Source organism: Mastigoproctus giganteus, chromosome 10 (genome assembly GCF_048544385.1).
Source record: "Mastigoproctus giganteus isolate SK-2022 chromosome 10, ASM4854438v1, whole genome shotgun sequence".
NCBI lineage: Eukaryota > Metazoa > Arthropoda > Arachnida > Uropygi > Thelyphonidae > Mastigoproctus > Mastigoproctus giganteus.
The window spans coordinates 34342808-34626179 of NC_143584.1; the positions used below are offsets into that span (position 1 = coordinate 34342808).

A 283372-nucleotide genomic window follows, 5' to 3' on the forward strand; every position below is an offset into this window, starting at 1 on the left:
CGGCGATTCTACCAACTGATGGAGTCTGTGAGGAGATAGTGGTTATAACTGCCGTTCTCTCCAGACTGGATAGAAAAGGTCCTGGTTTGAATCTACTCAATGACGGGATGGGCTATATAATCAATCCGTGGTTGAGTTAATCGGTCACAGGAGTGTACAGCAAGGTTTTTACCCCCGAAACTCTGGTTTTCCGTCCAGCGAACACTCGCAATTTATGGGCATAACACATAGGTAGAAAAGATAACTTTTGGGTAGCCCTAATATGATTTTTTTTTTTTTTTGTCCTATTCATGGAGAAGTTCAAAAAATATAATTTTAAAAATGATTTCGTTTATTATTCACAATGAAAGATCGTATAAAAGTTCAAATAAGTCCTAAATAACTACTCACAGTGCAACGACTCGTCACGATACCTTGCGAATAATAATTGAAAAAAGTTCTCATGCAGAATGCAGTCACCACCACGTGGTAATGGTCCCCAAGGGGCTTTCAACATACCTTGCAAAGGAACCCTCTTGCTTAATGTAAATACCATTATAACAGATAACAAACACCTTGAAAATCTGGAACGGATCCAGTTAGGCATGGGTAATTCTTTGACAGATCCTCAAAGGATTCCAATGGGTAGGTATGCCTTGAAGCAGGGCTCATATTGGATGTAATTCTGCTGATGTTAAGTCTTCAGCCCTTTACTGTTCTCTATAAAGGATGCCAATATCTCCCTCTCTCTCTCACACACACACACGACACGAGTGCGGAGATGGGGGAAACCCCTGGTGCCGTCAGACAACTAACACGCACACATGAGTAGCTTTAATGCAACAGAAAAGCCCAAAACTTTGGCTGATTGCTCGACAGTGAAAAAATAAATACAATAAACTCTGTAAAATAAGGTGACGGATTTTAAAAGTTTCCGAATTTGAAGGAGGTACGCCTAGTGGTCGAGAAATTTTCAATACATATTTAAACTGAACTTATTTGCATCTGTAATCATTTATAATGACTCTTAGTCTTTCATTTGTTTTAATGGACAACACTACTTACACTGAATGGATAAGGCAATGGCCTTAATTCCCACAGCAGAACTTGCCTTTTATAAAGAGCTGCCTCGAATTCACTACTTTAAATATATAGCTTTAACTATATCACTAATTTTAAAATTGTTTTCGTATACAGGCGAAACATGGAACATTTCTGGATGTTGTCCCTAGCGGCCACCTGACATCTGATGAGAACACAGTTAGTCCTGAAACAGGCTCTCAAATAGTCTCATCTTTTAAGCAAATGTCCAGTTAGTCTTTTATAGAGTCAGCTGTTTGAAAGTAGTGCAATACCAGGACAACTAGTTGTAAAGAAAAGCTTGTTTTGCTGTGAGAATTAAGACTTGTATTATCTATGCAGTTTAAATCCTGTTGGAGGCAAAAACAGACTAAAGGGCAAGAACATCCTTTAAGCATCTTACAAAGAAAGAAATATCAATTTTTTGCATGGATTTTTAAAGACAAATGCGATCGTTGATACCAGTGCCGGAGTGCTGTCTTAATATTTCAGGATTATAAAATGTTGATTTTTTTATATATTTTGTAGACCATGTCGGATTTGAAAGAATTCTGGAATTTAGAGTGCGGGATTTTACATTCTTGGTACAGCCAAACGTTGTGTTCTCACCTCTCTCTGGATCTGAAATTTACCGGCAACTACCATCTCACTTTTAATGCATATCAGATTAAGAATATAACAGCTATGAGGCAGAAGCAGATATGGTACATCCAGGGGAACTCTGGCTATCCCATACGTGAACTTTATTTTCATTGAAGACATATCTGACTTCGAGGTGGAGGAACAAACTGAATTCAAGGCATCTCAGTTACTCTCGCTGCTGAACTATCACACATCTTGTGGAAAAGCCTTGGTTCTATTCCGTCAAAAAAGGAAATAGAACTCGAGTTCGACCTCTTTCCTACTTAGTGTGGGTACGACGGTGATTATGTCCACGAGGGCCGCGACGTAGTTACCTTGGTTAGGTTATGTGTGCGTTAAACGCCAAAGCTGTGAGGCACCAATATATTGTGTCTGCTAATTGCGTGTATCCATAGGTCGGTTTGTTTTCTGGCGAAAAACATTTTCTGGTCGAAGAGGGAGGGAAATATATGTAGCCTTCGCATGAGACCAATTAACTCAACCCCTTTGTGAAAAGCGCCCATAAAAATTCCTCGCGCCATTGATGAGGTTCAAACTCAAGCCTTTTCTATCTGGTGTACAAAGATAGCGATTATCACTACAGTACAATCTACGACAGCCAGTTGCGTTAGTCAACCATGGTTCATAATCCAAAAATAATTCGAAACAGTCCAGCCGACCTCTCAAAATGCAAGCATGAAGGGAATTATTATTAGCTACATGGTGCAAGGAAGCCTGAGGCTTATGCTGTACCAGCCAAAAATAAAAAAAAAATCCCTGAGAGAGAGAGAGTAGAAGGGAATCACCAAGAAAGATGATATCCAGCTCAGGACCTTAGGTGTGTCAAACCCATACTCACCAGATGTGAGCCCCTGGGGTTGATTTGATACTGCTTTTCCATTGTATTAGGCGTTAATCAAACATAGAACGAGGGGATGGAACTAATTGGTGACTAGCAGAAGTGGTCACCTTTATTCATTATGCAACAAAGGTAAAACAAATATTTCTCGCTTTCTCTTAGAGTTTTGAGGGAATAGTTTCCAAAACTTCCTACAGCCTTCATAAACATTACCAAGTTTATGACAGAAATTTCCTTTAATGGCCATATCTTTTTTAAGAGATGAAAAATGAGTTAGTTTTATTTTATTTTTTGGGAGGGGGGCAATACAACCGAGCCTGATGCTTCGTTAATGTTTTGGTCTGATCCTTAAAACGTAACACATTACTGTATTATATGTTATTTTTAAAGAAATAGTGATATTAAAAATATACAGGCATTGCAAACGAAATGCAAAATAGTCGTTTCTACTTCATCAAATTATAAATTTTGGAGCTCTTTTTGTTTTCTCATTTTTAAAATTCCTTAATACGAAATTAAAGAATTTGATTATTTGCTCATGACAGATGTATTTTTGCAGTTAGTATTCTGCATTTCTTCTGAGATCAGTACAGTATTAACAGGGCCGTGCGGTAGATTTTCTCAGTATGATGCAAGTCTTCGAAATGCCGCCCCCTTACGGTGTCGCCTGATGCGGCCGCCTCTCTGTATCATAGCACGGCACGGCCCTGAGTATTAAATAACAAGAGTTCTGTGAGAATGAAAATAATAAATTTTATTTTTACAAAATTTCAAAATATTTGCTTACTATTTAATAAGAAAATATTTTAAAAATTGTCTTTGAAAATTATTAGAGAAGTATATCGGTAAAGAAATACAATTTCCTGTTTATAAATTTTTTGCCCTTAGTGTATCTTTAGTGTTTGTATCTAGAATCGGTAATAATCGGCCTTAGAAAGGCTGTTAACCTCTAGCCGTTTAGCTGTAAGGGGTGAATCATGTACTGGTTTTGTCACCATTAGTGCAATAAAGATTCCGAGACTCCTAATGTTAATAATTTTCTAGAAAACAGTTTCAAGGAAATTACTAGCCATAAATCATATCGTTTGAAACACTGAAAGTATTAAAACCAACACAAACGAATATCAGTGTTTTGCTGAAAGGTGTTAAAACTCTTGATTCTCCAATTCCTCTTGCATAATAGCGTAGCTTTCAAACTGTTTTCGTTATGTCCTTCCTAATAGTTTGATAATTAAATGCAATGTAAAAATCTTTAAATCTGGTCACCTTTTAGAACTCGCCAGTCCCTTCAGTAGAGGATGCATCCCTTAGTTCGAGAGTTACTACTTAACGAATTTTCTTTCCATTATCAATACAGTGCATAAAATTTGACGTAGGAATGTTTTTTGTTCAACTTAATGAGATTTCAAATTTAATCATGTAAAAAAGAAACCCAGTTTAAGTTTTTGCCTTGTAGTTTGTTTTGATATATATTTCCATAAAATAAGCACATCACACCACATGAAAGCAGTTTATTTCAGTTTCTAATGAGCATCTAAACGTACACCAACATACTATTAAACGTATTACACTTATTTGAAATGAGAATTGGATTGGTCGTGATTATTTTCTATTTTTATTAACAGATCAGTATAGAATGTGCATGCATTAAGCTAAAATATGTACAAATCGATCAAACCAACCATTCGTCATTATATCGTAGAATATCTTTTATACCTTATGTATTGCTTCCAACGATTTCCGACATTTTTGCCACAGAATTTTATATTACGACATGAAAAGTCTGTTTATTGGCCACCTTCGCTCATATTCTTGTCACTAACACACACCAAATACACAGTCTTACAAAATACTCAACATTACTTTCGTGATTTGGTTATCGGTGTTTACTTGTAAGCTCAGTTTAATTGCAGCAAAAACAGCTAGAGCAATATTGATAGTGGAAATTTTTCTGTAGCTACACTTAAAAGCACTTTTCAGAAATACGCATCACGGTGCTAGCCGTCCACAGTTCAATGGGATGAGGAGAGGATGATAAAATCTGATCCCATTCAAATTTAAACAGCCTAGGCATGCTGGAACTCAGTGGGTTGAACACTGTTTGCCCAGACTAACAGTTATCTAGAGCACATACTCGCCTACACAGCCAAGACGAGATTTGACTATAAAGCAAAAAAGAAACCCAGCTTAAATTTCTACCTTACAAACTAAGTTTCCCTTGGTTTATTTTTACGGGATCTTCCTTTTCTCTGGCTGCTTTCCCAGAACGATGTTACAGGCAGTACTCCGTCTTTCTCCATTGTTTGTGAGAGAAGTTTTGGATTAGAACAGTCAATATTCTTCATTGATCTAACCGCCTTCTTGAATCCAGAATTCTTCTTCCATTCCATTATGAAAGTAGGTAAAAGACCATTGGAGGTTTTTGTACCCATTATGAGCACACCTTTTTTCTTTCCTGCGTTTCGAACAAGCTCTCCGCAGCATTCTGTCATGTTAGCATGCTTGAATATAGGTCTACGAAGATCCTTTTTCGACGTACTACCTCGAAGTTTCAGGATTTTAGCCTTTTTACACTGCAGTTTCTGCTTCTTCAGTCTTCGGATTTTAGTCTTAATCACTAAAATAAAATAAAATAAAATAAATGTATTGATATTTATAAAAGTAATATATAATGTTAGATAAATCTTTCTAAAGTTGAAAATTTTCAATGTTATATATCTGAACTGTTTTTAAATTATTTTCATGTACAATAAATTAAAATCTGTTAAAATAATGGAGTTTATATTAATTACAAAAACCGTAATTATGTTGTACTTTTTAATTAATACAGTAAAACTTGTATTAAAAAAATCGAATACCAATAACAGTATTATTGACGGAGCAATTATAAGAATTAAACGTTTTATTATTTATTATTTTTTTTTCATAAGAGGATCAAAAGTTTTTTATGTCATTAATACTTCTGATAAATATGGATAATTGGCACTTTTTAAAATCAAAAACTAATTCAACAATGCATATATCTGCTACAGTTTTCGTGTCACATAAAAAAGAACTAACTAAATTAGTAAAATTATTTTTATTCATATTAAAAAATATGAATGTGAACTTGGCCTGACGTAGCAGAATGGTTAAAATAGAAGTGCAGTGGCACACGCGTTTGAGTTGACGTGATTCGAGACGATGCAATTACGAATTACGGTTAATGAAATTGCCTGAATCACGGTTAAATCACAACGGAAAATGAAACCACAGCGGGGAAAAAAAAAAAAAAAAAAAAAAAAATATATATATATATATATATATATATTTTTTTTTTTCTTTAATTTTTATTATTATTTTTTTTTTTTTGGACTGCAACAGGGCCTGATTTAGTGACTAAAATAATTCAGGATTAGTAGAAGACAGAATCCTCACTCACAGATTATTACATTTTAGATGTACTTAAATTGACAAGTTGCAAAGATAGAGGCTGAAGAACTGAGAAAGGGGCTGTAAACAAATTCCCAGGGGTGGTCCCCGTAACAGACTTAAATAACATTACGAATATTAAATTATTACATGTAAATAAATTTTCTACTTCTGAAAAACCTTACGCGTTAAATGCATGAAGGAAAAATTGCGCATATATATTCAATAAGGATATTGCATATATATGTGTGCTCGTAATATGTGCACTTGTTATGTAACAAGCAGTCAACTATTAATTTCACCTTCCACCACCACCACCATGCCATTAGTACTATGCAGTAGCAATATTTTCAAGCTGATTTTGCTCTGCAAAATCGGCCTGAAAATACTGTATTAATCTGCTATAAATGTAATTTGAAATCACAGCCATCAAAAGTGATCAAATGCAGCCATTTATCGAGATATTGTGATATGCAAAAGCGGCTCTTTGTGTTTATTTAGTATTTATGACGAGGTACTAAGGTCATGAGGCATCGGTGTACAGTATTATAATTATAAATTGTTGTTGTTGTTGTTCTGGAGGCTTAATGGCACATAAGCTGCTAAGGCTATAATGTGCCTTTATAAATTGTATGTATTTTATTGTAATTTTGACTGTTTTGGTGATAATTAGTGTTTCCCTGAGAACAAATAGTCCGCTTTCGCCAGAAACGGACTAACACAGTCCCATTGTGAAAAAATGCTCATAATAATTCCTACCGATTCGAACCCTGAAATTTCCTGTATAGTGTTTATGAACAGCGATCATAACCACTGTGCCAGCCACAAGGGCTGCTAAAAAACTGTAAAGAGATCTCGCTATTAGCCAGCATTAAAAGATATTTTTCGTGGTGATGGTAGAAACTTTGAGAAACATTTATTTCTGGTCAGAAACTACTCTTTGTTCTCTGATAAATTAACGTATAAATCACATTATGCTGAAGAATGGCAAAATGAAGATACAAGTAGTCCATAAATTCGTAATTTATGTATTTAATAAATTAGATTGTTTAAAGTCTTCCTGTCAGTGAATAAATTTGCATTTGTTATTTATTGATGTGGGCCTTTATTACCTGCAATCGGAATGGAAACTTGTCTAAAATCATCTTAATATAACACACTATATAATATACATCATAATATAATACACTAAAAAGTGCGTTATATCATAATATAATACACTAAAAACATGATATATATTATGATGATTTTTATTATAATTGTAATTTTTATATTTTAATAAATAAATTTTTATATTTTTAATAAAAATATTTGAAAATATCATAATTTATGAGCGTTTTGGTGGTTTCTTTTTGCTATTTTTATCATTTCTCTTAACTATTATTTATTAAACGACTGCTGCGCCCCTATCATCAGCAACTTTGCTTACATTATTCGTTTGGCATTTACTGTTCACTTTCTGCTTTAATGAGGTAAGGGAAGGTATTTATGGTTATCTGATATTTTAAAAATATGTAAGCGTATATAATGTTCATTTTACATTTATAGAATCTTTAATATAATTATTTACTCTATAAACGTAATTATGTATATTCTACAAACGTATTAAGCGATACATTATTTTATATCAGTTACATTTTATGGAAACTTAAAAAAAAAAAAAAAAATGAAGAAATAGCTTTTGGTCGTATTTGTCTACAACGCTAGGACTTTTTAAGTTCCAAGCATTAAGAAAAAAAATATATATTTATTCTTCATTACATATGTTTTATTTTATATATATGTTTTATTTTATAAAATTATAGAAAATTTATATAAAATTTTCTATAATTTTATGTTTTAGAAACGTATTAAGTGATACATTATTTTATATTAGTTGCATTTTATGCAAATACATAAAAAATAAATAAATGAAAAAATAGCGTTTGGCAGTATTTGTTTACAACGCTGGGAATTACTATTAAACTGAAAGCATTTTATTATTCATAGAAAATTCTTATTATTCTTAATGCATTCTAAAAATGTATTAAGTGATACATTATTATGTCGGTAGTTACATTTTATGGAAAAACTTTATAAAAAATAACAAACTAATAGCGTTTGGCTGTATTTACTTATGACAACGGCTTACGATTGAAGTTCAAAGAATTTTGTAACTCTTGAATTTTGTTTATAGTATGTAATTGTAACTATCAATCTGCTTGTCATGAAATCAGTACAGATGGAAAAGAATCCGGTTATTTCGTATGCTAATAGCTAAGTAGTCATTATATGCTTGCATTTAAGCAGGTTTCAAACCCCTTTATATTTTTCGGTTTAATTTTTCAACTGAGAGAATCTAAATGGTTTTATTGTTTGGTGATCATAAAGGCAAAAAAAAAAAAAAAAAAAAAAAAGTAATCATTAAAAATGTTGCTCCTAGACAATAGAAATTTTGCTAATATATTTGAAGCATTTTTAAAATAGTTTCTTCGTTAGTCTTCATTTGCATTTATTTTTGTTGTCAAATGCTGTGATTTTATAATGTAATTTTTCATTTTAGCCAGGGGAAAAAAAACCTTAACGCTAACTAGTATCACGCTGAAAACGCTTAGTTTAACAGTTCCGTGTTTAATCAGTTGTTTTATTTATTAAAACTTGGCAGGTTCAAGCAGCTAGATTTGTCATTCTGTAATGACTAACTAGCTTCGCTAATATTATGAACTATACTAAACACACCTTTTCCTATTTAAATATTATGCATTGTTGGAACTAAGTGTTTTTGCGCCTTGAGTAAAATATTAAATATGCAGCCCCTCCCGAATTATAGAACGTTTCTAGCCACAATTTTTTTAAAAATGGGTTGTTATACCCACGGCCGTCTTTTGGTGTTCGTAGGCCTCACTATTTTATATAAAACGTAATAAATAAAAACATAATAATTAGATGTAACGCCCTTACATTAAATCTATTTTTTTTTGTTTTGTTTTTAAAGACATTCGAAAACGTTTTTATAAATTTGGTTATTTGAAGTTATATCCACAGCATGTTGTTGACTTTTTTATAGGATTTTAGGTGCATCAGCGTCTTAGACCATATTGCCCATTGTATGTCTGTAAATTGCGTGCGTTCTTATCAGTTCTCTTGTTTGCTGAACGAAAAACCAAGTTTCCGGGATAAAAAAAAAAAAAAAACATTTTATCCTTGCTCAAGACCGACTAACTCAGCTACATTGTTAAAAAATGATCATAAAAATTCCTCTCATCATTGGCGGGATTCGAACTTAGGCACTCTTATTATAATCACGTCCTCCCCACCCGGTGTGGGGAGGGCATTGATTATACCATTTGTGCTACCGCGAGGGCCCACAATTATTCGAACACAAACTTGAGTACAAATGCTAATGAGGTCTTTAATGATTTAACTAACCGAAAAAATAATTTATTTTAGAAATCTGTTTAAAATTATTTTGTAGGAGTTTATTGCTGGACTGTTGCTGTTTTGGTTTTTTAAGGAGCATTAGCAACTAAGGTCATATTGCTCCGGGATATACGGTGGTCATTCCCTGACCTTTCCGCATCCTCCGTATTTGGTGGTGACGGGCTTTATTGCTGGAACAAAATAGTTGAATTTATTTGAGTTAATTATATTTTTTCGGTCCCCTGTGTTTTCGTAGACCCTAGGCATATTGTTTACCCACATAGTTACACCCTTGACCTTCTTGTATTGTACGTAGGGTAAACGCCTCGGCTTTGTTCCAGCACTACACACACACACACTGTGTGTGTATATACTGTACACGTACGAGAAGGGATAATTTTAAGTAACCAGAATTTACTTATACAGTAGACTCTCGATTTTCCGGGATAGATGGTAAAAAACAAATCCCGGATAACCGATTTCCCGGTTAATCCAAAAATACAAAAGCCCCGACATACGTAAGAGATACGTTCCAGGACTTCTTACTTCGTCGAGTTTTCCGTAACTCGAGAATGACTAATAACATATCGCTACTATATTATTATTGACAAATCTGAATTCCGCGCGATACCTGTTAATGTTTGGTCATTTTGATACATCTTTATTATAATGATTCCTTAGAGATTTAACAGATGCACCGTTTTCAAACTTTTGAATAATTCCAAGTTTTTGTTTAACTGAAAGCGCAACTGTTTTGCGTTTTGCCCATCATTTTCGCGATTTCTAAATAAAAAAAAAAAATTACTATAAAAAAAAATTCCGACATCTCTGACATAAATAACGAAACAAAACTTGTCCTTTTGCGCTGCAACGGAACATAACAATCGACGCGACACGCTAAACCAAACTAAACATTTGGTCTCTCTCTCTCTCTCTTTTTTTTTTTTCTTTTTCATTTTTTTGAGCGGCGAATGTGACAACAGCGGAGATTGCAAGATAATAGGTACACTAATCTCCCAATGACGACTTATAATGTCGCTTATTTACGACTTGCAAAATATCTGTTTATACCTATTCTAGTTATTACTTAAATTTTTTTGATTTCTGGTTGATTTTTTATTTTTATTTATTATTTTTTTTTAATTTAGAGTCTTTAAGTGTCCCGGTTAATCGAGAGTCTGCTGTATCCAGATTTATTGCTCGATTATGATATAGTGAGGTGACAAAGAACGTGCCGCATTTCGATTGTTTGTTTATCTTACAACCATTAAAAAAAAAAAATGTTGCCCTCTTGCCAGAAAAAAATATTGTCTATAAAATGTGGGGTAACCCAGGGATCGATGTTGGGTGCCCTCCTATTTTAATTTTCATAAATGATATTGACGAGGGAGGGTATCCAAGGGAAGCTCTTAAAGTGCTGATGATTTGAAGGTGTTAACAACTCGAGCCGGGTTGTTGCTTCAAAAAAGATTTGGATCGGTTACATACATTGTCCGAAATTAAAGGGTGCCAAATTTTACAAATCATGCAAAAAAAAAAAAAAAAAATATATATATATATAAAGGGGGGCGCCGAAAAACCTTTCTGCCCGGGGCACGAAAATACCTTGGTCCTGCAATGCAGAGAAGGGAAACTTGATTGGTGATAAGTGCAAAGTGTAGATATAAAGAACGGCTTAAAAGGTGTGGACTGCAAAGTTTGACCAGATATCTGAGGTAGATCTAACTGGGATGTATAGGACACTGAAGGAATTGAGTAAAATACACTAGGAAAAACTGTTTTCTCCTCCAAAGTGAGGCACGAACCAGGGTACAAAAATATGAAATCTCCATGGTAAAACAGAAGACTGGATTTCATGAAGTTCAGCTGTAGGCAGTGGGTTGCCAAACATTGTAATAAATTGCCTCCCAAAGATTTGGATGCAGTGAGCCTGAGGGAATTAGAATAGTAAGAAAATCTGTTGTATTTTAATTATTGTTTATTTATGGCTGATGCAAAAAAAAATTCGCTTTCTTGCATCAGTTGGCTTTGCTAATACTAATATTCAATAATTTCTAAAAAATATTTTGCCTGCTTCATTCTTTGTTTCATTCACATGTGGCTGATAGTGTGCAATATCTGCAGTAAAATGCAAGTTGAATAATATTTCTTGAAAACAGCTGTTACGTTTTGATGATTTTGCGAAGGGGAGAACAGCAGCTACGGGCTGCCCGTTGACCGAGCATGTGCGCAGTCTCAAGTAAGAAGATTGTGAGTTCAAGCCTGTACTCAACAACAACAACAAAAAATAATAAATAAATAAAATACACCGCTTATTATGAAGTGTTGAAAGCTTCCTTCGGATTTAGTGGCTTCCAGTACTAATTGAGAGTAGGTGGTTTTATACTTAAAACAATTACTAGCCACATCTTGTCATTAGCATTTAGGAACTTGTGCTGTTGAAGGATGCTATAATTAGCTCTGAGGTAAAAACCATATGTGAATAAATTAAAGGAAAAACTAGACAAACTATTGGAGGGGATGGACAGGTGAAATAAGGTTTTTTTTTTTGGCTAATACTATATAAGTTTGCTTTCTTGCATCATTTGCCACTATTTGCATCATTTGCCACATTTGCCACACTTAGACAAGACTTCAGTTATAGCTCAGACACAGCATGGTTTTGTTAAGGGGAAGTCTTGCCTGACCAACTTGGTTGGATACTATGATGCAGTCACAAAAGAACTGGATGCAGGGAATAACTTTGATATTATATACTTGGATCTTAGAAAGGCTTTTGATACTGTTGCACATGGAAGACTGCTACACAAATTGGAGCAGTGTGACTGACATTGGAGGCAAATTGCTGCTATGGATAAAGGGGTGGTTGAGGGGGAGAAGACAGAGAGTGGTAATCAATGGACACTGCTCATCGTGGACTAATGTTATTAGTGGAGTCCCTCAGGGCTCAGTGTTGGGTCCATTATTGTTTTCTGTATTTATAAATGATATTGATGATGGTATATCAAGCTTAATGTCCAAGTTTGCAGATGATACAAAGGTTGGCAGGGTTGTCAAGGACACTACTGACACTATGCTGCTGCAACAGGATCTGGAAAGGTTGAGCAGATGGGCTGAGAGGTGGCAAATGAAGTTTAACATTGACAAATGTAAAGTACTACAACACATGGGAAACAGCAACCCCAGAGCAACGTATCAACTCTGTGGTACTACACTGACAGTGGTAGAGAATGAAAGGGACTTGGGGGTGGTTGTGCAGGCAGATATGAAGTTCTCTGAGCAGTGCAGACAGGCTGCAAGAGTAGCTCATGGAGTATTGTCAATGATATACAGGAATTTTTCCAGCAGGGATAAGGAGGTGATTATTCCATTGTATAAGGCAATGGTCAGGCCACACCTAGAGTACTGTATACAGGTCTGGAGGCCTCATTTCAAGAAGGATGTAGAGCTGCTGGAATGAGTACAGAGAAGGGCAACAAGATTAGTGAATGGAACAAAGGGGTGCTCTTACGAAGAAAGGCTTAAGTTTTGCAAATTACAGTGTCTGGAGACTAGGCACCAGCGAGGTGATCTGATAGAGGTGTATAAAGCCTTGAATTGTTTAAGCATGCTCAATGCTGATGGGATTCTTCCTCTAGCTCAGAAAAATCGCCTGAGAGGGCATAAATTTAAATTGAGGAAAGACAGATGTAGGATAGATGTGCGGAAATTTGCCTTTAGCCAGCGGGTGGTTGGTTGGTGGAACAGACTTCCATCCCTTGTGGTGGAGGTTGATAGCCTAAATAAGTTTAAGGCTCAGCTGGACAGGTATTTTGAACGAACAGAGGGGTGAAGTGGAAGTGGTTTTTTTTTTTTTTTGGCTGATGCTGCATAAGCTTGCTTTCTTGCATCAAATGCCTCTACTAATGCTAATTAATACTAATATTGCAAATGCTGCACAATTGCACTTCTGAAAAAACTTAGGACTCAGCAAAAAAAATGGCCTGGGCTATTCAGATGGGGTATTGTTATTGCATGTGCAATCCAAATGACCATTAACAGAGGCATAACTGGTGTACTGATGGTGGCCTTGGCAACAGGTGCAGAATGGAGTCAGATTTAGAATAACAATCTATAATTTACTTATTATTACTTAAGAATCTATAATTTAAAATAAGTCAATTGTTATATTATAAATCGGTTATAAAAACCTGTCGCTTTCATATAAAAAGTATCATTTTATGGATGATAATAATAATTTTGTTATAATTATAATTTATGAAAACAAAGATATTTTTTTCTGATATTTGGCCACAGGCATCAGAATTTATAGTTTTGCTTCTGACCATTAATGATTTAAGATGTAAACTACTCTATCATCCTCCCTGCAGCTTGACCTCCCTCTCAGTGAGGTTCATTTGTCTGGTACAACTGCTCGTGGCACATATTTTTCTGGTGATGTTGAAGTTGAAACTGGTGTGTGTTATTAAGACAGCAACTGGCAGGATACAGCAAAATTCCAGAATTTTAATAAAGCATTGAGATAAGTGTGTAAATGTTTTTGACAATTATGGAAAAAATATATGCTGTTTTCAAATCTGTTTCTTCTTTACTTTTTTTTTTATCTTACTTTGTGATATTAGTAATTTATTTTATTTTTAATTTATAATTTAAAACTAGATATAAATATCAACTTTTTTTTACCCCATTTAGAATGACAGTTGACATTCATTTTTATTGTTAACAGAGTTTTGTTTTTTCTGTACATTGCCTCCTCTGAAATACATGTCAAAAAAGGTAAGCCTTCTAAAAGCATTTTAGTTAAAATTAATACATGTATTTTTTGATTAATGTGACTATTGCATTCCTAGAAAACACTTATTGCAGAATTAATTTTATTTTTTATAATTATGTAAAATTATAATTTAATCATTTTCCTATAAAATAATGCAACAAGGCTGGTTATAATATGGCTTAGATTGAGTTTTTTTTTTTTTCTCTTTGCAGATCTGCTTCTTCATATTAATATATTTTAATCAATTTAAGTATAATGTGATACAAAATTATTTGTTATGTTTTAGCTGGCTCTGTCCTGAAGTAACGTATGTGACTACTGATATATACACCCAATGATCACCAAATTATGACTACTCCATCCATAATGGACTATGCTACATAGCTGACAGTATAAAAAGCTAAACAGCTTCGTATGATAGAGCAGTGGTAATTTGCATCTGGTTGGGAAAGTCAAAGTGATGAAGTAGCAGTTATGGGATGTAGTAAAGACACCAGGAAGCTTCAAAACGACATGATTGTTGGAACTCGTGCATTTGGTGCATCCACATCAGAAATGGCATGTCTTGTCAGTTGCTCACTACCCACTGTACAAAGAATAGTATTGAACAGGTCAAACCACCTCCAGCCAACAGAACTCTAAAGGATTACGCAAGGTGGATGTTCATGGTAAATGAAGAGCGCGGTGCATTGTGTAGGCTTAGTGGCAGCTCACCGTACCACAGTTGACATTGCAATAGAGTATGGGGAATGCAAGAACAATATCCCAAATGACAATTTTCCACATACTCAGATTTATGGGGGTTCCACAGCAGATTTTCCACATAATCAGATTTATGGGGGTTCCACTCAAGAGGTACTCTCTCCTCACTGCTGATCATCATCGATGGCAAATGCTGTCAGTCATGGGCACACTGGAGGACTGGTCAGATGAGTCCAAATACCTGGTGTAACACTAATAGATGCCTTCATGTGTGGCACCAGCAACAAGTCCTTGGACACATTGTACATGGTGCTCACTATCCAGATGGGTGGCAGTAGTTAGTTGCTTAATGCGGTGCATGTTTTGCTGCCAAGAATTAAGATCCTCGGTGCGTATGGACCAACGTTTCACCAGTGAAGTCTACTGGCAGCGCTTAGGAGACCATGTGCATCCTGCCTTGTTGCATTTTTTTACATACAGAAATGGGATCTTCCAAGACGATAATGTGCTATGTAATTGGGCCCACACTGTGCACAAGTGGTTCGAGGAATACAGTGAAGATATTGCCCATCTTGATTGGCCTCCAAATTCGCCTGACCTCAGTCCAATTGAATACCTGTGGGATGTTTTTGAATGGGAAGTGAGGTGTATGTACATGCAACTGCCATCTATTCTGACACTGAGGCAGCATGGCTGCAGATCCCTATAGACATTCTCAGACATCTAGTGGAGTCAATGCCTAGGCAAATAGTGGCTGTTATCCATGTAAATGGTTGCCCAACACAGTATTAGAAAGGTGGTCATAATTCAATGATCACTTGGTGTATATTGTTAAATCCATTCAGTACAGCGCTGCAAAATGTGCACTTGGTATGTTTTGGGAATTGAATGGAAAATTGAGCTAGGTGTGTAATCCATTGCCGTTTATTTATTTATTTGTTAGTAGACTGTGTTACAAAGGAAATTACCTAATCTGTTACTGTTCATTTTCTTTTTGTAGGTGAATAATACTTATTTCTGCAATTAATTTTTATTTGATCTTGAAAAATCCCAACATCATTCCTATCCCTAACTCAGTGATGTAACAGTATTGTTTTGTAGCTACACACAATGCTTTTTGTTATGTTTGTTATTTTGGTTTTTAGGAGCATTAGCAACTAAGGCCATATTGCTCCGGGAATATGCGGTGATCATTCCCTGATCTTTCCGCATCCCTGTATTTGGTGGTGACGGGATCGAACCCCGGTCTAATCAAGAAGCGTGCGTTACGCACTGCTGCTTCTTCCCACCTGGCTACGGAGGCGCCACAATACTTTTTGATGCTTGCTTAGTGATGGGTGACATCTGTGCAGGTGGCTTTGGTTTTGTTGGGATTAAAAATGCTTTCATCATCAGTTTTCATACAGATATCAATTATGGTGACAATAACATTCTCATTTGTGCTTGCCTAAAGAGGATGTTATAGTTTATAGAAACTTGAACTTTATAATGCAGAATGCAACTCTGGGTTGTGGTGCTCACTATATAATTATTTCGAGGGGGTACACATCTGAATTACTGTCCATAGTGCAGAAATTAACTTTCTAAAGCACAAGAAATACCTTGTCCCAGGTTTGGTTAAAATGTGGTATTTAGTATTCTGATACAAAACTTGATGGAAACAGAGAATGTCCAAAAATAGCATAGAAACAAGCCGCAACAAATTTGCATTTGGGCACCACTCCCAATGTACCAGGTGCTGAAAGGGAAAAGATAGCATACTAAAACAAACAAACAAAAAGTGTTCTGGAACAGCTGTTATGCAATAAACACGAGTCATGTGGCGAGATAAAAACACCGGGGTTTAGGTCTACCTTGATTGCAGTATGGATAAAAACAATCAACAGCTCAAGGTCATTTCACAGACCAGTGGTTTCAATCTTTTTTTAAAAATGGCACCCCTAAGTAATTTATTTTATTTTGCAGCACCCCTACTCAATTTTCTACCTGTTAGATCCAATTCTCTCCCTGTGTGGGTGTGTGTATATATACTCATATATATCTAATATTAACAAAAATATATGTTATATGATAGTTATTACAATAATATAATTATAAAAATTAAATTTCATAATACAAATTATATATATACAGTATATAATAATTTTATTCTTTAATAAAATAGAGGTACTAAGTAAGCATCAATTATAGATCACCACAAAATTAAAAAGGTACTGTACACCTTTTTATAATGAAATAAACATATAAATTAAAAAAAAAAAAGTTTATGTAACTTAAACCCAAATTACATGGCACCCCAGTTGAAAACCACTGCCCTAGACCTACAGTTCCCTACTGACACTATTGAGTAAGTAGAGAAAACCTAGTGACTTTTATTAGCCTGTTGTTTTATGCAACTTCACAAAGCAGCTCTGTCAGTCAACCTCACACTACAATATTGGGCAGTTGATACTAAAACCTGTGAAAATTAAAATCATTTATGTTTCTTTATGAGATTAATTTTTATGTCAAAAATTAATCATAAATGGTATATTAACTACTGGCAGCTTATTGAAACAATATAAATGGAAAATGCACAAGAGATGATAAATTACTGAGTCACATTCGAAGTTAGTATTAGTAATAACAAAAGATTTTCTGGATTAGTAAACATTTGGCTCAATCTGAAGAATGATGTAATCAAAGTTCCATAATGTTTTCACAAATGAAAAGTTTTTGAATATTGATTTTTTTTTTTTTTTTTACTGGATCAATTAAAAATGCATAAAGCTTGTGGTATCAAAGTTCAGTTAGGAACTAATTGCAAAATACTCTAAGTAAATCTGACATTAGCATTAGTAGAGGCATTTGATGCAAGAAAGCAAGCTTATGCAGCATCAGCCAAAAAAAAAAAAAAAAAACCCACTTCCACTTCACCCCTCTGTTCGTTCAAAATACCTGTCCAGCTGAGCCTTAAACTTATTTAGGCTATCAACCTCCACCACAAGGGATGGAAGTCTGTTCCACCAACCAACCACCTGCTGGCTAAAGGCAAATTTCCGCACATCTATCCTACATCTGTCTTTCCTCAATTTGAATTTATGCCCTCTCAGGTGATTTTTCTGAGCTAGAGGAAGAATCCCATCAGCATTGAGCATGCTTAAACCATTCAAGGCTTTATACACCTCTGTCAGATCACCTCGCTGGTGCCTAGTCTCCAGACACTGTAATTTGCAAAACTTAAGCCTTTCTTCGTAAGAGCACCCCTTTGTTCCATTCACTAATCTTGTTGCCCTTCTCTGTACTCGTTCCAGCAGCTCTACATCCTTCTTGAAATGAGGCCTCCAGACCTGTATACAGTACTCTAGGTGTGGCCTGACCATTGCCTTATACAATGGAATAATCACCTCCTTATCCCTGCTGGAAAAATTCCTGTATATCATTGACAATACTCCATGAGCTACTCTTGCAGCCCGTCTGCACTGCTCAGAGAACTTCATATCTGCCTGCACAACCACCTCCAAGTCCCTTTCATTCTCTAACACTGTCAGTGTAGTACCACAGAGTTGATACGTTGCTCGGGGTTGCTGTTTCCCATGTGTAGTACTTTACATTTGTCAATGTTAAACTTCATTTGCCACCTCTCAGCCCATCTGCTCAACCTTTCCAGATCCTGTTGCAGCAGCATAGTGTCAGTAGTGTCCTTGACAACCCTGCCAACCTTTGTATTGTCTGCAAACTTGGACATTAAGCTTGATATACCATCATCAATATCATTTATAAATACAGAAAACAACAATGGACCCAACACTGAGCCCTGAGGGACTCCACTAATAACATTAGTCCACGATGAGCAGTGTCCATTGATTACCACTCTCTGTCTTCTCCCCCTCAACCACCCCTTTATCCATAGTAGCAATTTGCCTCCAATGTCACACTGCTCCAATTTGTGTAGCAGTCTTCCATGTGCAACAGTATCAAAAGCCTTTCTAAGATCCAAGTATATAATATCAAAGTTATTCCCTGCATCCAGTTCCTTTGTGACTGCATCATAGTATCCAATCAAGTTGGTCAGGCAAGACTTCCCCTTAACAAAACCATGCTGTGTTTGAGCTATAACTGAAGTCTTGTCTAAATGATCCTGCAGTGCTTCTTTAACTAGTGCCTCCATTAATTTTCCTGGAACAGAAGTTAAGCTCACAGGTCTATAATTACTTGTGTCAGCCTTTGATCCTCCTTTGTGAATTGGGGTCACATTTGCACATTTCCAGTCTATGGGTACCTCCCCTGAGTTCAAGGAAGCTCTCATGATTATGGCTAAGGGTTTGCTTACTTCCTTTGCTGCCTCCTTTAATATAACTGGATAGATCCCATCCACCCCGGGTGCCTTTCTTGTGTTTATCTTCAACAGTTTCTCCTCCACTTTACTCCCAGTTATTTCAAGATTCTGTAGCTTACTGCTAGAGTTGAATACACCTCTGGCATTCCCCTCGCTGAATAACTCCTCATGTGTGAATGTCGATGCAAAATATTCATTTAGTTTGTTAGCTACCTGAGCAGGATCATCAGTAGTTGACCCATCAATATCAAGTGGACCAATCTGATTCATCCCCTTCCTTCTAGAGTTTACATAAGTAAAGAACTCTTTGCTGTTTTTCTTTGCATCCCTTGCCAAGGATTTCTCGTAATCTGCCTTCGCCTGCCTAACCTCCTTTGTAACTTGGTTGCATATCAACTTGTATCTATCATAGGCTTCTGTGTCATGTGTTAATTTGTAAGTATCCCATGCATTTTTCTTCTCTGCCATATGCCTCATTAGTTCATCTGACATCCATTTTGGCTTAAACCTTGAACAATATTTCTTAGTTGGTATGTAAAGCCTAGTAGCTTCCAAGATAAGTTCTTTGAATGCTTCTCATTTTGAATTTGCTGTTGGTAACATCATCAGTTGGTCCCACTGTATAGAATTTAAATACTGTCTCAGTCCATCGTAGTCGCCTTTACGGAAGCAATAACCCTTCCCTTTACCCCTAATGGTAGTTACCTCTTTGAGTAAATTCCACTTCAGCACACTGTGATCACTGCCACCTAGTGGTTCATTTATCTGCAGATTCTTAATGCATGAAGAATCACTGCTGAAAATCAAATCAAGAGTATTACTCCCTCTAGTTGCCTCCCGAACATGCTGATGTAGAAAACAATCATCCAATAAATCCACAAAAGCCCTGCGTGTGTGAGTAACCAGCCCCCAAATTCCAGTCGATATCTGGGAAATTAAAATCTCCCATTATAAGACTCTCTGATTTACTGGCCCACTCTATTTCCCTGTACAGTTCCTTATTATACTCATCAGAGTCATTAGGCCTATAGCACACTCCTACTCTCAATTTTGATCTCTCAATGCTTATGTCACACCAAACTGACTCAACACTGCACTGTCCAGCGATGTCGACTGGCTTCACTTCCTTGGTTTTTATGCGTTTCTTACCTAATAGAATAACCCCTCCCCCTTTCTATCCTGTCTATCCTTTCTGTAGACGTTGTACTCCCCAAATTGCAGTTCTGCATCCCTTATATCTGTGTGACACCACGTCTGATATCCCAACAATATCTGCCTTTGATGTTTTGAGCAATACCTCAAATTCATCAAATTTATTTACTAAACTCCTAGCATTGGTGTACACGCAAGTATACCTGCACCTGTTTCTATTCTTAGCTACCCTAACACAACCCATGTGTTTACTTGTACCGCAATGGCTCCCAGCAGTCTCTGAAATACCATGCATCTTGTTTTTCAGGCTTCTGCTCATTCTAATAGAAGCAGTGCAAGAATCTCTTTCACCTCTGCCAGTGGCTACTGTCAATCTATTGGTCTTTGTCTCCCCCCAAGCTAGCAGTTTTCCGACCCACCTAACACTGCCTTGATAGCATCAGCAAATATTCTTGCACCCTTTCTATTTAAGTGTATCCCATCCCTGTGGAAGCAATCTCTCCTGTTAACAAGTACAGTCCAGGCTGAAAAAAATTCTACCCCTTGAGCCTTGCACAATCCCTCCAGGGCCGAATTGATCGACAAGGCTCTCGACATAAGTATTCCAAGTCATTACACATGCCCTAATTAAGTATTAATATTATTATAAGGTTTCATTATTATTCAGGCAGAATGCAACCCCAAATATCCTCCAGTCAGTGTGAATATGGAAATGTGTAATTATTTATTTCCAAAACCACCAGTGCTAATAAACTGTTGCCTACTTAATGACATAGTCTAATTTGTTTTTTTACTCTCCAGGTAACATTAATTTTTCACTTTATTTCCAAAGCCAGATATGATTAGTGTGACTGCTATTCCTTGTCAGTTCTTTCAACCAATCAAATTTATTCTGTAAAATACTCTTGATGCCCATTCTATTGTATCTTTGTCTAAAGTCATGGCAGCCCCTCGCAAGATAAGACCACAGTGATCTTAAAAGAAAGGACTGGAGTTGAGCTTATCAGCCACTAGCATAACCTGTAAAATACTGCTTATCAAGCAGGATTTCTTAGTTGTCATGGTGACTATGGTAGCAGAGATTATTGAATACTGCATACTGGTATATGCTTAGTATTAGTAGTGACAAACAATGCAAGGAAAATCTTATACAGCATCAGCTAAAAAACAAAAACAAAAAAAAAAAAAAAAAAACTGCCTCACCTCTTCTTTCCATCCCTTCTAATAATTTATATAATTCTTCCTTAAATTTATTTAAACTAGATGGAAGTTTGTTCTTGCAATCAATCACTCTCTGGCTGAAAGCAAATTTTCACACATCTATCCTACAACCATCTATTTTCAACTTTAATTTATGTTCTTTTATGAATGCTATCAGCATTTAGTTTGCTCCATCTGTTTAGGGCCTTAAATACTTCAATCAGGTCTCCTCACAGGTGTCTAGTTCCAAGAGCGCTGCAGTTTGCAGAATTTATTAATTAATTAATTAATTATTTTTATTAATTAAAATCAGTTTATTTCCCAAGAAACCTTGGGTCACCCCGGGACGGCTCTGTGCCAGAAGGGTGTGAATACAGACTAAGGTGCGAGGAACACAATGTACAATAAACAAGGGTACATTCGTGCTCGACCCGAGACTTTTACAGGGTTAAATAAACAATAATGTACAAAATATACAGTAATATACATGATTACATGAAAACAGAAAGTCTTTGCCATATACAAATAGGCAAGTTAAAAAAAAAAAAAAAAAAGTCTGTCCAGGAGAAGGGGAGTATTATAAGTTCATAATCTGGTAACAGTTCTTGAGGATTTCCTTCCTGTAGGGCTTGTCTTCACAGAACCTATCAGGGTGGATCCTAAATTTATTGAAGATCCGAAGACAATTGGCTGGAAACATGTTCCTCAGGGAATCGATGTTTGACAGAGTAAGACGTAGAGGGAGACAGGAGTCGGGGTGCTTCCCTCTTGCCCTCCTCGGGCCAGAGATTAATGCGGATACTGATGGAGCATCAATTCGCCTCGTTATAAGCCGTGCAAGCGTGAGAACATTTTTTGTCATGATGATATGTCTCCAAGGAGTGGTGCCTAGATTTGCTTGTAGGATAGATCTGGAGATAGTTAGGGGGTGGCCTACCACCCTGTTCATCCATCTAAGCAACCAGTACTCTAAACTAAGATACTTCTGAAGGTATGAGGCAGGGGCAGATGACCAAATTTCCGAAGCATAGAGAGGAATTGGCGTAATACACCTCAGGATGTGCCGAACAAGCAGCGCTGGCTGATGCACACCAACGAGCTCTTGACGCACTGCCCAAAGAGCAGCGTACGTCTTCTGCCTCATCCTGGCAAAGTGAGGCTGAAATGTGAGCCCAACGTCCCAGGTGAGGCCAAGATCAGTATGAGAGGTCACCTTTTGCACCGGTTTTGCACCATTTAAGTCTTATGGTAAGAGTACCCTTGTTGATCCTTGACTAATCTTGTTGCTTTTTTTCTGCACTTGTTCTAACGGATCCACATCATTCTTAAATTGAGACTTCCAAACCGGTATATAGTCATCAAGATGCAGCCTAGCCATTGCCTTATACAACAGGATATATATATATATATAAAATCATTTACTGACATTGAATAAAGCAATGGTAATTCCCCAGTACAGCCAAGCTAGAGGGTTTTACATAAATTAAATGATAATAATAGCATACAAAATATGTAAATATAACTTTAACAGAGGAATAAAAATGTAACAAGCCCAGTGAAACTGGAGATAAGTCTGTGAAAATTAAACGTTAGATATGAGAGAATCTAAAATACTTTTTTTGTACACTTTGTCATGAATCCAGACACAGGATGAAGATCAGAGCAGGTGGTTAGCTTGATTGATGAATGACAAATCAAATCTGTTTATTGTGGCCAGTTTAGACTGAAGAGACAGAGTGGCTCAAATGGTCTTGAGAGGAATTCACTAAGTCCCAGATGTTAAGGAAGTCACTATGGCCAGCGATCAGAGTTACAAAACACTGAATGGCTTTGTTTTGCGAGCAAACAGAAACAGGCAGGTACCACCATTTCAATTTGTTGGCACGGTTAATGTCAAGGTGACACAACAGGATGTTCAAGCTTGGTATTTAACCATCTGATGAGAAAATATTCAGCTGACATGATAGGCTGAAGGGTGGATTTTGAGATGAAAGACCACATTATTGATGCACCGAGGAAATGAGGTAGGACACAGCAAAATATTTCCGTATAGTCGTCGGATTATGAATGAGAGCAAGGGCACACTTCATTAACCAAAATGCTGTTAGAATTGTAGACAGAGCTTTGTGCAGTGGACTCAGAAAACAAGTTTAGAATCTAAGTGCACCTCTAAGAATTTAATCTAGTTTATAGGGGGAATTAATTTATACTGAATTCTAACTTGAAGGAAAGAAGATATTGTTGAAGGAGCAAATGGTAGATACTTGGTTTTTAAAGGATTGACATGCAAAAAATGCAATATAATCTAGAAAATCTTCAATCATTTGTTCAGCCCTACACAATGAATTGAAAAGGCAGACTTACCAGGAAAATATGATTAGCAGAAGAGCTGAATTTTGGGTGATTTGAAAGAAAAGGAAGGAGTATAGCTAAGAAGATTAAGGATGAGAGGGTTTCTCCTCGGAGCAGACCTAAGCTAATGTTCCAAATACACTGAATAATCACCTACTTGGTCTTGCTGGCTGAATTAGTGTATAACATTGAGAGAACTCCATGAGCTGCCCTAGCAGCCTGTCTAGGCATGTCAGACTGTACAATTACCCTTAGGTCTCCTTTGCTTCCCACCACCTTGAATGTAATACCATTTAAGGTGGTGGGAAGGTATGTTATTCTGGGTTTACTGCTGCCTATGTGCTGTAACTTGCATTTATCATTGGTAAAATTCGCACCAATCGTCACTTCTCAGCCCAACTTCCTAATTTTTCTAGGTCATTTTGCAGTAGTTTGCCTTGATTCCTGTCATTAGCAACTATCCCAACCTCTGAATCATCTGAAAACTTAAGACAATAGCTGATATGCCTTCAACAATATCATTAATAAATATTGAAAACAGTAAGAAGATCAATGCTGAACTCTGAGGGACTCCACTAATAACATTAGTCAAAGAAGAGAAGAATCCATTTATAGTCACCCTTCTCACACTCAACTATCCTTTTATCCATAGCAGTAACCTATTCCCAGTGCCACACTGCTCCTATTTGAACAGCTGTCTTCCTTGTAGAACAGGGTCAAAAAGCCTTACTGAAATCAAAGTACAGTATATGATATCAAAATTATTTATTACATCCATTTCCTTTGTTACTGCATCATAGTGTCCAATTATATTGATCAGACAAGATCTCCATTTAACAAACCCATGCTGTGATTTTGGTATACTGCATTGATGCCAAGATGTTCCTGCAATACTTTTTTAACCAGTGACTCCATTATTTTCTTAGAGACAGAAGTCATGCTTATAGGTTTGTAGTTATTACTTATTCTCCCTTTGATTGCTCACTTATAAATATGAGAGACATTTGCACATCCCAAATCTAAAGGGACCTCCTCCGAATCCAAGGACGCTCTCATAATCGTGACCAAAGGTTTGCTTACTTCTTCTGTTGCTTCTTTTATTATAATTGAATAGATTTTATCAGCATTAGGGTTTTATTTACTTTTATTGACCCTTATCTTTCACTTTCTGCTCAGTTAACACAAAAGTCATTTAGCTCCCATTCATAACTTGGTATACTTCTGGTATTCATATCTCTAAAATCTTCTTCTTGATGAATCTAGCAAAATATTTATTCAGTTTGTCATTACTATTTATGTTTGTCATTACATATAAATTAACATGTGACACAGAAGCCTATGATAGATAAAAGCTGGTCTGTAACCAAGTCACAAAGGAGGTTAGGCAGGCAAAGGCAGATTATGAGAAATCTTTGGCAAAGGATGCAAAGAAAAACAGCAAAGAGTTCTTTACTTATGTAAACTCTAGAAGGAAGGGGACGAATCAGATTGGTCCACTTGATATCGATGGTTGATAGCTAACAAACTAAATGAATATTTTGCATCGACATTCACACACAAGGAGTTATTCAGCGAGGGGAATGCCAGAGGTGTATTCAACTCTGGCAGTAATCTAGATAATCCTGTAATAATTGAGAGTAAAGTGGAGGAGAAATTGTTGAAGATAAACACAAGAAAGGCACCTGGGGTGGATGGAATCTATCCAGTTATATTAAAGGAGGCAGCAAAGGAAGTAAGCAAACCCTTAGCCATAATTATGAGAGCTTCCTTGGACTCAGGGGAGGTACCCATAGATTGGAGATGTGCAAATGTGACCCCAATTCACAAAGGAGGATCAAAGGCTGACACAAGCAATTACAGACCTGTGAGTTTAACTTCTGTTCCAGGAAAATTAATGGAGGCACTGGTTAAAGAAGCACTGCAGGATCATCTAGACAAGACTTCAGTTATAGCTCGGACACAGCATGGTTTTGTTAAGGGGAAGTCTTGCCTGACCAATTTGATTGGATACTATGATGCAGTCACAAAAGAGCTGGATGCAGGGAATAACTTTGATATTATATACTTGGATCTTAGAAAGGCTTTTGATACCGTTGCACATGGAAGACTGCTGCACAAATTAGAGCAGTGTGGCATTGGAGGCAAATTGCTGCTATGGATAAAGGGATGGTTGAGGGGGAGAAGACAGAGAGTGGTAATCAATGGACACTGCTCATTGTAGACTAATGTTATTAGTGGAGTCCATCAGAGTTCAGTGTTGGGTCCATTATTGTTTTCTGTATTTATAAATAATATTGATGATGGTATATCAAGCTTAATATACAAATTTTGCAGACGATACACAGGTTGGCAGGGTTGTTAAGGACACTACTGACGCTATGCTTCTGCAACAGGATCTGGAAAGGTTGAGCAGATGGGCTGAGAGGTGGCAAATGAAGTTTAACATTGACAAATGTGAAGTACTACATATGGGAAACAGCAACCCCAGAGCAACGTATCAACTCTGTGGTACTACACTGACAGTGGTAGAGAATGAAAAGGACCTGGGGTAATTGTGCAGGCAGATATGAAGTTCTCTGAGCAGTGCAGACGGGCTGCAAGAGTAACTCATGGTGTTTTGTTAATGATATATAGGAATTTTTCTAGCAGGGATAAGGAGGTGATTATTCCCTTGTATAAGGCAGTGGTCAGGCCACGCCATGAGTACTGTATATAGGTCTGGAGGCTGCATTTCAAGAAGGATGTAGGGCTGCTGGAACGAGTACAGAGAAGGGCAACAAGATTAGTGAATGAAACAAAGGGTTGCTCTTACGAAGAAAGGCAGAAGTTTTGCAAATTACAGTGTCTGGAGACTAGGCACTGGTGAGGTGATCTGATAGAGGTGTATAAAGCCTTGAATGGTTTGAGCATGCTCTATGCTGATGGGATTCTTCCTCTTGCTCAGAATAATCACCTGAGAGGGCATAAATTCAAATCGAGGAAAGACAGATGTAGGATAGATGTGTGGAAATTTGCCTTTAGCCAGCGGGTAGTTGGTTTGTGGAACAGACTTCCATCCCTTGTTGTGGAAGTTGATAGCGTAAAGAAATTTAAGGCTCAGCTGGACAGGTATTTCGATCAAACGGAGGTGTGAAGTGGAAGTTTTTTTTTTCTTCTTGGCTGATGCTGCATAAGCTTGCTTTCTTGCATCATATGCCTCTACGCGTGCTAATGCTAACTCCGAATAGGATCACCAGTAGTTATGTCATTCCTATATTACCCAGGGGCTCACATCTGGTGAGTATGGGCTTGGCACACCCAGGGTCCTGAGCTGGATAACATCATTCTTCTTTTTCTTGTTGATTCTCTTTTACTTTTGACTCTTATTCTCTCTCTCTCTCTCTCTCTCTCTCTCTCTCTCTCAGGGTACTTCAGAATTTTTTTTTTTTGGCTGGTGCAGCATAAGCCATCAGGTTTCCTTGTACTGTATGGCTAATAATAATAATATATAGTGGGCCAATGTAATTTATCCATTTCTTTCTATTGTTAATATAAGCAAAGAATTTTTTGCTATTTTTCTTTGCATTCTTAGCTAGAGACTTCTCGTACTATGCCTTAACTTGCTTAACTACCTTAATTGAAAGTTAGTACTGTAGGTTTCTGTGCCACCGATAATTTAAAATTATCCCATGCATTTTTTCTCTGCCACTATTCTTTATCAGTTCATTTGACATTCACTTAGATCTAAGCCTTGAACAGTATTGCTTGGTATAGAAATCTTTGTATCTTCTATAATTACTTCCCATTTAGAATTAGCAGCAGTTGGTAATACAAATTCAACCTTCTTATCAAAAAGACCTCTTATATATTGTTTAAAAGCAATATAATTTTCAATAGAATTAAAAACCTCCTCCGGCGGCCATACCGCACTTCCCATTATATTCATCAGTCGAGTTCTAGGCTCAACATATCTCACAATCTTTCATTATGTGTTCTACACTCTCACTATATTTACATGAACACAAAGCAGAGGCTTCCATTCCCAACTGATTTAATCTCTCCTTTAATCCATGCTCTGTAACAAGCATTATTGCCTGCAGACCCAGCTCTGACGAACCAGTACATCACACAGAAAGGTATAAGCAATCCTTCCCCTTGTCAGAAATGCTCCATCGTTGTTGCCATATTTGCCCTAATTCACTCTGAAATTATATTTTTCCTATTTCACATCTTTTTTACTATATAACCTTGTCCTATCTGAACATGCTACAATTCCCACTATCTCCGTGGGAATGTTTTTTTGCTGTAGCATTTTCTAAATATTTACATACTATTAACAAATCTGCAGGTAACCTCCCTGCGATAACCACTGGGCGATCATTGGAAACAGTTTTGCAGGCTTGGATCACCACCAGAAGGGCACATCTCTGAGCAGAAATTAGATGCTGTCTAATTAAGGTATTCTAGGGCCCTGAAGCTCCAGCTCCATATTTAACAATTGGTTCAAATATACAAGTATATAAAATATTGAGCTCTCTCTCTCTCTCTCTCTCTCTCTCACAACCCCATTCAAACATCACAATTCTTATTTTAGAATATGAAATTCTAATTTTATCCCTTATGTATTTAACTTGGTAAACAAAGGTCAGTCTCTCATCCAAAGTTACGCCAAGATATTTAATAAGTACAGGGCAACGTTGGCAAAAGGTTGTGAACTAGAATTGAATTTGAAAGTATCTGCAAGTCTGCTCAGACACGATAGGAGGGAGCATATGTTTTTATTTTTGTTGACCAATTCGACCCTGGAGAATATGTGCAAGGCTCATAGAGTAGAATTTTTCTCAGCATAGTTTGTGCTAGTTAAGAGGAGAGACAGATTTTACAGAGACGGGATACACTTGAATAGAAGGGATGCAAAAATATTTCCTGATGCTATCGAGGCAGTGATAGGCAAGTCAGAGAACTGCTAGCTTGGGGAGGGATACACAGACTACAAGTTTAACTAGAGCTGCAGGCAGAGGTGAAAGTGATTCTTGCATTGCTACTATTGATACATGCAGCAGCCTAGAAAGCAAGGTATATGTGTGATTTTGGACCCTGCTGTGGGTCATCATGGAACAAATGAATACATGGGCTGTGTTAGGGTAACTAAGAGTAAAAACACTTGCATGTACACTAGGAGCTAGGAGCTCCTAGTGTACAACGTTAGGAGCATTGTAAATAAATTTGATGAATTTGAAGTACTTATTAAGTCATCAAATGCAGACACTGTAAGAATAGTGGAGACATGGTGTCACTCAGACATGAGTGATGCTGAATTTGAATATGGAGAATGCAATGTATACAGGAAGGACTGACAGGATGGGGTTATGCTCTTAGTTAAGAAGAATATAAAATCCAAGGCATTGTCATCCAGTTGACTTGGGTGACGAGTACAATGTTGAGTCAGTTTGGTGTGATATAAGCATTGGGAAAGTGAAATTGAGAGTAGGAGTGTGTTATATGCCTAATAACTGTAACGAGTATACCAAACAGCTATACATGGATATAGAGTGGGCCAGCAAATCAGAATGTTTCATAATGGGGGATTTTAACTTTCCAGCTGTTGACTGAAATTTATAGGATGGTCATCCACACACTAGCAAAACGAGGAAGCAGTTCTCTTGATCTAGTTATCAGCAGTAATTCTTCATGCATTAGGAATCTACAGTAAAATACCCACTGGATGGCAGCAGTCACAGTGTACTAATGGGGAATTTAATTAAAAGCATAACTACTGTCAAGGGTAAAGGGAAAGGCTTTTGCAAGGGTGACTGCGGAGGTCTCAGAGAGTTTTCAAATTGTGCACAGTGGGACCAACTGATGATGTTACCAACAGAAAATTCTAAATAGGAAGTAATCAAAGAAGCTACTAGACTTTTCATACCAATAAAAAAATACTGTTCAAGGTTTAGACCTAAATGGATGTCAGGTGAATTATTGAGAAACTTGGCAGAGAAGAAAAGTGCATGGGATGCATATAAATTATCAGGTTATACAAAAGTTTATGGTAGATATAAATTAATCTGTAATCAAGTCACCAAGGAGGTTAGACAAGCTAAGGTAGATTATGAGAAGTCTGTGGCAAAAAATGCATAGAAACACAGCAAAACCTATGCTTATTAACAGTAGAAGGAAGGGGTTGAATCACATTGGACCACTTGATGTCTATGGGATAACTGTTGATGATCCTGCTCAGGTTGCAGATAAATTAAATAGGTATTTTGCATCTACATTTGCACATGAGGAATTTTTTAGGGAAGGGGATGGCAGAAGTTTATCAGACTTTAATGAAGAGCTAAATGACTTTGCAATAACTGAAAGGAAAGTGGAGGAGAAATTGTTGAGGATGGACATAAAAAAAAGCACCTGGGGCAGATGGAATCTATCCAATTATATTAAGGGAAAGAGCAAAGGAGGTAAGCAAACATAGCCATAATTAATAATTATGAGAGCATCGCTGAATTCAGGGGAGGTCACTATTGACTGTAGATATGTGAATATATTCCCAATTCATAAAAGGGGATCAAAAGGTGACATGAGTGATTGCAGACCTGTTAACTTAATGTCTGTTTCAGGCATGCAATTATACTGCAATCACAGCATGAATTTGTCAAGAGGTGGTCTTATCTAACCAGTGTGATAGGTTACTATGATGTCATGTCCAAGGAACTGGATGCAAAAAATAATTTTTACCTATACTTGGATTTGAGAAGGTTTTTGATACTGTTGCATATAAAAGACTGCTGTACAAACTGAAGCAGTGTGGCATTAAGGGCAAATTACTGCTATGGATAAAGGGATCGTTACGTAGAAAAAGACAGAGTGGTTATGAATGGGCTCTTCGTGGACTAATGTTATTAGTGGAATTTCCCAGGTTTCAGTGCTGGGTCCATTGTTGTTTTTAATATTTATCAATGATATTGATGAGTGTAGAGGCACCTCTGTGGGCAGGAGCAGTAGTGCATAGCACACGCTTCTTGATTAGACTGGGGTTCGAGCCCGTACCCACCAAATACGGAGGATGCGGCAGGTCACTGAATGACAACCGCATATTCCCAGCCCAGATAAAGGGTGAGGGTTGGCGTCAGGAAGGGCATCCGGCCGTAAAAATTGCATGCCAAAACAATAAAAATGCTGACTGCATATAATAATGGGAAAAGGCGAGGATTAAAAAAAAAAAAAAAAAAAAAGATATTGATGAATATCAGGATGTCTAAATTTGCAAATGATACAAAAGTTAGTAGGGTGGTTAACGACAGTCATCAAGGTGAGATACTGTAACAAGATTAGTTAAATTGGGTCAATGGACTGAGAAATGGTAGTTGAAGTTTAATGTTGACAAATGCAAGGTACTGCACACTTGTACCAGTAACTTATCAACTGTGTGGTACTACACTCAGGATAGTAGAGAATGAAAAAAGACCTGAGGGTAATTTTGCAGACAGACATGCTGCTGCGACAGCTAATTGGGTTTTGTAAATAATATATACAAACTTTGCTAGCAGGGATAGGAAAGTGATTATCTCTTTGTATAAAGCCATGGTTAGGTCACATATTGAGTACTGTATTCAAGTCTGGGTTTCACTTTAGGAAGTGATGTAGATCTGCTAGAACAGGTGCAGAGAAGGGCAACCAGATTGGTGAAGTTAACAAAAGGGTGCTCTTACCTGCAAAGGCTTCAGTTCTGCAAATTTCAGCATCTCAAGACTAGGCACCTGCTTGGAGACCTGATTGAAGTGTTTAAAACCTTGAATAGATTGAGTAAGCTGAATGCTAATGGCATTCTTCCACTTGCTGAGACTACACGTATAAGGGGGCATAAATTATGAGATATACATGTAAGGGGTCAAGGAAAGACTGTTGCAGGATAATGTGTGGAAGTGCCTTCAGCCAGCAGGTAGTTTATTGTTGGAACAGGCTTCGATCTATTGTTGTGCAAGTGAATGGGTTGAATAAATTCAAGGGAAAACTAGACAAATTCGTGGAGGGTACAGATGGGATGGATGAACTGTTTTTTCTTTCTGATGCTATATAAGCTTGCTTTCTTGCATCATTTCCCATTACTACCCGTTTTTAATCTTAATAACCACGTAACCTTAACACAGCCCTTATATTTGCTTGTCCCATGAAAATACCTGGGCCTTGCATCCCCAACATTTTGTTTTCTAGCTGCTGCATGTTCCAGTAGAAGCAATATAAGAATCACTTTCACTTTTGCTTGTAGCTACTGTATTACCCTGTATCCCTTTAAGCTAGCAGTTTTCTGGCCCACCTAACATTGCTTTGATCACATCAGCAAATATTTCTGCACTTCTCTATCGAAGTGTATCCAGTGGTGAGCTATAGTGGGTTCGCGAGAGCCCATTGTTATTTTTTTGAAAATTTGCGAGCCCATTGTTGAGACGATCATTTATTTTACAAATGAAATCCTAAATGCGCAATTATTGAGTATCCAGAGCCGAAACTATGGTGGTGCGAACGGGGACCCATTCCCAGCATTTTAATTATGCAATCGATCGGTTATGTATTTTAAAATTGCTTCATCTTTGATTTAATTACAGTCGGACCTCTGTTTAACCAACTTCTTTATACCGAATCTTTTAAAATTCCCCTTGGTAATTACATTTAAAATACAGTAGTTTCCGTAGAACGAAAATTATTTCCATGTAACGAACAGATTAGGAGAGACAACTTTGTATGCATTGTTCTCACCTCTGGCCTTTAGGTAATTAGAAAGCGCGAATTAAGGGTGAAAGGATTACCGTTCCACAACGTTAGTGGTGTCCGTAAAACTTATGCAGCCACATTCCGAGAAGTTGCTAGTCAATATGCTTTCCATAGCCAGTCAGAGGATTAAGAAGATACCTGTCATGGATAATAGCCTCTGGTCAACCTGTGTTGTGGTTCCCCTTTACTCCAACAAACGGGCGTATGTTTTTCGGAGAAGTGAGTGATCCATGCCTTCCAGTAAATTTCTCCTGTAGATGTTTACATGTTCACAATAGCTGAATATCTGAGTGATTCCGATATTTTGCACAGTATTCAAAGAACCAGTGACAGTATCAACGTAGGGGGGATGTTGGATTGAGGAAACTAAGATATTATATAAACTTTAAGAAGATGAAATGTTGACAGATTTTGAAACTTTGTCGAGCCTTTCACTGCGTAGAAAATGTTCTAAAATATAATGGCATACAGGCAATAATTAAAAAAAAAAAAAAAAAAAAAACTATTACCAATCTCAGTGATGTTCATTTCTGCTTACAGTCTGTCAAGCCCTACTTATATTTTCTGACAGAATCTCAATTATTGGTTGATTCAACTACTGCTTATCTCAGTTCCCCAAATTATTTGCTGTATGATTCCTTTCGTTTCAAAGGTGGTACTTGTGCATATGTCTGTTCTGATATTCCTTCAGAAACAGAGACAGTAATTTGGAATTTTTGATCTTCTCTGGCTTAAAATCTTTCTACTACATTCTGTAAAATTCATCTTTTGCCTCTATTGTTCTCCCAATTCCACTAATCACTTGGAACTCTTCAACTTCTGCTATTTGAATTTGACTTTTTCCAGTCCAACTTTCCTAATATGAAGTAATTTTCCTTTGTAATTTGAATGTTCACAACTCCAGCCGGCTTCCATTTTCTAGTCACGCGGGCAAAGCTGGTCGAGATGCTGAGGCTTTTGCAATTACTAATCACCTCACACAGATTGTTCTTTAGTAATTGCAATTCTAACCACAGCCAACACTCTTGATCTTTTTCTCATGAACCACCCTTCCAAATACACGGTTGAGGTAGGTGAATGGTCCTCTAGTCACCTTAGAACACAACAACTTGGTAATGGTTTTTTCTCAATGGAACCTTCTCTTCTGGCCATTCATACCTTGTGTTCTTTGGCATTACAAGAATGCAAAATGAGATGACTTGCATTCTATTCATCCTTACCTTAGTTGATGTACTGTTTTAAATCTGATGTCAGTGTTTGCTCAGATCATGTCAGTGAAATTATTCTTGTAGGAATGAAATCTTTTATTCCATAATTCACCTCAAAATCTAATCCTTCATTGAAATCTTGGTTTTCCAATAAATGTGCCAAGGCTGTTCAAGACAAAAGAATGTTGCATATCGCAATTAGCTTGCATCCAAATCTCCAGCTTCGTTTTCTGCATATACACCAAAGCTTGTAACAGTTTCAAAGCAGTCATTAAACAGTCCAAATTAGATTTTGAACAAGCTAAGAGTAGAAAACTTGTTTCTTGTCCAAATGGTAGTGCAGCATTATAGTTTCTTACCAGAACTATTGGCTACAACTTTTGCCCATCTCTTCTCCAACTTCTGTTAAAATCTGATGTTTCTTTTGCCACCTCAGCTAAAGATGAAGGAAACATCCTGGCATCCTACCTTCTTCTAACTCTTGTATCAGTGATCTTGGAAAACCACCTCCTACCATTTTCCAGTACACTCCATTCGATGTCTCCTGTGGTCTTCCATCCAAAGGATGTATAGAAGAATTTTGAACTGTCTTGATGCCAAGGAAGTGCCAGATCCTGATGGTATTTCTCCACTTGTTCTGAAAACTTGTGCTCCTGAGATTACCCCTGTTCAGTGTCACCCTTTCACACTCTCTTATTCTACTGGTGTTTTTCCTTCTACTTTGAAATTTGCTTATATCTAGCTAGTTCCTAAAAAAGGGTGACAAATCCCTCCTATCCCATTATTGTCCCATTGCAAATTCCAGAGACCTTCCATCTGATTATTGATCGCCAATATGGATTCCACCAGTGTCGATCCACTGGTGATGCATGTGGTTGATCCTTCTGTGGAAAAATTCACTGCAAAAGTTTGGCAAAACTCAAACAAACAGGTGCTCTTGACATATCAAAGGCTTTTTATTGGATTTGGCATAAAGATCTTCTAAATAAACTTCAGTGTTATAGTTTGCCAACTGTTTTTGTAATTGGATATCCAGGTTTTTCTCTGACCACTCACTGCGGGTGATGGTAGATGGCTGTCTTCCAACTTCTCCACCAATGCTGGTGTTTCACAAGGTTCAGTTGGTCTTTCTCCCACTCTTTTCCTCTCTCGTATGTTAATAACCTTCTTCCATTGACTGGAATCCTATCCATAGTTTTGGTGATGATAGCACATTGCATTACACCTTCCAGTTTCAGAAACCTTGCCGTGCACAAACAGCTTCAACTTCTCAAATATCCACTACCAATTCCGTAAATATTGTTCTCCCGGTAATTTTCCATTGAGGAAAAGATAACTTAGTTAATTTGAATCCTTCTAAAATTCACTCCTGTGTTACATCTTGCAAAAAGGATTCTTCTGCTCCTATGCTTATCTTCGATTTCTAGGCAAGATCATATATCTCTATTGAGGATTACCCTGCCTTCTACTCTGTCTTGGAATAAGCACATTATAAATACTGCTTTCTCTGAGTCTAAAAAAACTGTTTTCTCTTTTGCTCTCCACATTATTTTTCTTCCAAACAGCTGTTTAATCTGTACAAAAAGGCAATGGTCAGGCCATACCTTGAGCACTGCGTACAGGTCTGGAAGCCTCATTTTAAGAAGGATGTAGAGTTGTTAGAACGAGTACAGAGAAGGGCAACAAGACTGGTGAAGGGAACAAATGGCTGCTCTTATGAAGAAAGGTTGTTGTTGTTTTGGTTTTTAAGAGCATTAGCAACTAAGGCCATATTGCTCTGGGATATGCGGTGGTCATTCCCCGACCTTTCCACATCCTCCGTATTTGGTGGTGATGGGCTCGAACCCCGGTCTAATCAAGAAGCGTGTGCTACGCACTGCTGCTCCTTCCCACCTGGCTACAGAGGCGCCTATGAAGAAAGGCTTAAGTTCTGCAAATTGCAGCTTCTGGAGGCTAGGTACCTGTGAGGTGATCTGATCTGATTGAGGTGTATAAGGCCTTGAATGAATTGAGCAGGCTCAATGCTGATGGGATTCTTCCTCTTGCTGAGATTACAAGCCTCAGGGGGCATAGATTCAAACTGAGGAAAGACAGTTGTAGAATAGATGTGTGGAAGTTTGCCTTTAGCCAGTGGGTAGTTGGTTGCTGGAACAGACTTCCATCTGTTGTTGTGGAAGTTGAGAGCTTAAATAATTTCAGGGCTGAACTACACAAACATTTGGAGTCACTGGATGGGCGAAATGGGAAGGGTTTTTTTTTTTTTTTTTTTTTTGCTGATGCTGTATAAGGTTGCTTTCTTGCATCATGTGCCTCTACTAATGCTAATCTCTCTCCACTCTGTCTCATAGACATTCTGTTTCTGCTGCATGCCTTTTCTGTAGATACTTCCATGGACACTTCTGAATTGTCTTCTATAATTTCCCCTGTCTCTTCCAAACCAGTCTGAACACATCACAACCAGTTAGCATACTCTTATTGGTCCAACTTTTCTTCTTCCTCATTATTCCTTCAGCTTCTGTTTTCTTGGAACAACCTTCCTTCACAACACATATTTCCCAAAATTGAAATCTACAGGAATTTAAGTCTAATGTCAATAAGTGTCTTCTTTCATCTTTTTAACATTCAACCCATGCATGGTACTAAGTACCGTAAGTTCTAATTATGCCTTTCATGTTTGGGGTGTGTGGTGCGATTGCATTTCTTTTTATATATGTATATAAAAAAAAATGCTATTATAATATGCATAATATACTGAACACCGCATGTCATTTTGATATCATTTTAATTGTAATTTTTTTCAAACTGTAAAAAAAAACCCTTTCTGGTACCATTATCCTTTGTAGAAAAATCAGAATAATTTCCAGTGCAGGGTGATACTGAATTGTATACCAAAATTGGCCTGGTGGTATCACTACGGAAAGTGCATGCTGTAAGATTTTGTACTTTCGTTGCTGGAGGTAGCACAGCCCCTCCCTCCCACATATTTTTTTCCAAGGGAAAGCACATCTTAGGGAGGCTATACATCCTCAGTTAAAATGCACAGTTTAATTGTAAAAAAATGAAAAACTGAACTGAGCATTTTCCTATACACGGCATAAGTTTCACATCAGTTGTCATTTCATTCAGTTTTTGAGTTCGGTGTTGCCATGAATCACGACTTGTTTGGTCAGTTTAATTTAAATTTCTTTATTGCTGCTAAGTAAGGTACAATACTAGAAACAATGATGCTGATCACGGCGACATGGCCAGGAGTTTTACAGGAAGGTGATACATGTGATTAAATTGGGAAAATGAATAGTTACATGGGAAATTATAAGTTACACAAAAATTAAAACATATAAAAATGAAATTATAAGAAAATATAAATAGAAATGAACTTCGTAACACAATTTGGAAGAATTTATTCCAGTGCAACAGATGCGATCCACTCAATGAAAATGCAACGGTATTGGTATCTGCAGGTTAATTCCAAGTTCTACGAACTGTGCTATTCCCTGCACAGGTTACTCAGTTTTTCCTTCACTTATGATGCCACACAGTTAAACTGCGCATTTTAACTGAGCATGGACAGACCTGTATAGAGGCCTTTATAGTTGATAAAACATAAAAATGTATTTTGAGTCCATTAAAAAAAAAAAAAAAAAAAAGTTTAAATTATTTAATTGTGAGCTATTTTCTCGAAAATTATTGGTCACCACTGTAATCGCTACCGAAATTAGAGCAATGTGAATTTCCCCAGTGAACTGGTCGTTTCGAAGAATTTTTACGCAAATGCCCTCTTAAAAATTTCAAAACATTTTAAATAGCACAAACAGCTACTTCCAGTTGTTTTCTAGACTTGCTTGCTACTAACGTGGATAATTCACATTATTCAAGCAGGCAATTTTGCTAGAATAAATGAATAACAACTTTTATCCATTAAAATTACTGTTATTTATGGGGTAAGGTTAATATATATATATATATATATATATATATATATATATATATATACACACACGTCATTTTCGTAAAATTACGGACTTAAACCCTTTTCAAAATAAATGTTTCACATACCAAACTGCTTTGATTTATACGTTGCACTTATAACTAGTGAAAGATGATATATGTAGCTGCCATCCTCTGGGTGGCAAGTTGATCCTACTATGGTCACTTTTAAAAGCTTAGGTGAAGTGCAGCACGTTCTTTAGAGTAGTGTCCGATTTCTTCGAAGGTATTTGACGCATATTCATTCTTACAAAGACTAAACAAATCAAGACCGTATATTACCTTGCATTTACAGTCTCAAGTACTTCGGTGCAGAATTTATAGTAGAGGGATACCTCGTGACAACTAGAATCGTCATTACTGTATGTTTATGATAGAGGTGAATTTCGTTGCGTCGCTACGGTATTAGCACAATTTTCACACTAGGTGAGCGGAAATAGAAGAAACAATGACAATTTAGATAATATTTTGATGTGATCAGAATTCGTATGTAGCAAAACATATTAAAAGTTAGCCGGCAAAGCGAAGAAAATTATTATCTAAGTTTGATGCGTAACTACAACCCCCTCCCGCGAGCTTCGAAAATCTCTTTGCGCTTTGAAAACTGTGAAATCTTTCCCCTCCCTACTCCCTGCGGTGGCAATATACATGTAGTAGTTTTGTCGATGTATCGCATCATGAACTTCTAATGATGTTAATTTGGCGACTACCGTGGGTGAGGTCGTTTGTTCAGTGCGGTCATCAAAAGTTTCTCGTCAAATAAAACAATTCCTAATGTGCAACCAGTGGCGTATCCAGGTATCATCGTAACGGGGGCATGGCGACCATGTCCAGATGTCATCGTAAGGAGGAGGGGGCATGGCGACCAGTGAGTTTTTTAGAAAGCAGGAGGCGTTCAAAAACAATTTAGGGTTAAGGGGGGCATATGCCCCTTCTGCCTACCCCTGAATACGCCCCTGTGTGCAACTGTAAGTCACACAAGCGATTTAATTGGGAATTTCTGTTAAGACTCTCCTGAGAATAAAAGCTTAAATGGCATCCACTGGAAAATTAACTGATCTAATGAAGTTCCCAGTACATCGAAGGATTCGAAGGAAATAACACTGGTCAATGTTACGAAAACAAAAATACCCAATCTTGACTAATTTTAAAGAGAGAGAATCTTCATTGCAACCTACGAAAAGATGTTAAAGAGAACTTAATGTTGCAACCGACCAGTCACGGCACGCTGGCCAGGGGTTAATAATGCCACGATAGTATAATGTGAAGTAAACAAAAAAAAAAAAAAAAACCTCAGAGTCCAACTAATGTCATTGCATGGAAAGCACCTTCTTTCTATATCTTTCATCACATGCGAATTTGTTAAGATCAGCATCAAGATTGTAGACATGGGAGAGCATCTGGAAAGGGAAGAGTCGAACTCTCAGGAAAATTCTCGAATTCCGCCGGCCAGTCTAGGGTGTTTTTTTTTTCTGTTTATACTCCGACACGACAACAAAGTCAGTAGATTTTACAATAAATCGTCCATACAAATATTTATCGTATTTAGTAGTCACGGGCCTGAACCCCCGGTCCACTCAAGGAACGCGTGCTATGCACTCTCGCTCCTAACCACTCGGCTATGTCAGGGTTGTCCGCAAGGTAGCGATAGGAATTCTCCAGCAGCATGGAGAATTCCTATCTCTACTAATTAATTCCTATAGAGGTGGTAGATGACTTTCATCAACCGGTGAAATACCACCACTTTGCTTATTGGAGGCTTGAAGTGGTGAAACCCATGTTTAGTATCTAGAGCAAAGTTTCCGGCATCCCCCTCCCTCATACTTCTCCTTCAACCCATGCACGGTACTAAGTACTATAGGTTTTTTGATACCTTTCGTGTTTGGGGTTTTCATAAAAAAAAAAAAAAAATGGTTCGAAGATAAATCCCGCAACCATTTTCACTGTAACGACCAACGTTCGGGAATCAGTAAGCTCGGAGAGACGGGGAACCCCCATTGCATTTGTTAATGCTGTTGTTCTAGCTTCTGGCGGCAGATTAGATTTCCAGTTGGTCCATTTCAGTAGTCAATATTCAGATGCAGTGAGAGGCTTTTTAGTCGTTTGGGTGGTTGGTGCCCAGACTTCCGACACGTACAGTAAAGGTGGGTAGTAAAGGTGTATTTCTTGATTATTTTGGGATCTTTAATGTGCAACAAATTTTGTTTTGTTGTCCAACGAAGACTCGAAGCCCGTGCGGCAAGTTTATTAAGCTGCGTATTAAAACGGAGTTTATGATCAAACATTACAACTAAGTCAGAATGTGAAGTAACAACAGGGTTTTTGGTATTACCAAAAGTGGCAGCAATCACAGAAGGATTGGTCTTCAGAGAGAACATCATCTTGGTCTTCCCGGAATTGATCATTAGACCAAAGTGCTGTAGAAAGGATGCTATTTCAAAAAGACTATTATTAATGTGGTTAGTGGTCGTGATGAGGTTGGGACTGGGCCCGATTGGGGTAAGAATCTTAAGGTCATCTGCATAGGAGATGATTTTTTGGTTATTCCGCACCAGTGGGGCAATAATTGCTGTTGAACAACAATCCAGAGAGGATACCCCCTGTGGTACTCCAGCGGTAATAGTCCTCCAATAGTGTCTTCCTCCTGTGTCAAGTCGCAACAACATCTTGCTAAAGAGAGAGCAAAAAATAAAAAAATAATAAATAAAATAACAAATTATGATAATAGGGTTCCCTGTAAATGATTACATCTACCCATTTATTTATTTTGTCTGTAAATTGCGTGTGTTCTCTGTCGATTTGTCTGTTTGCTGGATGAAAAAAAAAAAAAAAAAAAACCCCAGTTTCTGGGGTTTTTTTCGTCCAGCAGAAGTGGCAGCAATCTACTTCAAAAGAGCCCACTAAATTTCCTCGCGTCATCGACGGGATTCGAACCCGGGCCTTTCCCACCTGGCGTGGGGAGGACGGTGACGATACCATTGTACTACCGCGCAGACTGCTAGGAAGCACAGCATACTATAACATCTCCCTTGATGTTATAGTATGATTGTAAAAGCCACAAAAGAGAAGGGACATTCACAGCATAAAACGAAGCCTCAATATCTTTATAAGTTATGGAAAGTTCGTGATTACTCTCGAACGCTGCTGGTATGGCATTTGTGGTGGAGAGGTTTATAGTCGTCGATCGCTGTGAGAGAGCGTAGTGAATCTGGGGAGGCTTATCTGTGAGTATTTGTTTGGTGAGAACTGGTAGCAGCATTTTTTCCAATAACTTCAGAAGTGTTGAGGCTTTAGAGATTGGGCGGTAATGTTTAATTAGCAATTGGTTACGGATCTTGGGTATAGGCCTAACAATATAGCTGTTCCACTCAACTTGTTTGTTTGTTTGTTATTTGGTTTTTAGGAGCATTAGCAACTAAGGCCATATTGCTCCGGGAATATGCAGTGGTCATTCCCTGACCTTTCCACATCCTCCGTATTTGGTGGTGACGGGATCGAACCCCGGTCTAATCAAAAAGCGTGTGCTACGCACCGCTGCTTCTTCCCACCTGGCTACGGAGGCGCCTCCCACTCAACTGGAAAGGAGCGGGTCTTCAGGATGTCATTGTAGATCAGTGGTTTTCAACCGGGGTACCGCAACAACATTCCAGGGGTGCCACGTAATTTGGGTTTAAGTTACTTAAACTTATTATTTTTTAATTTATATATTTATTCCATTATAAAAAGGTGTACAGTATCTTTTTAATTTTGTAGTGATTTATAATTGATGTTTACTTAGTACCTCTATATAAAGAATAAAATTATATACTGTATATATATATATATATATATATATATATATATATAATTTGTATTATGAGTACTACCTATTTCTGAACTACCGGACAGTTTTGAAGTTCAACTTCTTTAGACGCGCTCCAGGGAGTTTTCAGATGGAAGTAACCTGCGTTCGTGAATTGAAAAAAACGCAACGAAAATGCGACACAACAAACTAAGCCATAAGTAAACGCACTAGAGACGCTTTGAACAGCCAACTATCATACTAGGTGCATACATGCAGCGGTTTTCGTCTGATCACCGAAGTTAACCAGGGTTAGGGTCGGTTAGTAATTGGGAGGGTGATCACCTGGGAAACTACCAGCTGTAGTTTAGTTTTGGCCTTCCTTTCTTTTTAATTGGTAATGTAATAAAGTGTAAATCGCTGCTTTATATCTTTACTTTTATAGCCTGTGGATAACATTCCTCCTATTTTAGTTTATTAGAATCGCCGTTAATAGAATTAAAATTCAATTCGTAAACGTGATCACAATGACCGGCGCTAATTATATATCGTATAGTGACCGGTATTTTATTATGGAGTGCCCTTCGAAAAGTGATTTGATGGTACAGTAAACCAGTCGTAAAGCTGGGGTCCACTGTAGTGAGCGTTGTAAGGCGTATAGAGCACATAAACTTGCAATGCGTCCGTGAATTGACAAAAATCGCCAAGAAAATGCGATACGAAATGATCCATCCCCTGCACCATTGTACCACTCCATACCAGGCACGAGCGACGCATGACCCAATCAGTATCACTACTGATTGCGTCATGCTATTTCTTTCGTCATTCTCCACCGTATTTAATAAAAAATTTCGATGGAAAAAAATTTATAATTCAACATGTCGAAGACTAATAGTGAGCGTTGTAAGGCATATAGAGCACGCATACGTGCAATGCGACCACCGAAACCACCTCCATTAAGTACAAATGAGAGGTCTCAGCTATTAGCGGTAGAAATTACAGCGTGCGATGGAGTTGAACAAAGAAGCCGGAGAAGTTCCATCCACATCTCCCCAGAAACGTTAGAAGTGTATTTGGAAGAAGGAGTTATGGAAGTTGATACTGCAAATGAAAACGATGGAGTCCTCGAAGCCCAAATTCAAATTATTATATTAGAGCCACCCATAATTTCTTTCATCTAGGGCCGCTGCATGCAGGTGTTCAGGGGTGCCCCGCCCCGCACACGGGCGGCTCATCAAGGGGGCGGCATTACAATGTTTTTATAAAACATTGTAATCCTTACAATGTTTTATAAAAAAATAAATGTCTCCTCACGATTTATTAAATTTTATATACGAGAACAATTTACAGGATGCGTTTCCGAATATTTCAGTAGTGCTAAGACTTTTTCTGACACTACCAGTGTCAGTTGCTTTAGGGGAAAGAGGTTTCTGGAAGCTAAAATTATAAAAAAATATTTACGATCAACTATGGCACAGGAACGTTTAACAGATTTATCATAGAAAACATCCATAGAAAATTATATTATGGATAATTTGAACATTGGTGCATTAATCAAGAATTTCGTAGCAGCAAAAGTCCGAAGAGTACAAATTATGTAGTTATTTTAATTATAATGTGTGTGATTAAATTCCTCGATTATATAAAAATATAATACAAATTTACATACTCCTAAATATTAGTGCAATAGACTGTTATTACATATTATATAAGATTAGGATATTAGACTAATAGTTACTTATCTTTTTGTGCTGCTGAAAAAATATTTTGTGTACCTACTTATATATACACATATATATATATATATATATATATATGTTTTTTTTTTTTAAATTCTTTTTTAGTGATACTTATTATTAATAAGTTGAACTGATTATTATCATACTATGTAATCTTTTTTTTGTTTTTTTTTGTGAATTTATTTTCCGAAAATTTATTTTGTGACCTATTTATATTTTTTCTGTTTGTTTTCGTGTAAATTTAACAATACTTTGAACTGGCTGTACTGTGATTAGAATAATAAATATATAATAAAATTTTTAATTAATTTTGTAACCCCTTTCTAGTACAGGGCAGGCTTATAAAAGTTTGCGCACGGGTGGCTGACACCCACGCGGCAGCTCTGCTGACATCTACCCATATATTTAGTTGTCTGTAAACTGCGTGTGTTCTTGTTCTCTGGATTTTCCTGTTTGCTGGACGAAAAAACCCCAAATTTCTGGGGGGGGGAGGAAACCTTGCTATCTACCGACTAACTCAGCCACGGAGTGAAAAAAGCCCATTAAAGTTCCTCGCGTCATCGACGGGCCTTTTCCACCCGGTGTGGGGAGGACGGTGACGATACCACTGTGCTACCGGCGCAGACAGTCCTCGAAGCCCAGTCGTAAACGAAAAGCGAAGAAGCCAAAACCGACTGCCAGAAGTACTCTATCAAATCGTTCAACATGTAGCGGGCGTAATACACAGCCGGAGAAGCAAAAGGATTTTAAGAAACACCGAAGTATCCATGCACAGTTTAAACGTATATTCCTGGATAATGATTTCGGTTCAGTCTGTTCCGTGTATGATCGACTTTGGTTCAAGAATGATGTGAAGATTGTAGCAACTTGAATCACGCTCTTCAAACAGCATTTCCAAATGAGGATGTACGCAATGTCGGCTTGTAGCAGCTGTTTTGGCTCTCTGAACAAAGTGATTCCGGCTCTTTCGAAGTCAAAAGGTTTTAAATATCATCCGATGCTACAGCACTTGCAGAAACTAGATTTGGTAACGGAATGTCTCATATCTCCGAAACTACCATCCATGCAGATTCGTCGCCTGCTGTATTCATACGGTCAATACGGGATCCTCGGTCAAGTGATAAAAGTTCGCCTAAGGAAGTTTCATTTAACTTCCGCTATGCGTGCTCGGCACACACACACACACACACACACACACACAGTTTTTTTTTTTTTTTTTTTTCTGTACACTTTGATGAAGATGAAGACACTGATGAACATCAACTTGATATACACGAAGACGTATAGCAGCCGTCTACGTCAAGGGATCCACCATTTTGTCCAAACTTTATCCTTCTGAATCACATAAGATCACAGAAAGTGAGCTTAATGACCTTATCAGGGATCTCGAACTGCCTTAGAATAAGGCAGAGATTTTGGCCTCGAGGCTATAACAGTGGAATCTTCTAGAATCTAGATCATTCTGGGAAAGTAACAACATTTTATACTCGAAATAAAGACTGATAAATTCTATCAAACATAAGGTGAACTCACTGTTTGTAAGGATATTGATGGTCAGCAATGATCATAAGGCACATTCCCGAAGATTGGATACTACTGTATTTATAGACGCTACGGCTTAGCCTTAAGGCTGTGTTATTACACAACGGAAATATGCTGCCTTCAATACCTCTTGCGTATGTTTTTTTTGTGGACGGCATACGCAAGACGTATTGAGATAGGTGTACACTATCAGAAGTATGAGTGGCAAATATTCGGTGATTTTAAGGTAATCGCCATTTTATTAGGACTACAAAAGGGAGTGAGATAATCGTGCCAATGAATATGCACTACGAGAAGAGGAAGTGGCCTCAATGAAAATCATTAACACCTGGAATGGAGAACGTAGAATTTGAACGTAGATCCAAATAAAGTCTTCCTTCCACCACTCCACATCAGACTGGGGCTCATGAAAAATTTCGTGAAGGCTTTGGAAGTGAACGGTCCTGCATTCACATACTTGCAAGAGAAATTCCCAAGACTTAGTACAGAGAAGATTAAGGCAGGCCTTTTCATTGGTCCACAAATAAGGCAACATTTCAAAGACGAACAGTTTGAACGTGCCCTTAGTGATAGCGAGAAATCAGCGTGGAAAGCCTATGGAAATGTTTCGACTGGTTTTCTAGGAAATGTTAAAGCCGACAACTACAGGCAGCTTGTGGAAGATCTCATTACTTCTTACGAAGATGCGGACTCATAAATAGACTCGTAAATAGATGCAGGCTCATAAATAGACTCGTAAATAGATGCAGACTCATAAACAGACTCGTAAATAGATGCAGACTCATGTATTTACTGTTCATGGATATGTGTGCCTCCTTCTATGACTTTACCTTGGACCTAACCAACAGCCGGACGACTGAGAACCAAAGAACAGTGGCTCACATGTTGAAGCACAGATGGAAGATGTCACCAAGGGTCAGGTTACAAGAAGCTTCGTACTGATAGTTGCAAAAATGTACTCAAAAGCCCCCTCGTGGTTCTACCCTGGGCTAAATTCAACCTTCCTCCTGACGGCCTGCGGCCCAGTTAAAGCAAAACTGAACGCACTCGGAATAATAGAAGAGTCCACATGCACCTGTGGAGAACCTGAAACTTGGCAGCATATTATGCACGACTGTGAATGCTACTAAGAACACAGAAGTAGACTTATAACTGAGATCCAATACTTGCCGAAAAATCAAGAGCACCATCTACTGGATTCAGAAGATGCATAGAAAACCCTCAGCCGATTTGCACCTGACGTCTTCAACAGACGACGAACAGAAATAACCGTACACAACGAATAGATAAGCACAATAAATAATAAATAAAGTCAAACTGATAATGAACATCAACAAAGAGGAAATGACGGCAAAATACTAAGAACAAACGCACAAAGAGCAGACCCTTTCGGCGTAATATGCAGCAGAATAAATAGATCACCAGTATTGCTGAAACAGCATCCACCTAGGAACCAATAGGAGTGGCACCTGCCAGGATGTGGTCTCTCCAATGATAAACCCACACCAGATAGGGCCCACACACCTAAAAGAGGACTAGGCCCCACCAACGAGTCAGCATCGGACTTCACTTGCTGGCGGGCACTGCAAATTGCCGCTATGGCGAGGAAAGGGCGGGGCTCCCTTTCCCAGCCCACTTTCTTTCTCCATTCCTGTGAAGGGACGGTCTGTCTGTTCTCTCCCCCTTCTTTTCCCTCTGGTGGGGCATGGGCATGCCCCACTGATATACCTGGGGTCGCCTTCCGTATTGACCCCATATTTCTGTCTTTCCCCCAGTCTTTGTCTCTCCTCCCTACTCTACCTATATCGCCAGCGAAAAGCGAATTCCCCACACAACGAAAAATTTAAAATGCCAAACTCGACACACTTGGAACCTCTTTCGGCCTAATTAGATTCTAGCGTTTATCTCCCCCCCCCCCTTTATATAGGTCCTGGCCACTGAAATCTCAGGAAATTAGGTGGCAGGACCTGCCAGAGTACTTATCTAAAAATACTGGTGTATCTGGTCTGCTTCCACGGGGCCAAGGGTGGGCAACGTTTGGCCTCAACAGGGGTCCAGCGGCTAAACGGCCAGATGAACAACAGAACATAACACTACACATATCCATTATCCACACACTTTTAAATCTCTGGCCTTCCCAGCGAACTTGTACACCTACAATGAAAGCAACGCAGAGATGGGGAAACCCCCTGGTACCGTTAGACACTAAATACCCTTTACACTTTTACTTCTTACGAAAAACGGGTGCAACATGTCATTGGAGATGCATTTCTTACATTCACACCTGGATTTCTTCCTGCCGAACTGTGGTGCCGTCAGCGACGAACATGGTGAGCACTTCCATCTAGACATCGCAGCGATGGAGCAAAGATACAAAAGCAAATCGAATGCCGCCATGTTAGCCGAGTATTGTTGCTTGGTGAAAAGGGATGCTCCCGAAGCTGAATACAAGCGAAAGGCGAAAAGGTCCCCGTGTTTGATACAGGTATGTTCGCAGCTACATATTACATATAAATAAAAAATTACCTTGTATAAATATAAACTTTTTTTTTTCGAAAACAAGAGCCAATCTGCCATTTTAAGCGCTATTTCCGTGTTTAGCACTCCAAAATCAATAAACTTGCTCTCATGCCAGTAACAAGATATGATCCAAAATTTGTTGTTCAGAACAGACCTTAATGGAATCAAATTTGGCAGTGCATGTGAATCCTATTATGGAATGCCTATGAGTGATTAAGACAAGCTGGGGATACCTCATTTCTACTGTAGCGGTTGTAAATCAACTTTAGAGAAATGGTTTTGTAATAGTTCTAAATGTACATACAAAGTACTTTTGTATACCTCGAATATGGAGCGAGCTTTTGTTTTGTATTGTGGATATAGAAAAATTTAAAAAGTCCGTGGATCCAAAAGCTGTAATGTATTCCAACGTAGCATCTTCTGTTGCTTCGATGCCACATATTGGAGACCTACTAATTCTTCAGAATTGGATGAATTTGGTGAACAGGATAGCTGGGATTGCACCTCAGAAGACTGTTCAATTAAAGAAACACATTTCCTTAATCAGCAAGAATTGAATTACTTAGTGAGGGATTTATGTTCAACCGAATCCACTGCAAACTCCTGAGATTTTTAGAAGGGCAGGTTTTACCGGATTACAGCTTCCACATATAGAAAAAGAAATACCACGTATGCACGCTTTTACACTGTTGCAGAATCCCTGTGCCATCGTTTTTATTTGATTGATCTTCATGAAGAAATTGGTGTTAGTTACAATCCAGAAGAGGAGTCCTTTCATGGCAGTTCATGTAAAAATTTGAAAGCTGTGTTTTTTTTTTTTTTCAAAATTGGAATATACAGTACTCCCATCGATCCTTGTTTTGATATTAAAAAAACACTACGGAAATGAGAAGCATGTGTTAGAGAAGGTGACTAGTACGAGAAGTGTGACTAGTACAAATGCGATGTGTGTGGGAACTTGAAGACGCTAATGACCCTTCTAGGTGTGGGTGGTTTCACCAAGTTCCCTGCTTTCTCTGGAGGGCAGTAGTGTGCATAGTGTTGGGGGAAATTCGCCTCCGGTGGTTTCCCACATCTGCGCCATATGAACTCTGTGGAGACAAACAGTATCATTGTGAAAGCCAGAAAAGTTTTTGTGTTGTAAATGAAGTATTGTGCTGGGTTCTGTTGGGTGTCCTGGCTTTTGGCCGCAGGGCCCCTGGTGGAACCCCACGTTGCCCGCACACACCACTAGGAGGTAGCCAGGCTGCCCATAATTCTCTGGCTAGTCTCCTGCAGGTCGCCTGAGCTTCCTGGAAAGAGACCAAGTAAAAAAAAAAAAAAAAAAAAATAGGGTACAGGGTGTACAGGATGTACCGGAGAGGGTAAAGGAAAGGAGGTATAGACAGAGCGACGGAGGATGTAAGGAAAGGCATCCTCCGCAGGTTGAGTGGGAATTCTCCCACCTAAGCGGAAGTGGAAGAAGAGGGCCCTCGAGAGGGTGGGAAGACAGTCACGTATCAAGAGAGACATGGATCAAACAATTCAAGCGACCTGAGTGTCAAGTTCAGTAGCTAGAAGTGGTCACAATCTAGGTGAAGATGTTCAATATATGAGAAAAGGGTGTTGATCAATGTGCATCAGTTCCAGGACGTTGTACCAGTGATCTTCTTCTGGTGAAGAGATCATGGGCAAAGGCAGAGAAAGCGTGGTTCTGGTCTTCCTCATTGATCAGAAAATGTTAATTTCCTCAAGGTAAGGCATGTATTTTTGATATGATATGAGCAACGTTCGCAGGTCCTCGCAGAGTGGGCAAACATAGAATAGGTGTTCCCAGTCTTCGTTTTCACCACAAAGACAGCGAGGGTCATCCACGGTGTTCATAGAGGCAAGTTTGTGATTTATAGATCCATGGCCTGTAATCAGGAAAGTGGTGTATAACCCTGGGCTGTACCATGCTGGAGCTTTAGGGTAGATCTGGCTATTTCAGGTAAGAATTTTTTTAGTGATGGAACCTTTGCGGGTGGTATTCCATCTGTTTTGCCAGGCGTTAAGAAGGTAGACTGCAAGGCGCTTTTTTTCTTCTTTGATGGTGTTTGTTGGGTTTGTAGTAAAATCCAGGATGGTGGTAGGAAGTCCCTTTGGCTGTTGTTTCCAGGGAAGCCCCTGGAAACAACAGCCAAGGGCTCCGTTGGCTGTTGTTTCCAGGGAAGCTCTGGAGTTTCCAGTGACTGTCAGTATCAAGTAGTCTGCGAAGGCTTGGGTGGAAACATCCCCCAGGTCTAGGTTCAGGAACTCGTCCATGACCACATTCCATAGGAAAGGGCCAAGGACAGAGCCCTGGGGGCATCCTCTGTAGACATTTCTGGAGACTTGTCGATAGGCAAGTCTCCAGAAATGTCTGGAGACTTGCCTATCGACAAGTCTTCACAACAATTCTTCACACACTATCTTCACAACAATTCTGTTGTGAAGATAGTCCTGTATGCAGCTGTAAAGATTTGCTGGAACGCTAGCTTCTCTGAGTCTTCGTAGTATACTTGGCCACCAGAGCAAGTGAAAGGCCCCGGCGAAATCCACTGATATTACTAAGAAGTATTTGGTGGCTGAATTTTTGACTGAATCCGTGAGCTGTCGGAGGGCAGTAGTTAGTCACTACTACACAAGAGAATCGTCTGCCAGAATTGAGTTGCAGACTGGCGCACACAGTATATTAAACAATCCGTTTGTGTCCGCCATCCAGCTGGGTCTAGTTAATTAAATTGTTAAAAAGTATAGGATCCTCAAGGTGACACCGTCAAACATATACAACGTTTCCAGGATTGTCTGATGCTTTTGAAGCTTTCATCTTACGGACGCCCACTGGCCAGTCTTATCAAGCAGTGCGCTTGGCGGGATTGACCCAAAAGGCGCCCATACGACGAAAACTTTGAAAGCCTCAAAGGACCATATTAGGACCTTTTCAAAAAGTTTTTTTTTTTTTTTAAGGCGCTGCTTCTATAATTGCCTTATTTATTGGAATTATAACCTCTCTCTTTCTTCTAGCAGTCGTTCGGTAAATTATCAACTGCATACTATGGTTCGATCTCCCCTTCGCACAGGCGGTAAAGGAGGACCATAGCGTGTGGTGCAGAAGATCATAACCCCAACTCCCTTTCTTCCTCTACAGTTTTTAGTTTATTCCCTCCCTCTCCAAGTGTAAGTTTTTTTGGGGTTGTCATTTCTCAAGCCCTGTATTTTTCAGCATTAAAACAGCTGCTTCTTATCCGACCATACCGAAGAATAGTGAAAGCCTCCCTTAAGGCGTGCTGGCATTTAACTCGCTCCCAATCTTCATATCATCTTATAGTAATCTCTCGTGCAGGTAAATACAGGAAATAACTGTATCGAATTGACACATTGACATAAATTTGACATTTGTATCCACAGTATCAAAGTTATATCCTGTATCGAACTGGCAAGTAACGCTATCACCATAGTTCAGCAGGTTAGTTTAAACGAAATTTTTCCCTTTAAACCACTTTTTTCTTTTGAAAATACCATTTGCATTGTAACACGTCACCAGCTATGAGACGCAGCATTTGCGTCTCCTCTTTTCAACACTTATCGCAGTTTACTGTTGAAGCTACGTAACTATACAGTAGCGTCACAGACAGTAAATTCTTTAACGTGAAATGAATTTGGGTGGCTGGTCCACATGATTTTGGTATTAATTTGTTTTGGATGGGCAAACGAAAAAAAAAAAAAAATGGAAGCCTTTAGGAATCTATTTTGTTTAAACATCATTTCGATTAACGTGTTAATCATTTCCTCTATCATTTTCCCTGCCACTGAACTCAGAAAGACTGGTCTGTAGTTTCCTGTTTCTTTCTTGGAACTAGCTATATGGATTGGTATACAATAACTCATATCTAGTCTGAAGGAATCATCCCCTGCATCTATGATGTATATCAAGTTAATGGTTTGATGAAATCTCTCGCCACTTCCGTCAAAATAACTGGGCATATGTCATCCACTCAGGGACCTTATTTGCCTTCAAACTCAGGCGTTTTTCTGGTAAAGTCCTTTGCAGTTTCACTGTACTAGTGAGCCTAGTGTCCAGGCTGACTAGTACAGTTTCTTGCCGCGAAGCAGCTGACATCTGTAACCACCTTCTGACTGTGAAGGGCTTGTACAACAGAAATATTTATTTTCTCGTTGTACAATAAAGACTATTTATTTAAATATATCAATGTAACTATTTATTAAATTCATCGTCTGTATTAGCTGGTTCAGCAGTGATTTTCTCATCTATTACGCAAGGGTGCAATCTGATTTTCTTTTTCCTTCTTCATTTTCACTTGTTTATAGAGATCTGTAAACGAGCGAAATATGCATGCTGGTGAAGACTAGGACTCCTTGTCGCACCATAATTTTTTAATGGTGTGCACTAATATATATATATATATATTAATGCACACAATTATTCAAATATTGATTTTTATATTAGGAAATCTCGTTTCTCATTTAAAAAAAAACTTCTCTACCGAAACGGCTGCTTCGAAAATCTGTTAACTTCATTTTCGAAAACTCATTTCTAATATAGTGAAAGTACTGTAATTCTAGATTGTCTTCCGTTGCTTTCTTAGGGTTCAAAATACACTACCCTCCAAAAAGTATCCAAACACACTTGTCTGGATACCTTTTGGAGGCTTCCTGGGTATGCTCTTCACCAACGAACGATATATTAATGCGGCTATATTCCTCCATTCTTCCTGTAGAACAGTGACCAGTTCAGTTAACCATGGTCCTCTGTTAAGTATAGCAATTTTGCTACTTCTTACGCTTTTGGAGAGAGAGAGATTTGGACCCTAGGCCTGTCAATGACTGGGGAAAATTTGAAAGACCGCTTCAATAGACAAATAATAATTTGTTTGATGTCTTTCAGGGATGTCTGGCAAGATTGTTGTCCTACCTCCCGAGTAGCTCACTCCATGTACCCTCTCCACACCTGGAGTGAGCTTCTTCCATCCTGTGAGTTGCTAGACGGTGGCAGTACCGTCACACTTCCATTGCACGACAACATCATCGACGGTTGACTTTGTATGGTGTAGTCTGTCAGCAATTTCATGAATCGACAAGACAGCAATGTGACATCCGACAATAACACACACCGCGAAGTCAGTGCGAAGGCTCTGTCTTACGCACCACGAGGAGAACACCTAACTTGTGTGGTTCGTACGGCTTCCTTATATATCAATCTGAGCCACTTGTTTATCCGGAAAGATCGAATGTGCTATGAAAACAGGGGTGTCCTAATATCGAGGGTAGTATATCAGTATATTTTAACATGGGAACGTGAATTTAAAGATTTCAAAATCTCTTGGAAGATAATTTTAAGATTTTTCTGGGCGATTTCACTGATATAAACATAATTCCATGACTTGCTATTTTGTTTAAAATTCTTAACATAACATGTTTGATATATAATAGTTTTACATTTCATTATATTGAAAATGTTACGTTGATAACTTTCTGTTGCCTGCATTGGAATTCTTATTTTAAAAAATAGTGCCAAATAAACGGAGGAGGTGTGTAGTGAACATCGATTATTATTTATTCTTTTGTTAATACGAGATCTGAACAGTGTTCGCTGATTTTAAATACTAGTCTGCATTGGAGTTAGGGTTATTCATAACCTGACTGCATGCACATCGACCAAACAGGGATCTGTTATCCCTGGTGTAAGAGTCTGATGAAAGGAAGCCACAGAACACTTTCCCACTAATATTTCCTATTGAATAGCATGCATTTTTTTATTCTGCATTATAAAATAAGATGATGTCGTCATATCTATCTCCAGTCCTTGAGTTATCTCTACGGTGTAATGTAGCAGTCCTCAGACAAAAGCAAAAACAACTGCCGTAGACTGCAGTTTCTATTTATTAATGTCTAGCATTGTAATTAAGAAACTGGTCTTTTGAGGGTTGACGGCATATCCAATGAAGCCTCGCTCGTATTTCATACAATGGATGGTTGTTTGAAATATATAATGACACTTGAAGTCGTAGCTTCAGTTGCAGCTACTGCTGACATATGGTTATCTACTCACGGGTATCACTTGCTCTCGTGTAGTGGTTGTAATCCTTTCTTTTATCTAATGAAAATGCTGTTCTTTACTAGTTTTTGAGAGCTAAACTTTGCTTATTTCAATTTGCGCATTCAGGCAAGAATCATTTTAGATGATATTAATTACAATTAATAATAAGGATCGAGGAAAATTATTTTGAAAAATGTATCATCTGTAACTAACCTTAAATCAATTCATCCAGGCTTTGCCGTACCAATCTCTCATTAAAAAAAAAAACAAACAAAACCTCTTTCTTTGGTGAGATTGTTATTGGTGCCAAAGCAGGAGTTCATGCAGGTGCCTGATCCAATGACTTGTCTGTTATATCTGCCCATTCCTCAATTGATTGTTATACCTGCCAATTCGTCGATTGGGAATACGACGATCTTAGGCGTATTTAGTTGAACTTGAAACTACACCTAGCGTTGATTGTCTGAGCGATGGAGAAGAGACATTGCTGGTCAATACAAAGGTCAGGACTTTTGGGCATTTTGCACAGGAAATTTTTCATAGAAGATGGATATTAGTAGAATATAAGGAGGAAATGATAAAGCAAAATTAACTGTTCTCAGAACGGTACTGCTTTCTGAATTAATTACACGTCAAGTAATGTGTAATAATCCTTTCTGGAAAATGGGGAGTCGTTCTGTTCACCAGAAAAAAAAATATAACATAGGATTCAAAGGGAGTTGCTATCTTTCTGAAAGTAAATCGGAATGATTTGACTAAAAAGTGGACAACTTGTCTCACAGCAGTGAAGGGACCTCCTCAAATAGTTGACCAAGGCCTGGATAGAAAATGGGTCTCCTGCAGCGAAGTAGATCGTAGGTCGCTGCGATGAGCCACGGTTGTAGGTGTAATGCACATGTAGGATTTGGTGCTGGTTGCTATTGATTTGTGCTATAATCAAATTTGTGCTATTGAGTTGCTATAATCAAATTTGTGCTATTGAGTTGCTATAATCAAAACTTTGATTATAATTTTTTTTTTGTTTAGTTTTGAGACTATGCATAAGAAGAGTTCTCCTCACCAAGGTGATAATAAAATAGTTTAACTGATAATAGTCGATAATAATTAGTTGATAACAATTTAATTCCCTTTAATATATAAATAATGCAAAATAGAATAAAAAAAACTTACCGAACTCAGATCGACAATAGTTATCAATAATGTTTTCATAAGTATCTGGCTGGTGGCATGCCGTACAAGGTCCAGAATCTGCAAAAATTAAAAATAGTTAAATAAAAATAATAACAATAATAAATTAAATAATTAAAAACAAATACTGTACATGAATAAAATAAGATAAACGTAGATCGTTGGGTAATAAAATGACACTCTTAGTCAAAGCTGAGGTCCTTGTGTAAGGCGACATGCCAGAGATCAGCTTGGAGGATTAATGCGTAATTTTGTGAATGCATTGAACGTATCGTCTCTACGCGTAAAACAGCAGTCGCTTTGAGTTTTAGAACAGCTTGAGGATAACCTTCCCACTGCTTCTCACGGTCGAATAAATTCACCTCTTGAATTTCTTCGGGCATGGTGATGGCTGATGTTTCCACTGGTGCTGTGTACGCATGCTTGCTCTCTATTAAAGCTCTCTTGCTATCTTGATTAAAAATGCCTGCACCTTGTCACTATGTATTCCACGAAGTCATTTCCTCCTTCTTTATATCGTGTTGGTTAAGTGCTGTAGATATATTTCCATTCGCAAAAGTTTTATTCATCGTTAACACCACTGGGACATAAAAAAGTGAAATATTCTTGTCTATACTCTGGCACGACCACCAGGGTCAGGAGTTTACAATAAATCATGAATACAATCGTTAATCTATTTAGCAGTCACGGGCTTTAACGACGGTATACTCAAAGAGCGTGTGCTACTGTACTCCTGCCCCTGACCACTCAGCTATATCACATACGAAAGTAACTACAGTATGTGAGAGGGTAAGAGTTTATAAGTACATTGGTGTGCAAAACTTAAGGACCAGTCAGGTTTTCACCTGTAGCTTCTCATAGGAGTGGTCTTGATACGGGAAAAGCATACCAAAGGAACCTCGTAAGGTACAGAAATGATGAAGGAAACAACACCGACACAACAACGGAAACAAAACCGTGCAGAGAGACTTTATTAAAAAATGGCAACATAGCACTGGCTGCCATGATACAGATGCATTACTGCCAAAGATGGAACAAAGGGAAGAGGTGATCCTCAGTAGGAGATATGGCCACCCCTAATATCAATGCCGGCTTTGTACCGCCTGTCCATACTTAGAACAATGTTATTGAGAAGTTCTTGCGGTAACATCGCCCATTCCTCTGTCAGCGCCATCTTCAGCTGGTGAACATTTTCTGGTGGGTGTGGACGTGCCGCTAGGCGTCTTTCCGGAGCGCCCCATGTGGGTTCGATGGGATTTAGATCGAGGGGAACGGGCAGACCAATCCATATGAACAATGTCCTCACTTTCCAAAAACATATCAACAGCTGCATTGCGATGGGGTGTGACGTTATAATCCATAAACACGAACTCGGGGCCAATGGCACCTCGGAATAGACGCACATGGGGAAGGATTACCTCAGTACAGTAGCGTGCACCGGTTACAGTACCGCCTTCCAGTATGTGGAGTTGTGTACGTCCATCCAAGATAACGCCTCCCCAGACGAGAACACCTCGACCGCCATATCGGGGTGATACTGTGTGCCAACCTCTCGCCAGATTAGCTGACGTCCAGAATCGCTGCTGAGACTGAATCTACTCTCATCAGTAAAGAGTAGCTTACCCCATTGCGCTGCTGTCCAGTCCTTGTGTTCGATGCACCACTGTAAACGGTGTCTCCGATGGGCAGGTGTTAAAGGGACGCAGCGTATTGGCCGTCGGGCAAACAGTCCACTTTTGTGGAGTCACTTGGCCACAGTAAACCGCGATATCCTGCGTCCCGTGCAGCTGGTTTGCATTGGATCCCGCTGTCTGGTGTCGGTCCCTCTTAGCTTGTAGGAGTATATCGCGGTCATCATTGGGCGTTGTTTTTCGTGGACGACCACCACTGGTCCTTCGAACAGCTGTACCTGTCGTTCTGAAGGCCGACCACGCACGTGAGACGATACGGAACTCTGCAGCCACACTCCTCGCACTTCGACCTTCCTCCAGCTTCCCAATTATTCGACCCCGGGTAAAGTCATCCAGATGTTGTCTACTGGCCATTTCGTTGTCTGTAGTACTGTATGAAACCAATCGAACGTCTGTAACAATCGTGCTCACCATTCTGTAATTTGCACATAGCTGCTGAACTGCTGCTTTTATCTGTTTATGTGAGCTCTCTCATCACGATTCAAATTTTTGCACGTGCACCAGCTTTCTACTGAACGGCCACAGTTACGCAAATCGCCAGGCTGTTTCGTTTGATTTTATGGTTGTAACCTTTAGAAACAGTGTTGGTCCTTAAGTTTTGCACACCAGCGTATTTGAGTGGGTAAGAGATATATTACAATGATAATAACATTTAGCAATGACAATGATTGCAGTAGTAAGTTATTGATCACCTATTGAACATCATGAAAAAATGAGAGGTTATTTAAAAAATATATATATGAATTTGCATCTGCAGTGCCCTATGGGGTAGGATCTAAAGAGAATCACTTGTGTGAAGTTGAAGCACACCACTTGTACGTAGTCATTGGTCCGAGATGGGTGTCTGAATTCGCATCATGCTGGCTGATTTGAGGCGGTAGGCTGGAAGAGTTGTTGACTAGTAAGCTTTCTCCACACATATCGGGTCACAATCAACTCGGAGCTGGTTAAAGGAGTCGAGCATGTTGTGTGGGAACAGCTTCCGGTTCCGCAGTAACAATTAACCCATTCATATCCCGTTGGCGTGACATACAGTGGTCAACGTATACCTTTTTTCGGTTAATTTCTGCTAGAGAGAGACGCCCTCTATTGTAAGAAAATTAATTACACTGCATTGCTCTAAATTGGCTGCATCTGCCACTATGAACCTCTTGTTGTCTTTGCTGCTGTACGTCATTCCCCACACCCATAGGACAGTCTACGTGGCTGTAGAAATATTGGTAATATTCCCTAAAGTTATACCCATATCTCGTTTTCATGTGATTCATCATCTCGAAATTAACACTCAAGCATTACACTTACGGTATGATAAATGCAACTAGCCTAGGTGAACAGAAAGTGGATATGGAAGAGCCCAAATATATTAACAACTAATGTTAGGCACATGTGCATTAAGCGTCTAGTGTCAATGTTAGGCACATGTGCATTAAGCGTCTATAGTCTTCAGTATAACCGTCGGTCCGTTTGCGTGTTACAACTCGGCTCCCAGTGCACTGAATTTTATGATTAGTTCATTTTTTAAACAGATTTTCCTGGCCATCCCAAATTTCATTAAAATGGGATAAATAGAAACTGAAAAAGTGGCTTAGAGGGGAACAGGCATTCTGTGTGTCATCAGACACTCAGTCTAAAAACATTGATGGATCCAGTATCTTTCTACGTCAGAAGATTTAGAAGTCCGGTTGGCCCACTTCCCTAAAATCCACTCATGCACACCTTCTCGATGGTAAGCCCTGTTATGTTACTTAGGTGGCAACGAACGTGTAGAGTGGTTCTCTTCAAGACGCCTGGTCAGCGTGAAGAGGAAATGACCAAACCCTCCAGCTCATGACAGCACGACGAAACAAATGACCCTCAGTCCCCAGCGGCTTTCATTCCCCCTCTTACGGCAGCGAGAGGATCAGAGTGGAAGCAGAGGGTGCTGAGAACCTCTGGGTACGACCAGGCTGCCATGCACGGAAACTAAACTTGGCCTGTTACAACGTAAGATCGTTCATCGGTGAAGATAGGATATTAAAGCTGGAAAAGGAATTAGAAAATGTGAATTGGAATATCATCGGTTTGGCTGAAACAAGAAATAGAAATGAATCACTTATACGTTTTTCGCTCCTTTCAATGGAAACATTGAAAGGAGCGAAAGTGGAGTTGGCTTTCTGGTCCATAAAGATATAAAAAACAACATTTTGGAATTCAAAAGTACATCACCAAGGGTGTCAAGACTCACGATTTCAAAGAGGTACAAGCTAAAGGTTATAATGGTTTATGCACCAACATCGAGCCATGATGATGAGGTTCGAGAAATGTACACCGAAATCGAGTCTTCTAGATGAGCAGAAAACCCACTATACTATCATTAAAGGAGAGACTTCAGTGCTAAGGTTGGAAAGAGACAAAACAACACAAGAAAGAGGAACTATAGGAAATTTTGGAATTGGTGAAAGAAATGAAACAGGTGAAAGACTTGTGGAATTTGCAGAATCTCGAGGAATGTCAGTAATGAACACTTCTTTCAAGAAAAGGGTGAACAGAAAGTGGATATGGAAGAGCCCAAATATATTAACAACTAATTAACAACTTCATCCTCACTAACAGAAGATATATTGTGAATGATGTTACCGTCCTGAACAAGGTAAATGTTGGAAGTGATCACAGAATGTGAAGATGCATTGATATAGATGTAAGAAAATAAAGTAAAAAAATTACCCGAGTAAATAATACAAAGGTCTTTGAGATAACAGAAGAGGAGAAAAAGCAATATGTACTGGAACTTAAGAACACGTTTGAGCCTTCTGCAGCCTGTTCAGGACCAGAATATCGACGAGAAATACTACAACCTTCTGAAAGTGACAAAGCCCAAGAAACCTATCGGTAAAAAGAAATCCAAAGAAGAAAAAATTAGTCAAGAAACATTTGTCATGATGAACTGAAGACGACAAATGAAGAGCAAGAAAAACACTGACAAGGAGAAAATTGAGTATACTCAGTTATGCAAAGCCATTAGAAAGAGATTCAGAGAGGACATAAGAAGATTTAACACAAGAAAAGTAGAACACGCATTAAGGGAAAATAAAGGAATTAAATCAGCAGCCATGAGCAGTAATACAGAAAGACAAATGATACTGAAACTGAAGAATATTGATGGTGTACAGTACTTATAAATAGCAGTGAAGACATAATTCAAATAGCAGAAGACTACTATAGAGAATTATACGAGAAGCGAGGGTATGATGCCAGCAGTGGGGAAGATGGATCACAAATTAGTAACACATGACACCCGATATCCTTCTTGATGAGGAAGAACATGCGTTGAAGTAAATGAAGAATCAGAAAGCCCCAGAGGAAGATGAAGTTACCGTAGAGTTCTTAAATGGACGAAGAGACATGACACAGAAACTAGCAAGACTCATCACACAGTGCATTAGAAAAGGCGTGACACCTCAGGAGTGGAAAAATGCAATCATAGTTTTCTGCATAAGGAAGGAGATAAATCAGAAATTGGAAATTATAGACCAATTAGCTTGTTATCCCACATCTATAAGTTGATCACAAGGGTCATTACTAACAGATTAGAAAGAATACTTGATGAGAATCAAGTTTTCTTTCAGGAACTATGGATCACCTTCTCGTAATATCACAGCTAATGGAGAAAGCAAATGAAAATAAAAAAACACCATTGAATATATTTGTGGATTATGAAAAGGCATTTGACTTCATGTTTCGGGCACTGGATAGACAAATCATGGATACCCCATATATTATGATCTTGAAGAAAGTATATGAGAACGCTACCTCCTTTATTAGACTAGACAAAGACAGTAGCAAATTTGGAATTGGTGAAAATAGTGAGAAAATAGGAGACACAATATCTCCGAAGTTGTTTACTGCTGCCCTTGAGGAAGATTTCAGAAAATTAGACTGGTCGCAGAAAGGAGTCAATGTGAATGGAGAGGACCTAAACCATTTACGATTTGCAGATGACATTGTGATCATAAACTATGATTCCAAAGAATTAGAGGAAAATCTTAATCAGCTATGCAGTGTTAGTAAGGATTTCGAAATAAAGATGAATATGGCTAAAAGAAAAGTAATGATGAACAAGTATGCTGTAGAAAGGAATATAATCATTGAAGGAGAAGTAATTGAAAAGGTGGATTCATATACTTATCTGGGACAAGTCATTAGCCGTAATAATGATAAATGGCAGGAAGTCAAGAAAAGAATAAATTTTGGATGGATATCATTCAGGAAATATAGTCTCATACTGAGGAGCAATATTCCAATTTGTGTGAAACGTAAAATAATGAACCAAAGTATACTCCTCACCATGACTTTGGAAGTGAAACTTGGGCACTCACCAAAAGAATGTAAGAGAAGCTGAGAACTACACAGCGAAGAATAGAACGAATTATATTAGAATCAGACTGTTAGATAAAAAGCGAAACACGTGGATTAGGAAGCAAACACAAATAAAGGACATTCTTACCAAAACCAAAGAACTGAAATGGTCTTGGGCAGGACACATAGCTCGAAGACATGATGACAGATGGACTAAGAAAATAACAGAATGGTACCCAAGAGGAGCTAGAAGAAAACTTGGAAAACAATGACGGAGATGTAGAGATGAAATTCACGAGTTCGTGGGTAGTAAATGGATGGCCATTGCACAAAACAGAAGGAACTGGAAAGTTGCTGGAGAGGCCTTCATCCTGCAGTGGATTGAAAATGACTGAAGATGATGAAAATAATTATTTCCTGATTTCATACATAACTCGTAGAACATTGCTTCCCAAAGTTGTGGTCCACGGAACTTATGACAGTAAGACAGTTTTTTGCGGTAGGCAACAATCCGATTAACAGTGGTGAGAAATAAAAGTATGTCTATAACAACTAAATATCTACATACATGTTAAGAATGAATGCATATCATTGTATTTAAAAACATATTTTAAATTAGTAATTAATATTCTTAATACTATTAATATTCCTCAAATATAAAATTGGTCCGTGGTTTCACTTCACTTCATATAGAAGTGATTCACATTTCAAAAAGAGGTTGGGAAACACTATATATTGTGTATTGTAGCTGAAGCATCCAATACAGTATTTATGCTTCCCCCCCCACCTTCCTTGTGCTCATTAGAGGAGTAAATGGGCAGATGGAGGATGTGCAGAAGAAAAAAAAAAAAGTCTCGGTTCGTGCATTACAACTGGAGGAGTTCACTCTTTTTGTTATCAGTTTATTAAACATATAAGTCATGAATTCTTTGCATTTTCTTATATTAATCACAGCATAAACACAAAATACACTGAGTTGACCATGCCAACTGGATGCACTGTTGGTGTTCGGTAGACCTGATGTGGTTGGTTTTTTTTTTTTTTTTTTTAGGAGTATTAGCAACTAAGGCCATATTACTCCGGGGATATGCGGATCCTTTCCGCATCCTCCGTATTTGGTGGTCACAGGCTCGAACCCTGGTCTAATCAAGGAGCGTGTGCTACGCACCGCTGCTCCTGCCCAACTGGCTACGGAGGCGCCCTTGATGTGGTGGTGTTATGGTTTGGGAACTGTTTTCGTGGCATACCCTGGGTCCTCTGAACACTGGTAATCAATGGCTTGATGGGAACGCTAACCTCTCTATAGTCGGCGACCAAGTACCCCCCACCCCCCCATCATGATGACAGTGTATCCAGATAACTCCGGCGTCTACCAACAAGACAAGGCTTCATGCCACTGGGTCCGGCAGTTGTTAACTGGTTTCAGGAACATGACAGTCAATTCTCCGTCCTCCCATGGCTGCCCAACTCACTCGATCTCTATCCAATTGAGCATGTTTTGGACCTGCTGGAAAAGGACATTCTATGCTACGACCATCGACCTGACAATGTGTGAGTATTACTGGACACATTGTGCAACTCATGAGTAGCACTACGAGTACGAGTAGCACTCGTACCATAGGAGGACGCCCTACACTTGGAATAAAATCTTGGCTAAACCAATCCAAAAAACATTTGGAATTCATCTAAGATTTTTCTGTCCTTTGTATTTTACTGGTAGGCACTTTACACCTTTAAAGCATCTTGGATTTCCCATTCACCAACAATTGTAAAACATGCTGTCCACTTGCATTTGCACATACTATAAATGTAACACTCTGTTTGTTAGCTTATAAATCAGGAGCACCCATTTCGCGTCGTGATGCAAGTGATTTAGGAGGGAGTGCCTTCCAATTAAGGACCAGTTTCATCTGCATTGTAAACTTCTTCCTCGGAGAAACTTTCTTTCTCCGCCCTTTTCAGAAAAGACTCTTTAAAAGCTTCTGCTTACTAGACATCACCCGATAAAGCTTCTTGAATTTCAAGCTGCTTTATATCGTGGCGAGATTTGAAAATTTTCAGCCATCCTGTACTGGCTTTAAATTCAGATGGGCTTTTAAACTTTTGATTCAATTGTAACCCTTTTTCTCATAAGAGGTCCAGAAATAGGTTTGCCCTGACTTCTCTTTTGCAGAAACCATAAATAAACAGCGCCTTCTGATTTCTCATCACTAGCCTTTTTCACAGTTTTCATTTTTTTAGAGCCATCCTCATTGTCCAACTTTAAAGCAAACTTCAAACTTTCATTTTTTCTGCTCTTGATGTCAGATATGGTTGCTTTATCAACGTTAAAAATTTTAGCAATATATACATCGGTTTCGCCCTGTTCCAGTATCTTAATAATTGTTATCTTGTCTTCTCTTGACAACGCATTGCGGTTTTCTTTTGCCTGTAGACGCCAATATTAACACAAAGGGGCAGCAGTATTAAAATTAAAAAGCAAAATGACACAATATTTCACTTGGAAATAGCCACGAACAAAACTCGAACATTGATTGATTAGAAACAAAACGCCTGAAATAACCTCACACTGTAGTGGCTCTCAATAGACTGAGTGAAAGCTACAACAGGTACAACAGATAATTACGCATCAAGGTCACGGAACACTGTCTGGGTCACGGAACACTTTCAACTCCTGTAATGACAAATTAAGATTATTTTTTTGCTATATTGTTTTATATCTTCGAATAAATAATCGGAAACGAATGCATTAAATGGACATATGCACAAGTACCACCTTTGAGGCGAAAGTAATCATACAGCGAATAATTTGGGAATCTGAGATGAGCAGTAGTTGAATCAACCGATAACTGAGATTCAGTCAGAAAAAGTACATGGGGTTTGGCAGATGGTTAAAGTTTGCCCTCACTCTACAGTATAACACCGTATTTGCCACTATTTCAGAATTTTTTCAATTCTTGTAGAGCATTTGTTTCAGTTTAAGGCTCATAGTAAGAGCAGGTATTTACCATACTCTAGACCAGGGCCCGTCAAACTACGGCCCGCGGGACAAATCCGGCTCTTTGCCTATTTTTGTACGACTCGCGAGCTAAGGATGGTTTTTACATTTTTAAATGGTTGAAAAAAATCAAAAGAAGAATAATATTTCGTGACAACGTGAAAAAAATAAGTGAAATTTAAATTTCAGTGTCCATGAATAAAGTTTTTTTGGCACACAGCCACGTTCTTATACGTATTGTCTATGGCTGCTTTCGCGCTACAACGGAAAAGTTGAATAGTTTCGACACAGACCGTATATGGCGCACTCATTGCTTCGGTGCTCGGTGCACTATTCGAAGTGACTGGATGGCTTTGAAAATTAGCTTTTGCTGCAGACTTGATCATGTATCTTAATGAATTCAACCTAAAATAACAAGGCAAAACAGCGTTTATATGCGAAACTTATACTGCTGTAAAGTCATTTCGACGACAATTAACGTTTCTTGAATCACAAGTAATGTTAAGCTACTTTATACACTTTTCGTGCTGCCAAAAGTTAAAACAAGAAGCGAGATTTCCATTCCCATAGAAATTTGCAGAGGACATATTTTCAAACTACAGTTTCAGCAGCGTTTTTCGAACTTCGATGCAAGTGCAAAAGAAATTAGCATATTTTAAAATCCATTTAACTGCAGTTGAGGAGCTTCCACCTAACTTCAATTGGAAATGATTAATCTGTAATGTAATGACATACTGAAAGGCAAATATCAAGAGAAGAATCTAATAGAATTTTATAACTGCCTTCCAAGCGATGAAAATGCTCAATTGAAATCATACGCTCGTGGATTGATATCAGTATTTGGCACCTATCTGTGTGAAAAGACATTTTCAAAGATGAAATACATAAAATTTCATTACAGATCAGCATTAACAGATGACCATTTGCAATCGATTTTGATGATAGGGAACACTAACTTTGAACCCCAATTCTTTGGGGTTCAAAGTTAGTGAGAAGAATGGAATTCTTTGAACCCCCCAAAGAATTCCATTCTTCTCATTAGTAGACCTGTATTCCAAAAAAATTGTACTCAATTATTATAATTATATTTTGAATTTCGTCAATAAAAAATTTGTGGAGATTTGTTTTCTCTCTTATTACATAAGTACCTATATAATATCTTCGATTTTGCCTCTTGGCCCGCAAAACCTAAAATATTTACTATCTGGCCCTTTAGAGAAAAAGTTTGTCGACCCTTGCTCTAGACAGTTTTGAGATCGTAATAATTTTAGATTTTGCATATTTAGAGATTGAAGCACGCTAAAGCATCAGGAGTTCCAAACCTAGTTGATTTAATATATCCAGCTCCTTGACATAACGTGGCCTCGACAATGCCCCCCCCTCCGCATAACACTATTTGGACTCCCTCCAGTCGCTATCTGGCAGAATTGAGGCAGTGAGCTTGTACACTGGCCGATCCGAATGCCTCCTACAGAGTTATCAATAGGGTCGGTCTGGTGAATTATGGATGCTGCGAACACCGTTTTAGAACTGTACCTTGAGAAATACAAGGAAGACTGGATTTCGCCATGATGCCCATCATGACCTCAAAAGACATCAGTCATACTGCATGGTGGAAGAGCTGGGGATTGCCGGAGATTTGCTCTGGAGACTGAACATGGGTTTCACCACTTGAAGCCACTAATAAGCAAATTGGTGGTATTATCAGTTGATGAGAGTCATATATCACCTAATATTGCCTGGTGATACAGAGGGGTAGCATTCCTCTGTGTCCTGTGGATACCACTGATTTGCTAGGTGCAGTGTTTCACACTAGTGGGTATATTCAAGGTTACTAACAATCCCACAATCATGAAGGTGCAAGCAGAGGATTTGGTTGTCGCAGGACGACCGGACTTCAACGACAATCGCTCCACTTGACTCACGAGTGTCACCGAATAACATTTCCATCATCATTTTAGATTCTCATGTAGCTGAGAGAATGTCTGTGACAAACTGAGAGATAACTCTCATAACTGAGAGAATGTCTCAGAGAATGTCTGTGACAAACTTCAAAGACCATATATTCTGTTAGTCTGTTTTATAGGATAAAAAATCCGAATTGTGAGAAGTGAAAAAACCCTAGATCTCCTCCCAAGCTAAATTCTCTTTAAAAGTTTCTTCAGTCACTTCACGGAAATGAAACTCAGACCTTTGCAACCTGGGGACGAGTGGTATTTTTTAGTTTATTTAATTTTAGCTTTTAAAAAAATAATATCTCTAATAATGAAGATGATTTTCTTTTTTCTGGTCACATATTAATGTAAAAACTTTTACATTAATAAGTACAGTGCAAGCTCTTTGCGCCTTTTCTTATTATCTTTGTATTTTTGATGATACAGGTCTTAAAGTAATCAATTTTTAGCGCAACAGTGACCTATACATGGATTATTGAAATTAATCTGACATTTTTGCGTCATAATAAATTTAAGATAAATTTTTCAACTATTTTTAAAATAGTTGAAAAGTTATTGTTTTCTTGATAAAGAAACTGGACTTCGTTGTTCATCTGAAGATAATTAACGTGCTAAATACAAGAGGGATACTTCAAAATACTATCATTAATTTATTAACAACAAAGCTGTTGACAGTTCAAATCATTTGTCAACTGCTCTAAAGCATTAGTTATAGCTTTTTATGCCAGTATCATGACGTTTTCGCTTCGTGTAGACATTAAAAACGGGCACAAACCGTAATGTAAGATGAATTCTTAGAATATAGTCTCCTTCAAATGATTACAAATTAGAGTTCTCCTTCTGTACATATAAAAAAAGACTACTATAACACGTCTTGAAATGACAGCTGCATTTGGAGGTCGACAACATATCATTATCCTTGCATGTGCTAATTTTCGGAGACATTAATCCCATCATTAGCGGGCTCTAAAGTGCACTAGGCACGTTATTAACAGCATTGACTTCACCACAGAATTTTATATGCTGGTTATATTAAACTAGGAAATAATGTACAGTATTTATTTTGATAGATAAACATATTTAAGTAAAGGGTGATAAGGTTATAAAAGTATTCCTAACAAGAGATATGCATTTCTTTAGGGGGGAAAAAGTTTTAAAATCGAATAGAATGATTAAATGACGTCCTGTGTCCTGTCTGAGAGTTAAATTCGAATGTACCTTTATAACACAGCAGTTGATGCACATTGAAATATTATTTGCAGAGATATTCATTCGAATTTATTATTTTTTGCATTTTATATTAATCAGACGTGTTGAAAATAATCCGTTACTAATGCATCTACAGTTGAACTCAAATCCGCCAAGATTGCCGAATTTGGTTAGTTCATCTTGCAAGATCTTGGAATTTTCCATATTTCGAGTGGTTATGTAGTCGTTAAAATAAAATAAAAATAAAAGAGAAAAATATACCGCAGTTTATTGTATAGAGGGCAATACAAATGTATCCAATATTGAGAAAAAGATAACGTATAGTACTGGATATGGAAAAATATTATACTGTACAGTACAGTGAAAATATAATTATTTCCCCTTCCAGAGTACAACAGAACCTTGAAAACCGGAATTTTCTAAAATCCTGAACTTTTTGAATATTTCTCCGAAGGTAGTCAGCAGTGGAACCTTATAAATCCGTACAAAGAGAGAGGGAAAATAGGTTTTCCAGATTTAAAAAAGCACTGGAGGTGCCATATTTATGCATTACGATGATAATTTCGAAACACCACAATGACATGTTGTTAATTGGTGTTTCGAAATTTTCTATTCTATTTTCAACGTATAGAATCGTTCATTTTGCGAGACATTCAATACTAGTTCACAATTTAGTACTTACAGCAGTACTATGTACGAGTTTAGTACATGTTTAGTTTTCGTATTTAGTTTTTAAAGTGATTCGATTGCTGATATTCTATTAAAAAATATTGTACAATCCCGAAACCTCATGCTACAAGCAGCATTCGAACCCGCGACTTTTATTTCCGAGGCACGTATGTTGCCCGCTTGAGCAATCCGGTTGTACCGGTTAAAATTTAGCTTATTGCTGGCGACTATCCTTCTATGGGGATTGAGATGGTCCGAGATGCTGTATTATCTAATAAAAATAACGAATTACCCCTGAATTATCCTGTATGCATAACCTTAAAAAAACTGGAATTTTCAAAAACCCGGAACGTGCCATGACCTTTCCCCCTTCCCAAGGATGCTGGATTTATACACTCAGTGATTTGGTGTTCCTTGAATGAGTTTCGTCAGCCTCATGCTTCATGTACGATTCATGATATCCAAAAACTATGAGTTGTCTATCGCCAATTAAGTATCAGTAAGTCACTAATCTTGTTTGCGAATAGCAGCAGACATTCCCACGACCATCTTTTAACAAATTTTCCCAGTGGGTAGGAGCACAGTTAAAACTTCATGGCTCTGAGATGAAATCTCCACTCTGCGCGATCGTCTCTTATGCTCTGCTTGGGTGAATAACCAGCTCAAAAACTAAATATGATAATTATCTGCATTGAATGCCCAGTATTCTGAAAAGAGATGAAAAATGGGCGGTACGGATATGGATGGCTAGATTTTGGAGGTTCAGCTATATGCAGTATATAAAGGTTTGTTTCGGATGTTTGGCCATTATTCGAGTAAAAGTCGTTTACACAAGAACAGAAATCTGTATGCTTAATTAATACGGTGCGCTCCATGGCTTTTTGTCATAATTTTAGCGGGTGAATCCCGAGGTCATATTAAGTGAAAATTGTGTAAGCAACATGAGACCGATTCTCAGTGATCATGGAACCATAGGTATTTGAAATGTAACATCTTGTTTTGCTAAAAAAATAATAATAATAAATTGTAAGTGAAGGGTTACCAGAGCGTTAGCTTATACATCTTAAGTATAATCTGTGTGCAAATTATGTATTATTTATTAGTATCGTCTAGTTGGTTTGTAAGTTTTTCTGGACGAAAACATCCGAGTTTCCTGGAAAAATCCTTGCTACCTTCTCGCGAAAACTGAATAACTCTGCCACTATATGAAAAAAGCCCATAAAAGTTTCTCGCGTCATTGACAAAATTCAAACTGAGGCTTTTTTGCACGGTGCTGGAGGACAGTATTATAACCACTTGTGAAACTCAGGTGAGTCGCTGTATCGCAACGGAACGGAATATTCTGCTAATTTTATCCAACAAAGAATTCAAGAATATGCATTTTGGCAATGTTAATGTCAATGCCTCCATCCGGGATTGTCGGCAACGCTTTCAACAATGAAGAACCTCAGATCGATGAGTGTTTATTAATGTTCACCATTTTTTTTTTTTTTTTTAGAATGTGTCTCCTGTCTAGTGTAACAGCTGAACACGTAGATGTGGGTTCTGGGAAAATTACGGTTAAATTATGTAAATGTACAGTGTAATCATTTTACACGTTGATCAATGTACTGTACAATGTAACGTACAGTATATTGATCAAAGTGGATGATCACTGTACTGTACGCTGCAGTTTGTCCAATACCAAATGCTAATGATTCCAAATAACCATAGCTCGTTAAACGTTTACAGTTTGACCCATGTTCATTTTTCAGTAAGATGACCCCCTGAAGTTATGACATAAAGTTCAGGGACACCTCGTATATAAATGAAAGCAAGTTTTGGACGTTCGGGCATTTACTCCAGAAGGAAAGTCCGATCGATACCAAGTTTTTGGCGTATGCCTTGTTGGTCTCTGGAAGGTTTTAAGCTAATTCCAATTCCCTAACCGCCCAGTTTCCATACTACAGAATTTTTTTTATAAATTTCTAACAGCAGTTTTGTTTCTTTTCAAAATTTTAGACTTATTTAGAATAATTTAGGAAGTTTGTAGTAAATTCCATGTCGACAGATTAACCCATTTCCCTGTGCACTTGTATTCTCTTAAGAAATGCTTCTGTAAAAATTTTATCTCACGATTATCCATCACGTGAACATTAAATAGTTAATTTTGGTATAAAGGACTTCTTGACAGTGAGCAAGTTAGGTTAACTTACGCATTATATTTGATGCATGTTATATTATTAAATAAAATATAGGAGTTAAAAAATTCTTATATACTGTACTTATAAGAATCCTTTAACTCCTATACTTAATTAATGCAATACAATGTGCAATTACATAGCCTGTTCGTTTGATTCCCCCCCCCCCCAAAAGCATAACTATTAAGAAAACATAACTATTAAAGAAAAACATAACTATTACTAGAATTTAATCCTACATGGAAAGTACGATTTTGTTTTCTCTTTTTCACTTCAGGTGAAACTTCGAAGGCAGTCCTTTTGATTTGTTGCTGCTCACGCTCCAAAATTTAACTTAGAAAGGTATTGAACATGTATCAATGGCGTAATTCATCAAAAACCATCTTAGTTCATACGAGTGTGCCAATATCATTTTTGGATTAAAAGCACAGCTGTTCTATATTGGAAAAAGCTATCCTGAAACGGAGATGTACTAACTCTTTAACGATCTGTAACCTCTAATTTTTGCTGCGTACCAGGGGTAGTGTCAATATATTAATAAATTGTAGAATGCTTTATTTTGATAGCTAAATGTCTTCTAAAATAACACGAGAAAAATTGTTTGTCAATGTCTTATGCAGTTTCTAAAATTTAAGTTTTTATATTAGTAGATGTAGGAGGAATATGAAGAAGAAAGATATCCAGCAAATCGAGCATCATTCAATAATCAAATTTTTAGCCATATAGGACAGAAATGTTAAAGAAATCTACAAAGGAATTACTAGTGTTTTGGGAAGTATTACCCAGTTATGTTACTGTTGCAAAATGATCGGCAGAGTTCAACAGAGAGGACGAGTCTGGTCGGCCATCGGAAGCAGTCAATTCTGAAACGGCTGCCATCATTGAAGAAAAAAAATTTAGAAAACAGAAGAATTAAGATATTTGAACTTGAAAAAGTACTTAACATTTATCGAAATGTGTTAACAATAATACTTGAACATTTGGGAATATCCAAAGTTTGTTCAAGATGGATTCCCAGAAACCTTTCCATTCATGATAAACATCAAAGGGTAGAGTCACCAAAAGAGAATTTAAAATTAATTCTTGCTAATCCATATAGATTTTTTATCCCGTTTGGTGACGGGCGATGAAACCTGGCGGCATTTTTATGATCCTGAATCGAAATGAGAAAGCATATGCAGTGGCAGCACAAGGAATCAATCTCCAACCCGAAAAAGTTTCAAATCCAACCATCAACTGGAAAAATGTTGTCCTCAGTTTTTTGGAACTCAAAAGAATTGTTAATTGATTACCTTGCGTCTAAAACCACAATAACAGGGGAATATTGTGAGCATTATGCCAAAATTAAACGCTTGCATTTGGAAAACAAAGCGAGGAAAGCTGGGTCAGTGTTTTCTTCATGACAGTGCACCCATGCGAGAAGCCTGGGTGTTACACAGCTAAGATTCACACACACACACAGAGCCACTCGAGAATTCATCTGTCAATGTATAATATGTCCATAAATTTGCGTCTATTCTCTATTGGGTTTGCCTGTTTTTCTAGATGGAAAATGCCGAGATTCTTTGGAAAAATCTTGCCATTCACGCTTGAGCGACCGACTAATCCAGTCACAGAGTGAAAAAAAGACCGTAAAAGTTGCTCGCGTCGCCGAGGTGATCCAAACCCGAGCTTTTCCCGCCCAGTGTGGGCAAGATGGTGATTATAACAATGGTGCTAACCGTGCAGATCTGCACCCCTTACAGTTAGATCTAGCTACAAGTGACTATTATTTGCTCAGAAACTTCAGGTCTCATTTTAGTTAAAGATGATGAGGAGTTAAAAGCAGCTGTGGAAGCTTAGTTCAATATTAGAAACTGAAGAATTCTTTTTGAATTAATGAAAACACTGCAGATTAAATACAGTAACTATATTGAACTTTGAATTTTTGTATCTACTTCTTTTATACTTTGTTCTCAGAAATTTTTGACCGCCACACGTATGTTAATGATCCCAAAATAATATCAATAGTTCGTGAAACCGCACTTTCCTGGAATACTATCAGTCATTTGGACAGACAACTTGAGTAGTCGAGACCTGCTAAATTAGGGGGTCTCGACTACTCAAGTTGTCTGACCAACTGTCTGATAAAGTTTCGACTTTAGGACTTCCACATTTTTTTACTCTATGGAATACTATCAGTCTGATAAAAATTTCTTTATTCATTTATTTCACTCAGTTTAGTTATCCCTCTACGGCCATAATGGCTGGAAGGGTGAAGATTGTATGTTATTTATAATTTATAATTATAGCAGCTTACTAATATTAGCACACCATCTCAAATAACAGGTTCGTTAACCGTTACTAAAGATACATCATGTAACAGCTTATGTACCCTTTATATTTTATTTTATATCGAAGAACGCAAGTAGATTAATTGTGCTGAATAGACGTTCACCGTCTTCAGGGAAGGACGTACAGTTGTGGAGGTTCCCCAACTGTAAAACTTATATGGTAAGGTCTGCTGGAGCTCTATAATTGTATCTTCTTAAAGGTGTTTGCTATCGCCGTATTTCTATACTTATCGTCACAAGTTGCCGACTACAGATTTAAATCTCATTCACACATGAATAGGAGAGGGAATCAAGTAATCTGTCAAATACAAATTATGTTTCAATTTTCTGTTTGTAAATATTTATCGATGGCATTGGATGAAATTTGCAATTCTGTTCTGAAGCTTTAAGAGAGTTATATTATTTTTTCTATGTACGAACCATATTTACAGATTATAGCTTTATTATTTAACCCCCCCCCCCCTTCTTTGTATGTGCGCGTGCGTGTTAATAGGATTCTCTGGATAATATCGTCTACCGAAAAAAAGTCGGAGTCTCTATCAATGTTGATTTTTTTCCTGCAGTAAAATCGGACATTACATTAGGTTAATTTTCAATTTATTTAAAGGAAAACAGATAGCGAAACCTGAAGAGCAGGAAACTAAAGGACTTTAATAAACAAATGAAAGTGGAGGGGAAAAAAAACAACAGAAACAGTGAAATCAAAATCGTTAATAACTTATCATTAAAATATCTGGTACAGTGCGATATCCTGCTACCGTCAAACACGTTTCGCACTTCTCTGGCATCGGAAGTGTGAGGTTATTCAGGAATTCCAGAGATATCGGCGATAATTACTTGCTATGTGCCCTTTATATTTTATTTTTTATAATTGCTAGGGGAATTTCCCAGTAGCTGGAAAGCCACAGATGATGTTCGTCGAGCAGCACTTTCATATGAAGAAATATATTGATTCCTAGCTTACTATTTGCTCATAGTGAGTACAAGTAATTTGCGCCCTGAATGATAAAATAAAACCTGAATGATAAAATACATATATTTATTGGTTGCACATTTTTTTACTAATTCCCTTCCTCCTTTCACACACATATAGGCCAAGTGGATAAAGGAATGGCTGCATAATCCCCCTAATGCAAGTTTCTACTATGGAGAGTACCTGCATTCCGAAGGGACCAGTCCACTACTTCCTTTGTTTCCGGATACCAGATTCCAGTAGCATTCCGTAGTACTTTCCCGCGTAAACAGATTAACTTGCTGACACTTCCTCAGGTATGGATGTTATTTATTTAGAGAACTGTAGGAATGATATATTACTTGCTTTCTTCGTATAACTTTCTTCGAATTATGCCTTGTGCATTTAGTCTATAAAAACAGACGCTAGATGTTCCTCTGTTTCCTAAACAAAATTTTTGATCTATGTATGTCAAGGTGGGCAGTAAATTTATAATTAATGCATCCATGATTGTAATGAGCAGACTTCATATAGAAGTTTCATGCTAATTAATGTTTTCTCATAATGCAGTTATGATACCACAGGGTATCATACTCACATCTGGTGAGTATGGGCTTGGCACACCCAGGGTCTTGAGCTGGATATCATCATTCTTCTCTCTCTCTCTCTCTCTCTCTCTGAGGATAACTCAGAAACTTTTTTTGATTGGTGCAGCACAAGCTTCAGGCTTCCTTGCACCATAATAATAATGATAATATAATAAGTCTTCCAAGTGTATTTAACCATTCACATTTGGGTTACGATCAAGAGAACAAGTCGACCAATACATACGGCTCCTCATCGATCGAAATATTAACAACATGAAAGTGACTATTTCTTCCCTTGCTCTAGCTTAGGGAGAGATGAGATCCTGTTATTCTCAGCATCTCATTTCTGACTTTGAAATTGTAGCCCCATTAAACATTTGGATATCATATTTAACCACAATGACAATCCCTGTTTAGAACAGATTGAAGGATTCAGACGTCTGTTTTTGTTGCTGGCTGCATTTACTTTTCTTCCTGCACACCTACGCTTTGTTATTCCAATTCAGCCAGATCCTTGTTGTTCAGTTCACCATTGTGCAATTCCATCTTTGCTTCCATATTACTTTTGTCCACTTCAACGAAGCCAATTTCATTTTCCAATTACACAATCTGTAACTGAATTTCGGGAACACTTACAAATTCCTGGACACTGTGGCCATTACCTAAGCCAGTGATTTTCAACCGGGGTGCCGCGGCACCGTAGGGTGTCACAACATTCCAGGGATGTTGTGACATCCCTGGAATGTGACACCCTAAGGTGCCGTGTAATTTGGGTTTAAGTTACTAAACTTATTATTTTTTTAAAATTTATATGTTTATTTGATTATAAAAAGGTGTACAGTATCTTGTTAATTTTGTGGTGATCTATAATTGATGTTTACTCAGTACCTCTATATAAAGAATAAAATTATTATATACTGTATATATATAATTTGTATTACGAAATGTAACTTTTATAATTATATTATTGTAATAACTATCATATATATATATATATATATATATATGTGTGTGTGTGTGTGTGGAGAGAGAGAGAGAATCGAATCTAACGGGCAGAAAATTGAGTAGGGGTGCCGCAAAATAAAATAAATTACTTAGGGGTGCCGTTATTAAAAAAAGGTTGAAAACCACTGACTAAGCCAACGATTTGAAGTTCTGTGTGAGCTCAAATAATCCACATCAGAACCATGATATAAATCTCCAAGTTTCTAGTTAGTGACAGGACTATAAGAGTATCTTTAGACAATAATTTTCAGCTCAGATCACGATAAACAAAATAAAAAAAGAATTTTAAAACGATATTAAAATCTTTGTAAGCGGCGAAGAGGTGCAAAGAGTGACATCCCACACAGACCTAAGCCCAACCTGGGATGAAGGCTCACTTTCCCACTTCACTTCAACAGGATGAGAAAAAAGACTTACCCTACATTTTGGGCCGTATGACAGGAGCTCTTGGGACTGCGCAATCCGTCGCTAATTTTTCCAGTACAGCAGTACTGGAAAACGCGGTACGCCTATAACGCTTTATACTTTTTTCTCTGCTCCAGCTTCCTATATAAACAGATACATCGGGTTAGAATATTGGATACTAAGGTGGATGAATAGGGTGGTGGGCAACTCTGTTACTATATCCAGATCCAGCCTCCAATCAAATCTGAGCACTACTCCCTGGATATACACCGATGAGCCAAAATATTATGACCAGCGAGTCGTTATGCAAATCGAAGCAACTGCAGGTGAACTAAGGCGCTTGCGCAGGTCGGGACACGGTATAAAAAACGCCTGATACTAAGCTCCGTTAATCAGTGTTACTCTTGTTCTTCAGATGGGAAAGGCAGCGGACTTAAGCGAGTTTGACAAAGGCCAGATTGTAATGGCCAGACGACTGGGTCAGAGCATATCCGAAACGGCACAGCTGGTGGAGTGCTCACAGTCAGCCGTGGTTAGTACCTAACGAAAGTGGTCCGAGGAGGGGAAACTCACGAACCGCAGGCGAGGTGTTGGACGACCACGGCTCATCGATGCTTGAGGTGAGCAAAGGCTCTCCCGAATGGTAAGTGGCAACAGAAGGGCGACTGTGGAGTAACTCGCCGGTAATTGCAATGCTGATGACGGGAGTAACGTGTCACAACACACACAGTACATCGAACCCTGCTGAAAATGGGGCTGTGTAGCCACAAGCCTTTCCGAGTGCCCATGCTAACCACGGTTCACCGGCGGCAGCGCCTACAGTGGGCACGCGAGCCATCTGTCTCGGTGATCAGTTATCGCATAGTCCGCAGGTCATAACAGGCTTTGAATGTCGACATTCCATCGGTTGCAACAAAGCTCGTATTTTTTTTGTAATGAATAAGACATGCATGAAAATTTTGTTCTTTACAATGCTTCTTCAAGTAGAGAGAGAATAAAGTTTTTATATCAAAAAATGTTCTGTTTATACTCCGGCACGACCTATTTGTTTAAATATTTGGAATTTTAAACTTAAAAAGGACATTATATCGAATCGACGTAATTTCAAAACAACATTCCGGCGTTTTCCTATACATATGTATTATTTATTGTGCTAACTAATAAGAAGTAATAGAATAAAACTGCAATACAATATTACGAACCTTAGCACATAACTATCATATGAGAAGCCAAAGCATGGCCATGGTTTATGGGTCATTTCAGATGACCAGACAGTTCAGTTTTATGGATCGAATACTAACTTAGCATAGTAAAAGGTTATGAAAAAATAATAATAAATCGAAAATAAGGGTATTGCATTCCTTGGAGGATATTTTTAATTCACGCTACGGGAAAGATTAACGTTAGCTTAGTGCCAAAGCAAGTTATATAAAATATGTATAATAGTGTAACTGAAAACTTCGGAGTAGTTTAAAATAACTGTACAATATATCGGGAATAGAGTTTTAAATTGTATTCTCTAGTTCCATTCTGAAACCGAAAAAAGCCATTAATTTTGAAGAAACAGTCAATTTTTCATATAAAATTGGTTGCTTTATAATTTTTAATAAAGTTTTTTTTTTTTTTTTTTTTTTTTAATGCTTCTGTTAGTGTTACGGGATTGCCTGCAGATTCCTGCGTGTATCCAATGCATCTTGAGAAAATAATATACCTGTAGATTTTCGGTTAATACTGAAGTTCCAGTGAGAGAGGTGCACAGTTTCAAATTTAAATGTGTTTCTTTTATCATATAAATCGACCGTCTTTTTGTGTGATTTCTAGGTGCAAGAACTTACAAAAGTATTGCCACTGGTTTTCTTTAATATGGGCTTTGTGGGACGGATTTTTTTGTATATTTTATTGAAATGGCAGTTAAAATCGACGAGGGCATCGCCGAAACAAAATATAGTTAACTGAACATCATTTGAATTTGGAATTGAGAATCAAAATGATGTATGAAAAGGTTTGCGATGGCGGAAGCAGTTCTTTCCCCATCGGCATTCTTTTTGTTTGCTTAAATAGTCCTGCTCCGGTATCTACTACATATATTAACAACTTCATCCCATACGTACCTCCAGGGCCTAGGCCCATATGCACTAAATATTTAGCACCACTTGTTGTAAAACTTCAAAACAAATCATTGTCCATGGTTCCTTCTCTAAAATTTCTTGGTCTGATCATTGATAGTCAGCTTACATTCATTAAACACTTGGAACGTCTTTCAGAGAAAGTCAAAAAAAATTTACTTTCTCACTTCTGCGTCTTTCCAAACAGTCTTGGTGTCTTAACTCTCGCTCTCTACGGTTGTATTATAAAGCTTGTTTAAACTTTACTTGTGGAATCGAAGTAAAAAGATTTTGAAGTTAAAGGTTTCCGTCTGTAGGTCTTAATGTTTAAGTATTCAAGAACGCCTTTAAATACTGTTCATAATCCACGTATTTTTCAAATTATTTAAAACGGGTGGGCAACCTTCCCTCGAACGTGCATAATCCAGTCCGCGGTCGTTTTCATAATATACAGCTGTATACAGGGTGTTTCAGTTAAACGTTTCAGAACTTCTAAGAGGGGTAGGGTACATCCTGACAACTCGAAATCATATAGCAATGTGGGGTCGGAAATGCTTTCCTGAAGCGGTGTTGTACACAGAAGCACCATAAAGAAAAGTGACCGTAAGTGAGAAATCGTTTTAATAATACATGAAAAGAAGCAAAAGGTACATGGATTAAAGTAAGTGTTCGAAGTTTCTTCCACGGGCTACAATGCACGCCTCACATCTCCGACGCATGGACATCCGAACATTCTGGAATACTCCAGGCGAATTTCGAATTTCTTCGGCAGCTACTGCGATTCTTGCAACCAGCTCCTCAGCATTGTCAACAGGGGTGTCATAAACTAGCGATTTCATATGACCCCAGAAATAAAAATCAAGACATGATAGGTCGGGTGACCGAGCAGGCCAACGCACGGGACCACCACGTCCGATCCACTGTTGACCAAATGTGACATCCAGGTAGTTACGAACATCTCCGCTATAATGGGCAGGGGCTCCATCGTGTTGGAACCACATTGTCTGTTGCGTCGATGCAGAAATCTGTTCATCTCTCAAAAGTTGTGGCAATACTTGCTGCAGAAAGATCAAGTAGATAGGTCCGGTTAGACGACACGGTAACAGGTAAGGTCCGATGAGGTGATCTCCCATAATACCGGCCCATACATTGACCGAAAATCGAATCTGTGCTGCACGACGTCGTATTGCATGCGGGTTCTCGACCGCCCAGATATGGTCGTTATGCGTGTTGAAAATTCCTTCCCTTGTGAAGGATGCCTCATCGGAAAACAACACTTCAGCAGGAAAAAGGGGATTTGTAGCACATTTTCCAAGGTACCACTGTGCGAAAGCAATACGAGGTTGAAGAAACTTCGAACACTTACTTTAATCCATGTACCTTTTGCTTCTTTTCGTGTATTATTAAAACGATTTCTCACTTACGGTCTCTTTTCTTTATGGTGCTTCTGTGTACAACACCGCTTCAGGAAAGCATTTCCGACCCCACATTGCTATATGATTTCGAGTTGTCAGGATGTACCCTACCCCTCTTAGAAGTTCTGAAACGTTTAACTGAAACACCCTGTATAATAAACGGTCCGCCGTTTATTATATATATTTTTGAATTAATGGAATTTCTGACGTAAATTTAGAAAATACTCTGCAAATTGCTACGACAAATGTCGATTCACTGATAAAAATAAACAGTATCAAATCTCTAATTAAATTTTATAAAAATAAAATATTGCAATTTTTATTACTGGAACTGTATTTGTATTTTGTTACTATAATTGTATTTTTGTAATTTTATCTTGAATTTGTTTTCTTATTAATAAAATTAATTATATGTACATTATGTATAAATATTACAATAAATAACATAAAAAACTTTTTATGACAATTTTTTTCGTTAAACATCATTTTAATAATCCTAAAAATCGTGGAAAGCAAAAAAAAAAAAAAATTGGCCCGCGTGTAACCCAATAAGGTTGTCCACCCCTGATTTAAAACATTGTTAACAGTAATGGCAAATGTTTTTACTATTGGTAATAAATCTAAATCCAGGTTGTCTGTGGAAGTTTGCAATTACAGTATATACAGGAAAGGCAGTTTGGTATTATCCATTATTTGTTTTTGTTTTTTTTGTGTAAGGTTAAGGTTAATAGTTTTTTTTTTTTTTTTTTTAAATACTATTTGTGCTCGTTGCGACTTTGGTGTATGTATCACTCTAGTTAAGTTCTTGAAGAAATTAACCTGCAAGAAGTAGTTAATCAGAGTTAAACGTCCTTTCCTGTATGTGACTACGAAATTTCGCGAACAATCTACCGGATTCAGATTTATTACCACTCTGAAACTGTCGCTAGTAAAATTAGCGGCTGCTATAATCCCAACAAAAATTTTCCCATTATTATTGCCTTGGCACTAAGCTAACTGTGCTGATCTTTCCGGTAGCGTGAATTGAAAATACCCCCTCCAATGAAATCAATATTCAATTGTTTAACAGATATTTATTTAAAGTATACCCAGTAAAATAAAATAAAATAAAATATTTCCAGAAGCTTTCGGAACTCGTGTCCCTTTCTCAACTGACAGAATTTTTTGAATACATTACAAGCAAAGTGTGGCACGTTACTCATTCGTCATTGTTGTAGCACGGACGTGTGCTGCCTTGCGCCAGTGATCATCCATCAATAAAACGGTTGTCTCCAGGATTGGATGTATACGCATGCCTTTCTGGCGATTTAATGCCTTAGGGTTGTTCATTATGTTTAGTGACTCTAGCCATAGGCGGTGGCGAAAGTGTCGCGCGTGGTCCACTATCTCAAAGTCGCGCTTGGGGTCAAGATCGTGGTTGGTAGCCCAAAAATGTTCTGCAAGCGCTACCAACCACGATCTTGACCCCAAGCGCGACATTGAGATAGTGGACCACGCGCGACACTTTCGCCACCGCCTATGGCTAGAGTCACTAAACATAATGAACAACATAAGGCATTAAATCGCCAGAAAGGCATGCGTATACATCCAATCCTGGAGACAACCGTTTTATTGATGGATGATCACTGGCGCAAGGCAGCACACGTCCGTGCTACAACAATGACGAATGAGTAACGTGCCACACTTTGCTTGTAATGTATTCAAAAAATTCTGTCAGTTGAGAAAGGGACACGAGTTCCGAAAGCTTCTGGAAATATTTTATTTTATTTTATTTTACTGGGTATACTTTAAATAAATATCTGTTAAACTATGGACCCCAGTACTCCAGGCCCATTTGTCAATATTCAATTGTTATTATTTTTCACAACTTTTAGTATTCATTGTCATTCCTCACAAACTTTGTTTTCGTTATCCTTAGTTGAACGTCCCCGCGCACAGATTTATATGCATATATTTTATATACATTTTATATTTCTAGAGTTTTGTTCACTGATTCATAGAATATGATTTATAATTTTTGAAATAGAATTTTTGATTCATAGAATTCATTGATTCGCGAAGTTCATTGTTGTCACAATGCACTTTGGCAACAGATGTTTCCTTCTTCAGGCATTCTACGCCCACTCCACTCATCTGATGGAATAAAGAGTAGCGAGATTCGTTGCTCCATAGACCAATTTACACTGCTCTATGGACCGGTTACAGCATTAGTTGCGTCATGGAAGGCGACACCGCTGATTGCTTTTGGTGAAGTTTGCTGATACGAGCCTCCTCTCATCTCTGAAACTGTTGCTATAGGACTCCATATGTAGTATGTATGTGCGGAGAAGTCAGCTCCTGGTTGATATTTTTCAGAGGTGTCTGACGAGATTGTCCTGCTACCCTTCCGAGTACTCTCCGGTCACCTGGAGTGAACTTCGTGCTTTGTTGGACGGTGGTGATACCGTCACCTTTCCATTTCATGACGACCGACTTTGGATGATGCAGGATTTCAGCAACTGAATGAATCGACAAGAGAGCAGTGTCACATCTGACAGTAACACCCCACTCGAAATCAGTCGGCTCGATTCTACGTGTCACGACGAGAAAAATTAACTCGTGTGGTTCATATGCCTTTCTTGTATACCGGTCTGATTCTTTCGTTTATGTAGGATACAATGGACTATGAAACAGGCATGATCTGTCTGGATACTTTTTGGAAGGTAGTGTATATACGAGTATATACATAGTACAGTATTCGATTGAGGGTTAGTTAATGTTAAAGCTGATCAACAGTTACTGAAGTAGTGGTAATCATAACATTAATTCGTAATATTGATCTTCAATCAAACCCCATGTATGAGTATACTGCATTCAGATATTGCTGCTTTGGGAATGTTGAGGTCAGTTCTCTAAAACTTGTCTGTGCCCCGTTGCTGCTTATTTGGCATGATACATCGCCTTCTGTTACTCGTTTTGGATAGGGCTGGGTTCGATCCCGTCGACGACAAGAGGAATTTATAGCTTTCCTTAATCGAACCAGTATTTAGTCAATTTCTGGCGGAAGGAGTAAGGTTTTCAACCCGCACAACATGCAAGGTGGCCCGTGAACACACTTATACAGATCTATATATCATACGGATATAAGCTACAGCACCGGGTCCGTTAAAATATAATAATTACGAAAAAAAATTGTGGAACTTGTCTTTAACTTTTTAAAATTCCTCCCAACAAAATATATACAGTAAAAGCTTTGTTCTGGCATTTAGATAACTAGAAAGCCTTAGTAACTGTTATTTATATTCTAGAACAGGGCAGTGGGGGGACATGAATGACAGTAGTTTTTTTGGTGGTCCGGAACCCTCTTTGACATAAAATTAATGAAATGTACGTGTAAATATTATGATAATATGTTTTTATTTTCTTTTATTACAGAACGCCCACTTATTATAGAACGCTAGGAAAGTTGCATTTAGTGTAACGCTTGATCAATTTTTAAATATCACACATCGCAGTATAAAAGGTTCGGCATTGTAATTTAGTCATTCCAGTTGGTTTGTGTGAATGGAATAGTTCTTTTGTATTCTATTTCCTGAAGTTTTAACCCATCCGAGAAAAATGCCATCGAATAAAAAAGCATTGATCAATTGATTGATGTTACATAACGTATATCAATATTTTTAGTTAAGATTAAATTTTACTTTCAATTATCTTCTGTCTACTCTTCGTTGGTTACAATGTGATTTGTATTGGAGCTTATCCAAAATTTTGGTTTACTTTTGTTTATCCATTGCTTTTTCTTAGGTTCATGGGACGGTGAGATAACCTGAACGGCCTAAACCCCATGCCGATAACGAAGCATTTACAGTACTGTACATATGTACAGTATTAGATGAAATGCACAAGGCATAATTTCTTATGGGTTTAGGTAATTAACTATATAATATCGGTGTAGATACACCATAGTTTATCCATAAATTTGAACTACGTATGTAGCGTAATGAAGATGGAATAAAGATGTTGTGAAGGCACCTACAATATGAGATACTATTAAAACGATGCCTTTTACACTACATACGTAGTTCAAATTTATGTAGAACTACTCTCCTTCACCTAGTATTTGAATATAAATACATTAATTAAATATCACTTTATCCCTTTCAAGGAAACCCCTACACTGCAGGCAGGCAAGGGAGTATACATAGATAATATGTATAGATACATTGATATACTGTATATGTATGCACGTATCTAATTAACTAAACTTACGTTATCAGAGTGTATATATGTTGAATGAAACGTGCTATGGACTAAATTATGAGAGTCGTTAAACATTAAGGATACAGTACTTAATCATCCAGATATCCTGAATATAATATGAAAAGAACAGTTTTATAGTCCAACTTAGGTAATACACCGTTTTTTTTTTTTTTTTTTTTTTTTTTCCCTTTATACTGAGATTGAGCAGCAGTAACCCATAAGTACTGGAGTGGGAGGTCCCGTATTAATTTCAAAAATGTAAACGTCAAATTGCGACGTTATCTCTGGGTATTAATTAAATATTCCTCAAATGCACTGATCATCAGAAGTTGTAGTGACATTCATTTAGCAACAAACAGGTTCACCACCCCTGTCTGAGTTCCAGGTGAGCCTGAGGCCTTCAGGGTATCTCAAGGTCGTTGATCGAACAACTTAAAGGTCGTTCGTTTAGATAAAGAGGATGTTTAATCACTAGTATTGCTGTAAGGGGCGAAGAGAAAGAAAGATAGAGAGGTACTAACCTAGGTCTCTGTTAACTGTCCTTAATGGCTAGAAAATTTTCAAGGAAAAATGCAACAGCCGCCAGCAGTTGGTTTTAATGGTTTTGGGGAAGTAAAAAAAAAAATAATAAAATAAAATAAATAAATAATAAATGAAATATAAATTGTTACCCACTATTAAACTTATGAAATCTGTTCGGAGAGAAACAGGCCCCTCCACTCCATCAAAGAATATGATAATTTGAGTAGTTCATATTCGTTTATTATTACGATTTTTGCAAAGTTATGTGATGGCTTTAGTAAGAATTCTCTTATAAGAAAAAAAAAAAAAAAAAAAAAACAATAAAAAATAAGGAAAACACCGTGTGCAATTCATTTTGTAAGTTATTATTATTATTATTATTTATGTTTTTTTTTTTACACAGTACACAGTTTGTCACCATCGACTTCGACTGTTTTATTTGATGTTTTTATTGAAAAAAAATTCACCTGTGGAATATTTCAGAGGTCTTCTTTGATAAAAGCAACTGACGTTACAGTATTGTACAGCAAAGATATTCAGAAAATACAACAGGGTTCAATTAAGTTTAACAAGGTTAAGTTTAATCTTGTTAAACTTAATTAAGTTTAACACAGTTAAGTTTAACCTTGTTAAACTTAATTGTGAAAAAAAATTCAGGTGGATAAATGCTAAAATTCAATTACTGATTTTATAATTATTTTTGAGTATGATTATTGCTTCGAATAGCATATTGTTAAAGTTGTGAAATCAGCGGCTTTGTAAATCAAGATAGTCTTGAATACTTTTAGATGTTCATGGTAAAATATTCAAAATGTATATCAAATTCATTATTGAAAACTGTATTCCTACGGTTAGGTCTCCCCACGCACTTATATAATTGAAAGTTACTAAGAAAGATAAGTGGGGAGGAGAGAGATTAGGTGGGGCAATGACCTGAACATAGCATTTATTTTCAACATGATTACGAAAAACGTTTATACGGTGGAACAGAAATCCTTGAAGCTAAACATAAAAAAGGCACCTGGGGTGGGTGGGATCTATCCATTTATATTAAGGGAGGTAGAAAAGGACGTAAACAAACCTTTAACCATAATTATGAGAGCTTCTTTCCCCCACTCTCCAAATTACTAACGTAATTTAGAAATAATTTAGATCATCTGTAGAGATGCTTATTATTTCATGTAGTATTAATAATTATTGTATTAACATATTAAAAATAAGAAATTGCACAATTATAGATGCTTTACTTCAAGGGAGGCACCGGGAAAATTTTACAGGTCAACGTGGGCTCAGAAAGTTTGAGAACCGCTGATCTAAACCTTGGTTTTCCAATAAATGTGCTAAGGCTCTTCAAGAGAAGAATGTTGCATATCGTAATTGGCTTGTTTATAATTCTTCAGTTTCATTTTCTGCCTACACCAAAGCTCACAACAATTGTAAAGCAGTTATTAATCAGTCCAAACTAGAGTTTGAACAGGCTAAGAGTAGAAAACTTGCTTCTTGCCCTAATGGTAGCCGCGCATTCTGGTCTCTTGCCAAAGCTATTGGCCGCAACTTTTGCCCCTCTCTGCTCCCACCTCTGTCCAAACCAGATGGTTCGGTTGTCACTTCAGCCAAGGATAAAGCTGACCTGCTAGCATCCCATTTTTCTTCCAACTCATGTATTAATGATCTTGGTAAAACACCTCCCACCATTCCCAACACGCTCTATTCAATGCCTCCTGTGGTCTTCCGTCAAAAGGATGTCAGAAGGATTTTGATTAATCTTGATGCTAAGAAAGCTCCAGGTCCCGATGGTATTTCTCCACTTGTTCTCAAAACCTGTGCTCCTGAACTTACTGCTATTCTTTGCCGCCTTTTTGCACTTTCTTATTCCAAAGGTGTTTTTCCTTCTACTTCTAAATTTGCTCATATCCAGCCAGTTCTCAAAAAGGGTGACAAATCCCTCCCATCCAATTATCGTCTCATTGCAATTACTTCTACTCTTTCTAAAGTAATGGAGAAATCAATTAACTGCAACCTTCCGCCTGATCAACGATCGTCAGTATGGATTCCGTCAGTGTCGATCCACTGATGGTATTCTGGCATATGTTACCCATTTATGGACTAATTCAATGGAAAGGTTCTTTGAGATGTCAAGAGCAACACAAGTAGTTGCTCTTGACATCTCAAAGGCTTTCGATCGTGTTTGGCATAAAGGTCTTCTAAACAAGCTTCCATCTTATGGTTTGCTAACTGTTTTAGTAATTGGTTATCCAGTTTTCTCTCTGATTGCTCACTGAGGGCGATGGTAGATGGCTCTCTGTCTTCTAACTTATTCGCTAATGCCGGTGTCCCCCCAAGGTTCAGTTCTTTCCTCCACTCTTTTCCTCTTGTATATTAATGACCTTCTTCCATTGACTGGAAATCCTATCCATCGTTTTGCCGATGATAGCACATTGCATTCCACTTTCCATTTTGAGAAACCTTGCCCTGCTCAATCAGCTTGAACTTCTCGAAAATCTGCTACCAATTCCTTAAATGCCGATCGTCAGGTAATTCTCCAGTGGGGCAAAGACAACTTAGTTGAATTCAACCCTTCTAAAACTCAGTCTTGTCTTATATCTCGCAAAAGGGATTCTTCTGCTCCTATGCTTGTCTTCAGTGACACTCCGATTTCTAGGCAAAATGATATATCTCTTTTGGGGATTACCTGACTTCTAATCTCTCTTGGCACAAGCACATTACAAATATTGCTTCCTCTGCATCTAAAAAACTTGGTTGTTTTTGTTTCGCTCTCAGCGTTACCTTTCTTCCAAACAGTTGCTCACTCTGTATAAATCGCAAATCCGCCCTGCCATGCAATATTGTTCCCACATCTGGGGTGGTGCCCCCAAAACCTCTCTCAGGTTCCTTGATTCCATTCAGAAGAGGGCAGTTAGGTTAATTAATGATTCATCTCTAACAGAGTCTCTCCACTTGCTGTCTCATAGACGTACTGTTTCTGCTGCATGCCTCTTCTACAGATACTTCCATGGGCACCGTTCTGAATTGCCTTCTATAATTCCCGCTCTCTCTTTCAAAACAGTCCGAACACGTGCCGCCACCAGCCAACGTCTATTTACTGTCCAACTTCAAACTCAGAGAACCAACTTTTCATCTTCGTCGTTTATTCATTCAACTGCCGTTTTCTGGAACAACCTTCCTTCATCCGTATTTCCTGAAAATTACAGTCTACAGAAGTTCAAGTCCAATGTCAACAAATATCTTCTTTCGTTTTCTCAACCTCCAACCCAAGCACGGTACTAAGTACTATAGGTTCTAATACCTCTCGTGTTTGGGGTTTACATAATAGAAAAAAAAAAAAAAAAAATCCAGTATGCATACTATCTGCAAGCCATATTGCATCAATACTGATGTTTTCTGCCTTATATGAATATATATCCGTAGATACTCGACTATAAGTCGAGAAATTTTGGACGTATTCAAAATCAAAATGCACGCCATCTCCTTGTATACGGGTCATGTCAGATTTTACTTGCATAGAAAAAATTATGTTGTTAACTTAAAATAATTTTATAATATTATGGACAAAATCGATCTTCTTAGTTCTTTATAGAATGAGTGTGACTCATAGATTATTGCATGTCTAGTCGCCACTAATTTTGTTGTATCGTTTTGTAGAGCAGTTCCAAATGACAGCCTTGCATTTCTCAACTTTTAGAGCACCTACATTTGTTGTTATTCAGTTAATCGGAAATTGATATTAAACTACCCCTGTTTTAATTCGAATGCAGTTGATAGTATGGGTCTAACCATTTTAATTCTTACATAAAAAATTCTAAGTATGGCTGATGTAGTCGAGTGGTCAGGAGCGAGAGTGCAGTAGCACGCGCTCTTTGAGTGGACCGGGATTGAAACCCGTGACTGCTAAATATGATTAACGTTTGTATTGATGATTTGTTGTAAACTCCACTGATCTGGTGGTCGTGCCGCAGTATAAACAAGAACATTTTGTTACATAAATGGAAAACGAATGTCATATGAAGCTGGCTTAAAATTTAAAGTAGTTATATTTCAGAGGCTACAAATACACACACTGGACAAAAAATACGAAACTTTGTATTAAGACAGTCATAGACAGAAGAAATGTGAATAAATGCAAAGAAAACTGTGATGTGGGATGATAACGTGTTGCCTCTGAGTATAAAAACTGCATCGGCTGTTCGATGGCAGTAATGTGAAGCCAGAATAAGGAAAACGCGTGATCTATCAGACTTTGAAAAAGGTCTTATTGTGGGTGCACGTCTAGCAGCAGCCAAAATTCAACAAACGAAAGATATAACTGGCTTCTCAAAAGAATCCATTTCAAAGGTTTTAACGACTAGAAAGCAAGCGGTTCCTCCACACCTCAAAGGTGTAAATGTAACAGAAAACCAGTATTGCATTTCAAAAGCTAAGCCGTCATACTCTAAGGAGGATTATACGGAAAAAAGGACATCCAGTGTGCATCAAATAATATCCGAATTCAATGAAGCCCAGAATTGCCCCGTTTCAACCGCTACTATGCCCAGGGAATTGAAGAAATTGGGTATTAGCAGCCATCCGCCTATTCAGAAGCCACTTGTTTCAGAGAAAAGCAGAAAAATCCGCTTGCAGTGGCGCCTAGAACGTCGTGATTTTTCAGTGGAACAATGGAAAAGAGTCATGTAGTCAGACGAATCACGATACACTTTGTTTGTATCGTGATTGTGGCGAGAGTGTGGCGAGAACCTCACGTAGCGATGGACCCTGCTTGCCTTATTAAAACATCTCAAGCACCTGGAGGTGGATCATGGAATGGTGAATGTTTTGTTGGCATAGACTGAGTCAGCTGATTACGGTGGAAGATCGAATGTCACCCAGGAAGAACCGAAGTTTGTATCAGAGCTAGAACACCCTGCAACGTTGCACTTTTATCCCGAAGGTAATGGCCACTTTATGTATGAAAATGCAACAGCGCATCGGGCCAGAATGGTTCTGAGAATATGACACGAATTTCCACCATCTTCCCTGATCCCCACATTCATATGATCTGAATCTTATTGAGAATGTGTGGGATATGCTGGAGAGAGCTATTTATAAACGAACTCCTCTTCCTTCAATCTTGTTGCAGCTACGCGATATTTTGCTGGAAGAATGGTTGCAATTACACTAGAAGGCACTAAAACACCTTACAGGATTCATGCCTCGCCGCACTTGCTTTATTTGAAACAACGGCGGCCCGCGATACTGAATAATGTTTCGTATTTTTTTCGCCAGTGTGTGTAATTTTCAACCTGCTTGTAAATTTGGAATTTTTGAAAAATTCTTAAGAAACTGGCGAAAACAGAAACACATGCTAAAAGAAATAGGAAAAAAAAAAAAAAAAAAAAAAATCGGGCAGCATCGGCTGTGTCCTCAAAGCACAGTTTTTAATATCGACTTATATTTTCTGACCTCTCGAGGCCTAAAACTAGGAGTAGCCTTACGAGTTGTGGCAATAAGGTTCCCGGCTGGCGTAATAAAAAGAACATAAATAAAAAAATGGTTTTATTTTTATTCAAAGTAATCATCACCTGATTGATTGCACTTATTATACCGTTGTTTGGGGTGGACTTGGGGCTGACTCAACCCCTTGCGTTTACTGACGATTTGGTTTTGGTGGTGCATGGTGACTCAAGAGCTGATCTAGAGGAGCGTGCAAATTGCGCACTAACTAAACTCCAGGATTGGGTGGCCATTCACTGACTAAAGATCTCGGGAGAGAAAACAAAATCTATTTTGCTCAAGGGAACACTTCAATTACGAAGACCACCGGTTATCAAAACTGACAACACCTCCATAAGATCATACCCAGAAATCAAGTATTTAGGAATCGTCTTAGATATGAAGCTTAATTTCCATCCATCCTCATTTGAAATATATGTCAGAAAAAATAAAAAATATATTCGGCCATGATCATCCGTATAAGCCGTGCAGACTGGGGCCTTAAGCGCCAGGTTCTGGCCATAATTTATAATGCCATATTTGTCCCAATAGTTTGCTATGGAGCCTCGGTATGGTGTACTAGAACCTCCCTCAACCGAAATCGCCATAGACTGGACTCTGTACAGCATTCTGTAACTAGGGCGTGCAGTACAGTTAGCACCACAGCACTACAGGAAGTATACTAGCTGGAAGTATACCCCTACACCTAGAGGTAATAAGTGGAGGATTGTACCAACAATTGAAGAAGAGTATTCCCATCGAAACAGCAGGCATCACTCTTAGCCTTGATAACAACCCCAAACAGGAAAGAAAGAGAATCACTGAAATTATGTTCAGGACCTGGCAAGAGACATGGGACACCACCAATAAAGGACTAATAACCAAACAGTTCATTCCTTCTCTGAACCTCATCAGTCCAAAGCCTGCGGGGCTGAAAAAACGTGGGATCACGTAATGTACGACTGCCATGAATATGACGCGTTCCGACTAAGGTTTGCCACTAAAATCCAAGATAATCCCCGGCATTGGGACGACAGCGCTACGACAGCGCTACGCCGCCTTTATTGAGTTTGCGCAGTCTGTCTTCACTGCTAGACGGGTTAGGCACTCAAACACCGCCCATTGAAGATCAAAATAAGAAACTTCCTGGATATGACACACTTCTCAGAGAAATGAGGAGATTAGAGAAACCGGTGCCGTCAGAGAAGTTCTCAGAGAAAAAAAACTCCTTCCTTGGTTCGTCCCAGGAATGACAGAATCACAAGCACAGCTCAGCTGCTGCCATTAGGCCTTCTTAGCCACGCTCCCTTGCATGGTCCTTTGCCTCCACTCCCCGGGCGGGAGGAGGAGGTGACCTATAGTCTCCCCCATCGCCGCCCCTCTTTCCCCTCTGGTGAGGCATGGGCCCGATCCACTGACTTGGGGGTAATCTTCTCTATGTATCCCGTATCTCTGTCTTTTCCCCCCAGTCTTCAGTCTCCCTCCCCTTCTCTAACTTACAACTAGCGTCCGAATCATTTATAAATTGCTTGAGCCCTACACCCAAAAACTTAATAACCTCAAATCACATAACTAGTACTCCTTTTGGCTGACCCCTGTCTATAGCGGATTTTTTTTTTTTTTTAAGGTCCTAGCCACTGAAATCTCAGGAAATTAGGTGGCAGGACCTGCCATAATAAATAATTATAATACTGGTGTACCTGATCTGCCTCCACGGGGCGGAGTGGGGCAACGTTGGGTCCCATTAGGGACCCAGCGACTAAATGACCAGAGGAACAACGGTACATGACACTACACATATACAAGATCCATACACTTTTAAACCTCTGGCATTGACAGTGTTCTGTTTCACACCCACAATGTATACTACGCGGAGATGGGGGAAACCCCTGATGCCGTTTGACACTAAACACACTCTACACTCTACTCTCTATACCGTTCTAAAAGTTTCTTAAAAGAGTGAGAGACGGCATCCAGATAGGTGCTGTTCAGGTCGGCAGTTACGTTTTTATTTATATCCGCAATATCCCGAAATCCCTTTCCTTTGAGAGAGTTTTCATATTGGGAAAGTGGAAGAAGTCCGCTGGTGCTGGATCGAGAGTGGAATGGATGGTTGATCTGTACAATGGCACGTTTCGTTAGAAATGTCTTCACAAGTGCGGAACGGGCGGAAGCATTGTCGTGCAACAAGAACCAGCTGCTTTTCCCTTGAAGTTTATGTTCTTTTTATTGCGCCAGCCAGGGAACCTTATTGCCACAACTTAAGTCTACTCCTAGTTTTAGGCCTCGAGAGGTCAGAAACTGATCAAGACGATGAGCATCGTCTTGATCCTGGATTTCTGTAAACGAAAGTTTTGGGGCTTGGTGATGAGTTTGAAGTCGATTGCATGCTCTGACGCTTCTTCTCTGGGTCATACTAAAACACCCAACATTCATCTCCAATGAAAACGCAGACCAGGAATTTGGATTGACTTGACAAGTCTGGGTAAAGTCTTCATGATGACACTCTTCCATTGTTTCTGCTCATCTGTGAGGCTGTGCAGTACAAATTTTGCACAGACTTCCCTTTTCCTAAATCTATACCCACAATTTGACGAATCGTCTCCTTATTCATATTTAATTCATCAGTCATTATTCTGAGGGTCAAACGATGATCAGAGTTGCGAAAATTCGAAATTTTCGAACTTGGGCAACTCTGTCCTTATTTTGAGAGGTTGATGGATGCCCACTTCTTGTGTCATCGTCACGTCCGTGTTTGAACCGTTCATACCACTCAAACACACTGGTATAACGTTTCATCACTATAAAGAGTTTTCACTTTTCATGCATTTCTGTTGCAGATTTTCCATTGTAAAATTGTGACATGAAACTTGAACGTTACTAACGAAACTGGTTGTTATTTGCAACCTCTCAGCCTATTAGACAATCTCTGTATCATCATGTATTGGAGGAAGTTTGACCTACAACGTGCCACTTCCGTTTATTTTCAAACTCGTTGAACATGACCGCAATAGCACCAATTCGGGAACTTTATTGCCACGCCTCGTATACTCAAAATCGATTTTTTCTTCACTATCCACGCTATATTTTGTCATATGGTTCGTTGTCTCAAATTACAATAAGCACACTAGTTAGAATAAGGTCTAATTCTATAATGCAATTTGTGTGGCTACGATTTGGAGAAGAAGAAAAATTTTCTTCTCTTAGCCTGTTCATAAATGAGTTTTTACTGATTAATAACTATTTTATAATTGTTGGGAGTTTAGTGCAAGCAGAAGAAGCAGGGGATTTGGATTCAAGCCAATTGCAATATACAACATTATTATCTCTTGAACAGTCTTTGCATATTTATTGGAAAACCATGTTTAGATTTTAGGGTGGAATGGGAAATAAAGTGTTACTTTCCTACAAGAGTAATTTCGTTGATATGGCTGAGTAAATATTGAATTCAGAAGATTTAAAACAATAATTCATCCAATAAAAAGAAGAATATAAATCAGGCAGATTATATCATTTTGCAGTCCTGTAATGGCAAACAACACAAGACTAAGAATGGCCACGAGAAAGAGGCTGCATTGGAGAAGAGACCGTCAGCAAGTTCTGTTCTTAAGTGTCGAGAGGGCCACTTAATATTAACAGTGTTCTTTGAATGGTTGTTGGTGAGGAAATAATCACATGTGTTGGGTGCGTCGTTAGGATTGTCTAGTATTCTGGCAGGTAAATGAACAAGCTGCGTGAGGTCATTAGTAATCAAAAGCTTCCGCATTTAGATCAGCTGGCTTCGTGTAACTAGAAAACTGAAGCCAGCTGGAGTTTTGAACATTAAAATCACCAGAAAAAAATTACCTCACTGACAAGGAAACTATACTAGAGAAAATCAAGTTTCAGTGAAAGGAGTAATTACTGGGGTTCGGAAAGCAATAGAGGCAACAGATGAATTTAAGAGATTTTAACAGTGAATTTTAAAAGCAGCAGTGATGAGCATGCATATGCAAACTACCAATTTAAAGTGAAAGGAATCATACAGCGAATAGTTAGGGCAATTGAGATGAACAGTCGTTGAGGCAACCGATAATTGAGACTCTCAGAAAAAGTAAATGCATCTTGGCAGATGGCGGTGGAAATGTACATCATTGAGATTCGAACCGAGACCACCTATATTTGTGAAAAGAATGGGGAGGTTTGGATCTTTTCGCAGATAATTTTGTTCTGTTACTTTGACTATTCATGATGAATTCAACAGATTGGTTGGGTGGTTATTGTAGGTTTTTAGGCGCATCAGAAACTTAAGCCATATTGCACCATAAGTAATTTCTGAAAATTTCATGTTTTGTGGTCAATTTGTTTTTTGTTGGGCGTGAGTTTCCTGGAGTAGAGACCATAAAACCCTCGCTTGAGACCGACTAACTCAGCCACGTTGCGAAAAAAGATCCACAAAAATTCTTCGCATCGTTGGCGGAATTTGAACTCAGGTCTTTTCAACTGGTGTAACTGTACTACCCACAAGGGCCAATTCAGCAATCCAGGAAACTTAGGCCATATTGCACCATAAGTAATTTCTGAAAATTTCATGTTTTGTGGTCAATTTGTTTTTTGTTGGGCGTGAGTTTCCTGGAGTAGAGACCATAAAACCCTCGCTTGAGACCGACTAACTCAGCCACGTTGCGAAAAAAGATCCACAAAAATTCTTCGCATCGTTGGCGGAATTTGAACTCAGGTCTTTTCAACTGGTGTAACTGTACTACCCACAAGGGCCAATTCAGCAGATGTATGGATTAATGAAATTTTTGGGATGATGTACACACAGCAAGAATTAGTAAATTAATAAGAGGAGTTTACCTCAATATAGTACGTGGAACACTTCCGTATGATACCCTCCAGAAATTAAAACGGAAAAAACGAAAAAATCGACAACTTACCTGTACATTAAAGTAAAATATAAATAATTAAATAATCAATTTAACAGAATTCAAAATCAATTCAAAACAATTAAAATTCAAATTAACGCAATTAAAAGAATCTAACGAAAATATTCAAAACGATTTTCGATACACAGCAAGAATATACCCAGCTTGTTGACATCGTAACCTCGACAATTCCCCTTCCCTGTATACATACTATTTGGATTCTCGCTGCCTCTACTTTGCTGGTTAGTAACTAGTAGAGTAGAGGCAGCGAGATTATACACTATCTGATCCGGATGCTTCCCAGAGAGTTACAATAGGTTTGGTTCAGTGAACTATTGCCTACCCCCCGAGAACACCGTTTTAGAAATGTATCCTGGAAATGCAATGATTATTTGGATTTCTCTATGATACTCCATAACTCCCATCTCTCTCTCTCTCTCTCTCTCTCTCTCTCTCTCTCTCTCTCTCTCTCTCTCTCTCTCTCTGTTTTAGCGCTTTCTCTTATAAAATAAATTTTGTAACTTAGAACGCATTGCTCTTGCAATGTACAGTCTTGCATTTAATGTCTTGCATAATGTCTTGCATTGCAAGAGCAATTGCTCTTGCAATGCTCTTGCTATGCGACTGGCCCTAAGCGCTTATGTGAGCTGGTTTCTAATTTGACATCACTTTAGAACAGCTGAGATTGAAAAGAATATTAAGTGTTGGTACAACTAGAAAAATGTGCACTTGATTAAATTTACGCTTAATTTCACCCATAACAGTGGTTTGCTGATTTGCAGAATGAGTAGATTTAATTCCACACAACCTAAGTTTTGGAGAAAAACACGTCGCTGGAGGTCACGTACTTTGCTTTCCCCTCCATATCAATGGAATGGAAGAAAAGGCTTACCTTGAGAGTCGCCTGTTGTTTTCTCCTTGCTATAGTTATACAGCTCGTCTGCTGCATGACTAGCTGCAACGGCGGTAAAATCGAAACTTCGCGATCTTTGTTATTGCTTGCGACAAATTATTGAAATTCTCCATAGTACTGTCGATTCTCTCAAATCCGGCAACCTCTGGACATGATCTTGCTGGATTTTGGAATTTTCCATATTTTGCGTGTTCACATCATAGTCATAAAAAAATCTTGAAAATATTGTATTTTTTATATCTCAGTTCACACTGCGAGGCCAATTTATTAGTTACACTTATCTAATAGCAATTCTCTCCTTTCGCCCTCAGAACTCTGGATTCATCATGGCATTGCCTCAACGAGGTATCAAAATCATTTCACAGAGATGTTGACCCATGTTGACTCAGTTGCTTCTTAAAGTTATTACAGATTGGATGGTTCCAAATCTCTTCTCTGAAGAGCTTGTTCCACCTCATCACGCAGGACTCAATTGGACAAAATTCTATGATTGGGGAAGCCACCCTAGTAGGCTGAATTCATTCCCATGTTTCCGGAAGTAAAATTCTAGCCTAGTGACATGGGTATACATACGTGATTCTTGTGGAAGAACCCGTTAGCAATTGGATACACTGTAGCCATGAAGGGATGTGCCTGGTCGGAAATAATTTCCAGATAACTGCTTGCATCGAAATTTTGCTTTGCTGCTATTAAAGCGTGCAATATACATCAAAAAAACCTTCCCCACATCATTACGTCCACTCTCACCAGCCTGTAGGACGGGTTCATGTACTCGGGCTGTTTTCTTCATATTCTAGTAAATGTAAGAAAACACTATATAAGTAAAATTATGTAAATGTTAAATGAATGAAAGTTATTATTAATCTTATGTTCTAGCTTAGTCTCTTCATCAGACAGACTGATGGCCCTCAGAGGCCTCATGGTTATCCAAGCTGACTCCATGCTGTAGCTTTTCCTAGCCATGGTGTGAGATGCTGACACTGGCATTAGGGTAACCCCAGGCCAGTGTGAGACAGAGCTGCAAAATGCACACTCCACCATAGAGATCTCTTTCCCTATGTTCTTTTATTCCTACCACCAAGAGTGGTTGTCCCCTTCCCCCACCCTGGGTGGCTATACCCCCCCTTTTCGCCTGGTGGCTCATCCCCACCACCCACTTTCAACTCCCACCATATGGGCCAGGGGTCCCCTTACTGTCCTCCCTCTTTCAAGACAGGCGGGTGCCTCAACTACTACCCCTCTCTATTCTCTACCCATTTTATCCCACCCTCTTCCTATCTCCCTTTAAACCCACTTCTATTTATCTCTCCATTATTTCCTTTCCAATCATTTTTTTTTTTTTTTTGACTCTCCTTGGACGCCTAGGCTAGCCCAGAGTTCCCTCTGCCAGAGCTATTCTCTCCTAATGTGGCCTGGTCCTCCACCCCGGGACAATGACGGAAACTGGGGATGGTGGTGGCTCTCCACAGGCCCCCCAGGCTAAGTGGCTAGAAGAAACAACACGACCCATGCTAATACCTCACAAAACATGCGCTAACACACACCCTGGCCTTATACAACGTATTGTATTCTACACAGAGTAAAAACGCGGAGTTGGGGAAAAACCCCGGTTCCGCCAGGTAAAAAACACTATGTCACTATTACCCCTTCAATAGGGCTCTCTACTCACTAGTAGTTTTGCACTCCTGCTCGCCTGGGGACATCCCCTGTATGTCTCCTTCTTTCCTTCCACTTCCAGGTCTCTTCCCCCCCTCCATTTTTTTTTCATGGGCTCTCTCTCCGTCCTTGCTTTGCTGGAGGAGTAAAAAAAAAAAAAAAAGTATAGTGCAGCCATTATCAACCCACTGCAGGATGGAAGACTCCTCAACAATTCATGCTAAGGGAGATGGACCATAATCTGCCACGCTGGTCCAGTGCGGGTTGGCAGATCGACCGTATTCAGCAGTCAGGGGCTTGAACCCCGGTCTACTCAAAGAGCGTGTGCTACTGCACTCCCGCTCCTGCCCACTCGGCTACGGAGGCCGAGGATCCGTAAAATGACCCTCCTACTGTCCTGGCCCGGCTCCTCGTGCTGTGGATAGATGCTGGGAGGTAACTTCCTTGGTGATCGCGCCTCCCAGTAACTAAGTGACCAGATGAACAACAAAAAAAAAAAAAAAAACACCAACACATAACTCACAGTACCCAACACAACTCACACTCATCTGGCTTTGCAGAGTTTTGCATTTTCACAGTATCACCAAGTGCGGTTTTGTGGGGAACCACTGGCACTGCCCAACAAACACACTATGTCTACTATATTCACTATGGCCTATCTCGGTAAGCCGAACTACATAAGCATTCATCGACTTAATCAAAAGCCCAAATTCATTTAATTTGTATGCAATACTTCTGGCACTACTGCACAGCCAAATTAAGTTTTTTTACCTTATTGCTTTTGACAATCCTGATGCACCCCTATAGTAACTTAAAACCGTTTTTACATGTGATCGTCGATACTGATGGATTTTGCTTCTGTACTTTCCCCTCCAGTGTTTAAGATACTTAATGGCTACACACACAAGCGCTCTCAGAGAAGGTGCAAATGAAATTGTCCCATTCCACTGATCTGAGCCGATCCTGTGCCAACTTCCGTATCATCCGGAACTAGCAGTTTCCTTGAACTTTTAATGCATCCTCAATGTCATAGTAAAAATCCTTGTACCTCCTGTGTTTAAGCGAATACTATCTTTTCAAAATAAATAACGTTCAACTAAGGCCGGCCATTCTGAGAAAAAATTTCCCGATAAGCCTTTGCGAGTCCCAGAAGTCTAGAGTTAATTCATAAGACTTCATCATAAATTTCCTTCCTTTCATACCTAGACGAAATTGCAGACACAAGAGAACATTTTGTCCTATATCGCGATTCTTATCCAACATTACTTAAATTTCATAACCATTTCATTCTTTCGCTTAAGCTTTACATCATTAGTTCCCACCTGTATTATTACCCACTGGCTCCATTACAAACTGATAAACTGTTTGTCACATCGTCAATTTTTTTCTCGCAGAAGACATAGTTTGGTTCTGTGCCATCTGTCTTTTTTACAGAATATATTCTGTCTCTCTCTTACAGTTGAAATCCCAGTTAAGACTACCTTCTGCGGAATTAGAGGATTCTGCACCAGTTTTTTATCCACTTCTGGGATTCGAGAGCACGTCGCCTTACATCAGACACTTGAATCTCTGACGTGTCCCCAGATTGAATTTGGTCTAGGGGTTTAGCTTGCTTCCTCAGTGAGTCACTATAGCTTAACAGTGTGTTGAGTTTTGGATTTAGTTCGTCGCACTTTCGATATCTTGCGCAAAGATATGACTATCCATCAGTTAGCGAGAGCATGGCATACATGCGACAACGAGTGCAAACAAAAAGGATAATTTATAGGATAATCGCAGCTAGCAATTCCGCCATCACTTACGATGGCGGAATTGTGTTTGGCATTTACGACTAGCTTTTCTAAATGAATCCGTAATTCCTTCTAATTAAAATTTAAAATGACAAAATGAATTCAGAAATTTTTAAATTAATGAATTCAGAAAGCACTGTTTCGTTATACTACATATATTTTATATATGTATTAATTAAATAATTAATATAATTATTAATAATGATATTATTATTAATTATATAATTAATTAATCCGAACCAAAGCCTTTTACACCTGGTGTGGGTGGAGAGTGATTGATTATAATAAATAAAATGAATTTTCTGTTTATGCTCCGGATCGACTACATGGTGAGAGGCGTTCACAAGATAGAGGGACTACAGGAAACAGCATCATATTTAGCATTCGCGGGCTTGAATCCCGGTCACTGAAAGCACGAGTACCTTTGCGTCCTATAGCATGAGCACTCGGCTACAGCGGCCTGTAATCCATTGTGCACAGATAAATTCAGCGGCAATGGGAAATGGACAGGATCTTATGGACTTGCACCGTCAACTCAAACGCGTGTCTGTACTACTGTATCTCGCACTAAAATACCCGGCTATGGCGGCCGTAAAAATCTTTTGTTTGTATTACACACGACCACAAGGTTAGAGGAGTTTGCAGTTAATCACTTCAATAACGAATACAATCGTTAACATTATTTAGTAGTCACGCAGGCTTGAACCGCGGTTTATTCAAATGCGTGTGTTTCTGCACTGTCGCCCTTGACTCGGCTACGTTGGAGATACTGATGCTTCAAGTTTTTTACAATAAATTTTAAGCCTTCGATTGTTTTCCTCTCCGAAATATGACACATCTCATGGATTTTGGTAAGCTGAATTCCAATTTGAAGTTAGATATTGCCCAGCATCCTCAGAAAAGAATAAAAGTACGCAGGTCTACACATATTTTCAACTTTCAACGAAATTTCAACAATAATTTCAAAAATTTCAACCGCATAAAAATATAATCGGTTAATTTTTACGTTTGTTTTTATCTTTTGTAATAATCAGGCGTGTCTCTGATCAATGTCTAGTAATAGTCTGCCAGAATACTGGATTTCGCATTCTTGATGGCGTTTCTCCACGGTAACGATAACTTGATAACGCTTTGTTCATTACTAACGTCTCCAAGATTATTTGTGAAAAAGTCTAAATGGAAGTTGCAAGGCGTATCTAATTTTTAGATACTTCTTGCAACTGAGATTTTGATCGGCTTGTAATAAATTCTCTATCCAGATATTATAGTTGTGTGCTCTTTCTGTGTCCAAAAATGTTCACACACTTTCTTGAAGGATTTAAGCCGAAGCTTCCATTTCTAAAGGATTTACACTCAGTCCAACTCTCTGATCTGCCGACGACTTCACCTTTGATTTCGTCATTTGTTGAAACTTTGGTTTTAAATGTTGAAAGCTATTTTTCCATTTCCTCTCCATTGCTTATACGACATTTTTCTTTAGACCCAACTTTATATGAAGCGGCGGTAAAAATTTGAATGTTCGATCAACTAGTGGCTATAGAACATTTTCTTTCTAGGTACGGGATTTCTAGTCTTTGTTTAGATTTTTCTCCCACACACAATAAATAATAGCCGAGTGGGTAAAGTACCTGCCCGGCAACCCAAAGGTCGCGGGTTCGATTCCCGCCTCGGGCTTGGATCAAAGTACTGCAAAAACCTTGGGAGGTGCAATATGGCCACAGAAGCCGATGCGCCAACAACTACCAAATCAAAAAAAAAAAACAATAAATAATACTGTAGTAATAATAATAAAATAAAAAATAAAAAAACCCGCTCGTCAGTGGGGTACCATTATGTGGTGCAAATAGTATAGCTGCACCCTCGATTTACAGTATTTTATCCTCAAAAATTGAAGATAAACGGGAAGTTCACACCCAGGTGATAAGTGTTGTGAAACATAGCAGAAAGGCTATTACGTTTAAAACGATGAAGAAAACGATAATATTTAGTGAAGTGGATTGTTGGAACCTTGCAGTGACATCCTGTACCCCTGGTTAATTTTTTCCGACCCTTACCTTTTGTAAAAAAAAACAAAAAAAAAAAAAAACTGCAGGATGGTAGCCTCCTCAACAATTCATGCTGAGGGAAATGAACTGGCACGCTGGTTCAGTGCGGGTTGGCAGATCGACCATATTTAGCAGTCAGGGGCTTGAACCCCGGGTATACTCAAAGAGCGCGTGCTACTGCACTCCCGACCCTGACCACTCGGCTACGGTGTACTCCTCCCCAATTCTGAGTTGAGGCCCTGGGGCTTTACATCCCATGCATCCTCCCTCCTAGCTCTGATGAAACCCGATTACATACATTATACATATTTGTATATCAACACTATTACTAGTTGATTAAATATACTATATGCATTTATATCTGAAAAGTTGTATATTGGGCTTTCGGTTAAGAAGTAAAAAAAGGAGATTAGAAAAACGTATCGACTTTTTTGCACCACCATTTTTAGGAATATGACGCCAATAAGTTCGAGGAAGGGCTGTAGTTATAATTATATAGGATGAAGACACTAAGCAGAAGTTGCGTTAATTGAATCCTACAACCTTTAGGGTCAACTTATAGAGCATCATTCGCAATTTAAACCTCTGTCGTATTACATACAATTATATGAACACTAAGTTCATATAATTACATAAGAGTGGCTATTGACAAAAAGACCTGTGTATCTGGAATAAGCATGCTGAAATAAAATATATCATACAACAACTGACGGAGTGCAAGAAATGTGACTTTATTAAAATATATGGATAAAATAAAATATAGTACAACAAAAAATAATTATAGGATGAAAGCTAAAATATATGAATAAAAGCGATAAGAATGTTCAGGTAAAAATAAAAGCACTAAAAGCGATAAACGTAAAAAAAGCTTTTTGAGTAAACTACGTCGATTTAATTATCTGACGTCCTTCTCTGCTGGGATATTAAACTGCACCGATAGTGGGAGAACTATTCATATTGTTTTAAAGCATTTAAAGGCCTTTTCTTTTCTTTTAGGACGATCTCAAATAAGAAAAGTATCAGAACCTATAGAACTTAGTAACATATATTAGTTGAAATTTGAGAACACAGAAGGTACTTGTGGACACACTGGAATTGATTTGTAAATTGTAATTTTCAGGAAATACAGGTAAAGGCTAGTAGTTCCAAAGGGCGAAAGCTGAGGGGATAACTTAGTTCTTTGGAGTTGAACTGTGAATGGATGTGAATGGAACCTGAGCACATGTTCAAGCTGGTTTGGAAGAAAGTGGAATTACAAATGCTATTTCAGAAGGGAGGTACCCGTGGAGATATTTATAGTAAAGAAATGCAACAGAAATTGAACATATATATGTGTGATAAAGAGTTTGTTATAGATGGTTCTTAATTAATCTAATTGCTGTCTTTTGGATAGTCTAGAGCATTTGTGGCCAACATTTTTACTGCAGGGGCACATGTTGAAATTGTGTTACGTGTTATCTAGGGGATGAACCAGAAAAAAATGTATTTCCCGAAAAACCGCAAACCTTTAAGAATTTGGTTAAAAAAAAGCTAAAAAAAATTTAAAGATGGGCTTTCAAGGGGGAATCGATCATTCCCCACAACTGTTCACGCCTTGCGCCACCTAATATTTTTGCTATGTAAAGGAATTTTATGCTAAGCGTTTGAAATAAAAAAAATGCAAATAATTTTGCGTTTATAAAATAAATTTACTGTAAGTTAACGAACGAATGTTCGTCCTTGCAGAACTGGTGTCAATGTCAGTCGGAGCTCACTAGCACTCCTACTATGCTAAACAGAAGCTAACAGGCGGTAAACTCAATTCGCAATCTCTGACAAAGTTAGTGGAATTTAAACTGTATCAGTTTATTTGCATTCCATGTTTTACAAATTAGTTAATTACGTTATTTTTGCAAAATCGAAAGGTGTAACAATGATAAGAGCTGCGCATTCCATAAGCGGCACACGTGCAGCAGATTAGGTATCCCTGGCCTTAGGGACTTCAGAGGTTTTAGGAGTACCACATCCCAGATGTGGAAATAACATTCTGTGGTAGGGTAGATTTGAAATTTTTACACGGTTAATCGCTGTTTAGAAGAGATAAAGTCGAGAATAAAAAAGAAACCTGATTTACAAAACCATATTTTTAAAACCATTAATGTTGCGTAAAATCCGAAAATATTAACATAATTTTCATAGAGTTTTTTTTTTTTAGTGATGTAAGACCAGAGACAGTGATTTTTAGGCACGTTAGCATATATGCATACATAATGGGCTTATTTTCTTCACTATATCCGCATGTAACAACTCGGCTCCCAGTGAACAGATATTCATGATATTTTATATTTAGGCTTTTCAAAAAGATTTGTCGAGCCATTCCAAATTTCTTAAAAATTAGGTCATTAGAATGCAGTAATTACCATTTCCCCCCTCCCGTTCTCATGTAATAATTTCTCAAAATTATCCAAGCGCTGAAGCACTCGATAACGTTTATTCCTGTGCACGGATTGGAGGAATGAATGGACAGAACGAAATGTTATCGGTTTGCGCATAAAAGTCGTTGCTTTTTGCTTTTATTTATTTATTTTTTGTTATAAATCATGAATTATTACTATTTGCTAAAGCGCCTGAAATGTAATGCGCTGCGTATATTACCTAACTAGTTTAAGTACTATCTGGTTTGAATGATTCTTTTGTATCAGTAGTAATTTAATCGTTGGATTCATATTCGAACATTTTGTTCTTTTATGATTTCTTTATCATTAATTCGGGATTTAAAAGTATATTAAATGCTAGCATAGCTCTGAGGCTATATGTAGGACATTTTTGGGAAGTGGTAAATTGCTCTGATTTATTATTTTACTTACTTTTCCTGTGCGCCACTGCTAAATCGGAGCAAAGTTTCTCTCACGAAATTGTATTTCCGAGTTAGCACCTCTATTTTATATTTCGGGAAATCTGGTGGTGCAGTTCGCTATTGCCCAAAGGTACACAAGATGTCATCCAGGGACAGAGGATGAAGAATTTCATTATCATGAATACAACATGTCAGGAGAGGGAGGGAGCAGTCGTGTTTCTTATCTCCCTTTAAAAAAAAAAAGAAAAAAAAAAAAGAAGCCTCTCCTTAAAAAGCTATCAGGCTCTTTCCAGAGTCAGATGAAATTTATATGGATGAGTCTGTGTGGTGTGAGATGACTGGCAATTAAGGGAAGACGATAGCTGGACTGCGTAACGGGCCAAACTATTCTCAGGAATATGACAAAAATCTCTTCAAATCTCAAAAATTTCTTAGAAAACTTGAATAAGCAAGTAAGCGTGATTGCTTCATTATCATTGACTTCCGTCTACTTCCTATAGATTGAAAGTCGTGGATTGGAATTACGCTATGCGGAAATTTCTTAAACTGGCCAACTTAATTTGTGATGCGATCTACCATCTCAAGAGTTATATCGCACATGGTGGTTAAAAAAAGTTAATCAACACATATTGAAAAATATTTATAAATTTTAAAATTAAATACAACTCAGAATTCTTATTTTAAATTCATACGTATTTAAATTTTCAATTTATGTGAAGTTTATGTTTTCGTGTCATCTGCCAAGCTTTCAAAATCGGGGATATACTGTGATAAGGCCAACCGTAAAGAATCTTCTGTATGCAAGTCCGTAAGAGTAGAACGATTCTTGGTCTTTGTTTGTTTCAAATACGAAAGGCCGATTCACATAGATATGTGAAACCAAAACAGGAATTTAAAAGTTTACTGCATTTTTTTACAGTTGGGTATCTTTCTCGGCAAATATATTTCCAAAAGTCTTCTTCTGATGATCTGGCTTTTAGGAAGATACCGTTTCGCAATGTATTAATTTCATTTTCATGTAATATTTTTTCAGTGTGAAAAATCTCAGCGATTTTTTCTGCAATTTGTTTCGTATCTAAGTCGACATTAAATGGATAAGAAATATATTGAAAAATATCATCAATTGTTTTAAAATCACTGAATCTGGTTTAAAAATCATCCACAACTTTCTCAATTTCAGAAACATATATTTCTCATCAAAAACAAGATATATTTGCAAAATGATCGAAAATTTTTTTCTTTCTTTTAGAAAAGAAAGAAAAATCATTGCCAAAAATTGATATTTATATGCAGAAACACTACTAATCATGTCACCTACATCTTTATTTTTTCCTTGTAATTCCAAATTCAGATCACTTAATTTACTGGTAAAATCTGCCAAAAAAGCCAGATCACACAACCACTCCGCATCTTGTAGCGACTGATAATCACCTCCCCTTTGATCAACATTTTTTTTTTTTAATTTCATTCAGCACATTTCGAAATCTCTGTAGAAACTTACTCCGACTCAGCCACCTCACATCTGTGTATAATATCAGATCTGGTTCATTTTCATCGAGTTGCATTTTGAAAAGTCTCCTTTGAAGAGATTGTCCTCTGATGGAATTCGCGATTTTGAAAGCTATGTCCATAATTAAGTTATTAATATTACATAAACTAAATAAGAATTCGACGCATACACTATGCTCTCCACAACGTAACCGCGCGAATTTTCACTTTTAGTATTTAATCTTTTTATGGCTAACACTTGTTGGTGGATGATACAATGGTAACTCAAAAAATCTGAGAATTCATCATCCTTTTGGCACAATGCGATGAATCCATTAAAATGCTCTGTCATTGCTTTAGCTCCATCTGTTGTTATTGGTACGAGCTTAAATAGTGGTAATTTAATTTTTTCAATAAAATTTTTGAATGCGTTAAATATATCAAGACCTCTAGTTCTTTCTTTTAACGAAACCATACCCAGCGTTCTTCTCTAGTGGTAGAATCGTCGAAAACCATACGAATAAAAACGAGCAATTGAGCTGCATCACTGACGTCTGTAGATTCATTCCGTTGTAAAGAAAAGGACACACAATTAGCAACATGAGCACGCAATTATTCGCTCACATTTTTACTAATTTTTTCGATGCGTCGCATCACAGTATTTCGAGATAATTGCAGATCTTGAAGAGCACTTTTAATTTCATTTTTGTTGTTAAAATTTTCAAAAAGAGAATCTGTTATTTGCAAAAATGCGTCTAAAAACACTCTCCACAACGTAACTGCGCGAATTTTCAATCGACAAGCCTAGCGGCTACGCGGCGACAAAAGTAGGATTTTAATAAGCGTATGCAGTGGCGCGCATAATAACATTTAGATTTTGACTAATCAATTTTTATAAACTGTATATTTTAAATTCGTCGTGATCTACCGAAATTAAAGCGGCGATCGACTTGTTGGCCATCCCTGTCTTAAACCATCTAGATCAGGGGTGGGCAACCTTTATAAATGGCGGGCCAAATGAAATGTCTGTGAGGTACACGCGGGCCAAATTTTTTTTAGCTGTTCACGATTTTTAGGATTATTAAAATTGTGTATAATTAAAAAATTGTCATAAACAGTTTTGTTATTCATAGTAATATTAAAAATACACGTACATATAATTAATTTTATTAATAAGAAAAACGAAATACAATTCAAGATAAAATTACAAAAATACGATTATAGTAACAAAACACAAACACGATTCCAGTAACAAAAATTGCAATATGCTGTTTATTATATACAGTATTTTGAAAGCGATCGAGGTTGCCACCCCTGGTGATCTAGAATAGATGATTGTTATTTATTCGTATGTACAAAGGACTGTAACATCCTCGACCTGGTTCTCACCAAGAAAACATTAAAAACGACAGTGCATGAACCAATAGCAGGTAGTTACCACAATGTCATGAAATAGGTGTGTTTGAAGTCATAAGGAAAAGGTAGGACTTCAATTTCCAGAGAGAGAGAGAGAGGGGGGGGGGGGAGAAGGGGATGCATGAGGAAATATCTGATCCAGTTCTCTCTCTCTCTATATATATATATAAAATATTAATACAAATAAAAATGAACTAATTATAAAAATTATCAATAATAAAAAAATTGTCAGGTTGAATATATTGATCTGAAATTTCAGTAATGCTGTCGTAAATAAGCGAAAAGATGTGGCGTTATTATAAGTCGTCATTGGGAGATTGGTGTACCTATTATCTTGCAACCTTCAAAAATCACGCTGTCTTCAAAAGAATTATTATCACGCTGTCTTCAAAAGAATTATTATCACGCTGTCTTCAAAAGAATTATTATCACGCTGTCTTCAAAAACCCGGCGCTCAAAAGGAGAGAGAGAGAGATAGAGAGAGACCAAATGTTTAGTTTGCTTTAGTGCATGCATTGCGTCGATTGTTGTGTTTCGTCGCACTGCAAAAGATGATTCTCAAATTCTTCCTTTTTTTTTTGGAACTTTTGCATTGCACTAGTGCGTATATATATATTCTATAGGGGGGGAGAAAATAATATTCAGAATCCCTAGGCAGAACTTCAGTAACCAAGGTATTGCTTATGTATTCGTTTGTATGTGCATGTGTGTATAAAACCGGCTGTCTAAATATTTCCCCTTTAGAAGTGAATGCTTTGTACACTCACAAGTCTTGAGTAAAACAAACATCCTTGGTCCGCTAAGGGAAGCCCTCTCGCCTGCTGTGGGCTTCTTTGCTGCACATTGTGTACACACGGGTAAAGGATGGGCAAAATGAACAGTTCGCAAAGGTGAACTATTTTTGTCCTCCCTGGCTACTGTCTGTTTCTCAACTATTTATCTTCACTGCTGTTGAAAACCCCAGGTGGCTTAGCGATCTCACAGGGGACGAATTATGTTTAGACATCCTCATCCTTCACAGTCAGTATTATCATTTTTTTTTTTTTTTTTTTTTTTTTTACTACAGCTAACTTTTCGATTAAAAATATGTTTATTTTTCAGAATTTAAAATAAAAAAGACTTCGTAGGTTTATGACGATAGTTTTAATTTTCAATATTAATTTTATTAAAACAACATTTCATATTTATTAGTTTCTAGATTTTTTCCCCCCCCGGATCACTGTCTCAACGAACGGTTACGAAGGAATTTTTTCTTCAGCTATCTGAAGATACATGTATATTGAAGGACTGAGGAAGGATGGTTGCAGAATAGATGTGCGGAAGTTTGCCTTCAGCCAGCGGGTAGGTGATTGCTGAAACAAATTTTCAGCTGTAGTTGTAGAGGTGGGTAAATTTAAGAAAGAACTAGTGAGATTATTGGAGAAGATGGAGTGATGTGTGACGTTTTTTTTTTTTTTTTTTTTAGTTTTTTTTTGCTGCTGTTTTATAAACTTGCTTTCGTGCATCATTTTCTACTCATAATGGAACTTTTGTTATATAGAATTTCTGTGAATTCTATATATATCCCATATGAAGGTAGAAAAAGAAAGGAAGTAGAATCATTGTCATTCATTTAAAAATTATATTTAAATAACTAATTAAATGAACAAGGAAACCAAAGCTAATCGTAGGTTAGTATTTATAGATGCAATAACGTTAGTTTATTAAAACTAAACTAACATTAACTGGGCGCAACTACATGCAGAGCCGGCACAAGGATTTAGCGGCAAAAGCACTTTCCTCGGGCACAAGAGGTAAAGGATTTAATAGTGAAAGTTCATATGATGATTATATGATGTAGTTAGTTGAGGGACGCGCACTTTTTGAATAGCCGCCTCGGATGCTGATATACCTCGTCCCATGTGTGACCACACAACAAATGGGCAAGTCCGAATTTGTACTGCTAGAAATAAATGCAAGGGTAACGTAGTTGGATATCCAACCTCATACAAAATTATACACTGCACAGATGACCAGCCATGGGCCGCAGTAGTTATCAGGAATACAGAGATTACAGCAGTCCGTATCGCACCACTATGTACTTCTATCAGCGCTTGTGCCCAGATCCTGACACCCCTTGGCTCCATCTATCTGCTCTCAGTATATAGTCACCCCGGCGAGGACATCACTTTTGCAACATCACTCATCCAGATGGCTCTCCACCTTCTTCCGGGAGGGAGGCTGCTGGTTGGAATGTATGCCAACTGTCGCTCTGCCCTGTGGCACAGCCTAACACCCGACAGAACTGGGTCCAGAAATGGCGAACGACTTGGGGACTTCATTTTAACTACTGGCCTTCGGGTTCTCAACAGACCGGGCCACCTGCCCATCTTCAGCAGCTCCCTCTGGGAGAGTACAATAGACATAACCATGGCCACGCCAGACATAGCCCGAAAGCTGGTTGGCTGGACAGTGCAAGAATCCTGGACTACTTTGGACCACAGAGCGATCACACTCTCTCTTGCTCGCTCTGTGGAAAGCTCCCCACCAATCCTCAGAGACATAGTACGCTACAGTATTCGCCCTTACAAAAAAGCAGATTGGCGTCGGTTTCAGGTGGAGCTCGCAAGAAGCCTCTCCGAGGATGACCCTTTAGCAGACACCAGCTCACCAGAGAATTGTGTGCACAAAATAACCAAGACAATCAGAAATGCCTGCGACTTAGCCATCCCACGAAGAAAACCTTACAGATACGCCGTTCCGTGGTGGAACGCCATCCTTCGCGACCTAAGGAAACGGGTCAACCTCGCTCGGAAAGCATTCCAAAGGGCTCGTGCCCATTACCCCCCCCCCAGGAAGTGGACGCTGCGCTTGAAGCTTATCGACTGTTGAGAAACCGTTACACACTTGAAATTCGCAGAAGCAAGAGAGAATCATGGAGGACCTTGGTAACCTCCACTGGAAACAGCTACTCATAGGGAATAGTCTTCCGCATTGTAATCAATAAGCTGCCCAGGGGTGAATTCTTGGACTCCTCACAGAAACCTGATGGAACCTTCACTACCTCTTGGACTGACTCTCTAAATAATATTCTTGATGCCCCTCTTCCCTCTGGAAAACACAGTTAAGCCAAGAGCAAACTCAAATAGTAGCCAGCAATGAAGCCTATGCACAAGACAACACAGAAGAACCATTTACCTTTGCAGAGATGAACCTAGCCCTAGCAAAGTCAAAAGAAGGAAAGATCCCTGGTTCTGACCTCCTTGAAGTTGACGTGGTTAAGAAATTCGCAGAACTTTATCCTACCACTCTACTCAGTCTCTTCAATAGATGCTTGGCTGACGGCTCCTTCCCTGCTACCTGGAAAGAAGCTACGCTCAAATTAATACTTGGAAACCCTGAAAAGCCGACTCACTTTCCTACCTCCTACATGCCAATAGCACTGCTCTCTCTTCTCGCTAAACTTCAAGAACGACTCCTCCTCTTCCGCCTTACTGACTGTTACAATGGAAAACAACTTGCCGCAGCACTGCAGTTTGGCTTCAAGACGGGTCTCAGCTCTGAGGACGCCGTCCATAAGCCCATCTCCCAAGCCAATGAAATGCAGCACAAGTATACCCTAGCCATTACGGTGGATTTCGCCGGCGCCTTCAACCAGCTGTGGTGGCCCAGCATTATTAGGAGGCTGCGGCTGGCTGGAGTTTCCTACAATTTCTATGAGAGTATAAAATCCTACCTCAACAACAGATCCGTCCAAATTGTAACCAAATATCAAAGAGTCTCCAGATGTGTTACCCGGGGTTGCCCCCAGGGCTCTGTTCTGGGACCATTCCTGTCAATTGTCCTGGACGAGTTTCTGGGATGGATCTCGGCGGGGTCTTACCCCTGGCCTTCACTGATGACCTTGCTCTTGTAATACACTTTGACACAAGAGATGGACTGAAATCGAAAGCAAATAGAGCTCTCGGATGGCTACAGAATTAGGCCCGACTGCACCAACTATCTATCTCGGATGAAAAAACGACGTCCATCCTGTTGAAAGGGAAACTTCAAATCCGCTGACCCCCACCCCAGTCGTGAAGATAAACAACATACCAATCAGATTATATACTGAAGTTAAATACATAGGCCTCCACATAGATGCAACCCTCACCTTTCATCCTCACCTGAAGTACCTTGCCATTAAAATAAAAAAATATGCAGCCATGATCAGAAGAATAAGCCGGGCTGACTGGGGTCCGATTGTCTGCTATGGGGCCTCCATATGGTGCACTAGAGCGGAACAGGCGTAAACTCGATTCAATTCAGCGATTTATGCTTCTGTCTGTTACCAGGGCTTGCCGCACAGTCAGTACCCCTGCGCTCCAAGGATTCATTCATCGCAGGATTCATGCCCCTCTACCTGGAAGTACTGAAAAGAGGCCTCTACCAGCGCCACAAGAAAGGTATTCCCACCCAACTCGGGATCTGCATCTAGACCTCGCAAATGACCATAAGCAAGAAAAAAGGCGTGTAGCCAGCCAGCTGCAGCGTGTATGGCAGGAGTCCTGGAATGCAACAAATAAAGGAGAAATAACTAAGAAGTTCTTCCTCACAATCGCCCTTACCTATCCCAAGCCTTCTCCTTGGTATTCACCTGGACTGCAGGCAACCTTTCTGCTTACTGGGCACGGCCCATTCCAGCAAAAGTTAACAGCGCTCGGTGTCGAAAACAATCCTTACTGCCACTGTGGAGATGAGGAGTCCTGGGTCCACATCATGTACAAGTTCCCCTCATATGATTATTACCGCCTACGACTCTTCACCGAGATACAATCCAACCCCTGCCAACAGCAGCACATCCTCATAAACGATGAAATATCATATGCAGCCTTCACACGATTTGCACAGGCAGTTATTAACAGCAGACGTGTTTATCATTACATGACAGGCCTAACCGGTACATTCCACCACCATTGCAAACCTCGACAGGGGTATAAAAAATGCATTAGCCATATCTTACTCCTAGTGTGCAGGAAATTATAGCAACCAAAGCTGTCATGCAAACCCCTCTCCGGGGTAGGATTATGCTGGTAGCCTGTCGTGGGTGCGGGATCTATGCTGCTGGCACTTTGCTGAGTGCGGGATATCCCTTCAGAGAGCAAGGCCAATCGCGCTCATACGGGGGCACCTGTCCCTGTGACTTTAATTCCCTATACCCTCTCCCCCACTCCCCCTTAAATCACCGGATGGACCCTTCACCTTGGTCCATCTCTGTTCCTTACCCTACATTCTGACCCATTCTACTCTTACTCTAATTCCTAGTGTGCTCTCTTCAACAAAAAGTTTTTTTTTTTTTTTTTACTTGGTCTCTGTCAGGAAGCTCAGGCGACCCTAGCAGAGATCAGCCAGAGTATAACGGGCAGCCTGACTCACCTCCCAGTGGTGGTGGTGGCGACGGGCAACGTAGGATCCCACTAGGGGCCCTCCGGCCGAGCAGCCCGAGAGACAAAACACAGTACTTCATAAACCAGACATTACACTTTTTTCTGGCCTTTGCAGTTGTTCTGCATTCCATCACAGAGTACATGCGGCGCAGATGTGGGAAACCACCGGTGGCGCCTGACCCAAAATACTATGCCAGTATGCTAGAAATAAATGTTATGTAAATGGTATGTTCTCACGATACTACACTACTCACACCCTCATCTGGCCTTAGCAATTTTTGCTTCTTCACAGTGACACTCTTACGCGATTTTGTGGGGAACTACTGGTACCCTTGACAGATATACACTATATCTGCTATGTCCACTATGCTAGAAATAAAAATGCTGTAATTAGGTTAAGAAATGTGATGATGGATCAAGTAAAGTAACTGATCACTAAAAGCAAATTGCAATAGGAACCTGACTGTCCGTTATTGGAGAGAGGAGTGTCGGTTAAACTAGCGTTACTATTATAGGAACATGCAGAAAACACAGAAATTCCGTGATCTGTCATACTGATGTATAAAGGTAAACTGCAGCCATTATCAACCCACTGCAGAATGGAAGCCTTCTCAACGATTCATGTTGAGGGAAATGGACCATAATCTGCCACGCTGCTTGAATCCCGGTCTACTCAAAGAGCATGTGCTAATCACTCCTGCTCCTGACCACTCGGCCTCTTGCCTCAAGATAGCTGGCGCTCGAGGGAATCAATCTCATCCGTAAAGCGAATGATTAGAGGCTTTGGGGCCAAAACGACCTCAACCTGTTCTCAAACTAATGTATACACTGTACTTTATTTCCTTTGACTCAATTTTTAAAATAATACTTATGTTAGCATTTCTTATCGCTAAAACCTTATCACTAATCGCCCTTTTATATCATTAATTGTTGAAGATCCAATATCATACTCCTTCCTTTGGCAAATTATGTTACGCTTTTAGTCGTATTAGCATATATAAGCTATGCGCTTGTTGTATTCACTACAACAAGCGCATACACTGTCGGTCATCACTTGTAACAGAGGGACTCTGAGTGGAAGGATTTTCATAAAATTTTGGAGGTGGACTTGCAGGCGCCTCCGTAATCAGGTGGGAAGGAACAGCAGTGCGTAGCACATGCTTCTTGATTAGACCGGGGTTCGAGCCCCTCACCACTAAATACGGAGGATGCGGAAAGGTCAGGGAATAACCACCGCATATTCCCGGAGCAATATGGCCTTTATTGCTAATACTCCAAATAACTAACTAATTGTATTTGGACTTTTTAGTAGTATTTGTCGAGCAACCGGAATTTCAGACAAATAGAAATCCGTTAATTCTTTCTTTCTTTTTTTTTTTTCCATACAATTTTAATGGAAAAAAGAAATTTAGAAATTAAATTAATTTCTGTAGTTCAATGTGGTGTTAGCTTTATACACTCTGTACGCCCTTTGCGTGTATTGTTTGCAAGACTCGTGAATGTGATATAGCTTGTAAAGCGATTCATACAGGAAGAAAATAAGAGACTTAGGGAAAAAAAAAGAAATACCTGTGGAGAGTGATAAATATTATACAATTGTAATTAAATTAATGGCTAAATTTGGAGAACGTAATCCCATAGTTTTTTTATTAGCTAACTTGTGTGTTTCTCCCACCGCTTGTAGTTTCTACAGATAGTTTCTGTTTTAAGATTAGCACAACAAGTTTCATTTTTTTAACCGACCTTCTGTGTTTTTTGGGTGTCGTAACGGATGAATGAGTTTCAGATTGTATAGTGGTTTGATGCGGCGACTAGGTGTAAAAGAACAAATCTTAGTTTAGTGCAGGGGTTGGAAATCTTTTTCCTTGCCACCGAGCTGGACAAGTGCATCCGGAAAGTACAGTTATATGGAAAACAAGTTGACGTAACCTGGCATAACGGCGGGTAAGATTTAAAAGTACTACCTTGCGTATGGATTGTTTTAAAAAAAGGAATACTAAACTTATAACCTTTGTACTAACTCTTAACATTTACCAGGACACATTCTCAAATATATTTCAATAAAGCGAAATGTTCAAAAATTTTATTACTAAATTAAAGATATGAGTAATATAAAAATCAAAAATAAGGTTCCAGATTAACGTACGGTGGTTAGTTTAATCAGTAAACCCCCTTTCCGGCTACCTTCCCCCCCCTTCTCATTTATATCTCTTATTTATATTATTTATTATAATATATTAAAAAATATATTATTTTTCTGTCAGAAGAATCAAAGAATAGTTACAAACAAAACTAAAAACTCTTTTATCGGGTTTTGATCACGTCTATCCAGAATAATAAAAACATGTATGAAACTGTTTCAATCATTTGCGCTATTTATTGGATAAACTGTTGCGAGGTGGCACGCGTGTATTGAGTTATCCTTCTCTGCTTTAGTGCCTCTGCTGGTCAGTTTTGATGTAAACACTACCTACAGTATTCTCCAACTTTCTAATTCTTATTTTTAAGTTATTTTTAATACTTATCGTTGGTTTTAAAATAAACATTATTGTTTATTTTTAAATACATTTTTGTAATGTTTAATTATTCACAGCCTCTTTTATAATGGGTGGGTAGTTGGTAGAACTGTCCTTTTTTTAAGATATTATTTTTCAAATGTGTCAGTTGTGTGACTTTCTCGATGAATGCTGAATATCTGGACTTTTACTGTACGTCTTTAGTGCAAGTAATTTGCTATACTTTCCAATTGAAATTTGTTTACTGAGTGGAGTAGTCTTCCCCTACTCGTGTACAGCTAAGCCTGCTTATTACCAATAGTTTGAAGAATGAAAAAAATGTGAAGAATCATGTGGATTACATGATTCTTCACATTTATCACTGATTAAACAACAAAAACAAGGTTCGATCACAATGCTAACCAAACGAATATTTTCTGACATTATTTCATTATTTTTCAACTTGTCTTGCATTTCATTACATTAAAGCATTCTTTTCTGCGCCTCTTTTTTTTTTTTGTTTAGCATGTTACTTTTAGAATATTTCTTAGCAAAAATGTTTTAGGATGTATGAAGATTTAGTTTTTTTTTTTGAAAAAGAAACAAAAAGTGTGAGTGCATACTTTGTTTTTCAAATATGCCTGCATGAATAAATCTGCAAAGTTTAAATCGGAAGACTTGCTGGCCACTGGAAAATTTATTGTCAGCAGTCTTCTGAATAAAGTAAGTCTCAGAAAATTCTGTCAGGATTGTCATCATTTAATTATTTTTAAAAATTCTTATAACAAGAATTAATGATAATTTCGGTTTAATTCGAAATTGTTGGATTTCATGGTAGAGCAGAGCTAAAATGTTTTTTCCATTCTTTACTGACAAAAATCACACCACATCTAAGAATCAGGCTAAATTAATTAATAAAAATTGTAACGACATTAAGTACTGTTAACTATTAGTTCTCTAGTAATTACGAATAATAGTAATTGCTGACTACAGGATACTTAACCGGCACACTACATTGCTGTCTGCCACTCTTTTCACAGGTCTGGTTTCGATTCCTGCCTGCGACTGGAGGAATTCTTAATTGTTTAATCGGGGCTGTGATTAGCTGATTTCAGGCGGCAGGGTTTCCTAGTGAGTTATTCCTGGTTTTTCCGCCCGCATAATATGCAAATGTGTTGTATAGCCAAAAAATACATGTCCCGAGAATGATCGCTATTCTTTCACATCGTGCAGAAAACGTTTGGATTTGAAACTCATCTCGAATGGAGGAACCGTTTTATGCACGCTTTATTGCATCGCGACCAAAAGTAGTCACTCTCGGGCGACGGTTGTATGGTTCTCCTATCGCTCCTCAAGACTGTTTGTGCATCCCTGTCGATTCGAGAGTTTTTGAGATCAGTTCATGGTACCTCGTCATCCCTATCACACCTGGCCTAATCTGGCTTTTTCCTTTTTCTTGAACATAAAATTCCCTTAAGGGAATAATATTTGAGTACATGAAGATTATCAGTGAAAGCGTAGTGCAGCGATTCAACTTTATCCAAAAAAGAAGAGTTACAGAGGCGCTGCCAGAAGTGCCTAGGAATACAAAATCACTGTATAAATTTAGGAGAACTATGTTTTGAGGGAGAGTGTTTTATTTTAATCGAATTTAAAATAAAATTTAAATTTGATTCCTCCATTTGAAAGAATATACGAGTATTTAATAAAATATGCTAAACAGACAAGCATATCCTTCTTAGCGAGATTTTAAAAGACCTAATCATGCCTCCTTTTACAAGATCCCATTCATCCACTTAACCCTTCCCCCAGTACGGGGTGAAGGGGATCAGTGGAAATATTTTAAAATTAAAAACTGAATTATAACGTAATTCATTGAGCGTCATAGGTTTTTATTATTTTTGTTCAAACAGCATATAGGGCATTTGTCACGCAAACGTTTTCTGCTGCAGACCCCTTTCGAGAACAATAATAAAACATTGTGATTTACAAACAGAAAATATTTCTAACCTAACTTGCTTGCAGGAATGCTAGAGAAATCGCATCACAGTAGATGTAATCATCATCATCCTCTCCACACCGAGTGGAAAAGACTTGGTTTCACATCCCTTCGATGACGCGAGGAATTTTTATGGGCTTTTTTTTCACAGTACGGCCTAGTCGATCCAAGCGACAGTTTATCTCCTGGACTCTCGGGTTTTTCGTCCAGCAAACCGGCAAATCGACCGCAGAATACACGCAAAGATACAATGTACTGTGTACTGATATTTCATAGTCTTAGTTGATTTGGCGCTTCATACACATCTAAAGAAAGTAAAAAAAGTCTTAACAACTTACCTCTCAATATCTAGTGAGCTTGTAATTTTTGCTATAAGAAATTAAATAAATATATATGTCAATTCCAATATAGCCAGGTATCCATTCGCATTTACGGAACCTTTTATAAACTGCAGGTGATACTGCAGTTTATACTGCGCATCATTTGGCTGGTAGGGAATTTCACTGTAGACACCATACAGTCTGGATGGTATTCTTCATGACGTCTAGGCGAATCATTTGTCTTCTATCAGAGCCATGCAGGTTGAATTTCTTCTCATCCGAGAAAATAACTGACTTCCACTGCTCTGGGGTCAATTTGACATGCTCTTTACACCAAATTAATCGGGCCTTTTTCATTTTTTGTCTGAGGAGGGGCTTCTTCTTAGGACGACGAGCTACAAGTCCGTTTTTGAAGAGGCGTCTTCTGACTGTTACTGCACTTGCTACCACTCCTGTACGTTCTTCCCATTCTCTTTTCAGCTCAGACGAAGAAGCTTTACGGTTTTTAAGGTATAAGCGCTTCAAAACGCGGTCCTGTTTTGGCGCAGAGACTCGTTTGTGTCCGGTTCCTTTTTTTCCTATCAGCAGAACCAGTATTCTTGAGTTTGGAAAGAAATCTACTCACTGTCGACTGATTACAAGACACTCTATAAGCAATATGACGGGAAGAACATCCTTTCTCACGTAAAGCAACAATAGCACTCTTTCTTCTTGGCGTCAACTGCACGTAACTCACCATCCTGACACAAGCAAGGAATGACTGTAACTCTTGCAGAGCGTGCTTATATAGCTGAAAGTAACAGCTGATGCAATATTACGTCATCACCCACGCGTGTCAATCTTATCTGATGCAATCTGTAAGAAATATTTCCACATACGTTATTTGGACGACAATTACAATTTTAAGCGGTGATGGACTTTCTTTGAACACCAGTGTACATAATGGGGATCAAACGTTTCGTGGTATTCGTTCTTCTTGTGAAGAACTTCTTCTTCACAAGAAGAAGTTCTTGTGACCTGACTGATCTTTTGTGATGGTGATATTGCAAAGACAGCTCGCATTGAAGAAATGGTAAGAAAGTACCACGAAAAAAAGGTTTGACCCTATTAGGTACATATTTTTAATTCGGGAATAAACTTAATAATACCAATGTAGGTTTTGAGTGCCATTATCTTTAAACAACGCAGTTTACCAAGCATCATGCCGCTCAAGAAATGTCATAAATATGTTATATTACGATTATCCGAGAGAACAAAGTCATCCATTATGCCCGTAAATTGTACGTATTTTCTGGTAATTTTCTCTGTTTTGCTGGACCAAAAAACCCCAAAAAAAAAAAAAAAAAAAACGTGCGGTGTGAGGGAGTATGGTAATTATAGCCACGAGTTCATTTTTCTATGTAATTTATTCATGGTGCACGTCAAATCCACCTTCTCGACGACACTGGATTTATCCAGGAGCCCACTGGTGTTCGTATGGTTCAAAAACCAGAACCAATTCACGGAGGCTGTCGTGTGTAGCACAGTTAGTAGAATCGCTGTCCTCCCCACACCGTGTAAAAAAAACCTGAGTTCGAGTCCCACGATGACGTCAGGAATTTTTATGGGCCCTTTTCACAACGTGGCTGAGTGAGTCGGTCTCAGGCGAGGGTAGCATGGTTTTTTCTCCCAGAAAGTCGTGTTTTCCCTCCAGCAAACAGAAGATCGACCACAGAACACTGTAATTTACAGCATCATACACGGAGCAATATGGGCTTAGTTGCCGATGCTCCTAAAACTCTATTACAGCAACAACGACAACACCCATGGAGACAACTTGTTTATGTGAGAATTGGGTGGAGTTGGAAAGAATTGTGCAGTCTAACAGACAGGTTTCAATCAATCAAATGACAGTACAGTACAATAGTGGTGTGCGAAGAGATATATCGGAAATCACAATACGTCGAATTCTGCCAGCACCAGAGTATAAAGCAGTTGAAGACCCACCAAGTTCCACTCTTGACAGCTAAAAACAAGCAGTTACGAGTATAATTGGCATAGGGTAGTGACCATTTAAGGAGTGGAAAAATGCCGCCTAATCCGACAAATCTCGGTTCCATTGTACCATGCTGACGGTAGGCGGGAACAACTGAAACCGAAAGAATGGCCGCAGCAGCAGCATGAATCAATGAACCCATTGAGGTAGGTGTCAGCACTGCAGGTTGGTGGTCGAAGTGCGATGATGTGGGGTGTGTTTTCATGGCACACATTAAGTCTTCTGGTATGGATCGATGCCACAACATACTTGAACGTTGTTTCCGACAAAATGTATCTCTTCATGCTCACAGTTTATCTAACGGTTACTTCTAGTGTGATTATGCACCATGTTATAAGGCAAGGATCGCTCGAGGATGGGTATAGGGGCATAACAATAACATTGATACTTGTTGGCCTGTTCAGTCCGATCTCAGCCCTATTTGAGCATATGTGGAATGAGGCAGGACGAGATGTTCGTGGCAAGAATCTATCGCCGTACAGTACAATAGCATTGTAGGGGTATATTTATGCAGTAGTTGAAAAGGTGAATCTGCTGTACATTAAAAAATGTATGACATTACCAGAGCAGCTGTTTCGAAGCTTACTGGCTTCTTAATCCCTAGGACTGGGTTGCGTTTGCCCTACTCGCTGCAGTACTATAGAATCGTAGAGGTGATATTTCAAGGCAGTAGTTAAAATCAAATAAAATTTGTACACTTCATTGCTTTCGAATATTTTTTTTTTTTTTTTTTGATACACCGCTGGCCAAAATAAGGAAACTGCGAGATGGGTGTATGTGGCGTCACAGCAACTAAGGCTGTGCGGCGTCGGTATATTATAGCTTGAAAATTGCATTCTGCGATTGATTTCCTGGAAGTAAAAACCGAGTTTTCGGGGAAAGACCCTTCAACCCTCGCTTGGGACCTCTAACTTAGCCACTTCGTAAAATAGGACTTTTACAGGCGGTGCGGGATGCAGTCAAATCTGCATGGATCGGCATCCTCGTGGAACGTATTCGGCTCTTCTTGGAATCCATGCCTCGACAACGTCAAGCAGTTTACAGAATTAAAGTAAGTGCTAAATCGATTCTCCTGTTAGGTCAGTCTGCTGCACTAAGTACCCTACCGTCTGGAAACACCAGGTGGGTCAGAGTCTCTTTTGAGACAATACGTGCTTAACACGGACTGGCCCACCTTCCCGTGGTGTGGACGATTACCCAGAATCATCTGTCCAGGATGCTTCTGGGTAGCCAAGCGGCCAGAACAGAACACACACATAATACACACAAACCTACACCAATCACATTTCTGGGCCTTTTATAGTGCTACTGTTCTTCACAGAGATACGAGGCGGAGGTTAACTGACGTTCTAGGAGCCATCCTTTACATATACACGTGTCCACACCCAATAAAATGCCCACTCAGTGTATATGCAGGGTGTTACTCGTAATCACCGTCTTCTCGCACATGATGGAAAGACTTGAGTTCGACACCTCGTCAATGACACGAGGAAATATTTTATGGACCTTTTTCACAATGTGGCTGAGTTAGTCGGTCTAAGGCGATGATGGTATGGTCCGCCCCTCGGAACTTGGAGTTTTGTTCCACTAAAAACAGCAAACCGACCGAAGGGCACACGCAATTACAGACATAATATACTTACTCCTCATAGCCTTGGTTGCTTTGTTGCTTAACACACATCTACAGGTTATTTATTTATTGCACAATCCATTGGAAAATTGTGTGTACCGAGGTTATCCTGCTAACAGAACACATGAGGTCATCAGATATGGAGTGAGATATTTTATACAGGCAGTTGAAGGCATTTTCTTTGGCAGCAGTGGTATTTGAGGACAAGCGTTTATTAGCGTGGTGCGTAACATTTTGTTTTTTTTCTGTCTCCCCAAGGAGAACGTGGATTTTGGAACTTTACTTCATTTCTAAATATTTTTTTACAATGCCAACAGACATTCAGTACTGAATATCCTGTATGAAATAAGACATTCTTTGTACAGTAGAATCAAACACACTAAAAATTCTCCCTTTCGGGTAGCATAGATTATAATCACTGTCTTCCCACACCGGATGGAAAAGACCTGAGTTTGAATCCCGTCAGTGACGCCGATTAATTTTTCGTGGCCGCAGTAGTCGGTCTTAGGCGAGGAGTGTTTAGTTTTTTCTTCAGGAAACTTGGGTTTTTCGTCCAGCAAAAAACAAGTTGACCGAAGAATACAAGTAAATACAGACACAATACGTGGACCACTCATAGTTTTAGTTTGCTTTGGCACGCTTTAACACACGCAGACACATACACATACGCGCGCCCGCGAACATTCGCATCTCAAATAATTAAGTGCAGGAAACGAGTTTCGTTATTATTTGGTTTTTTTTTTAGGAGCATTAGCAACTAAGGCCATAATGCTCCGGACATTCCCTGACCTTTCCGCATCCTCCGTATTTGGTGGTGACGGGCTCGAACCCCTGTCTAATCAAGAAGCGTGTGCTACGCACTGCTGCTCCTTCCCACCTGGCTACGGAGGCGCCTCCGAGGTTTGTAAAATATATGAAAATATAAAGTGAGGAGTGCGAGTAGCAACAACGGATGGCAGTATTTCATGAAGGTGGTGCAGCTCACCTAGAAGTAGAAATACTTATGGCTATTGTCAATAAAATGAAAAACGACTCCCGTGATGCTCTTACTTATCTTTGGTTTCAGAATCAATTCATGTTAACCAAGAAGTTGTGGAAATATCCTAATGTGAAACCGACACAATGAAAGTCCGCGTGAAAGAAAATGTCAGCTGTTGCTGTTTTTCTTGGTGATCTAGTGATTCTTGAGGAGTATAAGAGAAGTAACCATATGAACTGTACGAAGTAACAGCAGTAACTGGAGACGCTATGTGTCTGAGTTCAAGAAAAAATTGAGATGTTACGTAATCACTTCCACTGTACATGAGTAAATCGCGATGGGGGACGGGAATGGGGGGAGATAGCGAGAACATAAACAAAAGCGCTAATTACAATAAACGTCATTTTTTCTATGTACTGTATTAGTATACGTCTGACGGGACTTCAAAAAAGTGATAACTTTATACTAATGATAACATTATTCCCAATATTCGACGTGTACAATATGTATCTGCTTTTGGCACCCCAAGCACATGGATGGTAGGCTCATGCAAAAAACGGCTCAAATATCGTAATAAAAATTGTCAGTCTACCGCTTTTATCTGATAAACTAGCATTTCAAAAATTTTTATCTAATTTGTTGAAGATTTTGTACTAATTCGAAAATTTTGAATATAAAGTACTGAATGTTTGGAATTCCAATGCCAAGTTCAAAATGCTTCAATTTGAAATGACTGAACGACAAGCCAATACAAACTTGTTTGACAAATTCATTCGATAAATTCATAATTCGATTAATTGCCTATTCGGTAAATTGAATTCGACCTTTTGATTTTCGATAAATTGGACTAGGCCCAGTACCACACTTTGGTTACTGATAAAGACACTTGGAACTTCCAAGAGTCTTTATCAGTAACCCCCCCCCCCCTCCAAAAAAAAAAAAAAAAAGTCCTATAAAGGCTTTATAAGGAGCGTCCTTACAGAGAATTTTTTTTTTTTATTTCAAAATCAGATAATAAAAATAAATGTTTTTTTTCCCCTATAAGTTTTTAACAACACAGGAACTGGTAACTAAACTTTAAATTAATGCAATTAGATACATTATTACGTTATAAACACAAATTTTATAGCTGTGTTTCAAGAATTAAAATGCAAATTTCAAGTTTAGTTAATAGTAAATATTTTGTGAAGTTTTACGTGTGGGTTTGCTTATCCTGTCTATTTACCCCTACATCTACTGCGGCAATTTTAACTAAACTATGAAACTATGAGAGAGAGAGAGAGAGGATGAGGTGAGATATTTACAGAATAGCTACTGTTCTTTTGCTTTCTTCTGTAATGAACTGTCCATTCTAAAATAAGCCAGGGGAGAGGGGGTGGGATTGCAGTGGGGAACAAAGACCTCTAGTTTAAAGGGATTTTCAAATTTCTTTAAATTAATGAAACTAGCCGAAGCAGAGATTAATTTATTTTATTCTTATCTATCCTTTTATAAACATTTTAAGGTTAAAAATAAAAGTGAGCTCATATTTTTTTATTTGAGATAATTTTTTTCGTTACTAAGAAGCTGCTGTTAAAAAAAATCCGGTGCAGAAATCATTCACTGTTTTGTTCGAGTGGAAATATAATCTTTATAGAAGAAAAATTCATCTCTGAGTGCAGGCTACTCCTATGCTATTGTAAGCGGCGATGAATTTAGTTTGTAACCTCAAGGCTAGGTGATTAATATAATACATGCACGCACTCTTTCTTTGTTACGTCACATTATGACCCGCTGGATGCGCTGAGCATTAATCAGTACGTGAACGACGCGGGGATGCGATCTGACCAAGTCTATATTGAACATAATAAATCACTCTGGGAAGCGTCTTTTTAATTGACTGGTCTCGCTCCAGAGCACCCTAAACTATGTTTACATTGCAGCTATAAATTATTATTAGTAACTTCTGAGTGTGCTCCTCTAGAATATATTATTTTCGCCAGCAGAGTTTTTTTCCCCCTTTTCTTCTTTTTGTTTTCGCTTTATTTTTCCCTAGGGGAGAGGGATGACATGGGATATACTATGTCTGGAGTTGTCGTGCCAGGATTTTCTGAGTGGCAGTATGAAAGTTAGGCGTGCCTTCCATTACAGATACCATCAACTATACGTTTGTTTCGCACACTTCCTTTGACATCTTTAAGCCCTAATGAAAAATGAATGTCCTTCGGAAACTGATAGCAACACGCTTGGTGTGAGTTTAAACAACTTTATCTGGATTCCAGGAACTAGTTATTGTGTGTTTATGACGTGTCATAAGCCCAATAGAAACAACTGTTGTCTAAAAACTAAGTACTTTCTCCCTCCACCCCCTAAACAATATAAGAACTTTTTTTTTTCTGTACGAAATGACGCTTTAAATTGACACTGTTATGTAATTTGCTCTGGAAATATGTAGTTTTATGAAAATGGAAACAAGAAAAATAACCTGCTGTCTACGATGGTAATTTTTAGTAATATCAAAAGACAGAAGGATGAGGTTACACCAGTAATGCAAGAAAATTAATTCAGTTCATTTTTTCAGCACAGCGGATATTTGATACCGAGCTATAACAAAAATGAAATAGAAATTAATTTATTGTTACATTATTTGAATAGCCAATTATTATATTATTTAAATTTGAATTGAATGATACATTTAATTTACCAAAATAAAAAAAGAGGTCTCTGAGGCTTGTCCCAGACATCCTTCAAGGTTGGCGATTATAAATTACGCTAACGGGATAAGAGAAGATCCCCTTAACACAGGAAGTTCCTAAACTTATAACCTTGCGCCGCGCTGTAAAATTTTTCTTAAATTTCTTGCAGAACGGGTACCTCCAGTGCAAGTACAAATGAACAGTTCTGACATAACATGTAGCTATGAGTGTACATACTTTTATAAATTAATATATACAGTACAGTACTTCAATACATTTAACCTCAAAGATTTAAATAAAACTAATTTAATGAATAGAATAAAATGATGAAATAAAATTGATGAAATGAATGGAACAAAATGATGGAATAAGGTTGATGAAATGGACCCCTTCCGCCTTGTTTGGATATGGAGCCCTTTTCGGCTCACCTAATAAAGAAACGTTGAACCAGGACCGAGCTCCTGGCGATGCACCACTGCAAAAAACAAAGGTGAGGATGCGGTTTCTGAGAAATTCAGGGGATTTGTCTATAGGAACACTACAAAATGCAATGAATAAGATAGAAAACAAATGGAGTTTTCTTCCTTAATGACATTGATGAGGGAGTGCAAGGGAAGGTTAAAAGTTTGCTGACAATTTAAAGGCAGTGAGGATGCTTAACGATCAGGACCAGGCCAGTTTGCTTCAAAATGGCTCAAATTGTTTGCAAATGGTCCGAAAAAGGGCAACTGAAGTTTATTGCTTATAATTGTAAGGTTTTACACTCAGAGAACACAGAAATCCAGGAGTTGCTAAAACTATGTTTCGATGCAGTCAGACATGAAAGTTTCTACGCAGTGTAAACATGCAGCTAGGAAGGCACATAATGTCTAGTCTGTAATATATAAGACCTTCGCACATTGGGAAAAAGATGAAGAAGGACATAAAACTTCTTGAAAGGGTTTAGAGAAGGGCAGCCAGATTGGTGAGGAATACTAATCGATGTCCATATAAAGAATGGCTTGAAAAGAGTGGACTGCTTTTTTTTTGTTTTGTTTTTTTCGTTAGTTATTGGCGCATCGGCTTCTGCGGCCATATTGCACCTCCCAAGGTTTTTGCATTTTCTACTCTGATCCAAGCCCGAGGCGGGATTCGAACCCGCGACCTTTGGGTTGCCAGGTAGGCATTACCCACCCGGCTAGCCCGGTCGGCGAGTGGACTGCAAAGCATGGCATATAGACATCTTAGTTGGGGGGGGGGGCTTATATAGGTATATAATTTAAGGGAATCAATAAAATGAACGAGGTAGATATATTTTTTTTTTACTGGCAAAAACCAGGGGGCACGAATACAAAATTTTTGGGAGTAACAGAAGGCTAGATCTCCTGAAGATTACATTAGGGCAGTATGTTGTAGATCACCGGAATGAACAGCCTACAACAGTGGTCAATGTTGATAATTTAAAAGTTCAAAGCGGAATTGGACAGACACCTTTTGCCTACGGGGAAGATATGAATAATTTTTCTTTCTTTTTTTTTTTTTTTTTTTTGCAAATGCAGAAAAAAAGCCTGCTTGCATAATTTATCCATTATAACAGTGGTTCCCAAACTACTGAGATCTACCGACCGTTTTAAAAATCAAAAGACGTTTGCGGACCCCTATGTATATACACACACATGTTTCTCTGTGTGTGTATATATGAACATGGGTTTTCTGAAAAGAAAATTCAAATTTTTATGATTGAAACAACTCAACTTTATTCTTATTTTTACATAAATATATAATAATAACTATTTATCATCAATTCACTATACGTAGAACTTGACCAGTTCCAGGGGGTCCACAAAATCCATTACATGTGTTTAGTATTAGTATTATAATGCACCGTTTGGGAAACGGTGCATTATAATACTAATACTAAACACATGTAATGGATTTTGTGTATTTCTTTTTGTTCTCTGAATTAGACTGACTTGGACTACAGCTGGTCGTAGAGACCTCGGTTAATCCGCTCCAGATAATGGAGAGTCTGTTGTATCTATACATAAGAAACTTGAAGTGCGCGATAACTGTAAACTACTTTTCTTAAATTTAAAAATGTTTTATTCAGAAATTATCTGCAAGGTGGGATTCTGCTGATCGGTATAATTCTGTAATACCAAATCAAAATTATATTACCTTTAATTTAAGAAAAACCATCTTCTATCCCAAACAGCTTTTTCTGACTTTATACTGTAGTCATTCATTTTCATTTCTGGAAATTACAGTGAAACAGTGGTTGTTCAGTAATATTTAAAAATTGCTATAGGAAAGCAGGATTTTAAAAAGTGCGTCAATGGGATGCACTCTTTGTTAATTATAAAAAAAAAAAAAAAAAAAGCAGATATTTAAACTTGTGTGTCTTGTGATATTAATTTTTGCAAACGATGCAGTACCCAAAGAATAACAGCTGTTGGATATACTTTTTGCTATTCTATTGATATTAAGCATATTGCACTGTGTGATAAGCGAAATCGAAATTGGTGGGTTCATTTCGATTATATTTTATTTCAGTGCGGCATAGGTCGTATTCGAAGCGAGTTCTTTTTTATCTCATGGTGTTAAATCCTAGCTGAGTTCAAAATCGCCATGGTAAATATTTTCGGCGTACTGGATGTCCTGAAAGTCTTGTTACAGTTATGTGAATTCTACTCCAGTGTTGTAATCACGTCCTACTTAACTATGTAACACCACTTAAAAATTAACATGTTATTTTTGCTTATTTATAACGTTTTAGTTTGTTTTTGCGTATTTCAGAAAGTTGAGATATGTGTGATACAAGCGACTATTCTTTAGAACAGCGAATTGTGGCCGCTACTCGGGTTCATGAAAGACAGATGCCTATAGAAGCAATACGCGAAGCATTTCAAGAAAGATTTATCGTTAACTTCCTCCCAGAATGACACTTCACAGATGGGAAAAGAAATGTTTGCACAGGATCAGAACCGGGCAGACCTTCAAAAGGAGGAGAGGAGAGGAGAGGAGAGATTAGAGACGTTGAGGAGCCTGTTTTAGGGTCTCACAATAAATCCATTCGCAAACGTGTTGAATTTGGTATACCACGGTTAATATTGCATACCCGTTTGAAGATCGACTTGAGGATGTATCCCTGTCGACTTCATTGCGTCCAAGAGCTATCCGATACAGATTTGAATCAAAGTAAATCCTATGTTAGAAAATGCTGCGAGTGTTTGACACCATACCAAAACGAGGTCAAGTCATTTTTAGCGATGAATATGCAATTTATCGGAGCTGTCGTTCACGCAACGTCGTTTTCTGGTTGAAGGATAATCTTTGTTTCGTGGAAGAGTTGGAACACAAAGGACTAAACTTTATAAAATGGACCGGTATATAGTTTTGAATGAAAGCGTAAATAACATTATTAATGTAATTAATAAAGCTCTGTCATTTCCTTGAATGACAGAGTATACAGTTTTATAAAGTGTGTCTGATTTACAGAAGGTCATTAATTTCCAGTATTAACTATTTGCATTACAAACTTGATCCCTGGTGTCCAGAGTTTAAAATTTTTTATATACTTTCATAGTCAATTCAATAGAAAAAGATGATTTTGTACTGACACCCATAACAACTTCAGTGTTACGGTTGTCAGTGCAAAACGCTCACTTAACAATAGGTAGAGCATTTTTTTTTTTTTTTTTTTTTTTGCAGCTTACAGATTTAAAAACGCAACGCTGACTTGTGATTATATATACTACCGACCCACAACTTGCCCTTAAGTATTGGATACTAGTAAGTGAAACCTATAATAAAACCTCACTAATTCAAACCCTCTATAATTCGGACTGCCTTCTATTTTTTGTGTATATATTTCAAATACGGAATGGAGATTTTTCCTAAATGAGAATTTAATGACACAGTTCTGAACTTTTTTTTCAAAATGGTTTTACAATCACTTTGTAATAGAAGCGAAGTCATTCAAAAGGAAAAATTAAATGTAAATAAACATTATGGTAAATAAACATTATGGCATTGTTATTTTCTGAGTAATGTGTATCAAAGGAAACAATTGCAATTTATTTATTCTTTTTTATTTTACGACGATTTAACAGTGAGAAGAACACAAGAGGATAACAGATAGTGGCTAACATTAAAAATTATGATATAAAAAGTGATGAAAAGAACTGGACTGCAAATTGGAACGAAGTAAAGCAATGCACGGCAAACGCTGTTAAATGATGGCAATGTCATTATTATTTTAAATGGAATCAGTGATTTAAGATGTCAAAAATTTGTTGCACAACAATGGCGAAAAGGATATTTATTTATTTTAAAGACGTGGCTATAAGAAGCTGAATATGATATGGTAACGGAAGGAGTTCAGCTGCGAAACATCTGTATCGAGGAAGAAGTTTCACGTAAAGTAAGTACTGACCAGATCACAAGATATCTTATTTTTACTTTATAGTTGTATTGCATTTATTATTGTTTACCCACTCTAAAAACAAAATTGCCAACATCGAAAATATTAAGTTTTAGGCAACCCACAGTATTCGAGTTACAGTGATTCTACCATCAATGTTAGTAATATCTTAAATAAAAATAAAAATTCGATCTTACAATAGAGGGTGAAACGGGTAATTTTTTTTTTCGAGTCATTAGAATTCTTGATAAAATGTTCATATGTAAAGATGCTGCTGACGTTTGTGATGATGTTGAGAAATGTAGCTTTTGTTTTGAGAAATATGCTGATAAAAATCTGAACGTTGGGTGACTAGATTTAATGCCAAGTGAAAGGTAAGGAGCCGTAACACAAAGGTTGGTGAAGTTCCAAGTCTTAAGTAATTTGTTTGTGGAAGATGCAGATTGTGATGCCTTTTGTGTTATTTATCATACTTTTTTAAAACATTGTTCTTAATTATTTTATAACTACTCTAAAATAAATTTACAATGTTATTATACTTGTGTTTTCTGATAAGTATGCTCGAAAATCATATTTGGTATTTAATGATTGTTTTCTGACCTGCTTCACCCTCCCTACTGCGAGCGAATGGAATCAAATGCATTGTTCCGAACAAACGTGCAGTTAATATGCATTTTTAAAACATTATTTTATATACTGTACACCACTTGTAAGTTCTGATGTTTCTGCTCATTATCATAAATTTTAACAATTTTTCCCTACATTGATCCGATTCACCAATCTTTACCCTACTTCGGCAGAAAATATTTGATTTCTTCAAAACATGCTACATTTGGGAAGGACTGTCTGCATCCGATTAAATTTTATATTTGTATTCTAATACCTACCATATATTTTAACATGGATTGTGAATAAATTTGCTTGTTTTTATGAGCTGGGAGATATTTAAATATAATATTTTATAATTCTAGCTTTTCACAAATTCGGACCCATCCCGTCTTCTTATTATTTCGAATTAACTTAATTTTACTGTATAATTTTTTCGCAATCTTATGTACAGCAGTAGCACTTATCCACATTTGGACCTGCCTACCAAGAATTGACTGGGCTGCAGTTGGCTCCGGCGATTCCCAACAGTTTTGGCCCCATTTTTATTTATTTATTTATTTATTATTTATTTATTTTATTATTATTTTATTTACAGTTATAATACGCTACAACCGCTATTATTATCTCTGGCGGTGATCGACTCCTAGCTGCTCGGGCCAGCCAGTTCCTGCTGGCTACCCAATTTTGGATCAACACGTAATTTTTACTCCTGTGGGATTTGCCTAATGTTCAGGCTTAAATAATAATTAAACTACTTTGTCATTTCCATAAATAATTTAGTAAAGATATTTAGCAGACAATCCATATCTAGTGATTGGAACCCACAATTGATATGTATGTTTCAACTTTTTTTTCTTCACTACTGTTTCCCCCCCCCCTTTTTTTGTCTTTTTTCTGAGATTTTTACTGGTTTTTTTTTCCAGTTTCACCATTTTATTCATCCCCTGTAAAAAAATTCCTTAGTGTCACACACTTTGTTGTAATGACTAATGAGTGTAGATCTTCCCGTGTTCTCATTAGTGTCAGCTCCCTGGTAACGCCAGCAACTGGTGGTGTAACCCCCCGCCCATTAAATTTTTATTTTCGGGTCGCCAGATTGGATGTTATCATGCGACATTTTAATTTGATTAATGGCTTCACAAGACTCAAGATGGATACCGTTTCTGTAAGCAGCTATGGTTTTACGATTATGTGAGTTATGTGATTCCGCAGATTCGATACTGGAATTTGTCATCAAGGCCAATTTAGACACTATGAGTCCCTAAGCCAAAGCATGTGAAGAGGGTCCAGCACATGTATGTAATTTTAGATTTCTGTCTGTAAGACAGAAATCAGAACAACTATAATGATGTTAGCCACGGACAAATGCCACTTCTCTGAAACTTTCGTATAATATTGGTGTCGCATGTATGAGAGATTAATTGCCTTCGTCCATGAGGCACTAAGGCGTGAATTAAGGAAATTTTGTCCCACCTCCAAGCCTTCTTGGATGAGGGGATCCAAAATTTCTTACTTACATTCGTGTTGGGAAGAAACATCAAAAAACGGACATTTTTGTGAAGGAGTATTCATTAATGATAAATATTTACCGTATTAAAGGCCTTTTACTTGTGTCACGCCTATATCCGTAATAAATACACTACTTCAATTACCTTGTTATAATTATACTTTATACAGCGATTTTACACCGCGTGAACGTCATTCTCTCTACTTGTACCTTGTAAAAAAAAAAAAAAATGGATTAAAAATCAGCCGCAGTTATATTTTATTACATTTGGTTCATCGTTAAGCTTGTTTTTTTTTTTTTACTGAAAACGTACCTCACTTCTGTCAAGTTTTTGCTCGTTTAGTCTTACAGCAACATTTACCTTAGGCAAGATGGGAGAAGGCAAATGCTTCCCTTGTGCATTGTGTCGTAACAGACGTTTCAAATAGGTGGGTGTGGGAAACCCGAATATGATTTTATACTGCAGTAACATGAAGCTATCGAATAAGTGATTACGCTGCTCAGTTGAACACCTTTTTAAGTTTCCCGCATTATATTCTAGAAGAACTATATGACAGTTTTTAACAATACAGTGATGCATATATAAAAAAAGCATATTTCAGATTGATGAAAAAGAACTCAGATAACAAAGAAAAAATTTAATTTATAAAAATCTCTACCCTCCTAACTAAATACTCATATTAGTGTATGTATTCAGGTAAACTTATATTGAAAAATATTTTATATAATAACGGTGTTGGTGCGGTTAAAATCCTTGTCCACATATTACTGCTTTTTTATTTATATTTATCACAGAAACTCGTCAAATAAAGCATTTCACTTGCTGTTTTTTCGGTTTGTCCTTTGAGACCTGACCTAGAGCTCTCGCTTGCCGTTGTATCACCCTGATACACCCTCGCTTGCCGTTGTTTCCTAGGCCACCTTACTTGAAAGTAAGGTGGCCTAGGAAACTCAGATATTATCGCACTCTGCAATTACGTTGTTTTTCCTCATTATAGTAAACAACATAAATCGCAACATAAATTAAGGACTGCGGGATCCAGTGTCCCTCGAAGTAGATAGCTATATAAGAAGGTATCCCACCTACCCTCTTTTTGTTTTTTTCAGGCTGCTGTTGCTAATAGGCAATATACACAACAACGCAACAAAATTCCTGAATGCTTGAAATTCATGTACATGAATTTCAGCATTCAGGAACAAGTTACAACCTACACTCCCACAAAGGATAGCGTGCCCGTCCGTCGTGAACCTGAGAATATGGAAATATATAGCCAATTTCGAACGAGACGCCTAAAGACATAGCTATTAAATGATAAAATAATAATAATAACAAAATAATAATAACAAATAAATTTTCTGTTTAAAATAGTTTATCCTTGCTTAGCCGTAAGCATGTTTATTAACTATAATACAGTATTACCATCCGTTTACCCACAAAATTAGCATATAACTAATTTTTGAATGCTTATATATATATTATGCTACACAACTTGTTTTAGAAAATGAAGTCAACATTTTTGACAAATAGGTATACCCTGAGAAATTTAATCGATCAAGTTCGATTTTTAATCAGGCTGACTCACTACAGAGAAAACATTTTATTTGCATTTCTTACATTGAACATTGGTTTTATCTCTTGTACAATTATTAAAAATACAGAATATACGAGGTAAGTTAGTGATGAAACCCTCTGTAAATTAAGAGTCCATCTTAAAATCTCGGTCGACTAGTGTACCTCGGAACGGAGACTCGATCAACATATTGCGGTTGCGGCTAATCGGCATATGGAACTTTCATATCATCCCATTACTTGTAAACATTTATTTGCTTTTGAAAAGAGCAATGGACCTACAGCACAAAATCACAAAATTATTAATCTCCTAGACCTTAAAAATGAAGACATGAACTAGGTCGTACGAGTGCATGCATGGAGGCCTTCTTATGCCACGAAAGTTGTCTCGTTCGCTTGGTATCAAAGTTTAGCTTGTCGGTGAACACGACTCGTTCGTCGAAAAACCCTGTATGGCTTAGGGCTAAGCCTTTTATCGACTTGTTTGTTGGTGTATCATTCGAAATTGGTTATACATTTCCATGTTCTCACTTTGATGGCGGATGGGTGCCCTTTCATTAGTTTGAATGAGAATGTGGGTTGTAAAGTGATTGAATTTTTCCATTTATCATATGGCCAAATACGTACACAAATTAGGCAGCATAATAGATTTCTCATCGTGACGCCATTTGCTTTCAGTGAATCAGTGTCCCTTAACAGTTTCCAATAAACAATTTATGTAGTAGTAATAATGGAGGCATGTGATGCAAGAAAGCAAGCATATGCGCTTATGTAGCATCAGCCAAAAAAAAAAAAAAAAAACAATTTCACGCATCCATTCCCCTCGTAAAGTTTGTCCAGTTCCTCCTTGAATTTATTTAAGCTATCAATTTCCACAACGACAGATGGAAGTTTGTTCCAACAATTAACCACCCGTTGGCTAAAGGCAAACTTCCGCACATCTATTCTACAACTGTCTTTCCTCAATTTGAATTTATGTCCCCTCAGGTTCGTAATCTGAGCAAGCGGAAGAATCCCATCAGAATTCAGCGTGCTCAACCCATTCAAGGCCTTATACACCTCAGTCAGATCACCTCATGGGTATCCTAGTCTCTCTCTAACATTGCTGGAGTTAATGTATTAATATAGAACTGCTCAGGGCGAATGATACTTTATTAGTAGCTGATCAACAACTATTTCCCTTATCATATATGTACGTATACATATTTGTGTGATTTTGTCTCTTTTTAAACTCTGCTATTCTCAAATGCGGCTTAGCATTGAGAAAGCATTTTACTTATTAGATTGTGTATGAAACTTATTATAAAAACAGTGAGTTCAGCGATATAAAGTGATAAGTTGCAATATACTTTAATAGAGCCTTTTTTTTTTTTTTTTTATAATCAACCAGCACTTTCAAGTAAGTTAATGCAGTTATGAAATTTGAAACTACCATGTATCAATTGAGATTACGTGTCTGCAGCAACAAATAAACAGTTCCTTGAATCGTGATTTAATCTGTTCGAACATAGTGTTGATTCAGTTTTTGCTTAAATCCAAAGTAGTAATCACACTTTCGAGTTTGTTGTTATGCAGGCCATGGCCATTCCTTCACTTCTGCGAAGAACAGGTACGCGTACTGTCAATCATGATAAAACTTGTATTAAACTTGGAAGAATGCTTTGCCGCATTTCAGACATATTACGCCATCAGTGGAAGAAGAAAGATTTATTAACAATGTAGCAAATTCTTTTATGACCTCATTTCTCATTTTAACGTCAGTTGCCCTCAGTGAACCAAAATGTCTCTTATAGTTTGCAATAAAATAATTTATGCTAAACATGCTTTCAGAAATTAATTCCCATTCCCTATATATGATAATGTTAGGATGTCTGTTGAAATTCAGTTTTGTTTTGTTTTTTAATTAATGAAATCTGACCTTTAAAGTTTTTTACGCTATCTTCAAGAGAAAATATTGTTATCTTGCATCGCCATCAGTTTTCTTTATTGAATATATCGCGCATCGTATGGAAAAGTGATACAACTTAAAAATTGTCGAATTCGAGTTAATAGAATAGGATGCACAAGCTTGAACTCTACATTCTGTAAAAAACGACATATTTATAACTCCAATTTTGAGCCAGTAGAGTGCAGTTGTGTCACTTTTCCAGCAGGTACCGCTACTAGTCACAGTAGAAAAAAGTAACACATCACAATTGTAACAGACAAGATTGTACTTGTTGCGCTGGTAAAACGACACTTTTTTTAAGTGTGACATTTTCTTATTCTATTACAAATCTAAATATAAAGATCAAGTACAGTGTTTCTTCTGGTGCAAGGGTGAAGGTAACCGGGGGGGGGGAATAGAAATAGACACTTGCGTTTACAAATACAATAATTAGAAGAGACTGCCAGATCTGTGAACAGTACTGATCTTGAGATTACCTTCTACTCAGATAACTGCAGTGGACAACAGAAGAATAAATTCACTGTTGCCATGTGCATGCATGCTGTATCTACGTTGAGTATTAAATCCATCACTCACAAAGTTCCTAATTACAGGACTTGCGCAAAATGAAAGGGATAACGTGCATTCTGTGATAGAAAAATCCGTAAAGAAAGCATTAAAATCGGGACCAATTTGCGTTCCTTGGCAGTATGCTACATTAATACGTGCAGCGAAGAAACGAGGGAACCCGTATAGAGTAACTGAAATGACTCACGACGATTTCATCGATTTTAAAAACGTTTGTCAGCATTATGGAAACAACTCAAAGAGAGAAGATAATTTAAATGTGAAGTTAGACGAAATCAAAATACTGAAGGTTGAAAAATGTAGTCCCAGAACATTCTTCATAAAAACGTCAAGGGACCACAAAAAAATTGTGACTAATAAGAGACGCCAGTTGTCGCAGGGTAAAACTATCGAAATGAAATCAGCATACACCAAGAAGATACAAGTTTCAGATTTAAAAAAAAAAAAAAAAAAAAGTCACATATCCTGTACCTGATTAAAACAAATATCCCTAAAAGCTGCGGACCGTTTTATGTTTCCGCATTCAAACTTTAAACCTTATTTTGATTAATAAGAGAATTGTTGTATTTTTAAAATTAAAATTACATAAATTTTTTTGTTTGTTTTTATTACATCGTTCATTTCAAAATATATTTTCATTAATTAACAAAACACGCTGTTTTTGTCAAAACTATTTCAAAATGTTAATTTTTCTGTACCTTTCCTATATTAATTAAAAGTGTCACAACTGAAAAAAAAACAAATATTTATAAAATCTGTTAGAAAGGTTTATTGCACTTTATCAAGATGGTAATTTTTTTCTAATCTATTATTAACGCCTATAATTGAGATGGAACCTTATCTGATTTTTTTGTTTGCGCTTTTCTGAAAATCGCGTTTTTTGAGTTGTCACTTTTCCGTGCGATATGCACATAAATACGAAGAAAGGATATAATCACAACTCAGTTTATATTTTAATTATTCTTTAAGTGGATAATTTCCGCTTGGGTTTTCTGTGACCTAGTGATGAATTTAAAGTACAAAGTTAACATTAGATTACATTAATTAATTAACGCTTAACATCATGTTTTAAGGGCAGTTTGTTTGCTGACTCTGTAATGTTCGGAAATACGACATCCAGAATTATTCAGTATACTAAACTAAACTAACAGCGTATTTACAGGCAATGTTTCTGAATTAATTTACTTTATTGGATCGCTCTGGATGTAGGGTTTCTCAACTTTACTGAGTCGGTATACAAATTTTTGTTTTAAAAATACTTTTAATAGATAATTTCCTCCAAATTTTGATAATTACGAAGTTACTCATGATGAATTTAAGTTTCCGTGATACCATAAAATACGTAATATTCTTGTATTTTTTTTTATCTTACGCACTTCTGACTCTGTGGAATGACCACACAGAATTAGAAGAATAGTAGAAACAGAAAATTTCTTTATTTAATTATATAATTACAAGATCTATGAGGTTAGGTGGCCATCAAATTTTATTTTATACATAATGTTGCAATTCTAAATTAGCAGTCCTAAATTAACACATTAACTCTAATGAGTAAGAAACATTAGATGTCTTTGTCACTCAGTTTGTGAAACAAATGTTTCTGTTAAAGGCTAAATGACTGATGAATATTTATTTTAAAAATTTTAATGAGATTCTAACAGGAGGTGGGGGGAGGAGGGCAATTACAAACCATCAAGAGATTAGTCAGCGTTTTTTTCTTATAATACAAGGCTTGTTGAAGAAAGGAGACTTGTTTTAACAGTTAAACTCCTAAGTGGTCTCGTCTCATAATCCTCTTTTGGGACAGCTGTTCCTGGAGAATCCCAGTGGCCTATTTTCCAGGAAATTTCACATCTATGCCCTCTTCAACACGCATTCACCTATCTGACCATTTTCTCTCTCTCATCAGTTGTAATCGTGCGTTCAGGATCTGGATGTCGACCTCAAAGAAATTTGGTCAGGATCGATTATACAGTAAATGAATACTCAGTGATGTTTGACTGGGGCAACCACTGGCATTACCCGTAACCAAATGACCTATACTCCTCCCCCCCCCCCAAACTCTTGGGCGATTCATGCACCTACTGGTCTTCCCCATTCTTGGATCCAAATCCAAATGTACGGTTCCGTTAGTCCTGATGGGGACGGATTACTGAAAGAGTACCTGTCATTTTGACAACTTGACAGGAAGTGTTATTTTGACTCCCCCCCTTTTTTCTTATCAGTTATATGTTATTATTTTAATGTTATGTTTATTATTATTTTTAAATTTTATTTGTAGTATATACAGTAGTATATTTATTATATATTTCTTTATTATTTACGAGTAGTTATAAGATATCCTTAAATATGTATTATGGTGCTAACTCCTGCCATTGTGTCGTTGTGGGCGGTTGAAATTGCAGGCTGATGGCAGGAACCATTTCTGTGTTGCAATAAAAATATTCTCTCTTTCTCCCCTTGGTTTGTATAATGTTTTCAGGCTATTTTTAAGTAATATCCAGACTATTTTTCTTGTTCCTTTTTGTTATTAAAAGCTTTGACAAAATTCTACCTCTGACGACTTATTTATTTATTATTATTATTTGTTTATTTATCTATTTTCGTAAAGCTAAGTACATCCATAAGATGTACACCATTTCGTAAGTACATCCATAAGATGTACACCATTTCTACGTTGCAATGAAAATAATCTCACTTTCTCTGTACCTTTGTCAGTCTTCTTGGTTTGTAAGACGGATAGTTGGAATTGACAGTATAAGTCGAATATTTCCAGGCTATTTTTAAATAATATCCAAGCCTTTTTTTCCCTTTTTGTTGTTAAAAGTTTTGACATTATACATTCAAAATTCTATCTCTGCCGACTTATTTATTTATTATTATTATTTATTGATTTATCTATTTTCGTAGCGCTGTGGTCTGGGTGTAATTTTCAATTATGAGTTTAGAGAAAGAGACTTGTCATAAAGATATTTGTATTCTTTTTGCTATGAAAATGGCATTGAGAAGTATTTGGATAATAATAATGAGTGTGTGGGCGTTATAAGCAGGGCCTTGTCAAGTTGGCAGTTTGGTAATGCCCGCATGCAGTGCTCAGCCCTCAGGAACTGCTGAATGAGTGGATACCAGTTGGATATTTTGAATATATTGGGGCGACAACAAAATGAATAAAGCATTACTGAACCCTTTCAAGTAGTGGAGAGCAAGAGCATTTTCTTGTTTGCATAAGACTGCTTGAAAGTCTTGACACGGCTCTGGTTATAGGCGTGACCAATAGAACCAATTAGATCTAGTTTGAATTTTTTCTAAATTGACAGCTTGTCACCTCAGTTGACTTCACTGTGAGCATAAACTGTGCGTCCAAACGTATCGTTTTCTAATTTGAAATTTATATCTATATAATTATTTGATGCTTGACGCACATAAAAATGATAGAGGTTTGAGCAATCGTATATCCACTACCTTTTTATATGCAATAAATGTATACTTAAAAGTTGCTATCTGTATTGATATGGAGTTACGTTTGGATTCCGAATGAGAATTACCATTCCGCCCCCCGCCACCAAACACACCAACATGCATCTTGCAACGTATTTTAATAGCGGGCGAGAAATCATATCCTAATAAGTAAAAGAAATTTTAATTTAAGTGACTGCTAAATTAGTGTTGTTTTATGTTCTTTGTGTCTTCTAGAGTAACTGTATCCTGGAATACAAAAGAAAATGTGTTTTTATTAATTTACCCTCCATTTTGAGTACCCGTATTGATAACCATATATATAAATAAATTTTCTGTTTATACGCCGGCACGACAACCAAGTCAGTAGAGTTTACAATAAATCGTCAATACAAATATTTATCGTATTTAGTAGTCACGGGCTTGAACCACCGGTACACTCAATGAATGTGTGCTATGCACTCTCGCTCCTGACCACTGGGCTACCTCAGGCCATCAAATTAAGCGAATATTCTTATTTATTTTGAATTTCTGTCACAGTAAGGTTAAAAATAATAATAAATATATATATATATCTGATACGGAATTGTATAACGAGCTTCGAGGAACAAGTACATGTTAAGGGAAAAAAATAAAATAAAAATAATAATAAATAAATAAAACAAAACAAAATACTCATAGCTTAACTTGTCTACAAAATACTTTTGTTTTGAGTATGTGGGTACCGGTCTACCTATATTCAAGTAAGTTATGAATAGGAAACTGATGTTTTATTTATTATTATTTTTTTTTATATTTGAGCTCGAGATATCGGCCAAAAAATCACATTCGAAATATTTTATAATATTTCGAATTGCAGTATAGTAATTAGATTATTTTTGGTACGGTTTACTTGTAGTAGTTTCACATAATCATGTGCCCACAGAAATTTTGACATCTTATTTATAATGCAAGCAATTAACTATGTAATAACTGATTTAATTATTTCTCAAACGACACACACACACACACACACACACACACACACACACACACACACACACACACACACACACACACACACACACGACTTCCAGACAGAGAATAATTGATAATTGAATAAACAATTTTTAATTGAAAATTTCTGCCCTATTTTGTGGAAATATGTAGTTAGAATGAATTTAAAGAAGTATGGGACATATTACACAGATAAAAAGTATTTTTCATCGAAAAGATACGTGGACTACCTAGATCTATAGACGCTGGTTCCAAATCTGTTTTCGGTTTTCCTCTAGCACGTCTAGTTTTTGTGATGGGACCGATTACGTGAACATGATAAGGCCAATTATACCACTCACATATCTCTTCAGCCAACCTACATGAATATTACTGTCATACGTTGAAAGTGTGAAAATTACCGCAACAAATTCTGCTGTGGGTGGCTCTTTCCTAACTGTATCAAAATAGCGTAGAATGAGGCGACCGATATTGAAAAATTTCCAGTTATGCATGGCTGTCCGCTAGGACAGTGTTTCCTGACTTGTGGCCCGCGTAAGTTATGAAAGTGGTCCGTAGGACATTATAATAAAACAGATTTTTTTCCCGTAGGAAACGATCCCATTAATAGTGATGGGAGATACATGTATGCCTGTAACAACCTGACGTACACTATATATGATGAGTCTGTGTCATTGTGTTTAAAAAATAGTTATTAATATATTTGCATGCATAGTTTTCTTTTTTCTTTTTCTTTTTTTTTTTTTTTTTTTTTTTTTGTGTGGTCCGTGGCCTCCACCTCAAAAGATATACTTCTTTGGGTGACCAAAATAAGAAGTGGGCACTACGTTATTTGTGCTGCTGGTTCGATATGATTACAATAACTGGTTGAACAGAAGATAAAAATCGATACCGTTTGCCGTACTCAAGACATGAAGGGTGCCAAAAGAACATGATAATTATTGTTACTTTTGTAATATGAATGTAACTGGATTCTCAGCGAAGAATAAGCACAAGATTGTTTATGCGAACCTGTTTCAGCGATGGGACCTCATGTATGCCAATTTCGGTACCTCTACAGCATGGGCTAGGTTCTTTAGGACACGAAATGGAATGCTATGAAGATGCAATTGGCAAAAATCTGAGAACTTCAGTCGATCTTGAGTACACACCGGACGAAGAGAGATCGGAGCCGGAGCTGTTTATCAAAGATGAGTTGAATGATCTTTTTAGAGATCGACCCCTCTCCAAACACGAAGCCAAACTTCTCGCCTCAAGACTAAAGCATAAACATTATTTTAAGACGAACATCAAAGTATTTCAGTATGGGTAAAGAAACCAAGTTTTCGCGACACTTTTTCATGTAAACAGCCTACTCTGCTTCTGCCATGATATTAGTGGAGTTTTACGGATTTTTCACAAGTAGATATTACTTCGCAAAGTTTGAAAGCTGTTGCCTTTGTAATGGGAACTTAAAGCCATCCATCCCATTGCCCACTCTGCTCATCTAAAGAGATATACTATAACATGAAGACATTACCAGAAGCATTTCAGAACAGCACTCATCAAGGAATGACTTCATTGGTATTTTAATGGACATGCAAGGAGGGTTCACAAAATATTGTTTTCTCTGCCTGTGTCAACAGTTCTACTATAGAGACCATTTCGTGAGGTATGACTGGCCACAAAGAAGCCCAAATGAACCAGAAAGAAGTGTGCATTATGTTCCGTTAGTGAATATAATGAAGGTTTTCGTTCCACCTCCGCATTAAACTTGGCCTAATGAAGTGTTTTTGTGAAAGCGATGACTAAAAAGAACTCGGGCTAAAATGCCTCAAACTGTGAGAAGAGTTTACTGTCATAAGTTAGTGAAATAGCATCATTTCTATACACAGTAAATCAACCGAAATTGTGCAGTGGCATAATTGCATAACTTCTCTGGTGTGAATTCCTACACAAGGAATTGCCTATTTGTTTATATCTGGAATAAGTAACGCTTCCCCAGTAGAGAAGACTATTGTTACTTATTCTCAGTGGGCTCCATCACCCATGGATGGTGTACTAATTAATAAGCAACAATAGTCTTCTCTACTGGGGAAGCATTGTTTATTCGAGGTATAATGAGATAGGCAACTCGTTGCCATCGCACAACTCGATGCCATCGCACAACTTAAAGTCGTTAAAGAAGTGCGATTAAGTCCCCGAATAAGTATCCCATCCTCAATAGAGAAGACTGTTGTTACTTATTAATAAGTACACCATTCATGGGTGGTGGTACCCACTGAGAATAAGTAACAATAGTCTTCTCTACTGGGAAAGTATTACTTATTCCAGGTATAATGAGATAGGCACCTCGCTGTGAAGGATTTCAATATATGAGATGTTATGTAATGATGCCCCTGCACAACTTTGGTTGGTTTACTGTTTATAGAAATGGTGCTATTGCACTAACTTATAAGACAGGAAATCTTTTTGGGTAACGACAGATGTTTGTGACGCTGAAACTTAATTTCCTACATTTCTCGAAAATCTTAGCACGTTGAGTGACGAGCAGGGGGAGGAGGGCGATTCTATCAAGGCATTAAGTCAATGGAAAATCGCTACCGAGGTTTCTGGAATGAACGTAGGGCGGCAGACTACTGCTGCTGATGTTACACAACGGTACACAACAGTACACATCCGTCCACTCCCCTCACACTTTTTAAATCTCTGGCCTTCACAGAGTTCTGTGCTACACAAACAGAGTATACAAGGCGGAGATGGGAGGAAACCCCTGGTGCCGTCAGACAGCTAACACACTTTGCACTTGCTGATGTTACATTGCGATATTCCGGATAAAACGTATTAAAGGAAATCATTCACACAACATTTTTAAATTGTACATATCTATTTTACGGTAGTAAACCGAATCATTTTAACTATGTGTATTGGGTATAAACTGCAAAAGTGATGAAATGTAATTGTAACCAGTCTTGTGTGTTTTGTAGTGAAATTATTTTAGTTAACTTGTACCGATTTTATCAGCAGTCGTATTACGAAAACTATATGTGCTAAAAAAAAAAAAAAAACCGAGAGCATATTTAAAACTGGTTCAGAAAAGTGCGTTTACATCTTTAATAAAATGAAAAAGTTTCATTTTTCTGACAAGTGTTATTAAAAGGCATGAGCAAATGATGTGAGTAGCGTTTTTTTTTTTTAATTAATTTTGTTCGATGTATAAATTTACTTTATATTATTTTGCCACTATTAACGATAAAGACGAGAATTTATACCTTGCAATGTGAGTAATAACAATATTAGTGGGGATCAGCGCCGGCGGTTAATTAAAATAGTGGATGCGATCGCTATCTTTCCACACCGTACGAAAAAGGTCTGGTTTCCTTATATGCGCACTGTAAAACATTTAAAAATTTTCTGGCGCATTTCGTGTACAAAATTAAAAATACTGTATATACTAGTCTGCATCCTAAGCGACCATGCACGCATGCGTGTTTTGAATGCGTTTAAAACGCTCCTCGGTCACGTTGCTTGCTAGCTGTGTACAATAATAACTGTTACCGTAGGGACTTAGCCTAGCTATTAATTGATCATGGATATAATGAATCTCTATACAAATGGATTTCTTCTCATTTTTAAAATATACTTTCATAATATTCGCGGAACACCTAGCCACCTCTTGCTGCGCACCAGTGTGCCGCGGTGCACCGTTTGAGGATCACTGATCTAATCTCATCTAGATGTGAGAAACTTTTTGGACTTTCACACCATTGCTTGGTTAGTCAGCCCAGGCCATGGTTTTTTATCAATCAGACGGGCAAACTAACCATAAGTATAAATTCTTAATGAAGTCATGCTTTTTTTATAGTCAACAAATAATTCTAGTGTAATTTTCTTTCAGACCTTTTAAACCGAATTTGTTGATTCCTGCGATATATGGAAGGCTTTATTCAGAGGATTAACGCTTTGTGTGAGGCTCGTAAAGATAACACACTGCATTTCATCCTCTGTTTTGACGTTAAAAATGTCTTTACTGGCGTTATTCCAAAAATTTTGTAACGAAAACCGCCATGCGAAAAGCGTTACGGAAGTGGCGTCATCGTCAGCTTCCGCCAGAAGCGAATTATTGTAACTTGAATTTTTTTTTTTTTTTTTTTATGTGAACCCCAAACGAGAGGTATTAGAACCTATAGTACTTTGTACCGTGCTTGGGTTGGAGGTTAAGAAGACGAAAGAAGATATTTGTTGACACTGGACTTGAACTTCTGTAGATTGTAATTTTCAGGAAATACATATGAAGGAAGGTTGTTCCAGAAAACGGCAGTTGAATGAATAAATGAGGAAGATGAAAAGTTGGTTCTGTGGGTTTGAAGTTGGACAGTAAATGGATGTTGGCTGGTGGCGGCACGTGTTCGGACTGTTTTGAAAGAGAGAGCGGAAATTATAGAAGCCAATTCAGAATAACAGTGCCCATGGAAGTATCTGTAGAAGAGGCATGCAGCAGAAACAGTACGTCTATGAGAAAGCGAGTGGAGAGACTCTGTTAGAGATGAATCATTAATTAACCTAACTGCCCTCTTCTGAATGCAATCAAGAAGCCTGAGAGAGGTTTTGGGGGCACCACTCCAGATGTGGGAACAATATTCCAATGCAGGGCGGATTTGCGATTTATACAGAGTGAGAAGCTGTTTGGAAGAAAAGTAACGCTGAGAGCGAAACAGAAAACCAAGTTTTTTAGATGCAGAGGAAGCAATATTTGTAATGTGCTTGTGCCAAGAGAGATTAGAAGTCAGGGTAATCCCCAAAAGAGATATATCATTTTGCCTAGAAATCGAAGTGTCACTAAAGATAAGCATAGGAGCAGAAGAATCCTTTTTTTGCAAGATATAAGACAAGACTGAGTTTTAGAAGGGTTGAAATCAACTAAGTTGTCTTTGCCCCACTGGAGAATTACCTGAAGATCGGCATTTAAGGAATTGGTAGCAGATTTTCGAGAAGTTCAAGCTGATTGAGCAGGACAAGGTTTCTAAAAATGGAAAGGAATGCAATGTGCTATCATCGGCAAAACTATGGATAGGATTTCCAGTCAGTGGAAGAAGGTCATTAATATACAAGAGGAAAAGAGTGGGGGAAAGAACTGAACCTTGGGGGCCACCGGCATTAGTGGAGAAGTTAGAAGACAGAGAGCCATCTACCATCACCCTCACTGAGCGATCAGAGAGAAAATTGGATAACCAATTACTAAAAACAGTTGGCAAACCATAAGATGGAAACTTGTTTAGAAGACCTTTATGCCAAACATGATCAAAAGCCTTTGAGATGTCAAGAGCAACTACCTGTGTTTCACCGAACCTTTCCATTGAATTAGTCCATAAATGGGTAACATAAGCCAGAATATCACCAGTGGATCGACACTGACGGAATCCATACTGGCGATCGGTGATCAGACGGAAGGTTTCCAGGTAGTTTAAGAGTTGGCGGTTAATTGATTTCTCCATTACTTTAGAAAGAGTAGAAGTAATTGCAATGGGACGATAATTGGATGGGAGGGATTTGTCACTCTTTTTAGGAACTGGCTGGATATGAGGAAATTTCGAAGCAGAAGGAAAAACACCTTTGGAATAAGAAAGTGAAAAAAAGGCGGCAAAGAATAGGAGTAAGGTCAGGAGCACAGGTTTTGAGAACAAGTGGAGAAATACCATCAGGACCTGGAGCTTTCTTAGCATCAAGATTAATCAAAATCCTTCTGATAACCTTTTGACGGAAGACCACAGGAGGCATTGAATGGTGCGTGTTGGGAATGGTGGGAGGTGTTTTACCAAGATCTTTAATACATGAGCTGGAAGAAAAATGGGATGCTAGCAGGTCAGCTTTATCCTTGGCTGAAGTGACAACAGAACCATCTGGTTTGGACAGAGGTGGGAGCAGAGATGGGCAAACGTTGCGGCCAATAGCTTTGGCAAGAGACCCAGAATGCTCGGTTACCATTAGGGTAAGAAGCAAGTTTTCTACTCTTAGCCTGTTGAAACTCTAGTTTGGACTGATTAATAACTGCTTTACAATCGTTGCGAGCTTTGGTGTAGGCAGAAAATGAAACTGAAGAATTAGAAACAAGCCAATTACGATATGCAACATTCTTCTCTCGAACAGCCTTAGCACATTTATTGGAAAACCAAGGTTTAGATAAAGGACGAGATTTTAAAGTGGAGTGTGGGATAAAGGATTCCATTCTTGCAAGAATAATTTCACTGACACGATCTGAACAAACGTTGACATCAGAAGTTTTGAAACAGTAATCCGACCAAGGAAAAGAAGAAAAGAAGTCTCGCAGGTCATCCCATTTTGCATTCTTGTAATGCGAAACAACACGAGGTTGGGAATAGCCATGAGGTAAAGGTTCCATTGGAGAAGAGACAATCACCAAGTTGTGATCTGAAGTGCCTAAAGGACCTCTCACTTCAACCGTGTACTTAGAAGGATTGTTTGTGAGAAAAAGATCAAGCGTATTGGCTGTATGATTAGGATTGTCCGGAATTCTTGTAGGTAAATGAACAATCTGTGCTAGGTTATTAGTAATTGCAAAAGCCTCAGCATCTCGACCTGCTGGGTTGGTATGACTAGAAAACGGAAGCCAGCTGGAGTTGTGAACGTTAAAATCACCATGGAAATTTACCTCACTGTTAGGAAAGTTGGACTGGAGAAAGTCGAGTTGCAAAGAGAGGAAGTCAAAGAGCTCCAAGTGATTAGTGGAGTTGGGAGAACGGTAGAGACAACAGATGAATTTGACCCAATGAGGTAGAGAGATTTTAAGCCAGAGAAGATCAAAGAGAGGAGATTCCAAATTTCCAAGTCTCTGACAGGGAATATCAGAACGGACATATGCACAAGTACCACCTTTGAGGCGAAAGGAATCATACAGCGAATAATTTGGACATCTGAGATGAGCAGTAGTTGAACCAACCGATAGCTGAGATTTTCTCAGAAAAAGTACATGGGGTTTGGCAGACTGCAACTGGAAATGGACATCGTTGAGATTAGAATTGAGACCACGTATATTTGTGAAATGAATTAGGAAGTGCTTGGGAGGTTTAGATCTTTTCGCAGATAAGCTTGCTCTATTATTTTGAGAATTCATGGTGTATTCAATAGTAAGAAAAAGTGGGTGGGACATGCTGTATGAAGTAATGAAATTTTTGGATAGGGCGTACACGTGGTAAGAATATACCCAGATCCTTGACATAACGTGGCCCCGACAATTCTCCCCGCATACACACTACTCTGACTCACGCCAGTCACTATCTGGCAGAGTAGAGGTGGCAAGATTATACACTAGCTGATCCGGAAGCCTCCTAGAGTTACCAATAGGTTCGGTCCGGTGTACTAACTAGCGGCCGGCCTGCGAATACCGTTTTAGAGCTGTACCCTCGAAATGTAAGGAATATTGGATCTCGCCACGACGTTCATCATAACCTCAAAAGTCATCAATCATACTGCATGATGGAAGAGATAGGGAAGGGTTGACCGGAATCATACTTATATGATGGCAACGATAATTTATCTTCTACTGGACCAAATTTTGCACGGAGCTTCGTCTTAGCTCTATACTAGAGGAAAAACTCAAACCTCTAAAAACTGCAGTAGTTTTTCCAGGATAGTGGAAAATATGAACACGTGATCAAGGAAATTTTCTCACGTAATAAACGGGATAATGTGGACGTATAGTGTATCATGGAAAGCCAAGGAATTTAGAAACAGAAATATTAAGGTTTTAAGATACAGTATAAAAAAATCTTTCGGATATGCGTTAATTCGAAAACACATCTGGTTTCAAGTCACCTGGTGTTCTCAGATTGAATGAAATTTTTTTCTTTACAATTAAACTCTGATGCTGGAAAAGAGTTCTGTACATGTATAAAAACATTCAACTTGGACATGTTATCAGATCTTTCGATAACTTCTACACGTAATGGAACAACTATAGATGGTGTATTTAGTCTTCAATGTAAAAATTATATATCCTGCTTTAGACATCACAGACCAATACTTTCAGTAACCGATATGTAATAATTATTAATAAAATAAAAACATTGTTATATTATTATCCATGAATTTTATTAATATTTGAAAATTAAAACATTTTTAACGCTTGCCGATGACTCTTAAATGTAAAACTCGTTAAATATGCTAGCAGCAGGACACATTATGTACTGGTACAGAATTTTATTCAGAAATCCTGGATCTCAATCACAAATTTGGAACAGTTCTTTTGAAGGTTCTATCCGTTCCATCTGATCCTTTATTAAAAACGTGGGAACAAAGAAGTTGCATAATCTTTTCATGTTTAAAATGTCAGATTGTGTTGGCAACTCATGCGATGTTCCACCCTGAGGGGCTATCTTCAAATTATTATTTGACGATCAGTTCTAATAATGCTTTTAACGCATGAGATAAGTTCGTCGTTTATTTATTTATAAATTGCAAAAAATAAGGGTTCACTCCTGAACAGTCATCAGCTGGAGGGTGTATATTATAATTATACACTAATAAAATTGTTACAAATAACCACCAATTATCGATGATAGGACCAAATATTACTATTATTATTTATTCATTTGGAAACCTGGTCTCACCTCTGTGCAGCGAATGATGAACCGGGTATACTTTTACAAGAGGTTACACGAAGTACATGTATAATAATTACATTATACAAACCAGGGGCGCACTGAAGATTTTTCTTTGAGGAAGACTAAGCATCACAGCTTAAATTACTCATTCCCCCCCCCGTGTCAATTGATTTCTTTTGGACAGGCTGCAGCCTGGCATCCCCTTCCTCTCTCAAACCGGGTGCGCTCATGATACAAACTAGTGGTCTTAATGGAAAATTTTATGAAACTAAATCTCGTTAATAAATATCTGTTTCTAATAATTGAGCGTGTACATATTACCTATGCGTGTGACGAGCTAGAAGGGCATCCATTGCTCTAAACCATTCAGAGCCTTGATGCAAACTGAATAGAACATCGTTGTAAAGACATTGAAGATGAATATATTGTACATAAGTGAAGGGTATATATTCAAAATCTTGCAAGATGAGAGCTGCACATGGACGAAATGACAAAACTCTTGAGCTGAATTATGTAGTTTCCGAGTATTTCAGATGACTTATTTGTCTTCCTGTGAATACTGGTTCCTCTGCTTCAATTGTATTCGATGACAGATCTGTTAGGATGCTTTTTTTATAACTTTTGTTAGAGCACAGTCTCTATAAGTTCGTAAGTCGTTGATTGCTCTCGCGGTAGCACAGTGGATATAATCATTTTCCCTCCCACACCAGGTGGAAAAGGTCTGTGAGTTCGGATCCTGTCAACGACATAAAGAAGTTTAGGGACTTTTTCACTTGGTGACTCAGTCAATCTCAGGTGAGAGCTACATGCACCCTCCCTGACGGAAACTATTTTTACGTCCAGTAAACAGGCAAATCGCCACTGATAAAAGTTCTCTTCGTTGACGTTGAACCCGACCCTTTTCGTCCTGGTGGGTGTAGGACGGTACTTATATACACTGCTATACGCGAGGACGGTATCAGCAGCTCCGACAGTAAATAATAATAATAATAATAATAATAAAATCTGTACTGAAGAGTACCGGCTGCTTAAGGAGCTCTTTACATCACATTCCTCCACATGTACAGACGATCCAAATGGCGGAACAAATAGAGTACCTAGGCTACCAATCACTATAAACAGGAGAAGTTCTCAACTTCCACTAAGTTGCTAACTGGTGTAATTTCATCCTTAAATTTCTGGGGATTTCTGTACCGGACGCAGCATTGCACAATCCTTGAGATCAACTCAATAGATAAACGTCTCGGGGCGTTTGACGGAACACTCAGTGTTTCTCTGTGCGTGCTAACCTTCGATCCTAGTGATGATATCCAATCCGTGTTGAAACAGTGCTCACCAAAATACTGTGTTTTTAGGTACCATACAGACTGTAAAACCGTTACCCGCCAAACAGTGTCTCATATTCTCCAGTCCAATTGATGATCCGTCTAGACGAGTAGCAAGCAACCTTTTTGGTGCGAGGGCTAATTCAGGTGGTAAAAAATGTTTGTGGGCATTATAAATGATATCTGTATTTTATTTATTTATCATTAATGACAAAATGACCAATGCCGTAAAACTAGACAAGTACTGAGGCTGTCGTGCTTTTAATTTGCGTTGCCATGTTGTTGTTTTCCGGAAGAACCGAGGAAGGGGGATCGATAGTCGTTTTTTTTTTTATGAAAGATGGAACGTTTGCTTTATATTTTCGATTAATTGTATCATTAGCAATGTAACGTAAAATTGTTTAATAATATTGTATAGTAATGTAATAATTATTCGTTGATTAATATTTTTTGTCTTGTTTCTGAAATTATATCGCGGACCACGCTGTAAAGCAGCAAGCCGCATGCGGCCTGCGTTTTCCTGTCAATTGGTCTAAACCAGTGCTTCTCAAAGTGGGCGATATCGCCCCCTGGGGGGCGTTTGAATTATCCATGGGGGCGTTAGGCATGAAAGGGGGCGACACTGGGCGGATGGAGCACCATCAATGATTGGCCGTTACAAGGGTTTTATGGCTTATTTAAAAAATGCTGTGCCAAATATCATTACTGTTCATTGTGTCATTCACCGTCAGCATTTAGTTGCGAAAAAACTTGATGATCAACTGCACAATTCTCTACAAACTGTTATTACTGCTATAAACAAAATTAAAGCACATTGTTTGAATGATCGTATATTTCGAAAGCTTTGTGATCAAAACAGTGAAGATTTTGAACGATTGCTACTTCACTCCGAGGTTCGGTGGCTGTCAAAAGGCAACTGTCTCAACAGATTTTATGAACTCTTTGATACTGTTGTCGAGTTTTTTGAAGATAGAACAACGACCTCAAGAAAATGAAAACTGATATTGCTTATCTTGCAGATTTATTTACTAGATTCAACTCAATGAACTGACATTTACATGGACAAGACGTAACTCTTATTAAGGCGGAAACTCAAATTTCAGCATTTATTTCAAAATTAAAGCTTTTTATGCGCAACGTAGGACGACATGAATTGTGAAAACAATTTCCAGATCTGTTGGAAATAGAGAAAAAAGAAAAAATAACTGATGAAACTCTACTAACTTTTTGTAATCATCTAGAAATGTTGCACAGAGATATGCAGGAAAGGTTCGAAGATCTCCTTAATTTGAAAATTTCAGATAGGGTTATAAAACCTTTTTTAAATAATGACGACGGTGAATGTTTTGTAGAAGAATTGATTAAGTTACAAAATGAAGTTGAACTGAAGCCAAAATTCATATCAGGAATTTTGGTTACAAAAGAAAATCCCTGACCATTATCTTGCATTGTGGGGAATTGTAAAAAAATTACTTATTTCTTTCCAACATTATATCTAGTCGAAACTGGTTTCAGTGCTGTATCTCAATTACTGACAAAACAAAGAAATTGTCTGGATGTTGTTAAACGTGGCGATTTACGACTTCTACTTACAGATATTAAACCTAATATTGATAAGCTAATAAATCTCCACCAAGCTCATCCATCGCATTAAATATTAAAATATAATTAACTATTTCCATTAATATCATGACTTATTTATGTAATTAACTTTAATTTTTATGACTTAATTTAAGTGACTATAACTGACTTTATTTATGGAGTTGTAATTTTTTACGTAGAAGGAATAAAGTGCAGTAAATAGTTTTCTTTATAATTCATACACATACATGCAGGGCTGCATTTACGTTTTTGGAGGCAAACAGACAAATATTCATTTCAGTTATTTAGCTTCACTTTATATTGGTGGGCTAAAAAAAGGCCCTGGCGAGGGCTTTTTTTTTAGGGGGCGGTGATCCAAAAAAGTTTGAGAAGCACTGGTCTAAACAGTATCCTCCGTTAACATCGACAGTGGTGCAAACTGTTATGTGAAAAACTAATATCAGAATGTTCAAGCACGAGGGTATGTTAAGTACATGCACTTGAGTGACCATGTATAATGAATATAGTGCTGTCCTTGTATTCTCTCTATATTGTGAACACATCTGATCTTATATGGTGATCGCGGAGTATACACAGAAACTTTATTCAGTTTTAGGCGCATTAGCGTATATGCATAATGCGCCTGTTGTCTTCACCGTGTCCGTCCGTCTGTTTGTCTTCCCATCCGTTCGTCCGCATGTAACAGCTCGACTCCCAGTGGACGAATTTTTATGAAATTTTACATTTGGGTCTTTTAAAAGGACGTGTTACATCATCCCATATATTGTAGGTGAAACACTGGATATTATGTTTGTTGCCTTGCATTGAAGGAGTAAATGGGCAATTGTGGTGGATGTGCAGAAACGAAATTTTCTCGGTTCGCACATAAAAATCGTTGCTTTTGTTCCTTTTATTTATTATTATTTTTTTTTTTTGTTATAAATGATGAATTATTACTATTTGCTGACGACGCGTCTGAAATGTAACGCATTGTGCACATTAACTAATTTGTTACTTTAACTGATAAGGATTGCAACATGTAGTTTACATTTCAGATATAAAATTTCGGCTACGTTGTGATATGTGCAATTGGTTGGCTCCTTAACATTATACAAAATTTGTAGTTGTTTTCTGTGGCAGTTGTGTCGATTGGTGCTGATTTTTTTTGGGTATATTTTTGTAATTATATGTAACTTTAATGTACATACCTAATAATTTGTGCTTCATCTATAATTTATCTTCCACATTTTTTTTTTTTTTTAGAACTTGTTATCGTATTTTAGATTACATTTAACTTTCCATTATTATAATAGTTTTTATAACCCACTAATCCATTACCAGCTGCACAATTGATGATATAGTTAAGAGGGCAATTGATCAACTTATAAAATCCATAGCTCTGTAAGGTGTTTATTGCCCGTTTTAATCTTGTTGCGTGCAGTAAAGAAAGGATATTTATAAAGAAGAGATTACTGTCCCCCGCTATCCGCAGGTCTTCTTGATGCTTGACTTTTTGAATACGTGATCCATTTAATGTTCTTTTGTTCTATTTTGATTTCTGCCTTTGTTCTATTTTGATTTCAAGTCCAATTGAGGATAGTGTTGTATTTTGTGCATCTTTATCCTTAACCTGCAAGACTTTAGTTGGGGATGAGGAAAGTCAGTATTTCATAGTCAATGAAGAATTTTAAGTCGCTATTTAGGAAATTAGATCTTGACTCACTGACAAGATGAGAACGACTATAAATAGTGTCGAATGGAGGGTACTTTATGAAATGCCTCTAGTGATTGTAACTACACGTTGCAGATTTCGGTGCATAACTGTGAGATATCTATCTGCATGAGTACCTCCTGCAGATAGATACCTCCTCTTGAAAGACTGTAGGAGTACCTCCAAGAAGATTCAAATCACCTTCAATTTCTGCGATCATATTTCAAGATACGTTGAAACATTGAACAATGTTAAGTTATATTGATGTAAAATAAGTGTTATAATGATTCGGACAAACGTTCGTTAGAAAATATACTGAGATTAAAGGAGGGCAAGGCTTCAGGGAAAGATATTTTATATATTTAGTTGTAATTAAAAATTTTACATATAATATAAGTGTATCAAACCCTTGGGAATATTAATGAGAACGTTGTTGAACAGAGGAAAGTAGGTAACTTAAGACCAGTGAGTTTAACTTCTGTAGTAGGGAAGATCATGAAGTCTGTGGTTAAGCCATTTAGTACCATCTCGACAAGAATGGTTTCTTGAATAGATCCCAGTAAGAGTTCGTTAAGTCATGCCTGAATAATCTGAATAAATTACTATGATTTAAGCAGTTTAATGTAGGTAACAATTTTAACATTATATATATATATATATCGACTTTAGTAAAGCTTTTGATATAGTACTTCATATACGGCTGCTATATAACCTGGAATAAGTTAAATTGTCAGTTTTCTCGGTGGACCAGGGTAACAAGTAGGCCTCGTGGATCAGTGCTGAGTCCCCTCCTTTGTCTAATTTTCATAAATGATATTGATTTCCAAGGTAAGTTGTCAAGGAAGGATGATTAACAATCTAAATCATGCATTTGCTTCAAAAAAGACGTGGATCGGTTGCATATATAGTCCGAAAGATGGCAATTAAAGTTTAGGCATCTAAATGTAAGGTTATGCATTTGGGGAACAGAAATCCTGGAGTCACGTATTAGTTAGAGGAGCTAAAAGTGGTTCAAGATGAAAAAAAGACTCGAGTCTTATGATTCATTCTGACATGAAATTTTCTATGCAGTGTAAACAGGCGGTTAGGAAGGCACATGGAATCCTGTCTATGATTATTCTGTTATAGGGGCTTTGTTAGTAGAAAGAAGGACATCATTATCCCTCTTTACAAGGCTATAGTTAGATCGCATTCGAAATATTGCATTCATGTTTGAAGACAACGCCTAAAAAAGACCTAGAACTTCTGGAGATTGTTCAGAGAACGTCGACCTGATTAATGACAAGTGCAAAGCAATGCTTATATGAAGAACGACTTAAAAGATGTGGAGTGCAAAGTTTGACAACCGGGCATCTAATGGAAGATCTAATTGAGGTTTATAAGGCACTGAAGGGATTGAATAAAATGAAAGAGGAAGGTCTGTTCTCCCTCATGGGTGAGACACAAACCAGGGATCACGAATATAAAATCCCAAGGATTAATAGAAGATTGGATCTCATAAAGTTCACCTGTAGGTTTCAGATTGTCGAACATTGGAATAAATTGTGACAGGAATAAAAAACATAAACTGTGAATAAACAGGCAGTGAGTCTGACTCTTAGTTTAAAGCAGAATTGGATGACTACCTGTTGGAGTGGGAATAGTATGAGTATTCTGTTTAATTTGAATTTTTATTATATTATTATTAATTTATTAAATTTATTTTTGGCTGACTTAGAAAAAGTTTGCTTTCTTGCATCATTCGGCCTTACTGATATTACTGAAAATCTTTCGGCGTACTTAGATTTCTAGTTTTGGGAATTGTGACGGTGTAGTTGTTCCAGATTTTTGGATTTTAGGTAACTCGGCAGAATCTTGTGCAGGATATACAGGATTGTATCTACAATAAAGGTGCTGGGTACGTTAAAAATAAATAAAGAAACACCTTCAGGACCGAGTCGTCTGTTCGGGATTTTTTTGATGACTGCAATTAGGTTGTTGTTGTAGATGTAGAGTTTTAGGCGTATCAGCAGCTTAGTCCATATTGCGCTGTATATAATGTCTGCAAATTGTGTATGTTCTATGGTTGGTTTGCTGTTTGCTGTTTGCAGAAAAACCCGAGTTTCTGGGAGAGAAAACCATGCTACTCCTGTCTCAGGCCGATTAACTCAGCCTGTTGTGAAAAAGACCCAAAAAAATTCCTCGCGTTATTGGCGGGATTAGAACTCAGGTGTTTTCCACCCTGTGTGGGGAGGACAACGATTATACTACTGTGTTACCCACGAGGGCCTGTAATTAGGGATTCACTCAATATTATTATTATTGAGCATGCAGGATACTTTCATGATTTTAGAGATCCGTTTATTATGCTTAATTGTTATTACCTGTAACTATTATGGGAATCATAATTTTAATCATTGTTATTTGTATAACTGTATTGCTTGTTTCACTTTTAGCTTTCTGAATTTTATTTTATGCATTTTAAGCCAGATTATCCGATGGTGCAGGAGGTAGGCATGTTGTCGGTCATTTTAACTTCGTTTCCCCTACTTTTAGAATAGTGCTTCTCTACATTTCTCGTAACAAAGGGTATTACTTATATATTCCTTATAAAATTGCATATTTCAGTTCATATTTTGTTAGCCGTTTGTATCTCTACCAATTTTCTGCTGAAAAGTTTTAAGTGTATTATTTTAGTTAGTTGAACAAAAAAATAGGCTGTTGCTGGTAGTCTCCTGGCCTGTCATTAACTGCTAGGATACAATCGTAAACTGTGGATAGTTCTAATTAATTATTGATTAGAGGAGGTAGGCGTACCAAATAAGGTTCACTTCAAATTCTGCAATTCGCAAAATTTGATTGTATTAGGAGGATGGGTCTCCAAATAAGCCCCAGGATGTCTAGATAAAATTCTTAGTCATAATTTTCCCCCCTCATTATTTTCAGTTTGCAGTTGATTCCTCAGAGTCCTCCAGGTAATTCGGAACTGCTTTGTTGCAGTCCTTACTGCCATACCGTCGTTTTCGGCTGTCTTAGCGTTTCTGAGTCTCCCTGTGGATCACTTTTCTTGCCGATTCATGTTCTGCGTAAAGAAAACACAACACACTTCTTTCATATTTTAACAACCACATCTGATAAAATACCGAAACGTATAATTGTGCTTTTCAATAGAGGGCACGCGCCAATAAGGCCTGGCCGTGCCTTGTTTTCTCTCTAGCTACAGATTTTAAAATATATGCTGTATAAATATATAATATATTTTTAAAACGTTCTTATAATCAATGGTAAAGGAATATAAAAGCCATATAATATACAGAATATGTAGATTACTTACCTTTTTAACCATGAATGTGAGCAATAAACATGCTAGTCTAACACGCTTCCCATATATACATAAACAAACAATAGACTCCCGCGTTCGAACAAAACAGTGGAATGAGTTAATGAGTTAATTGAGTTAATAACCTACATACTGTACCAACAGATGTTTAATAGATGTTTTTATATATAATAAAGTAACAGATTCTTTTTTTCACAAAATATAAAAACGTTATATTTTCATAGGGTACATATACAGTGTTCTGTATAAATAATACACATACACTAATTGCACTGGTCGTTCTACTGATAGTAAAGCGCTCCTAAATTTTACTACTTTAACTTTAGTTTTGATAACATCAGATCGAATTGCTTCACTGCAATTTTTTCTTCTAACACTTTCTAATACTGAAGTTTTATAATTTGGAGCCGCTCTCGTTTTATTATTTTAAATCCATTCCATTTCTTTTCTCACTTTGTTACGTGTGAACAGAAAAAATGTTAAAACTAATTGTTTATTTTATTTTATTTTTTTACTGTATAATTGCATTGTCCTCCGTGACGATACAGTAATTTCGCTACTTGTTACTCGTCGGTGAGGTCTGTGTTCAAATCAAATCTTTGACTTCTTTAATCGAGGATATAGTTAGTCGATCTCAGGCAGAGGGAACAGGATTTTTCCTCGTCAGATATTTCTGGGATTTTTCTAGCAGCACAACATTCAGATGGCTCATGAGCACCCACACATTGTAGTCAAAAGATATGGTGCCTCTTACGACTAGTCACTCAATACGGGACGGAGTTACTTTCTCCCGTAGTGGCAAATCACACTGGGAGAAATTAAAATAATTTCTCCCATAAAGTAAAATACTATCATCGTAATTGAATTTGAAAATTTAATAAGAATCTAATAAAATAATTAATTTTTTATTAGGATAAGCTATTGCACACCTTTAACTATTAATCAAACACTACATTACAAAAAAAAAAAAAAAAAAACATAAGTTCCGTTTATACAAAGGGTACTAGGAAAGTTTTGCAATACAGCTTTGTTTATTTAATTTTTTCAAAGTAATTTCCTTTATATTCAATACACCTCTCCGTCCACCGAAACCAATCTTTAAACCAGTTCTGCCAAGTTTCACTAGGGAGTAAAGCACACTCGTTGTCCCAAGCCCGTAGAAGGTCCTCATCACTGGAAAACCGCCTCCCTTTTAGCTTCATTTTCACATGCGGGAACAGTGCAAAGTCGCAGGGAGCAAGGTCTGAACTGTAGGGAGGGTGCTCGAGAAGTTTCAGTCCTGTCGTGGTCAAATATTCGGTGCAGGCTTTGGCGCGGTGAGCTGCAGCATTATCGTGATGGAGGTACCAGGTGTCCATTCTTGACTTTGGCCGCAGGTTCTTCATAGATCCAATGACTTTAGGCAGGCATTGTTCAGTATACCACTTAGCTGTGACTGTCTTCTGCGTGTCCAAAACGACACGTTCCACAATTCCACTCGATTTGAAAAATACAGCTATCATTTTCTTCTTTACAGATCGGGATTTTCTGACAATTACGGGTGTGTCGTCATCATCAAAGACCCAAACTTTGTTTTGAGCCTTGGTCGGCAGATCGTAATAGTACAGCCAAGTCTCGTCACCTGTCACGATGCTGTTCACATACCGAGATTGTCCCTTATCAAACTTTTTTAACATCTCCCGGCACCAAGTCACACGTCGTGTCATATGCTCTTCAGTCAGTTGATGCGGCACCCAGAGAGAACAAAGTTTCTTCACGTGCAAATGATCTTGCAGAATCGAACGAATTGCTGGTGCATTTAGGCCCAAAGTATCCTCTATCTGTTGGTAGGTCACTCGCCTGTTTTCGTCAAGCATTTTCCTCACAGCAGTAACGTTTTCCTCCGTAACTGACGTTCGTGGCCTTCCCGGCCTCTCAGAATCCTCCAGAGTGAAATTTCCCCTTTGGAATTCTCTATACCACCTGAATATCGTTGTACGATGTGGACAATCATCATCTAGTGCAAGAGTCATTTCTTCTAAGCACTGGTCTATGGTTAAACCACGCACGAAATTATACCGCAAAACTGTCCTTATCTCATTTCGTGACCACGATGCCATCGCAAGCACTTTACACTCTCACTTCTAATGAATAACTGAGCCCATCGACTTGGCGCGGCGGCTACTATGCACGTATGAACATGTATCAACATGCAGCAACAAGCAGCTTCCTGTGATTCATTGTTGCGTCATATTGCAAAACTTTCCTAGTACCCTTTGTACTCTGACTGAAACTAGAAGACCTTACAAATTCACTGTAACTGTTTTATTGCAGCGAATTTATCACGCAACAGCTAACAATGTGGACGTTTACTTGTGGAGGCATACCGACCCGATCTCATAAAGAGCGAATTTTCATCCGCGTACGTTACCCCGTTACCCAGTATTACATCAAGACAGTGGCGGATTTAGCACTTGAGAGGCCCCAGGCGCAATTAAATTTTGAGCCCCCCCCCCATAAATATTTTCGGTACCACTACAGTATGCATTCTACGCGCACGTTTTTACTATAGCACGCGCTCTAGATTTGGTGTTGCGGTTTTAATCATTTTGGTTGCGCAATTCTTCCATACATATTTTAAATAAATAAAAATAAATTTTCTGTTTATACTCCGGGACGACCAAACGGTCAGAGGAGTTCACAAGATAGAGAGAATACAAGAAACAGCACCGTATTCAGTAGTCACGGGCTTGAACCCCGGTCACTCAAGGCACGTGTACTTATGCACCCGCGCGCCTGACCACTAGGCTACGGCAGCCTTTAATTGGGAATTAAAAAATTAATTCCCAATTATCACTTGCTATAAATGTCACGTTGTTGTTATTTGGTTTTAGGAGCATTAGCAGCTAACGCCATATTGCTCCGGGAATATGCGGTGGTCATTCCCTGACCTTTCCGCATCCTCCGTATGTGGTGGTGACGAGCTCGAACCCCGGTCTAATCAAGAAGCGTGTACTACGCACTGCTGCTCCTTCCCACCTGGCTCCGGAGGCGCCTAAATGTTACGCCTCATCAAACAATTCAGTTTTGATAAATACATAAACAATACATAAGATATTCCAGATACTTGATAACAAAACAAAAATACTCCTACACTAAAACACCAACCACACCAAACTCTAGTAATTTGTAACAGATTCGTGAGTGAAATGTTAGTTCCGAAAGTTATTAAAAAAGACGATGCTCCGTTACATGTGAGCCAGCGCAGTAATGATTTCAGAGGCTTTAAAAGACTACTGCGCTTGCTTATTGGTTCCCAATTAGTTTTTTTTTTTATGAAATCCCCAAACACAAAAGGTATCAAAAGCTATAGTACTTGGTACCGTGCATCATGGGTTGAAGGAAAAGTATTGGGGGGGGGGGAGTAGCGGATTAAGATCGGTTGAGGCCCCGGGCGCAGAAGAAAATATTGGGCCCCTTAAAAAAAAGACAGAGACAGGGAAAATAAAAATACATGTTAATCATTTTTTTTTAAATAAATAAAAAATATTATGTACTATTAATGTTTTATTTCCAATAAAATTTGAATATAATATATGTATAATATAATTAATAATAGCATGATAATAATCACAAAGTTTTGAACTAATAGTTGAACATATTAGTTCAACTATTTTGTTGTGGTTTTGCGTGGGCCCTTCAGAAGTCGGGGCCCAGGGCGCGCGCCCGGTGCGCCCGCCGTTAAATCCGCCTCTGGGGGGGGGGTGCTGTAAACTTTGCTCTAGAGACTAAACATGGGTTTCACCACTTCAAGCCTCCAATAAGCAAAGTGGTGGTATTGCACCGGTTGATGAGAGTCATCTACCACCTATTGAGTTGCGAATACTTTTGAACTGCCTCCTCGAACAAATCTAATATCGTTTCTTGAGCAATATCGTCACAGGGTTCTTCACTCGTGGAATTACCACCACTAGGAAAAAACTGAAAGTGTTTAATTTAAGCATTAATGATATGTATTCTACTTCAGATTCACTTAGTTCGCATAGATATTTCATATAATATGTAGGGATATTCGCATAAGAGTTTACTAACTTCTCATCTTAAATTATAGTTTTATTCAGTAACGGTAATAAAGATGAGTGTTAAAATTTAAAATGAAATATATTTTTTTTTTTTTTGAGACCTGAGGCTCCCTCGATTTGAGAGGCCCCAGGCGCGCGTCTCGTGCGCCTGTGCGGAAATCCGCCACTGCACAAGATCATACCGTACAAGTTAGAAATGATGGTACATAGTGTTCATCACGTAATTACCCATTTGTCTTCCATCACTGTTATCAAGGAAATTAAAACTTAGCTCTGAAACATAGTACTTATCGTTGGAAAAACAATTAAAAAAAAAAAAAACTTGCAGGCACTTAGGACACAAATCTCGTATATATAATAAAAATATTACCATATAAATTTTCTGTTGTTACTCCGGGAAGACCAAAGGAGTTCACAAGATAGACAGAATACAAGAATCAGCACCGTATTCAGCAGTCACGGGCTTGAACCCCGGTCACTCAAGGCACGTGTACTTATGCACCCGCGCTCCTGACCACTAGGCCTGATTGAATTAAATATTGACTTTGTAAGTACAGGCACCGGATAGTTCTTGATCGATACCGTTGTCTTTGACTTGAGCATCAAAGTATTGAAGGGAAGTCGAAAACAGGCCTGACGTAGCCGAGTGGTCAAAGCGCGAGTGCCGTAGCACACGCTTTTTGAGTGGACCGGGGTTCAAGCCCGTGACTGCTAAATACGATTAACATTTGTATTGACTGTTTATTGTAAACTCCACTGACCTGGTGGTTGTGTAAACATGTTGAGTTTAAACAAGAAAGTTTAAAGAAAGTTGAGTATAAACAAGAACTTTCAAATGGTTTAGCGTTCAAAGGAAAGTATAGTGGTGATGTGAACTGGTGCGATTTGCATCGAGCACTTATATTTCGGAAGTGATTTTTTGGACACTCAACGCATCATTCATCTGCTCACGAGGAGTGCATATACTTAATCATCGAAATTTTTATTTTGTGTGTTTATTTATTGTACCAAGATTGTGAGTAAAATTTAACACTAAATATTATGATTAAAATTTATCCTACCCAAAGTGACTCCATTATCCGAAGTTTCAGTCAAATGTCCATGCTAAAGTTACATCTCCATAAATGCGATCAGTCATATTGTAAAGCATGAAATTTATGAAGGAGGCTATCATAATGTTATATAATTGACTGGAATTTAAAAAAAAAAAAAAAAAAAATCTATTTATTAGTTTAGTAAGGTGCATTGGCAAGCTTATTTATTATTTTTTTTGTAAGTAATTCTTAAATAGTAATTTTCTAATAAACCAAGAAGAAATGAAAATCACATAAAATGATTAGGGTGTGAATCTGTTATGAAAAAATGCGGAAAAAAAGAACGTAGAAACATAAATAAACGAGGACAGAAGAGTTGAAAAGGGAGAGTGGAAGGAATATGTATCTAAAAATTTTGAAAATATTAAATGAAAGATTAAATATTAAATAAAAGGTTAAATCAGTGGTTTTCAACCGTTTTTTTTTTTAATAACGTCACCCCTAAGTAATTTATTTTATTTTGCGGCGCCCCTACTCAATTTTCTGCCTGTTAGATCCGATTCTCTCTCTGTATATATATATATATAATATTAAATTTTTTTTATATTATGTATATATAATATTAAAAATATGCTATATGGTAGTTATTACAATAATATAATTATAAAAATTACATTTTATAATACAAGTTATATATATATACAGTATATAATAATTTTCTTCTTTATATATAGATACTAAGTAAACATCAATTATAGATCACCACAAAATTAAAAAGATACTGTGTACCTTTCTATATAATGAAATAAACATATAAATTTTAAAAAATAATAAGTTTAAGTAACTTAAATCCAAATTACGTGGTACCCCTGAAATGTTGTTGCGGCACCCCAGTTGAAAACCACTGGGTTAAATATTAAATAAAATATATAAATATTAAATAAAGAAATGTAGTGAACCACTTTGCAAGCCAATAATAAATTTAGACCATTGCCCACCTGATAGCGCCGAGGCCAAAAAAAGTGTGAAATATCACAAATAAGATGCAATAATCCAACCAAAAGAATGATAGATATAAGACAAACAGAAAAAAATAACAGACAACCTTTGTGTTTATTAGTTATTATTTATAGTATTCGTGAATTCCAATGGATTCCTAATATTATTGGTGTTATGAGGAATTGTGTATTAATTTTGGCCTCCAAACTACACAGATAATTTTTATACTTAAGACTCAGCAAAATGATTGTCTTCATCCTCTATTGGTGCTTATGGGAAACAAGTATTATTTGCAGTATAGGCCCTAACGGCGTTTGGTCACGCGTCAATGACACATATTCGAGTACTGTACAGTACTATAAAAAAAAAAAAAAAAAAAAAATGCACGTACTTTCTATACTTTGTATAAATTAACTGGTTTCTGCATAAATGGTTAGCGAAGTTCATATTGTCTCTAGCTAATCATTACATTGTGCGTGTGTTTTTGTTTCTCTGTGATAAACTACACCGGAGTTACCGAAAATTGACACCTACTTAAATAACTGTTAAAGCAATGACTAATACTTCCTTTATTAATAGCGCGAACGCCTAGAGATAAACTCGAGTTCAGAGCATGGTGGATAAGTTAATAGTAAAACTGGAAGCATTAATTATATGATAACATCTGCAGCTAAGCATTTATTTAAGCATCAGAATTCGGAAAATGGCCAGTCGTAAGAAAAATGATTGTGATTATCGCGAAATAACCAGAAAAAAATTTGTGGTGTAGATTTATTTATGACTGAAAATGTTTATGTATTTTTAGAATATCAGAACGGCACTTTTGTTAGCTCCAGTTTATTTATTTATTTATTTTACATATACGAATGTTTTCTAAGGTAGGGCTTCGAAATTATTCGACAAGCCAGAAGACATTTAAACGTCAGTTAAAACAACTATAATAAGATAATTCATATGAAATGTATGAATCTGGAGGAATATCTTTTTATTATGATAGTTACATTCGATTATATTTGAATTGCTTACTGGCATGAAATATGAAAAAAAAAAAAAAAAAAAGCAAATTAGTCAGTTGTGAAAAGCAGTTACAGAAGACGTTAATTATGCCTTAAGTTTTGTTACAATTTTTATCATAATCTTGAATATCTAATTTTAGATCAATAAATAAACCTAATTAATTTTGTTTTTTGGAGAAAATAAGATTACTCTTACCGCCATTGACCTGTGACTGGACTGTTATACACATGTCGTTGTCTACGGGAAACTTGTCACAGCGGACCATATCCGGCCATGGATAGCCATACGTCTGCATGCGGCTTTCGCACCCTTGTCTCACGGCCTCGCACAACGAGCGGCAAGGATAGATGGGTCTGTCCAGACATACGGGAGAAAACAAAGAGCATAGGAACAACTGAGTGTCAGGATGACATTTTAGATTAAAGAGAGGTACCCAAGAGCCAGCTTGGTGCGATACCTCTGCCATAGTATCGTGGTCTAAAAGGTTAGGTAGGCGCATTTTTGTGTAGCCTATTCCATGACACAGAGTCAAGTTTGCTGGGATATCCACACAAGTAGGTTGGGTGAGTCGGCTTCCCACGACGCTCCACTCCGTGATATAAGGAGATCCGTCAGTTACGTATATTAGAAGATAGCCTATTATTAGTAAGCACGACCGTATAGTTAACATGGCCAAAACGTCCACGAATCAGTCGCCGCCTTTCCCTGCTACTTAGCCACACAACTCCGCTTCGGTATCCACTGTCTACACAAGCAGACGCCGAGACGAGACCAAGTTTTACCTGTCCTGACCGGGATGCCTCCGGCGGCTGTAAAAACGTGCACGATCTGGTCAGTTTAAAATAGAATGCACATGCTAGTAACAGGAATGTAGATTATCAAACTTAAAATAAAGAGATAGGATCGAAAATCTCTGTGATAGATAATCCATATACTCTGAAATGGCTTAGTGCAAAAAAAGAAGCTCTCGCACACACATGGATGGAATCAAATCCACCTTAATTGGTGTCTCGATGTTTGGTTACTTCCTCAGACCCATTACTCAGACTAAGTGTGAGAGGAATGTAGACAACTACGTACAATATACATTGACAACTCTTTACTGTCAGGCTGAGAATAATCACGTGGAGCATCACTACCAATCACGGTTAAGCTGCCGGGAGGTAGAGGGGCGCCGACAGTGGGGGAGCGACGTTATCTGGGCTGGGATCGGTTGGCACATGGGTGGAATACCAAACAGCTGACAGTGTGAATCTTTAGGTAGGCAAAAGAAAACTTATACACAGTATTTATTTATTTAGAAATTTACTAACTATTGTGGAAAAAAACGTCTGAGATGGACTACGACCTGTTAACATACTAAATTATGTTCGCAGCGTCTGTCATATTTTCGCAACTTGCTGTGTGTTATGATATAGTTCAGCCTTTTACTTTATATATCATATATAGTAAAAGGCAACTGAATTTACACTAGTTGTCATAACTGATAGAGATGATAAATGCTTTTCATAAATATAGAATCCTTAACAGTTTTGCATATTATTACTAGCTGATATAAATGCGTATTTCAAAATACAATAATAGGCTTTTATGATCATGATAGAGGTGATAAATGATTTTCATAAATATAGAATCCTGAACAGTTTTGCATATTATTACTAGCTGATATAAATGCGTATTTCAAAATACAGTAATAGACTTTTATGATCATCTAAACCTGCAATAAAGGCATAGCTTATGTAACATTAATATCTCCTAAATATCTCTTTAAAATTGTAATATAAATTACAATGTAATAAAATTATAATATAAATTTAAAGATTTTTATTAAAAATTAAGTATACATGTAAAAGAAATAAAGCGTAAGAAATTTTGAACGCATGTATGTCTGATGAATATTCCAGCTTAAGTTCTGCTGTCATTTTTCTCTGCTGTTTGGGAGAATGACAGAAAGAACAAGTTCCGATGTAGGAAGAGCGTTCCGGAGAGATCTCATTTTGCACGAGGATATGGCGGGAAGACGGGAGTGGAAAGAAAAACGTTCCTCAGTGTTACCCTATTGACGAGCTGGGTGGGCCTGCTGTCTCGAGGTTGAACCGTGACAAATAGTCTTTTAATTCTGACCCAGCCTTTCACCCGGGGTAACAATGAGCAATGAGAGCCACTCTCAACGCGCTCAGCGTCTGTGCCGATAATCGGTCGTTCGAACGAGGACTAAAGTACGTGTGGGAAAATGGGTAAGTTTCTCTAGTGTAGGTTATAGTAAATAAGGTGACTAAGTTCATGGCCGTATGAACATTTAGTGATGTGAAATTTTCTTAGATCGTAAATGTAGACATATAGGTGGTTCGGCAGGTTTTTCTCTTTAATTCCTTGACCCCAATGTTGCTCTTGACGACTGAGTGTAACCAGAGGGAATGGTTAAAAGAATGAGCATGAAACAACTAAAGACTATTTATAAGGAAACTTTCTGATTTTTGTTGGTAAATCCACGAAGTGAACTTTCTGACTGGAAGTTCTAGAATAATTATAAAGAAGTTCTCGCTTGAATATACATATTCTGTAGAAGCGACATAAATAATATCTATCTCGCTTATCACTAACGCTTACCAAATGTTATGACTTAAAAAAAAAAGGATTAATTAATTAATTTAATTTAGCTGCAGCATAATCTGTTTTAGTCACTTCTTTTGTACACAAATAAACTAATGTATCAAAAAGTTTATATAAGATAATCGAGAACCCATGAGTTAATATTTGGAATTTATAATAATGAAAAACTACTTAAAATTACTTATAAGTGAAAATCATGATTAGTAAATTATATTTTATCTTGGAATGATCAGGTACTTGCTAGATGTTAAATTTATTTCATTACCACTGAAAAAAGAAAAGAAAAAGATAAGCTGCTGTCAAAATTAATTTAATTAATGTTCTAACTCACTTATTAAAAGCGGTTCCAATGTTCGTAAATTCCTTTAGAAAACTGAACGCTTTCCGATTAGGACATGTTTATAAGGGGACAGTAATAGAAGTAAAACCAACACTTGTGCTGTTGTTATGTAGATATATAAGAAATAATCTTATGTCACACCAACGGAAACACTTTCTTGAAAGAAAAAAAAAAAAAAAAACAACAACAAAAAAAAAAAAAAAAACATGACAGTTGTTACGTTAGTCTAACAGTAGTAGGCAACCATATTTTGTCCACATGTCCCTTACACATTCTTCGAAGACCTCGTATCTTTAGTGTAGGCTACCGTAGCCGAGTGGTCAGGCCAGAGGTTGCATAAGTACTCGTGCCTTGAGTGACCGGGGTTCAAACTCATGACTGTTAAATACGGTGCTATCTGTTGTATTCGCTCTGTGTTGTGAACTCCTCTGACCTGTCGTCCCGGAGTATAAAAAGGAAATTTATTTATTATTTTTCGCCTATGACCTTTATATTAGCCCCTGGCATGTTTAAAGTTAAACACCATATAAATATTTATTTTTGCTTGTTATATGAAAGGTGATTTTTGTGGAATTATATGAATCATACGGTTGTAGTAAAAAGGAGAAAAAAAAAAAAAAAAAAAACGATATGCTTTTATTTTGCGTATCACACTTAACGGACCTCGTGTGCCTCCCTCCACCTCCCAACCCGCAAGGGATACGTGAGGTTGACTGCGATTGGTCTGATACAGTATCTTAAATACGAATCTCAGACTGCAGTTAATCTAAGAACACATTAAACAGGAACTTTAAGTAAACACTGATAAAGTTTGTAAATATGTACTAACGTTTGTTTTCGTAAGCTTAATAGGCAACGAAAGAGAGGTAGGCTACTTATTTTTTTTTTGCGATTCTTCCTTTTCCCTTGTAGTACGCCTGAAAGACTTCATGCATAAAATAATGTTTCTTCAAGAAAAGCAGGTTTTAAATAAATCCAAACGATATCCTATCCGAAAAACGAAAATTACAGAATGCCAAATTTCGTTCAATGAATTCTAATTTCTGCTGTTACCATCCTGAAATGTGAGTGTTTCAAACACTCTTAAAAAAAAAATAATAAAATAAATAAATATATATATATATATATATATATATATATATATATATATATAATGACCATAAATAAATTAATAATTTTAGAATCCCTTTTATTTAGATTTTATAACCCCAAAATATTTTTCCACCTCCTATTTGAAGCTTGCTATTTCTTTGTAGATAAACAGAAAACTCACCACACCATTATTATGGGTGACTTCAATGCGAAGGTTGGAAAGAGAAAACAGCGCAGAAAGGGAAACTAGGAAATTTTGGAATTGGTGAAAGAAATGAAAGAGGTGATAGACTTGTGGAATTTGCAGGATCTCGGGGAATGTCAGTAATGAACACTTTTTTCAAGAAAAGGGTGAACAGGAAGTGGACATGAAAGAGCTCAAATGGATGAATATCTAATGAAATAGACTTCATCCCCACTAACAGAAGATATATTGTGAACGATGTCACCATCCTGAACAAGATAAATGTTGGAAGTGATTACAGAATGGTAAAATGCATACTTCATATAGAGGTAAGAAAAGAAAGGAAAAAAACTAGCTCGAATAAATAATAAAAAGGTTTTTGAGATAACAGAAGAGGGGGAAAAAGCACTATGTACTGGAACTTAAGAAAAAGTTTGAGCTTCTGAAGACCTTTCAGGACGAAGATATCGAGGAGGAATACAACAATTTTCTGAAAGTGATAAACCCGAGAAACCTATAGGTAAAAAGAAATCCAAAGAAGAAAAAATTAGTCAAGAAACACTTGTCGTGATGAGCCGAAGACAACAAATGAAGATCAAGATTGAATATATTGAGTTATGCAAAGCCATTAGAAAGAGACTCAGAGAGGACATAAGAAGATTTAACAAGAAAAGTAGAACAAGCATTAAGGGAAAACAAAGGAGTTAAATCAGCAGCCATGAGCAGTAATACAGAAAGACAGCTGATACTGAAACTGAAGAATAGTGACAGTGTACTTATAAATAGCAGAGAAGGCATAATTCAAATAGCAGAAGGCTACTATAAAGAATTATACAAGGAGCGAGGGAATGATGCAAGAAGTGGGAAAGATGGATCACAAATTAGCAACACATACGACATACCCGATATCCTTCCTGATGAGGTAGAACATGGTTTGAAGAAAATGAAGTACCAGAAAGCCCCGGGTGAAGATGAAGTTACTGTAGGATTGTTAAAATTGGGAGGAAGAGACATGAAACTAAAACTGGCAAGACTTCACAAAATACGTTAGGGAAGGCTTAGAATGATGCAATCATAATTTTGCTGCAAAAGAAAGGAGATAAATTGGAAATTATAGACCAATTAGCTTGTTGTCCCACATCTACAAGTTGTTCACAGCGGTCATTGCTAACAGATGAGAAAGAATACTTGACGAGAATCAACAGAAAGAGCAAGCTGGCTTTAGCACAGGATTCTCAACTATGGATCACCTTCACGTAATATTGCAGCTAATGGAGAAAGCATATAAATATAAACTGGGCCATTTTAACGCATGGGCGCACCCGGTGGATGCCAGGGGCCTCGGCGGCCTACTGGGGGTCTCACTTTTGATCTTAAATAATTTTTTTAAAAGTCCCTCTGTCCCATATGTTACCTTGCGGTCGAAAGCACCGCAAACACGGAACATTATGATATACGAATAATGTTTTTGGCTTTCTTTAAATAGTTTAAAGTGTCGAAAATATTAATATTTAGAAAAATAATTAACATATTTAATTCTCGCTTATGGTTATAAATTAATAATATATATATAATTATATATAATATATATTATAATGTTAGGAATGTGACTAAGAGAGACCCTGAGAAAAAGTAAAACAAAATTTAAACTGAATAGGGGCCACATTTGGAAATTCGCTGGGGGACCCTAGGGTTCTTAAAACGACCCTGAATATAAACACCATTATGCCTGGTATTTGTGAATTGTGAAAAGGCCTTTGACTCCGTACAGCATAAGGCAATGTTTCGGGCACTGGAAAAACAAGGCATAGACACCCCATATATTATGATTTTGAAGAAAATATGTGAGAATGCTACCTCCTTTATTAGACTAGACAACGACAGTAGCAAATTTAAAATTGAGAAAATAGTTCGACAAGGAGACACAACATCTCAGAAGTTGTTTACTGCTGCCTTTGAGAAAGCTTTCAGATTAGACTGGTCGCAGAAAGGAGTCAGTGTGAATGGAGAGTACCTAAACGATTTACAGATGACATTGAGTTCATCATAAGCCATGATCCCGAAGAATTAGAGGAAAATCTTAATCAGTTATGCAGAGTTAGTGAGGATTTCGGACTAAAGATGAATATGGCTAAAACAAAAAAGGAATGATGAACAAGTATGCCACAGAAAAGGATATGATTGAAGGAGCAGTAATTGAATAGGTGGATTCATATACTTATCTTGGACAAGCCATTAGCTGTAATAATGATAAATGGCTGGAAGTCAAGAGAAGAATAAATTTTGGATGGGTAGCTTTCAGGAAATATTAGTTTCGTACTGAGGAGCAATATCTCAATTTGTCTGACACGTAAAATAATGAACCAATGTATATTCCCCACCATCATGACTTATGGAAGTGAAAATTCGTTGAATTTTTTGCAGCGAAAAATTGAACGAATTGAATGATGATTTCTTTAGTTTTCAAACGAATTATATTAGGAATCAGACTGTTAGATAAGAAGAGAAACACATGGATTAGGAAGCAAACACAAATAAAGGACATTCTTACCAAAACCAAAGAACTGAAATGGTCTTGGGCAGGACACAGCTCGAAAACATGATGACAGATATACTAAGAAAATAACAGAATGGTACCGAAGTGGAGCTAAAAGGAATCCTGGAAGGCAACAACGGAGATGTACAGATGGAATTCACGAGTTTGTGGGTAGTAAATGGACGACAATTGCACAAAACAAAAGGAACGGGAAAGTTGCTGGAGAGGCTTTCATCTTTCAGTGGATTGAAAATGGCTGATGATGATGATTTCTTTAATTATTTTAATTATTTATTTTTCCTTTGTAGCTTCTTTCCTTCTAAATTGGCTTTCTAATTCAGCCTTTGATTACTTACAATTCAGTACATCATTAAGTTTTTTCACATTCTTTTCCTATTATCCACTTTGATACTTCTCTTTCATTCTATCCTCCTAGGCACTTTGTGTTCTTTACACTTCCATCTGTTAGCTGTCTCTCTCTCACACACACACACACACACACACACACATATATATATATATATATATATTTTTTTTTTTAACTTTTCTAAGTGTAGGTTGTTTCCATAAGCAGTTCATGTCTGGCTATATAGCTACTATATTTAGCTATATAGTTAAGAAAGGCTATATAGTTAGGAGGCGAAGTTAGGAAAGTACGTAAAGGTCGCCGTAGCCTAGTGGTCAGGCGCGCGGGTGCATAAGTACACGTGCCTTGAGTGACCGGGGTTCAAGCCCGTGACTGCTGAATACGGTGCTGTTTCTTGTATTCTGTGTATCTTGTAAACTCCTCTGACCGTTTGGTCGTCCCGGAGTATAAACAGAAAATTTATTTATTTATTTAATATAGCAATAGACAAGCCTGCCCTCGTATTGCACTAATAGCTCAGAGTGTTGAAGAATTTTAGGGGAAGGACAGTGAATAGAATATTATATATATATATAAATGAATATTAAATGTAATCCCTAAATGGAAATGTTTAAAAAATTACATATAATAAAGAGGTATTCAGTTTATGAAATGGTTTCAGTGAATGAAAGATTAATAAATCTTGCACCTAAAAGCGCAAAGCAGCATTAAAGGATGCAAGAGTACTGGCTCTCTACTTACGGCCGACGGGGCTAACCAAGTGGGTAAAGTGCCTGCCTGGCAACCCAAAGGTCGCGGGTTAGATTCCCGCCTCGGGCTTGGATCAAAGTACTGCAAAAACTTTGGGAGGTGCATTATGGCCACAGAAGCCTATGCGCCAACAACTACCAAAAAAAAAAAAAAAAAAACTCTACTTACATACAACTCGCAGATACGTACAAAGCACAAAGTTGCTGCTATGTTCGGTTATAAGAATCAATTTTGAACGCCTTCGTGATATTTTTCTAAACCAGATTTCTGTACCAGAAAACAATGAAAACAATTAGCAGCTTCCGGTTTATTGAGCTTTTCTGTTAGTGCAATGTAATTATAAACGGGTAGTAAAATCGATCTTATTGCATTTGCGATGATACCGATAGCTGGAATTCCTTGGAATTTTACGTTATTATGGTGAAATGTGCTGCTTCCTCTTCACTGAAACCTTCAGTCATATAAATAAATAAATTTTCAGAATCTTTTCTTGATTCCTATTTTTTGAGCTTCGTTCCATATTACAATTGCGTGTATCGTGATAGTTGCAATTTGTGCGTTCCATGTTCTTTGTTATTAATTACTCATTTTCTTACTGTTTTAAATTTTACGACCAAGAAAAAAAAAAAGTCAGTGAACAGAAATATCAATTAGTTACACTATTAATTAAGCTATGTACTTTAGCGTAAATTTATTTTTATTTTGCTAACCTGTGGGGGATATTCTTCCAATTTTCATGCATCATTTAATTTTGTTAATTGGAGGAAGTGAAGCGTAAATTTGTGCTCTATATCTTTACTTTTATAGCCTGTGGATAATATTTTTCCTATTTTCGCTTATTAGAATAGCCGTTTAATACAATTAAAATTCAGTTCACAATGACCGACGCTTAGTACATATCGTCTAGTGAACGGTATTTTATTTTGGAGAGTCCATCGTAAAGTGATCTGATGGTAGATTAAATTAAATTACGTATCGTATTTAGATTAAATAACTTTTGAATAAATACTGTGCTAAACATTATTATTTATTGTGTTTTTTCAGCCTCATTTAACTCGGTTACAAATCGTAAAATGCTGTACATCACGAAGTTTTTTGGGGGTTATAATCTCGGTGCGTTGTACTGTACTGTACATGTATTTTGTATCTACAAGACAGAAGTTGGACTTACGTCCAAAACGGACTTACGTACATGAAAAAAAAAAAAAAAAAAGACCGATTAAGTACGTAAGTCGAGGAGCGCTTGTATATATAAGTTTGTATTAATATATTGAATAAAGTATGCGTAAATGGATGTGAAAGTTACACAAAGTGCCAGTAACTAGAAGGGTGAGGAAAGTCGAAAAAGAAATGTAGTAGATTTGTGAAAGGTGAAAAAATGTTAATATCCTAAAGGTTATGATGAATTAAGATATAGATAAGGCAAATGCCTTACCTATATTCGACCATTTTCTAAATATGTTCCCCCCCCATATCTGATGACAGCTATACCACTTTCATTTTTTTTTCCATTTTATTTGCATTTTATTTTTATTTTATTAGTATTTTGATGTACTAATTTACTTTACAGTTCTTCCACTTTCTATTGGCTTGGTAATTCAGCCAATAATCTTTCTCCTTTCACAAATCTACTACACTTCTTTTTCTACTTTCCTCACCCTTCTAGATACTGGGCACTTTATGTAACTTTCAAAATATTTTAATACAAACTTATATATATATATATATATATATATAGAATATAATAAAATAAAATAGTAAAATTAAAATGATGATGTAATTAATTATAGATATATGGATACATTGAATGGAACATTAACTAGGGCTAGTTCCACTCAGTATATCCCATAAATAATTACCTGAGGCTATCTGTTTCTGTTTGCCATTTGCCAGTTTTTCTGTGTTCAAATATACTGAGAATTTACTGCGAATATATTATTATTATCAATTTAGTTTAATTACTTTAATATACATTAAATTTAGCAGAAAACTGGCAGAATAAACGCTAGCCCGACAGATAGCAGTGAAAATTAATAATAAAAATAATGGAAGTGAATCAAGAATAATAAATGTGAGTACCAACTATTTATTTTTGTAGTGAAAAGGAAAGGCTTATGCCTAAAATTAAGGCGATTAGGAAGAGCAGTGACCTAACCTGTAACCAGGAAGGAAGTCTCCATGGTGAGGGAAATCCAGGATTGGACAGACTTAGATGATATAAAGGTGACGTCAGGAAGGAATCCTCTGGTAATCATCCCACCCTTGGACGTATTTTTAATTCTAAATACTAGTCCTCTGTGAAGGCGCCCCCGTAGCCAGGTGGGCAGGAGCAGCAGTGCGCAGTACACGCTTCTTGATTAGACCGGGGTTCGAGCCCGTGACCACCAAATACAGAGGATGCGGAAAGGTCAGGGAATGACCACCGCATATCCTCCGAGCAATATGGCTTTAGTTGCTAATGCTCCTAAAAACCAAACAACAACAAACTAGTCCTCTGTAAGCGGCATACAGATCCAGAGGAAGAGTTCCAGCTATGACCTGGATGGCTGCTGGAGACACTGTTCTGCAAACTCTAATGGTTGCCAGTAGCATTGTATGTTGGATGGAACTCAATCTATCTCTCATCTTGACCAAGCCAACTCGGCGTCAGCCGCATATGCGACGATCGGCAGGAAGACTGCTTTATAGTAGAGACGAAGCGTTTCTTGGAAAGGCCCCAGTCATTCCTGGAGGTATGAATAATGGAGCCAGAGAACTTCTTGACTTTTGATCTGAGGTGGGTGAGGTGTGTCAGCAAGCTCAGTGTGTGATCAAGAATCACTCTGAGAATGGGTAGCTTCAGTAACTATTGGTAACCGGATTCCAGAGATTTTAATCTGTGGTGGGCACCTGAGGTCTAACTTGTGCTTAAAGATCATCATTTTGGGTTTACTTGGGTTAATGTGGGGTTTGTTCAAGGTTGCCTAGGAAGAGAGGGAGAGATCGGACAGGACCAGATTGGCATCGTGTTCAATGGCACTCCTAGATTTTCCAGACACAACGATCGTAAGGTCATCGGCAAAGGCTACAACTTTGGTGTTCACAAAGGATTGGGAGAGCCAATCCTGTAGAACCATATTCCACACCAGAGGCCCTAAAACCGACCCCTGGGAGAATCCCCGAGAGACAGGCCCGAGGACATGTTGACACTTAGATTTTAGGACAACAGTTCTTTCGCAGAAGTAGCTAAAGAAAAGTTTATATAGTTGATGGAAACAGGAGGCAGACCGGAGGTGATGACGGGTAAGAAGGCAACCTTATAGAAGAGTTCCAGCGTCCTTTTTCTGAGACCCCAGTCCTTGCAGGTAATCCTCACAAATAGCGAAGAGTAGCTCCTGACTTTCTTTCGGAGGTAGGCCAAGTGTGTAGTGAAAGACAGATTTTTGTCTAAAACAACGCCGAGGTGTTTTACTTCAGTGGCAGACTTTATTGTGATTCCTTGAATATGGATCTGGGGAGGTCTCCTAATGTCCAGAGTTCCCTTCAGTAGGATGGAGCAAGTTTTGTTCGGGATATTTGTAGGTTATTTTGTTCTGTCCAGCTTTGTAGGTTATTTTGTTCTGTCCAGCTTTGTAGTATGGCGATTGCATGATTTGCTGAGGGCTCTAGCTGTGCTCTTGAGTCTTCTGCAAGCATCAGGACCAGATCATCGGCGTAGGCCCGTGATACGACCTTACCAAGGTCAAGCGTGAGGAAGCCGTCGAGGACCACGTTCCAGAGGAGTTGACCCAGGACACCATTGCGGGCAACCTCTGTAAATTCTGCGTGAGACTGTGCAGTAAGGAGCTTGGACCATTACAGATCTGTCAGAGAAGTATGTCTTGATACATTAATATAGATTTGCAGGCAGATTAGCCTCCCGGAGTCTGCCGAGGACGCTTTGCCACCACAGGGTGTCAAGCGCCCCGGCGAAGTCAACCGCTCTGAGAAGGAAATATTTGCGGTTTGTTTGTTGCTTGGTTGAGGATATTTTTTAGGGCATCTTGAGTGGAGAGACCTTTTAACCCCTGGCTTGTAGCCGTGAAGGGAGTTGTATACAGCAATGTGCCTTCTGTATATAATAAAGAGTTCTTTTCTAAAATCCCGTCGATGACGCAAGGAACCTTAATGGGCTTTTTCACTTCGTGGCTGAGTTAGTCGGTTTCAGGCATAGATAGCAAGATTTTCCCCCCAGAACCTGGGGTGTTTCTTCCATAAAAACAGACAAATCGACCATATAACACAAGCAATTAACAGACGTAAAACACACAGCACGGAAGATGAATTTAAATATTCGGGTGGTCTAATATAATAGATAGATAGATAGTTGGACCTTTTCTAAATCCGTACTGATTTTGTGTTTGTAGGCCAGCATTTGAGTAATGGGTTCCAACCCGATTACAGAGGAGGTGTTCCAGTAATTTACTTAACACTGAGAGGAGTGCAATAGGTCGATAAGACCCCTGGTGGTCCTGTTGTTTAGTTGCGCTCTTGAGGATGAGGCGCAGTTTTGCCTTTCTCTACTAGCGAAACTGCTTCCATACTGCTTCCATAGTGCCGAGACGACAGTGTTTGACACATTAAGCCAACGTGCCACCTTCGTCTGCGACTGCTTGGCTTCAAGGCGTCCAACGGCCCCCCCATCTCAAAGAATCATCTAAAATTCTAAACGATGATGACTTGCCATCTTGAGTACCGGAGATGTGGCTGTCCTACTGAGCAAGCCAAAAAACAGAATAGTCGCAACCCGTGTTTTTATAGCATTGAATAATTTGCATAATGCTTGGCTCTGTCAGGTGGCAGATAAATTTCTATTCTATAGTCGGAATTTGCATGCCTATCATATCAAATATTCGCCTTCGGCGACACTGTTCAAGATTAAATATTCATGAAAAACATTTTGTTTTGTTAATTTTGTCGAGCAGTGTACGTGCATGGTGCAATGTCTTTATCTTTGCGTGGCTGAAATAATATGTCAGAACGTACCGTGGCCCTCTAAAAAACTAGCTCTTTAATTGCATGACCATTCCAGATCAAAACTTAACAGAGGCAACAAATATAGCTCTTCCCGAATTACATGCCGATCTAGCTGTAGTTACAGGAGACCTGATTCAACTGCAGCTATGGGACATCTCTTTGGTGCTTCCTCTCATTTTGGTTCAAAATGAGAGGAGGCACCAAATCACAATTAAGCAATCAACGATTTCCCAAGTATGCGAAGGATGAAAAATTAGTGGTAGAAAACATGAAGCATATGGTATGCCTTTCAAGAAATGTGGAATCAGCGGTATCTCGATGGCCCTGAAAATGGTACACTCTTTGAAGAAAGTGAAAGTTGAGAACATAAAATAACATCAGTAACGAGAGCCCTAGTAGTAACACATTTGGTAGACTCTCCGTTCTCCCTTCCCACGGAAAAGACCCGTCCAATGACGCGAGGAATTTTTAGAGGTCATATCAACAACGTTGCTGAGTTATTCGCTTTCAGGCGAGGGCAGCATAGTTTTTTCCTCCGAAAACTCTGGTTTTTTTGTCTACCAAACAGCAACCCGACCCCAGAACACTCATAATTTACAGATATATTATATATTGTGCAGTATGGCCTAAGACAACAAAGGACTTAAATCAGCAGCCATGAGCAGTAATACAGAAAGACAAATGATACTGAAACTGAAAGATAGTGATGGTGTACTTAGAAATAGCAGAGAATGCATAATTCAAATAACAGAAGGCTACTATAAAGAATTCTATAAGGCTCGAGGGAATGATGCCAGCAGTGGGGATGATGAATCACAAATTAGCAGCATATAAGACATAACCGATATCCTTTCTGATGAGGTAGATTACATGCATTGAAGAAAATGAAGAAAGACAACCGATATCCTTTCTGATGAGGTAGATTACATGTATTGAAGAAAATGAAGAATCAGAAAACCCCTGGTGAAGATGAAGTTACTGTAGAGTTGTTAAAATTGAGAGGAAGAGACATAACACAGAAACTGGCAAGACTCTTCACAAAATACATTAGGAAAGGCATGATATCACGCCTAAGGAGTGGAATAACGCAATCATAATTTTGCTGCATAAGAAAGGAGATAAATCAAAAATTGGAAATTATAGACCAATTAGCTTGTTGTCCCACATCTACAAGTTGTTCACAAGGATCATTACTAACAGAGTAGAAGGAATACTTGATGAGAATCAACCGAAAGAGCAAGCTGGTTCTAGGACAGGATTTTCAACTATGGATCACTTTCACGTAATATCGCAGCTAATGGAGAAAGCAAATGAATATAAAACACCATTATGCCTAGTATTTGTGGATTATGACAAGGCATTTGACTCCAGACAGCATAACGCAATGTTTTGGGTACTGGAAAGACAAGGCATAAACACCCCTTACATCATGATTTTGAAGAAAATATATGAGAATGCTACCTCCTTTATTAGACTACAAAGACAGTAGCAAATTTAAAATTGAGAAAATAGTTCGACAAGGAGACACAATATCTCAGAAGTTGTTTACTGCTGCCCTTGAGGAAGCTTTCAGAAGATTTGTCTGGTCGCAGAAAGGAATCAATGTGAATGGAAAGGACCTAAACCATTTAAGATTTGCAGATGACATTGTGATCATAAGCCACGGTCCCAAAGAATTAGAGGAAAATCTTAATCAGTTATGCAGTGTTAGTAAGGATTTCGGACTAAAGATGAATATGGCTAAAACAAAAGTAATGATGAACAAGTATGCCACAGAAAGGGATATAATGATTGAATGAGCAGTAATTGAAAATGTGGATTCATGTACTTATCTCGGACAAGTCATTAGCTGTAATGATGATAAATGGCTGGAAGTCAAAAGAAGAATAAATTTCGGATGGATAGCATTCAGGAAATATAGTCACATACTGAGGAGCAATATCCTAATTTGTCTGAAACGTAAAATAATGAAACAATGTATACTCCCCACGAAGACTTATGGAAGTGAAACTTGGGCACTCACCAAAAGAATGGAAGAGAAGCTGAAAACTACACAGCGAAAAATGGAACGAATTATATTAGGAATCAGACTATTGGATAAGAAGAGAAACACATGGATTAGGTAGCAAACACAAGTAAAGGACATTCTTATTAAAACTAAAGAACGGAAATGGACTTGGGCAGGACACATAGTTCGAAGACATGATGACAGATGGACTAAAAAAATAACAGAATGGTATCCAAGAGGAGCTAAAAGAAAACCTGGAAGGCAACAACGGAGATGAACAGAAGAAATTTACAAGTTCGTGGGTAGTAAATGGATGGCCATTGCACAAAACAGAAGAAACTGGAAAGTTGCTGAAGAGGTCTTCCTACTGCAGTAGATTAAAAACGGCTGATGATGATGATGATGATGGCCTAAGTTGCTGGGATGATGGGACCTCTGTTCCATGAATGATAACACTGTTTTGGACCTTCCTGATTTACTCTTTACAAATTGTGATATTATGCAGCTCTGCTGACCCAGTGACCAAATTGACAGAAGCCCTGAAACCACCCCCAAGTCAGACTGCAGCGAACATACATCTCTAATTTTGAATTAACAAAAGGGACAAATCCGCGGTGAGACCCGTACTAGTGACACAGTCTAGTGATAACCACACACTTTACGACCAGACCTGAAAGCTCCGAACTCGTAGTGACAAGCAAGACAGTCTCTACCCACGCACTACAAGTGATCACGGGTGCTCTCCCTCTTGATCTTGAGGTGACTCGCACCGGCATGCTTCAGCAACTCAGACGCGGCAAAGCCACAACCTTCCAGGACCACACCACGAACCTGGCAAATAATTGTAAAGCTGAGAAGTACAGGCTGCAAACCTACTTAACATCAATATGGCAACAACGCTGGACGATGTCTGACAAAGGAGATGTCACACGATGGTTCCTCCCAAACTTGCAACGAGTATACCCAAAATATCCCACATGGCTCTGCCCTGGTCTCCATGTCACCTACCTTCTCACTGGACATGGAGCCATCCGCTATAAGCTTAACCTCTTCCGACTAACAGATAACCCAGCATGTGCGTGTGGCTCCCTTGAAACCTGGGACCACCTGCTGCACGAGTGTGAGTTGTATGAAGATCTTCGGGTTCACTTCATCACACGAGTCCGCTTCAACCCTAAAAACCAAGAGCACCACCTACTAGAAGACGAGGCAACCTACAATGCCCTCACTGACTTTGCACAGTGCTTATTTACAAGACGACAGACTCTACCTATGCCACCAAACCCAGAACAACCAGAATAAAACAGCATACATACTGAAACTGAACATTGATCCATGGACGGGACATTGATCCCATGAGAGAACTGAACCAACGAATGAACCTGCATGGACCGCCACCAAATCCTGGCTGACTGTCCGGATTTCCTACTTGCCGATCTATGGACGGAGTCACCACCGACGAGGACAAACTCGCTGAACAACGGACGGGACTTGTATCCCATGAGTGAATACGTAACCAGAACTTACATAAATCATTACCAAACCTAGACCAAAACCTTGGATGGAAACACCCTCACTGGGTTCGCGGATGGCACAACCCTGTTGCCTTGGCACCTGTCCTGTGGCCTCTTGCATCCATGCCCTATTGGCGATCTGGGCCAGTCCCCTTGACTGGCCTACTATTTTTCCCTCTCCCTGCGTGGGAGGGGGAGGAGATGGTTTTGCTGTCTCTTCTCCCTTCTTCCATCCCTTTTTCCCTCTGGTGGGGCATGGGCATGCCCCACTGTAAACTGGAGTTGCCTTCCCTTTCGGCTCCATATTTCTATCTATCTCTCCCCCCCCCCAGTCTTCAGCCTTCTCCCCACTCTATCTGACAGCAACGTGAACACGCCCCACACAATCTAAAGTGACCAATCTAAATTAATTTCGCCGAGCATTCTGGACTTCTCCCTAGCGCTTCCGCGACGCGTATGCGATCATTTTTTTTTTTTTAGGTCCTAGCCACTGAAATCTCAGGAAATTAGCTGGCAGGACCTGCCAGAGTGAACTATATACTAGTGGGTACCTGGTCTTGCTCCACGGCGAAAGTGGGGCAACGTCGGGCCTCAGTAGGGGTCTGGCGGCTAAACGACCAGAAGAACAACGGTACACAACGCTACACATGTACAATATCCACACACTTTTAAATCTCTGGCTTTTCCAGTCAACTGGTTCACCCACAATGTAAACTACGCGGAGATGGGGGGAACACCTGGTGCCGCTTGACCCTAAACACACTATACATCGGGCGGGACACATTACGTACAGTACCAAGTGTGACAGCCTTGCCAGACTGGAAAAAAAAAAAAAAAAAAAAAAAAGGACAAGATGGGACGGGACCTTCGTCCCAGGTATGACTGTCCAAAGCACAGTTCAGCTGCTGTCATTAAGCTTTCTTTGCCACGCTCCCTTGCGTGGTTCTTTTTCTCCACCACCCAGGCAGGGGGGGTGACCCCTGGTCGCCTGCCCCCTCGCCATCCCTCTTTTCCCTCTGGTGGGGCATGGGCCTGCTCCACTGATTTGGGGGTCATTTTCTCTATGGACCCCTTATCTCTGTCTGAACCATCTCTAAATTGCCTGAGCCCTACATCCAAAAACTTAATAACAACATCAGTTGCATAATCAGTAATCCTTTTGGCTGACCCCTATCTGTAGCGTTTTTTTTTTTTTAGGGCCTAGCTACTGAAATCTCAGGAAATTAGGTGGCAGGACCTGACAGAGTAAATAACAATAATACTGGTGTACCTAGTCTGCCTCCACGGGGCAGAGTGTGGACAACGTTGGAACCCATTAGGGACCCAGCGGCTAAGTGACCAGAGGAACAACGGTACACGACACTACACATATACAAAACCCATACATTTTTAAACCTCTGGCATTGACAGTGTTCTGTTCCACACCCACAATATATACTACGCGGAAATGGGGGAAACCCCCTGGTGCCGTTTGACACTAAACACACTCTACACCAACGTTTCTCAAACTTTCTGAGCCCACGCCTCCCTTGACCTGTAAAATTTTCCCGGCGCCTCCCTTGAAGTAAAACATCCATAATTATGCAATTTGTAGTTCTCCGGCAGAACTAGTTTCTCCTATTGTGTGTGTGGTTTTTCACATTTCGCGATTCTGTAAGACACTTGGTACGACGCTAGCAATGCATTTGATGGAACAGAAACTATTTTTTTGAACGTTTGCTTTTGTTTATTAAACTCATCTAATTTTCTTTGAAAAAATTCTATGGGCTTACCAACGTATTCAGAATGCATAGTTTTAAGGCGCCGTTTTAATTTGCTTGGTGTCATACTATCTGCAGCCAAAACTTTCGTACAAAACAAACACATTGGTTTTTCCAAGCCATCTATAATAACACTTGTGAATCCTAATGATAAATAGGATGAATCGTATTTTCTTGTCTTGGGAGTTCTACCTCCTTGTTCCCTGTTGCTTGTATTCCCACTACCTTTACTTGTATCAGCATCGGTATCTTCATTATTAGTGGATTTTCTCTTGTAACCAGTCAAAAATTTATCCATTCGTCTAAAAATATTAGGATTAAATTTATATTCTTAAAAAATACAACTTCTAAATTACTAACGATTATTATTAGTAAGTAATCACGCCCAAAGCAATCAAAAACACAATCGCACACCGTTGAAACCATATTTTCAACCATGCAGCTAATTCTATACTATGCAATCTACCTATATATGTCATACATAGTACGCACTAAATTATATATATTACATTACATCATATCAATCAAAATTAAATCAATCCATTTCAGCAAAATATAATACTGTATATTTTTTTCCAAATAAATGTTTATCTCATGTTTATATCGAAGTTAGAGTGAGATAGGTGGCGGTAAATGCTTTAAAAAATAGGTTATAAAATTTAATGTTATGTTATGAAAGTTTATTTATATGTATATATTTTTTTATTTATATATGTTATGTTATGAAAATTCTGTTAAACTTTTCGCGCCTCCTTTTGCACTACTTCGCGCCTCCCAGTTTGGAAATCGCTGCTCTACACTCTGGCCTAAGTTGCTGATGGTCCCAAATACTACAACAAATCAAACCCAACCAGCAATGAAGAGTGCCAATAACGTAGATATGGCGTTCTATGACGAGGAAAATCTTTGTTCTCCACTTATATTTTGTTTAGTAAGCACTTGCGAATTTGTGTTTAAAATGTATGTAATAAAATATCCTCCCTCGCAAAAAAAAATTTGCCTTGTAAAACGTTGATGAGTCTTATGGTGCCGTGCGTCTTATCAGCCGGAAAGTGCAGTACGTATTTTGTCGAATTAGTTATTACTGTTATTAATATAAAGAAAAGGCAATAGTTTTATGATTATCGTTTAAATTTGTTTCTATCAACGAGTTTATTTTAAGTTCAAAAGAGAAGTGATGGCGTCCAAATTAAATAATAATAATAATTAAATAAATGAAATTATGAATATAATTGATAATTAAACAAATGGTGTTATTGTTATGACATAAATTAATAATTGTAGTTAACTTATAAAATAATTATTAAAGATGTGTAGTTAGGATGGTTTTCCTGTCCTCTTGTTCTCATGCTGCCAGCAGAATTTAAATTGCTTAGTTTATATCATGGTCTTGATGCTAACAGCGGAACAAATTTTGGCTTCACAACGAGTTGCCGTGGTATTGCTCTACTTTTAAACAGATTTTATTGCTAAAAAGGTTAATCTGCTACTAGTCGCTCTACTTCAGGGCTTGTAATCGACTGACACACACTGAAACGACATACTAGTTCGGCGCACGAACTAGGTGGTCGACTGGATTACCAAATTCCAGGGGAAAAAAATTAAGTTAAAATTAAAATGAAAAACAGATTTCAAAAAATAAAAATTAAATAACGATGTCATTATTTCAATTTCGGCACGCGTACAGAGGGAATATAAATTATAAAAAAATTTTGAGCACTCATTAATACATCGAATCTTTTATTTTCTGCAAAATTAAATAATATTTTAGCGAAATTCTTTTTTAATTTGGGACGTGTTGTCAAGGTAATCAACTTCCTAATTTTTGTAAGCAATAACTCGACAAAATGTTTCCCAGTTTTCCTAAAATATCAGCCTACATCTGCCCAGGAGGTTTGGGATAGAGTTGCTGATTCGTGGTTCGCTTAGGGCGCCAGTTCCTGACAGCTAGTTTAAGGCCACTCCTGCTTGTTTGCCATACTCATTGGAAATGTTATGTACATACGTGATTTACATGACAAAAACCAGCGTTCCAGTTTGTAAAATTGGCAGTTCCATTCCTGCTCTATTTTGAAAGAAATGGGTTTAAAAGTGATGTAACCAAAGCACCTTGTGGAGGAAAACTTTGTTCTGCTATGATCATTAAGACTGTTGCATTAAAATGGGCAGTTTAAATCCCGCTGGCTGCACAAAACATATGAAAGGACCGGATAAACATCCGAAGTCCATATTGTCTCAATAAAGTTCATTATTAAATCATTATCTAAATAGCAATTAGTTGATTATTTTCCAAAACACCAAAAGATCTAAATTATTTTCCATAACTTTGTTGCTTTTATATAAAAGCTCCAGAGTTATGGATAATAATTTGATTTACAGACAAATTTCAGCCAAATCGGCCATGGCCGGAGGCCTCATTTTTAGTGTAAATATTTTCTCAAGTAGTGATAAAAATATCTAATAGTAATAATAAAGCAAGAAAACGTGTACTGTAAAAGCTTACTTAAACTTAACTTGTTAAGTGTTTAAATTTTTTTCTTATGCCTTTTTATTGTACAATAAATAAGTTAAAAGTTTCTATTAAAATTGTTTTTATTGTTACTTTATTTTTCAAGTCAAAAAACATAAAACATTTTTGACCTCTTATTTCACATTTTTATCAAGGAATTATTATTCACAGTATAAATATAAAAACTATATATATATATATATATATATATATATATATTTTTTTTTTTTTAAAGGGGCCTCAAATTTAAAATATGACCAGTGCCTATTTCATCCTTAATCCGGCCCTGTTTACAGGCATATAAATTGCAATTAACTTTTATAAATTACATGTGTAATGAAAACATAAGACATTGAAGCTTAGAGGTCAATGTCAAACAATAAATTTACAGAGCACTGCACATTTCATCACTGCATTTCGCGGAAGGATATTTTGATGTGCTTTTGCCCAGTTATTGGCAAAATGACATTAGCATCAACTCGAGTTGAGACACGCCATAGTCGAGCCACCAGTCCTACCATCGAGTTTGGTTCACAGAATTAAGTGTAACCATAGGATTAAATCATCCTTATTAAAGCATAATAGAAATATTAGATAGAAGTGGAGGCGGGGGGGGGTTCCCCACATCAAACATTTGTTTAACTAAATTGGACAATAAAGAAATGAATTATATTCTCCAAAATTGGGCAAGATTAGACATCTAGAACGAGGGTAGCCTGTGCGAACGTTCATTTTTGCTGCTCCTGGAACAGAGAAGTTTTTTCTGATTTATTTTCTGTTTTATTAGCTTAAATTGGCATATTAACTTATTTTCTAGGGTACCTTTATATTCCTATTTACGATACTTCGATTAAAGTAACTTAGACAGAGATTTTGTAGGTATTACTTAGTATCGGAAAGGGTATCAAATCCACGTGTTTACCGTTTGAAAATTGCCGCCATTGTACGCGTTGCAAAATATCTTGAAATAGATAGCATAAGCTTAATATAGTATAGTATAGTACATAATATTGTCAATTAATCAGATAATTAATCTTGTTGAACTTCGTTGTCAATTAAATTGTACTTTTAACTATACATATAACGACTTGGGTTACGTAACATAAATAATTAATACTTAACTTGATACGGAAGTTATATAAAGGGATTTTGTAGATAACACTCGATACTGAAACATAAATATAGCTTTATAACTGTGTTGGGATATAAGTTTAGGGTTTTAATTTTGTACTGAAATTGAAATTTTATAGAAATTAAATCGAAATTATGACTCAGACCAGAGCAGCAAAGCAAAAGGCTCAAGCTAATGGCAGTGCTGTGGCTCAGGGGAGAACTGAGGGGGGGGGGGGCAGTTGCCCTCTGAATCACAGCCTATTAAAATGCACTACTTGCTTGATGTTTGTGGAGCAGTCGGGTACGGGACATGATACTGCCATGGGGGATGTCTTTGTGTGTGCGCGATGCAAGGAGTGTAAGGAAATCAGGCGACAACTCAGCGTTGTTATGGGCCTATATGAGAGCTTGAAGGACAGGGTGGATGCCCTCGAAGGATTAAAAGTGAGGGGCCCATCAAGCTCTCAGCTGCCCACACCAATGCCAGAGCTTACACTTCGTCATCACGCAACACAGCGGCAGCCCCCAAGGCAGAATGCGCTGGTCCCAAAGGAACTAGTAGTTGTTGGTAACTCTATTGTCAGGGAAACGGGAAACATGCTTTGTAAAAAGGATAGGTGGAACAGGACCAGGGTATGTTTGCCAGGGGCAAAGGTTGATGACGTTGTAGGGCGGATATCATCTTTTAAGGGAACAAAAGGTGATATAATATAGTTGTACACGTTGGCACTAATGACATTAAGAGTAAGAGACCGGCGGAATTACTTAACAAGTACAGGTCACTGTTGAAAAATAGCCCTGAATTAGGGTTGAATTTGAAAGTGTCTGCAATTCTGCCCAGACACCATAGGAGGGAGTATATGATGAGAGCCCTGTCGATCAATTCGGCCCTGGAAAGATTGTGCAAGGCTCAAGGGGTAGAATTTTTTTCAGCCTGGTCTGTACTTGTTAACAGGAGAGACTGCTTCTACAGGGATGGGATACACTTAAATAAAAAGGGTGCAAGAATGTTTCCTGATGCTATCGAGGCAGTGTTAGTTGGGTCGGAAAACTGCTATATTGGAGGGATACAAGGAATAATAGATTAACAGTAGCCACTGGCAGAGGTGAAAGTGATTCTTGCACTGCTTCTATTGGAATGTGCCGCAGCCTGGAAAATAAGATTCAGGATATTTCATAGACTGCTGGGAATCATTGGGGTACAAGAAAACACATGGGTTAAATTAAATTAAATTAAATTTTCTGTTTATACTCCGGGACGACCAAACAGTCAGAGGAGTTCACAAGATAGACAGAATACAAGAAACAGCACCGTATTCTTGTGTTAGTGTAGCTAAGAAAAAGAACAGGTGCATGTATACTTGCGTGTACACCAATGCTAGGAGTTTCGTAAATAAATTTGATGAATTTGAGGTATTGCCCAAAACATCAAAGGCAGATATTGTGGGGATTTCAGAGACATGGTGTCACACCGATATGAAGAATGCAGAACTGGAATTTGGGGAGTACAATGTCTAAAGAAAGGATAGACAGGATAGGAAGGGAGGACGGGTTATGCTATTAGTTAAGAAATATATAAAATCCAGGGAAGTGAAGCCAGTCAATATTGCTGGACAGTGCAGTGTCGAGTCAGTTTGGTGTGACATAAACATTGGGGGATCAAAATTGAGAGTAGGAGTGTGCTATAGGCGTAATGACTCTGTTGAGTATAATAAGAAACTGTACAGGGAAATAGAGTGGGCCAGAAATAGAGTAACTACCATCAAGGGTAGTAAAGGGAAAGGTTTTTGCTTTCGTAAAGGCGACTACGATGGACCGAGACAGTATTTAAATTCTATAAATCAGAGAGTCTTATAATGGGGGATTTTAATTTCCCAGATATTGACTGGAATTTTGGGGCTGGTCACTCACACACTAGCAAGGCGTTTGTGGATTTATTGGATGATTATTTTCTACATCAGCATGTTCGGGAGGCAACTAGAGGGAGTAATACTCTTGATTTGATTATCAGTAATGATTCCTCATGCATTAAGAATCTGCAGGTAAATGAACCACTAGGTGGTAGTGATCACAGTGTGCTGAAGTGGGATTTATTCAAAGAGGTAACTACCATCAAGGGTAAAGGGAAAGGTTTTTGCTTTCGTAAAGGCGACTACGATGGACTGAGACAGTATTTAAATTCTATACAGTGGGACCAACTGATGATGTTACCAACAGCAAATTCAAAATGGGAAGCATTCAAAGAACTTATCTTGGAAGCTACTAGGCTTTACATACCAACTAAGAAATATTGTTCAAGATTTAGGCCTAAGTGGATGTCAGATGAATTAATGAGACATATGGCAGAGAAGAAAAATGCATGGGATACATACAAATTAACACATGACACAGAAGCCTATGATAGATACAAGTTGATCTGTAACCAAGTTACAAAGAATGTTAGGCAGGCGAAGGTAGATTACGAGAAATCTTTGGCAAGGGATGCAAAGAAAAACAGCAAAGAGTTCTTTACTTATGTAAACTCCAAAAGGAAGGGGATGAATCAGATTGGTCCACTTGATATTGATGGGTCAACTGTTGATGATCCTGCTCAGGTAGCTAACAAACTAAATGAATATTTTGCATCGACATTCACACATGAGGAGTTATTTAGCGAGGGGAAAGCCAGAGGTGTATTCAACTCTAGCAGTAAGCTAGAGAATCTTGTAATAACTGAGAGTAAAGTGGGGGAGAAATTGTTGAAGATAAACACAAGAAAGGCACCCGTGGTGGATGGGATCTATCCAGTTATATTAAAGGAGGCAGCAGAGGAAGTAAGCAAACCCTTAGCCATAATTATGAGAGCTTCTTTGGACTCAGGGGAGGTACCCACAGACTGGAGATGTGCAAATGTGACCCCAATTCACAAAGGAGGATCAAAGGCTGACACAAGTAATTATAGACCTGTGAGTTAACTTCTGTTCCAGGAAAATTAATGGAGGCACTAGTTAAAGAAGCACTGCAGGATCATTTAGACAAGACTTCAGTTATAGCTCGGACACAGCATGGTTTTGTTAAGGGGAAGTCTTGCCTGACCAATTTGATTGGATACTATGATGCAGTCACAAAGGAACTGGATGCAGGGAATAACTTTGATATTATATACTTGGATCTTAGAAAGGCTTTTGATACTGTTGCACATGGAAGACTGCTGCACAAATTGGAGCAGTGTGACATTGGAGGCAAATTGCTGCTGTGGATAAAGGGGTGGCTGAGGGGGAGAAGACAGAGAGTGGTAATCAATGGACACTGCTCGTCGTGGACTAACGTTATTAGTGGAGTCCCTCAGGGCTCAGTGTTGGGTCCATTATTGTTTTCTGTATTCATAAATGATATTGATGATGGTATATCAAGCTTAATGTCGAAGTTTGCAGACGATACAAAGGTAGGCAGGGTTGTCAAGGACACTACTGACACTATGCTGCTGCAACAGGATCTGGAAAGGTTGAGCAGATGGGCTGAGAGGTGGCAAATGAAGTTTAACATTGACAAATGTAAAGTACTACACATGGGAAACAGCAACCCCAGAGCAACGTATCAACTCTGTGGTACTACACTGACAGTGGTAGAGAATGAAAGGAACTTGGGGGTGGTTGTGCAGGCAGATATGAAGTTCTCTGAGCAGTGCAGACGGGCCGCAAGAGTAGCTCATGGTGTATTGTCAATGATATATAGGAATTTTTCTAGCAGGGATAAGGAGGTGATTATTCCCTTGTATAAGGCAATGGTCAGGCCACACCTAGAGTACTGTATACAGGTCTGGAGGCCTCATTTCAAGAAGGATGTAGAGCTGCTGGAACGAGCACAGAGAAGGGCAACAAGATTAGTGAATGGAACAAAGGGGTGCTCTTACGAAGAAAGGCTGAAGTTTTGCAAATTACAGTGTCTGGAGACTAGGCACCAGCGAGGTGATCTGATAGAGGTGTATAAAGCATTGAATGGTTTGAGCATGCTCAATGGTGATGGGATTCTTCCTCTTGCTCAGAATAATCACCTGAGAGGGCATAAATTCAAATTGAGGAAAGACAGATGTAGGATAGACGTGCGGAAATTTGCCTTTAGCCAGCGAGTGGTTGGTTTGTGGAACAGACTTCCATCCCTTGTCGTGGAAGTTGATAGCCTAAATAAGTTTAAGGCTCAGCTGGACAGGTATTTTGAATGAACAGAGGGGTGAAGTGGAAGTGGTTTTTTTTTTTTTTTTGGCTGATGCTGCATAAGCTTGCTTTCTTGCATCAAATGCCTCTACTAATGCTAATGCTAAAAGGAAGAGAGAGAGAGAGAGAGAGAGAGAGAGAGAGAGAGAGAGAGATAATCTTTATTACCCTTCACGGCCATAAAGCCAGGGGCTTACAGTTTCCCAAACTTCCGGGAAAATTGAACAATTATTTACAAAAAGGTAATTTTACAAAGAAAACATTATAATACAAAGGAGAGAACTCCTTACGAGAGTTAAATCTGATTGAGCTGGCTTAACATCGAGATAAGAGCACCAGCTCAATCAGACAGGAACAGATGCAAGGTACACATCAGTCATTGCTGATTAGTCCTACTCGTCATAATTTTTTTCCGGTAAGTCCGGTCAGCAGCGAATTTGTTGAGGTCGGCGTCCAGTGCCTGGGTTTGCTTGAGCATCTGCTGAGGAAGGAACCTGTCCGAGAGATGGAGTCGTGCTGAATGGGAGTAGAGCTCGGGATTGGCCCTAAGGGCAGCAGGGGGGATCCTCCAGCCACAGGTATCCCAGAATGAAGGTGTTGCCATTATGCCTGTTATCATCTTGACTGTTGCTAGGAGGCGTTGGTCGTCGACTAAGGTGGGAAGCCGTGGAATTCCGAGAGATTTGGCAAGCTGCGTGGTATGAATCTGAGCTGGAAGGTTGTGCTTCCTGTTGGCCCACTTTAGGAGCCAGAATTCTGCGGCAAAGAGTGGTTTCTTTATTGACGGTACCGCTGACGCCCAAATTTCAGCAGCATAGAGTAAAGGTGGAAAGATAACTGTTCTTATGTACCTCACAGTTATCTTTTTATCTGTGATATGAAGGTGATGTTGTTTTGCTATCCACCGGAGTCTTGAAGCACGTGTGAGGAGCATGTCGATGTGGGCGTTGAATCGAAGTTTTAGGTCGAATACAACGCCCAGATCACGATGGCTGGACACAATTGGGATGAGGGTGTTGCCGACCGAAGGCTGGAGAGAAGAAGGCGTTTGCTTCAATGAATACACCATGAATTCGGACTTAGCAGGATTGATCTTGAGCCCAAACTGGAAGAGGTAAGATGTGACTGTGGTGAGAGTGTTGTTAATTTCCACTTTTACCAGATCTAGGTCTTGACCTGGGATGATGGGAGTGAGTATCTTGATATCGTCCGCATAGCTCAGTAGACATCGAGAATGTGCAACCAGTGGGAAGATAATGGATGAAAATAGAAGGCCCGAAATGACCCCTCCTTGTGGGACTCCTGCGGTGACGGATCTAGTAAGGGTGCGATCTCCTGTATGAAGCTTTATAACTCTGTTATTCAGAAGTGAGGAGAGAAAGCATAATATGTTCCCTGTGATCTGGAAGTGGCATTCCAGGAGAGTGAGAAGTTGGTTTACTTGGACGGCATCAAATGCAGCCTCAATGTCTAAGTAAGTCACAGCTAGTTCCTGCCTATTCTCCAATGCTGACAAGATAGTATTCGTGGTGGCTAGCAGATTGGTGATCGTTGAACTCCAGAAAGTCACAATCCTGGACACCTGTAGGATAGTCAGAGATATCCTCGACCAACAGTAACTTCAGACATTACAATCACCCTGTGTACTTGGTAGCAGTAGCTGTAACAGAGTGGAATCCCGAAAATCAGGGAGAAATAATATAAGAGCAACAACAATAATAATAATAACCTGCTATCTACCATGCTCAACAGTAGCAAGTACGCATATAATCTCAAAGAAGGAAGGAAGAACTTGTACACCCCACCCACCTGATGAACATGGATGACATCAAACTCTACGCGGGAACCGAGAAGTACCTTCAGCAACTACTCCAGATTAGCGAAGAATTCAGTAATGATATTAGGATGGAATCTGGTCTGGACAAATGCAAGACCCACGGATTGCGTCAGGGAAAATTAGTTAACCGAAACTACCAGCTGCAGAGTGGTAAAGAGATCGAAGCCATGGCAGAGGGAGAGGCCGACAAATACTTTGGGATGATGCAGGCTCAGCAGTTACAGTACAAGGAAATTAAGGCTTGCCTAACCGAAAAGTACCATCAGAGACTCAGAAGCCTGCTGAAAGCAAAGCTGAATGGAGGGAACACAGTTAAAGTCATAAACACCTATGCAGTCCCAATGCTAACATACTTCTTCAGGGTAATAGATTGGACTAACACCCAGCTGGAGGATATCATGAAAAAGACAAGGACAATAATGACAATTGCCCGGGAAGAAGGAGGAAGGGGCATGATAGACGTTATTGAGCAACGGAAGGATTACGTCCAGAAACACACAGCAGCACTCTACCAGGCCATAAGGAAGACAGACAAGTGGTATACCCCACTCAACCTAAGCGAAGAGTCCCCCCCCCAACAAGGAGGTACAAATCAGGAGTCAAGCTGAAAACTGAAGAAAGACTTAGACAACCAGCGAGGAGTACAAGCGTTCGAGAAAGAATTCAAAGCGAGCAAGAGCTGACTTAGCCGATGGAAAAAGAGGCATGGAATTCGCCAGGTCGCAATTTCGGGTGAAATTCGATCTACAGACACCAAGGCTGCTAATGATATCCATCACAATTAAATGTTATCATACAAGGCGGCTATGTTCCAGAAGAAATTTACAATTGCAACGAAATAGGACTTTGTCATCGCATGTTTCCCGATAAGACACAAGCCGATGAACAAACGGCACAGAGCTTTAAAGTGAGACGAACTGACACAAAACATTGCTGTTTTGTGTCAATAAAACTGGCACACACACACACACACACACACACGCGCGCGCGCAAAGTCAAACCACTGTGCGAAGGAAAATCGAGGGCCCCCAAGGTGTTTTTTTTTTTTTTTTTTTGCAGTCGTTAGGGGTTTCGTATCGCCACAGTAAGAATGCCTGGATGCCAGCAGAGATCTTCGAGGAACGGTTTCATAGCCTTTTTCTGCCATCTGTGAGCGCTCATTTAAGAAAGGAAAATATGGAACCTAAAGCACTTTTGCCGCTGGACCACTGTCTTGTTCACCCTACTGCAGAAAACCTCATAAGCCGTGAGAGTAAGATAAAGGTGAACTATTTGCCAAAGAATATGACCTCAAAGATCCAACCTTTGGATCAAGGCACTATAGGTAAAATTTAATCAATCGAATAATTGAATAATTGATGAGGAAGTATCCATAACAGAATGCCTGAAGAAGCTCACACTGGATAGTGTTTTTGACTTGGCTAAGAAGGTATGGGGGGCATATCGTCATCTACAATTGAGAAGTGGTGGGAGTGAGGTTTGTATGAAGCATTGGCAATTGCATCTGACTCAGAGGAACAAGAAAAAGACGAGGAAGAGTTTGAGGGATTTATTCAAGAGAACGTTGACAAGGAAAATGCAGTTTTATCAGGAACTCGTTACGCAATCTGGCAGTCACTAGTCACAACATTTATGATTGGACCTATACTGATAATGATTTTCCTACTTATGAAAGCTTAAGTGACCAGACGATTGCAGCAAATACTCTAAGGCTACAGGCCTAAATTGGAGCCACATCTTGTGATAGCAGTGACAAAAGGGAAGATGACACAAGACTTCCTCCGCTCTCCTAAAGTGACAGAGGCTTTAGCAGCCATGAAACTGCATTTCAATGACTAAAGAAATCAGAGAAATGTAGATAGAATTCAAATCCTTCATTTCAAACCAATTATTGAAATGGCAAAAAATAAGAAACGGGAGATAACGAAGCAATTAACTCTAGATTCATTTATAAAAAAACCACAATGTAATCAAGTACTATGTAGACTCCATCAAGTACCTCATATCGCAGACAGTCATTTCAATGTCAAAATGCATTTCGTGTTATTTACACTATCTTAATCTTTAGGTGCTTATCAACGTTTTTTTTTTTTAATTGATAATGATAGAATGCAGGTATTTTTTAAATTTTAAATACGTGGGCTTGACTGTGTGAGAATTATTGCTCGTAACAATGAAATCACAAAAAAATTTCAGGGAAATCTATTTCTAGCATCCGAAAAAATGTATATGATTACTGCATCTTTTTTTCGCCCCTATTTTCGCTCATGCACGTGTAAAGATCATTATTTGAAGTTAGTCCTTTAGGTTAGTGGTTTATAACCACCAATAAAACGAGAACTTACTTATAAGGAGGCCCAAAATTTTGAACCCCATCACTCGCGTTACATGGGATCTACAGTGTATTATGTAAATAATATAAACTGGACGTATATTGTATAGATACGATTATATAAAATGTATACGTATAGCCATGAACTGTATACAGTATGCATGTTTTATGTACTCTTTAACAGTTATGTTAAACATTATATCCATGAGGTCTCCTGCTTAATGTATCAAGTAGATTGTTGTGGGATTTCTTGATTTTCAAGTGTGTGTGTGTGTGTGTGTGTGTGTTATGTTTAAACTGTGCAGTGTTATACTAATGTATAACAACAATGATGTAAGGGCATATGGACGTTAGTCCAGAAAGCACTGTATTGTATGGTTTAGACATAGCACGACCTACCCAATCATGACATCCACTGATATACACAAACCAAATGAGAGTGGCTGTTAGAATGTGTTTCCCACCCAGTCAGAAAGTCTATATTAGAAATTGTTTGTGTTACAAGTAATATCTATGTCTATGGTATTTGTCTTCATGTTCCTCTACGTTTATGTAATATTTATATTCATGTAAATGTCTATATGTTGCTGAATGCATGGGTTAATTTTATGAGCACAAATATAATATGTGCCAGTGTGTACAATATATGTATGAGTGTATGTATTGATATAACTGAATTCCAGTGAACTCGGCTATGGGCACTGGTTTGTATGAATAACCGCATGAATGACAATAAGTGTGTATGCCAGTCTATGCTTGGATGGGATTCTCAGTCACATCCGCATTGCTGGACATAACTGAGCGCTTGCACCAGGGTGGATACCTGTTGGATAATGACTACCACCCTCCCTCCATGTTTCAACACCCCAGAGTGTGAGTGAATGTCCAAAGAAATGTATAAATGCCATTTTTCTCCCTTCTATATTTACTTAAATAATCTAATGAGTAAAGCACTAACTGCATATTAGTATTAATAGTGGCAAATGATGCAAGAAAGGAAACTTATAAGCATAAGCAAAAAAAAAAAAAAAAACACATTTCAGTCATCCATACCCTCCAAGAATTTATCTAGTTCGTTCTTGAATTCATTCAAACTATCCATTTCCACAACAACAACAACAACAACAAATGGATGTTTATTCGAACAATCAACCACCCGCTGGCTAAAGGCAAACTTCCCCACATCTATCCTGCAACTATCCTTCCGCAACTTGAATTTACGCCTCCTCATGTGTGTAGTCTCAGCAAGAGGAAGAATATCATCAACAATTAGCTTACTAAATCCATCCACAAACACCTCAATCAGATCTCACCGCAGGTGCCAAGTCTCCAGACTATACAATTTGCAAAACTGAAGCATTTCTAGATAAGCGCACCTTTCCCTTCACCTACTGTATCTGGTTTCTTTTTTCTGCACCAGTCCAGCAGATCTACATACTACTCAAAGTGAAGTCTTAAGACATGTATATAATACTCAAGATGCGGCCAAACCATGGCTATGTACAAAGGAATAATCACCTCCTTATCTCTGCTAGCAGAGTTTCTGTATATCATTGACAAAACTCCATAAGCCGTCCTGACAGCCTGTCTGCACTGCTTACAGAACTTCATATTTGACTGCACAATTACCCCAAATCTTTTTCATTTTCCACTACCCTGGGTGTAGTACCACACAGTTGGTATGTTAATCTGGGATTACTGCTTCCCATATGCAGTATCTGCCATTTGTACATGTTAAACTCCAACTGCCATTTCTCAGCCCAACTGCTCAATTTTTTTAGATCTTGTTGTAAGTAGCATACCGTTATAACTGTCATTAACCATCCTATCAACCTTCGTATCATCTGCAAAATTAGACATTAAGCCTGATATACCTTCATCACTATCATTAATAAATACAGAAAACAACAATGGGCCCAACACCGAACTCTTGGGGAACTCCACTGATAACATTAATCCACTAAGAGCAGTGTCCATTGATAACAACTCTCTGTCTTCTCTCACTCAACCATCCCTTTATCCATATAGTAACTTTCCCTTAATGCCACACTGCTCCAATTTGTACAGCAGTCGATTATGTGCAACAGTATCAAAATCTATCCTGAATTCCAAGTACAGTATATGATATCAATTTTTTTTTTTGCCTCCAGTTCCTTTGTGACCACATCACATTATTCAATGAAATCAGTCAATTTTACAAACAGACGCTGTAACTGAAGTATAACTGCACTTCTGTCTAGATGATCCTGCATTAATTCTTTAACCAGTGACTATTATTTTCCCTTATAAAGGCCTCCATAGCCGAGTAATCACGAGCGGGAGTACAGTAGCACACGCTCGTTCAGTAGACCGGCGTTCAAGCCCCTGACTGCTAAATACGGTTGATCTGCCAACCCTCACTGGACCAGCGTGACAGATTATGGTCCATTTCCCTCAACATGAATTGTTGAAGAGGCTTCCATCGTACAGTGGGTTGATATTGGCTGCAGTTCACTTTTACTTTTTTTTTTATTATTTTCCCTGGAACAAAAGTTAATCTAACAAGTCCGTAAATACTCATGTCACCCTTTGATCCACTCCCTTTGTGAAGTGGGGATACATTTGCACATCTCCAGTCCACAAAGATCTCTCCTGAATTCAAGGATGATTTCATAATTATAGCTAAGGGTTTGCTTACCTCCTTTGCTGCCCCTCTTAATATAACTGGATAGATTCCATCCACACCAGGCGCCTTTTTTATGTCTAGCTTTAGCAATTTCTCCTCCGCTTTCCTTTTAGTCATCACAAAATCATTTAGCTCCTCGTTAGAATTTGATAAACTTCTGGTATCCCCCTTCCATGAAGAATTCCTCGTGTGTGAATATAGATGCAAAATACCTATTCAGTTTGTCAGCAACATGAGCAGGGTCATCAACAGTTATATATATATATATATATAACTGTTGTATAATACAGTATACATATATTTAAAATGGTGAGTGCATGAAAATGTCCAATACGTGTAAATTGTTTAAATTGTAACCCGAATACGTACATATACATATATAAAAAAAATCCATTTTGCAGTTTAAGCTGTATAAATGTGTGTGAATGCTAGGTCATCTGTGTAAACTATCGGTGACAGAGTAAATGCTTTGCGATTATATATATATATAACTTGTGTCCTGTTCTTTCATACTATACCTTTGAAAATCCACCTCTGGATTTTCTACTAAAATTATATAGCCGCCTTTAGAGTTTAAGTGACTTGATAATCTTTGAAAAAAAATCTTTCTACAGTCTCTTAACTACACCACTATTAGGCCGACAGACATCCAATTATTTATTTCCTTGGAATTGTTTCATATACATGGACTTTTTCCTGTTCTTTCATCATTGGATTCTTAACTACACCACCACTGGATCTAAAGTCACCAAGTCATTTATATCCTTGGAATTATGTCATATTCTTTAATCAATGGATTTAAACTAGCTTTATCCTTGGATTTATTTACTATTCTTTCAACATTGGATCCTTTCACCTTTGCTTTTACATCAGAAACTACCTTTGGATTAAATTAATTTCATATACTTATTTCCTGTTCTTTTCACCTTTGCTTTTACATCAGAAACTACCTTTGTATTAAATTAATTTCATATACTTATTTCCTGTTCTTTTTTAATCACGTTAGTAATATATCTACATGATGAAGCAATTTATAGCATAACGGACTTAACATTGAGCTGTGAAGAAATGTAAAAAATGGGAAAGTAGTGACCTCCATTGTTGGAAAAAGAAATGCGGTTGGAATAGTAGGACCTTACCGTAATAAAGTCATACAGATTACAAAAATAAACATAGAAAGAAGGAACTATGGAAAGAATCACAAAACGTTCTGAGACAGAGAAAGATTAATAATTTTAATCTGTAGTCCAAAAAGGTATATAATAAGAATCCAATTTTGAAAGAATAGTAAAGACATCGAAGGATGAAGAACTAGTTTAAGTCCATTGATGAAAGAATATGACATAATTCCAAGGATATAAATAACTTGGTGACTTTAGCTCCAAAGGTGATGTAGTTAAGAATCCAATTAAGGTTTACATGCATTCATCTACTCTACTAAATTGTGCGATTCATTTTCCCGGTTCATTTCTCGACATGTTCCGATTTACAAATTTTTATGCCTGTCTTTTCCTTACAATACAAGCATTTGGTATTAGCCGCCTTTTATTAACGCTTACAAAGCCAGAGCCCCTACTATAAGGTTGGGCTTCACAACACCAGCTAGCTTAGTGTTATTTGATAACGTTTTCTTTGATTTTTTTATTTTTTTATTTTTTTTTTTATCTTTCTGCTTTCTATTTCTACCATTCTTCCCGTTCGTCAAACTATTAGTGTATACGAGGGTAATACAAACGTGTCTACTATCCTACTTCAATTGCTATTTTTCGTCTTTATTTATTTAAATACTCCGTTTTCTCTTCCCTATCCTCAATTTAATACCTCACCTTATATCACGTGCTTGTTCCAAATTATTGAATTGTCATATTATTGAATTCCAATCTCCACAAAATTACAATTTTTAAATCCTACACAAAACTACATATTTGTTTAACAATATCTTATTCTAACTTGATCTATATTTTTACCATAATAAATGACACTGCGTTAGGACTACCTTGTCCACACTGTATTAGAAAGTTCTAATTACATTTTTGTTGCTTTTTGGCCTTTCACCTTTCTTCTACTACTATGGACAAGTATAGAGACACAGTTTCTGATACATACTCAGGAGTAGCCCCCTGATGAAATTACCTGATCATTTATCAATATTTGCTTCAGCTGACATCAGCTGTACCACTTTTTATTTTTGTTTTATTTGTATTTTACTGTATTAATTTTACTTGACAGTTCACTCACCTGCTATTGGCTATGTAATTCGGCCCATAATTTTCTTAATTCATCATAACTTTTAGGATATTAACATTCTTTCACCTTTCACATATCTACTACACTCCCTTTTCTACTATCTTCACCCTTCTAGTTACTGGCACTTTGTGCAACTTTCACATCCATTTATGCATACTTTATTCAATATATTAATACAAACTTATATACTGGTATACTCTTGCATCATTTAATGCTGCTGTGCGCTTTTAGGTGCATCTGTCATAACTGACTTATTAACCTTTCATTATCTGAAACGATTTCATCAACTGAAAACCTATTTTTCATCCCTTGTAACATTTAATATATATATATATATATATATATATATTAAATTATATATATATTATTTTTTTTTTAATGTGATTGTCAAGGGTCGGTATCTGTGCATATTTAGGTGGCACCTATGTCCTGTCTAGTTGTATGATGATGAACGTAAGAGGGAAAATGTGTAAAAGAATAGTGTTATGTGCTGTTGATCTGTTTGCTCCTAAATATATGTTATAAAAAAAAATGTGTACTTGTATACTTTCATATGTGTATGTGAGAGTATGGCAGGTGTGCAAGTGAACTGACTACATGTAGGGTATGTGTTGTTCTGACAGGCTCCCCAAATTAGACTGCAGTGGAGGAAACATAGCAGGAAGCCTCCCAGCCTTGCTGACGTCATTCTTCCTAATCTGAGGCATGACGTGGGATCTGCGAACACTGGCTCCAGCTGACCTGGCCAGTGTTGGATTTGAAAACAGAGTACTACAGTATACGTCTACAGTGCGATTTCCTCCCCCACCCAGAGCACCCTGGCCTTATGACTTTATTCCCCCTACATGCCTGTTTCCCTCTCCCACCACCCATCCAAACCTTTCTCCTAGTGGACTCTGCCACCACAAAACTTTATCTGCTCTTACCAGTCTCCCCCCCCCCCCGTGGACGATGGGTTTCTTCCACAGGGGTGCCCCTCTATCCCTTTAACCTCCGTTTTTCAGGTGGAAGCCCCTTCCTATCGTCCACCTTCTTTATACTGTATTTACCATTTCTCCAAAACTCGAACTATCACTTCCGCGCTCCTTTTCCAATTAAAAAAAACTTCCAGAGTTTTTTAAGGGGGTTCCTCCCTGGCAAGCTAAGGTGTCGTCCAGGGTTCGCCCCAGTCAGAGACTTTATCTTCACTCTACGCACGCCCGGCCTACCATCACGTGGTGATGGGCTGGCAATATGGAGTTCCACTAGTGGTCCTGCGTCTAAATGCCTGGAGGAAAAACATTCCAACAAATCCAACACTATACTACGCAGACTACACTAAATCTCACACTATCTCTGGCATTTACAGAGTTTATACTACGATACACAATTTATTACGCGTAGTTGGGGCATCCCCGCTTGACAGTAAGCACCAGTGGTTTTCAACCGGGGTGCCGCAACAACATTCCAGGGGTGCCACGTAATTTGGGTTTAAGTTAATTAAACGTATTATTTTTTAATATATATGCGTATTTCATTATAAAAAGGTGTACAGTATCTTTTTTAATTTTTATATATATCCTTTTTTATATATCCGTATATATATACACACGGATATATACAGAAAGAGAATCGGATCTAACAGGCAGAAAATCGAGTAGAGGTGCCGGAAAATAAAATAAATTACTTAGGGATGCCGTTATTAAAAAAAGGTTGAAAACCACTGGTAAGCACTATACACTATGGGCACCTGAGAGAAACGTGATATTCCAGCAATTTGAAGAGGAAGACTGCGTAAAGGAACGAAAACGGCCTCTCGCAGTCACTCCTGCAACTGTTCATTCTCCGTATAATGCTGAAGCCTATCTCGGCGTTCTGTTCAACGAATGCTTCAATAGGATTTTGGAAATGTTCCCAACAGGACAACAGTGCTGTATAAACTTTCCGAAAATTATAAGAAGAGAAGACTTTCAATTCGTCGTGTGGGCAGAGGGAACAAATGCATGTTACACAACACCTGTTTTTTTTTTTTTTTTTTTCAGATGAAGCTTGCTTTCATTTGTATGGGACTGGGAAAAAGCAGAACGCTTTTGGGCAAGATAACCTCCTTGCCAATTTCATCAATGGGGAAAAATGGCCGTGTGGGTAGCTCTATCAAATCATAGTTTAATTGAAACTCTTCTTCTTCAACGAAACTGTTAACTCTGCAGTACCTGTATATGCTTCTGAATGAGTATCTACCGCGGCTCATGACAACAGTTCTCCGTGAGCATCAGTTGGTTTATACAAAACGGCGCCACGCTACGTACAGCTAATGTCGTTTTGGATTTTTTACATATGGTTTTTGGCCCTCGCATATTGTTATAACGTTATTCTGGGCTCTGATCCTCACAGCCGCACTATTTTTGGCCACCTCTGAGTCCAGACTGCACTCAGACTGCACGCATAACTTTTTCTTGTAAGAGTTTCTTGAAAGCGAAGCTGTCAGCTGGAAATCTACTAGTCATGGACTTGACTGTTCAGCCAGTCAGATTGTTCAGTTGTAACGCGAAAACTGCCGAAGACATGTCATAAAGTCATTACAAACGTTGGTGTACGCCTTTAGAAATTCATTCGTTAAAATAGAGGTCATATTGAACTTGTGATAAAATAAAAATGTTTTACAAGAATCTCACCATGAAAATTCATAACATTTGTGCCAAATAATGAATAAATACGTTTCTTAAAGAACGTTTAAATGTTTCAACATTTCGTGCCAACCCGTATGTGTCAGCTGTCATCCTATGAGGGAAAATAAGATGGCCTAGACTCTACAGTCCTAGAATTTTATCGTCGATAACGCCACCCCAGTTGTTTAGGCTAAATCCGTGCTGGACGAGCACATCAGCAAGGGATTATATTATATTAAGACCAATAATGTCCATTATTAAAGCCGGCCCCTTTCAAATTCGGCCATGTGGTAGGTAGGCAATAGCATACCACCACATTATCTGATGCCACAGAGACCGCAACAAAAACAACTCCAAAAACTGCTGCTAACCAGATCCTGAATGCCACTGTGCACCCTGCAAAATTAAATTTAAGAAAGAAGAGGGTAAACGTGGCCACATGGAATGTAAAACGAAAAAATAAGGCAAGATGGATATGGTCATCAATGAAATGGATAAGTATAAAATTGACATTTTAGGAGCAACCGAAGTCATGTGGACAGGATAAGGTCATTTCAAAACTGGAAATGGGTTTTTGGTTGTTTTTTCTGGAAGTGACCAAGTAAAAGAAAATGGTGTCGCTGTCATTTTGAATAAGGAATGTTCAAGGTCTCTTCTTGGATACAATCCTATAAATAATAGAATGATGACGGTTAGATTTCAGAGCTAGCCAGTAAATCTCACAGTTTTTTTAGTTGCATATAAATAATAAATAAATAAATAAATAAATTTTCTGTTTATACTCCGGGACGACCAAACGGTCAGAGGAGTTCACAAGATAGACAGAATACCAGAAAGAGCACCGTATTCAGTAGTCACGGGCTTGAACCCCGGTCACTCAAGGCACGTGTACTTATGCACCCGCGCGCCTGACCACTAGGCTACGGCGGCCTACTATATGCACCGACATCAACATCCACAGACGAAGATATGCACGTTTACTATGAAAATCTCCAGTCAGCTCTTCATCTGGTCCCAAAAAAGGATGTTTTGATACTCATGGGTGATTTTAATGCAAAAGTAGGCAAGACAGTTTCTTCTAGTCCGGAATGTGATAGGTTTGGTCTTGGCACTAGAAATGAGCGGGGTGAAAGTTTAATTGAATTTTGTCATCTGAACGGTCTTGTCATGTGTAACATCTACTTTCAGCAGCACCCGAGAAGGCTCTACACATGCAAATCTCCTTATCATAAAACAAGGAATCAGATTGATTATATCCTTATGCAGCAAAGGTGGCGTTCCAGTGTAATCACAGCAAAAACACTTCCTGGAACAGATTGTGGCAGTGATCATCAGCTACTTCACATCGTTCTCAAGCTAAAAAGATCATGAATAAGGTTTTCCCTAGACGACTGGATGTAGAAAATATTCCAAACGATTATATGCTTGAAACAGGCAATCGTTTTCAAGCTCTATTAGAACTAGATGACGATATGTTGTCTGAGGAAATGTGGGAAAATACAAAAAGTATTATTAAGGATTCAGCAAATAGACACATTAGAGAAAGGTCAAAGATCAGAAAGCCTTAGATTACAGAAGCCACTTTTAAACTTATTGAACAGAGAAGAACTGCAAAAGCCCAGGGTGTACAAGGAAACGAAGAGTATCAGGAACTAAGCAAAGTCATCAAGCGCTGTTTAAGCCAGGACAAACAGGATGAATCGAAAGGGTAAAGAAATCGAATACCACAACAAACGAAACAACACTAAAAATATGTATAATGTAATTAAGTCCTTAAGACAAAAGTTCCGACCAAAACATTAATGTAATTAAGGACTCCAAAGAGGAAATTTTAACAGAGGAGAACACAATCAAAGGAAGGTGGAAAGTACTGTGAGCAGCTCTTTCGAGCATCTGCTGGCACTAATAATCTGCCAGCCCCTTTTCAAGAGTGTGATCACGAACCAGTTCCACTGAAGGAAGAAGTCGAAAAAGCCATCAGACAACTAACGTGTGGCAAGTCACCTGGAATTGATGAAATCCCAGCGGAATTGATTAAAGCTACAGGTGTGAAGGACGCCGAGTTTTTTCATAAAATGATTGTAAAAATTTGGGAAACGGGATGGCAGCCATCAGATTGGAAGAAATCAATTTTCAATCCCTTACCAAAAAAAAGGAGATTGAAAATTTTCTCAAATTACAGGACTATTAGCCTAATTTCTCACGCTAGCAAGATTCTTCTTAAAATCATATTGAACAGAATCTCAAGAAAACTTGAAGAAGAAATGTCAGAAGAGCAAGCAGGTTTGAGAAGAGGTAGAGGAACCAGAGATCGGATCTTAAGCCTACGACTGATTATTGAAAAATGCAAAGAATTCAATGTTCCAGTCGTTTTTGTGTTTTATAGATTATGCAAAAGCATTTGATTGTGTTCGACATGAGAAACTATGGGAAACTATGACTATTATGGGTTTCCCAATCCACATAATTCAGCTGATTAAGCTACTGTACCAGGAACAGAAAGGAACTGCGAGAAAGAACATGGGAAACACGGACTTTTTCAAGGTAGGTAACGGTGTCAGGCAGGGCTGTATTTTGTCATCTCACCTTTTTAATCTTTATGCCGAAGATATCATGCGTGAAGCTTTGGAAGATTTAGAGACTGGCATCAAAATTGGAGGACTGAAGATAAACAATCTTCGTTATGCAGATGATACTGTGCTAATTTGTAATTCTAAGGATCATCTTAAAGAAACTCTGAGGAGAGTATGTGAAGCAAGTAAGAAAAAAGGATTGTTTCTGAATGTGTGTAAAACTAAAATTATGGTGATAATCTCGATACCAGTAATGTGAAGGTTAATGGACAGGATGTCGAAGAAGTTGATGAATTTGATTACTTAGGGTCAAGATTAAATAAAAATAGTGACTGCTCAAACGATGTAAAGAGACGACAGGCAATTGCTAAAACGTTGGTCGCTAATCTGATAAAATTAAGGAGAGATCATGATCTGCCCCTAAAGACGAAGCTGAGAATCATTGATTCGTTACTTTTTCCAGTTGCCACTTATGGATGTGAAGGATGGAAGCTGAAAAGAGTTGACAGGAAGAAAATTGAAGCATTTGAAATGTGATGTTACAGGAGAATACTGCGTATTTCTTAATTGGATCGAAGTGGTATCTGCCGAAAATATGTAACATCACTCTTCTCCACTGGTGAGCGTTACTTATTCGAGGTAGTTGCAATATCATGGTAACTTGTGAAGGTATTCACAATATGAGATATAATTATAACGATGCCAATTTAACTACTTTGATAGACGGCTATGAATTAAACTGATACAATTGCGCTACCTTATACGTTAGTCATTCTACCACGTAGCTTGAGGCTCTTGCCAGCAGTGCTGCGTTCCTATGTGCCGCTAGTAAGCAAAATAAAATTTGACGACCTAGATGTTGAACACCGATAAGCGTTAACCAATCAAGAAGCAATATCGAAAAAAATTTTGGCGCCCTCTTAAACTGCCGCTCGTAAGCGACGCTTACCTTGCTTACCCACTTGCGGCGGCCCTGGCTCTTATCCTTAAATATTTTATATGCCTCTTTGGTTACCACTGTTGTAATATGGTTTGACTGACTGCAGCCTTAACGGTACACGACATCACACACCTCAAAATCCATATACTTTTAAATCTCTGGCCTTTACAGTGAACTGTATCACACCACAATGTAAACTACGCGGAGATGGGGGAAACCCCTGGTGCCGTTCGACCCTAAACACACATTACTTTACCCTGCACTAGTTCTCAGGAAACTAGGTGGCAGGACCTGCCAGAGTAAATATCTAAGACTACTGGATACCTGGTCTGCCTACACGGGGCGAAGTGTGGGCAACGTTGATCTCCAGCAGGGACCCAGCGGCCAAACGACCAGAGGATTAACGGTACATGGCGCTGCACTTTACATTACCCATATACTTTTAAATCTATGGCCTTCCCAGTGAACTGGAACACGCACAATAAAAGCAAGCAACGCGGAGATGGGGGAAACCCCTGGTGCCGTTTGCCACAAAATACACCTTACACCTTGCACAAGTCTTGTCAGACTCCGTTGGCCTCTCGCATCAACGAGCTGTTTCCAACCACGGGATTGCCGTTGGCTGGATGTTATTTGGTTATTGGACCAATCTCAATACACCCAAGACAAAGTTGTACCCGAAAACTCCAGCGGGGTTGCAGCTTCCAAGATATTCATATCGGCGCGTTTTGGCGCAGACTACCGTGCCATGTTCAAAGTCAAGTAAATCATTCATTTTCTACTCTCGTGCCGAATTCACGCATTCAGAATCCCTGCATATCTGATTACCTGCTTTATATTTTACTTAGTGATCTGTGATCACTACCACCTAGTGGTCTTTTATCTGCAGACTGAACAGACCTTAATGCATGAAGAGTCACCTTGATAATCATACAATAAATCCGGAAAAGTCCTTTTACTGTGATTTACTAATCGACACATTCCAGCCAATATGTGAAAAGTTAAAATTCCCCAATACAAGACATGCTGATTTCCTGGTGCACACTCTGTTTAGTTTAGAAATACTCACAGTCATTGTGTATATTTAGGAGTATCTTTGTGTATAATGAAGCAAATTGTAGATACCACCTCTAAAATTAAATCTGAAATTAAGTAGTAAAAGAGCATGTAAATATCATCTGAATTTTATTAAGCAAAACAGTATTGTCTAAATTTTGAAATTTTTTAAAATTTTGTAAAAAGTGAATAAAATGACAAAAAATCTTATAAAGACATATTTGTGGTTTTAAATTATTGATTGTTTGTTTTTTCGAATATTGTTCAAATAAATTTCAAAATAGCCTATATAAACCACCTCAGAGCTATGTGAGGACTTGAATAGTCCAGAATTTAGGATAGTTTATCAAAGAAAAGGAAAATGTTTAATCAAATATCAATTCAGCAAGAAAATTAATGCTAAAGTAATAGAAATATTTTGCTTTGAATCAGGGAAAAGACTATGCATTGCATTGCTATGATGATGAAACCATCTGGATCAGATTTTCCCAAGGTGTGACCCTCCTGGGGGAAAGCCCACACAACACTTTGGGAATAATTCTTGTTTCATTGGTTATTGTTATCAATAATTTATAAGCGACGCTTACGCTGTCTCAAAGTGATCACAATAAGCGGTGTCCACTGTAGTTCGTTAAATTTTTCTACTTTTCCAGGAAACATGAAAAAAAAAAAAAAAAAACAGTGATAAATGGTCGCCCGACTGTACATGATTAAGTTCCATTTTTTATTGCTAAAATTGTAAGCATTTATATTACCGATTTTCTTGCTTTCTTCTTTAATGCCTAAGTAGTAATGCTCTAAGTTCGAAAACGTTTTGTCTCCCATGATCATTGCACTGGATGACGTCAGAGAATGACGAAATCTGGAGTGTCATCATATACCACGTGACTATATCTCCGCACTCTCCTTTTTTATTCGCCGCCACGGATGCTGCCTACCCCCACGATCCATTTGGGCGATCACGCGACTACGTCTCCAGTACTCCGTTACTTCTTCCCAACTATGGGTACCATTTTTTTGTTTTTTGGTGGGATTCAAATTCAGGTCCATATTATTATCATTTTATTTCCAAAGGAATGTCCCGTTACAGCTATGCAGCTAGACGACACGGGTTGCATGATAATACATGGATTAACATGGTTACATGAATGAAAAATGACAAGGTTACATGAAAGAAAATGACATACTACATATAGTTTATGTACACAGCCAGGCAGGTTAATACAATACATGCCTTAAACCAGCCTCTGGTTTATATACATAAATACATCAATGCATGCAATGTGGCTTCACAGACATAATCTCGCCTAGAGCTTAAAGAAGGCATACATATCTATGAGAGTGGAAGACCTGTAGGTTTTGTCATTGCACAGCTTCTGGAAGTCTATGGATAACGTGTTAATTATTTCAATAGAGTTAAATAGAAACAGAGTCCAGGGAGGTCATGTTACGCAGCTTAGATCTGAATGGAAGTGCATTAGTAAGGCTTCTATACCGACCTGTTATGGCAATGATCTCTCAGATATCAGGGGAGTTTAGTTTCCTGGCCAGGATCTGAGCGAAGATAATAAGATGATGTGATACCTCCATGGTAGCATATTTAGATTGGAGAGCATGACAGATTTTGAAATAGTGGGTGGTAGACCTGCAATCTTATCCAGCCATGTTAGAATACAGTATTCCAGGGATAAGAACATGTTTTGGTATGATCGAGTGCCGAGGACCGTATAGTAGAAGCATATAAGGAAATAGGGATTATGCAACAAAGAATATATTTGCTGATAAGATGCAGATTATGAAAGTTGGAGATCTACTGTTTCACAGCCCATAAAGCTGAATGTTTTTTTTTCCAAATGGCATTAAAATGAAGCAATAATGTAAGGTCTTTGTCCCAGATGATGCCCAAATATTTATGCTAATTGACTTTTTTAACTGAATAGTTCCAAATTATGATGTTCACATCATTGTTATTTCTCTTCTTGGTTATAGTAAGTTGAGCAGTCTTCTCCTTGCTTATGGAGAGCCCAATTGCATGAAGGTAAATTTCAAGTTCTTGTAGCTGTTGGGTGGAGGTCACAGTGGTATACTGGAGAGCCTTGGGGGATTTTGTGACAATAAAAAATTTCAAGTTATGGTGTACGAGGTAAAGTTAGCATGGTTTGCGAGTAAGGGTTCTAAAGATGTGGCAAAGAGAACACTCCCTTGGGGGAGTCCTCTGGAGCAGACAATTCGGTGATGATGGTTCTAGTTTCTTAATCATAGGGTCCTGGAGTGTAGGAGCTTCTTGAGAAGGTCTAATAGATAGCTAGAGATTTTGAAGTAATCGGATTAAATGGCACATAGTTAATGGATGGATAGGTTGTCAAAAGCCACCTTGATATCAAGGAACACAATATCAAGTTGCTCTTTGTTGCTTATAGTAAATTCTATTCTGAAAACTGTGTCCGTGAGGTTGGTGATAGTGGATCGTCCGTGTAATACTATGGAGATATGGAGGGTTATGGCCAAACATATACTGAGTAAGAGCAGGCAGTATGGTCTTTTCCCTGATTTTGAGAAATGTGCATCCTACAGCAATTGGTCTGTAATCTTTCGACGATTTAGGGTTAGACTTTTTTGGTATGGGAGAGAAATAATAGATGGTAGGGTAAGCTCCTGTTGTGAGGATGGAGTTGTATTCTTCAAGCAGGTGGTCAATGATATATGCACTAAATAATTTAACTATAAACAGAGGGAAACTGTCAATGCCAGTGGTGGACTTGTGTTGGGAAGACTGTTAATGACCTCAATAAAGGCATTCCTTTGGGATAGCTATTTTATCCAGTGATGTTTGGTTTGATGGTTGGTTATGAATGGGGATGGGGTAAGCAGGGGCGTTGTTTCGAGTGACTTGGTCCACTCGAGGAAGACGTCAGTCGTCATGGAGAACTGTTGGTTCCTGTTGGTGTAAATTCTTTTCACAAGTTTCATTCTATAGCTGATCCAATCATTCTGTACTTTCCTCCATACATGTAGGAAATGTGCTCGATGCTTTTTATAGAGCTGGATCGCGTGTTTTCAGCCATTTCAGGTATAGTTTCTGTTTCGTCACTGCTGAACCAGTTCTTGGTTCTGGAAGACAGATGGACGAATTTGGAAGCTGCTTCACAAGGGATGTCTTTTAACAAGTTAGGTAAATTGGTGAATATTTGATCAGGATGGCTGGCAATGATTTTGTTCCAGTCTGTAAGTCTTAATTTTTGTAGGATGATTTGAGTTTTATAACCTTTAATGAGATCTTCAGTTGAGATTCTTTATGGTCATATTGACCCAGTTGTTGGGGGACAGCACAGGTTTTCACGATCAAAGGCAACAGGAAGATGATCTGATGTGAACCTAAAATTTTATGTTGTGAGAGTGAGATTGTCGAGGTTATGGAATAAGAGGTCAAGGTTTTGTTGACATCTTGTAGGTCATGTGCAGTTAAGAATAAGGCCTAGAGATGAGGAGCATACGAGGTCATTTATAGCTACTTCATGTCTTGGGGAGGGCATATTGAAGTCTCCTAAAACGAATGTGACCGTGGAAGGCTTGAGGTCGGTTATAATCAAGCTAGTTAACCTCCAGACCATAATCCCTGGTGTCTGGATTATGGTCTGGGGGTAAATAAACGACAGCAGTGATTGCCATCGTAGAGAAGGAGGAGTTTGTGGGGGTTGCTGGCAGGATGGCTTTTTGTCCTCAGAGAAAGGTTTGACCAATATGCCCGGGGGCCAGAAGTCGGGATCAAGAACTTTTTGGTAGACACAGGGTGAGCATCTTACTAGGAATAAGGCGTAACTTGTCTGCTGAGTTTTAAGCTGCTTCGCTTCAATAGGGATATTGTGTTCCTTATGAAATATTCTCTTAACGGAATCGGGACATATTGAAGGACCAAACCGGTAGGCAAAAATCTTGGTTCTGGTAAGAGCTACAGAGATGTCATATTTTTCTTCGGATGTCGATTTACTGCATTGATTGGTCTTTAATACTTGCTTGTTTGTCAGTGTTGTTGGAATTCTTTGGCTGCCTTCTAGAGAGAATAGAGATGAGATGGGGTCCCTGCTTCTCAATGTGCATCTGTGGTCGGTGATCGTCACTTCCGAAGCTTGATCGTGCCTGTTGTTCTAAAGTAGCTCGTCTTCATTTCTTTCATGAAAATGTGGCAACTTATTAGGGTTGTTAATGATGAGTTTGGCTACAACTGCATTCTGTGAACAGTTGTCAATTCGTTTCATTTCCATCTTCTCACCTCTATTTCTAGTGATTGCAGAAACTGACAATAGTCTGATTCTTTTAGGAGAGTTTGAAGTGCGCTTTTATTTTCCTTAGACACCCAATTGGAATTCTTATCGTGTGTTTTTCCACTATAACTGGGCAGTTGTCCAAACTCAGGGGGTGGAGTTTGGGTAGCTGCATTATGTTTTCTGACTGTACTGAAGCTACGAGAGCAGCCACATCGTTCGGTACACATTTCTCATAGGACGTTAGCAATTTTCCCAAGGGCATCACATAGTTTCCTAGTTGCTTGCCCAAGTGATATTGTTTTCCCCTTTAAATTGACCTCCTGCACCTTCAATATCTGTTGCGCAAATTTCTTTTCTTTCTTTGCTACATGTTTTCAACAGTGCCAGTTCATTTCGTATCATCATTAGCCAGGGTAACTTGCGTAACTTGCGTGCAGTTGACGTTCTGCAGTTCGATGCAGGTGCTGCTTTAATATTTTTGGTTTGGCTGTTACATATTAAATTATTATCTTTTAGGAATGAGGGAGTTAGTGCAGTCTTGCTTTTTATTTTGGTTTCGCTGAGGGAATTCGTGCAATCCACAGAACCTTCCGAGACTACGTTCTTGTGATATGACGTCATTGTAATGTTGTGGCTAGCGGTAGGTTTGTTCTCATCAGTGTCGTTACCCTAGCTTCTGGGTATGTCGGGATGGTTGCATTTAGGAATCTGTGCTGCTTATGCCGGACTGCCGCCTCGCTGCTTTTTTCATATTGATGGACACTGCTTTTAGTGAATGATCAATGCGTGAAGATAGGATAGTTTACAAAAGTAATTAATTTTGATAAGTCACTACTCTCAAGGACAAATGCTTTCGTTCTTTCAGCTTTCGACCAATCGTCCCATGCAGTAAGGCGCAGTTCACACAAAAGACTTTGAGAGAAGATAACGATTAAGGGACGGGACACGGGGCACTCAAAACGCTGATTTGCATTCGATAGATAGCATAATATTAAAATCATAAATATCTGTTTACCTCATATCTTCTTTCCTGAACTGCTTAAAGGTCTGGGTTGATGACTTTAATCTTCATCGGAAGGTAACAAACATAAGCCATTCTCCAGGGGCTCACATCTGGTAAGTATGGGCTTGGCACACCCAGGGTCCTGAGCTGGGTATCATCATTCTTCTGTTCTTTGGTGATTCCCTTTTATTTCTCTCTCTCTCTCTCTCTCTCTCTCTCTCTCTCTCTCTCTCTCTCTCTCTCTCTCTCTCGGGGTAGTTCAGAAATATTTTTTTTTTTTTTTTGGCTGGTGCGACATAAGCCTCAGGCTTCCTTGCACCATATGGCATAATAATAATAATAGGTACTGTAATATTACACATTATTGAAGGAGCACTTTTACAGATATCTGCACTCGATGAACAGCAAATATTGTGGGCAAGTGCCCTCACCACTGGGCCACTAAAACTGCATTTACTTTTGTTAGTGAAAAGTTAGTATTAAAATGAAATTTGAACTTTAATGAACAAAATAATAGTGTAATTATTTTTTAATCAACAAAATATTTTTTGAATTGGAAGAGAGTGTTCATGCATATTTTTTATTTCCCCGTTTCTTTATTCAACAAAATAATAGTGTATTATTTTAATTTCCTTACTGTGAAAATTAGCATTAGCATTAGCATTAGCATTACCATTAGTAGAGGCATATGATGCAAGAAAGCAAGCTTATGCAGCATCAGCCAAAAAAAAAACATCCTATTTCAACCCCCCCCCTCCGATCGTTCGAAATACCTGTCCAGCTGAGCCTTAAATTTATTTAGGCTATCAACTTCCACGACAAGGGATGGAAGTCTGTTCCACCAACCAACTACTTGCTGGCTCAAGTCAAATTTCCGCACATCTATCCTACATCTGTCTTTCCTCAATTTGAATTTATGCCCTCTCAGGTGATTATTCTGAGCAAGGGGAAGTATCCCATCAGAATTGAGCATGCTCAAACCATTCAAGGCTTTATACACCTCTATCACCTCACCAGTGCCTAGTCTCTAGACACTGTAATTTGCAAAACTTAAGCCTTTCTTCGTAAGAGCGACCCTTTGTTCCATTCCCTAATCTTGTTGCCCTTCTCTGTACTCGTTCAGCAGCTCTACATCTTTCTTGAAATGAGGCCTCCAGACCTGACTACAGTACTCAAGGTGTGGCCTGACCATTGCCTTATACAAGGGAATAATCACCTCCTTATCCCTGCTAGAAACATTCCTATATATCATCGACAATACACCATGAGCTACTCTTGTAGCCCGTCTGTACTGCTCAGAAAACTTCATATCTGCCTGCACAATTACCCCCAGGTAATTGTAGTACCACAGAGTTGATACGTTGCTCTGGGGATACTGTTTCCCATATGTAGTACCCTACATTTCTCAATGTTAAACTTCATTTGCCACCTCTCAGCCCATCTGCTCAACCTTTCCAGATCCTGTTGCAGCAGCATAGCGTCAGTAGTGTCCTTAACAACCCTGCTAGCCTTTGTATCGTCTGCAAACTTGGACATTAAGCTTGATATATCATCATCAATATTATTTATAAATACAGAAAACAATAATGGACCCAACACTGAACCCTGAGGGACTCCACTAATAACATTAGTCCACGATGAGCAGTGTCCATTGATTACCACTCTCTGTCTTCTCCCCCCTCAACTACCCCTTTATCCATAACAGCAGTTTGCCTCCAATGTCACAATGCTCCAATTTGTACAGCAGTCTTCCATGTGCAACAGTATCAAAAACCTTTCTAAGATCCAAATATATAATATCAAAGTTATTCCCTGCATCCAGTTCTTTTGTGACTGCATCATAGTATCCAATCAAATTATTCAGGCAAGACTTTCCCTTAACAACCATGCTGTGTCCAAGCTATAACTGAAGTCTTGTCTAGATGATCCTGCAGTGCTTCTTTAACCAGTGCCTCCATTAATTTTCCTGGAACAGAAGTTAAACTCACAGGTCTATAATTACTTGTGTCAGCCTTTGATCCTCCTTTGTGAACGGGGTAACATTTGCACAACTCCAGTCCATGGGTACCTCCCCTGAGTCTAAAGAAGCTCTCATAATTATGGCTAAGGGTTTGCTTACTTCCATTGCTGCCTCCTTTAATATAACTGGATAGTTCCCATCCACCCCAGGTACCTTTTTTATGTTTATCCTCAACAATTTTTCCTCCACTTTATTCTCAGTTATTACAAGATTATCTACCTTACTGCCAGAGTTGAATACACCTCTGGCATTCCCCTCGCTGAATAACTCCTCATGTGTGAATGTAGATGCAAAATACTCGTTTAGTTTGTTAGCCACATGAGCAGGATCCTCAACTGTTGAAACATCAATATCCAGTGGACCAATCTGCTTCATCCCTTTCCTTCTAGAGTTTACATAAGTAAAGAACACTTTTCTGTTTTTCTTTGCATCCTTTGCCAAGGATTTCTCATAATCTGCCTTTGCCTGCCTAATCTCCTTTGTGACTTGGTTACAGACCACCTTACATCTATCATAGGCTTCCACGTCACCCATTAATTTATATGCATCCCATGCATTTTTCTTCACTGCCATGTCTCATTAGTTCATCTGACATCCACTTAGGCCTAAACCTTGAACAATATTTCTTAGTTGGTTTGAAAACCCTAGTAGCTCCCAAGATAAGTTCTTTGAATGCTTCCCATTTTGAATTTGCTGTTGGTAACATCATTAGTTGGTGCCACTGTATCGAATTTAAATACTGTCTCAGACCATTGTATTCGCCTTTACGAAAACGAAAACGAAAACCCTTCCCTTTACCCCTGATGGCAGTTACCTCTTTGAATAAATCCCACTTCAGCACACTGTGGTCATTTCCACCTAGTGGTTCCTTTATCTGCAGTTTCTTAATGCATGAAGAATCAGATCAAGAGTATTACTCCCTCTAGTTGCCTCCCGAACATTCTGATGTAGAAAACAATCATCCAATAAATCCACAAAAGCCTTGCTATTGTGTGAGTGACCATCCCACAAATTCCAGTCAATATCTGGGAAATTAAAATCCCCCACTATAAGACTCTCTAATTTACTGGCCCACTCTATTTCCCTGTACAGTGTTTTATTATACTCATCAGAGTCATTAGGCCTATAGCACACTCCTACTCTCAATTTTGATCTCCCAGTGCTTATGTCACACCAAACTGACTCGACACTGCACTGTCCAGCGATGTCGACTGGCTTCACTTCCTTGGATTTGATGTGTTTCTTAACTAATAGCCTAACCCCTCCTCCCTTTCTATCCTTTCTGTACACATTGTACTCCCCAAATTTCAGTTTTGCGTGACACCACGTCTCTGATATCCCAACAATATTTGCCTTTGATATTTTGCGCAATACGTCAAATTCATCAAATTTATTTACCAAACTCCTAGCATTGGTGTTCACCCAAGTATACATGCACCTGTTCCTATTATTAGCTACCATAACACAACCCATGTGTTTACTTGTACCGTAATGACGCCCAGCAGTCTCTGAAATATCCTGCATCTTCTTTTCCAGGCTTCTGCTAATTCCAATAGAAGCAGTGCAAGAATCACTTTCACCTCTGCCAGTGGCTACTGTTAATCTATTAGTCCTTGTATCCCCCCAAGCTAGCAGTTCTTGCACCCTTTCTATTTGAGTGTATCCCATCCCTGTAGAAGCAGTCTCTCCTGTTAACAAGTACAGACCAGGCTGAAAAAATTCTACCCCTTGAGCCTTGCACAATCTTTCCAGGGCCGAATTGATCGACAGGGCTCTCCTCATATACTCCCTCCTAACGTGTCTGGCAGAATTGCAAACACTTTTAAATTCAACCCTAATTCACGTCTTTTTTTCAACAGTGACTTGTACTTGTTAAGTAATTCTGCCGGTCTCCTACTCTTAATATCATTAGTGCCAACGTGTACAACTATATCACCTTTTGTGCCCTTAAAAGATGATATCCGCTCTACAATGTCATCAACTTTGTCCCTGGCAGACATACTCTGGTCCTGTTCCACCTATTCTTTTTACAATGCATTTCCCCGTTTCCCTGACGGTAGAGTCACCAAGAACTACTAGTTCCTGTGGGACCAGCGCATTCTGCCTTGGGGGTTGCCGCTGTGTTGCGTGATGACCACGTGCAAGAATTGGCAGAATTGGCTGATGACGAGTATTATCTACGAGTTCCGTTTATATAACTTCCGTATCAAGTTATGTATTAATTGTTACATTTGTAATCTAAGTCGTTATATGTATTTAGTTAAAAGTACAATTTAATTGACATTGAAGTTTAACAAAATTAATAGATTTTACTGATTAATTGACAATATTATATTATATACTGTACTATACTAAGTTTAAGCTATCCAGATCGGGATATAACTGCGTGTCGTATAACAAAGGCGGCAAGTTACGAACGGTAAATCTACGGACAGTTAAGTATTAGTTAATTTCCAAATCTCGCTGTCTCAATTCAGAATAAACTAAGGATCCTGACTAGGTCTATAAGCTACTTATAGAAAATAATTTGATGTAACAATTGGTCGATAAAGCGGCTAAATATGGCTAAAAAAATCCGTTCAGCGGAGCTGCAACTTGTAACACGTGTATTTGATACCCTTAACGATATTTTTATGTAATTACAAGGCCGCGTAAAGAATAAATACACCAGATTAATCAGAAAATCACAAAATAATGCTATACTACTAAATTTAAATCAAAAGTTTTAGAAAAACAATAATTTCAAATCAATAAATAAGAAAATCCACTTAGCGGTTTTGAACATGTCTGACTCCCACTAGCAGACCTTATGATGACGATGATGGTGATATTTGGACCAAAGATAATTAATCTCAACTTGACTCCCTAAATAAGGACTCCAATTAGAAATATTGGTTTAAATGTTAGGAGAACTCGGGGAGAATAGGAGAACAAAAAATGTTAGCATTGTTAAAATATGAGGGACCTTTTCCATCTGGAAAAAATAAATTACAACTGTTTATGAAAAAGTTTAGTAATATAAAAATTTGAATTCATAATCTGAAATTTGTTAACTATAAATTAAGAGATCACAGGAACCATATACTACGTCATCCAATATGACTGAATATATATATTTGAAGATAGACACCTCCACTGTACTGTCAATGATATATTAGTAAATATTGAATTTTTATGTGCATTAACATGTATGCATAATGCGCGCCTGTTATCTCACCATATCAATCCCTCTGTCCGCATCTCCTGCTGGATGGATTATCATAAAATTTTATATTTGTCTATTTTAGAAAAATCTGTCTAGCCGTTCCAAATTTCAGTAAAATAGAAATCCGGCAATTTTTGTCCGTCTGTCTTCGTGTAATAACTCGATTCCCAGTGGATGAATTTTCGTGCAGTTTTAACTTTAGATTTGTTAGAAATACATGTAGAGTAATCCCAAATTTTATTAAAATCGGATTAATGCACATCCGGCAATTATTATTTATTTGTTTCGTACATATGCTGGTATTCATATACCGTATATCGTAGCTGAAGCAGTGGATATTATGTTTCTTGCCGTTCGCTGATTGGAGGAATGAATGAGAATATGACGGATGCGCAGAAACAAAATGCTTTCGCTTAGTACAGAATCGCAAAATTCCTATTATTATTATTAATGTTGTTTTTGGTGTCTTTTGTTTTTATAAATCATGAGTTATTTGCTAATGCGCCTATTAGGAACATTAATTTTTATTCTGAAGTTAATTTTAGTTAAGAAGGTATTTTGTGTTTAATAAATTTTATTACGAATTTTATTTTGTTTTTAGTTTCTGTCCGCTTTTTATTTAGGGAATCAATAATTTTTTTATTATTGTCTCCCCACTGTTTTTCTTTCAATGCGACACTTTAATATGACTACAGCTAACTTGTACTCTGTTGTCGGTCCAGTATGTGCACAAATTGCTCCATCATGTTTCGAAACTATTTGGGCGATTTCTTAGCAACTTGGGATGCGAGTTTTCTGGAAAGGACAATGTCTGAGAACATACGACGTGATCTCCTTGGTCGAGTTTAATTTAGTATGGTCAACTGCCTTCTATTTGCGTACGTCGTTCCAGACGAAGGTATTCGGAATGTTGAAAAGCTCTGAATTGCGTTGTGTGTGTGTGTGTGTGTGTTGACCACTAAAGCCACTACTGCTATGAGGCGTCAGTATATGAGAATTGTCTGTAAACTGCATGTATTCTATCGTTCGTTTTGCTTGAAATAAAACTCGAGTCTCCAGGATGTGGAACCATGAAACTCTCACAAGAGTTTCATGGAGACCGAGTCACTCAACCACGCTGTGAAAAAAAGTCGTTAAAAGTTGCTCACATCAGTAATGGGATTCGAACCTTGCCCTTTTTTACACTATGTGGGATGCCCCTGTACTATCCAGGAAGCCCCCAAAATGAATTATAAATTCTATCGTACCACAACCTTTCCACGTGCGATTTCTCTGAGTCCATTTCGCTCATTTAGTGAGAGTATGGCTATTTTATGAAACCCAATCGCATGGTCAATTTCCACCCACTCCACCTGAGGTGCAATAGGAAAGGAAGACTGCCAGGAGCGTCACTCACTGTGGGCCACCTGAAAGGTTTCATTTTTCCTTATACACTTCAGTTGGAATGGAGTTGAGTGGAGTTAATCATGTGAAAGGCCTTTATACCTCTACACTACTCATATAACCAACAATTTTCATAAAAATGTTAATTATTTGTTAGTGTCCCAATACTTTTGTTAACAGAATAATACATATAAAAATCTTCCAATTGAATTTGCCAGTACAGCAAAGCAAAAACCGTTTATGTGAAGTTGATTTAAGCGAGTTATATGAAATTTGTCCTGCTGTTTCACTTGCGTGAGCTCGGTCCCTTTTACACGACTCCTACCTGCTAGCCTTTGTGTCGTAAAACCTCCAAACAACAACCTACCTGCTACTCTCCTTGCGATGCTTCAAAAACACACTTAGGTGTTGCTTACCGCCTGTTCTTGATGCAGGAGGGTGCTCTGCTAACTATAAATAGTTGCTGGTAGCGTACAGCTGCTGGTTAAACAATAAAGCCTACGCCCATTTGTTATTCTGTTCTCAAGATGTTTTATTATTTATGCAGTGTTTCGATGAATTTGTATTTGTGACCGCCTGTGTACACTTCTGTGCGAAATTGTGGTACTATAACGAGCTAATTCAGATATGTCTGGTAAAATCAAGCATCCAGCAAAGGTTTCTCGTGGATAAGAAGCTCCAATCAAGAAAGAAGAAAATGTAAGTTAAGCTTGAGATATTCGAGTGTCTTGAAGTGAAGAAAGTATTGCACGTGTTTATGGAATCAACGTCTAAAAAGAACAAACAAGAGTATGATAAGAAAATATGTCAAACAAGCGATTTCACTGCCTGCGAAAGTGTCAAAGTACACCCAGAAACCACTTAAAATAAAAATGAAGACTTTTCTAATGTAGTGGATTGAAGATAACAACCAGAAAAATTTTGAAAAAAAAAAAAAAAAATAAAATAAAATATAAATAATATATATATATATATATATAATGAAATAAGAAGCAAGAGGCTTTTCTAACTCTTCTTAGAAGCAGTCTGGAAGCAGAGATTTCCCAGCGAGCAAAGGTTGGTTACATCGAACGCGCAAGATCAGGATGAAGCTACTGCATTTCTTCAACGAGGAGAAATACAGCCAAAACCGGATACAGGCATGGTCACTATCCCAGAGCCCCGAAATGCTAGTGGTTCACAATTTATAATTTTTTAAAATTATTACTCTTCAGTAGTAAAAAACAATGTGCATTTTTTTCTTCTCGCAGGGAATATACACACCAATATTACAAGCACCTCTTACAGCCTCTTTTAGATACTGACAGTGTAAATTATGTAGTAAGAAATTATTGTACGGTGCAGAGTTACACGCAAGTACCCGGACTTGACAAAACCCTTCAGGGCACTAAGCCAGGGGGTAAAAAGCGGCAGAGATACCATCTCGCCGGAAATATAATACGGGATAATTACAATAGCCTTAATACGATTATATTAAAGGCAAATTATGTATGAATAACATCAAGCAGATTATATTAACTTAAAAAAATAAATAAAAAAAGGTAATAATAATACATCAAATTAAAAAATAATAAAATAAATTAAAATAACGCAGGGTAGTAGTTTTGTTGATTTCGGTTGTCAGTGAAATTCTTGCCGAGCAGGAGCGATCTCACATCAGTTGATAGTTGCGGAATACACGTGCAAATCTAGGATTATGCGTCTATACTTTTTGTCATCTACGATTTTACACACGTCGGCATCCAAGGATTAAGCTAGATGGAGCTTTTGATAAGGGAAGAAGCGATCTTTAAAATGTAGCCTCGAAGGAAGAGCAAGAAGCTTGGGAGTGGAGCAGAGTTGGTTGGGGAATCCGCCAACACATGGTGTCCCAAACACTACGCGTTGAGATTCTCCCAGCGATCATTTTGATGGTGAAGATTAGTCTTCTTTCGTGCATTAAGGCTGAAAATCTAGTTAAATTCAATGCTTTGGCCATTGGTGCTGTGTGCTGCTATGGCGGGAGATGTTACTTCAAGTCGCCCACTTCAGGAGCCAGTATTAGTATTAGTAATGGCTGCATGGTGCAAGAAAGCCTATGGCTTATGCTGCACCAGCCAAAAAAAAAAAAAAAACCCCGAATAAAACAAATGATAAAAAAAATAATAAATAAAATAAATAATACTAATTAATAAAAGAAAAGGAAATTAAACCTATCATCTTATGCGCTTCCCTCACCCGAAGGTACTGTTCAGATGACCTTTGAATTTCCCCAAACTGTCAGCCTCTACTACCCATGTAGGCACTTACTTATTCCAGTAATTTATAACTCGCTGGCTAAAATAAAACTTCCTGCAGTCCAATCTAAACATTTCCCCCCGTAACTTGAATTTATGTCCCCTAGTTCTAGCATAATTTATAATCTTGAAAATTTTGTCCTCATTCATTTTACTGATGCCTCTCAGAGCCTTAAACACCTCAGTCAAATCTCCTCTAAGGTGTCTAGTTTCCAAACTCTGCAACCCACATATTCGAAGTCTTTCTTCGTAAGGACGGCCTTTTGCCGATTTCACCAGGCGAGTTAACCGTCTTTGCACCCTTTCAAGAAGCTCGATGTCTTTCTTTAGGTGCGGTCTCCATATTTGAGCACAGTATTCCAAGTGTGGTCTAACAAAAGCCTTATATAATGGGATTATCACGTCCCTATCTCAACTTGCAAAAGTTCGATAGATCATCGATAGGACACCATGGGCCTTCCTTGCAACCTGTTTACAATGCTCAGCGAATTTCATGTCTGACCGTATCGTAACACTCAAATCCCTTTCCCCCAGTACTGGGTTTAGTTGAACTCCACCAAGTGAATAAGTTATTTTGGGATTACTGTTTCCCAGGTGTAATACCTTACACTTTGTTGGATTAAAGCATAGCTGCCATTTTTCTGACCATTCCCGAAATCTATCTAGGTCTCTCTGAAGAAGCTCAGCTTGACAATGATTATTAACTACTCTAGCAATTTTAACATCATCTGCAAATTTAGACATCACGCCCTCTATCCCTTCATCGATGTCGTTTATGAAAATTAAAAACAACAGTGGCCTTAATACTGATCCTTGGGGAACCCCACTTCTTACATCAACCCAATCTGAGGAATAGCCATTTATCACAACCCTCTGCCCTGCAGCCATCTTGCTATCCATCTAAGGATTTTCCCAGTGATTCCAACCTGTTCCAGCTTATAAAGCAACCGCTCATGTGGGACTGAGTCAAAAGCTTTGCTGAAATCTAAATAAACCATGTCGAAATTATTCCCTAAATCCAGCTCGTGAGTGACCCTTTCAAAATAGCGAACCAGGTTTGTTAAACATGATTTTCCCTTTACAAAACCATGCTGAGCATCCTTGAGAATTGCAGTTCGATCCAAATGATTCTGAATTCCACCCTTGATCATTGCCTCCATGATTTTCCCTCCCACTGAAGTCAGACTGACAGGTCGATAATTTCCCACTTCACTCTTAGAGCCATCCTTAATTCTGTGGCATTCAGTGATTTGATTGTTGTGTCTGCTGCCGAGCCCCGCAACTCTACTCCATACAGTACACCTCCGAAAATTATCATCCTGATGTATACGTTTTTATCAGATTTGTGTTCTGAATGTGTAAATAAGTGCTGCTTGGCAATCCACCATTTCATATTGAATTTGGCAGAGAGCTCTTTTATATGATGAATTCTTGTTGTTATTTGGTTTTTAGGAGCATTAGCAACTAAGGCCATATTGCTCCGGGATATGCGGTGGTCATTCCCTGATCTTTCCGTATCCTCCGTATTTGGTAGTGACGGGCTCGAACCCCGGTCTAATCAAGAAGCGTGTGCTACGCACTGTTGCTCCTTCCCACCTGGCTACGGAGGCGCCTTCTATATGATGATGCAATTTTAATTTTCGGTTATATATCACATCTAGATCTTTCTGCTTTTCGACGCAGGGAATCAAGACTCCGTTAATCGCCGGCAGAATTATGGTTGGTGTGGGTTTAAGTGATAAAACCATGATGGGGTTTATTTCAGGGTTAACTTGCAGGTCACGTCTCGTGAGGTACTGCTGTATTTCTGATAAATTTTTGTTGATGGTTACTGTAGTGTATTTTGTTGCATAGGCCGATTTTATCCTTTTTAAGAGCTTTAATCATCTGCATATGACTCAGAGCTTTAAGTCATTTGCATATGACTCAAAGCTCTTAACAAAGATAAAATTTGCCAATTATTGATATTTACTTTTCCCCGCTTTTTACATTTTATTTGGTGCTATTTATTTTCCTATTTCGTAACAAAGAGAAACAAAGTTTCCTGCCACTTACGTTTTTCTGTGTTAAAATTTCTGTTAGTGGGTAAAAATTGTGTTTATTAAACGAAATAGCTGTTGACCTCTTCGTAACCTTGTGCATATTTCGTTTATGCAGTAGCGCACCCAGAATTCTTCTTTGTCGGATTCTGAGGGTCTTAGCCGTTCCTTTAACCTGTGGCGAATGTCAAATATCGGGAACTCGCTTGACATTATAATAATAAGATTCTTTATTAACATAAATTTTATACAATAGTGATTCCTTACACAGAAAGTCAGAGGAACAAGTGATTTAAAAGTTCTCGAATTTTATACAATACTACTCCTTCAGAGAAAATGCATTTTACAGCGAAATATGAGGGATCGCAATTTCCTTCTCCCCCGCCCATGTATAAAAGTTTGAAACTGTAATTCACTTACGTAACAGTGTTATGTGAGTGAATCACAGTTCTCAGCTTTTATATCAGGGCAAAAGGGAAAAATAGTGCACCTCATCATCCTCCTCCTATATCTCGCAATTAAAGTGAATATTTATCTGGTCTAAGTACTAAATACGATATCAAGTCCGAATGCTCACATTCGCCGCAAAAATTACTCATGTATATGTTTGCTTTCTTTTAAATTGAGTTCGGGAGTTGCTGAAATGCAGTTAGCCACTTTCCTGGGTGCGCTCCTGTCGTTAATAAGTGCATTTATATTTCATCGTGGCTATGTACAGCCCACGTGTAATAAATTAGTCGATTATGGAAGTTGGGATTTTTTTTTTTTTTTTTTGTTTCTTTACTTTTATCACTTTGAGAAACGCAACTGAAATTTAACAAAAATTTTTTAAAGCTTTCAAAACGATAAAATGCTTAATGTTATTTGGCCTTAATGAAATTACATGAAGTATTAGAAGGAGGATTGTCTTCTCCTTTCATGTGTGTGTGTTTGTGACCTATAAAGGTAAAGGTACTATACTATGCTGTACCTGTATATTTTGCAATAATCATCGGATTGTTTCCTGATGTAGCGAGTGGTCAGGGGCTAGAGTGCAGTAGCACACGCACACTCCCATAACTGCAAAATACGATTAACCATTGTATATCAATTCCTGGCTTTTTGGCCTTGTAGGAACATTGCAACACTATCCCATCTTGTAACTACAGTAATTACAATTGAAGGTAGTGCAATGAAAGATTCTCTCTCTCTCTCTCTCTCTCTCTCTCTCTCTCTCTCTCTCTCTCCCCCCATGATTTATTGTAAAACTTGACCGGCACGACCACGTTCTCCGGTATGACCACCTAATGGTCATACCGGAGTATAATTTCTATTAACTGCGTGAGGGCGCTAGTGGAAGATATTACGTAACTGGGGGAAGTATTAGTTTTACATTTCAAATATCAGTTTGCCACAATTTGGTTGTAAGTCGCACGCCTCATTACTGGTGAATAAATGTCATGCCGTATACCATCGAGCAACGTTTTTATTTATTTATTTAATGTACTTTAATGTAATTTATTTATTTAATGTACTTTAATGTAATTTATTTATTTAATGTACTTTAATGTAAAAGTCCTTCTTCCGCATATAACACGCCATCTTCTTCCACAACCATCAAAGCAACTCCATTATGTTCTCTTTAATAGATCAACTGTCTCCAACCTTCTGGCAGTCCAAACGGCAATTCTAAATGCATTTGAGGCCAGATCAGAAATGGCGGTTGTTTATGCCGATATCGAAGCTGCTTTTGATAGCTTCAACATCACAGCCCTTCTGAATCTCCTAACCAATTTCTTTCGGATCAAAGGTAACGTTTTCGCTTTTCTGCACTCGCTCCTCTGGAATAGAACAGTGTACCTCACTCATCGCAACCTCTCCTATACCCGATCCATCAATGCAGGTGTGCCGCAAGGTGGCGTTTTATCGGGGCTACTTTTTACCGCCCTTCTTATTCCGTTTGTGTGTAACAGAGATGATGTTATTACCTACGACGACGATATAAAGTTCCTAATGGAAATACCACCATCAGCCGACAGAGGAGTGATCACATCGGAAATCTGTAATAAGATCACAGCTTTCTCTAGCCATCTCAACCATTTCGGTCTTAAACTGAACCTCCAAAAATCCATTATTATGGTTTTCTCTCTGAAGAAGTGTCCCACATTCATACAACCCTCACTGGAGGGTGCAATTATTACAAGTGTAACTAAACACAAAGATCTCGGTGTAACCTTCGACCCAAACCTTAGGTTCAACTGTCACATCGAATGTGTTCTACGCAAGATCAGCCGAATGCGCTGGATTTCCTGTCAACATCTTCTTCATAACACAGATGCAAAAACTACAATTTTTTTTTTTTTTTTTTTTTTTGATTTGGTAGTTGTTGGCGCATCGGCTTCTGTGGCCATATTGCACCTCCCAAGGTTTTTGCAGTACTTTGATCCAAGCCCGAGGCGGGAATCGAACCCGCGACCTTTGGGTTGCCGGGCAGGTACTTTACCCACTCGGCTAGCCCGGTCGGCAAAAACTACAATCAGATATCTGAAAACCGTTGTGTCTCCTACCTTTCTGTATGCCTCTGAAATATGGGCCTCCGCGGTACCTTCTCTCACGAAGCCCATCCTCGCCAGCGAATACTGGATACTGAAGTGGGCAACCCGCAAACATCGACTCCCCCCCCCCCAACAGAGGACCACCAGCATGGCCGACCAACTTCAAATCCAGCGGCTGCCTCAAATAATCGGCATGAGGAGAACTGTGACCACAGTCAAAATGCTGGTTGGCAAAAGCAACTCCCCTGACTTCTGGGATATATGTCAGTGGCATGTTCCACTTCCTTCCCTAAGAGCCACCCCTCTTCTTCAGCTACAACGGAACAGGCTGAAGATCAGTGACAGATTCCTACCTGGCCAAGTACTTCCTACAGTACAAGTCCTGCTAATGATCGGAGTTGACCTCCAGAAATTCGCTTCGGATCACAATTACAGGCGCTCGTTGGCCGAACTTGTTCCCCTTTTGCTTGCTTGGCCCCTGATGTCGATTCATACCGATATCTCCACCTTCTATCTGCTATGAGGCGCAGAACGACATGTCGCAGGTACATCGACGAACTGTTTCACAAGAAAATGCGAAACCGTATACCGAACATCAATTTGGCACTGTGAAATATTCTGACTTCTGTGAATATTCTGAAATATGTGCTTTGTACATATGAACGTGTACATACCTTGGTGTACTGTCTGCCTCACAACTATGTATATACTCATATCTATTGAATGATTAATGCTACGTTTTTAATGTCATGTTATGTTATCTTTTTGTTATACTGTACATATTTTTATATTGCCCTATATCATTGTCAAGCCCCTGGCCTCCTGGCTGTGGCGGGTACATTATTGTATATTTACTGTACAATAAAGATTTATTCTAACTCTTACTTGGAAACGAAGTCTTAAAAAGAATTTCAACAAAAATTTATTGAAAAATTCCCTAACTCGAACCTTCTGTACAAAGCGGCAATTTTCAAGAATAAAGAAATTTCGTGAATGTGGATCAGTTGGGAATAAGGAACTTGAAAGAATAAGTGTTCTTACATATGATACTTTCCCTTGTGCCCTTAAACACTCATACCAATATGACACTTTTAACGACATTAGACAAATAATTTTGCAACTTCCAAACAAATCTCTACTGAAACTCAGTTTTCAAAAGGTTTCAGTGGTTCAGCCTATTTCGCTGTAACAAACCTTTTCCATACCTAAGCCACAGTATGCATGACCTTCAATTTCAGGATAATGTTAAAAGTTTACTTTGCCGTGAAGGTATTGAAATTTTGGATAAAATTTATTTCACTGACAAAGCATTGTTTCACCGTAGGAGTTACGTCAACGGTCAAAATTGGAAAAATGTGCCCTGAAAATCAGCACATTTTACTCCCACCCATTACATGGCCAAAAAATCGGTGGTTGATGGGGCATATCTTGAAGAAGGATAGTTGGAGCCATATTTTTTAAACTGAACTATAACCTCTGATGTTCATCAATGCGTTGTATATGGTGGGTAATACGGTATTAATGAATTTCTGTGAGCTTTGAATTTGGCTTTTTGTTGTTTTTCATTTTGTCTGAAGGCACTCAAGGCGCCAGTGCTGTAAATTGCGTGTATTTAGTGGTCGGTTTGCTATAGAATACAAACGGTGTTTGTTTGGATAAATAAGCCGAGTTTTCGGAGGAAAATCTTGAAACTTCCATTACGAGACTGACTAGCGTGACCACGGTATGAAGAAGCCATAAAAGTTTTTTTTTCGTACGACCACACAGTTTGGAAGCAGGTGTGCGGTGGAGGGCTGAGGTAAACAGGTATATCTGATCTATGCATCCTCTCAGTAGTGGAGGCTCCATTATGGCATATCTGCAGATGAGATCGTATTGTAGATAAGCTAGCCACTGAAATCTCAGGAAAGTAGGTGTCAGGACCACCCAGAGTACTTTATAAAATACTGATAACACGCGGCCGGCCTCCCCGTTGGCGAGGTATGGTAACGTCGCGTGCCAATCTGTGGCTTGGCGGCTAACTGACCGGAAGAACAAATGGCACAGCACATTATACAGTACAAATCCCACACACTTTAAATCTCTGGCTAGCCCGATACCCTACCTCACCCGAGATAGCTATCTATCTCGGGTGAAAAAACGAAAAAAACTGTTGAAAGTGAAACTTCAAATCCGCAGACCCCCATTCATGAAGAAAAATAACATACCAATTAGATTATATGCTGAAGTTAAATACCTAGGCCTCCACATAGATACAAACCTCAGTTTTCATCCTCACCTGAAGTACCTTGCCATTAAAATAAGAAAATACGCAGCCATGATCAGAAGAATAAGCCGGGCTGACCGGTGTCTGAAGCACAAGGCCCTCTCTCTAATCTACAAAGCGGTATTCGTACCGATTGTCTGCTATGGGGCCTCTATATGGTGCTCTAGAGCAACACTAGAGCGGAACAGGCGTAAACTCGATTCAATTCAGCGATTTATGCTTCTGTCTGTTACCAGGGCGTGCCGCACAGTCAGCACCCCTGCGCTCCAAGTCATCCCAGGATTCGTGCCTCCTCTACCTGGAAGTACTGAAAAGAGGTCTCAACACAAGAAAGGTATTCCCACCCAACTACTGGATCTGCATCTGGACTTCACAAATGACCATAAGCAAGAAAAAGGGCGTGTCGCCAGCCACCTGCAGCGTGTATGGCAGGAGTCCTGGAATGCAACAAATAAAGGAGAAGTAACTATGAAGTTCTTCCCCACAATCGCCCTTACCTATCCCAAGCCTCCTCCCTGGTATTCACCTGGATTGCAGGCAACCTTTCTGCTTACTGGGCATGGCCCATTCCAGCAAAAGTGAACAGCGCTCGATATCGAAAACAAACCTTACTGCCACTGTGGAGATGAGGAGTCCTGGGCCCACTTCAAGTACGAGTGCCCCTCATATGATGATTACCGTCTACGACTCTTCACCGAGATACAATCCAAACCCTGCCAACAGGAGCACATCCTCATATACGATGAAACATTTTATGCAGCCTTCACACGATTTGCACAGGCAGTTGTTAACACCAGATGGGTTTATCACATCCATGACAGGCCTAACTGGAACATTCCACCACCATTGCAAAACTCAATAGGGGTAGAATAAATGCGTTACCCACATCTTACTCTATCCTAGTGTACAGGAAATTATAGCAACCAAGCTATCATGCAAACACCACTCTGGGGTAGGATTATGCTCGTACCCTCTTGTGGGTGTGGGATCTATGCTGCTGGCACTCTGCTGAGTGCGGGATATCCCTTCAGAATGCAAGGCCAATCGCGCTCATACAGGGGCACCTGCCCCATTGACTTTAATTCCCTATACTCTCTACCCACTTCGCCTTAAATCACCGGGTGAGCCCTTCACCTTGGTCCATCTCTGTTCCTTACCCTACATTCTGACCCACTCTACTCTTACTGTAATTCCTAGTGTGCTGTCTTCGACAAAAAGTTTTTTTTATCTTTCTATTTTTTTTTTTTTTTTTTTTTTTACTTGGTCTCTGTCAGGAAGCTCAGGCGATCCTGGCAGAGGCCAGCTCATCTCCCAATGGTGGTGGCGGGCAACGTAGGATCCCACTCGGGACCCTGCGGCCAATCACCCAGAGACACAACAACAGAACAAAACACAATACTTCATAAACCAGACATTACACTTTTTTCTGGCCTTTGCAGTTGTTCTGCATTCGATCACAGAGTACATACGGCGCAGATGCGGGAAACCACCGGTGGCGCCTGACCCAAAATACTATGCCACTTTGCCACAACGAACACAGGCGGAAATGGGAGAAACCCCAGGTGCCGCCAGAACCCAAACATACCTCATACCTCATTGTAGATAAGCTAGTTGTGAAGTGGGCTTAAAAACACGTTTCATTTCAGTTGAAGACGTATGGTATTGGTTGAGCATGTAATTAGCAATTTCTTCAAATACAATACACCTATATCGCGATGACATCTCTGAATTGTTACCTTTTACTCAGTGTGACCAATCTTAAAATTATGACTCCTCCGCCTCTATACTTGCGTACAGATACTGCAGCAAGATATGAGAAGGATTACATGGTGATGCTTTCTGAGATACAGATATCAGCCATCAGAGATAGAGGAATAAACTCAGTTTGTTCATTTCATGATAATTCATTTCATAATGGGGAATTTTAACTTTCCAGATGCTGACTATAATTTGTGAATTGGACACTCACGCACACTGGCAAGACTTTTGTCAATTTTTGGATTATTGTTTTCTACAGCAGCATGTTAGAGAGGCAACAAGAGGAAGCAGTTCTCTTGATCTGGTTATCAGCAGTGATTCTTCATGCAGTAAGAATCTGCAGGTAAAAGACCCACTGGGTGGCAGCGATCACAGAGTACTAATGTGAAATTTAATTAGAGACATAACTACTATCAAGGGTAAAGGGAAAGGCTTTGCTTTCGCAAAAGTGAACGTTCACATAACACAATTTCTTAATTGTGTTCTTATGTGCACGTACTTCAATCGTACACGAAATATGTCGCGTTCTTGCCGAAATAAGCTTGATACCTTTTGCTACATTTACGGAGAACTGGTATTAAAATCGCAGCGGAAGCCACTGTCACAACTTGTGAGAAAAGCATATGAACTCTATATTGGATGTAAGGTCAGAGATCAAGATAAACTGTGGACTCCAAAGACCTCGTGCAACTCGTGTTCAAGAACATTAACAGGCTGGCCTAGAGGTAATCATAAATCTATGTTTTTTTCTGTTCCGATGATATGGCGGGGACCTCGAGACCACATAAACGATTGTTACTTTTGTTGTCCAATATTTCTGGTATTTCTATAAAATCCAAGCATAAAGTAGAGTATCCCAATATACCCCGACGAAGATAGAGAAACTCCAAGTTGCTGTCTTGACGGAGCCATATTGGCTCAAGGCTCTGCACTCTCTTGTGCAGTGCAATTCTTTTACTCCCACACCGGGCAGGGGAGGGAGGTGACGGCTTGCTGTCTCCTCTCTTCCCTGCCACACCATTCCTTCCCTCTGGTGGGGCATGGGCATGCCTCACTGAATAATTGGTGGTCACCTACCCTATCGAAAATGAAGAAGTCAATGATTTAGAAATAGATGGTCAGAATTTTATCGTGACACCAGAAGAACAGTTTACATTAGAAGAACTGACAACGGCCATGGGCCAGGCGAAGGATGGTAGATCGCCGGGCCTAGACAAAATAGAAGTATTGGTGATGAAAAGATCTTTTCAAATGGCTCCAGAGTTATACTTAAATCTGTATAATCGATGTTTAGAAGAGGGTGCCTTTCCGGATGAGTGGAAGAGAGCACAGATAAAATACTTATAAAAGGGACTTATAAAATACTTAACGAAACTGGTACATATCGTCCAATCGCTCTCCTCTCCGTTTTGGGTAAGATATATGAAAGATTATGTATGAACCGTCTTATGATGAGATATGAAACAAGAAATATGTTATCACAAAACCAATATGGTTTTAAGAAAGACTCATCAACTGAAGATGCGGTATATAGATTGCTTCAAGCGGTGGAGGACAGTGAGGAACGGTATTGTTTAGGTATATTTATTGATTTTAAAGGTGCTTTCGACCACTTATGCTGGGATGGCATCATGTCTAGAATTAAAGAAGTATGTAAGACAAAATTATATAAAGTGTTTAGAAACTACTTTTCCAATAGGGTTGTAGTAGTTAAAATTAGATATACAGAGATAATTAGGTAAGTTGTTAAAGGATGTCCACAAGGCTCGGTGATAGGCCCCTTTGCGTGGAACATGGTCTTTGATGAATATTTAAATGAAGAAATGGCTGGAGTCACAAAAATAGCTTATGCTGACGACTTGGTAATGATGGTTCAAGGAAATTCCAGATCTTCCATAGAAAGTAAAGCAGAAGAAGCTTTGACTACATTGGAAATATGGACAAAGAAACATAAATTGTAGGTTTCAAAGGAAAAGACGGTTCAGATGTTGCTTAAGGGAAGACTAAGCATGAATAGAGCTCCTACTGTACGGCTGATGGGGAGTGCCGTTCGATATGCACGAGTAACGAAATATCTTGGTTTAATGATTGAAGAACGTTTGTTCTTTACAGAACACGTTAAGTATTTAAAAGTCAAAATGAAAACCTTATATACCAAGCTCCGGAGGGTGATTAGAAGAGATTGGGGCATAAAAGGTAGAGGCCTCAATCTGTTATACGATTGTTGTTTTCACCTATAATGTGTTATGCTGCCGGGGCTTGGGTTCATAGGATTGGGAATAAGATTATTCAAAAACACCTAGTACAAGCACAAAGATTTGCATTACTAGGGATTACTCGGGCATGTCGGACGGTGTCCACAGAAGCCTTGCAGGTAATATCAGGTAGGTTGCCAGTCCAGTATGTAGTGTTAATAGCTGGAGTAGGATATCTTACTAAACGGAATATTAGGAAGACGATAGTAAGAATAAGAACTTGTCCAGAACCAGATAAAATTTATACAAGAGCAGATGTTAAAAGTGAAAAGAATAGAGTTTTAGAAGAAGTTAAAATAAGATGGCAAATAGAATGGGAAACATCTGAAAAAGGACGACAGACCTTTATGTTTTTGCCGAAAATAAATATAATTGATACTAAAAGAAAGACTTGGCAACAGTTTGGTCTTTGTTCTATGTTTCTGTTAACTGGACATGGATTGGCATTGAGACTCTTTCAGCTTGGACTTAAAGAAAATGGGTTATGTAAATGTGGAGAGCTTGAGACATCTGAGCATGTTATGCTTGACTGCAATTATTATGTTGACTTCAGAACGGAATTGGAACTATCAATTGGCTATCTGGAGAAGGAGAGACTCCATGTCATGTTCACTGATAAAAGACTATTTACTTATTTTAATAAGTACGTTTCGGAAGTATTTAAAAGGAGATTTAGATTGCTGGGTAGTAGAGGCAGGCCTCCAAGTGGCAGGGATGTCAACTCATCCAATTAGGATCAATGATAGAAAATCAAAGTTGATTCTCCTTGCATGAGGCTAAGTGGCCAGATAGGAATTATTTGTTTGGTTATTATTATTTATTTATTTATACTAACAAAATTGAATTCTAAAAGTTAGGAAAAATCCCATTCTCTGATTTTACCGCGGATAGGCCACGGCCTAGGGAGCGGATTTGGCGAATGGAGGTTAAAATGGTACCCTATCGACCCTCTTCTTCCTATTTCACCCCCCAGCCTTCATTCTCCCCTCCCAGCACTTTCTCTTGCACAGTGTATAGCCCTACACGTCCAAATTTAAAATACACCAAAAAAAATTTCGCCCAACCTTTTAGGCACTTCAGAAATAGGCCTTCAGCGTCAAACCCCATATTAGCGCTTTAATGTAAGTGAACTAAAATCAACCGCGGTCGTTCCAATTTTATTTTAGGTCCTAGCCACTAAAATCCCAGGAAAGTAAGTGGCAGGACCTGCCAGAGTACAATTGACTCAATGGTAACACCCGGCTAGCCTCCACGTGGCGAGGTATGGACAACGTCTGGTCCCATTAGGGGCCTGGCGGCCAATAAGCCGGATAAACAATGGGCACAACATATAACACTACTCATGACCCACACACTTCTAAATCTCTGGCTTTGACAGGGTACTGTCACCGATACATAGAACATTCGCGGAGATGGGAGAAATCCCAGGAGCCGCTAGACCCTCAATATACCTCATACCTCATATCATATCCCAATATACCTTCTGCTCCGAGGCCGGTTCCTCATGATGATTCAATACCAGTGCCAAAGCCACCAGAAACTTATGGACTTGACTCTGATTCAGGATTGGAAAAGGTTGGAAAAGGAGTCTCAGAAGATGCAGAACTCAGAGGGAGTACAGATCCAGACTTTTCAACTATTGATACTGCAAAGCTGCATCTAATCACTCAGGCAGAATTGAACGATTTGGTCAGAGATTTGGACCTTTCCAAAACCAAAGCTCATTTATTGGATCACGGCTTCAGCAGTGGAATCTTGAAAAGGGTGTCAAGGTGTCTTTTTATAGTTAGAGGCAATCTAATATAAAGACCTATTACTCCATGGATAGTGCTTTTCTTTATTGCAACAATGTCTGGGAATTTGTGAAATAGTTACATCTGGAGGACGTCCCCGAGCAGTGGAGGCTTTTCATTAATTCATCCAAGATAGTTTGAAAGCAGTTTTACTCCTTAATGGAAATAAGTATCCATCTGTATCATTGGCCCATGCAGTTCACACGAAGGAAACGTACGAGAACCTACAGTTCTTTTGCAAAAAATATAGTATCAAGAATACAAATGGAATATACTGTATATCTGTGCCTACCTAAAAGTGCTAGCTTTGCTGACTGGGTTGCAAGGTGGATACACTAAGTACTGCTGCTTTTTATGCGAGTGGGATAGCCGAGCGAAGGATTGCGCCTACAGAGCAAAAAATGGCCAGATTGTTCAAAAACTACACCAGGCTATAAAAATGTAGGACATCCTCCCTTGGTTTTTTTTTTTTTTTTTTTGTTAGCGCATCGGCTCCCTCGGCTTTTTTTTTTTTTTTTGTTAGCGCATTGGCTTCTGTGGCCCTTATGCACCTCCCAAAGTTTTTGCATTTACTGTCATCCAAGCCCGAGACGGGATTCGAACACGCGACTTTTGGGTTGTGAGGGAAGCACTTTGCCCACCCGGCTACCCCGGTCGGCTCTTTCTTGGTGGATAAGTTAAAAATCTATTCACCTCCATTGCACATCAAGCTAGGTTTGATACAAATATTTGTGAAAGCGATGGACAAAAAAGGAGAAAGATTTTTCTGTTTGAGGCAAAAGTTTCGTCGAATCAGTGAGGCCAAGATAAGAGGGAATTTTTGTGGATCTTCAAATCAAATTGCTATTTCAAGTTGAGGAGTTCATTAAAAAATTAAATGCTACAGAAATAAAAATCTGGAAGGCATTCGAAAATGTCTACCGGAATTTTTTAGGCATTGGGAAATCACAGTGAAAAACTATAGTGAAATTGTGCTTGAGCTACTTTTAGCGTACAGAGAATTGGGATGCAACATATCGTTAAAGCTTCATTTCTTACATTCCCATTTAGACTTTTTTCCTGAAAACTTGGGTGGGGTCTCCGTTGAACACGATGAAAGGTTTCACCAAGATATTTCTCAAATGGAAAAAAGATACCAGAGGAAATGGAGGCCAAATACGTTGGCAGACTACTGTTGAAATCTCGTACGGACGACACCAATGGAGAATTATAAAAGGCAAAAAACGACAAAATCAGTGTTTTTTTTTTTTATCAGATAAATATTTTTGTAAATAGAATAAGGTTAATAGACCCATTATTCTATATTTAGTACTGTATGTAACGTTTTCTTAAAATATATGAAATCTTTTTTACTAGAAACTTAGGTTTTGACTTTAATCCCTTCTCCCTTAAAATTGATGGGTGTTACAGCAATATGGTTGCCCTATTTGAATTCACAACTAATATCTAATATGTAAAATCTACAAGAATTGCCCTGAATTTGAACAGGGAATGAAATAATTTTTTTTTTTTTTTTTTTTTTTTTTGCCGACCTGTGTTACCTTCGTCCACAAGTTTCTGTATCATGTTGCATAACTGATTGTGATGTTGAGGTCCATGTAGTGATCATCCAGTCTACTGGTACTTTTAGGAAACTTTTTCTTCACTTAATTTCTTCCACATTTCCTGACTATTTTTCATTATAAATTTAAGCGCTGTATTATTTGCTTATTTTTGAAACTGTTCTAGGCTACTAAGGCTAGAAGGTATTTAGCGATTTAGAATGATTGTGGATTGTTCTCACGCCAAAGAAACTGAGGTTATGAAGAGTTAGAGGAGTATCTAAAGTGAATGCTATCATATGCTGTTTGCTCGTTTTTTTTTTTTGATGGAAAACCCAAGTTTTTGGCGAATATATTTTACAGAAATTTCCTCACCGACAACGGATAGTCCTCACACTGCTTTATAGATGCGATAATTCTTGACAGAAAAACGGATACTTCAGAGAGAACGTTCTTTCTACCCCCCCCCCGTCCCCCCATCAGGCTGATATAGTTAAATCTAACATAGTTCTAAGAAAGATGCATTTTTCGTTTTTAGAGGTAGTTCAGTATGTTGAGTTCACTAAAATCGATGTCAGTGAACCTGTTCCAGAAATGTTTCCAATCACAGAAGAAGAAAATGTAGCGCTGTCCAAGGGAATTACTTTGAAGGGAAGACAAAAACAAATAATTGGTAATTGCAATTTTAATGCATAGCAATTTAAAGCAGAAATTCCCAAGCTGTGAAAATTGTATGATGCTATTAGCGTACATCATCATTTTGCTCATAGCTATAACAGCTGGAAATAAACTGAAGTTTGCAAAACAACACCATTATGTTAATTAAAGTCTCTTATTGTGAGACATTAATTCTCTTATTGTCTTAAGTCTCTTATAAATTGTCTTATTGTCTTATAAAGTCTCTATTGTGAGTCTCTTATTAATTAAAGTCTCTTATTGTGAACCACTTCACAGTGAGTTTCTCCCAATAGTAAACTTCAATTAAATAACACTTCTGCTAAGAAAAGTATAATGTTGCTTATTTTTTAGCGGAATACTATCACCTAGACGGCATTTCGGAGATAGTTTTCTTCTCGTTGGTGGGTGAGGAAGCACCCTAGGTGAAAGAGCTGACAACCCAGTTGTGACTTAAATGCATAATATAAAAATCATCAAGAGTTGTGATGATAATTTTGCAAACATTTTATTTCAAATTATATATATATATATATATATATATATACACAATTTTCATAGCGTGAGGCTTTCTGACTTGAATGCTATGAGGCAGGGGAGGATAAATGGAGATTATCTTTATAGCTTATATAAAATTAAAATAATAATAGAGACTATTCTATCTTATGCATTTTTTTTTTGGGAAGTAAAAAGTCTTTTCTTGCTTGCTTGTTTCTGTGACTTTTAGTTCATAAAAATAAAAGTAAATGCAAAACTTTCCGAGTCTTCATTAATTTTCTTTAAAATATTTGGTGCAAATTAAACAGCTTTGTGAAAATATGCTATCACTACTGATGGTGTTACTGATATGTCCTATCTACTGTCATTATTGCTGATTTTATTTTCATTCGTTCATTTCTGTCCAATCGGTCCTTTTCATCAGGGAACACAAGAAATACATCAGACGAATTCTTTCACCACATGATTGCGTGTTTATTGCTATACTGATTAGCTTTGTGCGAAAAGCGCACAAAAAAATGAAACTAAAATAAACAAATAAAAATTAAAACAGGTTCAAACTAGGTTTCAAACACTTATTATCGATATGGTAGTACCCTCCATTTATTCGTTCATTTAATAAGTGTTTTTATTGATTATGCACGGTAAAATGAGCATAAGATTTGCGTTGCACATATAAAATTCTAATAGTGACTGATAAGTCACTCTTAGAATGTTAAAGAATTCACTCATTCTTCTTTTTAATGCAGAAAGAAATATGGGCGAGGTTCTTTCCTGTGAGTCACCAACTGTCACCACATATGATGTCCAGTTTACATGAGACATGACGGTCCCACATATTGCAAGTCACCTTACATTTTTTTTTTTTTATTATTATTAATCAGAGATCATACATTATTGCCCATATTTATGGTAGTGAATGCTTGCATAATGATATGCTCATACCGCATTACAGTACGACAGGACCACAGCTTTTGGTACCGAAAACTGTCTGGTTTCGACTAGATCCTTCTTCCGACTAGATCCTCTTATGCAGCCGATGGACGAGCGTTGATTCTAGACTTGTATCCGCTAGTCGTGTAAAAAGTTAACGACCTTTGTTGCTTGGACCACACCTGCTGCTCTAAAACATCTCAGGGTGGTTCTAGAGTCAGGTTGGGGCTCTCAAATGTAGCTAGGAAAAAGAGTTATGTTGTTGTCACGGAACCATTGGTTTATAATGCGTGCTGTGTGGCAGGGAGCGTTGTCCTGTTCGGATGAGGTACAGTCGCATAACCTCTTTCTCCTTTCCCGGTGAGCATCGTTCACAGGCCAACATAATGCACGCAATATTTTGCTATTTTCATTTTGTAAAATAAAAAAAAAAAAAAAATACAGAAAGAAAGAAATGAATAAAAAAATTGGGACACTGTAGTCTAAGAAATATTGCCGTGCTTCTTTTCTTGGTTGAAATATTGGCATTCTCCTTTTCTTGGTTGAAATATTGGCATGCTCCTTTTCTTTGTTGAAAAATTGGCATTGCTTTTCTTGGATGCCGAGGAAGAAATTCTTAGTTACAGTTACGGAAATAATTGTTAGTCATATCGAAGTCTGCAATTACAATGGTACTAATTAGCATTGTAATTAATGAAAACAGATGTGCTCCACTTACAACCGTTGGCCGTTGTAAGTACGGTCCGCGAAAGAATTTTGAAAATTATCGCTAGTTAAATGGGGCATCCAAGAGGCAAAATGTGTAACTTCTCACGGCATTCGTGGGCTTTAAGACTAGTTCACATATAAGCATGCATCCCTGCGTTTTGATATATACACAAGTGACACAGCTGCAAGTGTTTCGCTTTCTTTTTTCGAAGTTTAAATAGTAAAAGTTATTGATATTCATAATTAAGTATAAATTTAATACATGTATTCTCGTTAAGTTAAATGCTCCGGTTTGTTTTTTTTTCTGAGGTTCTTTCGTTCTGCGGTTCACCCTAACATCTTGTGCCTTGAAAATAAGATCTTTATTGTACAGTTCACCGGTACACGCAGGTACCACGACCATACATACCCTTCACGGCACCATGCCAGGGGTTATTCTTGAAAAAGAAAAGTTGATCGACTGTCGTGTATGTAAAGAATAGTGGGAGAATAAATTTTTCTTTGTTGGTAAGGAAAAGGTTTGTGCTTGATTTTTCAGAGAAACAGTATCTATATTAAAAGGGGATAACCTAAAAAGACACCCTGGGGCTTCTGGAGCTCATCTTTCATTAACTTTTACGGAGCAAAACAGTACGATGTTAAACCAGCCCTTCTCTCACACGGGTATCGGTGTTTCACAAAATCCTCAGTGTAGACCTTCGACATGAAAGGCGGAGCATCTCTGGCTGAAAACTCGTCTAAGTATTTTAGTATATCTGGTGAAGCATTCATATTATTGAAGAAGCAAAACCTGGTGGAGCATTCATATTATTGAAGAAGCAGATTATTATTATTATTATCGTTCTATTATTTATCTCTGATGGGGGTAACGCCCTGTGACGGATTGCTGGTACCAAGTAAACAGGGTGGTTGTTATATCTGGTGTTACTGTTGGTCGAGGAATTCTCTGACTATCCTACAGGTGTTCAAGATTGCGACTTTCTAGAGTTCTTTGTATGTATTCTCTGCGAGACCTATTGCTGCTAGGCTGTTATGTAATGTCTTTGGCACCATACGGGTGGTTGACACGATGATCGGGATGGTTGTTGCATATGCATATGCCACTTCTCTTTGATCTTCTCTCTTAGGTTCGTGTACTTCCTGACCTTTTCCTCGTGGGATTTCTGTAGGTCGCTAGTGTTGGGCCCGCTATATCAATCAGTTAGGCAGCCTTTTCCTTCTTGTCGACCGTAGTTATGTGCGGTCTGTTGTGTGGGATTATCTGGTCCGTTATTACGGCGCGGTCCCAGTACAGCTTGTGTGTTGGGGTTTCTAGTAAGACCTGGGGTTCGTACTTGTAATACGGTACACTTTCTTTGATCAAGTGATGATAATGAGATCAAGAGTATTGCTTCTTGCCTCTCTAATATGCTGCTGTAGAAAACAGTCATCCGAGAAATCAACAAAAGTCTTTTTAATGTGATTTTGGGGTTGACCAACCCACAAATCCAGTAAACATCTGGAAAGTTAAAATCCCAGATTATATGACATTCTGATTTATTGGTCCGCTCTATTTCTCTGTACAGCTAATTGGTATACGAATTATTACAATCATTAGGCCTATAACACACTCCTGCTCTAAATTTAACTAAGAAGATAATCCCTCCTATCCTGTCTGTTCTTCCTTTATGCGTTATATTCCCCATATTCAAATTCAGCATCGCTTATGTTTGAGTGACACCATGTCTCTGCTTTTTTCTACAATGTCCGCATTTGATGACTTAATCACTATTTAAAATTCATCATATTTATTTACAATATTCCTAGCATTAGTGTACATGCACATGTTCTTACTTTTAGTTACACATACATAGCCCATGTACTCACTTGTTCCGTGATGACCCGCAACAGGGCCTGAAATCTCCGACACTTTGCTTTCCAGGCTGCTGCATTTTCCAATAGAAAGAGTGCAAGAATTACCTTCACCTCTGCCCGCAGCTGTATTAAACTGTTAGTCTATGTATTCTCTCAATCTAGCAGTTTTATGACCCTATCAATGCATCGATAGCATCAGCAAATATTTTTGTACTCCCCCCCCTTCTATTTAGTTGTATCCCATCCCTGTAAAAACAGTCTCTTCTATCAACAAGTACAGACCATGCTGTGAAAAATTCTACCCCTCTATCGTAATATGCAGTCAAATAAAAATTCACGTATAAAATTAAGTGACAATGTGGTTACTGCAAAAGCTTTGTTATCTAGCTCCTCAAATTACGGGAGAGCGCTATTAACAGGAACATTTATCTTCTAGAACATGAGTCATCAATACAGTAGTTATCTTCGTGTCCATATTAGGAAAAACGTAACTCATCACGGTCGAATCTGTTTTTGGAAACAACTACTAAAACGCCAAGTAAATATTATAATGTATTTCATTTCCTTTTATTACAGAACATTTACGTATTACGTCCTACGGAATGCGAACAATATGTTAGGCTCATTCAGTGTAACGCATGATCGATGGCTAAACCATGAATGCAATATGAATAAACAAAACGCTAATTCAGTGCCTCCAAATCTAATCTATTTGCAATTGACTTTGTATCTAAGTTTTCGTGTGGCGATCTCCAGGGTTTTGCCCATACGCCGCTGAGTCTTCTGTATTGGGCTAAGCCCAAGCCGGCCGAGTCTGTATAGTGTATAGTGTAGGTTTGTAAAAGTGTAATGTTTGGAAGTGTTGTTCTGTTGCAGGCCGGCAAGCACGCGTCTGGGGATGGTAATCAAGGGGGAGGGGTACTCCCTGATTACCATCCCCAGTCACGTGGAGGCACGCCTGTTTCTACTATAAGTGGCTTTTACTGGCATCCACAGAGTATCTGTGGGTGCCGAGTGGTGTTGAAAGGAGAGGGTAGATAGTGGGAGAAGTTTGGGTGGGAAAAGAGCAGAGTCAGAGAGGGGATGAAAGTACGAGGCATACCCTGGAATAGAAAGAGAGAAGTTGTGAAAGCCAGACAGAAGAAGATTTGAGAAGGGGTCAGCAGGTCCACCTCATGATGGGTACCCGGAAGGGTTGAAATCTTACCCTCAACGGGTTAGCAAGTGACTTCCTGGTAGGGAGCCTACTAGGCCGAGGGCTGATTTCCACTCAGCTTAGGTAATCTCACCCCATCATGGGGTCAGCAGTCATGAACTGGAGTGTCTTCTGAGTTCGGTTGTCATTATCTGTGGGTTCATTCTGTTTGGAGTTCCGCTAAGATATAGGTGGAGCCCGCAGGCAGGTCATATCCTGGTAGGGTTCTGGTTCGGGTGCGCCATCAGGCGTCGTCGTCGTCGTCGCTTAAAAACACGTTCCGCGAAGTCGTTGAAAGCTACAAAGTTTTCCTTTGTTTGTGTGAGCAGTGGTGCCTGTTTCTATGCATATACTGTGAGAATTTAAAGAGGCGTTCGCAGGTCCTGGTAGATTGGACAGGTAATGTAATGTGGTGGGCTGTTTCCTGCATTCCACAAGTGCTGTCAGGGGTTTGTGCTAGCTCCAACGCGTGGAGTTTTGCGTTCAGGCTTCCGTGTCCGGTTAGTAAGAAAGTCGAAAATAGATAAGTGCTATCTTGTATTTCTGTATTCAGCCTTAGTAGGTGATCTTCGTGTGTGGGGCAGAGCTCCCACGTCTTGTCATCTCATGTGTGCTGGAAGGACCTATACCCTGTTAGGAGAAAGGTAGTCGGCAGTCGAGGGGGAGTACTAGAGAGCATGTATGACTGACTGACGGGATGAACTTCTTGGCGACAGCACCCTTCTCAGTCCCAGTCAGTTTGCCATTGTTTTAGCAGGTAGTCTGTGATTCGTTTCCTTTCCTGCTTTTGGTTATTTGCTTGGTCCAGCTGAAGTCCCATGATGGTGATGGGGATTCCTTTTTTCAAGCGCTAGAACATGCCGCGTCAAACGACTTCCAAGTGGAACAGCAGATATCCTGCGATAACACGGAGAGCAGGTGTGCTGACTGTACAGCACGCTATGGTCACAGAGAGGAGCATGAATCGCTGGATCGAGTCCAATTTCCGCCTGTTCCGTTCTAATGCGACTTTGGTGCACCAAATCGAGGCACCATAGCAGACGATGGGCGTATATTAGTGAGAGAGCTCTGTGTTTCAAGCCTCAGTCAGCCCCGCCTAATCATTGTAGAGTATTTCTGTATTTTGGTAGCTAGATACTTCAGGTAGGGGTGGGAGGTGAGCTTAGCATATATGTATAAGCGCAGATATTTCACCACTTCATGCATTTTTTTTTTTTTTTTCAATTTATTTACACATACAATTTTATATACATTCTCGGGATTTATATAAATCAATTTAATAAATACTCATATATATGCTCTAGCACCTGCGTACATGTGTTTGTCTGTGTCCTGGTATGAAGGGTGGCTCCTGGGCATAAGCTTATCTCCACCTAGTATTCCTATGATAGCGCAGAATCTCGCGAAACGGGTCTGAAAAAAGTGTTATGTCACGCCACTTTGCCACCAGGGAGCAGCCAACACCAGGATCGACCATTCTCTGTGTGTGCTACATTGTACAAATCCCTGCATTAACCGGATTAAGTGCTATACATAGTGCGCATAGTGTTAGGGTCGGGCGCCACCTGTGGTTTCCCACATCTGCGCCATATGTACACTGTGAAGAAATACAGAACACTGTAAATTCCAGAAAAGTGTTGTGTGTTGAATGCATAGTATTATGTTGGGTTCTGTTGTGTGTCCTGGCATTTGGCCGCAGGGCCCCTGATGGAACTCCACGTTGCCCGCACACACCACTAGGAGGTAGCCAGGCTGCCCATTATTCTCTGGCAGGTCTCTGTCAGGGTCGCATGAGCTTCCTGAACGGAGACCAATTAAAAAGAAAAAAATTAAAAGAAAATAAATAAAAATAATAAAATAATAAAAAATAAAAAATAAGGTAGGTGCAGCAGTACAGGGTGTACGGAAGAAGATGGGGGTGAAAGTACGGGTAAGGGGATGTAGGTGAAGGCATCCCCTAAATTGACAGGGAGCCTATGCTTCACCAGACGAAAAGGGGGAGGGAATAACTCCAGAAGGGTAGAAAAGACACGCAGCGAGAGTGCTGAGTGTGACTTATATTTTGCGGTGGAGTGGTCAAGACCACTGGAGCCTACCCAACCACGTGGGTGAGTTAGCAGGTTGGTTTTTTTTTTTAGGAGCATTAGCAACTGAGGCCATATTGCTCCTTGGATATGCGGTGGTCATTCCCTGACCTTTCCGCATCCTCCGTATTTGGTGGTCACGGGCTCAAACCCCGGTCTAATCAAGAAGCGTGTGCTACGCACTGCTACTCCTGTCCACCTGGCTACGGAGGCTCCAGTTAGCAGGTAATCCTATCCTGGATGCTCCAGGGTTAACAAGTGGATGCTGTTAAAACGGTCAAGTAGAGATTTTTTATTTCCGATTTGAGCAAGTCCCTCACAGGTTTGTATCCCTAGCTTGAGTTGGTTGTAGAGGCCTGCGCTTAGCAAAGAGGTTCTGTGCGTACTGCGTTGGTAATTTGTAGTGTTGTTTGTCAGAAATGAAAAGGTACTCCTGTCCTTATATTTTCAGCGAGAAACTGAGAATATAAGACATGACAAGCGGTGAGTGGGGCAAACACTTTCTCTAACTGAGTGGTATGGTATAATTATACATGAAATTAAAGTAAATGTATCTGTCTCGAACTGAGTAGTCCAAGGGATTCCTCCTGCAGTTACCGCACTGGGGTGGGGGTACCCTGTCCTGGAAATCTTTAAACGTGTGCCCTTCTACACCGCATTGCCATCAGACAGGCTTCTACCGGATGCAGCTGGCAGAGGTGTGTGCAAGTAGCATGAGTAGAATCAGAGATTTGTGACTGGCACGAAGTTTCTGAATCTTTGCAATCCCCAGCCAATGAAGATCCTGTCTTGGACGAAGTAAATTCGTCTGATGGTGGGGGTAACCTCAATTACCCAGTTAAGGGTGTTGGAGGCTCTGTATTTCATTGAGAAGAGTACCATGACTTGCTCGTTAGTGTTTCCCTGTTCGAAGTAATCTGAATGGTTCCTTATGTGTTACTTTTTAACAAAGTTCTGTCTGGGGATGAAACTGTCAATGTCAAAAATTAGTAGTAAAGCTGGACCATGTTGTTTTGGGACTTCAGCTGTAAGTCCCAGTTTGATGACACCGTCACAGTTGTTGATGGTATCTGCATCAATTTTAGAGGTCGCTTCGGACATTTAGTTCTGACATTTTTTATTCCGCTGTTGTAGAGATGTGACTTTAATGGCAATTCTGACCCACCTTGATGATGACGTTTTTCTGGCTTTGCCTAGGGAAGCGGCTTTGGTTGTTTCAAAGCAGCTGCATATTAAATACTATTAGTGGAGTTCTCTTTCGCCAGTGAGGACGTGCCAGTGACTTGGTATCCAAATAATTTCCTGGTTTGGACAGGTTATCAGCAAATTTGTGGAATATGGCGTTCTGCATTTGCAGCTGTTTGTTTTCGAACACCAGAGCATACACTATCTTTTTCTTAGTGCTCCAGGCCTTGGAAAGTTTTAGCACAGAATCCTTGGTAAGGTAGACTTTGAAGCGCTTTTGAGGAGCTTCCTGATTTTAGCCTTTTTTTTTTTTTTTTTTCAGAAGCACGGAAGGGATCGCGGCCGAGGGCCCGTAGGGGCATCCACCGCACCAAGGGCAGCTGAACATAGTTGTTGGGTTTTTAGAAGCATCAGTGACTAAGGAAGAGCAGCTGAACAATCTCGGAAACAGTTGGCACACGGGCCGATGGGGCGGAGTCTAAATTTATCAGTTTTTTTAAGCTTATTCTGCAGTTTGGCAGAGCGAGGGGCCCAGAGGTCCCTCGTCGTGCGGTTCAATGCCGGTAGGAATGCAGGCAGTAGCGTCAAGGAAATCATTTTCCTCCAACAGTGGAAGTGTGTTGGAGCATCTGCCTGGAGGGGCGCTTCTTAGACCTTTTCCTGAGGGTAGTTGGGGGAGGGAAACTGCTTTTGGGGTGACTCTTACTTTCCTTATCGGCCATGCTGGCTCTGTTTTATGGGGGGAGGGGTAGAAGAATGAAAGTGTTCCACTGAGATTATACAACTAAAGAAGACACTCTAAGGTATATCAGTCTCTTTTTGAGACGAGTCCGATTCAGGCATATTGCTTAGTTGTCACGCTGATTCAGGTCGTAATGGACCGTTCTTCCAACCGTTTTTTTTTTTCACCTGTAACAAATGTAAACACATTACTGTTGAACCAAATAGATTTTCTTATTCTTGTAAACGTGGGCAATCCCATTCAGTTTTTCCTCGTTAAATTCAGACAATACTGTGGTAAAGGTAAAAGACGCAGTATTAACTGCTTGTCCTCTAGAGTCACAAAAGGTTGAGGTTGGCGCCATGTTGCTTGAGGCAGGGATTAATCTAATTATTGGACAAGCAGGGATTAACCTAATTACTGCTTAGCTCTTATAGAGTGGCATTGACTATGAGGATTATGTTCGCATATGCTTCCGATCAATAAATACTTCTAAGGCATATAATTATGTCCATGTAAAATTACCAAAAAGTCATTTTAATTCAGTAATTTGGATCCGATGGTTGTCACTTTTGTATTGATGACATCTTTAGCTCTCAGGATATTCTAAATAGTCCACACTTTGTTACATAATTATACATGAAATTAAAGTATATGTCGGAGCATAAAATCAATCAACTGACAGTCACCGCACATGTGGACATGTGTTTATGTAAGGGGCGGCTCCTAGAACGTCAGTTCAACTCCGCCTCGTATCTCTGTGAAGAACAGTATCACTACAAATGGGCCAGATATGTGTGTGTGACGGAGGTTTGTGTGTATTCTGTGTGTGTGTTCTGTTGTTATTTCTGGCCACTTGGCTACCCAGAAGCCTCAATCATCTGGACAGATGATTCTGGGTACTCGTCCACACCAACATGCGCTCTCCTCATTAAATATATAATAGTTACAATATTATACAATTTAATAAATATTTATGCATAAAAAATAATAAAATAATAATCGCCGTGCCGTCTTTTAGATTTTGTACCGCGGTGCGGTGTGGTGCACCATTTTCATCACCGGTTTGGCACGGCTCTGCAGTGCTAAATAGAGTAGGAGTGGCTTGGTTACATAATCAAAGGCATATAATATGTACGCATATAACATTAATAATGGTACCTCCGTAGCCAGGAGCAGCAGTGCGTAGTATACGCTTCTTGAGTAGACCGGCGTTCGAGCCCGTGACCACCAAATAGGAAGGATGCGGAAAGGTCAGGGAATGACCACCGCATATCCCCGGAGCAATATTGCCTTAGTTGCTAATGCTCCAAATAACAACATTAATAATGGCAAAATTGTCACTTATGCCTGCTGCTTTTGGTTTCTCATCTTCTACATAAGGGACTACTGTATGCGCTTACCACTGTCTTTACTATGCACTGTAATAAAATGTCACAATGCAAACGTTTAAATTTAGAGTAGATAGAATTAAAAGGTAGACAGTGTTTTTTTTTTTTTTTTTTTTTTTATGCGAGTAATACACTCTGTTCAAGATGCGAAAGATGACTGCGAAAAAAGGGTTGCACTTGAATATAATGATTAGAAAAATATGCCGACTTATACGACGGAATATACGGTAATGTTAAAATGCAAAGGCTGGCCGAATAAAGCATGAAATTATATTTGAGAGCTGAAATGAAATCTTCAGCTGTCAAATACAATTATCTGTTTTATTACATATACTATCACCCTTGCAATTGCGTAATGACAGGTGTAATAAAATGGAGAATATAATTAAAGCAAAAACCGTTTGTGAATTATTGGATCATCCTTTATCCAGATAACTGCTATTATTTTACTTTTACCGAATAGCCTGGGTGAAAATGAAGTAAATCAAAGTCTAGTGCCGCGAACTGCTTCTGTTGAAATAAAAAAAATAAAAAAAGGAAAAGAAAAGAAAACCCGCTGCCAACATTTTTACTCTTTCTAAACTGGTTTATTCCGCGACACTTGAATTACCTGTAATTTCTAGAAGAGCAAAGAGCATAATTATGGGTGCAGAGTTTCCTCTTTCCAAATTGTGTTACAGTAGACCGGTTAGTCTAAAACGACAAGTCAAAATGCGTACTTAATTATATGCGTATTGCTGGATAGGTATTAGAAGATAACAAGCATAAAACGATATCGGGCAAATGCAAGTTCCTCTCACTTTATCCGTGATGTAAGCAGCATTGAAACAAGTGGGTGGGGTTAATGCTTAGATGACTGTAACTAAATTGTGTTATTCTTAGAACTGGTGGCAGTCTGATTTTTTGCTCATCGTTATAATTTGGCGTCATCTTGCACCCATTGCAGTCTAGAGTTGTATCTTCCAGGGACGCAAAAATAATAAAACAATGACCTAACAGAACGGCCTTGACTTTTGCTTTCTGTCTGTAAGGTTGATCCAAAGACAAGTGGTGGAATGACTTATCGCACTGACAACTCCACTCCCTCTTTCCCTTCCCTCCCCATTCACCCTAGTTGATGTTGCATTTCTTATATACAGTATTATTGAAAACTTCGGAATTAATTGAAAGGGTAATAATAATAATAATGCTGAAGGCACTATATTTCAGAGTTTTCAAAAATCTGTTCATAAGAAAGTCGATTCTTTATTAGATAAATCGGAAAATTTCACTGGTATCGGCCGTTGTGGTTGTCACTTGATTGTAATCGTATTGTTCAAATATTCTTTGGAGGGGAACAACTTTTGTGGAGATTTTTCCCCCCTTCTTATATCGTAGCCTAGTTATCCGCTCTTGGATGAAGGTTGCAAGGTTTTACCTTCCGGAAAATCGAGTTTTTAATCCGCAAAACAGGAAAATCGACTACTGAAACAGCAATTGATGAACAGGATATACCCGCGCCTTATCAGGCTTTCAGTTACTTCAGCGCTTAATCTTGATAAAACAACCTGAATGTATCACTGGGTATATACTGCCTTATATCACAAAATCTCATACTAAACAGAAGTTCATCTATCATACTCTTATCATGTTTTAGTGTGTGTAAATCAAAATTAATGTATACGATTAACTTTATTGTCAAGAAAATTGTAAACAAGCTCGAATTGTTACAATATAAATTGTTCTTTTAACACCAACCATGCTTATAACCAATACAGTACTTTTAATCTACCGTCTCAAACTTGCTCTTTATTGTCAAGAAAATTTTAAATAAGCTCGAATTAGTGCGCCGTGGTTCAGAAGCAGTTCTGCCTTCTAAATGACACACTGAGTAGTACCATCTTTTTCCAATAGTTATCACCAATTAATAATCTTTGCAGTCCGCAACTCATGGTGAAAGTCGATTTTTTAAATGTTGCACATCAAGTTAACGGAACTTACGAAAATGCAAAACTAAAATAATTACTTTATGCACAGATAACTGACTTAGGTTCAGATCACTCACTGCCCGTGAAAAATCTTTGGCGGACTGGATGCCGTCTGCCAGTTGGTGGCCATCTGATGTTCCACCTGGACGTATCACCATCTCCCTGTAGATATTCTTGTTTCTGACCTTATTGGTTGTATATTCTGGATTGTTTGGTTCAAAATTTTATCAAGATGTTGGATTAATACAGAAATCTAGTGACTCCAGAGAAACTTCGAACTCTGACCTAGGTCCTACTTCTATCCAACCTGCGCCAAATTACGTTCCAGAGTTGTCACAAATTATAAGTAAAACGGACAGTGTTGTAGATATAGCTCCCACTGAATTTGATTTTGATAATAATCAATAATCATCAATTTTTCAGCAATTTCTAACCTAAAGAAGGATATTATGAGCTCCCCCTTAAGTGTGATTCTAATAGAATAACCAAAGCGTCTGGCAATTTTATTTTGGACAAATAATCCAGTTTAGAAACTATTATAGCAGCACTTCTATGCGAAATGCGATACCAAGGGCTGCTCTAAAATTAAAACTGGAGCTAAGCTTTTAGACAAAGTTGTGAATGCTCACAAATTACCTATTAGAAAAAAAAAAAAAAAAAAAACAGCTAAAAGCCCTAACACTGTTCGTTCTTTTGCTGAAGCCGTGTGCGGAAGCTCAGTTACATATGCTCCTACTCAACAAATAATTCAAGATGATGGCTTTTCTTTTCAGAAGAACCCCCCTACAGATAACAAAACACAAAAAAATGTATTAATAGGGGTGTCCCACAAGGGGGAGTCCTATCATCAACCCTATTTGCCGCAGTGCTAGAGTCCTTCCTGGCATCCCAAACTAATTTCCAATCATATGCTGATGACCTGAAATTTTACATTACATCTTCTAACAAAAAGCAGGTTCTTACCACTACTCTGCCGACAAATAAAAAAAACCCATCAACTTAAACAATTTCTGGCCTCGATTGGTTTTCAGATTAACCAAGCAATGGTTAATCTGAATATAACTACCCCTATGTTCTGGGGTAGTTATATTCCATATAACTACCCCAGAACAAACATCGCTCTGCCTAAGAAATAGTACCTACACAACAATCGAAGAGGAGGAGCCCTTTACTAGGATCGAACTGGACATTGCAGCCGCCAAACTAAGAAACAGGAAATCACCAGGCCTAGACTTACTAGAGCCGGAAATCGTAAAAAAAGGCAGTTGAGACTATCCCAGAAAAAATACTAAATTTATTTAACCAGTGCCTAAAAGAAGGCTATTTCCCACACATCTGGAAAACGGCAAAGCTTCGGCTCATCCCCAAAAATCCAACAAAACAGCAGTACCTCCCGGGGTCCTACAGGACAGGGTTGGCTGGCCCCAGTTTATAAATACTCTGTTATGCTGGCTTATGGTTTTCCACGCAGCTGGTGATAGTTCCACGACCCAATTTGTGACCATGCCTGATCTGGATTTCGTTTGATGTTTTGGTATTATTAGGCTTGTGGGTTCCATGTCTGGGTGATCTCGCTGGAGGTTTCTTGTATAGAGTTCATCCTGCATCATTTCTGGGGTCAGATCTTTATCGGTGTCGTAGGTTACGATTCTCGGTCCTCTTCTTTCTGTTGGTGCTGCATCCAGGCCAAGGGTTTGAATCTTTGGATTTGTAATTATCTTTTTAGCATCCTCTACTGTTTGTGTCTCAATTATCACACCTATATTACGCGTTTTGCGGACCGACTTGATTTTAGTCGTCTTTAGATCGCCTGCGAGGTTTGTAATGACAGTGTTTTTTATCTCTTCGCTTGTGGGATGTTCCTCTGTGGAGGTTGGTCGGAGGATGACCAAATGTGGTGTTGGTAGGAGAGTCTTTCGCTTGGGTATGTTTTCTGCGGTTAACATTTGCGGTTCTTGTGTTTTAGTCCTCAGCGTGTCGGAGTAGGACGGGGCGCGCTGTGGCATTTCTTTCGCCTTTCCTTCCTGATAGGCTTCCAGTTTGGCGTTTGCGATTTCATACTTTGATTGAGTGTCAAGAAGTATGGTCTCTAGTTTGCTCCATATGGTGACTATGTCGGCCCGAAGCACTGTTGTTATTCTATTTGTTTGTTCTTTAAAGAGTGTTTCGAGTGCCGTTCGGAGCACAAGTATTTGTTGGAGAACAGGGCCCTCAGGGATGTTAGGGTCCAGGAGATGTTTGTCGTGTTTTTTACTATCACCTGCTAGGTCTATCTGTGGGGTTGCAGGATCTTGCTGCTCTGCCTGGCTACGCGTCTCCCTCTTGTTCTTGCGTTTTGGTGCTGGGGTGGCCCTCACCCTGTCTGGGCTTTCCTGCAAGTCCACGCTGGCTGGGTCGATTCCCAGTTCCATTTGGACATCTGCAGGTGTTATTTCCATTTTTACTTCAATAAAATAATAAATTTTCTGTTTATACTCCGGGACGACAAAACGGTCAGAGTAGTTTACAAGATACACAGAATGGAAGAAACAGCACCGTATTCAGCAGTCACAGGCTTGAACCCCGGTCATTCAAGGCACGTGTACTTATGTACCCGCGCTTGACCGCTAGACTACGGCGGGTTTTCCGGATAAGCGGAGAAACTTCGCATTAGCGGGTACTAGGTCAACAGTTTGGAAGGACTGCCAAGATGATGAATGGAAGTTGCCACAAGTCCGTAGCTATAATAGTAGCTGAGTTACAGCTGGCAGCAGATTTGGGCTATCCCCCACTGATACAGATGTGTGTGTGTGGGAAGCCAAGTTAAGAAATGTTCCCAGAAGAACGGAGCAGATTTCTCTGGGGGTATTTCAGGGAGCTGGAGGCGTTAGCGACACTTATATTTGCATAACTTAAATACCTTACAATTTGAAACCAAAAACCATTTAGAGTCTATTGTGGGAGGGAGTCACTAAATACATGTTTTTAAGTTCCTTTTACACAATTGAAGGCACAGTTTGTTGGAGGCGCCTACGTAGCCAGGTGGGAAGGAGCAGCAGTGCGTAGCACACGCTTCTTGATTAGACCGGGGTTCGAGCCCGTCACCACCAAATACGGAGGATGCGGAAAGGTCAGGGAATGACCACCGCATATCCCGGAGCAATATGGCCTTAGTTGCTAATGCTCCTAAAAAAAAAAAAAAAAAAGTTGGAACAGTTTCAGCTCAGGTTTACACTGGTGGGAGGCACCCTTCCCAGTCAAGTGCAGCGTACTAGCGTGGCCACCGCGTTATATCGGCGCCTTTCTATAGCCTTGCTGCCAGCCACATGGTGACCAGTGCAGTCTGGCAAACAAAGGATAAAGATAGTAACGCTGGTAATCTGCTAAATTCCCAATAGAATGTTCAAAATTTCTTACCGGGGGGTGGGATTCTTTAAACAGCATCTTTGAAGGAGACTACAATTTAAAACTTAAAGTGTGGTTTAACCACATATTTAAACAGAACTTTTACGGAGCGTTGCGACACACGTCCACGCTGGTTCGGCGGCCATATTTCTTCCTAGCAAAGGTATATTAGGTATTAGGTACGTTCGAGGTCTGACGGCACCTGGGATTTCTCCCATCTCCGCGTATGTTCTCTGTATTGGACAAGCCAGAGATTTAAAAGTGTGTGGGATAGTATTATTATTATTATTATTATTATTATTGTTTTAGGATTGCCCGTAATTAAATACATTAACCCGTATTTGTGTCTGTAAATTGCGTATGTTCTATGGTTCATTTGCCTGTTTCGCTGGAAGAAAAAAACCCCAGTTACTGGGGAGAAAAACCTTGCTATCTACGCCTGAGACCAACTAACTCAGCCATGGAGTGAAAAAAACCCATTAAAGTTCCTCGCGTCATCGACGGGATTCGAACCAGGCCTTTTCCACCCGGTGTGGGTAGGACGGTGACGATACCACTGTGCTACCCGCGCAGACAGTGTGTGGTTTGTTGTGCCCATTGTTCGTCCGGCCTGTTAGCCGCCGGGCCCCTAGTGAGACCCGACGTTACCAATACCCGCCACAGGGTATTAGCAATATACGGCCGGGTGTTACCAATATTTGTACTCTGGCTGGTCTTGATTACTTTCCTGGGATTTCAGTGGCTAGGACCAAAAAAAAAAATCGAAAAAAAAAAAAAAAAAAAAAAAAAAGAGGGAAACGCATAGGTTGTCTATTTCCTTTTCTTTTATTAATTATTTATTTTTTAGAATTTTCTTATAATTATTTTATTCTCTTTTTTCTTTTGGCTGGTGCAGCATAAGCCATAGGCGTCTTTGTACCATGTGAATATTGCTGATACTAATACTAACTCATATTATACATCCGGTGCGAATAAATAGTTTATAAATTTAATATTCATTGATTGCCTTAAAACTGCTTAAATATCGAGCTAAAAGTGAAAAATGCTGAAAATATGTATAGTTCTTACTAGAGTATGTATTTTATCGCAGTATATTTCAGTTGTTTTCGGTCAGTAATATATTAAGTTAATCAAACCAGTTATTTATACAGATATTATTATACAATTTAAGCCGGCTTTAACCTGGAAACTATTATGAATGTTTTGCTTTCTCTCCCAAAGTCTTTTTAATAGCACTTTATCGAAGTAATGCATTTTCTTGTTTGTTTTATTTGTTTCAACATAGGTTGTTTGTTGGTAGGTTGATCACTAATATAGCATCACTATTATTTTCTTTACAAACTATACTTCATAAATAGAGAAAGAACACATGAAAAATTTGCATATATATCTATATAGATGGATATGCATATATTTAAAGATAACAGTCAAGTTGGTGGGTAAAAAAAATAAATAAAAAAATAAAAGGAAGGTTGAATTCCATCATTGTAAAATCATTCGGTTCGGTTTGCATAGAGCATTCAAAACATGCAAACAGGATTACTAAAAACATCAGATTCACCCATGTCGTTAACCACACTTTCATTTGTCATTATATATTGCTGCAGGCTCTTAGCAATGAACGACGGAAAATTCACCAAAGAATGTCTCCAGCTAAATAATAGGTTTACGGTCGTCTTGAGGTCGCCCGTATTCCTTAGGCTATCGTCGAATACCTGACCACTCGAGAATGTCATCCCAAAAATATGCAGTTAAATCTAAGGCCGCTAAAATACTGCTTGAAGCTAATCTCAAGGGGCTATACTTACAACCATTACAACAAAATCCCATAGAGGCCTTGCTCATTGGAACATACATAATACTTCGAGGTAAATCTTAAGCTTCCAAGTTGAGGAACCAAGCAAGTGTTGGCGATTTTATCTTATTAAAAACATAATTCGTATTGCTGTTCAAAATCAGAAGTGCTTGAGTTACTCTCTTCTTTAAGAAACTAAAAATGTTGTTTACTGATAATACGACACTCAACTAATAAGTATTTTGCCAAATCTTCAAAGACTTGGAAAAATATTTTCATATGACACGCAGTTTAAAACATCATTTTGACGTTTCTACTAAAAATGTAACTAACGTTCATTAATATTAGATTGACATACATTATTAATATTCATGCACATTATTAATTCTTGTTCTTTCATTATTAATTTCGATTTTATACTTTAAAAGCAACTAATAAAGTGTTCCCGAAAATAAGGAAAACACTTTTACTATACCACCCTCGTAAAATGGTGTGTATTCCATGGCGATTTGAACAAGCATGATGCACTTGAATACCTGTAACTGAATACGAAATTCTTAAATTGGATACAAGCCTTCAGTGCAGGAGTCGTTTGTCATTGTACACGTTGTCCTTTGCCTTTAGCCAGAGGGTGGTTGATTGTTGGAACAAACTTCCAACTGTCGTTGTAGGAGCTGACATGCCATTTTTTTTGGCTAATGCTGTATAAGCGTGCTTTCTTGCATCATATTCCTATGCTAATGCTGTTGAAATCTATACTATACGCACGATGCACGAGCACAATAAAATGAACACTAGTACTTATAAAATGGTTTTACATTGGCACAGGAGTTAGTACAAGCAGCCCTCGACTTTACGCCGATCTGCACTTACATCATGTAGCAAATTAACTAAATCTAAGGTTTTTCTCTCCAATTATTCTTCTCCTTCGCTTGAGAAGAGTGCCATTTTTTTTAACTACTTTGCAAGGTAAAAGATAATGCTGTCTAAATATAAACTTTAATATTGATAAACAAGCCATGCTTTCGCGTTTTGAGGTTTCTCACGATGCTAAATGTCGCAAGTGTAATTTGCAAGCTAGGTAAATTGTGGTCATAATGAATTTTCAGTAATATTATGTGTTATTTTCGTTGACATTCTAAAATACTGAGCTTATGAGATTTTGTGGAATAAAGATATAATTTCCGATAAGTTAAAGGCATCATATCTAAGATCTGTATTTAAGAAAAATCGATAAGAAGTTTCATTGTGCAGACCACAGAAGTTTCATCGTACAGTTTAGTCAGCTCATCGTTAAAAAGCATTTAAGCATCGTACTGTCTTCGTTATGGGAGACATTAACGACGATCACTATACTGTCTTCGTTATGGGAGACATTAACGACGATCACTACGAATTTTCATGTGGTTGGTTGATGATAACTAACATTCTTCATTTAAAAAAAAAAAAAAAAAAACTTTGCACGCCAGTCTTCATTGTATCGCTGTGTCATTATTAGAAACTAATATCTTTATCCCATAAAATCTCATAAGCTCAGTATTTGAGAATGTAAAGGGATATAATATTTCTTCCATAATATCACTGAAAGTCCATCATGATCACAATTTACTTAGCTTGCAAATTACGCTAACGACATTTAACATCTTTAGAACACCTCAAAACGCGAGAGCATATCCTGTTTATCAATATTAAAGTTGATTTAGTTGATTAAAGTACCTCAAAAAATGAAACAAAAAAAAAAAAAAAGGCAAACTTCTCAAGTGAAGGAGAAGAATAATCGGAGAGAAAAACTTTAGATTTAATTAATATTAATAAACAGGACATGCTTTCGCGTTTTGAGGTTTCTGACGATGCTAATCGCTAGCGTACATCGTTTTCTATGTGATGCAGATCAGCGTAAGTCGAACGCTGCCTGTACTTTTTTCTACTCACCTTTATACCAATGTAAAAAACCATTTTATGATTACCAGTGAATTGAATACATGAGCTGTCCTCCAACAAGTTTTGCGACACCGCAATTAGGGAAGGGGTAATTCCAGGTAAAACTGCTAGAGGTCATGTGATATCTAGCAGTACCAATGAAAAGTATGATATAAAAGACAAGCAGACTCAGCGAGAGGTAGATGAAACAGGATGCGATGAGAATAGGACAAAATTCCTTCACAAAGAGGTGTGATATTTAGGTTGTCAGCTAACGTGTCCATACGCTTGATATCAGAAAGCGGGACACCCAAAACCAGCTGCTGTAAACACCGCACGCCAGTGAAAGACAGAAGATAACGCGACACTTCCCTTAAGAGAAATTTTTGTTCTTTATTTATAATATAAATTATGTATAATATAATGTAACGAGCATTAAATTTATTAATAAATAATGTATTTGTGTACAATAATTTACAGCGAGTCGTTTATTTGTTAGAAGCACGTTTAGACTCAACAAGGAGAAAATAACCTTCACTTTAAAACAACGTCACTTATTTGAATACATTTTGAATTCCATTCTGCTCCTTCATTACAAATTATACGAAGTTTAGCTCCGCGAGTTGAGTTGCTTACGTGCTACTACTCGATGGCAGCGGACCAGATAATATAGCATGGTTACATACATTAGAAACGATTATCATGTGATGGATGTAGAGAATCATGGTGCAATGCTGAGAAGACATATCAGCCAATAACTTAATTATCACCATATTGAGATTACGGCAATGGTTTTTATCTTCTTTCAGCACTGCATTTACCAAGGAGGGTTGAGAACTTTATGCACCCCTCCCTTACAAATTAGCGAAAAAACTATTTTTGAAACTTCTACAAGGCTCCATGGTTAAAGCTCCAGTATTAATACTGGAGCTTTAACCATTCCTTGTGCTGCAACGATTGACTAAATTTGGATGTTTTTATTAATTTATTAACCACGTAATATTCTTCAACAATATAACAGTTCATCTATCTTATAGATCTGTCATACCTTGCTCTCCTCGGTTGGTTTAATCACTGTCATCCCCACACTGGCTGAAAAGACCTGAGTTGGACTCCCGTCAATAACGCGGAATTTTTATGGGTTCTTTTCACAACGTAGCTGAGTTAGTCAGTCTTAGGCGATTGTGGCATGGTCTTTTCTCCAGGAAATTCTGGGTTTTCGTCCAGCAAGTAGAAGGTCAGCAGCATAGAACAACCGTAATTTGCAGACATATTATATACCGTGCAATATGGCCTCAGTTGCTGATGCACCCAAAAATCCTACAACAACCAACGAAATAACCTGTCTTATCGTAAATAAATTAAAATATACGACAGATAAATTATTAAGAGCATTGGAAAGAAATATTTCAACCTCCAGCTAAGACGAAGTTACAACACACTTATATAGTATCGAATTAAAAATAAATTTTATATAGATATCTGCAGGACTAGCAAAAATGAAAAGAAAATTTTCGAACTTTAAAAAAAGTCGACATTAAAGAAAAGCACACAGGAATTGCATCGGAACTTTAAAGTTCAGTAAAGCTTTCGACACTGTTCCACGTGAAAGACGGCTATGCAATTCGAGCAGTGTGGCCTTACGGGCAAGCTACTATGGATAAAGGAATGCTTGAATGGCAGAAGATAGTGAGTGGTCACTACCTTTCTTGGACTAATGTTATTAGTGGAGTACCTCAGGGTTCAATGCTAGGCCCATTAGCAATTGAGGTATAACATTGATAAATATTACTTTTCATTGTAACGTTTCATTGTTACTTTGGCTGAAGGCAAATTTTCGCCTTCAGCCAAAGTAATTGATTTTTGAAACAAACTTACATTTTATATTGTGGAAGTTGGTAGTTTGAACAAATTTAAGGAAAGATTAGACAAGTTGTTAGAGGGATGTAAAAAGAGGTGGGTAGTTTGTTTTTTATGCTAAGTTTGTTTCCTTGCATCATTTGTCACTAATAATAATAATAAAAAAAATAATAAAATAAATAAATTTTCTGTTTATACTCCGGGACGACCACCTTGGTCAGAGGAGTTCACAAGGTAGAGAGAATACAAGAAACATGGCCGTACTCAGCAATCACGGGCTGAACTCGGATCACTCAAGGCACGTGTACTCTACGCATGACCACTCGGCTACGGTGGCTTCTAACACTAATACTGTTAGCATTTTATGGGAATAAATTAATTAATTTATCGTAGTGTAACACGTTGGGAAATAAGTTATTTTATCGGAAATGTTACGGTTACATTGAAAACAATAATTAAATAGAAACACCAAAGCAATTTGGCAACATTTCGAGAAGTCACTGTTTCTCGTCACCTGGCCTGTTGGACAGGTTTCTGGATGGCAAAGGCTTGAACTTTAAGAGGGCGACTCAAGCGTAGTTCTCCCCTCTTCCAAATACAGCTACTCCCCGATTAACGTAAGGGTTGCCTTCCGCGGAACCCTACGTAAGTCGGAATTTCCCCCATGCTTTTGCAGCGCTCGCAACTGTGCTCGCTGAATTGATTGAATCAAAAAAGAAATGTTCGACGAACATGTAAATAGAATTATTTATTCAATTTTTTTATCCCATGCGCAGGAAAAATTATAAAAACGTGCAATTTAAAAAAAAATTTCACTAAGTTTTACCTCTCGAGCATCGTTGCCAGAATCGACGTCTTCAGCTGATAAGTACACCGCTGCGGAGGTTGAGGGCTGTAGAGATTTAGAAGGGTTCGGCCGCTCAACCTTACGAAAGAACATATTAATGGATGACTGGACAGTGTTTTTTTTTTTCTTTTCATCGTAGATTTCTTTGTAGCAAGCAAGCATATCATTCACCCCTCTTTTAACTTTTAAGAATCGTTTGCTGTCAGGATCCATATTCTCAAACCTCGCCTTTGCCGATGCAATGTCACGAAATACCATTGCCATCTCTCTGGTGATGAAGCGTCTCGGCTCCTCATTTGGTTCATCTTGAGCTTCGTCAGCATATTCTTCTTTCACTATCGCTGCCTGCAAGTCAATAAGTTCGTTAGATAATTCCTTCTGTTCTTACTCTATTAACTCCTCCACGTCTTTGGCAACAACCTCCAACTGAAGTAGCTCTGCAACCTTTACAATCTTATCTGTAACCTCTTTATATGATTTTACTATCCCCTTTCCCTTACCTTTACGTAAGGGAAAGGGGATAGTATTAAATATACCAGCTGCCGTTGCAGATGAACTCAACAGTTATTTTGCATGGATATTTACAAATGAAAAGCCTTTTGTGGCAATGGGAAATTGTGGGAGCGAAGTTAAAAAATATGTAATTAATGATATTGAAATTTCGCAAGATTATTTAATGAAAAAACTTTCGAGCCTACAGACCAGTAAGGCTCCTGGAGTTATTATTATTATTATTAAAATCAGTTTATTTCCCAAGAAATCTTGGGTCACCCCGGGACGGCTTTGTGCCAGAAGGGTGTGAATATTTACAGACTAAGGTGCGAGGAACGCATATACAATTAACAACAGTACATGCGTGCTCGACCCGAGATATTTACAGGATTAAATATACAGTAATGTACAAAATATACAGTAATATACAAAACATATGATTGCATGAAGACAAAAAGTCTTTGTCATATACAAATAGGCAAGTTAAAAAAAAAAAAAAAAAAACAGTCTGTCCAGGAGCAGGTGAGTATTATAAGTTCATTATCTGGTAGCAGTTTTTGAGGATTTCCTTCCTGTAGGGCTTGTCTTCACAGAACCTATCAGGATGGATCCTAAATTTATTAAAGATCCGAAGACAATTGGCTGGAAACATGTTCCTCAGGGAATCGATGTTTGACAGCGTAAGACGTAGAGGGAGACAGGAGTCGGGGTGCTCCCCTCTTGCCCTCCTAGGGCCAGAGATTAATGTGGATACCGATGGAGCATCAATTCGCCTCGTTATAAGCCGTGCGAGCATGAGGACATTTTTTGTCATGATGATATGTCTCCAGGGAGTGGTGCCCAGATTTGCTTGTAGGACAGATCTGGAGATAGTTAGGGGGTGGCCTACCACCCTGTTCATCCATCTAAGCAACCAGTACTCTAAACTGAGATACTTCTGAAGGTATGAGGCAGGGGCAGATGACCAAATTTCTGAAGCATAGAGGGGAATCCGCGTAATGCACCTCAGGTGCCGAACAAGCAGCGCTGGCTAATGCACACCAACGAGCTCGTGACGCACTGCCCAAAGAGCAGCGTACGTCTTCTGCCTCATCCTGGCAAAGTGAGGCCGAAATGTGAGCCCAACGTCCCAGGTGAGGCCAAGATCAGTATGAGAGGTCACCTTTTGCACCGGTTCCCCACTAACAAAGATTTGGATATCATTTTTGACATTCTTCTTGGTTATCGTCAGTTGTGCTGATTTGGAAGGGCTCAGATGCAGCCCTATTGTGGCAAGATAACTTTCCAAGCTCAATATCTGCCTACAAGCTTGTTGGTTGGTATCTTGAATCTGATGATTATGATCTGAGCTCACGTAGAACTTCAGATCGTCGGCATAAGAAACAAAGTTCGGATTCTGAGCAAGGAAAGGCTCGAAAACTGCTGCAAACAGGATAGCTGACAGTACGCTTCCTTGTGGGATGCCTCTTGAGACGTCAATAGTTACTTGTAAGTCATTGTGGGTCACAGACGTCTAGGGAACAGAATAGACTTCAAAATTTGAAGTAAGGTATCCGTCAGGCCGAAGTAGTGTTTCAGAATGGTAAAAAGAGCTGGAGGTGTATTCTGTCATAAGCCGATTTTATGTCAAGGAATATGATATCAATCTGTGACTTGTTGTTGAGGGTGCGCTGAATTCTGAAGAGGGTATCAAGAAGATTGGTAGTTGTCGATCTCCTTTGTAGAACGGTATGCAGGTACTCGGGCCTGTGTGCAAAGCAATGCTGGGCAATTGTTGGCTGGATTACTTTTTCGAAAATTTTGAGTAAACAACAACTGATGGATATTGGTCGCAGGTCTTTAAGAGATTTGGGTTTCTTGATCTTTGGAATGGGCTTAACATGGTAGGTTTTCCAAATTGAAGGAACTATTCCAGATTGCAGGATTTGTTTGAAAAGGTGAAGGAGAAGGTCGATTATATATGGGTTGCAAATTTTGATAATAAAGAGTGGGAAACCATCCGGACCTACAATGGTTTTGTTGGGTAGTTTATTGATGACATCAATTAGGGTCTCTCTAGTTATTTCTATTTCTGACAAGTGTGCCCTAGGTAACCAGTCCTCCTGCGAGAGAAAGGAATCAGAGTCAGGAAAATCTGCTTGCTGTAAGCTGAACTGTGCCCATTCCTGGACAAGATTTTTGTCAATGGCTAGATGATGATGATGATGCGAAAGGATCCTTCTACCACTCTTCAACCTATTGAGAACAGCTTGGTTAAGGACCAGCCTTTTCTTTTTCAAGAAGCAAGCTCTTTCTTTCTTAAAGATGGAATGGTCTGAGGGAAGTTGAGTTTTCTGCCATTTCCGGTAGACCTTCTGCTTCTTGATGAAAGCCATCTTACTTTCCTTATTGAAACCCCGATTCGACCTGTTACCAATCCTGGTGATTCTGGCTGCACCATGTAGTGCAATTAACTTCAGTTGTTCCGACAAGAGCATAACGCCATCCTCCAACGTCTCAGAATAGAGACGCCCCCAGTCAAACCCAATCAAGCATTGGAGAATGATCTCTGGCTTCAGATATTTGGTAGAGAAGGGTATCCTAGGCAATTCAGCAGAGTACTCCTCAGGTAACCCAAGGGAATTTCTCTGTAAGGATAGTTTACATGCAATTGACGAGTGATCAGATTGGAATCGAAAGTTGCTAGGTAGGAGTTTGATATCTTGTAAATTGTGGAAGATTAGGTCCAGCGCTTGACACGCTCTAGTTGGTTGCGTCACTAACCGTGTAAGGTTGAAGGCCCGAAGAGTGGCCTCAAGGCGCTCAAGGGCATTCCCATGCCTGGGCAGTGGCAAGTTAAAATCACCTGCTACAACAGTTGGAATTTTAGGCACTAAGTTGGTTGCTAACCACGTGAGCAGCTCCGCTCTAGAGTCTTCATTGTGGTCCGGAGGAAGGTAGACCAGGCAGCATTGGATTTGAAGAAGAGGACTCCTCAGTGTCAGGCAGACTGCCTCAAAGTTGTTAGACTGGCTCACTCGTGTCCTTATTGGCTGGAAGCGACCGTTGAACAGGATTTCAACACCTCCGCCTCGCCCGTTAATCCTGTGATTCCCGATGTGTTTGTAAGGGGGTGTTAAAATGAGCAAGATCAAGCTGTCTATCCGCCGCTAACCATGTTTCTGTAAGGCAGATGACATCACACTCATTAACCAATAGGAGAGTCTGGAGACAATGAAGCTTGTTTTTTAGGCTGCGTACATTCTGCATAAACCAAAGAATCTCTCCTTCGTGTGAACCTGGTAGCAAGTCATCCTTTTGTAGCTATGGCTGTTTATCTCGCCTGGATCCGCTGTAAGCGATCGATCTGCTCCTCTCTTGGAACGGCTTTATAAGGGTGCCTACCGGCCAGCAGCTAGAATCCAAGACGATATGCTTTGCATTCGCAGGGCAGGAGATGATAAAGGAAGAATAGGTTGGGTGTCTAGTTTTGATAGCTTTTGCGTCTAAGTTGATCCCAATTTCTTGGGCAAAGAGTGCTCTGATACTTTCTGCTTTTGTTGCTGGTCCCAGTCTGGAAACAAAAATTCTCTCTTGGGTCTGGACAGCTGAAATATTATATATCTCCTCAAGTCTCCGCGACAGAGGGACCGAGGCAGGTTCAGTAGGAACCGACATATTGTTGATGGAATATACCCTATAATCTTAAGAGAGGCGGCAAGCGAGTGCATTGAACCATTGAGACTAATTATGCGAGCATCACTAGACTCTGGGGAGATTCCCTTGGATTGGAAAAGTGTAAATGTATCTCCCATACATAAGGGTGGCTCTAAAAGTGAAGTTGGAAATTATCGACCTGTCAGTCTGACTTCAGTAGTAGAGAAAATCATGGAGGCAGTGATTAAGGGTGGAATTCAGGATCATTTGGATCGAATTGAAATTCTCAAGGATACTCAGCATGGTTTTGTAAAGGGAAAATCATGTTTAACAAATTTGGTTCGCTATTTCAAAAGGGTCACTCACGAGCTGGATTTAGGGAATAATTTCGACATTGTTTATTTAGATTTCAGCAAAGCTTTTGACTCAGTCCCACATGAGCGGTTGCTTTATAAGCTGGAACAGGTTGGAATCACTGGGAAAATCCTTAGATGGATAGCAAGATGGCTTCAGGGCAGGAGGCAGAGGGTTGTGATAAATGGCTATTTCTCAGATTGGGTCGATGTAAGAAGTGGGGTTCCCCAAGGATCAGTATTAGGACCACTGTTGTTTTTAATTTTCATAAACGACATTCATGAAGGGATAGAGGGCGTGATGTCTAAATTTGCAGATGATGTTAAAATTGGTAGAGTAGTTAATGATCACTGTCAAGCTGAGCTTCTTCAGAGAGACCTAGATAGACTTCAGGAATGGTCAGAAAAATGGCAGCTGTGCTTTAGTCCAACAAAGTGTAAGGTATTACACCTGGGAAACAGTAATCTCAAAAAAACGTATTCACTTGGTGGAGTTCAACTAACCCCAGTACTGGAGGAAAGGGACTTGGGTGTTACGATACGGTCAGACATGAAATTCTCTGAGCATTGTAAACAGGTTGCAAGGAAGGCCCATGGTATCCTATCGATGATCTATCGAACTTTTGCAAGTAGAGATAGGGACCTGATAATCCCATTATACGTATAAGGCTTATGTTAGACCACACTTGGAATACTGTGTTCAAGTATTGAGACCGCACTTAAAGAAAGACATCGAGCTTCTTGAAAGGGTGCAAAGAAGGGTAACTCGCCTGGTGAGATCGGTAAAAGGGCGTCCTTATGAAGAAAGACTTCGAATATGTGGGTTGCAGAGTTTGGAAACTAGACATCTTAGAGGAGATTTGATTGAGGTATTTAAGGCTCTGAGAGGCATCAGTAAAATGAATGAGAACAAAATTTTCAAGATTATAAATGATGCTAGAACTAGGGGACATAAATTCAAGTTACGGGGGGAAATGTTTAGATTGGACTGCAGGAAGTTTTTTTTTAGCCAGCGAGTTATAAATTACTGGAATAAGTTGCCTTCATGGGTTGTAGAGGCCGACAGTTTGGGGAAATTCAAAGGTCGTCTGGATAGTATTTTCGGGTAAGGGAAGCGCATAGGATTATAGGTTTAATTTCCATTTTTTTTTCTTAATTATTATTATTTGGTTATTTATTTTTTTTTTCTTTTTATCATTGTTTTGTTCTGATTTTTTTTTTTTTTTTTTGGCTGGTGAAGCATAAGCCATAGGCTTTCTTGCACCATGCGGCCGTTACTAATACCAATACTAATACTAATACTAATACTAATGATTTGTCTTTTTCAAATCCTTCAAAGCCTTTTATGTGCCATGGGCATATTTTCTTCCATGCGCTATTTAAACAACTTTTAGTAATTTACCCCCAGGCCTTATTAATGTTTAAGATGGCGTGTTAAATATTGTAAGATTTCCAAAAGTCTCTTAACGTAAAATTTTTCTCATCGTCTGCTGAAGACAATGCCTGAGCAAATGTTGTACGTAAATAGTATGCTTTTAAATTCGAAATAACACCCTGATCCATAGGGTGGATGAGTGAAGTCATGATTGGCGGAAGAAATATGACTCTCATGTTCGAATCGAAATTATCTAGATGCGTAGGATGTCCAGGAGCATTATCTAATAGAAGAAAAATCTTGAAAGGAATGTCGTTGTCTTTACAATATTTTTAAACCTGGGGAATGAAGCAGCATTTAAACCAGTCCTCAAAGAGGGATATTATTATCCATACTCCCTGGTTCGATCGGAAATGCAAGGGTAGGGTGGCTTTATTGATGCCTTTAAATTCACGAGGATTTCCAGACTGGTACACAAGCAGTGGTTTTAATCTGTAATCTCCCACTGCATTAGCCCCAAGCAAGAGCGTGGCCATAACTTTTGAAGCCTTGAAACCTGGCATTGTCTTTTCCTCTTTGGCAGTGTACGTTCGATCCGGCATTTTTTTTCAATACAGAGCACTCTCGTCAACGTTAAAAATTTGTTGTGTTAATAGTCGCCTCCATCAATAAATTTTTCCAACACACCACAAATTTTCTCTGCAGCTGCTAAATCGGCACTAGCGACTTCACCGCATACTTTAACGTTGTGGAAACCAGCGCGATGCTTGACCTATTAAACCACCCGTTGCTTGCCACGAACTTGGCTTGGGGTTCGCCGTACTTATCCTTAATATCTTCATAAGTACAGATTTTTTAAATTAAAGTATCCCTATGTAGAGGGCTCTGGAGCGAGTTCTAAGGCTCGTACTGAAGAGAAATTTGGACAACAGGTACAATAAAGAATGCGCTCGCCATTTATTGGAAAAAAAAAAAAAAAAAAATAGTTACAAAATTTGTCACTATATGGCGCTGTGGCAATACAAATCACTTGAACAGCGCTACAATTGTTCAATATGTCCTCCATTTCGGTCAACAACAGTTTCCATTCGAAGAACAGCATTTTCTACAGCAGAACGTAACATGTCAACTGGAACAGCCAGCACATGACGTCTAATGCTGTGTCCTTCAGATCTGCCAGAGTTTGACATCCTTCCCGATACACCTGGTTCTTCAAAAAACCCCACAACCAGAAGTAGCATGTGGTAAGGTCCGGTGATCGGGGTGGCCAAGATGTCTGGAAATAATGGCTGATGACCAGTTTGTCTGTAAAGTGTTGCCTTAGCAATCTTTGGATACAACGGGGATGTGGGGTGGCGCACCATCTTGCATGAATATGGTATCCTGAAGGCACCCACTTTGTTGCAGCTTTGGTATTGCGAAATTTGCCAGCATTTCTTAATATCGCTGTCCAGTGACGGAACAGGTGTGGGTTTTTTAGTCGGTGTTACCTGTTCAAAAAAATTATGACCAAATCATGAATGTGGCCTTAAATCCACGCCACACTGTCACTTTTGGGGAATGCAACGGGACCTTTTGAATAACTCGAGGGTTTTCTGTTGCCGAAATGCGACAGTTGTTCGTATTCACTTGTCCATTTAAGCAGAAGTGGGCTTCATCATTTCAAAGGATGTTCCATGGCCAAGTGATATCCACTGTCATTCGCGCCAGAAACTTAAGTGCGTATGTGAAACGAATATATGCATCACCATGCTTTAGCTGCTGTAGCAGGTGCATCTTGTAAGGATAGTACCGCAACACTTGACGCATTACTAGCCTTACAGTGGAATACGGCATGCCCACTTCACGAGAAACAGCGCTGGCACACTTGCGCTACCACATGGAGATTGACTTGATAAATTCACGACAGCCATAGCCACACCTTCAACACGAGAGGAGCCCACTCGTTTTCGACCTCTACCTGGTTGAACATAGTGGCATAGTGTTTTGTGGAAGGCGCCACCGGTGGTTTCCCACATCTGCACCATATTACTCTGTGAAGAATTTACAGAATCTCTGTAAAAGCCAGAAAAAGTGTGGTGTCTGGTTTGTGACAGAGTTGTGCTGTGGTCTGTTGTTCTGTCTCTGGCTGCTTAGCCGCAAGGCCCCTAAGGGAACCCCACGTTGCCCGCCACCACCACTGGGAGGTGAGCCAGGCTGCCCATTATACTCTGGCTGGCCTCCGCCAGGGTTGCCTGAGCTTCCTGATGGAGACAAAAAAAAAAAAAAAATATATATATATAATAATAATAAAATATATATATATAAAATAAAAATAAATTAATTAAAAAAAAAAAAAAGGGGAGAGAGAGAGAGAGAGAGAGGGGGGCATAGAAGAATAGAGGATTTGAGGGGGAATGAATTTGGGTGGGTTGACAGTGGAGAATAAATCCGCCCTAATTGGGCGAAGTATAGGAAAGAGTGTGGGTTTAAAAAGTCACAGGGGACAGGTGCCCCCTGTGTAATTGTCAATGGCATAGTGCCTGTAGATCCCGCACTGAGGTCAGTGCCAGCAATCCCGCACCTAGATCGGTGCCAGCAGTATATCCTACCCATTTCGGGTTTGCGATGACTTAAATCCCGCACTCCAAGGAGTGCCAGCATCCCGCACCTTGGATGGTGCCTGCAATAGATCCTACCCTATTAGGGTTTTCATGATTATGTCTGCGTTTTCCGGGGGAATAGAGAGTTATCCCACGCCGGTCCGGTTTAGTCCTTGGGCTCTGAGTTCTGCAATCTTAGCTCGCCTAAGAGCAAATGTTTCCTGCGCGTAGGTGGTTAATGCCTTATAGGTATGTTCCTCGAGTAGCAGAGTGGATTCTTGATTACGAGGGTTTCTCTGTATTGTGGTGAGGAATTTAAGCCTAATGTTGTCGTAGCTGGGGCACTCATACATGAGGTGCCCCCAGGACTCCTCTTCGCCGCAGTGGCAACGTGGATCATTCTCGATTCCCATGGCGGTCAGTTTTTGTTGGAAGGATCCATGGCCGGTGATGATAAAGGTCACATGGAGGCCAGGCGAAAACCAGGGTGGAGGTTCTGGGTGAGTTGAGCTTATGGATGGAAGGAATCGTTTTGTGATGGCCCCTTTTGTTGTAATGTCCCAGTCATGTTGCCATATCTCTTGTAGATGTTGGGTTATCCGTTGTCTTTCCTGCCTGGTGCCGTTGAACACCAAGATGTTCTGTTGCTTCAAATTTCGCAGTCATAGGTCCACGTGGGCCTTATGCGCTTCTGACGCCGGAATTCTCTGATAGCCGCAGCTGCATTGTTGCTGTTCTGATAGTACAGCTTCACTAATAGCGCCGTTTCCTGCAACGTTGTTGGCATTGCTGCTGTAGTGCAGGCAAACATCTACTGTATGATTTTGAAGAGATTGCTTTGCTTTTATACAGTACAGTAGAGCTGAGTAGTAGTGCCGTGGCAATAACTTACGATTATGCAAATAACCTAAGTTATTTGCATAATCGTAACTAAGATAGTTACGCGCCATACAGTGACACAGCGCCATACATTTACAAATTTTGCAACTTTTTTTTTTCCCCATATAAATGGCGAGTACATTCGTTATTCAAAGTTTTTTTATCTGTTCTCCAAATTTCTATTCAGTACGAGCTTTGTACTCGCTCCAGAGCCCTCTACATAGCTTCTCAGATCGCCAGTATTACTGCCTTACAGTACGGATGTGTTGTTTATCGCTCTGCAATAATTTGTCTGAAATATGTGTTTTAAATGTAATACAGTTAAAAATTATTGGTTCTAGTTGAAGATCAACCAACAGTGGACTCATAGGGTGAGACTTTTCCAACGTTCTGGTGAAATATAATCAGATTTTTACGTTATTTATCTATTTCCTTTGTTGTGAGACAAGTCACATGCCGCTCACAACGAGGTAATGGAGAGTGCTCCGATATAACGCGGCTACCACGTTCAAATCTGATTCTTGACTTGGGAGGATTCGCCAGTTAGTGCTCTCTGGGCTGCAAGAGTTTTGTGTTATTTCTATCTTTGCGGAACTAAATGTACCATGTGCTCAGTGTCCCCCTCCTCCATAGACATTCCATGGAAGAGACAGATCTCTCTAATTATTGTTCCTGGAGTTTTACTCCAGGAACAATAATTAGCGCCTCCGAAAACCTTAAGTGGAAGTAACCCCGTTTTTCTAGGAACACTTTCATTCCTAGGTGTTCCCCCACCCACAGCAGACAGAGGGGATAGCCCAAAATTACCATAACCAACTGTGTACCTTCAAATTAAACCGCGGACTTGTGGTAGGCATCATTTGCCATCATTTTCAGTGGCCTATCTTCCTACCCTACCATACATCCGATAATCCGAACTTTACCGGTTATCCGAATTTCGTGAAATGGAAGGAAGAACAGGAAAACACAATGATCCCCAGGGTCAGAGTGACGACCCTGTTATTGTGGAACCCCAGGACGAAGAGGAGGACCCCCGTTCCCAACTCAGAAAGAGGAAAAATCGCAATCAGCTGATCCCCAAGTTTGGGCGGGAAACAGGGTCCCAGACAGAGACTAAAGAACAGCCAGAAATAGCTGTATCACAAAAAGACCCGAAAGAAGACAAACAGCAGGACTCACCCATCGATCCTGCCATTCCAGAGGGTACTATATATGAAAAGACGCTCTTCCTCAAAACCGCACTTGAGAACATTTTCAAAAAAAATGTTCTTTGAGTGTCAGCAAATAGAGTGTCAGCAGCACTCAGATCTGAGATTGTCACAATCTTCCACAAGATGGAGACAATCCTACATGATGAACACCTTGACAAAGAGAGAGCAACCACCCGGCTACAGGCCTATATGGAATGCGGGGCAATCAAATGCCACAGTGCCCCCCGACATATTCTGATGCGCTGAGGAATCAACCTGCGACAACAATGGCTATCAGAAACACCACCAACACCAAGTCCGCACCCAGGAAGACGCTGCTCCCCACACCACATTTTGTGGTTCTTAAACCAACCACTACTGACACTCTTAAAACTAGCGAAGAGGTCAAAAAGAAAGTCATTGACTCTCTGACGCAAGAATTCAAAACAGCCAAGATTAGAGCCATCAGGAAAACGCATAACACTGGGGTAATAATCGAGACGGAAACAAAAGACGATGCCAACTTGATCATAAATAATGCCAAGGTACCGACGCTCGGACTCTCTGCTGAGCTGCCTAGAGAAAAAGGCCCTTCAATTGTTATATTCGGCATAGACTCGGATCTGACCCCCACTTCCATCTGCGAGGAGATATACACAAGAAACCTCCAACAACACCTACCAGACAGAGACCACGCAAGTGTACTGGCACCTAAACACCAAACCAAGAGCGGGAATGGCAGCTCAATAAACTGGGTGGTCGGACTGGCCCCGAGGCATGGAGGGTGATAACAAAACAAGAGAGAATATGTATATAAACTGGAGCTCCCACCATTTCAGGGAACACATCGCGGTCCCAAAGTGCTTCCGGTGCTGCCGATTTGGCCGCACCACCCACACGTGCGTCCAGCAGAAGCCTAACTGTGGGCATTGTGCTGAGAAGGGGCACAACTACGCAAACTGCCCAAATAAAGAAAGAGACCCAGCCTGTGCAAACTGCAAGAGGCAAAAACGCCCCCACACACACTCAATCAGAGATAACAAATGCCCGGTATATATTAAAGCAAGAAGGCTAAGATGAAAAAATATGCTGCCATGCTTGCCAGAGTCACACGTTGCGACTGGGGCCTAAAAAGGCGCACCCACTGGTATTCTACTAACTCCGGTGGGTGCGGGGTGTTAGTACAAACAGCGCAGACAGTGAAGTGGACCCTGGCCAGGTTTTATGTGAGTAGAGATTAGGCACCAGGTAGCAGATACTCAAGTGGTGCCTGCTCCCTGGTGGTAGAGAGGCCTGTTTATATATATATATATATATATATATATATATGGGGTGGTTTGGTTCTTCGATATTTCCGCCTTTGCGATAATTTGTATGACGATTGAAATGCAGCGATTCCATGACCATTATTGGCCTCGTGGTCCTCTTTCGATATGGGGCATAATCGTCAGTCTATTATTTTGATATTTTAGTTTTTGTAGTTTCTTTAACCCCTTTTTGGTGATATTTCACGTCTTTTGGAACTGGTACCTTCGAGGGGGGTACCGCTAAATTATATATAATTGGCATTATTTTAAATTTACATCGTTTTTATTAATTGGGTTTAATGACTAAATTATACAGGGGTTATCGACTACCTTTTTGTCTTATTATCTCTACTTTCCCTTCCCTGTTTGTTTATTTTATATTATTTTGCGTTTCGTTTCGCTCTGCATTTTTGCCGTACTACTGGCTGTTGTTTTTTATTTTAAATATCATTTATTTTAATTATCAGATATATATAACATATTACACACACTTTATACTGCAGGCCCATTTGTAGAGGCTCTACTTGAGTAGTAGTAGTAGTAGTAGTAGTAGTGGCATGTGATGCAAGAAAGCAAGTGTATGAGCTTATGCAGCATCAGCCAAAAAAAAAAAAAAAAAAATCACACCATTCCCTCCAAATGCCTGTCCAGTTCCTCCTTAAATTTATTTAACCTGTCAACTTCCACAACGACAGACGGAAGTTTGTTCCAGCAATTAACCACCCGCTGGCTAAAGGCAAATTTCCGCACACCTATTCTACATCTGTCTTTTCTTAATTTGAATTTATGCCCCCTTAGGTTCGTAATCTGAACAAGTGGAAGGATCCGATCAGAATTCAGCGTGCTCAACACATTCAAGGCCTTATATACCTCAATGAGATCACCGCGCAGGTGCCTAGTCTCTAGCCACTGCAATTTGCAGAACTTAAGCCTCTCTTGGTAAGAGGATCCCACCTCATCAATCTTGTTGCCCTTCTCTGTACACGCTCAAGTAAATCTACATCCTTCCTAAAATGAGGCCTCCAGACCTATACGCAGTACTCAAGGCGTGGCCTGACCATTGCCTTATACAGAGGGACAATCACCTCCTTCTCCCTGCTAGCAAAATTCCTATATATCATTGACAAAACCCCATGACCTGCCCTGGCAGCCTGTCTGCATTGCTCAGAAAACTTCATATCTGACTGCACAATTACTCCCAGGTCTTTTTCATTTTCTACCACCTTAAGTGTAGTACCACACAGTTGGTACGTTTCTCTGGGGTTACTTCTACCCATATGCAGTAATTTGCATTTGTCAAGGTTAAACTTCAGTTGCCACTTCGTAGCCCATCTGCCCAAATTATCTAGATCCTGTTGCATTAGCACACTGCCATTACTGTCATTAACAACCCTGCCAACCTTTGTATCATCTGCAAACTTCGACATTAAGCCTGATATACCTTCATCAATATCATTGATAAATATACAAAACAACAGTGGACCTAACACCGAACCCTGTGGGACTCCACTAATAACATTAGTCCACGAAGAGCAGCACCCATTGATTACCACCCTCTGTCTTCTCCCACTTAACCATCCTTTTCTCCATTGTAGCAACTTACCCTTAATACCATTCTGCTCCAATTTGTACAATAGTCTTTCATGCGCAACAGTGTCAAAAGCTTTCCTGAAATCCAAATATATGATATCAAACTTATTTTTTTGCATCCAGTTCCTTTGTAGCCACATCATAATGTCCTATCAAATTTGTCAGACAAGACTTTCCCTTAACAAACCCATGCTGTGTCTGAATTATTGCTGCAGTCTTCTCTAGATGAACCTGCAATGCATCTTTAACCAGTGACTCCATTATTTTACCCGGAACAGAAGTTAAACTAACTGGTCTGTAATTACTCCTGTTACCCTTCGATCCCCCTTTGTGAATTGGGGATACATTTGCACATCTCCAGTCCGTGGAGACCTCCCTTGAATCCAAGGATGCTCTCATAATTATGGCTAAGTGTTTGCTTAGTTGCTTTGCCGCCTCCTTTAATATAACTGGATCGATCCCATCCACCCCAGGTGCTTTTCTTATGTTTAACTTCAACAATTTCTCCTCCACTTTGCTTTCAGTTATTAAAAAAAAATCATTAAGTATCCTGCTACAATTTGATAACCTTCTGCCATTTTCAAACCTTAATAATTCCTCATGTGCGAATGTAGATGCAAAATACTCATTCAGTTTGTTTGCTACAGTACAGAATATACAGGTGGAGATGGACGTCAGGCTGGGTGCCACCTTAGACAAGTACATACATAATGATAATAAAAAGGTCAGAATAATTCAGGAGGAGGCCTGCTTCCTCCACATATGATTCGCTCACTACGGCTTCGAAAGAAGAGGATTTTAGAAATTCCTCAATCATCGACGGTAATCGAAGCTCATCTCTCTCTCCAAACGATAGAAAGACAGAGAGGTATATCGTGCTGACTTGTTTGTTGTTATCCTGTGATTCTCCGTACAGCCCATAAGCTGTACGGAGAATCACAGGATAACAACAAACAATTTATGATACTTTTTAGACTATAATCAATAGATTCAGCCCAGAAAAACCTAGTTACATTCTTAAAAAGGTAAGGAACGCTGGGGTTTCACAATGATTCCTTTCATCATTTCAAAAGACATTGGCATGGTAAAAAGAAAGACCGGAGCTTTGTTCGAGCAGATTTTAGCCACTTCAAGCGCCATTAAGCAAAATGGTTATACTGAATCGTGAGGCGTCATCAACCACATAGTATTGCCTGTTTGTTGTTGATTCGTATGTCAACCAACTTTTAACCGCCTTAGGACTATCTTTGGCAGGGTGCGGCAACTTCAATCTAAGGTTATTGTTGTAGGGTTTTAGGAGCATCGGCGACTAAGGCCGTGTTGCTCCGTGTATATTTTCTCTAAATTGCGTGTGTTCTGAGGTCGAGTTTCTGTTTGCTGGAAGAAAAACCACAGTTTCCTGGAGAAAAAAAACATGATACACTCGCCTGAGACCCACTAACTCAGCCACGTTGAAAAAAAAGCCCATAAAATTTCCTTCCGTCATCTACGGAACTCGAACTCAGGTCTTTTCCACACGGTATGGGGAGGATGGCGATTCTACCAGCTGTGCTACCCAAGAGGGCGTATTGCCTAGTATCAAAGAGACTAGTCCATTCTTCTGTGAGGATGTGAGCACCATATCTTTGCTTGCCTGCGCGATTATCACAGTGGGAATACCAGATGGGAAAGGCCCGGGTTCGAATCCTGTCGATGACGCGAGGAACTTTAATGGGCTTTTTTCACTCCGTGGAGTTAGTCGGTCTCAGGCGTAGTAGTAGTGGCATGTGATGCAAGAAAGCAAGTGTATGAGCTTTATGCAGCATCAGCCAAAAAAAAATTACAAAACAATCCCCCCTAAATGTTTTTGTCCAGTTCCTCCTTAAATTTATTTAACCTTTCAACTTCCACAATGCCAGATGGAAGTTTGTTCCGCCAATTAACCACCCGCTGGCTAAAAGCAAATTTCCGCACATCTATTCTACTTATGTCCTTCCTCAATTTCAATTTATGCCCACTTAGGTTCGTAATCTGAACAAGGGGAAGAATCCCATCAGAATTCAGCGTGCTCAACCCATTCAAGGCCTTATACACCTCAATCAGATCACCTCGCAAGTGTCTAGTCTCCAGCTGCTGCAATTTGCAGAACTTAAGCCTCTCCTGGTAAGAGGATCCCTTCATTCCCCTCACCAATCTTGTTGCCCTTCTCTGTACGTGCTCAAGCAAATCTACATCCTTCCTAAAATGAGGCCTCCAGACCTGCACGCAGTACTCAAGGCATGGCCTTACCATTGCCTTATACAGAGGGACAATCACCTCCTTTTCCCTGCTAGCGAAATTCCTGTATATCATTGACAAAACCCCATGACCTGCCCTGGCACTTGTCTGCATTGCTCAGAAAACTTCATATCTTCCTGCACAATTACTCCCAGGTCTTTTTCATTTTCTACCACCTTAAGTGTAGTACCACACAGTTGGTACATTTCTCTGGGGATACTTCTACCCATATACAGTACTTTGCATTTTTCAATGTTAAATTTCAATTATTATTATTATTTATTCATTTTATTACAATGCTTCACCCCTGAACAGCCTTCAGCTAGGAGGGTGTTCAGGGGTGCCTGAACACCCTCCTCATAGTTCAATTGCCACTTCTCAGCCCATCTACCCAAATTTTCTAGATCCTCTTGCAGTGGCACACTGCCATTACTGTCATTAACAACCCTGCCAACCTTTGTTCATCTGCAAACTTCGATACTAAGCCTGATATATCTTCATCAATATCATTGATAAATATACAAAACAACAGTGGACCCAACACCGAACCCTGTGGGACTCCACTAATAACATTAGTCCATGAAGAGCAATACCCATTGATTACCACCCACTGTCTTCTGCTACTCAACCATCCTTTTATATATTGTAGCAACTTACCCTTAATACCATTCTGCTCTAATTTGTACAGTAATCTTCCATGCGCAACTGTGTCAAAAGCTTTCTTGAAATCCAAATATATGATATCAAAATTATGTTTTGCATCCAATTGCTTTGTAACCACATCAAAATAACCAATCAAATTTGTCAGACAAGACTTTCCCTTAACAAACCCATGCTGTGTCTGAATTAATGCTACAGTCTTGTCTAGATGATCCTGCAATGCATCTTTAACCAGTGACGCCATTATTTTTCCTGCCCCCCCCCCCTTGTGAATTGGGGATACATTTGCACAAATCCAGTCCGTGGGGACCTCTCCTACGTAGATAGCAAAGTTCACCCCCCCCCCCCCAGAAACTCGGTTTTTGTCGTCCAGCAAAGCAGGCAAATCGCCCAGAGAACACACGCAATTTGCAGACATAACATGCATGGGTAGTTGAAATTAAATTTCCAGGTGACCCTAATAAAATAGTTTATTTATTTATTTATTATTATTTTTTAGTTTGTATCTTTACTTGTGTGGTATCTGTTCACTCCTTGGTGGCCGCCTCCATCATACTAGGAATTTATAGTTGTTTTGTGCTTTGCACATGATTAGGGTATTAAAAATATGTTGAAGTAAAAAAAAAAAGAATAATTACGTTTCATAGTGACTTCGATTCGAATTAATATTATATCAAAAAAAAAAAAAAAAATTTAAAAAAAATGCACGCCAATACACTGTACTTTCCGTCACCACCAAATACGGAAGATGCGGAAAGTTCAAGGAATGACCACCGCATATCCCGAAGCAGTATGGCCTTAGTTGCTAATGCTCCTAAAATCCAAATAACAAACAATAACAAACACTGTACTTTCATATCTTACATGAAATTACGTGACAAAATGCTATTACAGGAACTCCCCGACTTCCATAATACTCGACTTACACAAATTGGACTTTACGTAAGTTGCTGCCGGCCTGTGCAATCTGGAAAAAAAAAAAAAAAAAAAAAAAGAGGAAACGTATTGTGCATTTGTAGGGATAAATGGAGGTATTGTGAAAACATCATAATGTGAACCCAATAACATGTTTCTTTTTTTTTTTCTTTTTTTTTTTTTGTAATTCGTTCCAAGTCCTTGGAAGTTGAAAATTTCGCTTAAGCTATTTATCTCTCTAAAAGGCCATTTTCATAATGGAAATTGCACTGCACTTTCATCGTTATCATATGTTCCCATTATAAGAATCAATTTTTAACGTCTTTGTATCGATATTTTTCTAAAACAAACACGTTTCTGGAGGTCACGACCAAAAAAAAAAAAAAAAAACAATTTGTACTTTCCAGTTTATTGGGCTTTTCTGTTAGCGGAATCTATTATAAACGGGTAGTAAAGTCGATCTTGTTGCATTTGCGATAATACCGATAACTGGAATTGCGTGAGTTTTTACGTTACGGTATTATGGTGAAATGAGTTCCCCTTCACTGAAATCTTCAATCATATAAAAAACAATTTTTCAGAAACTTCTCTCTTTATTGCTATTTACGTATTACAATGATGAAGGGAAAGGGATCAACGGAAAGTGCAAGTGGTGGTAGTGCCAGGAAACGAAACAAAATTGATTTAGAAATGAAGATGAAAATCATTAAGCCACTGTTGGACCAGACAAATTTCCAATGTTCATCCTTAAAATAAGTTGCCCATTTATAATAGATCTATTACTGCACATCTATCAGGAAATCATTAGGTTAGGAGCTTTCCCGCAAGCTTGGAAAAATTACATTGTAACCCCAATACCAAAGATTAAACACTCAAAACTGGCTAAGGATTACAGACCAATTTCTGTTAGTTGCACCCTACAGAAGGTATTCGAAAAAGCACTGCTTCCCACCATCAATTAACACTGCTTCAGCCATAGACCACCACATTTGCACTCAGTCATTTCGGGGAGATCAACAATAACAAACTTACTGGAAACGCTTTTTCGCGTTCAGAAAGCACTAAATGAGAAAAAACAAATTGATATTATTTCTTTGGATATCTCCGCAGCCTACGACAACGTCTCAATTCCAGCGCTCATTGCGATTTTAAGGAATTATTTTAATGTAAGGGGAAAATTGTTAACTATAATAAGCAGCCTGCTAGAAGACAGAAAACTTACTGTTAAGCACCAAAAGCTACAATCTTGCTTTACCATCTCGCGAGGAGTGCCACAGGGGGGAGTTCTTTCGGCTACCCTCTTCGCGGCCGCCCTGGAGCCATTTCTTGCACTGTACTACAATTTTATAACATATGCTGACGATGTAAAATTCTTCATCACTTCCAAAGACCATGAATCAGCAGAAGGTATTTGCCAGATGGCAAATAGCACAATCCGAGAATTTGAGAGCTACCTGGATTGCATCGGGCTCCGTATTAATGCACAGAAGTCTGCCCAAATGATCATAACTTACAAGCAAAATAAAAATGACATCTCGATCTCTGTGAACGGGGCTAGTGTGGAAAAAGAGTACTCTCACCTGGACCTGGGTCTTAAGTGGGATGACAGACTCACCTTTGCTCAACACTTCGCCCATATGAAGACAAAAATATTGGCTGCTTTATGGGCTACTAGACAGGAACTGGTAGGAATTAGGAATCCTCAGCTAGCGACCAAGTACATTTTAATGTGTCCTGCCAATTGCAATGTATGCCTCGCAAATCTGGTCTTCAGCTCCAGATTCACATTATAAGTCCGTCCTTGGGATCGAGTACTGGTTCTTGAGATGGCTTAACAGAGTTGCTGGCCACCCTTTTACTATCTCAAGGGCTATTCTCTACTCAAACCTTAACATCACACCCTGGATGCAGCGGACAATTAACAGGAACATACACACTCTCGTACAAATGCTCACAGGCAGAGTAGATGCTCCAGTCCTGGATAATATTCTAGTCAAACCGCGTGCCACTGCTAGACGTTGCGGAGAAGTAAATAATCCACTGCGTTCAGTCCTGAACAATCTTAGTAGCCTGCAAAGATTCTTCCCATCAAACACAGCAAAAGTATTTAACTCACTACACATAGATGCCGAAAAACTGCGTGAGGATGCAGCATACAGGAAAGAGATCTTCCAGAATTCGTACAGACTTACCGAAATATGAATCGGCTGCAAAGTACCAAAGAATTGTGAGTAAAAGTGAAACTTTCTGCTTTAAGAACAATAATAATTTGTTGACTAAAAATATACCTTCTGTAACAGTTATGTTAATATGTAAGTTATATATGGAATTATTAGTGAATTGTAAATATATGATTTGTATAATGTATGTACAGAATCATTAATGTGTAAATACTGTATATATTAAACATAAAATGTGTATATAATATTTCGGGACGAGACTACGTGTTCAGTATATGTAACCCACTGCACGTAGTATCTCGTACCCTGATATGTACTTGCATCCTCCTGGCACTTTGCCGTCCCGGGGTGATTTCCTTGTGGAAATAAACAGATAATAATAATAATAATAATAATAACATTAAGTCCGAAGCAGGACAAAGTTTGTCATCTATTGCAAGGGAAATAGGTCTCGTTGCTTCAACAGTGAATGCTATTTTAAAGGACAGTGCGCGTATAAAAGAACATGTTAAAGGATCAACAGTGATCATAAAACAGTGTTCAAGTGCTATATCGAAGATGGAACAGCTATTAATAATATGGATGGAAAATCAGATTCAGCAGCAAATGCCCCTGAGTCCAATGGTCATTCAAGCAAAAGCAAGAAGTACAGAGTTGTTAAAATTAAAAGTATCCCTACGTAAAGAGTAAAGTGTGTTTAGGGTCAAGCGGCACCAGGGGTTTCCTCCCATCTCCGCGTAGTTTACATTGTGGGTGAACCAGTTGACTGGAAAAGCCAGGGATTTAAAAGTGTATGGACTTTGTACATGTTTGATTCCTTGTACCGTCGTTCATCTGGTCATTTAGCCGCCGGACCCCTACTGAGGCCCGACGTTGCCCCACTTTCGCCTCGAGGAGGCAGACCGGGTATCCACTAGTATATAGTTCACTCTGGCAGGTCCTGCCACCTAATTTCCTGAGATTTAAGTGGCTAGGACCTAAAAAAAAAAAAAAAAAAAAAAATCGCGTACGCGTCGCGGGAAGCGCTAGGAGAAGTCCAAAATGTTGGGCAAAATTAATTTAGATTGTGTGGGGTGTGTTCACGTTGCTGTCAGATAGAGTGGGGTGAAGGCTGAAGACTGGGGGGAGATAAACAGAAATATGGAGCCGAAAGTGAAGATAACTCCAGTTTACAGTGTGGCATGCCCATACCCCACCAGAGGGAAGAAATAGGGTGGCAGGGGGGAGACAGCAAACTGTCCCCTCCCTGCCAGGAAGAGGTGAGACAGTGAGCCAGACAAGCGAGCTGGCTCAGTTTGCCAATGTGGCCTGTGTGCATGGGTGGGATCAAACCAGACCGCGGGGTCAGGTCCGCACCATCCAGAAAAACTTGAGGCCCACCAGAGGCAATCCAATGTTGGTTTGGCTGAATAGGTCGTGCAGAATGTCATAGCTGGGAGTCACTCATGGGACTGTTGTCCCGTCCGGTAGTCAATGTTCTGGGATGTGGAGTTTTGTCACTTCTCAGAAGAGTTCCAGTTTTGTCCTGCATGATGGATCAAGCAGTCAAACCCGACGTCTGTCTGGTTGGGGGTCTCTGAGAAGCTAAGTAAAGTGTAAAGTGTGTTTAGGGTCAAACGACACCAGGGGGTTCCCCCCATCTCCGCGTAGTTTACATTGTGGGTGAACCAGTTGACTGGAAAAGCCAGAGATTTAAAAGTGTATGGATATTGTACATGTGTAGTATACCGTTGTTCTTCTGGTCGTTTAGCCGCCATACCCTGCGGTCGTTTAGACCGCAGACCAGGTACCCACTAGTATATAGTTCACTCTGGCAGGTCCTGGCACCTAATATCGTGAGATTTCAGTGGCTAGGACCTTAAAAAAAAAAAAAAAACACCCCAAACCCGTAAGGTAAATCCCGCATCAGTTTTCTTTCTGATGCCTGCAAAAAAAAAAAAAAAAAAAACCAACTCGAACGAGTTTGGAAGGTAAAAAAAAAAAATAAATAAATAAATAAATAGAAGAATAAAAAAATAAATAAATAGAAGAATAAAAAAAAATAAATAAATAGAAGAATAAAAAAAATAATTAAAAACTTTTTCAGCCCGCGAAACATGCATATCAGCTAATGAGCATAAGCTTCTTCAGACACAAAAAAATATTTACGGATATGAGAGACAATTTGGGTGCCACTCAAAAATAAAATTTTTGTAGTAATTCCTTGTTAAATAATATTAAAATGTTAATTTTATTAGCTAAACACTAGAAGAATAAAAGAGATTACCTCAATATATATATAGTCCATAGCACACTTCCGGGTGACGCTCTAAAATTTAAACAGAAAAAGTTAAATTAAATGAATTCTTACACTCACGGCGACATAAATGATTCGACACACCCCGGAACCGAAGATTACGTCCCCAACCAGACCCTAAAATACAACAAAAAAAAAAAAAAAAAAGAGGTACTGTATTTTGGGGTCGGGTTGAGAGACCTTAGCCTTCGGTTCTGGAGTGCTCTGAATCATTTATGTTGCTGTGAGTGTTAAAATTCATTTAATTTAATTTTATCCGTTTAAAATTTTGGAGAGCGTCATCCAGAAGTGTGGTATAATTGAGGTAATCTCTTTTATTCTTCTAGTTATAGAAATACAACGTAGTATATATTGAGCGTCATAACTCTGTTTTATATTAATTAGCTAAACACTTATTTATATTTCATTTGCTAATATTTATGTATTTATTTTTTGGCTTTGCATTTGTATCTTTTTTTAAATTTTGCTTTTGTTTCATTATTCAACTATTCCATTTTCCCCCTCGTTTCTTTTTCCTCTGTCTATTGTTTAGCCTTCCGTAGTAGTCAAATTTTTTTGAAAGTGGCGCAACATATTCCTACACACTCTTTCTCTTTGTACACGTGTCGTTGTGAGTATTGTCTTTTACGTCATTGTACTGTAAATATTCTGTGGTTGGGTTGTAGCAGTGTCTTGGAGTTTGTACGTTGAGATTTGTGGAATCTGTCAGAAAAGTAACTCTCTTTACATTAAGATATTCAATGAGAGAATTCAATGATTAGACGTGTATAGTATCTTATGTAAGGCGGTTCCCAAACGCTAGTTCAACTCCGCCATTCAGTGATTAGAATATTGGTGTATTAGTGAACTTTATGCAGTAAGGTCTATTCAACAAATTGGCTAGAAGTCCATTGGTCTTACTCGCCTCCGCTAGATACTTTTTAAGGTAAGAATTTCCTTTTTTATGTTAAGCTTGTTAACTAAATATTGTTGTAATTTTGGTAGACATTTTCTTTTTAATTTTTTGTGCACGCTAATGTTGTTACCTTCAGAAATTTCTCTTTTCGTCCCCCTCACCTATTAAGTAACGTGCTTCTGGCAATCTCCCATAGTGAAGTAATATTTTCTAAATATGTGATTTATATTAAGACAAGCACTGAGTTTAAAAAAAAAAAAATTTCCGTACTATATTCTAAGAGAATGGTGGAAGAAAGTAGTCAATTTAAAGCTTTTAATTTAATGTGCTATATTGTGCTACTTCTGCTTGAAATTATGGTGATCAGAATGCGAGCTCATCCCAGATTTAACATCTGTCAGAAAAGCAAACTGTAGAAAGTGTTATTACGGTGACTTATTTATTTTTTTGAAATAATCTATTACTTGTCATCCAATACCGCTGGAGAAACAAAATGCAAACCAAGCTGGTGGGGTTCTTAATGTTACTTGTAAGCTGCGAACCAAGCAATCTGAGCCTTTCCCGGACTGCAGCGGATAATACAGTAGTTTGTAATTGTTTAGGAACGTGTCCCCGGTTATAATTATGGAATTGACTTGTTTCTTTAATAAATTTCCTTCCTTCCTTTTAAATTTTTATATAGCTTATTCTGAATGGAATGTGCTTAGCATAAACACACAGGAAAAGAATGTTGTTACTATGTAGAAGAAAAAAAAAAAAAAAAAAGTGTGCGTGTACACACAAGTTTTTTATATATATATATATATATATAAATTCACAAAAATTCTTTATTGGAAATATTACAAGGGAAAGACAGTAATACAAATTAAATGAAATATAGCGAACATCTCTAATTAAGTATTAACACAAATTTAGAAATTAACATTTTTCGCTAACCTTCTTGACATCTCTCAAGAGGGTCGCAGTGTTTGACAAGATGCTTGTTGCAGCTATTCGGTAAAGGTAATTTGGTGATTGCAGTATACAGTATGAATGCTCTATCTTTCTTTCTTTATTCTCATGTAAAGCGGGTACTTCTGATCAGAATATTTAAAGAATGTCAGAGAACGATTAAATGGAAGGATATAGTTCCACTTCTAAATTTAGTGGAGAGAGAGAGAGAGAGAAAAAAAACCCGTCAGATATCACGAAAGGTTAAAATTTCAATGCGGAATAAGAAAAAGACTAATACTACTTTTTTTTTTTTTTTCTGTCGGCATGTAGCCGTGGGTTGCCCATCCCTGCTTCGTGGAAAGTTAACGTTGAAGTATTCCTTGTTACTGCAATAGAATTGTGGGTGAACTCACTTGCTAGTGTTACACTTCATATCTGTACAGATGATGAATGACAGGTGGACGATTCCAGCATATTTACGTATCAGGCACCGGAGCATACTACCCTTTCAAGTCCAGTGTCAGATCCAGGAGTGTATTGTACCCCTCCCCACCACTAAAATTCAATGGTAGATTCATTGTCCTGTGCACGTGAACGTTTAGATTCGCAGTGAACTGGTAGAAATTCACGTTTCCTTCACGCCTCCTCACATCTTAAAAGCAACTTCATGTTCGAAGGTCAAAAGAACCTGTGGCATCTTGTGTTACGCACTACCTCACGGGTAAGTTGTCTGGCGATGCATAGTCATTTTACACGCTAGCGCCATCTTTTATCTGTTTGATACACTAAACATTTTTCTTATATGAATTCTTAATGGATTTCTTTTTCCGTATTGAAATTTTGTATACACTTGTTTTGAGACAACCAGTCAGGGCTATTTTTATTATTAAAAGTAAAATATATTATAATCGAGGTTTCCATTTTGTTCCCTAGATAAGTTTATATCGGTGTAATGTTGACTGATTAAAATGAAATCTTGTGAGAGGGCTGTATTTTAAATAACAGATTTCAAAACAGTAAACTGAATGGGGCTCGTTATCTTTAATTTATTCGGGTACTCTTAATAGCTTAGTGGGTACCAAGAGGGAATTGGATGCGAGCGTTGACAATTTTGTAAATGAGAACAGCGCCACAGAAATTCGAATAGTTTGGAGTGGGGGAGCGGTTGTAGAGCCATGCAATTTATAGCGGGTGACAATTGTCAACTAGTATTATTTCATCTCTTTTTATATGATACATGATGTTCATTTTAAGCAAATAAAACTCGATGAAACAAGCTTGCTGTACTATTTAAATCTGGAGTTTATATTTGTATAAAAACTGAAACATATATTGAAAAAAATGTTCTAATAAACAAAATGCTGAACTTAAAGAAACGATTAAGGTAATAACATATTTAAAATACAATTAAAAAGTATTCATCTGTCATTAATTCCAACTGATTTTTGAAATTTATTACCGTATGGAATGTGTATTAGATGCAAGGTTGGATTTTCCCGGATGTAGTGAAGTAGTTGCTCCATGGGTCGAAGACGTGAGGGAGGTTCGGACCAACGCATTTACTATTTGTAAGAGGCCCCTGTGGCCTTATTTTTACGTTTACCAGGGGCCCCAGACAACCCAAATCATAATCAATATATTATAATCATTGCATTATAATAAAATGCACATTATGCATTTTAAATCTCTGCAGAATACTTCAGAGTTGATAAATACTGTATTACAAAATAAATAAATATATAAATTGTAGTAAAAATGACTTCTGCTACAAATACATAATATCAAATCCGTGTTATATTTTTGTAGATATCCACAATTGTAAAACATAATTCATTGGGGGATCTGGGGGATCTAAGGAGTTTTTTTTTTAGGGAGGCTGTAACGATTACGATATATGACTGATAGTAACTGGAAATTAAGCTAATGTAGCTTGAATTTGTTTTGAATTTTTAACCAGCTATGTCGGTGGCGGATCCAGCAGGTGACGCTAACCCTCGTTGGATCTGCCACTGACATAATTTAATATTTCAGAAAGGGTGTGGAAATCACAGATAGCAACGGCCATGTTTATCATTTTGGGTCTAACGGCACCAGGGGTTTCCCCCCATCTCTGCGTTGTGTGGATTGTTTGTGAGACCCAGTTACCCGGTCCAAGTCCGCCCTGTTTTTTTTCTAATTTTTAACCTTAACTTGAAGTTGTCCCTCCTGAAGAAAACTAATAATTTCCATAATTTTAACTCAATTTACAAAATTAAAACTCTCAATATACATAAACAGAAGTATATTCTTTGATTTCCTACCTTTTAGTGCTCAGCAAAAACTATTAATTCACTCTAAAACAGCAAAAATGTACGATCACATTTCAATTTATTAAAAGGAAACCTTTATTAAAAGGTTATTTCTTTACAAAGTTTTGTAAAGAAATAACCGAAATTAAGCGAGTTGTTGAAGAAAACATGCTTTACTTTGGAGAATTCAGTCACACTATCACACATATTTATTAGTTTTAAGGATTTCTATAAAAACCGAGTGTTTCCTAGTAAAATATCATTAGATAATGTAATGTGAACAGGTTTTGTAAAGAAATAACCGAAATTAAGCGAGATGATGAAGAAAACATGTTTCCCTTTGCTTTACTATGGGTAGCAGTCACACTATCACACCAAGAAATCTTCAGGCTTACCACCAACGCCTGAAGAGAATGTGGAGCGCTTGAGACAGTCTTGCTTACGTAGTCAGAATGAATCCATCGCTCGTCGCAGCCTGGAGCTTGTCATTCCAAAGACCACTATTCAGAATGTACTTCATAAACGACAGACTGCATGCATACAAAATTCAACTCAAACACGAAATCAAACCTGAAGACCGTCCCAGACGTACTGAATTTGCTAGCGCCATGTTAAATGAGATTGACAATGATGAAAGTTATTTAAAACGCATTTTTTTTTAGTGACGAAGCAACCTTCCACATAAATGGGTGTTAATTCGTCACAATTGTAGAATTTGGGGGTCACAGCAACCAAATGATGTTCACCAGTATATACGTGATACTCCTAAAACAAACGTGTGGCGTGGACTAATGCACGATCGCTTCCTTGGCCCATTTATGTTTGCTGAAATGACAATTGGCAACATTTATTTGGATATGCTTCAGCTTTGTTTTCCCTCAAGTTAAAGAGAGAAAGGAGTTTCTGTAATTTTTCAGCAAGATGGTGCAACTGATTTTTCAGCCGTAATGTGCAGAATTCCCTAAATGACAGGTTTGCTGACCATTGGATTGGAAGGTGTGGACCTGTACCTTGGCCACCAAGAAGTCCTGACCTGACACTATTACACTTTTTCTTGTGGGACTACCTAAAGAATGTCGTTTAAGCAGAAAACATTCGCGATCTGTACCATTTAAGAGAGGATAACAGTTGCAGTAGCAACCGTTACGCTGGAAATGATTGAGCGCACATGGACAGAGATCCAAGCGGTATTGGATGTTTCGAGCAAACATCCAATACCGCTTGGATGTTTGCCGAGCAACGAACGATGCTCATATTGAAACATACTGTTTTGAAGTGAAACTTGAGATATTCCCGTAGATATTAACAAATAAATCAATTGATTGATGTAAGTATTTGCGTTGTTATTTTATCATGAAATTACGGACACCTTTTTCGATGACCCTATACATATACAGAAAAATCTCATAACTAACATATGTATGTATGTATGCATGCATAAGCGCCTTCTCTGTGTTCGTCCCCATGTCACAACTTCCAGTGGACGGATTTTCATGAAATTTTATATTCAGTTCTTTTAGAGATTTGTCGATCCATTGAAATTGGACAAACAGAAATACTTCAGTTATTTCTTTTTTATAAAGTTTGTATGATAAAAAAGAAATTCATATATTAAATGGTTTTATTGTTAGTTTCAGCAGTCCGTGCACGCTGCTAAAATTGTAATATTTTTCTTAGGGCAGGGTCCTGATCATTTTGGGATCAGTTTTTGAGTTATAGATGCACCCGCAACTGAAAAACGGATTCTAAAATGATTAGGACCTTGCCATTGTAAAATAATGTGTATATTTATGGAAGCCGGTTTTTTTTTTTTTTTTTATTATTATTTTTTATTCCGTCAGCGTGAACAATAGACCCAAACTTCGATCGGGCTGGAAAGTGGTCTTAAATTGAAGATATTTCTTCCTAGGTGTGCGCAAAGT

At 38.5% G+C, this 283372-nt stretch overlaps 1 protein-coding gene across 1 annotated transcript; it reads right to left on the minus strand.

Moving 5' to 3' along the window:
• Positions 1-4156: 4156 nt before the first annotated feature.
• LOC150078964 (secreted frizzled-related protein 5-like) lies at positions 4157-163050 on the minus strand. Its single transcript, XM_090382622.1, has 3 exons — positions 162192-163050; positions 54601-54678; positions 4157-5156 (listed from the first exon to the last, which is right to left on the minus strand). The coding sequence occupies exons 1-3, from the start codon at positions 162664-162666 to the stop codon at positions 4747-4749; spliced, it is 963 nt and encodes a 320-aa protein (XP_090238748.1). The 5' UTR covers positions 162667-163050; the 3' UTR covers positions 4157-4746.
• Positions 163051-283372: the final 120322 nt, after the last annotated feature.

Bases quoted from the DNA above. Each gene is read 5' to 3' on its own strand.
- LOC150078964 (XM_090382622.1), bottom strand. From the start codon at position 162,666: ATGTTAACTATACGGTCGTGCTTACTAATAATAGGCTATCTTCTAATA. The intron at 54,679-162,191 runs GTAAGAGTAATC...TAATTTTTGCAG, and splicing joins CCAGTCACAGGTCAATGGCG to ATTCTGGACCTTGTACGGCA. The intron at 5,157-54,600 runs GTAAGTTTTTTT...ATTTTATTTTAG, and splicing joins CTATTGTCGATCTGAGTTCG to TGATTAAGACTAAAATCCGA.